At 41.4% G+C, this 215,370-nt stretch overlaps 4 protein-coding genes across 5 annotated transcripts; 1 reads left to right on the top strand and 3 right to left on the bottom strand.

Moving 5' to 3' along the window:
* Nucleotides 1-20,234: 20,234 nt before the first annotated feature.
* LOC109427264 (uncharacterized) lies at nt 20,235-56,005 on the top strand. Its single transcript, XM_062858208.1, has 4 exons — nt 20,235-20,418; nt 20,560-20,724; nt 50,501-50,621; nt 55,351-56,005. Exons 2-4 carry the CDS (start codon nt 20,577-20,579, stop codon nt 55,544-55,546), a joined length of 465 nt encoding a protein of 154 aa, XP_062714192.1. The 5' UTR covers nt 20,235-20,418; nt 20,560-20,576; the 3' UTR covers nt 55,547-56,005.
* An 8,024-nt stretch (nt 56,006-64,029) lies between these two features.
* On the bottom strand, nt 64,030-109,668 carry LOC109427263 (glycerol-3-phosphate acyltransferase 3). 2 transcript variants are annotated; one of them, XM_062858196.1, is made up of 7 exons: nt 109,153-109,668; nt 76,838-77,167; nt 76,527-76,775; nt 75,313-75,549; nt 73,746-73,861; nt 73,536-73,676; nt 64,030-68,037 (listed from the first exon to the last, which is right to left on the bottom strand). In XM_062858196.1, the coding sequence occupies exons 1-7, from the start codon at nt 109,303-109,305 to the stop codon at nt 67,740-67,742; spliced, it is 1,524 nt and encodes a 507-aa protein (XP_062714180.1). In that variant the 5' UTR covers nt 109,306-109,668; the 3' UTR covers nt 64,030-67,739. The 2 variants fall into 2 exon arrangements, with proteins under 2 accessions (XP_062714180.1, XP_062714181.1); XM_062858197.1 differs by lacking the exon at nt 75,313-75,549 and adding an exon at nt 74,073-74,306 and having other exon boundaries at nt 109,153-109,667.
* Nucleotides 109,669-118,878: 9,210 nt separating this feature from the next.
* Nucleotides 118,879-146,758, bottom strand: LOC109411628 (major facilitator superfamily domain-containing protein 6). The gene is made up of 11 exons (XM_029861312.2): nt 146,180-146,758; nt 145,789-146,052; nt 131,920-132,153; nt 131,718-131,853; nt 131,323-131,658; nt 131,100-131,261; nt 130,770-131,039; nt 128,095-128,191; nt 127,948-128,031; nt 127,674-127,882; nt 118,879-127,612 (listed from the first exon to the last, which is right to left on the bottom strand). Exons 1-11 carry the CDS (start codon nt 146,320-146,322, stop codon nt 127,382-127,384), a joined length of 2,166 nt encoding a protein of 721 aa, XP_029717172.2. The 5' UTR covers nt 146,323-146,758; the 3' UTR covers nt 118,879-127,381.
* Nucleotides 146,759-157,076: 10,318 nt separating this feature from the next.
* Nucleotides 157,077-206,313, bottom strand: LOC109427261 (monocarboxylate transporter 5). Its single transcript, XM_019702793.3, has 6 exons — nt 205,304-206,313; nt 176,140-176,413; nt 167,293-168,637; nt 167,042-167,221; nt 158,135-158,260; nt 157,077-158,072 (listed from the first exon to the last, which is right to left on the bottom strand). Exons 2-6 carry the CDS (start codon nt 176,407-176,409, stop codon nt 157,924-157,926), a joined length of 2,070 nt encoding a protein of 689 aa, XP_019558338.3. The 5' UTR covers nt 176,410-176,413; nt 205,304-206,313; the 3' UTR covers nt 157,077-157,923.
* Nucleotides 206,314-215,370: the final 9,057 nt, after the last annotated feature.

Below are 215,370 nucleotides of genomic sequence, written 5' to 3'. Positions count from 1 at the left end.
ATGGAATCGGTAGTTTCCACAACAAAATTTATTTCAGTGTAATCACGATTCTTATGTACGATCACATCGTTTTGATGTAAAATCTTTTGTTCTTATGTGTACATCGTCCTGTGTAATATTCATGCAATCGACGTATTGATCGGGTTGCAGCAGTTCAGATGTAATATTACACAATAGTTTTTTTCTGTGTAGCTAATCAATCATCGATAAACACGATTTTGTAATCACAAATTCTAAAAATATTTATATTTCTGCACAACAGTGAATTTTTCGTAAGTTTACTTATTTTTAAGAAAATTGTCTGCTTTCAGGCGTTTGCGGCGGATATAATAAACTTTTAACTTAAATAATTAAACATTTAGAAAATTTGTAAAAGTTTTGCGTTACTTTTCACATTTTGGGATGTCAAATTTAGCTGGGAAACATATTTTCAGGTTTTGTAAGTACACTTCAATAACTTGTCAATTTCAGACCGAAACTAAAATTTCTGATTTTTTATTTTGAATTACATTTTTACCTTAAAACCAATTGCAATAACAGTTTCAATCTTGTTGACTGCTGAAATCCATGGTCGTACTTGTTTTAAAGCATTAAGTTTGGTCATATTTTGGTTACTATTCAAAACTTGATGCCAAAAACTGTGAAAAGTGATCAATTTCACCCGAAATCACGGTACAAGACAAAAGGTCCTGAATTGGGTTTTTAAATTAAGAAAAAATCAATGATTTTTTATTTTTAAACAAAAGAGCACCTTTTTCTGAGCCGCTATGATTTTTTTCAGATTTTTAGAACTTTATTTTGGTATCTAAAAACAATTCCAAAGAGATTTTTTGAAATCACCTTTTGACAGCTGGGCAACTGCTTGACAGCTCTGCTCAGTACAAAATGCGATGAGAGGTGATTCGACAAATCGCTCCCATACAAATTTCAAATTGATTTTTAAACAGGTTCCCGGGCACCAAAATTGATGAAAATTTTAATTTCGGCTCAGTTTGGCATGCAGATTCAGACTATGGAATTATCTCAACACCACTAAAGAAGCCAACTGCGTTTTTAAATTAACAAAATTGTATTGATTTTTTTTTATTTTATACGAATGAGCACCTATGATTTTTTTTTTCAGATTTTTAGAACATCACTTTGGTACCTAAAATGAATTTCAAAGGATTTTTTAAAACCACCTTTTGACAGCTGGGCAACTGTTTGACAGCTCCGCCCAGTACAAAATGCGACGAGGGGTGATTCGACAAATCGCTCCCATACAAACTTCAAACAGATTTTTAAATAGGTTTAAAATTCATGGAAATTTGGATTTCGGCTCAGTTTCGCATGGAGATTCAGAATATGTGATTATCTCAACATCGCTAAAGAAGCCAATAACTTGATTCACTACTCGCACAAGTTTTTCTTAAAAAAATCAACTCCACAAAGCACTTCTGGTCTGGCCTGATTTAAAGTCCTTCAAACCCTTCAGCCATGTCCTAGTTCCATGACGTCATCATGCTCTCTATTCTCGTCATGTTTAGCTGTAGAACATGATAACAGCCCAGTGGTTTTCTAATCGCTGAATTATGTGAACCTACCGAAATCCTCGATTAAAATGGCGCAAAAATACTAATTTGAACTACGGTTACAAGTTGGCGGCTGTATTATGCAGGTTTGAATTTCAAAACTATGGAAGATGAGTGTATTTGGTATGGGGAAGATGTTTGTAGTACAGGAATGGTCACCGGAAAATCCAAAATTGCAGTCTAAAATCCAAGACGATACCCATCATTCAAGTTAGAGCCTATTTAGTAGGGTTACCATACAATATGGGCATCTTTAGCATTCAAAATTTGTATTCAGAAAATCTATGCTGTATTACGAGGTCTCTTAAACTATGCAATATGACTATAATTTGTATGAGGAAAAGTGTCGGACTCCGTTAAAAACTGGTAACCAGAAAACAATACGGCGACTGAAATCCCAAATGACTGGGGTATTGTATAGGCTTTAGGACATTTCCCCGAATTCCATTACCCCGAATGACATTACCCCGAATTCCATTACTCCGAATGGTTAATTACCCCGAATGATCCATTACCCCGAATGATTTATCCGCAAGCCTATCTGGAGACCTGGTCTGGGTAACTAACGGTGCTCAAAGTTGATGGCCATATTTTCAACAAAGATTTTCCTTTGCGCATAAGTTGTTCTTTCTAGCAATACTACTGAGGAACTTTTTGGCATTCCAACTGCTAATGTGATCATCAGATATGTATCCTTCTTTCAAACATAGGCTATTCTTTCTAGTTATTCTTTCAAGGAATTTGTTAGCGTTTCAACTGGTGATACTTTTATCAGAGATTTTTCCTTCTTTTAATCATAGGCTATTCTTTCAAGGTGTACTGTCATATGAAATAGTGGCAAAACCACTAGTTTATTATTCTTATTATTCATTATTATTCTTCGATCACATCATCTGAAACCAATAGTTCAATAATGATATTTTCCTTCTTGTGGCTTTTGATAGTTCTTTGGTGTTCCAGGATTTGAATATACTTTCCTCTAAGTGATTCAGTTCTCTAAAAGGCGGAATGAAATATTATCAACCAAGCTATTTCATTCCGGGGCTAACGTCATGGCTTTCCTTTATTTCCTTTTTTTAATGGAATTCGGGGAAATTTAATAGAGTCATTGTATAAAGGATATTCTAAGGCACGAGAAAGACGTCATCACCGCTAGGTGGATTAATTAGGGTTTCTAAATGTTGATTCAGTTAATTTTTGTGTGTTTTGTTAGTTTTTTTTCGTTGTTGTATCTGCATATTTATTTTTGTATTTGTGTATTCTGTTAATCAACTCTGTTTCATACGTTTGTTATCTTTTCGTGTTTTTTCAATTATGTATGCTTTGTTCGATTGACTGTTTAATTGAACTAAGGGCATCCCGTAGAGACTCAATATTTTGAAAGATAGCTCCTATTACTCAGATGTACCCTTGTATCGCAAGGTCGCGACTTTAAACTACTCGCATGCATGTCTCATTGCATGAATCAATATGGGTTATGGAGCCACAAAGCATCTCACACGGTGAATCCCGCACCCTATCGTCGTGTCTAGCCCGGCCCGCCCAATCAGTCAAGTTATGGCCTTTTATACACTGTTTGCTACTTAACACGTAGAGGTATGGTTAAAGTAGCAATTCGTCGAATTCGTCTCGCGTCGTCGTGGCCTCTTGAAGCGTGGCTCTGAAGAAGAAGTATCTTCCAATAAATAAAAATATCCATAACCGCTGCTAAACCGTCACGCGAGTTACAACACCCCACTTTCTGTGTCACATGACATTTTGGGTAAACCCATCTGCGTGAGTCTGACGCTGTTCAGAAGTTATTGCTTTTCGCGCACCGAATGAAAGACTTCTACAAAGTCTTCCAAAGCTATATCAGTCGGGGTGCTGTATTGTCGTCAGTGATCCAAAATTTACGAAATATCATGTTTCCTGTCCAAAACGGCTAAACAAGTTCGCGCGCTCGTGACACAGCAAGGAGAGGTTGCTGTTTCTTCTCGAACAACCGGCTCCAAGCTGCAATGAATAATATTACGAGTTTTGCGTCGTCGTCGTCGGTTGCCTTGCCAAAGCTAAGCCGGGTTGACTCAGTTCCAGAGTCGTCTTTCGCTTCACAATGGAATACAATATGGCTTTTGGCGGTTGAGGAGAGCCAGTTGATGAATGCAATTGCATCTACCAAATCAATGCGAACCATTTGCGAACTCAAGTTTTCACTCTTGCTTTCGGTTTCGTCCATAAGTACAATTGAATCTAGTATTTGTGTTAAGCTGGTGAAAGAAATGCTCCGTTCCGCGTTGTTGCATGCTTTTTCCCCGTTCCAACCATCCATGCTTTTTGCTGCTTGCACTTTTGGTTCAGGGTTCATCATGCAACCGCGCAGCCAGCGTAGCGTCTAGGTACCATAGTGCCTGGATGTAACAAGTTCGGCTCGAGACTTATCGACGCCATTGTATGGAAATGTTCGCTTTACTATTTGAATCTGGCTGCGTGATGTGGTTCCACGCCATGACCGCGGAGAAAAAAGATAAGCCCCATAATTAGTTAAGGTAAATATGTGAAAAAGCAGAAGAAAAACACGACTTTAACACCTTAATAAACATTTCCGAGCTGAGGCTTTTTCTGCGGATCGAATGAAGCAATTAACGAGAATGTATTTCAGATTTTTTTGGCGAGTTAGGATTTATAAGCCCCGTAGTAAGCTTATTTGTTTCATTCGAATATGATCATGATTTATTATTGATTTATTTTTTTATGGATTAATCATGATTTACATATTGCTATTCCAGTTGAACTACGTGGACTCTTTTTCGATCATCCCAGACCTCCATTCTCCCCCTCGTAGACTTTTGTCCATATATTTTTTTTTAAAGTTGTATCGTGGAACGTAGACTTTGGTTAACCCCCCTCTCTTTGAATTCACGTAGTTTATGGACAATGTTCATAGACATACCCTTGGAACACGCAGACAGACAGACAGACAGACAGACAGACAGACAGACAGACAGACAGACAGACAGACAGACAGACAGACAGACAGACAGACAGACAGACAGACAGACAGACAGACAGACAGACAGACAGACAGACAGACAGACAGACAGACAGACAGACAGACAGACAGACAGACAGACAGACAGACAGACAGACAGACAGACAGACAGACAGACAGACAGACAGACAGACAGACAGACAGACAGACAGACAGACAGACAGACAGACAGACAGACAGACAGACAGACAGACAGACAGACAGACAGACAGACAGACAGACAGACAGACAGACAGACAGACAGACAGACAGACAGACAGACAGACAGACAGACAGACAGACAGACAGACAGACAGACAGACAGACAGACAGACAGACAGACAGACAGACAGACAGACAGACAGACAGACAGACAGACAGACAGACAGACAGACAGACAGACAGACAGACAGACAGACAGACAGACAGACAGACAGACAGACAGACAGACAGACAGACAGACAGACAGACAGACAGACAGACAGACAGACAGACAGACAGACAGACAGACAGACAGACAGACAGACAGACAGACAGACAGACAGACAGACAGACAGACAGACAGACAGACAGACAGACAGACAGACAGACAGACAGACAGACAGACAGACAGACAGACAGACAGACAGACAGACAGACAGACAGACAGACAGACAGACAGACAGACAGACAGACAGACAGACAGACAGACAGACAGACAGACAGACAGACAGACAGACAGACAGACAGACAGACAGACAGACAGACAGACAGACAGACAGACAGACAGACAGACAGACAGACAGACAGACAGACAGACAGACAGACAGACAGACAGACAGACAGACAGACAGACAGACAGACAGACAGACAGAAATTCATTTATATATACATAGATTTGCATTTTTTGCGAAAGTAAGACGATTTTTCAAGAAATTGCCTACCTTTAGGCGCAGGCATTCTGTAACTTACTCCACTTTATTTTGTTATTAACATACAAAATACAAGAATTTTAAAAACTTATTCAGATTCAGCATCATCAAATTAAGTTTGTTCAATAATTTTCCAGTCTTAGAATGTTATGTCATTGGTTGATCCATCCCGGAATGAAAGTTTTCAAATTTAACCATTTGAACATTTTTTCCAAAATGTAGCAGTTCCTTGTAAGGATTTCGTTTACGGAACTTGATACAGGATCACTCAATACATGCTTTAAAAATATTTGTTTGGAATCATATGCATTGTACCTGATTTTATTGAAAAGAATAGAGGAAAAGTGATCAACTTCCCTCAGATTTATGGTATGAACCTGGACTGAGTTTGGCCAACCATCAACTAGGTGGCGGTAGTGTTAATTATCAGAGTGTTACGTCTGTTCTGTGCTTTAAACTAAAATGCTGAAACATTAAGTTGTATCGTCCTCACTGTGAAAATGCCTACTACTAAGCATAGTGTTCAGAGCCGTAGCGTGGTCCCATGGCGCCCTTGGCAAGCATCCAGATGTGCGCCCCATGATAATTGGACATTGTTAATTCGCAAAAGTTTGCAGTTATTATCTTTATTCGGAGTTTTTTTATAAATGGGATTTTAGTGTTTCGAGAAAACAAATTCCCTCCGATTTTTTTTATATTTTATTATAAAGTTTTTCATTCGTGTCTTTCTTTAGGAGTTTCAATGGGAGTTGCCCAAAAAAAAATCCAAAATTTATTTCTCTTATATGAGTATAAGTACGAACACGTTTTGCATTTCAAGAATCACACTAAGCCCAGCACAATAATTAGAAATGGCATTTCAGACTCCTAACAGGAATGATGCATACATTCTTGAACAATCTTTCAGTATTTTTTATTTATTTTTTCTATTCTGGACTTTTTTTTTAATTGAATTTTGTTTTAAAAAAAACTTGATTGATTGATTTAGCTATATTATAGAGCTATATATATTAAAAATTTGAGTTTCAATGGTTTTCGGGAAACGATCAATTTTACCAATTCTGGGCGATTAGTTCAATTGGTTTTACCAGTATTTTCCAATAACTTTACCAAAGGTTTCTTTTGTAGGAATCCATGAAAGGCTTTCAAAAGAATCCTTTGGAGATTTTTTTTGTATGAAATCAATGGCAGGTTTTGCAGCGGAACAACTAGAGAAATTTTTTAAGAAATTCCAAATTTACTCAAGGAATTTATGAGGAAATACATGAAAGGTTTTCTAAGGAATTCTAGCACAAATTTATGGATCAATCTCTAGTGAACATGGAACAATTTCGGAAGGAATCAATAGAAGATTTTCTAAGCGATATGAGAGATTTCTTATATTTAAGGACAAACGTCTTGAAATCCCGCTTCAACATTGCATCGAAACTTCAGACGCACAAATCTCAAGAAGCAAGCTTCAAACAACAATGTATTTCATTATTCTGTTCTTGCTCACTTGTAATTAGTTTAAAATAAAAGGCACAGGTGCACTGGTTTTGTTTACGAAGAGATTTGTGCCCTCGAAATCGTGAGTAGGTGCCAAAGTCGGCCATAGCGGCGGCCATTTTGGGACTCTAACAAGTCTGTCCTTAAAAGGATCTATCAACAACGTTCTGCAAAAAAAATTGGTAAAATTTCTAAAGAAATCTATATACGATTTTCTAAAAAAACACCTGGAAGAATGTTTGAGGGAATTCTTAGAGGCATTTTCCGAGGGAGTTTAAGAAGGATTTTGGAAGCGTTTCAAGACGTTTCAGAGGATTTTCGGCGGGATGCAGGTGCGTTACTTAAGCGTTACGAGGAGTTTTCGTGGGGTTCGGAGCCTCTCAGGTGCGTTTCATTGGGTTCGATTATATTTAAAAGGATCTATCAACGACGTTCTGCAAAAAAAATTGGTAAAATTTTTAAAGAAATCTATATACGATTTTCTAAAAAAAACCTGGAAGAATGTTTGAGGGAATTCTTAGAGGCATTTTCCGAGGGAGTTTAAGAAGGATTTTGGAAGCGTTTTAAGACGTTTCAGAGGATTTTCGGCGGGATGCAGGTGCGTTACTTGAGGGCCCATACAGCCGAGGCGGTAAACGCACGGGTATTCAGCATGACCATGCTGAGGGTGACGGGTTCGATTCCCGGTCGGTCCAGGATCTTTTCGTAAAGGAAATTTCCTTGACTTCCTTGAGTATCTTCGTGCCTGCCACACGATATACACATGCAAAATGGTCATTGGCAGAGGAAGCTCTCAGTTAATAACTGTGGAAGTGCTCATAGAACACTAAGCTGAGAAGCAGGCTTTGTCCCAGTGAGGACGTTACGCCAAGAAGAGGAGAGAGGAGGTGCGATACTTAAGCGTTACGAGGAGTTTTCGTGGGGTTCGGAGCCTCTCAGGTGCGTTTCATTGGGTTCGATGGGGTTTAAGGGGGATTTTGAAGGCATTTCAAGACGTTTCAGAGTATTTTCTGTGAGATTAAGAGATATCCCTCTGGAGGCATCTCAGGACGGTTCAGAGCCTCTTCGGTGGTATTCAGAGGCGTTACGGAAGCGTTACGGAGGAGGTTTCGGGGGGTTCGTAGTTTCTCAAGGTGCGTTACATGGGGTGCGAAGGGGTTTAAGGGGGATTTCGGAGGCATTTGAAAAAGTTTCACAGCATTTTTGTGGATTTAAAGGCGTTACGGAAGAGATTTCAGGGGTTTCAAAGCCTCTCATGTGCGTTACATGGGGTCCCCGGGGGTCAGGGGGGATTTTTTAGGCATTTCAGGAAGTTTCAGAGCAGACTCTGAAATACCTTGAAACGACCCTCAAACCTCTTGCAACGCTTTTTAAAGGCTCCTGAGATCCCTTGAAATGCCCCTGATACCCCCTTAATACTATTGAAATACCCCAGAATTCCCCGTAATACCATAAAAATAAAAAATAAAAATCTTGACAGAACACCCTTAAAAGGCTCCCCAAATCCCCCGAAATTAAGGGGTCGCCCCTGAAGCACCTTGGAACCCCCTTTTTGAATTCTCTGGGAACTTTCTGGAAACCTCAACTCAACTGCCTAGGAGCAAGACCTGTTCTCTAATTCTCTAATTAAAGCCCAAACTTAATTTATGCATAAATTTCCCTCTTTTGATTACTTTTTTAATTTGTGCACATTTTTAATTTATGCAGTCCCAGAAATGTGCATAAAAAGAGATTCCAGTGTATTACCAATCTTAGATACTGAAAACAGTGAAACCTTGATAACATTCAAGAAAACATTAGCATCATCCTGTTTTCCTCTAGCCTTAGGCCTTTTCGACGTCCCTCTGGGGCTGGCGCTCTAGACGGGGGCCAACCTGGCCAACCGCACGCTACGACTCTGATAGTGTTATATGAGCATTTCCACACTTATTAACCAAGAGCTTTCTCTGCCAATGACCATTTTGCATGTTTATATTGTGTGCCAGGCACGAAGATACTCTATGCCCAAGGAAGTCAAGAGAATTTCCTCTACGAAACGTTCCTGAACCGACCGAGAATCGAACCCGGCACCCTCAGAAAGGTGACGCTGAATAAGTGTGCACTTGCCGCGCCGGCTACATTTTCCCTATAAATTTACAAAATGTAAATTAATTCCCAATACATGAATTCAAATTTCTAAGCGATACAACGGACCAAACGGTGAAACTTTATATTCTACTCAGTATGTAATGAGTTTCCTCAAATTTTATGCTTTCGATCTTTGAATTAGTATGAAAGGTTTACAATGAGCTTTTATCGGTGCCTATTATTTATATTGACCCTACCCTAAACTCTTCAATGGTACACCATTTGAACCATTTCAACAACTTACCACTTTCTTCCGGTAGGCAGAATGTAACCTTCACGGTACTTACCTGAGGCAACATATTTCGAAACTATATTTTTATGTCCATGTCTATACCTATGGTAGCTACACTCTCAGCTTCATCATCATCGCAGGAAGTCCTATATTTTCGATTGTCATGGTTGTACCCAGCGCTGCTAGCGCGTCGAGCTACTCCCTGCTCTAGACGCATATACGGCAGTAGTGCGGAATACGCCTCTAAGCCGAACCGAACGAGAAGTTTATTCCCCTACCCAATCAACCGATACAGTACGACGACTTGGGGATGGTTCTCAATGTATGGGTTGCGGTCCGTAGTAGCGTTTGCTCAAAATGTCTTTTTAGGCTCCCTGGTCCCTGGTCCCAACTACCTACCACTTCGCGAATAGTTTACTGCACCCACCCCCCCTCATCACAAATGAGGAGGATGGTGGGTGGTGATTTGCTGGCTCAAATTGCCGAAATGAAAGCAACTTCCAATCGTTGAAGCATCCTCCAATCAGGGGGTGGGCGAAGAAATTCGCGATATTTTTTAATTGACATAAGGGCGGATATAAAAAGGACGCAAGAGCAGATCAGCAGACGCAAGAGCAAACAGAAAATAGGACTGCCTCTAGAGTAGACTCGCTCGAAGATGTAGTCAGAAAACTAGGTATCGGTATCATTTCTTGTCTTTTTGTTAAGGAATCCTCTTTTGACTAAAAAGGGGCTTTTAATCCTCGGGAAGTCGCGTCTTTGACTACCTGTAACAACGCCACGCTCACGCTGTGTACCACAAGCGTACATTTTTTATGATGCGTGTACTCAGTACGCGACGCGACCGCTCCCGGGTTAACACGGACTTTTAATACGCAGAACCTATTAATCAGAATCCTTCCTTGCGATTAAGTTAAAAATGACAAAACCAAATAGGTAGTCGTACAATTGTTTTTGATTTTTATTATTTCAGCAATTGTGAATACATTCAATAATCGTGTAATAGAATGTATGTGGGCTGCAAAACGGTGAGTCGATAAGGAGAGTGTCCAACATAGCTCTGGTCCTCACAAGTTCTTACCTCATGCTTCCAAGGGTCAAGTGATGACAAAGACCACTAGCTAAGAGTTGTGTGCTTTGCAGGTAGTGTAGCGGCACTGTTGTTCTTCTGACTTCAGCTATATTGAGGAGGTACGTCTCGAGCGTCTGTTCACCAAGGAGGTGCGGCTCAAACAGCGTCTCTTCTGGCATCCAGCGTCTGAGTAAGAAATGCTGCATCACGCCCAGCTAGATCCAAGATGGTAGCCTCATCCGCGTGGTCGTCCCAGTGTTGGTTACAACGTTAAACAAAACTGGCACGATGACCCTCCGGCGAGACAGGTGTGTTCTACGCGCAGTTAGAGCAAACATACGATGGTTGCTCGCCGCGTGACGTGAAAATCGTTGTCGGCGACATGAACGCGCAGGTAGGAAGGGAGGAAATGTACAGACCGGTAATCGGGCGAAACAGCTTGCACGCCGTATCGAATGATAACGGCCAGTGATGCGTAAACTTTGCAGTCTCCCTGATAGTCCGAAGCACCCTTTTCCCCCGAGATATTCACAAATCCACCTGGAGATCACCGACCATTTAACTGAAAACCAAATCGACCACGCTCTAATCGACGGTAAATTCTTCTCGAATATAACCAATGTGCGCACATACCGCAGTGCGAATATAGAATCGGAGCACTACTTAGTCGCTGTATGCATGCGCTCAAAACTTTCGACAGTTATTCCTCTACATATTCCTCCAGTAATTCTTTCAAGAATTTCCCTAGAGATTCCAGGAATTTCTCTAGGAACTTCTTCAGGAATTACCCCAGGAATTTCTTCAAGGAATTTCTCCAGCAGGAATTTTCCTGGAATTGCTTCTAGACATCTTCTAGAAATTATGCCAGCAATTCCTCCAGGAAATCCTCTAGGATTTTGCTCAGAGATTTTTGCAGGGATTTCTCCAAGAATTCCTCCATGAATTACTCCAGATATCCAGGGATTGCTTCGGGGATTTGTCCCGAGATTTCTCCACGAATTTCTCCAGAGATTTTACCAGAGATTCCTCCAGGAAATCCTTCGAAGATTTCTCCAAAAACTCCTCCAGAAATTCATCCAAGGATTCTTCCAGGAATTCTTCCTGGAACTACTCAAGGGATTTTTTCAGTAATTTCTCCAGGAATTTCTCCCAGAATTCCTCTGGAGATTTCTCCAGGAATTCTTCCGAGGATTGCTCCAAGAATTTATCCAGGAAATTCTCCATGAATTTCTGCTGGGTTTCATCCAAGAGTCGATAAGGAGAGCGTCCAACATAGCTCTGGTCCTCACAAGTTCCTACCTCATGCTTCCATGGGTCAAGCGATGACAAAGACCGCCAGCTAAGAGTTGTGTGCTTAGCTGCTAGTGCAGCCTGGGCACTGTTGTCCTTATGACTTCAGCTAGGTTGAGGACGTACGTCTCGAGCGTCCGTTCACCAAGGAGGTGCGGCCCAAACAGCGTCTGTTCTGTCTGGCATCCAGCGGCTGAGTATGAAATGCTGCATCACGCCCAGTTAGATCCAAGGTGGTAGCCCCATCAGCGTGGTCGTCCCAGTGTGTGTTGGGACGTTAAACAGAACTGACACGATGGCCCCCCGACGAGACAGGTGTGTTGGCGTAGGCCCAACAAGCCAATTGCAAGTCACTAGTTTTCGCAGGATGTGACAGGATAATCTACGACGAACTACATCCCCGCAACTTCGACATCGTGGCGTTGCAGGAACTTTGTTGGACTGGACAGAAAGTGTGGAAAAGCGGGCATCGAGCGACTATCTTCTACCAAAGCTGTGGCACCACCAATGAACTGGGAACAGGATTTATAGTGTTGGGCAAGATGCGACAACGTGTGATCGGGTGGCAGCCGATCAACGCAAGGATGTGCACGTTGAGAGTAAAGGGCCGTTTCTTCAACTACAGCATCATCAACATCCATTGCCCACACGAAGGGAGACCTGATGACGAGAAAGAAGCGTTCTTCGCACAGTTAGAGCAAACATGCGATGGTTGCTCGCCGCGTGACGCTAAAATCGTTGTCGGAGACATGAACGCGCAGATAGGAAGGGAAGAAATGTACAGACCGGTAATCGGGCGAAACAGCTTGCACGCCGTATCGAATGATAACGGCCAGTGATGCGTAAACTTTGCAGTCTCCCTGGTAGTCCGAAACACCTTTTTCCCCCGAGATATTCACAAATCCACCTGGAGATCACCGACCATTTAACTGAAAACCAAATCGACCACGTTCTAATCGACGGTAAATTTTTCTCGGATATAACCAATGTCCGCACATACCGCAGTGCAAATATAGATTCGAAGCAGTCGCTGTATGCATGCGCTCAAAACTTTCGTCAGTTATTCCTCTACATATTCCTCCAGTAATTCTTTCAAGAATTTCCCTAGAGATTCCAGGAATTTCTCTAAGAACTTCTTCAGGAATTACCCCAGGAATTTCTTCAAGAACTCCAGCAGGAATTTTCCTGGAATTGCTTCTAGACATCTTCTAGAAATTATGCCAGCAATTCCTCCAGGAAATCCTCTAGGGTTTTGCTCAGAGATTTTTGCAGGGATTTCTCCAAGTATTTCTCCATGAATTACTCCAGATATCCAGGGATTGCTTCGGGGATTTGTCCCGAGATTTCCCCATGAATTTCTCCAGAGATTTTACCAGAGATTCCTCCAGGAAATCCTTCGAAGATTTCTCCAAAAACTCCTCCAGAAATTCCTCCAAGGATTCTTCCAGGAATTCTTCCTGGAACTACTCAAGGGATTTTTTCAGTAATTTCTCCAGGAATTTCTCCCAGAATTCCTCTGGAGATTTCTCCAGGAATTTTTCCGAGGATTGCTCCAAGAATTTATCCAAGAATTTCTCCAGGAAATTCTCCAGGAATTTCTGCTGGGTTTCATCCAAGAATTGCTCCAGGGATTACACCCGAAATTTGTTCAGAAGTTCCTCCAGGCATTCCTTCAGGATTCCCTCTAGAGATTTTTCCAGGAATTGCTTCAGGGATTTTTCCAGGAATTCCTTCAGGAATTTCTCTAAGAATTCTTCCAAGGATTTCTTCAGAAATTTCTCCGAGATTTCTTCAAGAGGTTTCTTCTGATTTTTTTTTCTTGGGATTCCTTCCTGTTTTTTTCAGAAATTTCTCCAGGAATTCCTCTGGACATTTCTCCAGGAATTCATCGAGAGATTGCTCCAATAATTTATCCGAGGATTTCTCCAGGAAATTCTCCTGCTGGGTCTCTTCCAAGAATTTATCCAGGAATTCCTCCAGATATACTTTCAGAAATTCCTCCGGGTTTCCTGGGATTGCTCCAGGAATAACTGAAGTGATTTCTTCAGAAATTCCTCTCAGTTTCAATTCAAAAATTAATTAAGAAGTAACTTCAGAAATTCAAAACTCCTATCATTTGTTTCATGGATGTACCCAAGAATGATTCCAGGGTTACCTGATGATGTTTTTTTAATAACTTCAAGAATGTCTAGAGGAATTCCTCCAGCGACTATTATTGGTAGATAATTTAAAAAAAAAAAAGGATGCATTGCATACAGGAACCAGGAAATTATCCAGGGATTCTTTTGGGAATCCCTCCAGCAGTTTCTTCAGAAGTTTATTCAAGGATTCCATTAGCAATTCTTACAATAAGCGAGACAATAAGTCCACCAGTGATTCTTCCAAGCAACACACATGCCACAAAAGAGTCACCCACGACACTGTGTCACTGTGACTTACTTTAAACCAGACACCCACGAAGTCACTGTGACTTACTTTTTAAACATATTATATGCTGAAAGTGCTTTCAGACATTTCTTCAGGGATCCCTTCAGGAATTCACCCAGGAAAGACTCTTTCGGAATTCTTCCAGGGATTTCTCCCGGAATTTCTCTAGGAAATGCACCAAGATTCTCTCTAGGAGTTCCTTCTTAAATTCCTCCAGACATTTCTTTTTGAATTAATTCCAGGATGTTTTCAAAAATTCCATTATTTGAGAGTTCTCCGAAAAATCCTGCTGCAAAATTCTTTAAGAATTTCTCTAGGCATTTATTTCAGGAATTCTCGCAGGAATAACTCGAGGGTTTCTTTCATTGATAGTTTCAAGGCTTTTATGAGAATACTTTCAAAAATTCTTCCAAGGATCCTCCCGGGAAAAAGTCAATTGACATTTCTATAGGATTATGCTTTGAGATGAGTATATGCAGTACGAAATTTCTATCGCATCTCAGGCTCCGGACGCGGACCACAAACAATCGTTTCAACGGTTGAAGCTGTAGTTGTTAGGTCGACCATTATCAACAATAAGGTAGTTATGCACAATGAGTAATAGGATAAATGTAAAATTAGAAGAGTGCTTGAGGAATGTATGCGTTATGAGTGAAAGAGATAAATTTGAGGCCTCACGTTTGACTGTTGTTACGAAAACATTGGAACCTTACAAATGCACATTTTATTTTCCGTATCGGGCCCCACGTCTGGGAACTCAGATACGCAAAATAAAATGGAACATTACAAATGCACAAAACACAAACACGCAACATATAACATTAATTGTGCCCAGTTATCTAAATAGATAACGAAGTCCAATCCCAGGATGACGAGGTTTCATTTTTGTTCTTGGTCCATCAGTCAATCCTGTAATCGTATTTTTTCTGGTAGTTCGCCTTTAGTTCGCAGCATCTGTTGCGGCATTCATAGCTTGTTTTGTTCTAGGAATTTCTAATCCTAAAGGGGCATCCTGATTTGGGCAACAACACAAGACCGTCTACAATTTGATGTCCGTGTTAGGGGACGGCTTGCGTGTTTTGTGCTGGTTCGCTCCTGAAATGTTTGGAGCGCTACAAATGCACATTAAAATTTAGGGGCAAATGAACAAATCACAGTACAAAACAGAAAATTAACTGACAAAATGTTAACAACTATTTACAAACGTAACACACTCCATGCAACAATCGAAGAATTTTCTATGAATTGCATTCTCCAATTCATGGAAAATTCTTAAAACTACTTAACATACGTTACAACTAATTTACAAACGTAACACAACACCAGCAACAGCGGAAGAATTTTTCAAGAATCGAAATCGCGATTCTTGAAAAATTCTAAAACACTCCTATTTACCATCCTTCCAAGTGGTCGGTTGATGGCAGCGATGATCATTATATTTGGTGTCACCAGACTAACTAAATTACGTAAGCCAAACGCTTACCAGATAACTCCACGAGTTAAATTGCCAACAGGCTATCCTTAAACTAATTGCCACCAGGCTAACTTAAAACTAATTGCCACCAGGCTAACTTAAAACTAATAACGCCAGCGAATCCTGGCAAAGGGTATGATCTAACGCCATTAACCAACAGCCAAAGAACTGACATCAACCAAGCACTTATCCTTTATCTATCTTTACTGTTGCGGACACTCATATCTGATCTACTCTAAGTTTACGTAACCTAAACCAGATGGATCAACAAAGAAACACTAAACTTTAACATGAACGTGGGTTTTTTAGTTGGACGCCAATGTAACGAATAGTACATTGGAACCTCATAAATGCACATTTTATTTTCCGTATCGGGCCCCACGTCTGGGAACTCAGATACGCAAAATAAAATGGAACATTACAAATGCACAAAACACAAACACGCAACATATAACATTAATTGTGCCCAGTTATCTAAATAGATAACGAAGTCCAATCCCAGGATGACGAGGTTTCATTTTTGTTCTTGGTCCATCAGTCAATCCTGTAATCGTATTTTTTCTGGTAGTTCGCCTTTAGTTCGCAGCATCTGTTGCGGCATTGATAGCTTGTTTTGTTCTAGGAATTTCTAATCCTAAAGGGGCATCCTGATTTGGGCAACAACACAAGACCGTCTACAATTTGATGTCCGTGTTAGGGGACGGCTTGCGTGTTTTGTGCTGGTTCGCTCCTGAAATGTTTGGAGCGCTACAAATGCACATTAAAATTTAGGGGCAAATGAACAAATCACAGTACAAAACAGAAAATTAACTGACAAAATGTTAACAACTATTTACAAACGTAACACTGTGTTTACATATACCAGGGACAAATAGGTTTAGCAGATCTGAGAACAAGAGCAGTAATAAACCAAAGTTTTGCTCGATTTTCAATCGATTCCAAAAGGCGATGTTTACCTTTAGTTTTGATCTCTTTTGGAGGGCAAAGATGCGGAGGTTTGAAGTAGAACCAGGAGTAGTCCCAACAAGTGGTTCTCAATAGGACAACATTATTCTATTCACCAGGTTCAACTGAGACTTGTTGGTTTAGGCGAACATGCCGATGTAATGAGGATAGAAATGTACCGATATTTGCATTTGACAAAAAAATAAACCACTTGCGTTTATTTTTTTTTCTCCCTACCGAGGGAGTATTGTAACCAGTGGGTTACACCTTAATCGTCATAAGCCCAAAACATGAATTAATCAAATGATTGAATTATATAAATATTTTTCTTTTCCCTTTCAAACATGATATTTCATAAAATAAGCTAATTGCTAATCCCTCGATGGCTCATCTCATAATAAGCGTACGATGGCGCGGTCGAGCATTGGGGTACGTTCGCAAAATCATTTGTTGCATAGAACCTTACCTCATGCTTGACTTTGGTAAGATGAGACATCAAGGAAGAAGGATGATCGCTTTATACACTATACTACAAAAAAAAAATCATAATAAAAAAACTAACGAGCCTGGATAAAACAAAGAGGAGAAACGTCAAAATTGGAACAGGCGATTTAGTGTCATCCCCATAGTTCCAATCGAGCAGGAGACCTGTCAAAACGACAAGGATTCGCCACTTTGGTATACTCGAGACACTTTAAAAAAAAACAAGGTGAACCTCTCTTCGATTAAATGAATTCAAAAATATTTTGTAAATCATACTAAAACTTCACAGAAATTAAATATTTTGAAAATTGTAAAAAGAGGATGATGGATATCTTACATAAATGTCTTTTAATTTCTGTAATTAGATAGACATACTAATCAAAGACGCGCCACGATCATCCTTACAAAAGTAACCAATCTAGCTAGGTAAATTAGAAATAACCGTCAAAACGAATCTTTCGAGCTGCCCGACGATATGTGGAGTTACGTAACGTGTACCCATGGAAAACTTGGCGTCTGCGAAGTGTGCGTTTTGGACGGATTTGCATACGGAGAAATACTGGGAGAGTGATCTGGACAGATGTTAGTGGGAGAGCCAGGATATAAAAGCGATTTCCCGCGTGGGAATCGGGCTCTATTCCATTTTGGAAAACCCACCAGTAAGTTCGGCTCGCGGATATATTCGAGTGATTTGACCAAAAGCTACATCGGGCATTATACTGTGCGTGATCGTGAAGAAGTGCGCCAATTTGCTACTTGTCCACGGTGGAGGTGAAAAGTTTGGCCGAGTGGTGTCTTTTAAGATTTAGTGCCGTATTTTTCACCGGAAGATTCCGGAAAAGTTAGAGGTGATAAGTACTCGCACCGGCCCGAACCGTGAACAACTTTCCCTCCGTGTTAAATCCACTCGGCCGCACAAGTGAGAAAATCTGGTGGTGACTCGAATATCGACTGTTCGTCAACATACAGTCCCGTGAAGCCAGTGAGAATCATCTGCGGATGAGAAGGCTTCGTGAACGAAGCATCGGACGTAATCTTCGAAGGACCCACCGCTCATCCACGAAGTATCGACCACGTGGCCCAAGGTTCGGTGAATCGTCGCTGTCCAGCCTACCCCTACCACACCGACAAGGCCTGAAGACTTCGGTGGCTCTCCACTAGCACATCTATCCTCGCGATCGGCGTATCGCACGACCAGGTACGTGAGTTCCCCATCTTTCATCTCGTGGATTACTCTCCCACGAACAAGCGGATCGTCAGTCTGGGCCAGCCATCGTCGTCGAAGGCGCCCATCCATCCAACGGCCGCAACACAGATAACAGATGTTTATGCTAGTACATTTTTTTTGCAGAATCCTGTGTAAATGTTCAAAACGATATACGTTGGCTCGCTACCGCCATCTACTCAACTGATTGCGACATTACATCTAACTTGAATGCAAGAATAGTTCAAAGTTCCACTTTCATTCAAGATCGAATACAATCTTGAATGTAAAATTGCGTAGTGCATGCAATCTTGAAAGCGATCACTGACTATCGATCACTGCGCCATCTCTAAATGATTGCCACATGAGTTTCAGCTGCTCGTTACATACAAAATGGCTGTTGAGCATTTTTACACACATTGCCAATATAAGCATAAACGTCTGTTATCTGTGGCCGCAACGTGTGATGCTAGCCAACGATTTTTTTTTGTATGATTAAGAACAAATTGAAACCTAAAACCCACCCCGAATGATCCTATTTTTCAATATAATGTGTGCACTCAAAATTTTCTCTTTTTATTAAATTACTTTTTGTGAAATCCCACAGACAACATTTGTGAGGCTTACGACGATCAGGTAAGTGTCTAATCATCGTTACCTTCCCCGGTTTGCCCTGAGATTCTCGAGCTAGCGAATTTATATGGAAAGCGATATATCGCAAGAACAGCAGTAGGATATTTTAATTGATTCTAGCGAACCGTTTGTTTCAACATGTCTGAAAAAATCCTTGATAAATAACGCTGAAAATAATCTCGGGAGAAATCTCAGAAGCTGGAAAATTCCTAACAAAATACCGGGAGAAATCCAGGTGGATCATTGAATGCCTAAAAATATTCCCGTATTAACCCTCTAATACCCAATCCCGCCTTTAGACGGGGTATAGTTTGAGCATTTTTGTAATTTTTGTTTCGTGGAAAATCAAAAGTTTTATATTTTTGGCTGATATTTAGGGCTGTTCTGTATATCTCAAAACTGGTTTTTGGTGTATTTTAAAGCGCATTTACATTTTTTAAAAATCATTGAAAATTGATGTTTTAGTCACCTTTTAGAAGTCATTGTTTATTTTGTATTGAATCGATACAATTAACATATTTTAAAATTTTTCCCAAATCATTCTATTCTTGTTTAATAGTTTAAGGGAATCGAATACACTCTAAAATTATTTTCCTTAAAATTACACGGAAAATAAAATTTTCTGTGAAAAAAATTGAAATAATAATATTTCAACAATAATCATAAAATCTCAAAATGTTTTCATCTCAAAAAATCCATTCCCCAAATTGGCTTCCAGGAGAAATATAAAAGTGTGGGGATGTTCAAAAATAAAAATTTCAAAAATCAAAAACTGAAATTCACGAAATCGAGAATTAAAAAGAATCATCTTCCAAAACATTTTTAAATCGATTTTAGATGACGAAAAATGATATTTAGATCAAAATTAAAAGTTTGCGTATTTAATCCCGACAGAAACCCCCAAAAGGAATGCCGAGAGGAATCAATGAAAGAATCTAGGGAAAAATGCTGAAGAACTGGAAAAATTGTATGTACCCAGTAAGCTCCTTTAATAATAAAAACGAAATGAAAAACCAAATAGAACATAAGAAATGTAAAGATAAAAAAGCAAGCTCGAAAAGTAAAACAAAATAGAAAAAAAAATAATAAGAATGAAGAAGTTTTGCTATAGTGGGCCTCAGTTGGGGAACCCTTGTACGGATAGCTTCTGTATACTGCATGCCCCAAGTCTCCGTCTAGCACCCGAGTGTTGGATACTAACTAGAGAGAGAATAAGCGGCACCAGCAAGAAGCTACTCGCCTGCTAGTGGGCCACTCTGCTGATCGTTTCCATCCATCCAGCCATCTGAGCCAGCTAGTTAGCAGGCACGGTTCGCACTTCGGTTGGGTTTTCCTTACACTAGCTATAAATACGGGTGGTAACCTCATCCCGAACACACTTCTGAACGGACTTTCACTGTGTCAACGTCGTCGTGCTGAAAAGATTTTGCCGTAGTGGCGGGTTCGATCCCCAAAAAATCATCTATCGGAGATTATCGCGTCCTTGTAGGGTTGTGCAACGTATTTTTTTCTTTTCGTTTATTTTTCTTCTCTCCAGTGTCCTCGCTCGTAGTAAGTTTCGTAAACTGTGCTCCGGCAGCATCAGATCAACACTTTGATTAAAATTTTATTAGAAAATTGCGTTACCATTCAGTGCGAATTAAGAGTGTGTTCTCAATCGTTGTCGTTTGTGGTTGTTTGTGAATTTTGCAGAGCGCAATATTTGAATCATGAAGCCGTTCGCGTTTGGAGTGCTCATCGCTGCCACCCTTTGCGTGGCCCAGGTGCTCGGTGCCGATGAAGCGCCAAAGGATACCACCGCCGACGAAGACACGGTCAAGATCTACAAGCGGCTCATCCCGGCCGATGTGCTCAGAGGTATGTACCTACCTACTTATACAAATCTGTGTGTGTCGAAATGGAAAACAATCATGCATTCTTTGTGAAATTGGTCGGTGCAACGCATGGATGCTATATCATAAGTGGCGGGTGTGGAACTGCAACCAAATTGCAACAATGTGTACGAGGCTGCGAGGAGAAGAAACCATTGATTTCCAATGAAGAAGCAGATGGAATCCAACAAACTCTGATTGCAGTTTGTTGGATGATTGTTAACATGCTCATTGAAGCGCTATGGCGGAGACAAGTAGCTAGCACTTAGTGGATAAACGCTATGTTGAAGCTAATCTAAACAGTGATGTGCTAATTTTTTGTCGTTTTTCTCCATTCTTCGAAGGTTGAGGGTTCCCATGCTTGAAGGTGGACGAAGCATGTTTTAAACAATGCATTTACGGTTCACGTTTGATGATAACCCAAGTAACAAGTCATACATTACTGGTATTTAATATAGCTTACGAGTAGCCAATATCACATATTGAAGTATATAAAATTTAGAGACACTTCATTTCAAAGTCACGGTATTTCACGGTCATGGATCAAAAAATATTTCATTGACTTCAAATGTGGAACGGACGTTGTTAGAACACGTGACTATTACGCCGAGGACCTGGGATCGAATCCCGCTCTTTACGAACTCACAAAATGTAAGTTCTTCTCTAGGAAGGGAAGCCAAGCCGTGGGCCCCGAGATAAACTAGCCCCAGGCTAAAAATCTCATTGTTAAAGATACTAAAATGTGTTCAACATCAGAAAATGCCAATTGCCAATAATAAGCCCAAGTAACAATTGGCTTCTTTAGCGGTGTTGAGATAATTCCATATTCTGAATCTGCACGTCAAACTGAGCCGAAATCCAAATTTTCATGAATTTTGGTGCCTATTTGCCTACTTAAAAATCAATTTGAAGTTTGTATGGGAGCGATTTGTCGAATCATCCCCCGTCGTATTTTGTACTGGGCGGAGCTGTCAAGCAGTTGCCCAGCTGTCAAAAGGTGATTTCAAAAAATCTCTTTGAAACTAATTTTAGGTGCCAAAATAAAGTTCTAAAAATCTGAAAAAAATCATAGTGACTCAGAAAAAGGTGGTCTATCGAATAAAACCAAAAAATCAAAACATTTTTCAAAATTAAAAAACCCAATTTTATTGCTGATTGATTTTGTTTGATTTTTATTAAGGTTTTATTACAGCAATAATCAAAACTCACAGTTTTATGACTGCTTTTATGAAAACCATTGATAAAATGTTTTATTGTATATTTGAAGATATCCATAAAGACAGATTTTAAGAGTTTTGTTCACTTTCCGATATGTAAACCTTCTGGCAATCATTATTACCACAATAAAACTGTTAAAACTCTCAACAGATGGCGATCCGTTGGATTAGTAACGACATCTGTTGGTGGAAAAGCAGAAACTACGACACTGCTAGGTTTATTGCGGTCATCATAAAAGTAAACTTGCTTTCGTTTTATTTTCGCTGATTATGGTCGACGCCATATTGAAGAATTAGCTTACGTGAATGGAAACTAGTTAATTTTGCTTAAATAAGCGATGAATTGATAGTTGGCATCCATTTTCATACCGTGCTCACATAAATATAAACTCTCGCTGCTGAGTTTTCTTGTGATTCGAGATAGTTTTACTAAATTTACAAATTGATTTATTTCATTCCAAGATGATAATATTCACTATTTTCGAAGCGCATTAATTTTATGATTCTGCAACCCCAATATTCACGGTAAATTCGAATGCGCATAAGCCTACCAGCACAATAACTACTAAATATTACTTTCAAATAAACGCTTTCTACTTACGAATGATGTATCCTCCTGAACTTTACGTGCCATCGAAGAAGCTTCTCTGCATCTTGAGCTGTCGTAGTTTTTTGTTGAAAAAAAAAAACAACAATCGAGAATGGAACAATTTTCAACTAGGTTTTTAAACGGGTTTTTTGCTACTCTTAATGCGGTTTGCAAAACCTCTCCGAGAGTGGTCCACTTAGCCGGAAGATGCTCTTAAAGAGGTTATCAAGAGGTTTTGATGTATGATTCAGTTTTATTGCAAGTTTTATAAAATTGGTCATAAAGATCTCTTGTAGAGCTGAACAAAACTTAAAATGTTACTTGGGAAGGTTACAAGTACACAGGGTCAAATATTTGACAAGGAATGAACTGAAAGGTCAACATCTGCTTTGAGATCGAAATTAGTTCAAACAGCTTTCAAGATGTTTCCACATTGTGCTATTTGGATAAGATTGAGGCCACTCAAAAGTGAGTAGATGACTAGTTTTGGCAACTCCCTTTCGAAAACAACCATCACACACTTTTGGCAGCGTGTACTCGACGCCTTAGGGAACGTTCAAAAATTACGTCCAATATTTTGGGGGGAGGGGGGTCTAAGAAAGTGTGACAGTACGTGTATTAGGTATAGGAAAATAGCGTGACAGAGGGGGGAGGGGGGGGGGGTGGTTCTAGAAATCCCGAAAAACGATGGACGTAATAAATGAATCTTCCCTTATGCAAGTGACTTGATTCAAGTCAATGGAAAATGTACAACTGAATGCGAACTGAACGTGTAAACACCATTATGCCTGGTTTACATCGGCGTAGCTAGCTTTTTTTTCTTTCTCTCTTGCTCTCCTAAACAAACACGAGAAAGAGAAGGATGAAAGAGGGGGCAAAGGCCCCCTTCTTACATCCCGCTTTTTCTCGTGCTTGTATAGGAGAGTGAGTGAGAAAAAAGAAAAAGCTAGCTACGCCAATGCTGGTTTAGACAATGCAAGTGACTTGATTCCAGTCAGTTGGAAATGCCCCATTGAATGCGAATTGAACGTGTAAACACCACCATTCATCTCACTTGAGCAACTCAATTGACTTTAAAGAAAGATGAACATGTTGAAATTTTTCATTAAAGTCAAACGAAATCATCTCACTTCTTCTTCTTCTTCTTGGCGTAACGTCCTCACTGGGACAAAGCCTGCTTCTCAGCAAAAGCTGCTCAGTTCTATGAGCACTTCCACAGTTTTTAACTGAGAGCTTCCTCTGCCAATGACCAATTTGCATGTGTAGATCGTGTGGCAGGCACGAAGATACTCTATGCCCAAGGAAGTCAAGGAAATTTCCTTTACGAAAAGATCCTCGACCGACCGGGAATCGAACCCGTCACCCTCAGCATGGCCATGCTGAATACCCGTGCGTTTACCGCCTCGGCTATATGGGCCCTAAAATCATCTCACTTGCCTCGTCTAAACCCGCGATTCATGTGAGTTGAATTCAAATCACCTGTCAAGGGAGATGAATTCAATTCAGTATGCTCACGCACGTTGATCAATATAAACACTTCCTTCAATTGAGATACATTCAAGAGCATGCAAGTGGACACTCCTCAAGGCATTTTCTCAGTCTAAACACGTCACTCCATTGGATTGTTTGAACACGTTTGAGAAGTTTGCAAGTCAGATGCTCATTTCAATTCATCTTACTTAAGCAACCCACTTGACTTGAACAAAAATTGAACATGTTGAACTTTTGCACTCAAGTCAAACGAAATCATCTCACTTGCCCCGTCTAATCCCGCGGCGCGATTCATGTGAGCAGGGATGGAATTGTTCTCATCGTGAAGCAATTCCCGAGTGAAAAGCCAACAAAAGGCTTACTCATGATTCCGAGAGTAAACAGTGTGTGAGTTTATTCGCACCCGCCTGCTTCGTGAGTAAGAAGCAAAACGAAAACAAAAACACTCATGAGTGTCGTCTGTTCAGCTGCAATCTTCACCATTTTCCATCCCTGCATGTGAGTTGAATTCAATTTATCTACCAAGCGTGACGAATTAGCCTCTGCATGTTGTGAGATTTTGACTTTTACTGCGAGCACTGTGTTCAAAATTCCTGTGAGAGTGAGCAGGACAGCACCAAAACAGAGCTCGCAGTAAAAGTCAAAGAACAAAAGAATTTTGCCCGCATACGCAGGCTACTTCAATCAAGTTTGCTTACGCACCGCACGACATGAACATTTGGATAACTGAACACTTACTTGAACTGGGATGTATTCAAGGGCATGAAAGTGAACATCCAAGTCATTTGCTCAGTCCAAACACGTCAATCCATTGAATTGAATATGTTTGAAAAGTTTGTGTTCTGTAATTTTTTGATGAAACTAAAACAGCTGAATACTGCAAAAATGAATAGCTACTTGACATTCTCGTAAGACCAATTCAGAAAAGGTCCCATCCCAACTAACAAAAGTAGCTGAATAATAGCTTTTAAAGCAAACGCTCTTGAAGAAGTGCTTTTCTAAGCACTTATACAACAAAAATGCTAGTTATGATACTAATCCCATTTAAGCAATGCGGAGCGCGGGGACACAAAAAATAACACGCAAATTTGGCGCAGTTATTTTAGACGCAAAGGCAGATTAAAAATAGTTATTTATGCAACAAGTTGCAAAATCCAGCACAAGCCGTACATTTATTCAACGTGGCTTGCCGAGTTGGATAAATACGACGAAAATTACTTTCTGTAGGTTAAATAATACTGAAAAAAGCTACAAACAAGCAGAGAGTAAAAAATTCGAAGATTCAAAATGAAAATTGACATTCCAATTGTTTTATTCGGGTTTCGTCACGTTCATTGTCAGCTGAATGCCTGTCTTTTTTCATTAAATTCCCTACCGTCATTTTTTTCTTGCACATCGTAATATAAACTATTTCTGTTAACAAAAGCAAAATTCGACTTATCGAACAAATAGAACAGATAGATAGTATTCCAATTTATTACTATACTCGAGTTTTGTGGTGATTGGAAGTTTAATCGACGAGGATCCTATGATCCGGATCGAAACGTTGGCGATGAGAAAGGGAAATCAACGCTTTTCTCTGACTGAAAATCGAAACCCCCCCAAAACTAAGTCTTGGAGGATCATATGGTGTACAAGGAAGTAAAGGAAACTTCTCTTACGAAAATGTGTTGGGCCTACCTGGAATCGAACCCGTCACCCTCAGCATGTCATGTTGATTGAGTACCTACGCCTTTACTGCTGTAGCATTAGGGGCTGTATTTTTCGTTGTGTTTCCTAAAAATGGGTAGGGCAACACATTGACTGTCCTTCCCCTTTTATGCCTGTACGTTGGACATGTCCTGCTGTCGTACCAACTTCCCGAACAACTGATAACTATGCGATTATGGGCTGTATAGGTTAAGCCGACAAAGCGATTTTGGTTACATTGGAACCAAATGAACATATGAATGATTTTTGGAGAATTGTTATTGAGTTTGTTTTGCTGTCGTTTACAAGGAGCATTTCTAAGCTAATGTTTTAGACTTTTCTTTTTCCCCAGTGCTTCGTGGATTCGATTCTGAAACCCCCTGTCAAAAGTTGGACGTTAGGGTAAACTCCAGCATAATGTAATTCGAAATGTACAAATTGTTGCTTGTACGGCTCAGTGAAGTGTGTTCCACGCAATCAGTCATGCACGTTAAACCCTAAGTACAGTGTAGTGTAGGAAGGTACATGGGCTAGGCGGGCAAGGTTCGTACGTACCTACAATTCACGTCAACCTGCAAGGTTTTGGGGCTGTCCGGTGTCGCTGTGGAGACAAACGCATAGGTATACAGGACTTATTAGTGTCACTCGGTTCGTTTTGAAGAGTTTGAGTTAGCCTTCGGAGTCGACACTACATATATGTAGCTCCTCCGTTGCGTTGTTGTCTGGTTGACGGTGCTGCCTGTTGACGCTATTACATGGTAATCGTTATAAATTATCAAATCTGTCAAAGGCAGCAAACACAGAAAGGTGGGAGACAACAGAAACTCGGTTTAGTGGAACGGCCACTACTTGTTTATGGGGGGAATGTGCGTAAAAGGCTGATCCCTAAGGAAATGTACAAATTTAACCTTGAAAATATCTAAGTTTATGGGCACGTTAAAATACCCTTTAGTTGGCTAATATGGTTTGAATAGCTGATACTTTCACACACCCAGAATGTTTCTACTCAGTCATTGAGTTTGCCTTACTCAGAAATCCGTAAGTTTAATGTTTTTTATTCAATTTCCGTCGAAATTGAAAATTCATTGCATGTCAGCTCTTCCACTTCTTGAAACTAGGTGGGACTCCCGAGCAGAAGAAAATAACAAGTGAATAACATATCAAGGTATTTATCTTAAATACTACCATACCTTGATATGCCCTACATTAGGTGGTAATAAAAGGCAAAATAACAAAAATGAATATCAAAATTTTGTAAAAATAACACCTAGAAAATAACAAGTCTTGTTATTTCAATAACGAATGCATACCTAAAATTTCAAGTGCTGTATTTGTTATTCCAAAGTTATTGAATAACAAACTAATAACATTTCTTGTTATTAAATGCTTCATTTGTTTGATGACTTCATAATGTAATAGCAAATCTTGTTTTCCGGTTATTTTAACTGCTAAACCAACAAATACTTCATCAATACCAAACTCTGCTCAAATACATCCAACTATTATTGTTATGTTCTCATAACATTTCGTAGAATAACGCAGCAATAACAATTTTAGGTATTAGAGCACATGTTGCTCTTTGCATGGTATTTGTAAGGTATGCCCATCTGCTCGGGCTTGAAAGACCTATTGATTCTCGGGTAAGAACACTTCAGTGCCTGTGTTAAAAAAATCTGGGTGCATCTGGGTGTAAGCTTTCAATAATGTGCACAATTATGCATACATTAGGGGGTTTAAGATTATGTTAAACGATGAAATAATTTTTTAATTGAAATATTTCACTTGATGTTTTCGCAGACAATACGAGTAGCATGCATGCAAATAAAAATTTGAATGGTAGTTGTGGCGTTCAACCGTTCAACCGAATATTGTAACAATGCGTGTACAAACTTGAATTTATAAAAAAAGACATTGTGAACGCTGGTTAACGAAAATGTGATCAGATTACCTTATTGCGCTCCAACGACGGATTTAACCCCACTTTCTCTAGGTAAAATAACTGCAGCTTGCTGCCTGGTGCTTGCAATCTTTGGTCGCAATCTCCACCACCACCACGAATTGGCGTTGTTGGATCAGGGTACGGTCGCGCCGCCGGTGCACACGCTAAACTAAATAAACCGGTTGCATAGCGTTTTTTTTTTTCTAGATCTTTCCATTAATTAAGGCTCGGCGAGGAGACAAAGTGTTCAATACCGAACGACCAACCAAGCCCCGCGCAGTTGCCGACAAGATCAAGTCAAGTTCCCTTGATTTGGTCGAGAAGTTTCCATATTATTCAATTTCGAATCAGGTTAGTCGGGCGGGCGGTCTAGCTCGTGGTGATAAGTGCTTTATACTATTCTGCAATCATCGAAATCGAAAAAAAATCAACTGATATTAAGAGTTGAATTTTGAGATGCAAGGTGGAGTTTTGGGTTAGGTATAGGCGATCAAGGACGATTTAATAGACCTGACACTAGCTTAATAACTGGGGAACCTCAAAATATAAACAGTTTAGAAATGTTTTTGTATCTCTAGTTTAATTATACCGTCTACCCCTGTTGGTTTGACCGCATCTAACCTGAACACTTTTTAATTTGACCCCCGCTGATCTGCGCATCGTTCAAACTAAAAATGGTTCAAACGTCATTCTGCTCATGGAACGGGGTGAATCAGAACACATTATCAAAACAAAACAGCAAAAAAGGTGACCATCAGTGCGTTTTTCGATGCCCACAGGGTTATTAGAAGTTCAAATTTGAACTAGAAGTTCAAATCTTCCGGGAACAGGAAACTCCAATTGGGATATTAGGGTAATTTGCCAATTGTTGCACGACTAAAAATTTGCCAATTATCGCACACTCCATAAGAAAAGCATGGAGTGTGCAAAAATAGGCGAGTTTTTAGCCGTGCAACAATTGGCAAATTACCCTAATTTAGAATAAAAAATAATAACTTTATACGATTTATAAAGCTTTATTTTGATACCTAAAATCAATTTCAATGATATTTTTTGATATCATATTTTGACAACTGGGCAATTGATTGACAGCTCTGCTGAGTACAAAATTCCACGACTCAGTACAAACTTCAAATTCATTCCCAGGAATCAAAATTCACGAAAATACGGTTTTCGGCCCAGTTTGGCATATAGATTCAGAATATGGAATTGTCCCAACACCGTTAAAGAAGCCAATTCAATGTGTCATGTTCATGTGCCCCGTGCCGTATGTGTGAATGGTCGGGCGAGTTTAAAAACATGCTCGATCATTAACGGATCCTTTGAGGAACCTACTAGTGCAGGACCCCTTCGCAAAAACACCCCCAGTTTGCACACCGGGTGAAGTAATGGATGGAGCGTGGTTGGCGAAGGCTGCCAACAAGAACAGAGAAGTGTTTCCTGCTAAGACCTCAAGTAGAGCTTGCTGAGGCTCAGGAAGATGATGATAGCGACGCGTCAATGCCATGATAAACTGACAATGGCGGCAACAGCAGGGTCCGTGAAGCAGAAGAAATCAAAATCTACGCAGGCCGGAGGTCTTCGCATTCGAAAGCAGTCCGACAAACGAAGCGACTGCAGACACGAAGCAGTAGGTACGTGAGGCAGCCGTTGGAGTGGTGCCGGTTACCCCCTTTGCGCAAGGCTAGAAGAGTATTAACCATGAAAAAAAGGCAACTAGGCCCGTGAGTCGAGCCTCAGCCAGGCCTCCCAGAAGGCTGGGAAAGGGTGGGCCTGAGGAGACCGGCCCGTCCCGGAATGGAGCAGGGGTTGAGATTCTGTGTGAGTCCTTTGCAATTACAGGTTAGGGTTGTTGGGAGTTCAACCCTGACGACATTCATCGTGCGCGAACGCACCCCTTTCACTGTGTGTAGAATCGTCATCGACGCGGCGACTGCGTGGAGAGCCAGCGCACCGCTGCGCAGCAGAGAGAAAAGTTTTCAATCGACCGACACAACTGTACAAGTGTTCCGCGAATAAAGACGTAGTTAAAAGTACTCCGTGTTCGTGTTCCTTTATTTCGCATGGTGTTCCCTTTTCGCTATTATTCCCGTCGTTTGCGCCTCTGCCGTGATTCCGCCGAACAGGTTATTGGCCCAGAGAAGTGATTAGTGAAAAGGAAGATTCGATAGTGATTCCGCGGTGAAGAATTTTCATCGCGAAGAGTGATTCCGTGAGCGAAGAAGAAAATGGCGGACCAACGCTTCTCGCTCCCGAAGTTGAGTAACCATAATTATCAATCATGGAAATTCAAAATGGAGATGTTGCTCATCCGTGAAGAAATGTGGTGTGTGATTGACAGTGCGAAGCCAGTGCCGGTGACCGACGCGTGGGAAAAGCTTGATTTGAAAGCACGAGCAACAATTGGACTGTGTGTTGACGACAGTCAGACAAGTTTGATCCGGAATTGTGCATCGGCGAAAGAAGCTTGGGACGCGCTGAAGAAATATCACGATAAAGGTTCGGAAGTGTATTTGCTTAAAAAGTTGACGCGTTTGGAACTTTCCGAAAATGGTGACATGGAGCAACATCTGCAGGACTTTACCGACTTGCTGCAGCGTATCGCGGATACGGGTGACGGAATTCCCGCAAAGTGGCAGGTAGCAATTTTGCTTTGCTCGTTGCCAGAATCGTATGATCCATTGACGACGGCGTTAGAGCAGCGGCCAATCGCGGAGCTAACTTTGGACTTGGTGAAATCGAAGCTCCTGGCCGAAGCGGAGAAGCGTCGCGAGCGTGCTGGTGTTGCGTCGGGAAACAGTGAAAAAGCATTACGTACGGACTTCAAGAAAAATCGCGGTGGTAGTGCTAGTGCGGGCTGTGGCATGGAAACGCGTGAATGTTTCCATTGCAAAAAGCCGGGACATTTAAAGCGAAACTGCCGGTTGTTGAAGAAAGGTTCAGTTGACGGACGAAAAGTGGAAGAAGTGAAGCAAAAAGAAGAAGTGAAAGTGAAACAAGCTAGTGTTGACAGTGGACCTCTTGCTTGGATGGTTGGTCACGGAGAACCGACCGCCTGGTTCGTGGACAGCGGGGCGTCGCGCCACATGACCGGGGACAGGAAATTCTTTTCGACACTGGAAGAAACAGCTGGCGTTAGTGTTATGCTGGCGGATGGAGAGAAAGCGGAAGTTTCTGGAACTGGCTCCGGAAGTATCGTTGGTGTCGACGGTAAAGGTAATCCTGTCGACATTGTGCTCAGCGATGTCCTTTTTGTTCCAAAGCTGACGAGCGGATTAGTATCGGTGAGTACTCTGGCTTCCAAATGTTTTGATGTAGTATTTTCCGACAACCGCTGTGAGATTCGAAACCGAATGGGGGAGATTTCGGCGCTAGCTATGCGTCACGGCAGTTTGTACAAGCTATGCACACCGAATCAGGCGATGGTGAGTGTCCACCCATCGCACACTGCTGATTGCCAACATACCTGGCATCGGCGGCTCGGACATCGGGATCCAGAGGTGGTACGGATGATTTCCAGTAAGGGCTATGCTGAGGGGATGAAGCTCGTGGACTGTGGCGTGAGAACAGTCTGCAGTTCCTGTATGGAGGGGAAAATGTCTCGGATTCCATTTCCAAAGCATGCTGACCATGAGGTGAAGGAAAAGTTGGATTTGGTCCACACCGACTTGAGTGGGCCAATGGAGGAAACACCTAGTGGGAATAAATACTTTCTCACATTGATAGATGATTACACTCGGATGACTTTCATTTATCTACTGCGAAAGAAATCCGATGCGGCGGAAAAGGTGAAGGATTTTGTTCGATTTTGCAAGACGCAAATCGGCAAGGCACCCCGAATCATCAGGTCCGATGGAGGAGGGGAATATGTTTGCAGCGATCTACAGGATTTTCTCAGAAAAGAAGGTATCGTGAGTCAATTCACGGCCCCCTACTCTCCGCAGCAAAATGGGGTGGCCGAGAGAAAGAATCGCTACCTGAAGGAGATGACTCTGTGCATGCTGCGGGATGCGGACATGGAACCAAGGTACTGGGGAGAAGCGGTGTTGACGGCGACATATCTACAGAACCGTCTTCCGACCCGGTCCGTCGAAGTGAGTCCGTTTGAAAAGTGGTATGGCAAGAAACCGAACTACGAGCATTTCAAGATTTTTGGATGTGAGGCGTGGGTCCAAATACCAGCGGAGAAGAGAAAGAAGATGGAAGTGAAGGCAAGAAAGTTAGTGTTTGTGGGATACTCAAATGAACATAAAGCGTTCCGTTTTCTGGACAAAAGTAGTGATCGTATTACCATAAGCCGGGATGTGAAGTTTATTGAAAAACTGGAAATGCAGGGTGAGATTGTGTTGGGTGAACAACCGAAGAGTGTTGGGGAGGAACTTGCAAAACCGGTACCTGTAAGGCCCATTGTGAATTCAGAAGAAGATGAAGAAGAAAGTGAAGAAATAGACCGTGAAGAGGAAGGTGCTTGCGGAGGACGGCGAGTACTTCCGCGCAGAGAAACGAGAGGCGTCGTTCCAGCGCGGCTGAGAGATTACGAGCTGGGACTGGTTGCGGTGGAGCAGTTTGAACCTGCAACATACAAGGAAGCTACCAGTTGCGCCGAAAAGGAGGAGTGGTCACAAGCGATGCGAGAAGAGTTGGAGTCCTTGATGTCTAACAACACGTGGGAGCTAGTGGATCCGCCGCCCGGACACAACGTTGTAGGGTGCAGGTGGGTTTTTCGTAAAAAGCTGAATGCGGAAGGAAAGGTGGAAAGATTCAAGGCAAGGCTTGTCGCTCAGGGGTACACCCAAAAGTTTGGATCGGACTTCACCGAGGTGTTCGCCCCTGTGGCGATGCAAGCGACATTTCGAGTGCTTCTTGCGATTGCGGGCCAGCGTAAAATGATTGTGAGACATTTGGACGTAAAGACCGCTTATCTTTATGGAAACTTGAGCGAGGAAATATACATGCGGCAGCCACCGGGATTCATCGATCACCGAAACTCGACGAAAGTGTGCAGACTCCGTAAAAGTATCTACGGGTTAAAACAGGCTGCTAGGGTCTGGCATCAAACAATTACGGCTATACTCTTGGAATTAGGCTTCAGTCAGTGTAAGTCTGATTCCTGTCTCTACAAGAAGCTAATCGGTACGGAATGGATATATCTGCTCATTTACGTAGATGACATTCTGGTGTTGTGCAAGCAGGAGGAGATGATAAATGCCATCGAAGCAGAGCTGCAACAGAGAGTCAAGATCGTGAAGCTCGGAGACATAAACTACTTTCTTGGGATACAAGTGTGCAAGGATTCGAAAGGATGGTACAGCCTGAGTCAAGAAGCGTTCATCGATAGGATTGTGGAGCGTTTCGGTATGGGTGGAGCTAAAGGATCGAAGTATCCCTTGGATCCTGGATATTTCAAAATTTGCAATGACAGTAAGCAGCTGAAGGACAATTTTGAGTACCACAGCCTCATCGGATCGTTGTTGTATCTGGCGTCACACAGCCGACCGGACATAGCTGTCAGTGTTGGCATACTAAGCCGGAAGTTAAGTTGCCCTACGGAACTGGATTGGAAGGAGGCTAAGCGTATTCTGCGTTACTTAATTTTCACAAGGCACTACAAATTGAAGCTTGGAGGAACTGCTGAATGGAAGCTTGTGGGTTATAGTGACGCTGATTGGGCGGGCGATGCAAATGACCGGAAGTCATGCAGCGGATTCTTGTTTGGCTTAGGAGGAGCAACTGTAAGCTGGACGAGTAGGAAGCAAACCTGTGTCACTATGTCTACCATGGAGGCAGAATATGTGGCCCTATCAGAGGCTGCTCAGGAAGCTGTATGGCTACGAGGTTTGCTCAAGGAGTTGAACGAAGAGCAGACAAAACCGACAGTAATTTTCGAGGATAACCGCAGTTGCCTGGACTTTGCTGTATTGGATCAACAGAGGAAGAGATCAAAGCACGTGGATACGCGTTACCATTACACCAGGGAATTGGTTACGCAGAAGCAGATCGAGTTACGCTATTGTCCTACAGACGAAATGTTAGCGGACGTTTTGACCAAGCCTTTAGGATCGACCAAGGTCAGAAAGTTTGCTACAGAAATGGGTTTAACCGAAGATGGACTCCAGGGATGAGTTCGCGAGGAGGAGTGTTGGGAGTTCAACCCTGACGACATTCATCGTGCGCGAACGCACCCCTTTCACTGTGTGTAGAATCGTCATCGACGCGGCGACTGCGTGGAGAGCCAGCGCACCGCTGCGCAGCAGAGAGAAAAGTTTTCAATCGACCGACACAACTGTACAAGTGTTCCGCGAATAAAGACGTAGTTAAAAGTACTCCGTGTTCGTGTTCCTTTATTTCGCATGGTGTTCCCTTTTCGCTATTATTCCCGTCGTTTGCGCCTCTGCCGTGATTCCGCCGAACAAGGGTGGCCAGGGGAAGGACGCTTCTTGTACCCAAGTGGATAAAGGAAAGCAGAACATTAAGAAGCAAAAGAGGTCAGATAGAGCAGTTGCCAACAGGACTGACAAGTCCGACGTATACATCCTGAAAGCGATGAAGAACGATGCCAAGCTCTCGGATCTGGGAGCCGGCGTACGCAGCTCATTTTAGGTAGCCACCGCGGTTCAAAATGAAGGAACGATGGGTAAATATCCAGTCCAAAAGACGGTCTAAACATTTAACGAGGGGAGGGATTCGTGTTTGCCTAAGTCAACGAAGTTTCCCATGTAGCTGTTTTGCAGTTCCTCGGTGGTCGGTAGAAGAGTTCACGCCTATACTGGACTGTATTGATAGAATGAAGGTCCGTGGTAACAGTGGATGACTTCAATGTCTGGGCCGTGAAATGGGGGAGCAGTTTCGTGTACCAACGGAGTTTGATCTTGTTAGAGGCACTGGTCATGCTAGAAGTTGATCTGCATGCCTGATGTCGGTACGAAAAGTACCTGATGAAGAATAAAATCGATCATTGACGTTACGTTTTCTAGTCAGGCCTAATAAGTAGTTCCAACTACAAGGTAGACGATGCCTACACTTACAGCAACCACCTGGCGGTTCGCTACGGTATCACGGGCTAGGCACCGGATGCAGCGATCACATACTGAGAAGAAGTGGAAATTCAAGAGCGAGATAAGGGTAAGAAAAAGGGCCTGCTGTGAGGGCCTGTGTTCAACTGCCAACGTGAGCTCGTGAGGTACCGCCTACAGGGTCGTGATGGCTGCCTCCGTAGATGTTGAATAGGATCATCGAGAGGCTGTTCTCACGTCATGGCCCGACTCCTTGGCCTCCATTCGTATAACTTTTGGGGACTGGGACGGGCGATGTGGGGGTCACCGATGATGAACTTGCTGAAATCGTTTCGTCCATAAGCTGCGAATCCTAGTTCATCTTGTGGTCGTGTCATTGGTATACTGTCTGCTGTCGGATGATTTTTGGATCGTGAAGTTGTCAAGAAGCTGAAGTCGTAGCTGCAATAGATAAGCTTATCGCCATCCATGTTTTATTTTTTAAAGACGCTATAGGTACTCGATCAACACAGAATAACATGGCGAATGTCAATTTCTTGATTTTGCTTTGGCTGACCAAGCCATGTGGGAAATGAAAATGCTTTGCATCCATATGCACAACAGAACATGTGATCGATGAACAAATTGAGATTTGAATTATGAAAAGAAATCCACGTACTCCGGTGATACTCGAACTCACGACTCCCAATTCGCTAGATGGGCGCTTCTATTCCTTCAAGCTACGGAGTCATGGCGAAGTTGACGTTTTCGCCGTACGTTACTAATTACCGATATGCCGTGCTTCGTTTACTGGCAGATTAGCTTAACTTTTATGGATTTCGGTAAAAAGCCACCGATGGATCTGTATTTTTTTATCGGCTTCGGTGTAATTTAACGAAATCACCGATACATATTCAGCAGTCTAAATTAAAAGCATCGGTAAATAAGTTGTGATTTACCGGAATACCGATAAATATTGCCGATTCAAATCGGTAAATTCTATTCTCGAACTCAGGGCGTCAGTTTCACTGTCAATAGTACATGTCCCATCTACGGTTAATAGACTGAACTGTTTAGGTCATACTCAATCATTGTGGAACCATTCGACATCAATCGCCAATACTGTCAAAGTTCAAATTAAGTGATTAAATCTCGTGCATAAATTGACTACAAATCTACTATTAGTTTTCTAAAGCTACATTCAGCTACCAGATTAAGTGAATTGTGTAAATTAATTTATTCTTAAGCACGATGAATTGCTCGCACGACTCGTCTCGAAGCAATACATCATAAACAAAACCTCTGCTCGTACACAGAGCACAATGGAATGATGAGAGAGAGCGAAGGGCCACTGACTGGCATGCTAATTCGCCGGTGGATTTCTTAGAGGGGGCTGCATTGTATTCTACCTACCCATTGGGTTCCCGGAATCCGGTAAGGTAAAAAATTATATAATTATTTGTTTGCAATGGTAAGAGATCGTGACGGTGCTTCACAAGTTTCCTAGCGCGTCATGCATAATTAAGTGTGCACAATTAATTCGCAACTTAAAGCCAGCAGCCAGCAACGAGTTTTCCCTTTCATTAGTTGCCTTCTAACTAGATTCAGTGCTCTCCGTCGTCATGGTTTCCCTTTCCGCTCTGGCCGGCGGCCAGACCAGCAAGTTGCCTCGAGTGAACGGCTCTAAATATCTAAGTAGGCGCGCGCGCACTGACCGGTTGATTGGGGGTGACTCATTCGTCATAAAACATTCGCCCGCTCGCTGCTGGCCTACTAGATTGTGTGACGGGGGATTCTTTTCCGGCTTAGTAGACGCGAATGTCGTGAAAAAAAAATGACTTTGTTTTCGCCCGAATGCACACAATTGTTTCAGTTTCAATGTTAATCAATTCCGCGATTTCTGTCCGCAGATTAACAAACCGTTTCACAGACCGTTCGGGCAACCTTGAGCCCACAACAACGGTGCAACGGTGATGATGAGCGCTCGTGTCGCGGTGACCGACTGCTACCTACTACTAGGCTTAAAACCGGTGCGGTAGACCCGTCTGATGGGCTCCCCTTCGGTGAAGGTTGTACCGGACCGGGTCTGAGTCAGAGTTGTTATTATTTTGTGTGGGGACCTTTTACTTGCTCGATTTGGTTCGATTGGGCTCCCCTCAGCTCTCGAAACACATATTTTGAAAATGTCACACTGCTGGTTATTTATCACCCGTTTTTAGCAGAGGTGACCATGCGTGTTTTCTTCTTTTAAGGTTAAGTATCTTGGTACCGTCTACCCCTGTTGGTTTGACCGCATCTAACCTGAACACTTTTTAATTTGACCCCCGCTGATCTGCACATCGTTCAAACTAAAAATGGTTCAAACGTCATTCTGCTCATGGAACGGGGTGAAACAGAACACATAATCAAAACAAAACAGCAAAACAGGTGACCATCAGTGCGTTTTTCGATGCCCACAGGGTTACTAGAAGTTCAAATTAAAAATGAACCCCGTTGGTTTGCATGAGGTGTCGTTCAAACCACCGGGGGTAGACGTTAGTGCATGGTTTGTGTACCATTTTATAGCCTTCTTAAAATGTGGAAGCCTGGAGCCTTAACCCCACGTCTACCTTAAATTTAACCACATGTAGCGTGTTATACGAATAGCATGATACGCTCACGAATAAAATAGATGAATACAATTATACAGTAGATTTTGATTTTGATTGCTTTATCTTTATTATAGAGACTTTCAGCCCTTTAGAGTAGATTTTTTGTATGGTTGTCGGTTTAGAATTACACTACAAACCACCTTTTCCGGGAACAGGAAACCCCAATTGGGATATTAATTTAGAATAAAAAAAAAATAACTTTATACGATTTATTTTTATTTTGATACCAAAAATCAATTTGAAAGCGATTTTTTGATATCATATTTTGACAACTGGGCAATTGGTTGACAGCTTTGCTCAGTACAAAATCCCACAACTCAGTACAAACTTCAAATTCATTCCCAGGAACCAAAATTCACGAAAATATGGTTTTCTGCCCAGTTTGGCATGTAGATTCACAATATGGAATTGTCCCAACACCGTTAAAGAAGCCAATTCAATGTGTCATATTCATGTGACCCGTGCCGTACGTGTGAATGGTCGGCCGAGTTTAAAAACATGCTCGATCATTAACCGATCCTTTGAGGTACCAACTAGTGTAGGACCCCTTCGAAAAAACACCCCCAGTTTGCACACCGGGTGAAGTAATAGATGGAGCGTGGTTGGCGAAGGCTGTCAACAAGAACAGAGAAGTACTTCCTGCTATGGAAGTACAGCTGAACGCGACCTCTAAGAGCAACATCAGCAAAGACCTCAAGTAGAGCTTGCTGAGGCTCAGAAAGTTGATGATAGCGACGCGTCAATGCCATGATAAACTGACAATGGCGGCAGCAGCAGGGCCCGTGAAGCAGAAGAAATCAAAATCTACGCAGGCCGGAGCTCTTCGCATTCGAAAGCAGCCCGACAAAAGATGCGACTGCAGACACGAAGCAGTAGGTACGTGAGGCAGCCGTTGGGGTGGAGCCACCCCCCCTTTGCGCAAGGCTAGAAGAGTATTAACCATGAAACAAAATGGCAACTGAGCCCGTGAGTCGAGCCTCATCCAGGCCTCCCAGAAGGCTGGGAAAGGGTGGGCCTGAGGAGACCGACCCGTCCCGGAATGGAGCAGGGGTTGAGATTATGTGTGAGTCCTTTGCAATTACAGGTTAGGGTGGCCAGGGGAAGGACGCTTCCGGTACCCAAGTGGATAAACGAAAGAAACACATTAAGAAGCCTCACCTCTTTCTGATAGAGCAGTTGTCAACAGGACCGACGTATACATCCTGAAAGTGACCATTCATAAACCACGTAGACTTTTTGGGGGGGAGGGGGGGAGGTGGCTCTGGCCAAAGTCTACGCTCCATACAAATTTCAAATTTTTTGTATGGACGAAAGTCTACGAGGGGGGAAGGGGGGGGGGGGTCTGAGATGGCCAAAATTTGGTCTACGTGGTTTATGACCAGTCCCTAAGCGATGAAGAACGATGTCAAGCTCTCGGATCTGGGAGCCGACGTACGCAGCTCATTTCAGGTAGCCACCGCGGTCCAACATGAAAGGAATATGAACGATGGGGGATTCGTGTTCGCCTAAGTCAACGGGATTTCCCCTGTAGCTGTTTTGCACTTTCTCGGTGATCGGTAGAAGAGTTCACGAATATGCTGGACTGTATTGACTGGCAGAATAAAGGTCCGTGGTAACAGTAGATGACTTCAATGTCTGGGCCGTGGAATGGGGAAGCAGTTTTGTGTACCAACGGAGTTCGATCTTGTTAGAGGCACTGGTAATGCTAGATGTCGATCAGCATGCCTAATTTCGGTACGAAAAGTACCTTATGAAGAATAATCGATCATTGACATTACGTTTTCTAGTCAGGCCTAATAAGTAGTTTCAACTGCAAGGTAGACGATGCCTACAATTACAGCAACCACCTGGCGGTTCGCTACGGTATCACGGGCTAGACGATGGATGCAATGCAGCAATCACATACTGAGAAGAAGCGGGATGAACGGTGCCGTTTGCGGCTGCCAAATTCAAGAGCGAGATAAGGGTATGAAAAAGGGCCTGCTAAGATGGCCTGAGTTCAACTGCCAACATGTGCTCGTGAGGTACCGCCTACAGGGTTTTTTGAGGCACAAATCTTCCAATAGTAGGAGAACGTGCCGCCTGAGCCGACTTTCTGATACCGCCTACAGGGTCGTGATGGCTGCCTCCATAGATGCTGGATAGGATCATCGAGAGGCTGTTCTCGCGTCATGACCCGACTCCTTGGCCGCCATTCGTATAACTTTTCGGGACTGGGACGACCGATGTGGGGGTCACCGATGATGAACTTGCTGAAATTGATTCGTCCATAAGCTGCGAATCCTAGTTCATCTTGTGGTCCTGTCATTGGTACTGTCTGCTGTTGGATGTTTTTTGGATCGTGAAGTTGTCAAGAAGCTGAAGTCGTAACTGCAATAGATAAGCTTATCGTCATCCATGTTTATTTTTTAAAGACGCTATAGATACTCGATCAACACAGAATAACATGGCGAATGTCAATTTCTTGATTTTGCTTTGGCTGACCAAGCCATGTGGGAAATTACACTGTTGAAAATGCTTTGACATCCATGTGCACAACAGAACATGTGCTCGATGAACAAATCGAGATTTGAATTATGAAAAGAAATCCACGTACTCCGGTGAGACTCGAACTCACGACTCCCAATTCGCTAGATAGGCGCTTCTATTCCTTCAAGCTACGGAGTCATGGCGAAGTTGACGTTTTCGCCGTACGTTACTAATTACCGATACGCCGTGCTTCGTTTACTAGCAGATTAGCTTAACTTTTATGGATTTCGGTAAAAAGCCACAGATGGATCTGTATTTTTTTATCGGCTTCGGTGTAATTTAACGAAATCACCGATATTCAGTAATCTAATTTAAAGGCGTCGGTAAATAAGTTGTGATTTACCGGAACACCGATAAATATTGCCGATTCAAATCGGTAAATTCTATTCTCGAACTCAGAGCGTCAATTTCACTGTCAATAGTAGATGTCCCATCTACGGTTAATAGACTGAACTGTTTAGGTTACTCAATCATTGTGAAACCATTCGACACCAATCACCAATACTGTCAAAGTTCCAATTAAGTGATTAAATCTCGTGCATAAATTGACTACAAATCTACTATTAGTTTTCTAAAGCTACATTCAGCTACCAGATTAAGTGAATTGTGTAAATTAATTTATTCTTAAGCACGATGAATTGCTCGCACGACTCGTCTCGAAGCAATACATCATAAACAAAACCTCTGCTCGTACACAGAGCACAATGGAATGATGAGAGAGAGCGAAGGGCCACTGACTGGCATGCTAATTCGCCGGTGGATTTCTTAGAGGGGGCTGCATTGTATTCTACCTACCCATTGGGTTCCCGGAATCCGGTAAGGTAAAAAATTATATAATTATTTGTTTGCAATGGTAAGAGATCGTGACGGTGCTTCACAAGTTTCCTAGCGCGTCATGCATAATTAAGTGTGCACAATTAATTCGCAACTTAAAGCCAGCAGCCAGCAACGAGTTTTCCCTTTCATTAGTTGCCTTCTAACTAGATTCAGTGCTCTCCGTCGTCATGGTTTCCCTTTCCGCTCTGGCCGGCGGCCAGACCAGCAAGTTGCCTCGAGTGAACGGCTCTAAATATCTAAGTAGGCGCGCGCGCACTGACCGGTTGATTGGGGGTGACTCATTCGTCATAAAACATTCGCCCGCTCGCTGCTGGCCTACTAGATTGTGTGACGGGGGATTCTTTTCCGGCTTAGTAGACGCGAATGTCGTGAAAAAAAATGACTTTGTTTTCGCCCGAATGCACACAATTGTTTCAGTTTCAATGTTAATCAATTCCGCGATTTCTGTCCGCAGATTAACAAACCGTTTCACAGACCGTTCGGGCAACCTTGAGCCCACAACAACGGTGCAACGGTGATGATGAGCGCTCGTGTCGCGGTGACCGACTGCTACCTACTACTAGGCTTAAAACCGGTGCGGTAGACCCGTCTGATGGGCTCCCCTTCGGTGAAGGTTGTACCGGACCGGGTCTGAGTCAGAGTTGTTATTATTTTGTGTGGGGACCTTTTACTTGCTCGATTTGGTTCGATTGGGCTCCCCTCAGCTCTCGAAACACATATTTTGAAAATGTCACACTGCTGGTTATTTATCACCCGTTTTTAGCAGAGGTGACCATGCGTGTTTTCTTCTTTTAAGGTTAAGTATCTTGGTAGTACAGCAAACCGATATGCAAATGAGTAGCAGAAGGATGCATTTTGCCATTAATCATCTTTCTTTCCAAGTGAAGGAGAAGATGATCTGAAGTTCCTTCTTGGCATTTGTGTCCATGTTAATTCCATACTTTAGAAATTTGTATTTGCTTTAAAATAAGCCCAGAAAGCTGCCTGGTTAAGTCCAATTTTGTAACAAATTTTGAAAACGACCTGTAATCAATGCTACACCAAAATTGGTTACTGAATTATGCCTGGTTAAGACTGTTCAATTAAAACGAGCATCTGACTTGAAAACTGCTCATAAATGTTCTATTCAATGATGTGTTTAGACTGAGCAAATGACTTGACCCAGACAACCAGTAATCGTATAAGGTGTCGCATAAGATGATAAACTGGAGGCCATATGCGTGCATGCCCACATTTAGGCGCATGTAAAATGTACGCATATCGCCTCCACGTTAACATCTTATGCAACATCTTATACGATCACTGGTTGACTGGGGAGTGTCTTCTTGAATGCATCTCAGTTGAAACAAGTGTTCACATTGTTCAACTCATGCAATGCGTAAGCGAACTGAATTGGGTTTTTAAATTAGGAAAAATGAAATGATTTTTTGATTTTATACGAAAGAGCACCTTTTTCTGAACCACTATGATTTTTCCAGATTTTTAGAACTTTATTTTGGTACCTAAAACCAATTACAAAGAAATTTTTTGAAATCACCTTTTGACAGCTGAGCAACTGCTTGACAGCTCCGTCCAGTACAAACTTCGACGAGGGGTGATTCGACAAATCGCTCCCATACAAACTTCAAATTGATTTTAAAAAAGGTTCTCGGACACCAAAAGTCATGAAAATTTGGATTTCGGCTCAGTTTGACATGCAGATTCAGAATATAGAATTATCTCAACACCGTTAAAGAAGCCAATTGAATTCGTCTCACTTTACAGATGACTTGCATCAAGGTATTTACATATTCTAAGGTAGTCTGAAGGTCCTATTAGTCATGACAAATATTTGGCCAAACAAGCCCAACAAATGACCAACACAACGTAAATCATGGCAACCTCGGATGAATGTCGGCCTCCAATGGCAAATATTTGTCATTATGACAAACAGTCTAATGGCCCCTTTAGATGTCAAAACTGGCTGAGCGGCCATTATTTTTTCACCGTAAGAAATTCTGAAAACAAATCCCCCGCCTCCTCAAATTCCATTGAAATTTCGCTTCCTCTGCTTTTCTCCACAAACTAAACGTCATGCTCAACCTTACAATATATAAAAACCTTGACTTGCATTCAACTCACATGAATCACGGGTTTAGACGGGGCAAGTGAGATGATTTCGTTTGACTTGAATGAAAAATTTCAACATGTTTTTCGTTCTGGTCAATGAATGTAGGTGTTTACACGTTCAATTCGCATTGAATTGGGCACTTTCCATTAACTTGAATCAAGTCACTTGCACCATGTTAACCAGGCATTGGGGTTTCCAGGGGTGCATGCATTTCAGGCCAAACATATCTAAAGGTCCTATCTGCAGAAGAGAGGCTCTCTTTGATTTCCCTCTTTTTCATTAATATCTCAGCTGTTTATTTGAATTATGATTGTCTCCTTGCATAGAACGATGGTCAAAACAATCGTCTTTTGATTTGTACTGCAAAAGTAGTTGAAAAGTGTACCATTAAATTTCAATAATTGAAAGAGAAAGTGAATAAAGAGAGCCTCTCAAATGCAGATAGGACCTATTGAAATGTTTGGCCTGATTTATGAACACTCACGAGCAGCTGTCTTCGTCACGTAACAAGGGGGTTGTGACTACACTTTTATTTTATTTTGTTGTACTTTTGAAAGTACTATTCCAAAAATCATGAAATTTTGCAGACATAATTGACCAACTTGTACTAGAATTTCATAAACAATGTCGTCAGAGGCATTCGATAGTTATGTACCTAGGCATACATCGTAAATATATGAAAACTACGGGAAATAGTCACAAATACTCATCGAATCTTCACTGACAGCTTTCAAACCAGTTGATCAAAATTGATGAAATTTTGCAAGAAAGTGCCCATGAGTGTATCATAACTGCTAATCTAATCTAATCTAATTTTACACAAAATCGAAGGGATTCCTTTGAAATTGTCTCAGAGGATTTACTCTGCAATAGGGTCCTAAAATTAAAGACGGAATCTCGCTTTTGTTGAATAACACGATCAAGCTTAGAATTCTAATCGGAATTGTACTTCACTCGAACTCGGAAAACGAAGGAATAGTGAGAAAATTCGAAATAAGTAAAATGGTAAAAAGTTTTAGTTTGACATTTGCGGTCGACCTTGACGTGATGAAACTCGACATTTTTCGCACTGGGAATTTAAAAATGTTCCTATCTGACATACACGGTAAAAAAAATCACTCAAAGTGAGTATTATAAGCTAAGGGCGGGACAAAAGATTTAAAAAATTAAAAAATGTTTATTTTCAACGGCCAATATAAACGTAAAAAATTGAGTAAATACGCACTATTGGACACTATTTTGTGATTTAAACCAATAATCTTGATAGGGCTTCAGGAGCCTATTATATACAAAATTTCCCAGAAATTCCCACAAGAATCCCTTTTGAAATTCTACCAAAAATGTCTTCAGATTTTTTTCTAAAAAAATCTTTCCAAAAAGTTCTTTGGGAAATTTGTTTGAGTATTAGGCCTAAAACTCCCTCCCCTAATCCATCCTATCCATTGTTCCAGAAATTCAAAGCATTTATCTAGAAAACCTTCCATTAGCTTTCTTAAAAATACTCCATGGATTTTTTTAGAAAATGATTCGTGGATACATTATGAATCAGAAACTCCAAACTCCTTCAACATTTTTTTCAGAAGCTTGCTCAAGGATTTCCTCCAAGGATTGCTTTAGCAATTCTACAAGAGATTATTAAGGAAATTCCCAAGATTTTTTCACGATTCTTCAGAGATTCCCTCAAAAAATTTCTTTTTCAAAAATTGCTCCAAGTATTCCTTCAGATTTTTTCTACAGAAATTCTTTTAGAGATTCCTATAAGGGTTCTTACGGAAAGGCTGGAAGACATTGTTGCAAAGATTTCTGCAGAAATTTACACAGATATTTCATCAGAAATTCCGCCGGGTATTCCTTCATGGATTTCCTTCAAGCGTACCTCCAGGGAATTCTCTATGGACTTCTCTAGGAATGCTTTATTAGTTATACTGCCAGGGATTTCCAGGTTCTTCTTCAGCTATTCCTCCTGGAATTTCTTCAGGCAATCCATGTATGGATTCTTCAAATATTTGTTGTTTTTTTTTTCAGCAATTCATTTATAATTTTCTTCTTCGTGATCATCTACAAAGCAAAATATATTTATAAAATATGCTTTGGCGCTATTATGGGACCACCCATACCCAAAAAAATGTATTTGATGTGAAGTGCTCCGCGTGTCAAAAGGCTGAAAACCTCTGCATTATAAATCATCATAATACAAACTGATAGTTTTAAACTGTTTGGATATTACAAATTTCACTATTAAAAAAATGTACATAAAATCGAGGTTGGACACGAATGCCAACTTTTTTGGTAAAGTGTCTTTAATAAAATATAATAATAATAATAATAAAATCGAGGGTCTATATAATAGAGGGCCCACTTAATCGAGGTATACCTGTAGTGTACTGATCTTAATAAAATTTGGCACAAATAATAAGCAAACAGCTATTTTTTTTTTTTGATAATTCTACCGAACCATTGCAGCGTTACAGCCGTATTCCTTTGTCGCGATTATTGCGGATACAGGCTTTATAAGAAAAGTTCAGATGCTAATTGTTATTTCAAACTAGCCCTAATGAATCATCATTAGCGTTCTGTCCAGTAATGCAACTTATTTTAAACGGCTCGTTTCGTGACAGAGCTTCCGGAAAGCGACCACCGTCTGTCGTTTCACAAGTCATCCTCAGATGCGTGTAAACGGCGACGTAGTATACGGTATACGGTACAAATGTTGTGTCCACCCCGGCCGGGTCCCATACGGTCAAGTTCAGCAAACGGTCAACATGCATGATAAATTGCATTAGGTATGGTGGTGCGGTGACCCACCGTATCGTAGTGGCGAGCCAGAGTTTGGCGAGGCTTTGAGAGAACCAACGGAACGGAACGACTACCGGAAAGTATACAGTCAGCGTGAGCCACTGCAGTGCATAGATGGTGAAGAATAAGTTAATTATAGAAGGTTCAATCGTGACACAGCTGGGCTTGCTCGGAGAGATTGACAATTTACTTAAAATTGAGTTTATCAGAATTTAAAGCTTGATATTTGACAAAGCCAATCAACTTTTCAAGAGCACAACTCCAGAGAATCAAATGACCAATTCCAGTGAAGCTTATAACTTTGCAAAATAGGAATTTTAACCGCAATGACACTCCCTAAATTTCTAAAAGCATAAATCTGAAAAATCAAAAACAAAGTTGCAATGAAAAGTTGGTAGATCACTTCCTGATGGTGATCACGGCATACAATATCACAAGGCAGGCTAGTTACCTATGTAAACGTCATTTTTGAAAGTAAACATGTGACGTCGTTCTTATCGTCCTTCTACGTTGATCAAATTGATGTGGAGTACTAGATCGTTTTGTTCACGACTTTGATCGATTTGAATTACGTCATCAAAAAACTGTCAGATCTCCGGAATGTATCACCTTCTAAATATAGTTCACCGTGGTGGTGACCAATAAATCAGATTTTCATTGCGAACCAATTGGTTGTTAAGATTTGTGCTCTTTAATATTCCTTAACCTGAGCCAAAATTTTGAAAAACTCGTAAAATGTTCGTCAAAAGTTTGGACACAAAACTTTTTAAAACTTTATAGTGAAATATTCAAAATATTATTTTCTGTGTCTTATTTAAAGGAAAATGTATTGCTTGAGCAGAGATTCGTGTCTAACAAGCCATTTTTTTGTCGATGCTTCTTTGCTTTCCATATGAAAACGTGGCGTTGGCCACGTCCTAACAGTCAAGAAGATTAAACAGTATGTAACTTGGATTTCAAGGAAAAAAAAATGTCTAGCTTTTTAGCTAACGTGAAGGGTGAAACATTCGTGAGTTATTCAATGCAAAATTGGTCAAAAAGTTGCCCTTATTGTTCCACCCCGAGTCCGAGTCCCAATTTGCATATGGGAGGTGACATCTCGTGTGTCTGCATGCACAAATCGCCCCTCTCGACAATATATGCAAACGTTTAAACACGCGGAAATGCGAGATAGACATCAAAGGGACTGGGGCCGCAGTTTTACCCATTATGTACGGTAGAAGCAGCATTAGCATACCCACTACATCGCATCGGAAAGCGACAATGGTTGGAAAATAGCGAGACAGAAGCGCAAATTTACGGTCTGCTGACCGGACGGAACATTCCGGCGGCCCGCACTGTGAACCGCTATTCACAGCCATCGGAGTTCAAAGAACATTAGAAAGCAAGGTTCGTCAGGGATTTTTTTTAATATTTTAGTAGGTTGTTGACACTGAATGATGTGATAGAATTTTTCCAAGTAATTGTGTAATTCGTAACTTTCGGAAATCTTGCTCATATTTTGAAGATGACGACCTAGATGTCGACAGACTAACAAACACTTGATTTTTTTGTAAACACCTATTTCAAGAATTTCCATCCATGACTAATCGTTTAGCACACTTCTTACGAAACGTCACCCAGAATTGTACGATGAAGAATGATCGTATGATGTACGCAGCCAATTAGCAGGCATGTGACATAAATCAGTCAAGCGAAGATTGTGAGTAGCCACCCGGTAGATGTGTGGGCTCAATAAACCTTGCCTAAGTGGGGGTAACAATATAGCCATCATTGATTGTGGACGTTGCACTCCATTGAAGACGGGCCATTTATGGGAGTTATTACTCAGATTCACAGCGCCGAAAATTGTTTATTGTTGTTATTACTTATGGAATGTGTCAGGGATCGGTTTCACGGTGGCCTTCATCATTGACTGGACAAATAACTCAAACATTAATTAAAGCTTCCAAAACTAGCTAATCACTGAATCATTGAAATGTGACCATTTACGGAAATGAGCTTAGAATGTGGCCGAAACATTTTTGGATAATGAATAAGGTCAAACAGCTATCGAAAATTGCTGCAAATTGATGTGTCGCACGACTGGTTTCGATTCAGTCTTAAATCTATATCAGTCATTTTTACCGAGACATCCGGAAATTGCGGTCAAGAAACCGAATAGTGTTGATCGACAAAACTTCTCACAATAAAAAAGTTAAATTGTTTTTTTTTTTCAGTTGAACAGAATAACATGGAAAGAGCTCACCATTTAGTTCATTCGGCATACTATTGCAGATTACATCCCAAATTGGACTATCACACTTTTTTGGCACCCCTAAAAAGTGTGATAAAAGTGCACATTTACCTCGGATCGTCTCGACTTCTTCGGTGCACTTATTCCTCCATTTACAAGGAATAAGTGCACCGAAGACCTCAACTCGATCCGACGTGACACAATCACACTTTGAAGGTGTGTGTGCACACTATTGTGTCAGTCCAATTTGGGGTGCAGTCAGCAATATAATGCTCAGAAATGAATGATTAAAAGTGCACTTTAAGAGTATATGATCTTAAAATTCTCGATTTGAATGGACTTAGCGATTTACGAGCTGGTGAGCCCATTTCATGTTATTTTCTGTAACGCATTTTAACTGTTTCTTTTCTGTATCGAAATCAACCCATTTGCGTAACTTTATTGGGGGGACTATTTGTGCAATTTTCCATCAGCTCGCCACTTGCGTAAGTTCGAATCCATCCAGATCACCGCTAATCGAGGCAGCAATGAAGTAATCACATCCTTTTTTGCTTGTCTCGCCTCGCTCATCTTTATATTGCGATATTATATTGTTACTGATCCAGTCCTCAACAAGAAAACCAGTTTCGGTGTTGACTCCTTTCGCTCTCGATATATTTGCCGCCTTTTGTACCGCGACAATTGCATAATCGGTGTATGGTACCGCCAGCCAGTCCCTCTTGGGTGATTGCTTTGGGCGATCGCAAAACGGATCCTAGTTAGGTATATACGCGTGGGTTCAGCGTACGACGAAGCTTACCACGCAGCTGTAACCTAAATATGTACGGTGTGCGATCATGCACCGCGGGCTTAGCGATCTTGCAGGTCTGCATCGGTCACCTTGCCGCCGCGCCGGTTTCGCTTCTTTCTGGAAGCTATTATGAGCAGGCCCGGATTTAAGGGGGGGCAATGGGGGCAAGTGCCCCGGGCCCCCCGATTGAGGGGGCCCCCCAAGAATCCCGAAGAACTACATATATTTTCTTCAACGAACTTATATAAAATGCAGTTGTCCTGGAGTAGTTGTAATTGGGTTACCAAAAGTATCGAGATAATTTCATAAACTGAAATTTGACTTGTGAATAAATCGAAATCCTAAACTTCATGATTTTCGGTGTATCGGCACTTTTTTTAAAACGAATTAACAGTTTTTGTGGAATATTTTTTTCGATATGAGCTGCCATTCAAAAACCATAAAACTATTTTGTCAATTTATTCATAAATGCAAAACAATTTTGTCCATCCAATTAAAACTAAAAAAAGAAACAACAACTAAACGATTCAATTGTTTTCCCAGAGAGGTATACAATATTCATCAGTTGGACAAAAAGATGTTTCTTGTTAATTTTGGTGTACAAGAGTTACTCTAAAACCTCTTGAAAGTTTTTATTGAGTTCTGTAGAACAATTTAAAACGTTTCTTAACAAAACCAAATATTACATTTTCAGAGTAAATTAAACAATATTTGTGCATCAAGAGAAATGTCATTACATTGATAGTTTAACAATTCAATCACTTGACAATGATTGTGCATGCTTCTGTTCTCTCTCTCTCTTCTCTCTTCTTGGCGTAACGTCCTCATTGGGACAAAGCCTGCTTCTCAGCTTAGTGTTCTATGAGCACTTCCACAGTTATTAACTGAGAGCTTCCTCTGCCAATGACCATTTTGCATGCGTATATCGTGTGGCAGGCACGAAGATACTCTATGCCCACGGAAGTCAAGGAAATTTCCTTTACGAAAAGATCCTGGACCGACCGGGAATCGAACCCGTCACCCTCAGCATGGTCATGCTGAATACCCGTGCGTTTACCGCCTCGGCTATATGGGCCCTTGCTTCTGTTGATTATACGATTAATTCTGTAAACACCTGCTCAATACCCATCTGCCTGGATTCGTTGAGCACAGATGTTTTTATGGGAAAGATATGATAATTATTCCAGGAGATATTTAGGAAATTCGGATCAATTTTGGAAACCTAGCTTCCAAAAACATTTCGGAGTAGTGGTTTTACATATCCAAATTTTAGGTTTCACCGGCGTTTTCGAGAATTTATTGCTACAGTTGCCCCCTAAAGATCTAACTTTTTTCAGTCTAAGTCTTGAAGTATTCGTAAAATATCGGAATCGCAAAAAACGGTAAAAATTAAAAAATACGAATTACACAACATTGACAAAAAATTAATACATATATGGTTTACATCTGAGGGGCCCAGAATCATAGGGGTGTAAGTGACCATTTTGTCGATTTTAAGCTGAGCACATCATAAAATTCTCCAGAGTTCAAGCTTTCAGGAACTTTTTTAAGATTTTTTCTACGATGATTGAAAAAATTACAATAAATCAGAGAAAATTGGGTTGATTTTGATGCTCCATACATTTTGTATGGGATAAAAAATTGATCAAAAACTTTAAACCTCATTTACTCGAAAGTGGGTTTTTGTCACTTACACCCCTTTGCTTCTGTCCCCCTCATCTTTAAGATCTTGCTCTTGGGGGCCTACTCTATAAAGTTTGCCCCGGGCCCCCCGAAGCCTAAATCCGGCACTGATTATGAGTTACATTGTACCCCGTTGATGGATATGCTAGATTGCCTAATTATGGTCATGGAATACATATAGTAATTTTTCAAATTTCTTTCTTCTTTTTACAGATTTCCCCGGAATGTGCTTCGCTTCTACCCGCTGTGCCACCATCGAACCTGGCAAGTCCTGGGATCTGGCTCCATTCTGTGGACGTTCGACTTGCGTAGTTGCGGAAAACAACCCATCCCAGTAAGTTGAATATTCAGCCCTAAATATTGGTTGAAGGCATTTTCAGTAAGAAGTTCATCCAACGGTAGATATGCAATATATTGAAGCAGTTTTTCTTGAAATTGAGATATTTCTAGAGTCATTGAAGTCTTTGCTGCTATCAGAATTTCTAGATAAAAATGTTCTAGAACCTTTGATAGATTTATAATTGAATTCCAATATAGGTTCTTAAGTTTTCTCTCCTCTCCTCCTCTTCTTGGCGTAACGTCCTCACTAGGACAAAGCCTGCTTCTCAGCTTAGTGTTGAATGAGCACTTCCACAGTTTTTAACTGAGAGCTTCCTCTGCCAATGACCATTTTGCATGTATATATCGTGTGGCAGGCACGAAGATACTCTATGCCCAAGGAAGTCCAGGAAATTTCCTTTTACGAAAAGATCCTGGACCGACCGGGAATCGAACCCGTCACCCTCAGCATGGTCATGCTGAATACCCGTGCGTTTACCGCCTCGGTTATATGGGCCCTCAGTTTTCTCACGTTTTCCAAATAATCTAGAAATACTGCAACTCTTCTTCCCCTTCCTGTTGTCCCTTGTCGTTTCTCTGGCATGCGAGCTACACTGTCTGTTGCTTTTTCATCCGCAACGTTCCAAAGTGCTCTCTACGCCATTGGCACTTTCGTTAAACTTCCGCATATCATTCTGTTCCATACTCTCTTGTGCCTGAGCAAACACATGTTCCTCATGCTCTCTTTTCTTTTTACGGTGGATCCGTTTTTCAGCTATTCTTGCATCCCAATAGCGCTTCCTGCACTGCCGGATCCCCGACAACAGCATCCAGCTTCTGGCAACATTCTTCTCGCCTGTTACCCTTTCGCACTCCTCGTTGAACCACCCGTTCCTAGGTCATCTTTGAGCTGTGCCTATAACCTCTCGCGTTGCCATACACAACGATCCGTGAAAAGAATTCCACAGAATGTTGAGATTAACGCTCTCGTTGATTGTAATTATCCGCTTGTCCAGCTTCTAGTGGTAGTTAGCTACCGTACCGTTTGCTAAAATACGCTGGATGTTGAAACGCATCGATCGCTGGTGCCTGTAGTCCAAAACGGTCGATAACCGAGCTCGAATCTTACTAACTACGAGATAATGATATGAGTTGAAGTAGCGACCGCTAAAAGTTTCAACCCAAAATCATCATTGTTTGATGATGGCTCTTCTACAGTGATGCAATGTTTACAACTTACCTTACCGATCAGGCTAAGGCATGGGTGGCCTCTGCTGTACATAGTAGCCGTCTCCATTCCACTCGGTCCATGGCTGTTTGTCTCCAGTTCCGCACTCTGGGTAGGGTCCGCAGATCGTCCTCCACTTGGTTGACCCACCTAGCTCGCTGCGCTCCACGTCTTCTTGTACCGGTCGGATGACTCTCGAGAACCATTTTAGTCAGGTTGCTATCCGACATCCTGATGACGTGACTCGTCCACCGTAGCCTCCCGATTTTCGCGGTATGGACGATGGTTGGTTCTCTCAGCAGCTGATGCAGCTCGTGGTTCATTCACCTTCTCCAAGTCCCGTCTTTCTTCTGCATTCCGCTGTAGATGGTACGCAACACTTTCCGTTCGAAAACTCCAAGGGCGCGTTGGTCCTCTGCATGTAGGGTCCTTGTTTCGTGCCCATAGAGGACGACCGGTTCAATCAGCGTTTTGTAGATATTTAACTTCGTGTGACGACGATAGTTGTTCGATCGAAGGGTTCTGCGGAGTCCAAAGTAAACTTGATTTCCTGCCACAATGTGTCTCTGAATTTCTCTGCTGGTGCCGTTGTCGGCGGTCACCAGTGAGTCCAAGTACACAAATTCTTAAACCGCCTCGATTTCATCACCGTCGATAGAAATTCGGGATGGCGGGCGCGGTGATTCCTCCCTGGAGCCCTTTGCCGTCATATACTTTGTCTTTAACATATTAATGGCTAATCCGATTCGCCTGGCTTCGTTCTGTAGTCGGTTCCAGACACCTGTTCTGTAGTCTGGTTCCAGACACCTGAAGCAAACCTCTGGTGGCTCGTGGAATGTCAGGTGACATACACACCAACCTACCTTTATGCTCCCTACTTTAACGGACTTTTTGATGTCCGCCACATGTAGCTGAACCAAATCTATCTGTGTCCCTGCTGGCCCTTTCCGTAGCTTAACGGCTGCGGCGGCCACCTGCACATCGCATTGTTGCCGCAGTGCCGTGACGAGCTCTTCCACTTCGGTGATCTCATCAATGTCCTTGACCTTCATGTCGCCTCATGTGTCAGAGCCCTCACCTGCACACCCTCACCAAGGACCTCTTCTGCCAGCCTCTTATAGGCGGCACCCTTGAGCTCCTTCTGGCGCTTCAGCTCCAGGATCATCTCGCCCGTACGAGTACGTCTAATACTGCGTACGTCGGCTCCAAGACCCTCAAGCTTGGCGTCGCTTCGCATCATCTTCAAGACGTCCGAGTACTTGGACTGTTCCGTCTTGGTGATGATCGCGTCGCCTTTCTCGCGCTTGGCACCTGCTCTCCTACGCCTTGGCTTGGCGTCCTGCGCTACTACCTGCGGATTCGCCTTCTTCTTCCTCTTCCGCTCTACCTTCGCCCAAGGGGGGTCCTCCCCTTGGATCGCCCTACTCTGCGGCTGTTGAGGGCCCACCAGCGGTCGCAACCCCTTGTTCCCGTCGTTCCGGGACGGGCCAGCCTTTTCAGGCCCACTCTTCCCAGCTTTCCGGGAACCCTGGCTGGGGTCCAACCTTCCGGCATTATTACCGACTTTCGGGGTAATGATTCGCCTGGCCTTGCGGGCACCGCCAGACAGCTCTTCGCCTGACGGTTGCCTCGCCCGCTTCTGCGATTGCTTGCCCCGTTTGTCGCGAGCAGTCGCTTCCGCCTTATCCGGACTTCCTGCGAAGGAGAAGGCCTCCGTTTGGGTAAACTTCGACACTTTCTCATTTGCAGGCTCCGCTGCTGCAGCAGTCAGCAACGCGAGTGCCGCGTGCTCCTGCTTGGCATCGTCGATCGACGCCCTAAGTTGAAGAAAGGCCGTTTTCAGGCCCTTGCTTATGTTCGACTTAGTGGACGCAAAGTCAATGCTGCTCAGTCACCTATATTGCGGACCGTCCCTTGGATTCTCGGTTGACGGCCCTCAACAACCACGCTCCGTCCATAACCTCCACCGGCTGGCTTGGCGGGAAGTGGACTGGAGCACCCACGCTTGAGCTGCGTACGCAACTCCCAGCGCCTATCTCCTCATTTCTCCTTGTCGAAGATCTCATCAACCCGCTTCTTGCGAAGGGGTTGATCGCACCACGGCGGATGGCGAACATCTGGTCCGTTGTAGCGCGTTTACCCATGAATCCAGCCTGATATTGCCCCACGAACGCTCTCACGATCAGGGATAGACAGCGGCATAAAATTCGAGAAAGTATCTTGTAGACAGCGCTCAGTAGTGTGATTGCGCTGTAGTTCCCGCAATCCAACTCGTCGCCCTTTTTGTAGATGGGACACACGATGCCTTCCATCCATTCCTCCGGTAATACTCCCTCCTCCCAAATTTTGGTAATGACCCAGTGTAGTGCTCTCACCAGAGCTTCTCCACCGTATTTTAGAAGCTCGCTTGGTAGTTGATCTGCTCCAGCGGTTTTGTTGTTTTTCAACCGGCCAACCTCATCCTCAATCTTTTGGAGATTAGGGGCTGGAAATTATTCGTCCTGCGCACGTACTCCTAGATCTGTTACCACACCACCTTCAGTACTTGCAAAGTTGCCATTGAGATACTCATTGTAATGCTGTCGCCACTTCTCGACCACCTCACGCTCGCACGTGAGAAGATTCCCGTGATTGTCTCGGTACATGTCGGTTTGTGGCACAAAGCCTCTGCGTGAGCGGTTCAGCTTCTCGTAGAATTACCGTGTGTCCTTGGCGCGGTACAGCTCTTCCATCGCTTCGCGATCTCGTTCTTCCTGCTGCCGCTTCTTCCTCCGGAAGACTGAGTTCTGCCTGTTCTGCGCCTGCCTAAAACGCGCCTCATTTGCCCTCGTACGGTGTTGCAACATTCTCCCCCATGATGCATTCTTCTCGTTTTTCAACTGTTCACATTCACCGTCGTACCAGTCGTTTGTGTGATTCGGAAACGTGTAGCCTAGTGCTGCAGCCGAGATACTCCAGCGAATGTCCCTCCAGTCATCTTCAAGTGTAGCTGCGCCAAGCCGCTCTTCCGTTGGTAGGGTCACTGCTAGTTGCTGCGCGTAGTCTTGAGCCACTTCTACGTTACGAATTCGTCTTTCCCAACAGCCTGAAGAAGAAAGTCTTCTAATGGCTGTCTTGACCTCGTCTAGCGTTGTGGGTCCCATAGTCTATTTCTCGTCTTTGATTCAAGCTCTGTCTGTCTCTCTTTCATCCCCACCGTTCAACAATACCTCAAAGTGATCTCTCTTCTTGGAAGCTACCATTGACTTTTGTATGTTTCAAACATAAAGGTATTGATACAGGAACGAATTGTTTTTTTTATTAGTCTTCAACACCTGGGTTAACGTAGAAACTCTCAGAAAAATGATTAATTCCCAAGCAATTCATGATTTTGCAAATCATGCATGTTAGAGAAGTATTCGCATGTTTTAAGCATGTTGATAAAAAACAAAATGGTTTAGATTATAAGCTTTAGGCAGTTTTAAATACAAATTTCGTTCCAAACAATAAGTAAAAATCATTTTTTTCTACTCCACAGACTGTTGGAACTGGTTGAGGATTGCGGCCCACTGCCCCTGGCCAACGACAAGTGCAAGCTGGACACCGACAAGACTAACAAGACCGCTCCATTCCCGCACTGCTGCCCTAAGTTCACCTGTGAACCCGGCGTGAAGCTGGAGTACCCCGACATCAAGGGCCCTGAATCCGAACAGGAAGACAGCAAGAAGAACTAAGCTACTATGGACCTCTGACCGACCACAACATGAGAACAACAAAATAGAGTATTAAACACCCAACCTCAACAAGTGCGCGTCACGAATTGGTTCGGTATGCTTCCAATTTTTGATTTTGAACCGATACCGGACGTAGGCTATTGTAAAGGCTAATCTCAACAAATGGCGCAAAAAAGTGTATTATCGAACAAGGAACACACCATATACCTATTAGTCAAGTATGTGATATTAGAAATATGTATTTATCAGAAAAGTACTATTTTAAAAAACACAACAATATTTCGTTACCAAACTGTTGTTGGCGCGCGAAGATTGCGCAGTTTGCTGATTTTCGCCCCGAATATGGACAAATTGAATTATACTCAACCAGTCTTTTTCTCGATGTTGCTAATACTTAATTTTGTTTTGTCACATGAAAAAGTACAGATTTTATAAATAAAGTTCTCATTTTTCACAAAACTAGCGGTGTTTACTGTTCTGAAGAGTCCGAAATTCTTATGTTAATCAATGCAGTTTGCAACGACGCTTTAACCCTGAGCCCGGTTAAGTTGCTTCAGCTTGATTGACCGCCCGTAGTATCGTCAGATCGGTACGGTAAAGTCTGGATATTTTTCGTGATTCAAATCTCATTGAGATCCTTTAGCCTCTGCCTAGCAACTCCTGATATCCTTACCTCTGTGTGGCACCGGCCGGGCGCGAGCAACCTTATAAGCCTATAGGGAAGATGAGGGAATGGGAACTTTAGTCGTAGGCTGACGGGGAAGGAGGGTTTGCTTCTGCAAACGTGAGCGTTTGTTCTCCAGGAATAGCGGTTCACAACAGCGTCTGTTCTCTATGTCAGAGGCGGCTGATCGACGATCGGATACGTTTCCTCCGAAAAGCATGGGGATGGATTAGGCAATATGCCAGCTAGTCGTAAAATACAACGCGAAATCGGCAACATCAGTTGTTGTCCATCTCTCGACGTGAACAGACGCTTTGTTTAGTCGCTGGCTTATTTTCATTGTGTTTTCAGTCGTACGCGGTGCGTGTGAATTCCGATCGACATGGCAGACGCGGTTGCTGTAAAGAATACGTTGGCATTCCTCTTTCCCCGAGATGCCGATCAGCCAAATGTTGCAGATATGGCCTGTTTTATTAAAACACTCAAAGGAGACCAATCCATGATGGAGACGGCGTACAAGATTTCAGATGAAAAGTCGGTGTACATTCGTTTCAAGTGTCAGGAAGCAATGAATTTTGTGTTTGCGAACAACGCAAAATCATTGCCCTTCCACTACAACAACGGAAAGAAGATAATGGTGAGAATGACAATAGCCGGCAATACTCGTTATGTGCGGGTATTTGACCTGCCACCAGAGATTTCAGACGACGACTTGACAACAGTGTTTGAAAAATACGGAACAGTGAAGCGTACCATTCGCGAACGATTCCCGGCCGAGTTCCAGCTGAACATGTACACCGGAATTCGCGGTGTCTATATAGACATTGACGAACAAATTCCTGAAGTTCTGCTTTTTCGTAACCGAAAAGGTAGGGTATATTATGAGGGGGTGACGCAAAGGTGTTTCGTCTGTAAGTCGGTGACTCACTTGAAAAAATCATGTCCGGTCCAGTGTGAGCGTCAGAAGCGTGATGAACAGAATTCGACGACAGAAGCGCTCGAATTCGGAAGCCTTGGCAGGGAACAAGACGAAGCAGACATCGAGGCTGATACAATGGACGAAGCTGCAGCAAATAGTTGCGATAAAAAGAACAAAAAGAAAGAACAGAAAGCGAAGAAAGCGGAAACTAAGCGACAGCGTTCGTTAGATTCAGACCCGGACTCGGCCTCTGTTTCGAACCAGGCACAAAAGAAACGAAACAAAGACCAACCCCGTGACCAACCCTCATCCAGCGATGGCGATATCAGTTTGGTGTCCGTTCCAGATGCACCCCCGACCGAGGTCAGGTACAGAGTCGCCACATACGAGTGGATCGAAGATGAAAGCGAAAAACAATTGCTGATTGCAGAGGATAAGCAGAGAATAGCAGAAGCCGCTGGTGTTCCGTTAGATCGTATAGTTTTCTATCATGACTAATTTTATGTTTTATTTTTCTTTGTTAGTTTTTAATATACAAATAATATTGTAATATTGTAAAACCAACAATCCCAAATTCGGCTCAGCAATGTGTTATACACGACCGAGCCTGCCAAATAAACGAATAGGATAAAAAAAAAAAAAAAAAAAAAAAAAAAAAAAAAAAAAATCTGCAACAGAATAATACAAACCGAGACCAACGCCAACGAGCCCAGCGAACAAAAAGAACTTGTACTAGCGCTGCAGAAGGTGTGTTGGGCAGGATCCATGGTACGAACGTTTGGAGGTAATCTCACAGTTGAGTCCACCGGTTAAGAGAAACCGTAAGGCGGATTTTAGACGGTGGATCGGAAGCCACGTGGAGTCGGATCTATTTGGAAAGCTACTCCGAACGGAAGCTACGTTGCCCGTCAGCCGCAGATGAATCATTCCATTTTCACCGTGAGTGAATCACGGGGGTAATAGGGGGGTCAAGAATAGATCACGTGAGACCTATACCATATCCCGAAACGATCTCCCGGCGTCCAAACATCACCCACGCACTAGGACAGGGCCAGAAAGCAATCCCTAAGTAATCCCCGCTCCAAGTAGCAGACAAGTGGTCCGTCGAGCGCAGAAGAAACGCCTCTTCCACCGTCCAACAACCATCTACGCTGTGGAAAGCTGCACAGATAGACACAGATAGACCAAGCTGCGATCAATATCTACATCAACATCTACGAGTCGTCCTCATCCCGTAACAGGACTGAGATACCGAAAGCAAGCCTTCTCCGGACCGGACACTTGAATCAACAACCGTATTTTGAACCCCTCCCGTCAGTCAGCACGCCGTAAGAATCTTCTTGGATCAATCACGTTACCCATTAAACCATTCCCGATTCACTCCAAAAACACTCCTGAAGGAATGTCGACCATAGCCGAAGTCATCTACGACTACTAAGCACCGCCACCCGTTAGTCGACCTTTGGGACCAAACTGGGCGAACTGCAGCGGTACTCGAAAGCCGTCCAAGATCCAGATGATAGCCGCCCGGCGACGGCTGAGCTAACAGCAAGCGCTCCTAGCGAATCGTAAGATTTTACATATTCTCATCACTTAAGGACAGAGCCTTCGGTATACCAATCCGTGTGGTCAATTATTTTTGAACTCAACATATACAGGAGGTGGCCAAAATGTTTGGGATAGGCAAGTTTTTTTTCTCTCATTAAAAAGTTGCCGGGGCCCCTGGCGTAGTGGCTACACGTTTGCTTCATAAGCAGATGGTCATGGGTTCGATCCCAGCCCCGGAACTTTCGTCAGTTGCTCTTTCCCCCTGAGAGCAGCTGACACTGACCCTCTTCTGAGCCTATGGCTCAAATGAACCCGGATACTTGGACATCGGCGAATGGCAACCCATAATGGACCCCCAATCGGACTGGAAACAGGAACAACCAACAGCCACACATCAACATCCTCGAGCTCATCATTCTACCATGATAGGGTAGAAAGTGAAAGCAGCGCAACGGCCACCAGTTCGATGTAGTACAATTAGAAATCGAATACATTTAGGCGCTGTACAAAGTGTATGCACAGCTTTCAATTGGAATCGCTCACGCAGTGCCCTAGTGGAAAATAGAGCTTGTTAATAAGGTTAAGTGATTGAAGAATAAAAAAAACAACTCCGGTATTCGAAATTTTAAATAAATATTGATTACAAATTTGCCAAGGAACTTCAGGGGGTTTTCAGAGAGATTTCAAGGCGTTTCAGGTAGGTGATTTCAGGAAATTTTAGGGGAGTTTGGAGGCGGTTTGATGGAAGTTCAAAGATGTTTTCGGGGATGTTTCAGGGGGATTTCGAGGCATTGCAGGAGAATAAAGAGGACTTCCAAGAGAGTTCCAAGGGTTTTCAGCCAGGTTTCAAGGCACTTTTGGGGATTTTTAAAGTGGCGTTGGGAAATAGCATCCGGAGGTTTCAGGGTGCTTTCAAATAGGTTTCAGAGATATTTGACCTGGGTTTCCAGGCGTACCAAGACGTTTTAAGACGTTAAAGGAAGTTTCAAAGGGCGTAGCAGAAGGGTCAAGGCGTTTTAACCCTCTACTTCCCATGGCAAACGAAATTAGATGAAAATGGTGCTATAGTTTTTTTTTATTAAGTAAACTCAACTGCGAACTATTTGTTTCGATAGTGGAACTATTGATAAACAATCAAAACACTATTGATTAACAACTAAACATTTTTTTGTTTATTTTGAAAAAAGTATGCTAGTTTTCAAAAACTTTTGTTCAAGCATTTTTTTCGGAAACTCTTTTTTTGGCAAAGTCGTTATAAGGAAAGGGTTCAGATGGATGGCCCCCTGAAAACCTTAGCAATCCCCTAGAACATTGCGGTAACGCTCAGGTAACCTCATGTTCTACTAAGAACCCTTATAAAACCCTGGAACGTCAACGTCCCTGAGACCGCGTGGAAAGCTCCGGAAACATCCTGGAAACTCCTTGGAACGCTCTTAAAATCTTGTGAAACATCACTAGATTTTCAAAAGCTGTTCAACAATAATTAGCCTTAGAAATTGTTGATGGATGAAATCTACAGTACGACAAGCAATCGCAGCAGCTTAAAATGTAATAAGGACCAAAGTGTTTTCCTTTGATTACTAAGTTATGCTGTTCCACTAGTTGGAAGCAGTTAGGACTAGGGTTCGGTTTGGTAGATATTTCACCGCAACGCAACCCAAAACGGCGATCTACCCACGCTACGGGCTCCGTTAAAGATCGAGCATATTTTAAACCCCCTCAACCATTCATCCCTCAGCACGGGTCGCTTGACACCTTGGATTGGGGATACCTGTTTAGTGGACTTTTACCACCGGAACAGGTGGTCCGTAGTGCTATTCTAAGCCGGCAGCTACACGTTACTACGACGGACGAGTCTAACCCTCTACTTTCCATGGTTGCTCTAGACTCTAGCTAGAGCACCATCGATTTTCTACGACCTCGAGATAAAAGGAATTAGATGAACATGATGCCATAATTTTTAGAATGTGACTGTAACCTGACTAACTACTAATTTCAAATACCAAACACTTATTTCAATAGTGAAACTGTTGAGAAACAATCAAAAATCTATTGCTTTACAAAAATTGATTGATTGATTTGTCTTTATTTAAGAGTAGAGTGTCCTTCCCGGGACATCCCGGGACAAGAATTCCCGGGATTTGAGTGATTTCGGGATTTCCCGAATCCCGGGATATCATTTCAGAAATCCCGACAATCCCGGGAATCCCGGGATGAAGACAATTTGTAGATAAAACTGCCAAATATCAAGGCAAAAACTTTATCTGGCCATTTTCACTTTCGAAATATGAGCGGTTTTCTCACACACCACCATCGGGCTTTGGACATTAGGTCATACTTGAAAAAAAAAAAAAAAATCAATCATTAATGATAAACTTGGTATCATGTTATGCATTTCATTTATTTTTTTCTATTTATTGGTTTGTTCAGTAGCAGCAAGAACAAACTGGACATAGCCCACATACCATATTACATTGTCATTTTAGAAATCAGAGACCAAACTTTTACTATATTATGTAAATAATTTGAATTTTTCAGAAGAGAATTAATGAATCTCAAAAACAAGTACAAAAGTTTTAAAATTATGGAAAACCGCAATTGCAAAAAGAGTCCAACCTTTTGTATTGAAATATTCGGAAACTAAGAGTTCAACAGGTACTCTAAAGTTATATTGAAGTGCGATTTTTACGATACATATCAACAATACAAACATCTTCCGTAGCGATATAATACAGATTATGATAATTATTTCTCTTAAACTATTAGATATTGGTAGAAAATTACTTGCAATAAATTAAATACTAAATAGTTGAAAACAGACTGTTCTTGGCGAACATAACGTTGATACTTTTATATGTATTTCGTTATTGACATTTGTACATCAAGTAGTAGTGCAGTACATTGTATAGACATTTTATAATACTTCTTGTGATGGATACAGAAATAACCATAACTTAAAAAATGAATATTTCAACTGCACAAAAGCTAAACAAATCAATTTTCTGGGTTTTATTGAAATTTTAAAAAATCCCGGGATCCCGGGATTTCCCGGGATTAGCTAAGTATTTTGTCCCGAATCCCGGGACACGAAAATTGGCCGGGAAATGGACACTCTATTTAAGAGACTTTCACGCTTTACAAGTTTTTCATTGATTTCGGAAAATTTAGCCAATTTGCAATAACTTTTGTTCAAGATTTTTTTTGGAAACGCTTTTTTGGCATAAAAATACACTATCCGTCATAGGGGAATTTACGTATTTTCGGCAGTTTTGTTCTCTTCGTCATGAGGGGTTTTTTGAAACCTGTTGAGCTCAAGTTGGACCCCAATCCCTCCCTATCAAGCTGAGTTATACGCCCAAATTTCAGGCAATTCGGCGTACAAAAACCCCCCATGACGAAGAGAACAAACCTGCCGATAATACCCTTCGTCACCCTAAGCACGGACTCACAAAAAGTATTGCAACAATATTGCATCACCCTGAATCACCTCGATATCTCTAAAACCAGAACACCTACAAAAATGCCTCCTTCAGAAAAGTTGTTGCTTTTGGTCTTCTGAATAACTTTCCTGAAGACAGCATCTTTGTAAGTCCTCAGGTTTTGGAGATATCGAGGTGAGTCAGGGTGATGCAATATTGTTGCAATACTTTTTGTGAGTCCGTACTTATGACGGGTAGTGTACATAGTAATTTTAGATCGTAAGAAAGAAAGGGCTAAGTACTCAGAAGTCTTGATGACAATGGAAAGCGATGCAGGGCTCACGGATCTTAGAGCCAACGTACGCACTGGAGTCCAAAGTTGGTAAATATACCTACGTAATAAGCGAATGAACCCTTATTCGACGTACTCCTATAGGCGAAATCCCACGAGGGCGCCACCGTGGAAGCGATATCACGGACGCGGAAGCGCACGAGGTATAATAGCTCTCACCAATAGAGGGTCTTGCCCGGGATTTCCCGGGACAAAAATCCCGGGATATCCCGGGATCTGAAAAATCCCGAATCCCGGGATATTTTTCAGAAATTCCCGGGATTTCCCGAAAATAAAAAATGGTAATACTAAAACAAATCTTTTCCCTTTGAAATCTTCTTTTTGTCAATGTTTCCTTTTTTTCATCCAATTCTACGCTATCTGTCAGGTATAGTTTATTTCTACTTAAATCAAGTTTAGATGCAAGTCCAACTAATTTAACCAAATATATTGTGGCTGAATTTATGTCATTCATTTTTCATTTTTTTTTACTTATTCGTTTATTTTGAAGGCTCGGGCGCCACATGGGCATAACTGAGCCGAAATCTTTTGTTTTTACATTGATTTTACATTTTACAAGAGCGATATCGAATTGCAAAAAAAAAAAAAATTAAGCGAATCGTACAATAAAATCGAAGAATATAATTTAATACCTTGTCATTCTGCCAAATAAATCGAAAAAAAAAGATCAATGGACTTTAGAGATAGAAATGTTGAAATGGAAATCATAAATAAATTTTCGAAAGAATTTAATAAGGATTTTTAGAAGATATTCATATCAGTTTAACAAGAAGTTTGTTGAGAGGGTCTGTCTTGAATTATTCAGGATTTTTTTCACAGTTTCTTCAATGTATTTCACCAAAAAAAACTAATCGAAATTCTGAAATGTTAACATGAATGTATATCCACATATAATTGAAATAGTCACACATTTTCTTAAAGAAAAAAAAATCAAAATGCGTACGAAATATCTTGAGAAATTGCCGTTTGAAATTTTCAAATCACCATTCTAACACTGCCATTTTAATTCCCTCATAAAATTTTCAAACAGAATTCATTCACGTCTCAGGGTGAATTATAAGGGATTACTCTAGAAATATAATCAAGTTCTGTCAAAAAAATCCTTCGGATAAGTAAGGCAGAAGTTAACCTATAGCCCAAGTTAACCTATTGCGGAAGAAGATGAACTTTATTTGAAAATTTTCAAATACCTTTGAATGTCTCCAACTGCCCTCACACAATCAAATGCCTATGAAATATGTATTTTCTTTATTAGTTGATCGAATTTAATTAAAAGTGCTTAAGAAATCGTATCATTAACTTTTTCATCGTTTTTAAGAAAACTTAGATTTTTCCCGGGATCCCGGGAAATCCCGGGATTTGGAAAATAAAAATCCCGAATCCCGGGATTTTTTTCAATCCGGGAAACAAGACCCTCTACTCACCAAGCTGTCTCCAGAGACGCTACGGAGGGTCGTTGAGGGGCTCTTCCTGCCTCATTTTCCGAGTCCTTGGCCTCTACTGAAATTGAACACTATTTGTGACCACAAAGTGTCTCCCCCTCCCATAAATAACATTCTCACTGAATAAATAACACGGCAATTGAGTGAATTAGTGTATATTTCGACATTTTCAAATAATAGAAACAAATGTTTTACCTTGATAGTTTTACACGTCTTTTACAGAGCAGCATTGTGGTGGTAGAAATTTCGCGTAGGATTAGTTTTAGCATACTACGCGTCTAGTACGGTTGTTCTTGTTCGATTCTCCTTTGTGCGATCACTCATCCTCCAATGTTCCACGCAGCCCGATCCACATTGATGAAAGCTTTACCATAGACAGACACACTGACAGACTGTGGTTCTGTTTACTAATTGAAGAAATTAGTCAATTTTAACATGATTCTTTTCTTTGATTGTCCCACATGTACAGCATCTTTTGTAGGCGTAAATTGACGTTATGATTTGTAGCTGCTTTTTATTGGTATTCTACATATTAACATACTAGGACAATCCATGAATGAATAACGCCTGTAACACATTTTTCTGCTCTCTTTTGGTCATTTCCTGCACTTTAGTTTATCTTTGCTCCATTCTCGTCGGTACTGTCACTCATAGACAAAAATTACAAGATTTTCAGTCTTATTTTAGTAGGTTTTACTGTCTACTTAATATATTACATCGATTTTTTTTTGTTAAAGCAGTGTAAAGTGTTCGTGTGTTGATATAATACATAGGACAAGGTTATCTTCCTAGTGCAGTCCACGTTTTGATGTCACTGGTCGCGAAGGCTGAAAAGGAGAGGGGAGAAAAATGTCTTCTTCCGTTCCTTGTTTATGTAACTGGGTGTGTTGGTCTGGATTGCATGACATTTTCTTGACAAAAAATAGTTATACTTCTTCATGCTCAATCGAGTGTTCGTGTGTTATCCAGTGAAGCCAGATATTACTTGACATTATCATCACCATAGAGCATTATTGAACTTGGTGAAAAGTTAATGAAAGGTTTGCGTTGAATAATAAATAAATTACGAATTACGATTCCCGTTAACTCTATTTGTATTATTTTTGTCGAGAGAAAATCATTTTCAACGACTACTGCCTCTTTCAGATTTTTTTAGTAGCTCTTCACATTTTCTAATAACTTTATTGAAGGCTAATTACATTTATATGGTATGATGCGTGTCTGGCAACTTAGAAAATGGATTTGTTTGTGATTGAAAAATAATTTCCAGTGATGCCAAAAATGCATAATGCACACACCAACGTTAAATATCCACGTATTGACAATATTAGTTTCCGAAATAATTATATTAAAATGTAGCTGGAAGTGACAATAGTCATTTAAAATAACAAGCATTTGATTAAAACTGTGACGAAAGGTGCAAATATCATGGTGACAGTCTATGTTAGCTGCAACTCATGAAAAATGTGCAGTTAGAATCATAAGCATTCAAGAAACTTTATCTGTTTAGTGCAGTTTATTAATGTTTCAATGATAATCATCGAGAGGCAGGTCTCAGAGAATGTCTGAGTTCCTGAGAATTTTCAGAAACAATCCTGTAAGAGTATCCATTAGTAATCTTCAGTAAATAAAGGAACAATTATGCGTAGAACGGCAGTTAAGCAAGAAAACTGAACGACACGCTATACGGGACATGATTTTTCGGTCAACTATTCATTCCAGAAATGTCATACAACCCTGGCTATGAATTACGAGCAAGTTTTATATTCCTCTTGATCACTGAAATCAAATTTCTTCGCAACAAAACAACTGGGAAAACAATCTACATCTACTGCTAGCTGTACAATTCAACTCTATTGGATCTACCGTGGATGCAATAAATATCATTTTTTCTCACTTTCAAATGTAAAGTAACATTTATACTCTATCTGTGTAGTGTAGGCTTTACCTTTAATTTTGGCTGTTAGTTTTCTATCAGAGGCGCCTCGTCCACATGTTCGACCTGTTCTTGGAACGGGTATAGGCTGAGAATAAAACTCGCAAAATAATCTTTAAGTAGATATACTTTGGTTTAGAATAAACTAAATTTAAAACTCCCACCGCACATACCCCATAACAACTTGCACACAAGGCGCTAACATCGTTCCCGGTTTATGAAGAACGAAAGACGACTCCAAGCCATCCACCGGCAGAAACCATATAACAAGAGCATGCGAGAACCAGCCTTGCGCAGCTCTCTCTTGCTCGACTCTTCGAAACTACATGCCACCGGTTCCCCGATTCATGCGAACGATGGATTGCGCAGTTCCCAAACCAACAGTTTTCTCCCTTTTTTGCCTCCGAATGGCAGTGTTCATTCGAATTCATTTCACTTTACTCTGTCGCTCATACGTTCCCTACTCGTCTAGAACCAGCAGCAGCGTTGTCAACGTTTCTTTCCATTTTTCACTTCCCGCCTGCTTCTCACGCGTACAAGCACGCTAAGCGCAATCGACTAAAGTCTTTAAAATCATGTTGAAAATTTACAGTTTTGGAATGCTAAAAAATGTATGTTGTATCGTTGTTGGAAATTAAAGGATTATTTAACAATATCTAAAAAAATGGAATAAGGAACATTAATTGCACAGTATTTAAATAAATACTTTGCCAGCTATGCTTACCGATCAGGTTCTCAAATGTGTGTAAATGATTGTTAGCATGCTGCTCGGTATACTCTTTAGAGAAAAAAGCGATGCATCGGCATCCATGGATACCAGAGGCACACAGCTAAACGCAGAGAGCTTCTTCAGTGGAAAGTTTACATGTGTGTAGTAACGTGTCTCGAGTATACCAAAGTGGCGAATCCTGGTCGTTTTGACAGGTCTCCTGCCCGATTGGAACTATGGGGATGACAGCAAATCGGTTGTTCCAATTTTGACGTTTCTCCTCTTTGTTATTCCAGACTCGTTAGTGTGTAGCAAAACCAGAAATGAATGAAAGCATGGACTGTGGCTTCTCGATTTGTCGTTCTACGTAGGCTGAGAACAACTTGCGCAGCTAGAGCACATTTTGGCACACCCAATGTCGTGCGCGCTTGTTATGCATTACAGCCAGCGTGGATGGAGCTGGGGTGCCGAAAGTGCTCTAGCTCGTTGGCAACGGTTTCCAAATTTTGAATTCGAGGTCATGATACGAGCTAAAAAAAATTTATGGAGGTGGAAATTTCGAACATTTGCGGAAAAGAAAGCATGTTGGACATGATTGAAAAAAAAAACAAGTATCGTCGGTGTGTGAAGAATGTTAAAAAATGACTTCCACCGAAAATGGATTTTTCTAAAAGTATGTGAGATACCAAACTTCGGAAGTCGCTCAAAGGCGCATCTGAATGCGAATCGCATCATTATTTGCGATGAAAATGCGGAAGATATTTTTCAGAAAATGGTTAACAAACAAGAAGATAAAAATCAGCTTATGTTAAAAATCACAATACTAAAACAAAAAAAAAACAGCAAGCATAGTATAAAATAACTCTAATGTGTTTTCATTTAGTAAAATAGTAATCTGTAGAACAGGTCAGTCTGCTAGTCACGAGACGCCTCTGTTTTCTATAGTTAGAATAGTAATTTGTCTTTCTCGCGCAGACTAGAGCGTCATAAAAAAGTGTTCAATGCTCTCAACTTATCATCACCAACAAACGTTCTGCTGTAGCAACCTACCAACTCATCCACTTATCCTATTAGCACACCTCTTTCAAGCAAATTTCACACTACACAGTACCACAGGGGGGAAGTACCGGAGTACACTAACAGCCCCACGCCCACACATTTACTTCGTCGCGTCAACGACCACCCCTCCGCCATTCGGTGGACATCATTCGCCTTTGAGCCGCTTGGTGAACTCCTCCTGTTGCTTCTCCTTCCATTCCTTCTTTGGTTTCATTCGCTTGAGCTGGCCGTCCCAGACCAGATCCACCAGACCGCCCTGCTTGGCGATGACGCTCTTCACCCGGTTGGCAAAGTCGATGGCGGATTCGTTTTCACCGCGGGTCATTGGCGGCAGGTACCACACGTCGCACACGATCGCCCACGAGGTCATCATCATGTACAGGTACTGCATCATCGAGTAGCGCGAGCTGTTCCAGAATGCGTCACCGAAGCGAGCGTCGTACCTGAAAAACAGGAATAAGGCATCATTTATTGAGGCGAAAATATGTTTCTTAGGTGATCGACCGTAGGGAAGTGGAACCATCTCGGCAGGGGTCCTATTTTGGGCACTTTTCTGCCATAACTCAGCCAATTCTGAACCAATTGACACAATTTTTGGAACGCGATGAGATACATATTAGAGTGGGTCATCGTTTATATGGAAACATGAAAAATTCAATGGTACCCCAAGCTTTTTTGATCCCATTTCAGGACCCAAATAAGTGTGCAAAATTTGGGCAGGATCGGTTATGTCTACGTTTTGCGCATCGCGTTTGAAGTTTGTATGGGGTTTTACATGGGAAAACACACTTTTTTGCATCTCTCTCATAACAAGTTCGATTTTTTTCTAAGACCATGTAACCGATAATGTGAAAACATAGCCTAGGGTGTCCTGAAAAGCTTTGTCGAAGACCGCGAAGTGATCTGATGCTTATGAAACAAAGTTATAGCGTTGGCATTGCTTGGCGAAACAGCATGATTTTGTTGCTATTGTTATTCTTTTACATGTTAAAACATAAACACATGCATGCGGTTCGAAGGTTAGGGGCCGTTCATAAACCACGGTTGGGGGGAGGGAGAAGGGGGGGGGGGGGGTGGTGGTCTGGCCAAAGTCTACGCTTCATACAAATTTCAAAATTTGTGTATGGACAAAAGTCTACGAGGGGGGGGGGGTCTGAGATGGCCAAATTTTGGTCTACGTAGTTTATGAACAGTCCCTTATAACTTTTTCACAAACATCGGATCGCTTTGCGGTCTTCAACAAAGTTTTTCAGAACATCCTAGGCTATTATTTTTCAGTATCGGTTAAAAAGTTTCAGACATTTTTCTTCAACTTATGACATAAATGCAGAAAAGTATGTTTTCCCATACAAATTTCAATTGCAATGCGCAAAGTGTAGACGCAACCGATCGTGCTCAAATTTTGCACAGACACTCAGGACCCGAAACGGATCCAAAAAAGCTTTGATCTGAGAAAACGGTTCCGATGACCCACGCTAATACATATAGTATCAAGCCATGTACAAAATTTCAAGTCAATTGGTTTGGAATTGACTGAGTTATAGCGAAGAGTGTCCAAAAAACCGCCCGTTGCCCAAGTGGTTCGCTACCCTATGTTGGATGTCTTTAGTTATGTCACTGGCTTTTCAGTCTTATAGGAGAATCAAAACAACTAAATGTTTTCATGATTCGACGTTTCGGTCCTTATTGCACCTTTTCCAAGGATTCGAAAGAGTAGTTGTTTTTTTTTTCGTTATTTTGTTTGTTTGAACTGTTAACCGTCATTTGTGTTAAATTTTCTCGAAATGTTTTTTTTTTAGAAAAACTAGTTTAAAAAATATAATATCGGAATTCGTTCCACTGTCTGTTGCACTGGCGCAATTTTCAAAATGACTGTTGAATAGGTCCACACACTTAAAATAAAGTACCGTATTCAGCTGTTCTATTTTCGGTAAAAGTTCAAAATGCATGCATGTGTTAGATGTTCATCTAATACCATCCGAAGGAGGTTTGGATTGTGAAAAGAAGATAACCATGTGCGACTGTGGAATCGAGTTCAGTTCTAGGCCTGCTGGCGACGGAGATAGTCGAGTGACTCCGTAGCTTGAAGGAATTGAAGCGCCCGTCTAGCGAATTGGGAGTCGTGAGTTCGAGTCTCACCGGAGTACGTGGATTTCTTTTCATAATTCAAATCTCCATTTGTTCATTGAGCACATGATCTGTTGTGCACATGGATGTCAAAATAATTTCAACAGTGTAATTTCCCACATGGCTTGGTTAGCCAAAGCAAAATCAAGAAATTGACATTTGTAAGGTGTTACGGTCAACCTTACCGTAATCGGTCGGCCGAGGACTGACCCGTCGAGAGTCCGACTGCACACTAATTGTCATATAATAATTGTCAATAAGTGATTGGGAGGCAGTGCCCGAAGCTCTCGACAATTAAAAATAACTTCCTCTCCCGCTTTGACATATGTACATGTGCACAACAGTGTATGTGTTAGATGTTCATCTAATCCCATCCGAAGGAGGTTTGGATTGTGAAAAGAAGATAACCATGTGCCAAATTTTCCATCATGCTTAGAGCAAAAATACCTGGGATTTCTTTATGAATTCCTCCAGGGACGTCTTCTGAAATTCTTCCAGGTATTCTTTCAGGAACCTTACCAGGAGTTCCTTCACGAATTGCATAAGGGACTTCTCTAGGAATTTCTGCTTCATGAATGCTTTCATGGACGTCTTGCGGGGTTCCGACAGTAAGTGTTCCTCACACTTTTTCAGAAATGCTTACCTATACTTCTGCAAAGATCCTTTAAAAAATACCTCCAGGAATTTCCCATAGTTTCCTGCAGTGGCTTCATCATGAACTTTTCCAGAGATTCCTTCAAGAATTTCTCTAAAGATTTCACCACACATTCCTCCGGGAATTTCTCCTTTAGAGGTTCCTCCAGTGATTGTTCCAGTCCTTTTTTCGAGGATTTCTTCAGGATTTTTTCCAGAGATTCCCAAAGAAATTTTACCATAGATTTTGTTAGGTATTTCTGCAGGTATTCCTTTAGAGATTTTTTTAGAGATTTCACCATATATTCCTTCAGTTTGTTCCGATACTTTCATCTAGAATTACTCGGAGTGTTTCAGGAGGAATTCCTTTAGAAAATTTAATCAGAAATTAATTGAAAATTAATACAGAAATTCCTTCATAATTTTGTACAAAAAATCCTCATTCAAGAATTCCTTCAACAATTCGTCCAGAAATTACAGCAGACACGGTTTCTATCAGATATTTTTTCCAGGGATTCCTACAGAAATTCGTTCAGGAATTTGTATAGAAAGTTCTTCTGGGATTTCCTGAGAATTCCTCATGGGATAGCTTCCGGGATCCCTCCTGGGGTTTTCTCAGATATTTTTCCAAAATTTTCTCCAGGGATTCCCTCAAGATTTCTTCGGATATTCTCTCGGGATTTTTTTCTGGGAATCTTTCAGGAACAACTCCAGAAATTATTTGAAAAAATCCTCCAAGGATTCCTGGGATTTCTACTGAACTTCCTTCTGGAATTTGTTCAGGAATTCCTCCAGGAGTTTATCCAGGTATTCCTACAGGAATTGTTAAGAAATTACCTTAGACCTCTTGAGATTACTACCGGGACTCATCCTGGGGTTTCTTTAGGAATTCATTCAGGGATTCCTTCAGGAACTGCTATCGGGTTTCCTCTAGTAATTCCCCACGAACTCTTCTTAGAACTCCTTCAGAATTTTTCCAGGATTCATTCTACGTTTTCTTCAGTACTTCGTCCTGAGAAATCTCCTAGGATTCCTCCGGAATTTCTGCAGGGATTCCCCTGAGAAATCCAAAACTTACTCCAAAGATTCATGCAGGGATTCTTCCAGGAATTCTTCTAAACAATCCTCCAGGAATTTTAGAGATTTCTTCCCCCATTCTACAGAACATCTCCAGGAATTTATCCATGGATTTCCCCAGGAATTCGTCTAGAGATTCCTGCAGGAATTCCTCTAGAGATTTCCTGGAATTCCTACAGGAATGTCTCCATATTTTTTCCAGAGATTCTTTCAGGAAATGCTGCAGTGCCTCCAGGCATTCTTTCAGGCATTCCTTCAGTGATTCCTCCAGGAATTAATTAAGGAAATCCGTTTGCGATTTCTCTAGGGATTTCTTCAGGGATTCTACCAGGAATTCCTCTAGGCATTCCTACTGAAATACCTTCAGCATTTTAAAAATGTCTTCTGTGATTTCTTTAGTACTTTCTCCGGAGGTTTCTTAAGAAAATCCTCATTGGATTCCTTCAGTAATCCCTACAGCAAATCCTCCAGGAATTTCACCAGGAAATCCTCTATGCATGTCTTCAAATTGTTCCAGGAATTCATCTAAAGATTCCTCCAGGATTTTTCCTGGTATTCCTACAGCAACTCCTCTAGAAATTCATCCAACAATTTCTCCTCTGCGGATTCTTCCAAGAGGAATTCCTTCAGGCGATCCCTCCAACACTACAAAAAATCCAATGATTTTATTTATGTGTGAAAACACATATTTCAAAGACAGAGTTCATTCCGACGTTTATAACCGCCACACATATACTTTATTTGTGAAACTGCTACAGGTTTATGTGTCATCCCTTATAGTAAAAATCTATAAAGCTTCACACATAATTCCAAATAGTCGCTCATGAACCTGTCGCCTCCCGTGAACTTTGTTGATATTTCTCCTTTCCTTTTCAAGATGGTCGATCAGCTACAGATAGGAGGTGAAAACTTTTGCGGGTAAATAAGAAATATTTGATATTTTACTGAATATTTCTATATTACATCACGTTTTTGTATTTCAGGGCGACGGAAAGGATCTCAGCAGAAGATTTAAACATAATAATACATGATGCACGGTGGTGCAATGCGGCTTCGTCACAGGGGGTTGCCGGTGTCAAGGCCGGAATAGGCTGCTGGTAAGTTGATGATAATTCGTCAAAAATCTCTCTTCTAATCACAGTTACTTTTCAGTTGATTAGACTCATCGGCAAATTAACGGCTGCAGAACCATATACGACGGTACATCCATCAAGCTAATTCTGTGCCACTAACTTTGCCACCAACATTTTCATCATCACAAGCGACTCCAAAGTTCGTACGTCTGCTGCTTGTACTTCCGGCCAAAAATTAACGAAAACACCGGCAGCATATCAACCATGTTATTATTATTCTATGTTGCAAATATATTTGTTAAAGTGAATAAACTAAAACACTTCAATTATTTATTGATTTTTGTGTACAAAAAGAACAGAGTTGAAAATACCAAAAATTTCATCAGAATTCCCAAATAAAATATATAAGCCATTAGAGATGAAAAGTAAGTACTATGGTTTTCAATTTGATAAGAGCCACACATACATCGAATTAGTTGAGAGTTCATCTGAAGGTATGTGTATGGAGCATTATTACTATTTGTGAAATCTAATTGCAAAAATCTATAGTACCTGACACATACTATCAATATGGATATTTTTCTCAGTGAAGGATTCTTCTAAGAGTTCCTCTAAAAATCCTTGTAGCATTCATCCAGGCATTTTTTTTCCTGCGGTAATTCCTCAAGCATTCCATCAGGATTTCCGCCAGAGATTCTTCCAGGAATTGTGCCAGGGATTCACCCAGGATTTTCACCAGGAATTTATCCAGGGATTCCTCCAAAAATTCTACTAGGAAATCCTCAATACCTCAAAGGATTTCTTCAGAAATATCTTCAGATATTCCTCCTGGAATTTCTCTGGGAAATCAATCAGAGATTTCCTTCAAAGAATGCTTTGGGAATTCTTTCAACGATTCCTCCTCTTTTAATCCCCTCACCAAATTTCAGCTATTACTCAACACCATTCGTACTTCCGACGGGAGTTTCTCTGGTCATAATATATGTATGTATGTATGTATGTATGTAATTAGTAATTACTTAACTACTTACTTGATGGCAACTGGATATATGACTCCGCCAACTTCGAAGCTTCCTTTCTTGAACTGCATCACCGATGTGTTATTGATGCAGGTTCCCTCGGGGAAGATGAGAATTGGTGGATTGTTAGGATCCGAAACGTGTTCTTTTAGCCTAAAAAGCAAAACAATGGAATAGAGTCAGTTCAAAACCATATTTACACGTATGAAACTATTTCATTACCTCTTGGCAACTGCCATTCTGTCTTTGGCTTCAGCACGTTCAAACCAGATGTGAGGAGATGCCCTCGCAAGGGCCCTCTGCAAAACTCCCAAAAATCCACCGTGTCTTTGACCGATCTAAGCCGCAAATATAAAATAAATCTCTTACAAGATGACAGCGTCCAAACAACACCGTTTAGCTACTAATCGCAAGCTATATGGCCAATCATATCTAACAACTATCTTGCATGTTTGAATAAGTATAGGAGCAAGCTAAGCATTCGATGCACTACGACTAAACAGCAATACGACGGTAAGAAAGGTATATGTGAACGGGGCAATTACTCACCAACGAATAACAGTTATCACACATCAACATAAGTACATCGATAGGACTGGTGTGGTTCGCCACGCAGATACCATTTAATGGGCGATTTTCAATGTTATGATAATTGACAACGGATGACAATGCACTCGAGAGTACGCCAAAACATTGAATCAGTACTTTCTTCACCATCCATCGCTTGGTGGATCCTTCCGGCAGGCAACCAACCAGTGCCGTGCATAATGTCAACCACATGACCTGGAGAGATGAGTAGTAATGCGTTGCGCGCAATAGACGGGAGAGAGTTGTTGTAATATATACAATGGAAATGGTGTGCGGCTGTGTGTGCGCCTGTATGTGTGCTCTTTGTGTTTTGTGTTTGTGAGTGGAAATGGTACGCTTTTAGTGTGTACTGGTGAATGGCAGGACAATCACAATGCTTTTATTTATGATTTGATATTTCGTCAAATGCAGTGTTCGGTTCTGATAATCGCAGTGGAGGAATTTAAATGCAGGGTAATCAAAATGCTTTTACCACTTAATTAAACGACCATATTAAACCCGTTATATTTTTCGCAAAACCATTATTATTCAAGTTTGAAATCCTTTACAAACTACCGGATACATCCTTGATTCCGAGCGATAGAAACGTTCTATTCCCAAGTAGCATATTGATGGCCAATTAGTCTTGTAGGGGTCTCCAGAACCGTCATAAAACCTTATACCTTTTACTTAAGTTTTATGGCGGTTCTAAGAACCTCTTCTAATATATTTGACTAGAAAATGACACTTGGGATTGAGGTTGCGCCGATCAGGAGTCTCTTTGATGCCAAATATCTGTGACTGGACGTGCACTAACATTCCTCTCAGAATTGGACACTACAAATTGAGTAAGAAGAGCTCCAAATAATTTGATCAAATACTGGACTATTTTAAAACAAATCAATAAAACTTTAAATATATAACTTAGAAATGCCAAAACTCTGAAATTATTAACGTAAGGAAAAAAGTGGTACAAGCATTTGTGATTGAGCGTGCATCTTCATTAATGATCATATTTACAAAATGCATTCACAGATCGACCATCCTATGGTGAAAGCCATTCATAAATAAAGGTAAGCCACTGTGGGTGGGTAAATTATTCCTCAGGACGTCACAATGTGAGCGAAATGACCAATCCATCCAGAGCCGTTAATTATTATTAGAAATCTGTCTTAGAAAGTACGTAGAAGAAAAAAAAAAAACATTTCGGGCGTTCATTTACCAAAGAGTAGGAGTGGTCGGTCGAAAGGATTGCGATATCAATCGGTGTCGTGTGGTTGGCGACACAGAAGCCGCAATTTTTCGGCTTGTACTCTAAATTGTGGAAACGAATCACCGCGGACAGCGAGCGGCAGATTATGCGGAAGGTGTGCTTGAAAACATAGTCGTTTGCCTTGACGCGCAGCGACCGGTAGGGCACAACTCCGACGAAAGCAAATCCAATCACGCAGTACACGACCTAGACGAGAACGAGGTAGTAGTGGCAGTAGTTGGGTTCTTCCATTGTTGAAGGATGATTGAGTAGTGGAATAAGGGTTGATTGAGGATTGTGGAATAGGGTAACTTCTGAAACATTCATGGAATCATAGGATTCGAGTATTAGCAGCTGTAATAAACACTTCATGAATCATTTTTCCACTTCTACATCCGCTTAGTACTAGTCATGGTAGGAGTATCTTTTGGGCTGCAAAAGGAAGAGTCCACAATCTGTAAGACCTACAAAGCTATAATCCTCGCATGTTTCTACCTCATACTTCCACTGGTCAATTGATGACAAAGACGGCCAACTAAGAGCCGTGTACTTAGCTGGTTGTGTGACCTGGATAATGGGCATTATTATCATTGTGAGTTGTATCAAGTGTATAGGGAAGCTAATATTGTGAAACGAATAAAATACGGCAGACTCCAATGGGCTGGGCACGTAGTGCGAATGTCGGAAGAAATAATTGCAAAAAGCAATATTCAGGTCGGCGATTTCGTGAGCGGCTGTGAACCCGCTGGCTGTGGTTGAAGAAGACATGGGAACACCAAACGTTCTGAGCAACTGGAGTAGCAATTATTATGAAGTAGAAATGTCCAAGCCCAATGGTGTTCTACTTATACTCTCAGCGCTGGAGTAAAGTAACATTATAGCCATTGCACCTTGAATTAATGAATCTTGCTGCTTTTTCATACGATCCAAGAGCTTTAAATATACTTTTTTAATAGTAGAAATAGGTTTTACTACGAAACTCGACTCGACGAAACTGATCCTTATGATTCAATGAACATTTCAAAATAGAGAGTGAATTTAAGGAATAAAGTATACTCAATAATGAAGCTTTAAACTTTACTTCACAAAACTGGAACTAAGTATGGGAATTGTAAGAAAGTGTTGAAAGTGTTCTTATAGTGCTGCATTAGAAAAAGAAAACCAACGGAACTCGAAACACTTACCCCGACGAAACAGATGAACACGCGACAAGGCATCAGGATCACGTACCGGATGAAGAACCCTATCACCCAGATGACGGTCAGTCGCCACGATATGAACTCGTAGTGCCTGTTCGTTCTGGTCAGCAGATTCCAGTTTTTCAGTTCCTCAGCCTCGAATCGGCTGGTCACCTCGTCTTCAATGATCGCCTCCATGCCGGATTTGACGTAGTCCAAACAGTTGGTAAGGTTGAACTCCAAAGAATCGTTATCCTAAAAACCTCCCGTTTTGTGAACGTTTGAGACTGACGACGGTACAACTTCCATCAACTTACCTCATTACTATCGACATCGTCTTCGTTGTTCGATTCACGGCTCTTGCTCCGAGCGCCTTCCATATCCGGCAGCAGGATAAGCGACTCCACGCGACTGATCACCGAGTTGCCCCCGTTGGCGATGTCACCATTTTTCAGCGGTTTGCTGGCATCTCCGTTGGTCGTCGCAGTAGTTATACTGGGTTTTGTGATTGCGCAATCGACGCAATTGTCACTGGTATTATTGGTAGGTGTTTCGACTTTTGTCGCCGGTGGCGCTTCTTCGCACTCCGATGTGTTTAGGTTTGCGTACTGCCTCTTCCGCACGTGTTCTATGTTTTGCCGACCATACTGCAACGAAGAGACGGAAACGAGATATAAATTATTATGTAACTCAAAAACACAAAGAATTAAAACATCAACCAAAAAACCACATTGAAAAAATATCGTGTCAAATACAAAAATTATAATGTGTTGTCTTTGCTCGCGGGCCCAATCTTAAGATCGCGTTGCCCGTCCGGCTACGTGAGCTCTACGGGCCCCCTCTTAAGGACTGCTAAACTACCGTCACATGACGGGCCTAAATGTCCAGGCACGCGAGGAGGTCGAACCAACCGACGATAATGCAGGTTACACAGATAAACCTGAACCGCTGTGAAGTCGTACAACAGTTGCTGTGACAGTCAGTCTTGGAGTCAAGTACAGACAATGCCCTACTAACGGACCCATACCGCATTCCTCCCGATAACGGGAACTGGGATAAGGCCAAGCTAGCGGTGATCTGCACTACCGGTCGTTTTCCGGTCCTAGAAAAAACTTCCACGTTGCACGAAGATCAATGGGCTGTACTACTGCAGTTGTTATGCCCCTCCTAGGTGGGCGATATACCAGTTCTCGTCTATGCTGGATTCGCTATCATATGCGCACTAGTAGGAGTCGGTGGAGACTTCAACGCCTGGGCGATTGAGTGGGGTAGCTGCTCGACTAACGCGAGAGGCTGGGTTCTACTCAAAGCTATCGCTAGACTGCACGTAGATGTCGTGAATGTAGGCTCTGTGTCTACAGTAGGAACGGTCCATCATTGATGTGACCTTTTGGAGCCCGGGTCTAAACCCTAGTTCGGACTGGAGAGTCGACGATGGATACAGGGTGAAACACGAAGGAAGACAGCCACAGCCGATGGTCATCGACCGTCATCGGGGATGGCTGACCTCGCGCTTCGATAAGCCGGCATTTGTGGAGCGTTCGCTTATGAAGGGTAACACACCGACGTTCTATCCATCGATGATCTAGTCGGAACTCTAAGCCATGCGTGTGACGCCGGAATACCAAGGCGATCCCTACCTAGAAATGGACGCAAATCGGTATACTGGTGGTGTCCAGAAATCGAAAGGGCTTCGCGCATTCTACCTAAGAGCTAGACGAAGGATGCAAAGAGCTCACATTGATGGGGGTAGAATGCAGTGCAGTGAAGTGAGGCCTCTCCTCTCCTCTTCTTGGCGTAACGTCCTCAATGGGACAAAGCCTGCTTCTCAGCTTAGTGTTCTATGAGCACTTCCACAGTTATTAACTGAGAGCTTCCTCTGCCAATGACCATTTTGCATGTGTATATCGTGTGGCAGGCACGAAGATACTCTATGCCCAAGGAAGTCAAGGAAATTTCCTTTACGAAAAGATCCTGGACCGACCGGGAATCGAACCCGTCACCCTCAGCATGGTCATGCTGAATACCCGTGCGTTTACCGCCTCGGCTATATGGGCCTACTATGAGGCCTACTGGGCGGCCAAACTGGCACTGACGAAAAGATTAAGGCGCGTGAGCGGGCGTGCTTCGGAAATCTCTGCCAGGCAGCCAACATGATTCCTCGGGGTGATGCCTACAGAGTAGTCATGACCAAAACGAAGGGCACGTCAGTACCCCCAGAACGCTCCCCTGAGATGTTGCAAAAGATCGTGGAAAGGGGCTGTCCATTTATTACGTAAGGGCATTTTGACGATTTTTCAACACCCCCACCCCCCCTTGTAAGATTTTTTGTATGAGAACCCAAATATTTTTGTATGGCGCGTAAGATTTTTCAAAACCCCCCTCCCCCCATAAACCCTTACGTAATTAATGGACAGCCCCAAACGCTGTTTCCACGCCACGATACAAGATCATGGACCCCCGTCCCCTATGGCCAACCCGGTCATAGCAAGGTCGCCCCGGTGACAAATGACGTGCTCATCGCAAAGCGCTTACGTTGAACAAGGCTCCGGGTCTGGACGGTATCCATCAAGGCTAGTCTTGACATGTTCAGAATGGCTGTAAATATGTGCCTAGACAGAGGCATATTTCCGGAGAGATGAAAAAGGCAAAGATACGTTCTAGTGCTCAAACCGGGGAAGCCACCTGGCGACTGGTCGGCATACAGTCATCTAACTTCTGGACACTTGTTGAAAAAGATCATTCTGTCGAGGCTGATGGTCTATACCGTGAAACGAGATGACTGTGGCCTCTCGGATAACCAGCCTACCGTGGTATGGTAGTCCGAAGCACCTTCTTCCCCCGCAAAGATATCCACAAAGCCACCTGGAGATCACCCGACCATCAAACAGAAAACCAAATCGACCACGTTCTAATCGACGGTAAATTCTTCTCAGATATAACCAACGTCCGCTTGAAGATGGCTGGAGGGACATCCGATCCGCCATAGGTAGTACCTTGGCTACAGCACTAGGCTTCGCGACTCCGAATCACAGAAACGACTGGTACGACGGCGAATGTGAACAGTTGAAAAACGAGAAGAATGCAGCATGGGCGAGAATGCTGCAACACCGTACGAGAGCGAATGAGGCACGTTACAAACAGGCGCGGAACAGGCAGAACTCAGTCTTCCGGATGAAGAAGCGCCAGCAGGAAGAACGAGATCGCGAAGCGATGGAAGAGCTGTACCGCGCTAAGGACACACGGAAGTTCTACGAGAAGCTGAACCGCTCGCGCAGAGGCTTTGTGCCACAAGCCGACATGTGCCGAGATAATCACGGGAATATTCTCACGAGCGAGCTTGAGGTGGTCGAGAGGTGGCGGCAGCATTACGATGAGCACCTCAATGGCGACGTTGCAAGTACCGAAGGTGGCGTGGTAACCGATCTAGGAGTATGTGCACAGGACGAAAGACTTCCGGCCCCTGACCTTCAAGAGATTGAGCAGGAGGTTAGCCGGTTGAAAAACAACAAAGCCGCTGGAGCAGATCAACTACCAAGCGAGCTTCTAAAATACGGTGGAGAAGCAGTGGTGAGAGCAATACACTGGGTCATTACCAAGATTTGAGAGGGGGAAGTATTATCGGAGGAATGGATGGAAGGTATCGTGTGTCCCATCTACAAAAAGGGCGACAAGTTGGATTGCGGGAACTACCGCGCGATCACACTACTGAGCGCTGCCTACAAGATACTCTCTCAAATTTTATGCCGCCGTCTATCACCGATTGCAAGAGAGTTCGTGGGGCAATATCAGGCTGGATTTATGGGTGAACGTGCTACAACGGACCAGATGTTCGCCATCCGCCAGGTGTTGCAGAAATGCCGCGAATACAACGTGCCCACACATCACTTGTTCATCGATTTCAAATCGGCGTATGATACAATCGATCGAGAACAGCTATGGCAGATTATGCACGAATACGGATTCCCGGATAAACTGATACGGTTGATCAAGGCGACGATGGATCGAGTGATGTGCGTAGTTCGAGTATCAGAGACACTCTCGAGTCCCTTCGAATCTCGCAGAGGGTTACGGCAAGGTGATGGTCTTTCGTGCTTGCTGTTCAACATTGCTTTGGAGGGTGTAATAAGGAGAGCGGGGATAAACACGAGTGGGACGATTTTCACGAAGTCCGTTCAGCTGCTTGGTTTCGCCGATGATATTGATATTATTGCTCGTAAATTTGAGACGATGGCGGAAACGTACATCCGACTAAAGAGTGAAGCCAGGCGAATCGGACTAGTCATTAATGTGTCGAAGACAAAGTACATGATGGCAAAGGGCTCCAGGGAGGAATCACCGCGCCCGCCACCCCGAATTCATATCGATGGTGATGAAATCGAGGCGGTTGAAGAATTCGTGTACTTGGGCTCACTGGTGACCGCCGACAACGACACCAGCAGAGAAATTCAGAGGAGCATTGTGGCAGGAAATCGTTCTTACTTTGGACTCCGCAGAACTCTACGATCGAATAAAGTTCGCCGTAACACGAAGTTAACCATCTACAAAACGCTGATTAGACCGGTCGTCCTCTATGGGCACGAAACATGGACCCTACGTGCAGAGGACCAACGCGCCCTTGAAGTTTTCGAACGGAAGGTGTTGCGTACCATCTACGGCGGAGTGCAGATGGAAGACGGGACTTTGAGAAGGCGAATGAACCAAGAGCTGCATCAGCTGCTGAGAGAACCAACCATCGTCCATACCGCGAAAATCGGGAGGCTACGGTGGGCGGGTCACGTCATCAGGATGTCGGATAGCAACCTGACTAAAATGGTTCTCGAGAGTCATCCGACCGGTACAAGAAAACGTGGAGCGCAGCGAGCTAGGTGGGTCGACCAAGTGGAGGACGATCTGTGGACCCTACGCAGAGTGCGGAACTGGAGACAAACAGCCATGGACCGAGTGGAGTGGAGGCGGCTACTATGTACAGCAGAGGCCACCCGGCCATAGCCTGACCGGTAAGGTAAGTAACTAGTAGTGGCAGAGGACGAATAGTGCTTCGAGCGACGCGGCATAAGAGGCACGCGGCATAAAAGAACATCGTCTATGTTGAAGTGGTAGCAAGGGTAGATGGACACACAGGCTAATACCAAGCGTGTCTAAAGGGACGAGCAGGAAGCAGGCCCCATGGCGACTTTCACTTGACATAATTTCATTCTGGCTCAAAATATGAATGCAAGACACGAAATGGAAGAACTGTCCAACAGGATATCGAGGAAGGTGAATACAGTATCATGTGCCCGGACGTTCCCGCCCGGTTGAGCCGTTCTGGTAAGCAACATCTCCCAGCCGGCCATTAACCAGGAGCTCATCTGGAGTCACTTTCCGATGATGACCGAAGTTGGTTCTCTGATCAACTGGCACTCGATCACCCGGAAGAACTACGACCAAGTCGACTGGGGCGGTGGTTTCAGCGGTTTGACAGTGTCGATACCAACGTCGACTACCGGGTGCACCCAAACACGCCTGAAGATATCAACCGGCAGCTGCACAACATCGAGGAGGGCATCTCCTTGGCTCGTGAACATGTACCAAAATTTCCCATTCGACCAAGATTCAAACCTAGCAACTTTCCGTATCAGCACACAATACGGCACGTCCTAAACATCTGATCCAAAGGAAGACCCTGACCGTACGCGTATTCTTCGCCAATCTGTACTAACTCACACCAGTATCATCAACATTGTCAGGCTTGCGATCATTGCTTTGTTGAATAGCATATACCTTCCTACGGTACTTATCAAAATTGACCCTGAACTTCGGAACGCCTGTCACCGAGCTCGCGCGCACCGCTCAGTCGAATATTAAATTGAGTGGAGCGAAGTACGTGCATTGCAATTGCGATCGAGAGTAAACAAACGTCGTCGCCGTCAGCATATGAGCTAGGTAACCCAAACCGAGGGTGTATACAGGCGAGTGCATATACACAACAAGGGATGGAGTAAAACTCGGGAATGATGTGATAAGCACAGCTTCGTTATCGCTCAGCTGTTGGAAAGGTAAGGAGCACGGATTAAGAACATGCTCTTACGACCAGCATCCCAGTATCAATACTTTCACTATCTGTATTATGTCATGCGATTAATACATGACTTGGGGGAACAAAATTATAGGCAATTATTACTTACACTTATTTCCACGTTGCACTATGAGCGATTGTTATATATGCAGGTGGGCAATATTTACTTCTCATTTACCTTTTTTGGGATTCTTGTGGTTGTTACAACTTAGATATGTCTAAAGCGAATTTCTATCAAAGTTTGTTATTACACGGAAAACTTCAGGAAAGCTAGCAACCAATGATTCTAGAAGAGCTGTATAATACTTGAAAGGATGAACTTCTAAAATACTCATAAATATAGGAATCATCCACATCATATAAATTGAACACTTCACCGTAACCAAACCAGCTGTAATAACCAGCTTTACGAATTTTACTCCGCGTGCTGAAATTATGCCGCTGAATATTCTGAGATTCATATTTACCACCTCTTATTCACATGTTGTGGTGAAAACAACATTCGCGCGACTTAAATTTGCAAATTTATTATCTATGATGATTGCACCTCGTGTGTCCAAAGTGCTTCCCAAATTGGCCAAAACAATCGGATGTGCCAAATCTTCTCTCTCCGTCTCAATTTAGTCGCGACGTCACGATGAGACGATTTTGCTTTATCAAGAAGCATTAGAGCTTGTTATTCTTCGATTGTCGCGTAGGTACATTCTTCAGCTTGACAGGTGCGCCGCCGCCGTTGACGTTCTTCCATGCCCCGAGCGGAGCACGACTGATAAGATAAGTTGAGCACTGAGTACTGTAAAATAATAAATCTCCCACCTTCGGTGATCAAATGTTATTGCCATCGAGCGTCCGTTCATCCGTCCCCCGTTCCGTTCGTCCGACACACAGCCAGCGACCGGAGGGCAAAGTGCTTATGGTAACAATCGGTCTATCATTCTTCTAGGCTGCTAACTGACGGACACGCGCTGGCTGCGACAAAATCCGATGCAAGCCCTACTAAAGAAAATTAATGCTAGAACCTGTACAGTAATAACATTGTGAATAAAAGTTACAGTATTTTTTGTAGATAATCCAAAACAACTTGAAAGGTCTTATTGCCAAGCTCAAGGGCTCATTTCAATCTATATATTATCTAACTTCTGTTCGAAATTTACCATAAATGATAACAACACAGAGAAACAACTATATATTTAACACAACCAAGTTTCAGTTACAAACAACATCTACCCGAGCAGAGGGAAATATCATATTAATAACTACGAAATCACAAAACCTGTTTTTATATCTAGTTTTGTTATTATTGAATTATCAAGGCATTACATTTCCATAACATGTTTTGTTGGACAATCTTATTTTGTTATGACCAAGTTATTGGTATACAGCCATTAAATAACATTTCAATATTATATTTTGTTGTGGAACAAGTTTGGTTATTATTGTATTATTGATAGGGTACAAATACTTTATGGTATTGCTATCAAAACTAAAACAAGTTTTGAAATATGTATATCCTACGTCATTCAACAACGCTATTTACAGTATTTCGTGAGTGAGGGAAAGCAACTGCATATTCACTCATCAATTTGTCTTCCTCTTCCATTTATCATTACATCCTAACTGAGACAAAGTGCATGCCCACTATCACTGGCTAGTATTCCATGGTAAAAAGTTTGCAGCGCGAGGTTTTGCTAAATTTCTGAAATTGACTGAATTGTAGCTGAAAAGTACCCAAAATACCAGCCACTGCCCAAGTGGCGCAGCACCCTACATACATCAAAACGAGAACATAGCAGACGATATTGAAGGTTTTTAAGGTTTTGAAAGGGACGTTCCAGATTCCGCCTTTGACATGAGAATTTTAATGATAAAAATGTCAAACTTATTGAGTAAACTTGTTTGAACGAAGCTAATACAGACAGCTGAATCCAAGATTGTGGATGGTTTTGAATGGGATTTTTCAGAAATATTTTGTATTTTCACATGTTTTCCCTGTCGTTCCAGAGGATGAAGTCGGATCTACCTATTTGTGGTAAAAGATTACATGAATAGTTGAAAATACGCCTATTCTTTATTACACCAACGAACCTAACCTCAAAATGACTGACAATTCTCAGGTCATTTTGACAGATGTGACATGAGCATGAAAAGGACGGCAATAAGATCGATAAAGAAGAATATATTATCCGTCTTTTTTGTGCATGTGGGTGGTCTGTCAAAATGACCTGAGAATTGTCAAACATTTTCATGGCTAGCATTGTTGGTGTAATGAAGAATTAGGGAAGCGAGAAACTGAAGTTCGCAATGATTGTTCCGCCATTCTCACATGTTGGTCTAAATATGTATAGCATTCTCAGCCAACACGAAGTCATATATGGTGTAGAATAGGAAGCCAAAGTAGAGGCCATATTCGTACATGCTTCCATTTAACCACGGGTAAAGTGTACGCATATCGCCTCCACTTCAGCATCCTATTCAACAGCATATGCGATCGTTTGATATCATAACTAATTTTGCTTTCGGAATGTTATCAATAACTCTTTAATATCAAAATTTGTTAATGAAATATTTCCTAAATTCACTGTTATTAAGTTGTTATTAACACTAACAAAACATGTTATTAAATTGATTTTCCAGGAACAAATTTTTGTTATGTGACTTGTTATTTTGCCGCTTATGACAGACAAGTTTATAACTCAATATGTTATGTTAATAACATGAAAATTACTAATTCCATTATGCAGTTATTTTGCCAAAATAACGCATCTTGTTATGCTGTTGTTATTCTCTTCTGCTCGGGTACAAAACTCTTGCGTTAGAAATTGTTTACTTTTTCACAAACAGATTTCCGTTGGCTTTAGAGCCTGCACTACAGTAGTTCAGGTGGTGAGCTCGTTTCATGCTACTCTTTTTCACGCTAGGATGGATGGAGGGATGTATCCTCCTTTTTTTTGGTAATTTTTGTCCACGATTATCTCACAACAAAACTGTGAATAAAGATAATTTTGCTCCATGCTTTATTGTCGTTACGCAAGAATTCTCTTTAAAATTTTGAGTATCCATTTTCAACTAACAACAATGTTGCTCCCAATTACTAAAATTGTTCTTCTTCTTTTTGCGTAAGGTTCCAACTGGGACTAAGCATGCTTCTCAGATTTATGTACATTTTACCTCGATTTTATGTATATTTTTTATTGGTGAAATTCTTAATATCCAATCAGTTTAAAACTTAAAGGTTGTGTTATGATTTCTTATAATGCAGAGGTTTTCAGCCTTTTGACATGCGGGAGCACTTCATATCAATAAATTGTTTTGTGGAGCGGCCATAACATAATAGCGCATACGTAGACACAAAAATTGAAGAAAATGATAAATTAATCCCTGAAAAAAAAACAGGAACAGGAACAGTATAGATGGATTTTCTGAAGAAACTTCAAATGTTTCTACATATTCGAATTCATTGTAAAATTTGCAGTATATATGATCTGCTAAACATTTAGTTTTCATTGGAACAGTATTTTCTAAATGGGAATTAGTAGCGTCACGTTACAACGTTGTCACGTCTCGCTACTAATTTCTATTTAGGAACTAATGCCCATTTTGAACAGCTTTTTCAACGAAATTTAAATTTACTTCAAATTTTACGAGGAATCCGAACATGAACAAAATAGGTCGTATTTCTGAGTTACAGTGGAAGTTTTGGCTAAAAAGTCTTCAAAACGTTGTAACGTCACGGTAGAATGTATCAATACGTTTTTAGAAAATCCTAGAGAAATTCCCTAATTAAAATCCTAAACATTTTTTTAATGAATACCTGGAGGCAGTGTCGAAAACAATCAGCACAATGATGTTCAATTTGTGCGAAAACGAACACAAATGAACAAACACAGTTACCCATAGTCACGAGACCGAGAATGAACATGACAAAGAAGAGACGAGACAATGAAAGCGGCGTCTTGTGGTGTCATCCACTGTAGTTGAAGTTCAGTTTAGCCGAACTTCAGCTCGATGAATTTGAATATGAATATTTCAATTTGGAATTGATTTATTATGGTTTTATGCATGCAAATACTGATATGTTACCTTAATTCAATGCATTATAGTTACTTTTGACGAGTGAAGCAAAACAACTGCGTTTTTGCTTCTGCATCGTTCTTAATTAAAACGAATCAGTTGAAATTGAAAATACTGACTTTGAGTATCAGTAGGTGGTTGAAGTTCAGCAGACAGCGATCAAAAGAATTTCGAAAGCATACATTTCTGAGAATGCCGCTCGGGTTGTCAAGACGACTATCAAAACAAAAACAAATCAACGACGCTGGCGCCGCTGGGCGTCGGTGCAGACGACCGTAATTTGACAATTTCCGTCACTGCCTGGAGGAATCCATAGAGAAATTCCAAGAGGCACGCTTGGATGAAATCCTGGAGGAATTTCTGAGAAAATACATAGAAGATAAGAAATACTTGGAATATTTTCTGTAGAAACTTAAACATTACTTTCCTACACACCTCTTTGTAAAACTTCTGGAGGAATCCCAAGAGTAATTTTTGAAAAAATTGGAAGTTGCTGTGGGATTTTCTGGTGAAATCCTTGAAAGAATTTGCAAGTAACCCCAGTACAATTTTGGGTCAAATTAGGACCAGCACAATTGTGCTGGTCCGTCCTCAAGCCGGTCGATGTTCTCTAAGTAATTGCTAAAAATTGCCTACTTTTAGGCGTTTTGTGGTACAGAAGATTTATTATAATTATTAAATCACTGCAAAGTGTTAGGTTGTAGAAATTTAGACGTATAATTTTAAATCTAGTAACACGAGTTCAACTTGACAGGGTATTCAAATCATAGAAGTGAATAAGAAGAAGATAATAAGAACAGCAAATCCCTGTTAAAATCTAATTCATGATTTCGATAATATGGAGTATTCAAGGTTCTTGAAAAATAACTCGTACAAGCTGATATCGTGTTCCTTGAGTTGAAATTATACGTCTAAGTTTTACAAACTAACACTTTGTAGGGATTTAATAATTAAAAGCAATCTTTTATACCATAAAACGCCTAAGAATAGGCAATTTCCGATGGAACTTGGACCGCCTTGGGGACCGTACAGCACAATTGTGCTGGTCCCACTTTGACCACCCAAAAATCTTGTGCTTTTCAACAAAGCACAACTTTTTCTTCGGCCGTTTTGCAGAACTACACTTTTTCTATCGATTTTTATTCCTGCATACCTTGATTAAACTAATAAGGTACCCCGGGGCAAGTGGGACCTAAAAAAGTGCTAATTTGATTTTGTCATGCCAAAAATTTCAGAACACAAATTCTTTAATAATTCCAATGCACCCAAGATACGTTATTGGTATATTTGTACTTATTAACGTGCATTAAAACTGTTTCAAAATTTTTACATTCCATATATTATGCATATAATGAAAAGTGTAGCAGATCTTCATTTACTGCGTTTCATGGGGCAAGTGGGACCTATTCAGAGTTTTTGTTCAAAGGGCTTAATATAAGTTGCAACAAATAAGGTAACATAAATCATAAATCTCTTATATGAATGACTATGTTAAGAGATTAAAATAAGAAGAGGTTTATGGTATCGTGCATGAATTACGTAACACATAACAAATCGCTGGGAAAAAAACTTGAATCAACTCTAGCAGCTCATGCAAAATAAATTGATTTGTTTCATACAAAAAGCACCGTAAAGTGAAGATATAAAAGATTTCGAAACTTAGTCTCTATATTATATAGTTGATCAATCTCGCCAATAGTAAATCTGGGGTTTCGAGATTTTCAGTAATATCTTCTCCTTTACATAATCTTACGATCATTAAATAATGTTTTTTAATCATGAATTTTGAAAAGGCCATTTCCCTATTTTATTTTTTTTATGGACGGTTTCTGAATGCTCAGAAGATTTCATTACGCAGCGTTAAGTGAAAAAATAATGGAGGATATTTAGAGAAAAACATAAAAAATACATGCTTTTATTTTTTTGTTTTATCCAGGGTTTTACCATTTTTTATCATCTAAATAGAGGTAATAAAGTATAATTCAACAGTAGATTACTTAACGCGTAAATTTTTATTGACTTTCGTGCTAATTTCATCTAATGCTGGACTAGGCATGATGAATCCATAAAATTGTGTTTGTTTATTCTCATAGGTCCCACTTGCCCCAGATAGCGAAATGCACTGGGGCAAGTGAGAGCAGTAAACTAAAGGTAATAATTGAAAATAAAATACAGCTTTTTCACTTGAAATCATTTGCAAGAACTCCAAATACTATTCTGAATCCGAAAAAGTATTTGTATAATAACCAATCTATTTTTAAACAACGAAGGTAGTAGAGCACGTCAATCTCACCTAGTGAATTGAAAATTACAAATGAACAACAATAACGTATATGGTCTCTTTATGGTTGAAACACTAACATTTTTTGTATTCAAAGTATCCGTCGGTGTGATACCTATGTTTTCTATGAAGAATGTTAGTCTTTTAAATAAATAATTAAAAAAATACTAGCTATAGGTCTCACTTGCCCCCGATTCTCACTTGTCCCGGGGTACCTTATTTACAAAAATACGACAGATAAATTTTTTTCAACTTCTAGGGTGATTGTTTACTTTTTGTTTAACTTATTGTGGAGTTTTTATAACAGCACGATTGTGCTGGTTCGTCCCGAAAGGGATAATGTATAATGTTTGAAAGAATTCGTGAGGAAATATTTGGACAAACATTCGAAAAAAATGTTTCAAAAAAGATTTTTAGAAGAATTTTTGTAGAATTTTTTGGTAGATCTTCTAAAGGATTTTCCAATAGATTCTCCAAACCAATTGAGCGAGTAACATTGCAGAAATCGGAACCTTTTATCGACGATTAGTCACCATCAACGTTGCAAACCGATGCAATAATCCAATGGGGGTTTTGTATGCACTTCGGAGAAATAAAATTTATCGAATTTATTTTTAATTTAATTACCCGGCTTTAGTCAGCTGGGCAGCGCCGCTTAAAAACAAAAACAAAGTTTAAAATAATCTTATACGTCTAAGTTTTACAAACTAACACTTTGTAGGGATTTAATCATTAAAATCAATCTTCTATACCATAAAACGCCTAAGCATAGGCAATTTCCGATGGAACTTGGACCGTCTTGGGGACCGTACAGCACAATTGTGCTGGTCCCACTTTGACCACCCAAAAATCTTGTGCTTTTCAACAAAGCACAACTTTTTCTTCGGCCGTATTACAGAACTACACTTTTTCTATCGATTTTTATTTCTGCATACCTGGATTAAACTAATATTTATAAAAATACGACAGATAAAGTTTTTTCCAACTTCTAGGGTGATTGTTTACTTTTTGTTTAACTTATTGTGGCGTTTTTTATAACAGCACGATTGTGCTGGTTCGTCCCGAAAGGGATAATGCATAATGTATAATGTTTGAAAGAATTCGTGAGGAAATATTTCAAAAAAAAAAAACGTATCAAAAAAGATTTTTAGAAGAATTTCTGTAGAAATTTTTGGTAGATCTTCTAAAGGAATTTCCAATAGATTCTCCGAACGAAAGCCTAGAGTAATTTCTGAATAAGATCCTGGGTGAAATTCTCAAACAATCTCTGAAATGATTTGTGGAAAATCATGGAGGAATTGGTGAAGCAATCCATGCCAGATTTCATAACAGAATTCTTTGGGATACTTCTGGAAGAACACATGGAAGATTTTCTGAAATAATCTGTAACATAATGATTTAATTGAAAAGTTTTCTTCCGAGACCGTCGTCATAAAGTTGAAAATTCTGGGTTCACGTACTTTTATTTAACAAAAAATCGATTTTATAGACATTTTGAAAATTGAAATGTCCACTAAATCTTACTCTCAGCATGCTAAACACCCACGCCTTTCCAGCTGCTGGTCCTAATTTGTAATATATCTAGTCTAGTCTAGTCTACACATACACAGCCATTCATTGAAAGAATCCTGGAAAATGATGGAATCGACTAATTCCATCATTTTTCTTGTCATTATTAATCCTTGCAGCACATCTGAGATGTATTACAAACATTAAAGCGGCCAGGCCTACTGTGCAGCGTTGTTATTGTTATTGAAATCAAAGAACGGGGACATCTCGTACCAACCGTTCCGTATACGAAGCATGAATATGAAATATTAACGGTGGGAGTGAAGTTGCTAAGAAGGTTAATGTCACTCCTTGGTCCTTGGAATCCTGGGATGGGACATAGGTATTTACCCCTGATGCCCTGGCCCTTATGCCTAGGCTTAAGCGCCTTTACTCGCTCTCTGAAACGAAAAGAAAATACTAATCCCCCCCCCCCCTTATTACAGCAATACATATTTCAAAATTATCAAAAATTATAACATTAAAATTAACATTACACTACCAAATGATCCCCCCAGAATTGGTATATTATGTTTTGTTTATATTAAATTGAGCATCAACGTTTTTCGTCGAATATGATGAATATGATGCAATTGTTTTTAGAATATAATTATTACATAATTGGGTAAACATAAATGCCAACTACTTGTTTCAAGAGTAGAACTATTGATAAGCAATAAAAAAAACTGAATATAAAAAAATATTGATTCTCAATAAATCTTTGTTCGTTGATTTAGAAAAATTAAGACAACTAGCAATAGTATTTGTTTAGGCACTTTTTTCTTTTCGAAAATGATTTCTATGCAAAGAAACAGCCATGGAAAGTCGTGGGAAGGAAAGAGTTCAACGAGCATGAAAATTCGAATACACTCTACAAGACAAAAACGAAATAAACGATCAAGGGTTGCAAAACCAAACTAAACCCGATCATAGACCATGTTTTGAAAAATATTTGTATAGTTCATTTCAATTGAGACAGAAGTACGGAATCTCAAATCAAAGTGCGATACTACATCAAATCGTTCCGGTGTCTTCGCCATACTTATTCTTATAAGTTAATGAATAAGTGCGGTGAAGACACCGGAACGATCCAACGCTATATCACACTTTCATTTGAAATTCCGCACTTTGTCGTCGCAATTTTAACCGCGCAATGCGCAATAAAACTAAAACCTTAAACAGTCTGTAAAAACAATGATGTCAATATTTAGCATTCCTCAATCGGAACAGACTCACCGGATGCCTCCTTTTTCACTTTTCAAAATTATTTTGACCAAAAAATTGCTGTACGGACAATTGTTTGATGATACAATGTATATGGGACAGCTATGCAATTCACACTTTTTGTCAGACTTTTTGTATAGAAATTTTTAAAAATATTGTATAGACCCTCAAGCTTTGCTAATCCCCCCTCTCACTTCGTAACGGAATATATCAACGTTCCATAATGTGGTTTACTCACCTGTTGTATAAGCAGCCGGTTTGTGTGATGAACGATGTCCCGAAACTGATTTCACTAGTTCACAATTCCACAACACGCGCAAACACATAATTATTTTAGCAATTCTTGCATTCACAACTTGGAAAAACTACAGAAACTTTTTTTACCTTTTTTTCGTGCACAAATACAAAATTTGCTGCCTTTACCAGCCACACTTTTTTCACGAATCGCTGGTCCTAATTTGTAATATATGTATTAATACATAGTTTCCCAAACTGTGGGTCGCGACCCCCCAGGGGGTCGCCAGCCTTCATCTAGGGGGTCGCGAAGGACAGTTGAATATTTTACTGTAACAGACAACAAATGAGGGAATTATTATGGTGGGTCGCGAAAAGTACGTCTGCTGGCAAAAGGGGGTCGCGCACCCGAAAAGTTTGGGTACCTATGTATTAGTATATGGGACACGCTTGTATGGAAAAAATAAATCCTCGCTCCAGTCGACTTTTTAGATCCCATTTAGGTATCATATAAACTGTACAAAATTTCAGCGCAATCGGTGAAACTATTATTCAGCGCAAGCATTTCAAAGTTTGCATATGATTTACTATGGGAAAAGTTTACTTTCAAACAAAAAATCCCAGAGGTCGCCCTTTGTTTCCTTAATTCAAATCGATGAACGTTTCTTGTAGAAAAATCATTTATGAAACTTTCCTTCGAAGACCGCAAAACGATTGGATGCGTGTGGAAAAAGTTATTGATTTATTACCGATTGGTGATCCAACGAACGGCTTTTTGTTTTGTTTTATCAGCAGCACTGCTGCTGCCGTTGTTGCATGGGGGAGCGGAAGGCACCACCACCCCCAGAAACAGCAGCAGCCAAGGCAGCAGCTACAGTGCTGCTGATAAAACAAAACAAAAAGCCGTTCGTTGGATCACTAATCAGTAATAATTCAATAACTTTTTCCTCAAGCATCCAATTGCTTTGCGGCCTTCGAAGGAAAGTATCAAAAATATTTTTTCTACAAGAAGCATTGATCGATTTGACTTAAGGAGACAAGGGGCTACCTGTGGGATTTTTTATCTGAAAGTCTAACTTTTCCCATAGGAAATCCTATGAAAACTTTGAACCGCTTGCGCTAAATTATAGTTTCACCGATTGCGCTGAAATTTTGCACAGTTCATATGGGACCTAAATGGGATCTAAAAAGTTTACTACAACACTAGAATTCGTTCAACGAATCGCAACCAATTAGAAATGAAAACCAAATATTAGGCAAAAAGACATGGAAGAACAACAAAGGTCGTGAATTCAAATTTCACCTGAGCTGAAGATTTTTGAGATTTCGTGCTAATGTCAATGTGTTAGTCAACTGTTTAATGAAGTTTCTTATCTAAAATAGAATATTTTGGTCAATTGACTTATTTGTAAGTATTTTTGCCCGAAATTATTTACAAGACCCTAAACAGGGATTTCTGACTAATTTCGTGAAGAAGCTTCTGATAAATATCATCGTGCCACCAATCGTAAATATTGTTTCTCCAGGAAGCTCAAGAGATATAATGCATTACTTACAGAAAATCCTGCAACTTTGAAAACTTCTGAAAACTGTTCTTGAGTTGTAGATCATCACAAAAAACAGGACATATGCTATGCTTAACATAGACTAAAATATCGAAGAAATCAGGGCATACAACCTAAAAAGGTACCGCCGTTCGATGTAGTACTAGATTTGAAGTAATGAGTTGAATTTTAGTATGGTGAGAAGGGCAATTCTCCGTTTCTGCAATGAAATGGTGCAAACAGCGTGGGTATTATGATTCATTGCCTAATTTGATGCTGTCCTTGCCTAATTTGATGCGTATATAATTGCTGTTTCGAATATAGACCTGAATTTCTGAACTCTATATTAACTTTGATAATTAATAATATCTCTGAGTGGAATTCGATTTTTCAAGAGATACATGGATTTTCAGATAATATAATTTGTTGAAGAATCTATTTCAAAATTATTCTTGTAGATTTAAATGACTGATTTTCAGGACAGTTTGGAACGCCTCGAAAAGCTCAAGATAAAAATATATTCATACAGAAGGCTATACAGATGCGTATAAATGTAAGCTATATCCAGAAACAGCATTTAACGCTACTGGTGTATCAGTTATTTTGTTTATCAGGATCAGGTAGATTTGCAATAATTTTTCCGAAATCCACCTCATCTTATAGAATTTTCGTAATTTATGAATGATTACAAACTAAACAGTTACATTCAATTTTATTACTTATAATATAACGTACGGCATAGCATTTCGTTACTTATTTTTATTCGGGGTTGCAAGAGACACGTTACAATCTTTGGCTCGGTGTGGCGTGTTATTATTTCCAAATACGCAATCGATGGCTTTCTGACGGAATGCTAATTGAGCGAGTAACATTGCAGAAATCGGAACCTTTTATCGACGATTAGTCACCATCCATTTGCAAACCGATGCAATAATCCAATGGGGGGTTTTGTATTCACTTAGGAGAAATAAAATTTATCGAATTTATTTTTAATTTAATTACCCGGCTTTAGCCAGCTGGGCAGCGCCGCTTAAAAACAAAAACAAAGTTTAAAATAATCTTATCAATTCGGCGTTATCTTGGGGGTTTCCCACCTTTGATAACAGAACAAAATCGTACAAAACGCGCGCTCGTACTAGCAGGTTCGCAACAATTGGGATAACTGGGGTGGATAATTATTTCGCAACACTTCCTTACCGCGTAGGGTCATGTGGGGCAAAATGCCATTTTTCAAACTTTCATCGTTTTCAATGATAATTAGCCTCATTTGTTAGGCTTCCAAAGTGGTAACAGCAACTAGACAATATTTGCTCGATACTTCAGCAAAAATATTCACTAAACTAATGCATTTTCACCGATTTTCAGCGATTTTAAAAACTGATTCGTAAAACGGAAGTGGTGCAAAACGACCACCTGCCATGGGGTAAGATGCCACTTCATGAAAACATTCAAAAATTACGTCCATCAGTTTTCGGGCATTTCTGACCCCTTTCCCCCCTCTGTCCCCCTTTTTTAGTATACTCAATAAATGGAGTGTTACCCCCCTCCCCGCAAAACGATGATCGTAATATTTGAATGACCCCTAACATGGAAAGCTTAGACATCAACAACCATGCGTCTCCATGAGTGCCTCAACCTCGTTGGAAACACTTGGCTGGTAATAAAATCACCAGAAAACCTTAATTGCAAGCACGAAAAACCGGAAGTTGCCAATTTTCATTGGGAAATCAAAACATTTTTCGTGGGTTTAGTGGCCTTGCTTCTAGAAGAATGTTAGATGCAAATATATCTTGACACCATTCACCTCTAGTAATGATCAAGTCCCATTCAGGAATGATTTTATGAGTTGGGCCATTTTACCCCATCTTGGCATTTTGGACTTTGTTCCCCTACCCTTGTGCAAGCCTATGTAGCACTGCCCGCTCAAATTATACTCTGTCGGTCGGTCGGTCGGTCAATCGGAAACCGGTAGGCGCAGCTGACTCTACTTGGTGTACTGGTGATGAAAAATGAGCACGCGACGCTTAGGTATGACTTAGCCGTACGATCTGTATTGATAAGTGGATCTAACGCGTTCAATGACTTGTCCGAGCTGCCCTCTAAGTTGAATCTGGTTTAAACTTGTTTTACGAATATTTCTCAGTGTTTTAAAATAAATTTGTCCGTGCTTGAGAATGGAAATACATAGCTAATCCTAATCTTATTGAAGTAATACGTGTTTAAAGTCCGACATCTCATTATGAATCCGGAATACTAATAAATAAACAAGTAGAGCTTTTAAAATTATGATCAAATACACCATATACGAGCTACTCAAATTATCAAGGGGATTCACTAAACAAACAGCGTAAACCGTTGATAAAATATTTGCCTGCGTAAACATCGCGATCATCATGACAGTCATTGATTATTTTTCATTCGCAATTTCATGAAACATTTCAATAAGCAGATAAGCATGGCTTACGCAGCTATTTACGCTGTTTAATGACATTTCTCGATACTTCTGATCTTCTCGGTAAAAACGCCTATCTTGGGCAATCTGTATGTCCTATCCGTAAAAGCCGCATTTGTATCATCTTCTAACGAGTCTGTCTTGGATGTACTTTCAGTTATGATGAGAAACCGCCTAACTAAACTGTAGGTTCCAAGTATTGGTATACATGTCCTTCTGAAATTCCAATTCATCCTGGGACATCAGGAGAGATTCAGGAACAACTTCGGTCGCCGAGAGGACAATCGCAGCTATACGGGCGTCCCGCAGACGCCACATTTGATGTTTCAGCGCCAAAAAATTATGTTGGTAATGATACTAGAAAGAACGACCTATGTTCAAAAGAAGGAAAAACTCATGCTGAGAAAAGATGAGTTTAATTCTCGGTCCCTCCAGGAACTTTTCGTGAAGGGAACTTCCTTGACTTTCTTGTTTATAGCGTATCTTCGTGCCTGACACACGATAGCCACACGAGGCTACCCATGACATGTTCAGAATGGCTGTGCAGATGTGCCTAGACCCAGGCGAATTTCCGGAGAAGTGGAAAAGGTAAAGATTGGTACTACCTAAACCTGGGAAGCCACCTGGTGACCCGTCGGCACACAGACTTATCTGCCTTCTGGACACCGCCGTTTATACCGAGAAACCCGATGACTCTGGCCTTTCGGATAGGGTCGATCGGCTTCCGGTAGAGTCGATCGACGGTGGATGCTATTAGGGCTGTAACCAAAACGGCCGAGACAGCGCTCCAAAAGAAGCGAACGGGAATTCGCTACTGTGCGGTTGTCACGCTGGACGTAAAGAATGCATTCAACAGCGTCAACTGGGCCACCGTCGAGTGCGCCATACACTACTTAGGAGCCCCGGTTAGCTTATCCGGATATCCTGCTCCCCCTCCCCCGGTCAGCTTATGCTGGATACTGAAGAGCTACTTCCAGAATAGGGTGTTAATCTATGACACCGATGGAAGCGAGAGGAGCTACGACATCACCACGAGGGTATCTCAGGGGTCCATACTGGGCCCGGTACTATGGAACGCGGCGTATGATGGCGTATTGAGGCTCAAACTGCCACCGGGCGTAAAGCTGGTCGGCTTGGCCGATGATATTACCTTCGTGGTATACGGCGAGTCGATAGAGGAAGTGGAATTGACAGCAACGCACGCAATTGGCATAGTGGGTGACTGGATGAGGTTTAGACATTTGGCATTCGCGCACCACAAAACGGTGGTGGTGGTGGTGGTAAACAACCGCAAGTCTGAACAACAGGCAGTGGCCACCACAGGCGGATGCATGATTCGAAAGCACGTAGAATATGCCTGCAAAAGGGCGATAATGGCACTGTCAAAGATAAAGTCAAATAGCATGGTCGAAGGCGCTAGTGGTCAATCGGAACGTGAAGTGACTTGAGAGTACCCACAGGCTGATGTGCCTTAGGGTGGTCAGCGCATGCCGCACGGTCTCAAAGGACGTGGTATGTGTGCTAGCGGGCATGATGTCCATAGCAATAGTGGTGGCAGAGGATGAAGAGTGCTTCAAGCGACGCGGCATAAGTGGACGAGCAAGCCCCATGGCGGGTGAATTTTCACTTGACACAATTTCTGTCAGGCCATGGGTGCTTTAGGTTGTATCTGCACAGATTCGGACATGCAGACTTCCCCGCATGTCCAGAATGCGCAGACTGCGACGAGACCTCGGACTATGTGCTCTTTGAATGCCCTCGCTTCGTGGAACAAAGCCTTTCCAAAAGTCATCCCCAACAAGCGTACCAGGAAGGTAAAGAAAAAAGAGAATGATCCCCACATAACCCGAAGAACCACGTCAGGACTTGTCCACTTTTGATCCTGGAGCTGTGGGTGCAGTCGAATCAGGATTGTCATTAGCGTTCGACGTATCCCAGCCCAATGGTTCTTCAGTCTGTGCCGTATTTGTCGACTTGCTGGTTGTTCTCCATCAGCAGACCGATTGTCGAAGTTGCTGTGGAGGTTCCGATGACGGGTTGGCGACGAACTTCCACAGGTCTTCCCGGATCAGCAGCAGATTAGTACTGAACTTCAAGCTGCTTTAATTCAATCCATGCAACTTCTTCTTCTTCTCTGTGGCTCTACGTCCCCACTGGGGCTTGACCTGCCTCGATTCAACTTAGTGTTCTTTGAGCACTTCCACAGTTATTAATTGAAGGGTTTTCTTTGCCTGCCATTGCATGAATTTGTATATTGTACACTATGCCCAGGGTGTCGAGAAAATGTTCCCGACCGGAACGGGGATCAAATCCACCGTCTCTGGATTGGCGATCCATAGCCTTAACCACTAGGCTAACTGGAGACCCCCATCCATGCAACTTACAGACTTTAATTTTCTCCTTTTCGACTTTCGATAGAAAAAAATATTTTACTTATTGCTACGGTAACAGGTGCCAGAACACTGGGCCCAAAACCTCTTGAAGGAGTTTTTTTTTGTCACTCCAAAATGATGAAACGTTTGCATTTTTAGCTATTTTTTTTATTTTTCATAAATTTTATAATTTTTCTTCTATAGTTTGTAAATTTATTCGACTTGAAAAATTTTGATTTGAATTACTACAGGGTGGCAAGTGGCAACTAAATGTTGTAAAACGTGTTTTTGAGATTTCTCTAAAACTTCAGAAAATGAATGACCTAGAATGATCCATAAACTTCCAGAATGTTTGCTGAACAGAGTAGAATAAACATCGCTGTAGGACGAATGAAGAACATGTATTGTAACCATAGATTATTTATTCAGCATTCAAGGGACAGTGGATAAGCTAGTAGATCCCCAAGGAGGACACAAACGTCCCTAAAGATTTGTAATTCAAGAACATCGTTTTGATAGTTCTTGCTAATCGATTTTTATTACGAATCAAATCGAATTACAATGCATTTGGGATTACAACACAACACGCAACTAAATTGTTACTTATACACCGTATATGACGTAGTAGTGTATGATGGTGGTGACCTCTTTTGCGGCGTGAAATAAACACAAACATTTCCGTATGGTTGGTCGGTCAGTATAAAGAACGAGAGGATTGCGTGTCCTATGCGTCATAATGTTATTTTTCGCATTAATGACAAATTCCGCCATGAAGAGAGCCTTGGGTGGGACAAAAACGTCTCTATCAATGACTGCGCACAAATGCGTCTTCAGAAAACAAAAAAAATCGTTGATTGCATTTGGTCACAAGCTGCAGCAGAGGCGCCTGAAGTGCAAGTTCCGTTTTTTTCCTAACAGATTGCTTACTACAGCGCTTAATTACCTCTACTGGATGCTACTGACCCGTCTGTTTGTAGACTATCAAGCAAAGGGCTTGTATAACCTATGCATGCACACCTACTGATAGTACTCAAACTCGTGGAGAGAATCACGACGACGACGACGACGGTGGAAATGAAGGATGATTCCAGTCGTGTTCGCTGTAGGGCGGCGCATTCGATGCAGTTCGAATGCTTCCGTTCAAGAACATTTGTAAACTGCGGCAGTAGTGTAACTGCTGCTGCACACAATCGGAACGTTCTTGGCCTTCAAAAACTACTGACAGCGATTTGATTAACTCGGAGCGTGCAATAAATGATGGTGATACTGGCCGTAGGGTGGAGCGAAATGGAAGAAACTAGAGCTCGAAGCAGATTTTTTTTCATTCTTTAAAAGTAAGGCTGCTGGGAATAAATTTTTCCTGGTCAAACTTTAGCGAACAACTGCATGAATTTGTCTACTTTTGTTTTTTAGCAAATACATAGGCGGATAAAGAAAATTCCCATTTGATTGAATGTCATTATTTCTACAGAAAGTCTGTGACTTATATTATTTTAACGACTAATATTCTTTAAACGCTTCCTTGACCTGACAAAAGGTTTATCCACCTGGTTTACGTGTAACTCAATACAAATACAAATTATTTCAAGCTTCAAAACACCAAACAAAACATTTGTTACTTACTCCAGACGAGATGGCACAAATTTCCCAAATGTAGGAGAACGTGCCTCTGGAACCATCCTACTGATATTTACCTGATACTCCAGACGTAGCAAAATAAACCCATAAAATCTCAACAGCACAAATCGGAATTTCTATCGGTCAAAAGTAGAACAGCAATGCTTTTCTCACAGGATAAACATTTTTTACGATATGACAAGCTTATACACAAGACCGAAGCATTGAGAAAGTGCGTATAAACGGTAAGAGCAGATGATGAGATGAATGAAATGATTGTTAATTTATGCCACACGGTGTGTTGAAACAGGATTATTATCGCACTTTCATGAACCTAAAATATTTTTTCGTTATAAGTTAGCCTTAGCTGTATAGAAAAAGATTCTGGAGGCTAAAAAATCTTTCATCGGGGAAAATGAAAATAAATTCGATTTTAGTATTTTACCACTTTTCTCATATAATATGGTATTACGCAAATCTGCTAAAACTAAACTTCGCTAGAAAAATTCCCCTTTCTAATAATAAATCTGAAACCATTTAGAGAGAAACGATTGTGAAATTCTGTACAACGTGTTTAAATGCATTCGGCGTTCGTTTCATGTGTCCAGCCCACTACAGTCTGCCGAAAGTTAGAAATCATCAGTCTACATTCCTTCTATATGTCTGGTACATTGATATTTGTAATGGAGGTAAACAAATACTATCCATTAGTGCGAATCATACATTTGAAGAAGCAGCATACACCTGTGACGGATACAATTTGCATCACATACTCTCCTAATTTGCTAATTTGTCTGAAATGGCGGGTATTAGTTGCACATACTTTGCATGTCAATCCACATCCACATTAATATTTGCCAAAGTATGAGTCGACTTTACTGATTGTGCATGACTTATTTGTAAAAATTCTGCCTCTGATCTGTTGAGGACTTTTGTCCATACAAAGTCTTCAAATTTTCAAAGGCTGTGGATTTTGTTCAGTGAATAGTCTCACCGTAGTTATTATCTTGTTACTTATAAAATGATACCTTTGGGATTAAGTGGGCTGTTGAGTCTCTAATAACAAAAAGTTGACACAAAATACATAGGATTGGCGTTGTCATATTATGTTAATGCAATCAAAAACGATTATTCAACATTTGGTTTAGAATAAAGTACACCGTGGCAAGGTGAAACGTGTGGGGTAAGATGAAACAGTAGATTAACGTTATATAATCTAGTCTGGATAAACAATTTGAATGGCATAACAATTTTGACATCTTATAGTATATGCCTAATCCCGTAACGTGGGTAGATCACCTTAGAACGGTGCGTTGCGGTGTAAAGCCTGGAACACATAGCGTCCGTTCCGTCGAGGTTTGCGTTTTTTTGACAGTTTTCCCATGGGAAATGTGTCAAACTACTGTCACGCACACGCAAACGTATGCATTGTGTGGGGCACTTAAGATCTACCACATTGCATCAAATTATAATCTTGCTATTTTACTACCTAAAGTGGTAGCATACTAGATTAAAATTTGATGTATTTTTGTAATGGTTATGTTTTAATTTATGTTTTGTTTTTAACTTCTAATAAACCTTTCTATTTCAGGAGGATTCAGGTAATTTTATTGTATAATAATACCATGTTTTGAAAAATAGTAACTGTAACGAGCGTATCACTTATGCCTTATTCAGTATATATTACTTGATCCTTTATTCTCTTTTCAATGAAGAATCTTACCACCATTCCTGGCGCACTAATCAATATTTTTTAGCAAATCACCGTATGCATCACCATAATAATACATGCGAACATGTTTAAATACCTATATTGTTATTTGGAAGCGTTTGGTACGGGAGGTCCACGCTTCCATCTTTCCCCTCGACTTCAAGGTGTAGAATGTTTTCAAATATTGACTATGTTGAAACCTTTCTATCCCTTGAAATCTTCTCTGCGGTACATGCTGCGCAGTTGGCCTGGCCGTTAGACAAGAAAAATGATAGACTTGAAGAGTCTTCATTTTCCAGGATGCATTCAAGTAATGGCTGCGTTAGTGTGGAATTAGATTAGATTAGATTAGATTGTTATCAAACATATCAATTTGCAAGTAATCTGATAAATTTCAATAATAGTAGTCTTATGCAGTGATTTTTTTATATGTTCGTCTGGGCCATCTGTAGTTTTCGTTTTATAAAGACACTTGATAAAAACTTCATGCATTTTAATGGTTTCAATGTTATGGCTGCATAAAATAAAGTTTCGTTTTCCCAAGTAAAATTCCTCCTTTTAAGGTACACCGGGGCAAGTTGGAACTGGTGGGGCAAGATGAAACAGCGGGTTAACATTATGTTTTCTAATGAGAATAAACAGTTAGATCACCATAACACATAGTTTTTGATTCAAACAATCTTTCAGCGAAGGAAAAATTTCCAATTTGTATTGCAATCTATTTCAAAACCTCGTGTTTCATCTTGCCCCACCCGTTTCAACTTGCCCCGGTGTACCTTATAAGAAGTGTGTTTGACAACAGATTCAGTATGGGGAGAATTGCCACTTGTCCTTGCGGAGCGTGATAAAATCGAAATAGGAAGGAATAGTGTTTAACCCTTATGTGGCCGGCAGGGTACCCGGGTACCCAGCACCCATTTAAAATACACGGTGTAGAAAAAAGCAAAAAGTTTGCCGGCCACATAACGGTTAAAACGACTAGTCATAAAACAGACAAATAGAAAGAATGTAGACTTCTATGATTTATGACTTTTGGCAGACTGTAGTGGGCTGGACACATGAAACGAACGCCGAACGAATTTAAACACGTTGTACAGACTTTCACATTCGTTTCTCTCTAAATGGTTTTAGATTTATTATTAGAAAGGGGAATTTTTATAGCGGATTTTAGTTTCATCGGATTTGCGTAATACCATTTTATATGTAAAAACTGGTAAAATACGAAAATCGAATTTATTTTCATTTTCCCCGATGAAAGATTTTTTAACCTCCAGAATCTTTTTCTATACCGCTAAGGCTAACTTATAACGAAAAAATATTTTAGGTTCATGAAAGTGCGATAATAATCCTGTTTCAACACACCGTGTGCCATCCACCAAACTTACGATAAATTATGGGTGACGAGCGTGATTCAATGCGTATGGTTTGCACAGGAAAGTAAACGTACTGAACTGATGTATCGATAGGAATTGTTAGGACGTCTCCGATAGTTTACCACTTGGTTTACCATAGACAAAATGGTAACAGATAATACCAAAAATTTAAGGTTAAATTGAAAATGTGTGCATTTGATGAAGAAATAAAAATAATTTGCTGACAAAAAAGCTGATTTAACCCATCTAACCATAGGCGTGTTGCGTACCATCTACGGCGGAGTGCAGATGGAAGACGGGACTTGCAGATGGAAGACGGGAAGACGGGAGACAGATTGGAAGACGGGAAGAAGGCGAATGAACCACGAGCTGCATCAGCTGCTAAGAGAACCAACCATCGCCCATACCGTGAAAATCGGGAGGCTACGGTGGGCGGGTCACGTCATCAGGATGTCGGATAGCAACCCGACTAAAATGGTTCTCGAGAGTCATCCGACCGGTACAAGAAGGCGTGGAGCACAGCGAGCTAGGTGGGTCGACCAAGTGGAGGACGATCTGCGGACCCTTCGCAGAGTGTGGAACTGGAGACAAACAGCCATGGACCGAGTGGAATGGAGGCGGCTACTATGTACAGCAGAGGCCACCCCGGCCTTAGCCTGACCGGTAAGGTAAGTAACCTCCAGTTAACCCTCCTTTGGCATTAGGCCCATTAGGGTCATTTTTGACCCAAACTGTACACTACGTAAGCGAGCTGCTGCCAACGTGATGCAAAAGGAAGGTTAAAGATGGCTAGAAACAGCCGATTAGACCTCTTAATCTGTTCGAGCTCACTATCGCTGGAGTGCACATCACCCTGGAGCCCTTTGCCATCATGTACTTTGTCTTCGACACATTAATGACTAATCCGATTCGCCTGGCTTCACTCTTTAGTCGGATGTACGTTTCCGCCATCGTCTCAAATTTACGAGCAATAATATCAATATCATCGGCGAAACCAAGCAGCTGAACGGACTTCGTGAAAATCGTCCCACTCGTGTTTATCCCCGCTCTTCTTATTACACCCTCCAAAGCAATGTTGAACAGCAAGCACGAAAGACCATCACCTTGCCGTAACTCTCTGCGAGATTCGAAGGGACTCGAGAGTGTCCCTGATACTCGAACTACGCACATCACTCGATCCATCGTCGCGTTGATCAACCGTATCAGTTTATCCGGGAATCCGTATTCGTGCATAATCAGCCATAGCTGTTCTCGATCGATTGTATCATACGCCGATTTGAAATCGATGAACAAGTGATGTGTGGGCACGTTGTATTCGCGGGATTTCTGCAACACCTGGCGGATGGCGAACATCTGGTCCGTTGTAGCGCGTTCACCCATAAATCCAGCCTGATATTGCCCCACGAACTCTCTTGCAATCGGTGATAGACGGCGGCATAAAATTTGAGAGAGTATCTTGTAGGCAGCGCTCAGTAGTGTGATCGCGCGGTAGTTCCCGCAATCCAACTTGTCGCCCTTTTTGTAGATGGGACACACGATACCTTCCATCCATTCCTCCGGTAATACTTCCTCCTCCCAAATCTTGGTAATGACCCAGTGTAGTGCTCTCACCAGTGCTTCTCCACCGTATTTTAGAAGCTCGCTTGGTAGTTGATCTGCTCCAGCGGCTTTGTTGTTTTTCAACCGGCTAACCTCCTGCTCAATCTCTTGAAGGTCAGGGGCCGGAAGTCTTTCGTCCTGTGCACATACTCCTAGATCTGTTACCACGCCACCTTCGGTACTTGCAACGTCGCCATTGAGGTGCTCATCGTAATGCTGCCGCCACCTCTCGACCACCTCACGCTCGCTCGTGAGAATATTCCCGTGATTATCTCGGCACATGTCGGTTTGTGGCACAAAGCCTCTGCGCGAGCGGTTCAGCTTCTCGTAGAACTTTCGTGTGTCCTTAGCGCGGTACAGCTCTTCCATCGCTTCGCGATCTCGTTCTTCCTGCTGGCGCTTCTTCATCCGGAAGACTGAGTTCTGCCTGTTCCGCGCCTGTTTGTAACGTGCCTCATTCGCTCTCGTACGGTGTTGCAGCATTCTCGCCCATGCTGCATTCTTCTCGTTTTTCAACTGTTCACATTCGCCGTCGTACCAGTCGTTTCTGTGATTCGGAGTAGCGAAGCCTAGTGCTGTAGCCGAGGTACTACTTATGGCGGATCGAATGTCCCTCCAGCCATCTTCAAGTGTAGCTGCGCCAAGCTGCTCTTCCGTTGGTAGGGCCACTGCTAACTGCTGCGCGTAGTCTTGAGCCACTTCTACGTTACGCAGCTGCTCGATATTGAGCCGCGGCGATCGACTTCGACGTGTGGTGATAACTGTCGAAAGTTTTGAGCGCATGCATACAGCGACTAAGTAGTGATCCGGATCTATATTCGCACTGCGGTATGTGCGTACGTTGGTTATATCTGAGAAAAATTTACCGTCGATTAGAACGTGGTCGATTTGGTTTTCTGTTTGATGGTCGGGTGATCTCCAGGTGGCTTTGTGGATATCTTTGCGGGGGAAGAAGGTGCTTCGGACTACCATACCACGGGAGGCTGCAAAGTTTACACATCGTTGGCCGTTATCATTCGATACGGCGTGCAGGCTGTTTCGCCCGATTACCGGTCTGTACATTTCCTCCCTTCCTACCTGCGCGTTCATGTCGCCGACAACGATTTTCACGTCACGCGGCGAGCAACCATCGTATGTTTGCTCTAACTGCGCGTAGAACGCTTCTTTCTCGTCATCGGGTCTCCCTTCGTGTGGGCAGTGGACGTTGATGATGCTGTAGTTGAAGAAACGGCCCTTAACTCTCAACATGCACATCCTTGCGTTGATCGGCTGCCACCCGATCACACGTTGTCGCATCTTGCCCAACACTATAAATCCTGTTCCCAGTTCATTGGTGGTGCCACAGCTTTGGTAAAAGGTAGCCGCTCGATGCCCGCTTTTCCACATTTTCTGTCCAGTCCAACAAAGTCCCTGCAACGCCACGATGTCGAAGTTGCGGGGATGTAGTTCGTCGTAGATTATCCTGTCACATCCTGCGAAACCTAGTGACTTGCATTTCCATGTTCCAAGTTTCCAATCGTAGTCCTTATTTCGTCGTATGGGTCTTTGCCGATTGTATCGAGTCGTATTTTCTCCTATGGTATTCGCAATGGGGATTTTTACGGGTGGCTTATTGGGCCTACGCCAACACTCCTGTCTCGCCGGAGGGCCATCGTGCCAGTTCTGTTTAACGTCCCAACCAACACTGGGACGACCACGCTGATGGGGCTACCACCTTGGATCTAGCTGGGCGTGATGCAGCGTTTCTTACTCTGCCGCTGGATGCCAGAACAGACGCTGTTTGAGCCGCACCTCCTTGGTGAACAGACGCTCGGATCGTACCTCAGAAGGACAACAGTGCCCAGGCTGCAGTACCAGCTAAGCACACAACTCTTAGCTGGCGGTCTTTGTCATCGCTCGACCCGTTTCCACATGAGGTAGGAACTTGTGAGGACCAGAGCTATATTGGACGCTCTCCTTATCGACTCACCGTTTTGCAGCCCGGTTAACTGGAGGTGCCACTCGCGTAACTTCCCCGGTGTTCGAAATTGATCAAAATTGGCTGTCATCGTACAGTTCCCCCCAACCTGTACCATGACAGTTGAAATCTCCCATAAAAAGTCGTGGCTCAGCCATAACCGAGCAGATGTGTGCGAGAGCCCTGCGAGATGTCGCAGTTCTCGGAAGTAGATATATGGAGGCAACACTGAGGCTTTTACCTCGGATAGCCATCTCACATGCGACGGCTAAAAGCACCACACCGTACGAGTCTGATCGTTAGAGATGGATGACGTCGAACTCGGCAAAAGGTTAATTGGCGAAAGGCCACTGCATTGTCAGAATGTTTTAGGCATTGCACCAGAATTACTCATCCATTTTTTTTGTCTAGTTTTCATTTTAAATTGCTTCTGGCATTACATCAAGAATTTCTTAAAGCAATCCGTTCAAGAAATATTTCTAAGATTTCATCAGAATCTCAACGGAATTTCACAAGGACTATAGTAAAAATTCAGCCAAAGGCGGTTCTAGAGGTTCGGCTGTATTGCTCCCAGAGTCCCTTGCGGGATTTTTTCCGAAGTTCCTCCTGCAATATCAACTGGACATTTCCGTGAGTTTTCTTTTGGAGTTTGTCCCGGGATTACTCTTTAGTTTCCCGGGAGTTTTTTTTGGGATATTACTTAAAGGTTCTCGTGAAATTTTACCTGAGATTTCTATCAAAGTTTCTTCCGGAACTTTTTTTTAGAAGATTTCTTTCGGTATTGCTTCCGGAAAGTCACTCAGAGTTTTTCTGTATGTATATTGTACTTTCTCCGCAGATTTTTCTCCAGGGTTTCTCCTTGTTTATTGTGGGATTTCTGATGAGGGAGATAATTTTTCATGGAACTCCACGAATTCTTCCAAAGGGTTTTCCCTGTATTGTTGCCGGGATTTCTTGAAGTGATCCTCCTTAGATTTTTTGATATTCCCAGGATTCAGAGTTATTCCCGGAATTCCTACAGGAAATTGACCAGGATGTTACTTTTTGGGATTTCTCCAATGGTTGCTCCCGGAGCGCTTTGAGGAATGTTCCAGAAGTTTTTCTCGGAATTCCTCCTGGGATAACATACGAAATCCATCGTTGGAATCCAGGTACAATCTTGCGAGAAACTTCGGGAAAATCTATTGGCGACATCATATTAGAGAAATTTCGATGAAATCATGAGAAAAACTGGGACATCATCAAAAGGTCTGGAAATAATCCCGGGAGGAAACATTTGGGAAATTCCAGAACCTCTAAGATGCATTACGAAGAGGAACTACGGGAAACATCCGACTAGAAACCCCCAGAAAATCTCTGAAAAAACTTCTGCAGAAATCTCCCATAAATCTTGGAAAAACTGTTGGAAAGCTATCATGGAAAACTAGTATGTAAGTGAAATTCCTGAACATTGGCTACATTTTGGAAAGATCTCCGGCGAGAACCCATCGAGAAACTCTGGAAGCATATTAGGAAAACCTCTAGAATAAATCCAGAGGAATTTCGAACCGAATTCTGGATATATTTCCAAGCCAATTCCTAATCCTTACAAAAACATGTCGACTTTAGCGTTATGTAATAAATGGATACTGCCTTACTAGTATCCATAAGACTAGCAAGAATAACCAGTACTACCCATTTTATTTGAAACTTTTTATTTTCCATCGTAATTTTTAGCTTTCCGTACGATTTTTATCGAAATTGCTGAATTGCTACAGCACCTGGAGCTAAGTACTCAAAACTTGTAGTTAATATTATGTACTTTTATATATTTCAAATGCTTAGTTATTATTATAAAAATAACTATAGTTATTCTATACACAGTGTTCGAAAAGCGTGACACGTTGTGTTAACTCGTTTTTTTTATACGAACATCTTCCACAAGTAGTGATCACTATAAAAACTGAAGGAAACTCAAATTTACTACTTATTAATCCTGATACGCATACGACCCTATGTTTTCATTAGGCATCTATCACATTCTCATGGATATGTTCACTGGAATGTGATTCACCCTAACAAATCGCCGGCAATGTGCGACGAAGCAAAGGAATGATTGCTCGTATAAGCGTGTGGGTAGCGGTACTCTGTAGCGACAGCGACCCTCTAAATAGTTTGATTGTCCGCTAGCTTATGAATGAACCAAAGATCTCCCGACCGGCGTGGAACGGCGATTCTGGCCATTGGGTGAGATATTTTTATAATTGCATAACACAAACTGAGACTGTCCTTCGCGTACTAAATGTTGGATGTTATTTTTGTAGTGATTATGTAAATTTATTGGAATGTCATGCAAAGCCGGTAAATATTTTGATCGGGAGTTCTTTGACCTTTCGTTTGCTTCCAAAGCTGTATGAATCCGGAAGATGAACCCTTCGTCACTATGAAATCATTTGAGGTTATAAGAGGTATTGATTTTTCCCCCCGGACCGGGCGGACAGACGGCTGACTGACACTGACCTTTCCTGACACGCAGGCAGATTTTGTGGGGTTGAAGCCACCCAAAAATAGAAACTTATCCGGCGAACTGCTTCTGTTGCTACACTTACCTCGAAAATTTTCACCAGCAGGTTCACGTACATCCGCCGGACGCCCAAGGATTTCCCCAACGAGGCCATGAAGATGATGATAAACATCATCCATAGGAACGGACCCAATGTCAGCATCGACAGGACCGCACTAAATGCAACCATCAGACCCATCGTGTCGTGGTTTGTCTTTTTCCCTTACGGTGCTTCCTTCAGCCAGACAGCAGGAATAAAAAAAACTCTTGTTTGGGTTCGCCCCCAGGAGCGTCACTTGACCGAACAGAAAATCCTATTTTTCCACCGAAACACAATCACTTTATCACCATCACCAGCGATTCTAGCACTTCGTCGATCCGTCCGAATTTATACTTCTCGCACAAAATACGGCCGCGTTTATTAATTCCCGACATGCACCATACAGTAAGCCAACGCACAACGTCCGTCCGTTCGTTTCGTCCGACGACCAACCGAAATGCGGTCCACTAGCCACAAGCGCAGTCAACAAATTGACTTTTTGCGTTGCTGTTGCTGCTCGCGGCTCCGCTCCAGCCAGATGGACGGATGGATGACGGTTCATCTCACAAACACACAGAAACACCGACGTCGATCGATGACCAGTTGTCGTTTCAGACGGGGGGTCCCTTCATGGTTACCCTGGCGGTTGGTAATTTAGGAGTTTTCGATGCAAATAATGTGATGTCGAAGAATTTGGCTCTTAACGGTAGTGGTTTACACACTGATATGATTTTCAATCAATATCCGTTCAGTTGCACAATAAAATACCATATTTATCATTCATAAATCAAACGAAATTAATGTTCAAATTAATAGACCAAATTTCGAGCGTCCTCTGCGCTGCCCGTTCTTGCACCCCTCGACCCGACCTTAGCATAACGGTTTTGAAAAATGCTATGACGCGGGATTCATGGCGTCGTCAAAGCGAGGGGTGATTCGGGGAAAAAAGCTCTCGTTGCGTGCGAGCTTTGAAAGTTTCAGCAATAAAGCGCGCCACCAGCAACGGTCAAAAAGTACCATGAGGCGCCACCATCAGGTGGGTGGTGCATCAGATGAAAACCACCCATTCAATGCTTGCTGGCGGATCACTGATGCGGAAGAGGGTTGAGCTTATCGAGAGAAGAACAGTTGTTGGATGGAGGCGCCTTGTTGCTGGTGAACATTCTATTATTCGTTATTGCTGAAGCGTTATTGCCCAAAGCTGACCTTATAATATCTGCAAAAACTGCTGCAACCGGATGCAGAAGATTGACGCAACTCTACGACGGCAGCAAGCAGGATTCCGTGTCGGACGATCCTATGTGGACCACATTGTCACGCTCCGTATCATCTTCGAGCAAATCAATGAATTTTAGGAGTTTCTCTACCTCTGCTTCCGATCGTCTCAACCACGAAAATATGTGGGGAGCCCTCAGGTGCAAGGGTTTCCCTGAGAAAATCATTGGTCTCATGTTAACACAGTACGGGATATTTTCGATATTTTGTTTGAGCAAAAGTTTGGTTAACTGTGTTGTTGTATTATTTATTTCTTACAACTTCAACAACACAGTTATCCAAAATTTTGCTCAAACAGCATCAAATTAGGCAAACCAACGCTGTTTGCACCATTTCATTGCAGAAACGGAGAATTGATGATCTCACCATACAAAAATCCAGCTCACTACTTTCAATCTAGTACTTCACTGATTGCTTCCTATTGATCGTGCACCAAATCGTGGATAGCTGTGGCAGCCCACTACCATCGAACACCTAAATGGCTTTCAACTAACTGATGACGTTGCTCTCTTAGCTCAACGGCGTTCTGATATGCAGAATAAGCTCGATGGTCTTGCCGATCGGTCCTCGGTGGCAGGTCTTACTATCAACGTCCACTCTCTCGTTTGTCGGGTGAGGATCACTGCGTCCAGATTTTAGAACTATTGTAATATATCCTTTTGCTGTGAGGTACCTTGGTATCGACTGAACTCAAGACCATCTATTATTGATGAATAGAGATCCTGAGTTACGGTATGTGACTCCCCCATTCTGGCGAGACTAGCTTTATGAAGCCAACCACGTCCTTGGGAGATAAGATCCATATGTCAGCAGGCCCTAAAAAGGGCTTGCTGAGAACTTTGAACCTACGTTGGGTGAGTGCACTGCAATAGCAGAGGATGTGTTCTGATGTTTCCCTCTCCTCGTCACAGAAGCGGCAATTTGAGGTTTGGATTGCTCCGATCTTTTGTAGATGGTATCTGCAGGGGCAGTGTCCAGTTATTAGACCGGTGTAGATGTCGAGATCCCTTTTGTTGAGACCTAATAGTTGTTGGGTTTTCTTGGGGTTAATCGTTACGAGCCTTTCGGATTGGCTCGTATGGGGAAGTGCATTCCAGTTTGATGTGATTTGACTGACCATAAATTTGTTCAGTTCCATTTTTACAGAGCAGTCTGAGATCCCGCAGAAGGGCTCAGGGCCAATGAACCTTTGATTAGATTCATTCCTGGCTAGCTCATTAGCAATCTCGTTTCCCTCTAGACCCGTATGTCCTGGGATCTGTGATATCGAGATACGACATAGGAGGCCTTGAGATAGGTAGCGTAGTGAGAGTGAGTTGCGAGGACACAACGGAGTGACAGTTGGTGAATATAAAGAATAATAATGGAAAATCCATCCTCTACCGTTTTAATTAAACTCCGAATTGGCCAGATATCACAGGATCCAATATAGGTAGACTCGATTGCGTATGGATAAGTTTTTCAAAGCCAGAATGCATTCCCACACTAGCTTTGAGTTACAAGTTTAGTTATTAAGCGACATAAGGGCCGCTTGGCTGTCAGAGAAAATACATATTTTTGCAAACCTATACTTTCTCCTCAGGAATAATAACACGCATTCTAGTATTACATATATTTCCGCCTGAAATACTGTCCTAAGTGGGCAGAGATTTTTGTTCTAGGGCCATAGATTCCGGAGCCTGTTAGATTATTCATTTTCGAACCATCTGTGATGAAATTTATAGAGCCTGTTGGAACGCTGGGTCCACCTCACGGTCCACCTCCTTCCCACTCCTGGCGGGAAGGAATGAACACATCGTAAGGTAAGTCAAATTCCTACTGCGGGATTTATGGCAAATTCATTTAATATGCTGAGGTGACCCGTAAGGTCTCCCGACAGTAGTGTTTTTGTTCTCTTTAACCATAGAGCCCTTTTTTTTCGCTTCCAGCTTTATGAATTGATCTAAACGGGGCAGGTGAAGCATTGCGTCTAAGGCCAAAGTGAGTGTACTACGAACAGGACCAGTGATGGCTATGCAAGCGGTGCGTTGGATTTTGTTGAGCTTAGCCCTTGCAGCAGCCTCATTAGTTTTAGGCCACCAGACAGGAAGCGTAAGTGGTCCTGGGACGGACAATGGTTTTATATATCCACATGATCATACTTGGTTTTAGGCCCCTTCTTTTACCCAGAGTTTTTGAACAAACCCAAAGTGTATTGATAACTTCCTGCATAACTGATTGGAGATGAGAGTTCTAATTCAGTTTTGCGTCGAGTATGACACCTAGATATTTTACTTCGCTTGAATAAACTAGTTGTGTTTGATTCAAGAAAGGGGGTTTCAGTTGAACCTTTCTCCGTTTGGTGAAAGCGATAATGGAAGTTTTTGTAGGATTTATGCCTAGTTGTTCCTTTTGACACCAGGAAAAAGTGTGATTTAGGGCAGATTGCATTCTTTCCACGATAACACTTTCGAATTTGCCTCGTACTTACAATAATGACAACGTCATCAGCATATCCAACCACTTCGAAGCCTCTTCTCTCTAAGCTGTCTAGAAGCTCATCCACCACCAGTGACCACAACAAAGGAGAAAGCACTCCGCCTTGCGGACACCCCCTTGTTGCTTTAACAGTAATGTATGAACCACTAAGCTCAGAGGAGATTTTTCGATTAGCTTGCATAGCATGTACCCAGGTAACAATGCATGGGTCGAATTTTCTCCTCAACATTGCTGACCCTATAGACGAATAAGAAGCGTTATCGAATGCGCCCTCAATATCAAGAAATGCTACAAGAGCAATTTCTTTTGCATTAAGTATTTTTTCGATCTTTTGAACTACTGTATGTAGTGCCGAGATCGTAGATTTTCCACTTTGATAAGCGAATTAGTTTTTTGACAAAGGCATTGCTTTCATATATTTGTGATTTATGTACTCGCATAGTATCTTTTCCATAATTTTGAGCATTACAGAGGATAAACTTATCGGCCTGAATGCTTTGGGGTTGGTTTTATCTCTCTTTCCTGCCTTCGGAATGAAGACAGCCCGGATTTTACGCCAATCGTTAGGTATATGCCCCAAAATCAGACTCGCCCTAACAATCTCAACCAAGGGTGGAACTAGTGTTTTCTCCTCTTTTTGGATCAACGCTGGGAATATTCCATCCATGCCAGGAGACTTAAATGGCTCGAAAGATCTCACAGCCCTCTCAACCCTGGCCCGAGTAAAAGCTTCCTTTGCAGCCTTTATTGCATCTTTTTTAGATCCAGAACCCATGATTGGATCTCTTGTGGATCTGAGACAGCAATTTCAGTGCCTTGGTCGCCGATGCTGGACTCAGGGATTGAATCAGGGAAGTGGATCTTTAACAATTCGCTCAGTGTATCGCTAGGCTCTACAGTGCGCGAACCATCCGTCTCTCGGAGGCTACCCACACCATTGGAGTGGTCTTTTGCAAGATTGATTGATTGATTTGTCTTTATTTAAGAGACTTTCAACCCTCTTTTGAAAGAGTTTTTTGGAGTCTGGCCACTACGGGTGTATTCTCTATGTATTCACACATTAGAATCCACGATTTCCGTTTGGATGACCTTATTTCTTTGTTGTAGCTCGTCAGGGCCTTTCTGTATAGGCTCCAATCGCCGGTTCGCTTGGCACGGTTGAATTCCCTACGCGCAGTTTTCCTAAGCTTCTCAAGAGTGTAGTGACCACTACTGTAATCGTGAGTGATTGAGTGCCACAGCACTTCGAAGATAGTTTTAAATAAAGATCGGGTTAGTTGTTATCCGAGCGTGCAACAATATACATCTCGGTGTTATACCTCGCGCATCCGAAATATATCCGTGTACTACCAGATATTACAAAGAGTTTTATTCCACCATGGAACGTCTCTACTCGAACTAATTAAGGTACCCCGGGGCAAGTGAGACCTATAGCTAGTATTTTTTTATTATTTATTTTTAAGACTAACATTCTTCATGGAAAACATAGGTATCACACTTACGGATACTTTGAATACAAAAAATGTTATTGTTTCAACCATAAAGAGACGATAGGGTAAACAGGTATAATATGTCCCCCTTAAGCAGAAATGGCCATATATCTAAAACTGTCACCTTATTCCATCCATTGTCCACTGCAAATCGTTGTTCCTAAAGTCAGTGAAGTGTTGCATGCAAACTTTGCCTTTGGAGGGGCGGCTATGGAAGCTTTGAAACGTTTTTCAAAAACGTTCCAAAATTTGCCTTTTCAAAACAAACGGGGCAATACGCCCCACCAAAAGAAAAACGTCCAGCCCCGTGATAAAAATGTCCCAGGGAATAATTCCACCACATGCTTATCCTAGGGCGGTCTTTAAACAAGTGTTTAACTGCATAAAAGTTGCAAAATAACACAAGCGAACAAAACTAGCTTCGTTTGTAATGAAGTCAGCTTACAAGAGGTAAAATATTACGTTAAAAGCCTCGATTGCGAACTTTTTGATATTTTTATTGCTTTTCTGTACCAATCAACTAACAGGCCAGCTTGATGGTAATTATTCTTCAATATTTAAGATTTCTAATCGATCACGCATGCGAAAAGCGCTTGAATCGTTAGAAAATGAAGGGGGGCGTTTTGCCCCGGTGGGGCGTATTATACCCTTTTACCCTATACGTTGTTGTTGTTCATATGTAATTTTCAATTCACTAGGTGAGATTGACGTGCTCTACTACATTCGTCGTTTAAAAATAGATTTGTTATTCTGCAAACACTTTTTTGGTTTCAGGCTAGTATTTCTAGTTCTTGCAAATTATTTCAAGCGAAAAAGCTGTATTTCATTTTTATTTATTACCTTTAGTTTACTGCTCTCAGTTGCCCCAGAGCATTTCGCTATCTGGGGCAAGTGGGACTTATGAGAATAAACAAACACAATTTTATGGGTTCATCTCGTATTGTCCAGCCTAAGTTGAAATTAGCACGATAGTCAATTAAAATTGACACGTTAAGTAATCTACTGTCGAATCATACTTTATTACCTATATTTAGATTATGAAATCATTGTTTTAAAATGGAAAACCTTGGGTAAAACAAAAAAATCAAAAGCATGTATTTTTTATGTTTTATGTTTTCCTCTTAATATCTTACATTATTTTTTCACTTAACGATGCATAATGCATTCTTCTGAGCATTCAGATATCGTCCATAAAAAAATAAATTAAGGAAATAGCCTTTTCAAAATTCATGATTAAAAAAAAAACATTATTTAATGATCGTAAGATTATGTAAGGGAGAAGATATTACTGAAAATCTCGAAACCTCAGATTTACTATTGGCGAGATTCATCAACTATATAATAGCAAGACCAAGTTTTGAAATCTTTTGTCTCTTCACTTTATGGCGCATTTTGTATAAAAAAATCAATTTATTTTGTATGAGCTGCTAGAGTTGATTTAAGTTTTTTTCCCCAGCGATTTGTTAAGTGTTACATATTTACATATCATACAGTTGCGTTAGTTATGGTTAACGAAGCCAATTCTCCAATCGCACAGACAGACCACCCCATGCATGATACCATAAACCTCTTCTTATTTTAATCTCTAAACATAGTCATTCATATAAGAGATTTATGATTTATGTTACCTTATTTGTTGCAACTTATATTAAGCCCTTTGAACAAAAACTCTGAATAGGTTCCACTTGCCCCGTGAAACGCAGTAAATGAAGATCTGCTACACTTTTCATTATATGCAGAATATATGGAATGTAAGAATTTTGAAACAATTTTTTATGCACGTTAATAAGTACAAATATACCAACAACGTCTTTTGGGTCCATTGGAATTATTAAAGAATTTGTGCTCTAAATTTTTTGGCATGACAAAACCAAATTAGCATTTTTTTAGGTCCCACTTGCCCCGGGGTTCCTTAATTTAGTTGGGGAGCTCTCTTGGTAGGCGTTTAGGATTTTGTTTTTAATGGATTTGGACGCATCTTCCAATTGTGTTATGGACTTGATGTGACATTCTATGATGCACTCTTCAGATTGTAGGATAGCTGAGTAGGATTCCCAATCAGTTTTCTTGGTATCTTTAAACGTTTTTTCTATCGTTAGACCCCCTTCCCATTCGAAGATGATGTGTTTGTGGTCTGGCATTGATATTTCTTCAGAAACATGCCAGTTTTTTATTTTATTTTATCACAGATAGACCGACTACATAGAGTCAAGTCCAAAACTTCCTGACAAATGAAGTTTTCAATCGTGGGCTTGTCACTAACATTACAAATGCCAATGTTCTTGGAAGAAAGAAACTGTAACAGGTACTCACCTCTGGTGTTTATATTTGTACTCCCCCATACGGTGTGATGTGCATTTGCGTCACACCCTATGACGAAGGGGATGTTGTGATGGTGGCTGTAGGCAAAGAGCGCAGCCTATGTCTGGAGGAAGGATTTCGTCCACGTCACCTGGGAAGTATGCCGAGACCACCAAGATCTCCCTACTCCCTCAAGCAGAAGGTACCTCCATCCTGACAGCTACGATGTCCGTTTTTTTATGAATTTTGAAATTGGAAAGTATTTACAGTTGTTATGTAATAAAATAGCCGCTCTAGGAGAAAGCTGGCTGTCATCATATACCAATTTACATGAGTGTTGTGGAATACCTTGTATTCTGGATTTATTGACCCATGGCTCTTGAATGAGGGCCACGGTTAGATTCTCTTTGGTGAACCTCCGACAGAGCACACCCGTTTCGCTCTCAGCATGGTGGAGGTCACTTGCACAACTTTAGTTGCCATTTCCGGGGTTCCCGCTTTTTCCGGACGACGACTGTCCGGCTTTGGATGTTGCGGATCATCAGGATGTCGTTTGATGTTACATTTTGGGTTGTTTCTCTTCCCTGTAGCGACCTGGCCCGCCAGTTTCGCCTCTGTGGTCAAACTGTCGCTTCTTGCACCCCCTTTGCCTTGTTTAGATACCTTTGGTTTGGTACCACTAGAGCAGGGGGTCGCATATAAGCTTCGAGCTTTTCCTTTAGAGGCGGACTAACTAGCCATTATGGTGCCTTTGGGGTGAGATTTACTAACCTCGCCCGAACAGGAGGCCTCCTCAGATTGCTCTTGGGTAGGCCTTCCAGTCGAATTGGCGGTATCGGCAGTCGGTTGATCTGTAATCTTCCTTAGTTGGATTTCACCAAATCGGTAGTTTAGGCCTTAGGGTGTATTTGGACTTTTTCAACTTTTCCATCGACGCACCCTCTACTGTGAAGATCCATTCGACATGAATGTTCTTCAGAATGGATCGTTTCACAACACGCCATTTAGTTGTTGTGATGTCATTTTGGCTTTCTATGAGAGCCTTTATTCAATCGTCGTCATAGTTGGAGCTTTGTGGGAAGAATGCTCGGATCATCTCTGGACGTGGAATCGCCACTTCGTCCATTGCCATTAGCTCTGCACCTTCCCAGGGTTTCATGGATGGGGATATTCTCTTTAACCACTCAGCAATCTCTTGATCCTTACAGATTAGAACCATGTAACCGGACTTGTAGATGAGATTGTTAAATTTGGGTTTTATTGGCTCGTTTCGCTGTTGAACTACTCTGAGCAGGAGTGCTTTTTGTAGAAGGTCTAGCTGGGTTGTAGTGAGTTGGATGGTGGGAAAGTCTTTGAGTATTATCCCGACCTTCACGCTTTTGGCCATATCACTGTAGCTGAAACCAGCTGTTTTTCTCATGGGTGGGTTTTGTTGTCCAGACACGTTTTTCTGAGGCGCGCTGTTTCATCAACGTCCACAGACAAGATCAAATCTTTGGATGTAAACACGGTCAACCCTTCCAGCTTTACGGTAGCTAGGCAAGCAATAGAGAATGTTGAAAGCTTCCTATATCTTGGTGACCAAATGGCGGCACCAAGATGGACAGAGGTGCACGGATCGCGACGTCGAGGGTTGCTTTTGCGTGTTTAATAAATGCATGGTAAAACAGTCAGAACAGAACAGTCAGAACTGAATTTTTAACTCAACCGCGAATTTTTAACTCAACCGCGAAATCTGTACTGCTGTACGCCAGTGAAACCTGGTGTTTATCAGTGGAGAGTACTCAACGGCGGCAAGTCTTCATCAATCAATAGATGCCTCCGGTATATAACTCGTGCATTGTGGCCTTACAATTGGATCTCCAACGTGGATCTACATCGTCGATGTTTTCAAAGGCTCATAACCTGCAAGCAATCGTTAGATTGGAACCCAAAAGGACATCACAATAGAGGCATGCTCAGAGGCTCATGGTGGCGCAGCCTGAACAAGGCGATAGCGAGCAATCGTCCAGGATAGAGATCTATCAATTTGGCCCTCTGCCCCACCATGGGTGCTCAGGTCTGAAAGTAGTGAAGTGAGTATATCAGTTTTTTTTTACCCAATCTTACCCTCTAGAGTCTAGACCCATAGTCATCACGCTCGATGGAGCATGGGAGATTTCTTTCCAAAGACAGAAGTTTTAAAAAATTCTGTAGATTTCATTATACTGACGTCCCTCGTTTTAATGTAGTTCTGTTTAGTAGTGCAAATATTTCAGTGTAGTCGTGTGTGAACTATATTATTATCATTTACATTAATATCAGTGCTGTACACGTTTCTCCGGTTAAATTTATGGTATTTTTTAATCCGATTGATCAATCGGCCTGAATTTTCCTACGCCCCATACACTCATACAGGTCAGTTTCATATGACACCACATCAATACTTTAGTTGTTTGTCTTTTCGTTTGGTAGATTTACCCTCTTTCCGGCTGCTACAGCTATATACGATTTGATACTTTAAACCTCTGCTTTTGTTTCAATCAGTCGAATATAACACTATTTGTAACAGAAGATGACAACCATGCATCATGCAATATTTTGGGTTTTTATGTTTTTGACTGTTTTATTTTTATTTTTTTTCTTTCACACTTAATCGTATTCAGTTTTGTTTGTCTATGCTTGGAATGTATTTCGTTTCACGATGACGTAAATGCTGGTAAAAGATGAATGTCTGAACGAATGATTTTCTTACAAAAGCTGCATTTTTTTTGATAATGATAGTTTTGCGTGGTGCTGGTAGGAATAACAGGAAAAGATTGTACCAAGAGCAGTTTTCAGCTTGTTCCGATTTGTTTTTTTTTGTTTCGGTTATCGTATGAAGCTTTCAAACATTTTCAATGTTCATAAATACGGTAAATAGTACTCAACGTTACATCTGCTTAAATATTTTGAATATTCTGATTTGTTCGTTCTTAAAATTTGTAGTGAAAACTGATATGCGATACGATTCTTCAATAAAGCTTTTGCTGGCATTGCGTAACATTTAGTCGTACATATTTGTTTTTCGTTTATAAAACCCTTCGTTAGGAATTATCACGCTAAATTGATACGGTCTTGCTTCATCGGACCGATGTTCTGCATTCCAAGTGTTTTGATTTTTTTTTAAATTTTTCGCAATCCGTTGATTTTCAAAATACTCAAATGAGACATTTCTCGACCAGGTTGAGGTTTTTGCAGATCATGGATCCGACAAAACCGGAGTATGCGCTGGTAAAATAAACTTTATAACATACTGTTACAGCGGACGAGAGATTTCGTTGTGCAAGTGATTGAAACGTTTCAGTGCAATAGGTAATAGGCAAAACTTAACAAACTTTCATAAAAAATAACCTACTCGAAAATTTTGTTTGCTTGAATTGTTTTGTGTTTTCATAAACTATCTTAAACTTTCAACGAATAATAAACTCAACGACAGTTAGCTTTTATGCAAACGGAACTCAAGGTTATAAATGACATTTGTGCCAATAGAGTATTGTTAGCTAATACTTATCTGTTCTTTCAAACGTAAAACGCCCAATAATGCATCGCAGGCCGCTTACCTGCGCGAAGTTTAAGAAGATAAGACTTAATACTAAGATTGAGATTACCATTTCAACCATAGAATAGTAAGAGTGCTTACAAGCTAGCGTTATGTTCTTTTTTTCTCCTCATTTGCTCGTTAAATTTCGATATATTGCGGGAAACAAATTATAAACTATCCAGTAGAATCCAGTAACAATTGTTTTAGAGAGTACTTTTCGAAATCGTACAAACTAGGTAGTCAATGTTGGTGGGGTGGTACAAGCAGAGATGTCCATATCCTCAGTGTGGGAAAGAGAAATAGAAAATACACCACTCACGCTGTGCATCTGAACAGGAGCCCTTCTCTTTATGTGGATCCACCACTGCGATTCGGATGCGCGCAAGCTTGGTGGGTAGAAATAAATCTCTTAGCTCCCTGAGCACTAGGCCACACAACAGTGCGGCGAGAGCGATTTCAAATTCTCTTCGGTGAAAGTGTAAAAAATCACCCGGGTGCGCGCTCCAGTGAGGTTTTTGCGCCAGAGTGCGCGCTGCGGTGAAACGCCGGAGAGTTCTCGCCCCGGCGACACCATGGTGATAATTCGGTGACTGCTGGGTGAAAACACGGGAGAGCGCCGGAGAGCGATGCGCGCGAAAGAGTGAGCCACACTCGATCCAAGGCGGACGAGCAAGAGCACGCACTAGCGCTTGGTCTACCTACCACCCAAAACAAGAGAAACTGGCTTCTTGGTGTGGTGAAAAATGTTCCTATCCCCAGTGTGGTCGATAAACTGACGCCGCAGTGAATCGCTACGGTGAAATGCCATCTCTGGGTACAAGTAATGGGCCGCGTTTCTGGGAGGCAATCGTTTCAGTCGAAGTAGTAGAAGATTACGCCTGTTCTGTTGTGGTACAGCATCCGATGGTACAGCCTCCGGTCCAGAACTATCAACGATGTCGGAAAACGCCGCTGATCTGCGCTGTATCATTCCCTGCCCCTTACCATGCTTATCCACATGTCTTCATCCACCTTGATAGCCCTCTTACTATGGATCCCTTATACATAGTGTCTTCGAACCGCTCGAGATTTTTATCAGATCTTTTACAGCTATTCGATACCGATTGTTGGATTTAGCCGGGCTTAACAACCGGGGTACAATTTTCACAAAATCCCGTCAATTTGTGTGCTTTGCGGACGACATGGATATTATCGCCAGAACATTTGGAACGGTGGCAGAACTGTAGATCCACCTGAAAAGCGAAGTGCGGACTGTTGGTGAATGCGTCCAAAACAAAGTACATACTGGCAGGTAGTAATGTGCCGATAGACAGGGATACCTTCGAGGTGGTGGAGGAATTCGTTTACCTCGGATCCTTTCCTTACTTACGGCTGACAACAATGCTAGCCGTGAAATACGGAGGCGTATCATCAGTGGAATTGATTGATTGATTTGTCTTTATTAGAGAGACTTTCAATCATCAGTGGAAGTCGTTCCCACTCTGAACTCCAGAAGAAGCTGCGGTCAAAAAAGATTCACCCACGCACCAAGTGCACCATGTACAAGACGCTGATAAGACCGGTGGTCCTCTAACGACACGCGAGACATGGACCAGGCTGGAGGAGGACCTGCAAGCACTCGGAGTTTTCGAGCGACGCGTGCTAAGGACGATCTTCGTCGGTGTGCAGGATAACGGTGTGTGGCGGAGAAGGATGAGCCACTAGCTCGCTGCACTTTACGGCAAACCCAGCATCCAGAAGGTGGCCAAAGCCGGAAGGATACGGTGGGCAGGACATGTTGCAAGAATGCCGGATAACAACCCTGCAAAGCTGGTGTTTACTACTGATCCGGTTGGCACAAGAAGGCGTGGAGCGCAGAGAGCACGATGGGTGGACCAGGTGGAGCGTGACCTAGCGAGCATTGGGCGCGACCGAGGATGGAGAGCGGCAGCCACAAACCGAGTATTGTGGCGTACTATTGTTGATTATGTCTTGCTTTATACCATCGTGCCACGAGCTTTGACAAATTTGTGCGAAGTCGACACTCGACTGTTCCTCTATGGGACATCAAACACTTTGATTTATGGTGCCACGTTGAACACATGGAACTAGAACCTCAATGCATACCCATACAAAATGTTCACGCCCGCTCGTGAACTACGACTGACAACAGCAAGCCAGCGAGAGCGAAGACGACAGCACTCAATTACATACCGTTGACCCCGCCCATCTGACGTGTGACGACCAAAAAATCTGGCGACCGATGGATGAAAAGATGATGAAACATTATCTACAACATAATTCTATTCCGTGTATTTGTTCAGCTTGGACGCATCACTCACGAAATAAAAGTGTTACGTTCCGAGTTCTTCCCTCTACGGGTGGTGGATGGAGAATGACGATGCACCAATAGGTGATGCGCCGCAGTTAAGGGTACCGCAACCTCTGGCGCGTAAGCTGAAAAAGCCAGAGCTCTCGCTTCCCGACGACGACGACGACAAGTAGAAACAGCGGCTGCTGAACAACAACCAGTTCGTCTCCCTGTCGGACAACCCTCAAACCACATCATCTCAGGAAATACCAGTAGTATAGACGGAGGCAGTTTATAATGCAGAATTCACGTGCGTGTTTGAAAAGATGAAGAAAAGTGACGTTAAGTCAGTTTTAAATTTCTTCAGCTCAGCTATCGCTTTACTCAGAACATCCGTAAAGTTGAACAACTTCACCAGAAACGAGACTACATGAATGCCAAACCGAACGTCCGCCCATATCTACGTTCTCCGTGGCCTCTCACTGATCGACCAACCGGATCTGCCAGGCAGAACATTACATCAAAACCCAGGCAGTGCACATCATCATCGGAGCACGGATCGTCGTGCGGAGGGAAGCGTACCGCAATAAGATGGCTGACGTGACACAGTATATGAGTTGTCTTTATCACGGATTCGGATGTAGCACTAGTTGCCAGCTCAAGTTCACTGTGTCAACTGTGAAGGCAACCATCCGGCTGCAGACCGTAACTGCCTGAAGCGTACTGGAGTACATATTTACGTATAGATCAGCAGGCAACTGTAAAGAACCAGCCCAGATGGAAAACGACCAAGACGATTCCCTCGGCGCCGGCTCTAACCCAGGAGAACTTGCCCGCGTTACCTAACGGATCGGTGACAACCACTGCAGCACCCAAGAGAAAGCGCCCGTTCAGAAACAGCTTAGCCGACGCTACCTTGATGGTATTCCGCGGTCGTATGGTGCGGTGCAGGTCCAAATCGGACCAGATGGTTCAAATAAGGAGTTGGTGGGAATATGATATGCGAATATAAATGGGGTCAACTGAGCTCCGCCCATCCGTGTTGCCAATTGGAATGCCCGCTCTGAAACCCTGCTCAACATAGCAAACTACTTCTCGCTCCCAACCTGTACCATGCTTCAGCTGAGCCGTCCAAACTCTAGCGATGGTGACGTAGCCGTCGTCATATCAAGCACGTCATCCGATACGTAATCCCACCCTTTTGAAGACAATCATTATCGAAACGATTGGCTTTTTAGCCAATATATCACGCTGTATGCTGTGTACACTCCCCGACAGTGTTGGAGATTCATCCAGGCACTTCGTCGAAGACCTTCGTAAGCTTACCGAAAACCGCACTAACTTCTCAGTGATTGATGACCCCAATGCTCGCCATATCCTATGGAGAAACCCCACCTGCAACAAGAATGGAAAGCTCCTGACGGACTATCTCGGTACAGCAGAATATAACAGATGATCCGACGTATCCCTTTTTAGCTAGCTCAGCTTTCACGGTAGCAGAGTTTTTGTCAGAGTTGGCGCGTTTCAAGCCAGTGATTTACCATGACCTAAGAGCTATCAACTTTCCGGTAGTGTGCGAGCTCATCTGCGACCCCACTCCGACTACGCCAGTAATGAGAATGGACTATCTGGGCCAATTGGGTAACATTTAGTCTGGTGGACTTCCGCCTCCCGGACATCTCAGCTGTCGACGTTATCGCCGTAATAGCCAACTGGGCGTGTTTGCCATCCATGCAACCGAGTAAAGTGCATGTTCACTCTGATAGATCACGTCCTGCAGTGACTCATCCAACAACGGAACGCTATCCGGCGTCAGTTCCAACGTAGTGCTTGCCTACTGATGAATCTATAGGTCTCCCTAATCTTCACAACATCAAGCAGGAGGGCGACTATTCGCGGTCATCTTGGAAAATGGCCATAGTACTAAAAATGGCCATAGTACTCAAGAGTCCCTCCACTAAAGGACAGTGCCTGATGTATCTTGGTAAATCCGTCGGAGAAAGCGAACGCCATCGCTTGCAAACTGGTGGAGGTGTACAATCTGAGGGCTAAACCAAGCCCATATAGCCGAGGCGGTAAACGCACGGGTATTCAGCATGACCATGCTGAGGGTGACGGGTTCGATTCCCGGTCGGTCCAGGATCTTTTCGTAAAGGAAATTTCCTTTACTTCCTTGGGTATAGAGTATCTTCGTGCCTGCCACACGATATACACATGCAAAATGGTCATTGGCAGAGGAAGCTCTCAGTAAAAACTGTGGAAGTGCTCATTGAACACTAAGCATGACCATGCTGAGGGTGACGGGTTCGATTCCCGGTCGGTCCAGGATCTTTTCGTAAAGGAAATTTCCTTGACTTCCTTGGGCATAGAGTATCTTCGTGCCTGCCACACGATATACACATGCAAAATGGTCATTGGCAGAGGAAGCTCTCAGTTAAAAACTGTGGAAGTGCTCATTGAACACTAAGCTGAGAAGCAGGCTTTGTCCCAGTGAGGACGTTACGCCAAGAAGAGGAGGACCAAGCGGCACACTTGTCACAGAAGAGTCACGACAGCGCAGGTTTTTCTTGGTTATGAAGCAGAATTACTCAGAGGCAAAATAACTTGAAAATGACTGGCGTGCAACCAGAAACCTGCATGGCCGTGACTTCTCTGAGACATGTATGTTGCTTGGGAACTTGGTAAGCCTCAAGAAGAAACTGCTCGAGGATCTATCCATAAACTTGATCATCTCATCGACGACGCCCCATGTGCCGACCAAGTGACAGGAAACGAGGTCCGAGAGATTGTGAAGTGAGGCAAAGCTGTTGGCAGAAACTAAATCATCTTCAACCTGGTGTTGAAGAAACTACCAGCGAAAGCCTATCGTTTCTTGGCAGACATCTTTATTTTCCAGGTATTTTTAGTTAGGCTACTTCCTAGTTAGAAGATAGAGACAATTATCCTTATTTTTAAACCTGGTAAAAACCCAACCTCCTCAACGTGATATAGACCAATCTTGTTGCTGTCAGCGGTAAGTAAATCCTTCGTACTCTTCAGCGGCTGAAGAAACACACTCAACCGTCAACCAATAGGTCCGGCTAGAGAACACTATCCAGCAAAAAAAGGCGTTTTCCAACAACACGGTATTGGTCCTACAAGACGTCGACAACGTGTGACACGACGAGCTCGTGCACAAGTTGGTGCTGACGGATGTCCCGACATACATTGTCAAAATAATAAGGGATTATTAGTTAAACCAAACGTTACAAGTTCATGTTCCAGGTATCACGTAATCGCCGGCGTCCCTCAAGGCAGTCTACTGGGACCTATTCTGTACAACCTGTTCTCATGCGATGACATGACTTCGGAACATGGATGAATTTTGAATTGGTATTGACGCGACAACTGCAGGCGACAAAAAGTCCAACAATCCGTAGTTTACTGACCACTCACAGGTCTAAGGCCAACCTCCTTAGGCATTCCCGGATCCCCGGATCCTCCTTAGGCCAACTCGGAGCCCGGGAGTTCACCATTTGTTGTAGGAAGCAATCTACCGTCTGCCGGTTACCAGAAAGCTGCCGTCCGTGGAAAACCAAGGTTTGGCACACTCTACAGATCAATAATGGATCAAGGTCAGTAGTGGCAACAGTTATCCCATCTTTTCCTCGCATGACCTTAACCCGTGTTTGGGATAATCAGTTAGGTCAATAGTTTTGATTCTTTGCATGTTTGCTGGCAGGAAAACGATGAGCAATGAGCGTTATATGTGCAGGTTTCTAGAGTTGCCAGCTTTCTTGTTAAGACGTTAAGTGGAGGTTCAATGCTTTTCGAAGTTCCACACTGCCAAGCAGCACTTACCACGTTAAAGCAGTCTTTTGCCAATTAATGCCCATTCATTTGGGGAAAACTTATAATAATATAAGAGGATATGCTTGTCTACCTTGTCTACTTGATTAAGATCTCCACTAGTCTTCGATTGCTCTGGCTGTCTAGCTGTGCTAGATGTTCTCCATAGGCTTACAGCCTGCTCAACCATACCACGTTCTTGCTCTGATGTTAAACTGCTTGTTAACATAGAATTTCCAATGTTCCTCGTATAGAGGGCTTCTTCATTGGCTACGCGGAATCATATCTAGAAATAGATACCTGTGATCCGATTGATCATTCTGGACGCTATAACAAATGACGCCCAAAGATGTCATAGAAAGCAAGGTAGAAAGAGACATTACCTGCATTGAAGTCAGACGCAATGGATGCTTAAAGTATCACGTTAGGAACAGCTCCTTGACGTAGTGTACGGTTTGGGTAAAAAAAACCTTAATGCATAAAGAGGGTTAAGAAGAAGAGATCGGAAGTCACTGTATTTGAGTAGTATCTCAAGATGATGCGCAACAGTATTGCTAATGGAGGATCTGATTCACCATTATTGACAGCACCTGAGGAAGGTAATTACAAACGGAACACTGGACACCTTCCAATTTACCTTCGCAAGACAGTTTTACCGGTCATGCACGCACAGCAATGGTCAGAGTCCACCGATTGTTATAACATATCAACCAGAAACAGAACTTGTGAAATGTTGCAACATATGTAAGTTATGAAATCAAGAGCTCACTAGAGAAATATCAAAAGACTCATTTCAAACCGAATAACCGATCGGCTGCCTCAACCTTCCCTACTTCGACTGAAACGCCCAACCCATATCGACTGCATACAATGCGTTGAAGGTAATGTCAATAGTGTTCCTAATGGTAATGTATGTGAACTAGTAGTAGTAGAACTATGAAAACCACGTACAATGCATCTAGCCCGATCTAGCCTACCCCGTGGCAACGTCGAATTGAAACGAACCCCTCCTTAGTACTGATTGCCACCGTAGCCGTTGTTCTGCTGCGGAGCGGCGAAAGGATTGCGAGCTCCGGGAGCTCCACCGGGAACATCCAACGCTCCGCCGGTAGTTTGATAGGTTCCATAACCGTTGTCGCCATTTTGGGCGCCAATCTCGTTCAGGCGCGTGCTGGATAACGCCCGTGGGATCGGATTGCTGGGTACGCCGTGCGGAGCCAGATGGGCCGTTTCCTCTGCGACCTGTAATGGAGCCGTTTGGTTAGTGCATTTGAAGGGTTCAATGTTTATATTATATCGGTACCTGATGGGGATCCTCCGTCGTTGGAATTTCCGAGATAAATCCTTGCTCTTTCCTGTAGAAATTGATGAATATGAATCCAGCTAGCACCAAGATGCAGGTTATTCCGTATCCACGGAAGGTGGTCGTCGTGCCGAAGTAGTTGACGAACATTCCTCCAATGACGGCGCCGCAACCTCTGCCCAAACCATGGTGTAGCCCCTGCAGAACACCTGTTGCGAATGGACAATCATTGCGTTAAAACCTTCTCGTTATTGTAGACTATGCTTCGAATTACCTTGTGCCGAAGACCGTAAATGTTGAGGAGTATTATGGGCTATGTACGAGCAGCAGGCGGCCCAGACAGCGGCATGAGTGATTCCTGAAAAGATGACGAACGAAGTCGTAAGCTTACGGAATGGAGTTGAATGGACGCAACACTTACCCTGCATAAATTCGAAAGGAAGAACCCACCACGGATTTTTCAAGTATGAGATGTACAAGAATCGCAGAATGTTACCGACTAATCCAAGGCAGAGCACCTGCGGACATCGAAAAGAATTATTAAATCAAATGCAAGTGATAGTTATCATTAAAATGTACTACCGTAAAATGGGGTAACTTTGATAGTTTTTTAACGAGTTTTCTCAATATTTTTACATGTAACAGTATTTCCCCGAGTTTTATATTTTTAAAACAAGTACTGGGGTATCAGTTATCTATTGCAATTAAAAGATTCGATGATCTGAAATATTTTGGATTACTTTTAGTTTTTCAGATATCCGAAAATCAGATCTTCATTTTGGGGTAACTTTGATAATGCCCTAAAAACACATCAAATCTCAAAAAATAATCACAGATTGAAATCTTAGGAGTATGAACATGATGAGAGAAGGCTTGTGGATAATATTAGAGAGAATTTTTATATAAAAAATTGATTTTTTACTAAATTCTGCATATAAAATGAGTTTGTGGAGTATGGAGTGCAAAACACGATAAATTTAACTATCAAAAATCATTATCTTTGTAATAATAAATGCTTAACGGTACATCGACATAAGATTACATGCTATTCATGGTTTGTTTTCTTTTTTGGGTAGTTTTTTAAAGTTTTATTAACAAATTTTGAACAACACATATTTATTTACATGAAATTACAAAGGCATTGCATACTTTTAGGCGTTTATCAATGTATGGAGAATAATATCACAATTTACAAAATTGCTTCCATTTCGTAAATACACACTTCGTTAAGAGATTCAAGGCCAGATTTGGAATCTACTATGATGAATCTATCGAGAATAATAGTCCATTCATTGAAAAAATAGTTTTAACGAAGTCATATAGCTGATTGTTTGAAGGGGTTGATAAATGACAAAAATATCAACAATTTTTATTTTGTGTCCAAAAAGTTGTATATAAACTACATTTTAATGAAAATACGTCTAAGATAAACTTTCATATGTATAGAATTGATTTACGTTTACCATTTTCTTAACTGGTTGAAGGAATCATAGTTATAAGATAAAATATACAATGCCTGCCGCACTATCAAAGTTACCCGCATTATCAAAGATACCCCGTTTTACGGTAATTGTATTAAGTATCGTAGTGTGCAGATAAAGAACGTCCACGTCTTGGGCCAACTAAACGTCTGTACCATAAGTCATGTGGATGTTTTCCAGAGCATGCTGTTGAACGAGACAGCCAACTAGGTACATGTAAAGTTGTCATAGAATCGTGCGAGGCAGCCGTCAGAACAGGATATAGCCGGTTGCACTCGCGTGGCCAGGATAATGGTAACCCTGAAGCAAAAGGATCTAGTCCGGCGCTTCAGCAGGCTGGGAAGGGTTGACTCGAGAGGCAGGGTATAACGAATAGTAAATTGGAACCTCATAAATGCACATTTTATTTTCCGTATCGGGCCCCACGTCTGGGAACTTAGATACGAAAAACCAAATGGAACATTACAAATGCACAAAACACAAACATGCAACACATAACATAAATTGTGCCCAGTTATCTAAACAGATAACGAAGTCCAATGCCAGAATGACGAGGTTTCATAATTATTCTTGGTCCATCAGTCATCCTAGAATTGTATTTTGTTTGGCAGTTCGCCTTTTAGTTGCTGCATTCATAGCTTGTTTTGATCTAGGAATTTCTAATCCTAAGGGGGCATCCAGATTCGGGCAACAACACAAGACCGTCTACAATTTGATGTCCGTGTTAGGGGACGGCTTGTGCGTTTTGTACTCGATCCCTCCTGAAATTTTTGGAGCGCTACAAATGCACATTAAATTTCAGGGACAAATGTACAAACCTTAGTAAAACATACAAAATAAACAGACAAAATGTTCACAACAATTTACAAACGTAACAAGGGGTAGCATGGGACTGTAAAATTGTGGGTCATTAGTTAACGCAGGTTAGAGTGGGCCAGAGGTAGAGAAAGCCTCTTGAATCCTAGCTGACAGGCAGAAGAAGTAGAAGCGAAAATAGAAGTCAGGTAGAGCAGTTACCAGTAAGCGAAAGGTGCTTCAATCATCAAGACAGACGAGTTAAGCTCACGGATCTGGGAGCAGACGTTCACAGTATCAGAAGCACTCGTGCCGGTGAAATGATCCATGAGATTATAAAGGGCACTAAGCGCAAGAGCCCTGCCTACAAATGTTTGGTGGAGTAAGACTTTGGCGAAGGAGTGGAGATGGAAGCTCTCAGTGCTGAAGCGACTCCCTCTTGTAATAACCTAGATGAGATCGCGGACAAATGTGGAAGAACTGCTCACGGCATTGCGGAAACAGTGCGAGGTGCAGGTGGTCACAGCGGTGAACTGTGCATGCGATGCGAAGGCCATAAGGTACAAGGCTTTCATTTCAATGCTTCTGGGTTTCACTGATCCTCCAAATCTTTGATCTGTCCCAGGAATCCGAGAACAGCAAACACCCGAGGGTCTAATGTGTACGGCCTTCAAAAGAGGCTCAGCTGGTAAAACCTCAACAGATCCAAAAAGTAATACAGCTAAACCTGTACCCATGTGGAGCAGCCCAGTATCTGAGTGGGGGGAGGGTTATTTCCATCATATCGTGTAAGTGTAGCTAATCTAGAGATAAAACTTACCTTAACGTGACCGATCTGCGTGATCAACCGGAAGCTGAAAAAGTACGCGAAAATCTCTGATATGTGGTTTATCACAGACGCTACGCCGAACAGTGTCGGTGATCCTCCGTAGTCCTGCAGATGCCAAAACAGGAAGGTGAAGATCAACCCGATGCCGAATCCCATGAACCAGGCCACAAACAGGAACGAGGCACACTTGATATTCTTGAACTGTTTAAGAACTGTGATCCACTCTGGCATCTCGCGGGTCGTTTGGGCGAACATTTTCGTCTGCGGAAAAGTCACGAAGGGATTATTAATTCAAGACTGGATCTATAATTCTGAGCTTACTTGGGCTCCAAGCGCATGAGGAGGAGGAGCAGCACCAGCTATACCTCCGCCGGTGGCAGCCGCCAATGCCGGAAGTTGAAGTTGTTCAGCTAGCTGATTCTGCATTTGTTCTTCCTTAGTAGGGGCTTGCTGTACAACCTCTATCTGAGGCTCTGGTTGTTCCTGAAAGATACAATCTCGAATGAGGGATATTACAATGGACATGAGTTAAAACGAGCCATACCGTGTAGTCGTACTTAAAGGTTATTTGAGTCGCCGAGATCAGAGCAGCACCCATCAGAACCGAAAACGTTGCAAAGCAAATGGAATAGTTTTTCTCCTGTTGTTCGGGTCCGCACGGGTGGTCTGGGAACGCGGTCGAATGATCCAAAGCAATGCCCACAAAAAACATTGCCAACCCCCAGCCCAGAGACCCGAACATTCTCTGATGACCGTAGCGATCTGCATCTTCACCGAGAATTGTGATTACCGCCGAGTCGGCTAAGGTGATGGCAGGTGCGCTGAAGAACTCTCCGATCACAACCAGAAGCAAAAGCAAGAAGAAAGCTTTTTGGATATCCTGCAATGATCAGAACAAGAGTGAGTCACTGTCCCCGTTTTGACTACCATCTGCCATACCGGAGTCCTATAAACGATGGATGAGAACAAGGGTGAAACCCAGTCCTTATGCAGTTTTTCATTGAAATTGTTCGCATAACTAACACCTAGCGGAGATTGGCCAGCTGCCGCAATCGGTCGGGCAGAACGTTCAACTCTGAAAGATATTGGATCATCATTCATCGGGCATCCCTGAACAAATCAGTTTCTTCTCCACCCATACCTCACAAAATGATCCTCAGGTACGGTGTGCTTGCCGAAGGTGATCTCATCCAGCAGGTTCGGGTCGATGGAGCGTTTCAGGATGCGAGGTACTTGCGGTGTTCGCAGCTCGAAGTCGGTTGCATTCTTACGTTCGATACAGCTGGTGGCAGGCGGTTGGATGAATCCGAGCGGCAGGGTAAAGATAATCCAGGCGGCCAGTGAAGCGAGCAGAAGCATTTTTCCCTTTTTGCAACTGGAAAGAAATGTTCGGTTATTTTAATTTAGTAGAAAAATCACAAACCATATGATTTTGTTCTCAAATGAGTTTTTCTTAGTGGTGCACATAGTCAAGATCGAAAATAGGTGAGCTGGCTCAGGACATATAGGAGGGGGCCAAAATGTTTGGGATAGGCAACATCTTTCACAAAAACGTTCAACAAGCTGTAACTTTTCATAGAGTGCATAAAAAATCTCAAATTTCAACTATTTAGGGGCTGTTCATAAACCACGTGGTCATTTTTTGGGAGATTCCGACACCCCCCGCCCGCGTGGTCTTCGTTCATGCAAAAAAAAATGTATGAGCCGTGGTCTTTGCCCGAACCACTTTCACCAATTAAGGTAGAATAATCAAACAATTAGATTTTAGTAGAACAATTGATTCATTGAATTTCAATAGGATAACTACTAATCATGGTTTCAGACCTTCTTGCTACTTTTTTCTACACAAATAATCTACTGCAAGCGCCGACGCTGTCACCGCTTGAAGTTCTATACCGCTTAAGGGAAGAGCAGTGTTCCCAGCGGTAACAGTATCGTTACGGATCAGAATATAACGATTTGCTGAAACAGAACTTGAGAAAATTATCAGATTGCCGGGGCCCATGGCGCAATTGGTCACACGTTTGCTTCATAAGCAGATGGTCATGGGTTCGATCCCAGTCCCGGCACCTTCGTCAGTTGCTCTTTCCCCCTGATAGCAGCTGACACTGACCCTCTTCTGAGCCCATGACTCATACGGACCCGGATACATGGACATCGGCGAACGGCACCTCATAATGGACCCCCAATCGGACTGGAAAAGGATCAATCAACAATCAACACATCAACATCCTCGTGCTCATCATTTTACCATGATAGGGTAGAAAATGAAAGCAGTGCAACGGCAACCAGTTCGATATAGAGTACATTTAGGCGCTGTACAAAGTGTTAGTACAGCTTCCAATTGGAATCGCTCACGCAATGCCCTAGTGGACAATAGAGCTGTAAATTAGGTTAAGTGATTGAAGAATAAAAAAATATATATCAGATAATGAGGACCTACAGTATGCAGCAGGAAAAAATGCAAAAGGGTTTTTTCAATTTCAAACCTCATGTTCGTCCATTTGACGTTAACCACCCAAGGAACAATTCAAAGTCATAAATAAGCATGCATGTCGAACTATTTCTTGTTTATAACATCGGCAGCTGAACAAAATCAAATGCTGAATAATAAGCTGAAATGATGCTATTTATATTGTGAATAAGCCAAAATGCAACTTTTGGCACGTATGTGAACAACAGCAATTTAATTATAAGCTTAACAAATGTCAGCAATTTCTGTTTGTTCGATTTGCCCTTACTAGATTTAATTTAAGCTGAAGAAGAACAGTTTCCGAAAACTGATTATTGTGGTCTACATAAGGTGAACAAATGCTTTTGATGTTAAATACTAGCTATTGTGGGAACGTTCAATTATGGTTTAACAGTAAGCTGAATAAACGGATTTATGATTTATTTGTTCGATTATCACCTTTCGATTGAACAACAGATCAAAGTGATTATAATAGAGCGTACTGGAACGTTCCTCATTATTAAATATGTATTGATGTTTGTTGCACACCAATGCGAATTATTCGAAACATTTGCTAATTTTCATACCAATTTCAAAGTTGCAGTCAACTTCAAAACTTTTTTTAAATAAATATTTACAACCTTTCATAAATCAGAGTATTGATTTTTCACAGCTTTGTGAAGATGTTTCACTCTCAGCGAGCAAATTACCAATTCCAGGATGGCGTAGTCGGTAAGGCATGCGACGGGTGATTGGGAGATCACGAGTTCAAATCGCAAGTTGAGAAATTTTTAGAAGAGCTTGTGTGTTATTAATGCATTTAAATGCGATAAATAAACATGATTGGACTCGCACCTCGCACTTCAATTTGTTTTTGTTTTTGCAGCAGGTAATTATAGCTGAATACAAGTTTAATATGAGGCTGATATAGCACAGATAACTACCTACTGTAAAGCCTGTATCGCGTTTGCAGAAAAGATTGCTGAAAAACTTCTCCACTTTTGTTTGAACAACGCCTGATTACAAGTTGTGATGAAATAATGTTAAACTGTAATTCAATTAGATGTGGAATTTATTTATTTATTTACATATTTATTTGCAATGCGACACCTTGGGAGTTAACGGGTTAATCTTCTTCTCCTTTGCGGCTTTACGTTCTCACTGGAGCTTGGCCTGCATATCTTCAACTTAGTTGTTGTTGAGCATTTCTACAGTTTATTATTATGTAAGGGGTTTTCTTTGCCTGTCATTACATGAATTTGTATATTATGAGGCAAATAAATTGTATGATACACTATGCCCAGGAAAGTCGAGGAAAGTTCCCGTTCCGGTCCGAAAATCGAACCCGCCATCTCCAGATTGGCGATCCAAACTAGCATTAGGCAAATCTGGCTGAGACATCAATTTTTGTGAATCGATTCGAATCGGATCAGCAGAATCGATTCACCGATTTAATCGAATGCTTTGAATCGATGTTTTCACATCGATTCGATACATATTATACAATATTACAAAACATTAAAATAATTTGTTTGCTGCATGTTGTCAGCTATATATGTTTTATTTGTCTAAATAAATTCAATATCAAAACTTGAGATTGCATATCGAACATTTCGCGACTCTGATTCGAAAATGGATATATCGTTGAGACACTGCATTCTCAGAAAAAAAAATAAAACTAATGTTTTTGAATCGGAAGGAAAATCCTGAGATTCCCGAGAACTCTGAGAAGTGTTCCCATATAGTACTGAGACAAACTCCCGCTTACTGCTGAGAGAAATTCCCCCAGAATCGTTTAAGAGAATTCTGGAAGGAGTTTCTCTAGAATTATGAGAGAGATTTCTTCAGAATGCTGAAAAGGATTACACCAGAATCCGACCGAACGACATTACCTAGAAGAGAAAGTAAGGAATTATCACTGAATTCTACCAAGGATTTTCTTAGAATCCTGAGAGAGATTACTCCATATCTATGAGATGGATTGTCTCAGAGTCCGAGAGGAATTCTCTCAGAATCCTGTGATAGATTGTCGAAGATCCTAAGAGAAGCTTTCCCTTGGGATTCTCCCAAAGTTTTCCAGAATACTAAGAGGGATTATCCCACAATCCTGAGAGGAATTCCGAGAGCGGTTCTTCCACATTCTTAAGATAAATTCATCTGTAATACTGAGAGAGATTCTCACAAAAAAAAATTAAGAATTCTAATATGAATCCCCCAAGAAACTTAAATGAAATGACTTAGAATCCCGAAAAGGGTAGCTTAGAACCCCAAAAAGGATTACTCCAGAATCCAGAGAAAGGTTTCCTCAAAATAATAGGCGGGATTGCCAATGAAAACTGATATATACTCACCAACGAAATATACTCTCACAGAATTTTGGAAGATAGGATTTCCCCAGAATCCTCAGAAGAATTTCTCCAGAATCCTTTTAAGTATCATCTCAGAATTCCCTTAAAATCCTGCACTCTTCGAAAAAATCATGTAAATTTTAGTTCTCCTGGATAGCATAGCACAGCATAGCATAGCCGACCGTACTCATCCTGGTGTGGCTGTCAATAGAGACGTTGAATGCGCCAGAAAAGTTGCCTGGGATTTGACAAACCTTCAGGGTACGAAAAACGGATCACGCCGAAAAACAAACGCTTTGTCCTAAGCGGTGCATGTTGGTAACAAAGACGCTTCGCAACAAACGCATGTCAGGCGATGAGAGCAATAAAACAAACATCGCTTGCCGTGCGTGTGCTGATATTCCGGCTTTTCTGCTAAAATTTTCGACCCACATTATCGAAATCATAAGCATTTGGACGAAATAAGACTCTTGCAAACCTCAGAGTTGAGTTTCAGTTGTAAAACAATGCTAAAATCACGATGTGAATAGAACAAGACAAATATTCCTACCGTTTTTGTTGTGAACAAACTCGAGAGCGATTTTGTCATTATCTGCTAACGAAAAAACAAAGCGTTAAGCTGCTAGTACACAGGGTCAAATATTTGTCCAAAAAGAAACCAATGCTCAAACATCTTGTTTGACTCGATCGAATTTTCATTAGTGTCAAACTGATGTTGTTTCTTGAGTTCTTTCCTTGTCAAATATTTGACCCTGTGTACTACTGGCCTTATTGCTGTGCCTTCTTTGTTGCCTATTTTTCGCTTGCGGTGGCATATTCTACGTACACTGCAAACCTTTCATTAAACGATCTCTTTGTTTGACACCTGGCCAGGTCCTTACGATCAGCGGGGATGGGGAGGAAATGTTGATTAGATATCTACTCAACCCGTTTGCTATCAGCTTACTCGTAAGGACATTTAGGCGAATTACTTAGCTTTACAACGACTTACAGCCTCCGAAACATAGATCTTCCACTAGCCAAATTGCGAAAAAATTCACACGAAAAATTTGCTGTCAAACGCAAAAAAAAAAAACACTTGCACTCCGTAAATTTAAGTTCTCCTGGATGCCTCCTGGATAAAAAGAGTGGCCATTTTGACACAAATTTACGTCTTCTATCACAAATAAAGTCGAGCTAGCAATCGCTAAAACCAAATCGACAGATGCAACATATGAAAGTAAAATTATGAACTGGATTCGAACACTGGTCCGCTGATTGAGAGGCACGGACAATACCTCACGGCCATATCACCGAGTTGTAGGGCAAGCGATAAATGTAAAACTGTTTCTACCTATCTGATCAGATAGGTTTGTTGACATCTTGACATCTGCAACTCGAACTTACATGATGGATGTAAAATTCAGTCAAATTTGCCATTCAGTCTTGAAATGTTTACGTACGTTGATGGTTTACGTCACGTGTAAATTCCTATTTTTTTTTTAAAGTGTGGGTGAAATCCTTTAGAACGCTGAGAATACCCGAAAGGTATTCCCCAGAATTCTACGAGTGATTCCCCCAGAATCCTGAGAGGGATCATAAGAAGGTTTTTTCAAGATTCTTGAGAAAATTATTTCTAGAAACCTAAGAGGATTCTTCCGAAAATCTGATAAGGATTCTCTCTGGAAGGTATTACAAAAACTTCTAGAATAGACTTCCCCAGCATCCTGAGAAGATTATCTGGAATTCTGAGAGGTATTGAAAGCACTCCCCTAAACTCCTGAAAGGGGTTGTCCCAGAACTCTAGGAGGGATTCCCATGGTGATTCCTCTAGAATACTTAAAATTATTACACCAGAACTTCAAGAGAATCTTCTCATAATCTTGTCTGGGATTTTCCCAGATAGCTAAGAGGGATTCTTCCAGAACCCTGAAAGGGATTTCTACTGCTCCAGAATACAGAAAACAGAACTATCGTAGGATTATCGTAGAATGCTGCGAGGAATCATAAAATCTATGCGAGGGATTCTCCAAAATCCAAATTTCTCTAGAGATTTTGCCCAGTATTTTGTGAGAGATTCTTCAATAATTAAAAATTCTGAAAGAAAGTGTCCCAGAATCCCAAGGATTTCTCCAGAATCATGGGACAAATTCCCCAGAATCTTGAGAGAAATTTCTCCAGAATCCTGACGGGGATTAACCCAGAAATCCGAATTATTAGTGAATAATTAGTGATATTCCCCAAGAATCTTAAAAGGATCTTACGCAGAATCTTGAGAAGGATACCACTTGAATCCTGTGTGAGATTCTCTCAGAATTCTAAGGAATATTTCCCCAGAATTCTAAGAGGGATTTTGCCTCAACTAGGAGAATGCTGAGTATGATTCCTCAAAAAGTTTGAGAGGAGTTCCTGAGAATGCTGAGAAAGTTTTCCTCAGAATTCTGAGTGGGATCCTAAGTGAGTCTTCCAGAATTCGTAGAGGAATCAACCCAGATCATCTAGAAATTTCTTAGAATCCTGAAAGCGATTTCATCCTTGGTAGGGAATACCCCAAAATCCTGAAATGAATGCCCTTAAAATCCAGAGATTCCCTAGAATTCTGATACACGCTCAGAAAACCGTTCTGATAAACGTGAACAAACAAACGCAAATATGAGAACAAGCAAATATACACCGTGAACTGGAACTAGTTCCAGCTGTCAATATGGGCGTTCTAGAAAACGTGAAATCTAGGTCACGGTGTACATTTCTTATTGTTGTTATCGTTGCTATGCATAGTAGTATGGGACAAACATCAAATTCTCGCTCCAGTCGACTTTTTTGATTCCATTTAGGTCCTATATGAACTGTGCAAAATTTCAGCGCAATCGGTGAAACTATAATTTAGCGCAAGTGGTTCAAAGTTTTCATAGGATTTACTATGGGAAAAGTTACACTTTCAAACAAAAAATCCCAGAGGTCGCCCTTTGTCTCCTTAATTCAAATCGATCAACGTTCCTTGTAGAAAAATCATTTATGAAACTTTCTTTCGAAGACCGCAAAACGATTGGATGCTTGTGGAAAAAGTTATTGATTTATTACCAATTAGTGATCCAACGAACGGCTTTTTGTTTTGTTTTATCAGCAGCAATGTAGCTGCGGCCTTGGCTGTTGCTGTTTCTGGGGGTGGTGATGCCTCCCGCCACCACGGTGCTCCATTTACCGTTATTATAAAAGAAAATATACCATCAAAACCTGAAACGCCATTCTCTTTATTTATCTATCCTACACCTCTGGACAAATTTTTAAAATCATCGTTGGGCGAATTTTCGAGTTACGCCCTTTTAATGGGCCTAACCTCTAAAAAACGAGTTTTCTATAGAATAACACCACATTCCATAACAGATTCATGAATTAAAGGCATCAATAATAGAAATTACCATGAACAATATTGAAATTTGGTAGTATGCATCCATATGAATATCGGTGGAGTGCATTTTGTATCAAAATTTGTCATTACGTCAATATACGGTAGAAGTCCTTAGGGCCTATAGAAAGCAAGCATTACATTGGTGTAACAAATTCAATTAAAAGTATATTGTATTGTGATTCCATGTGTCAATAGATGTTCATATTACTCTCCGTCAAGGCGATAGTATTTACATGCAAAAGGACGTAACACAATATCTTCTCTCATAGCTATCGATCGTATCTCATCTTTCCCAGGACACCAATAACCACTATCGGAAAGAATTGCATTTGCCGTCCAGTAGGAGTGGTTGTACATTGCACCGGAGAGATAAAGGTTTGGTTTCGGCAAGCAGTTTCGCCATTTTGAAATGTTAGCACCGATATATTAAGAGCGTACACTCTCTATACAGCAAATCTGCCTTGAAAACAATAGTCAAAATTTGTCAAAAATATTTAATATGGGCAACCACAAATTAGACAAAAAGGAATATGTCAGTGTGCCACAAATCTTAAGTTATAAGAATAGAAAACCAAAACATTGAAAGGCCAAAAGACAAAAAGTCGGAACAGCTAACAAATAATCAAACATAATATTCTGTAAATAAAAAGAAAATCGATTTTCTTTTTATTTACAGATATTCCCCTAACAAGCCCAGGTTAATCATCATAATATTCTGGGTGAAAATTATTTCATCTTTTAAAATATGTAGGTAAGACCTTTTGTCCCTACTCATTTAACTTTCCTTCGACCTATTGTCTTTCATTTTTTATTGCATTTCTGGAGCAACATTTGAAAAGGGCCCAACAGGTTTTGTGTCTTTTTTCGAAATCGCTTCGAGGGCCTAACGGCAGCTCGCCCACGCAAATGAACACCGTTATTCGAAAGATTGATGTTTGCTCTATATGAAAACGGTCTTAGTTTGTGTGAATAAATTGATGGGAGCTCAGGAGTGACGTATGAAGTCATTGTTTACCAATGCTTGTATGCTCTTTTCAAATGTTGCTCCAGATTTGTACGATTTATCTCTTCAGCTTCAGCATTTCAGAAGGGCGTAACTGGTTGATGATATGGCTCCTTCTTCTATGGATGTAGATTGCATGTCACCTCTCTAATGTAAGCCATCGAAAGAGGAGCATTATTTTTGTCTAGAAGTGCCACGCCACAGCTTTGGAAAAAAAGTGTTGTTTTGAAAAGCAGTTACGCGCGCTTGAAATGCTGAGTCTGAGAAGACAAAACGTAGAAATGCAAAAAAATCGATGACAATATTGCGTGTTTCGCCGTAGATTATCGCACAAAAATGTTCAAAATCGCTAATAGATCGTCACCACCCAGACAACCAGTAATCGTATAAGATGTTGCATAAGATGATAAAGTGGAGGACATATGCGTGCATGTCTCCATTTAGCCGCATGTAAAATGTACGTATATCGCCTCCACTTTAACGTCTTATGCAACATCTTATACGATCACTAGTTGACTGGGCAGTACATCATATCGTGTTCGTGTCTTCTACAATAAACGCGGAAAATAGATAATGATTGACCACGCAGAAGACACCGAAACTATTAAATGTAACCGCGCATATCTATTTACATTTTTGCATAACTTTGAGCGATAATTTTTCTTGTAATATGTCGAAAAAAATAAAATTAGTAGGGACGAAAGGTCTTACCTACATATTTAAAAACAAAAGAAAGAATTTTCATGCAGCATTTTATGTGTGATTTTTTGAAGCCTGATTCGACTTTTTATCTTTTGGCCTTTCAATGTTTTGGTTTTCTATACTTTTAACTTAAACCGTTTGGCAAACAGACATATTTATTTTTGTTTAATTTGTGGTTGCCCATATTTGACTATTGTTTTTAAAGCAGATTTGCTGTATAGGGAGTGTACGCTCTTAATATATCGGTGCTAACATTTCAAAATAGCGAAACAGCTTGCCGAAACCAAACCTTTATCTCTGCGATGCAATGTACAACCACTACTGGACGGAGGAAATGCAATTCTTTCCGATAGTGGTTGTTGGTGACCTGGGAAAGATGAAATACGATTTACAGCTATGGGAAAAGATATTGTTTTAAAGTTCAGTTACGTGCTTTTGAAATGTTGGTGCTGATATGCATGTGAATACTATCGATGTGACTGACAGTAATATCAACATTTATTGAGATATGGAATCACAATACATTATACATTTAATTGAATTTATTAAACCGATGTAATGTTTGCTTTCTATACGCTCTAAGAACTTCTTCAGTAAATTGACGTAATGACAAATGTTACAGTGATACAAAATGCACTCCACCGATATTCATATGGATGCATACTACCAAATTTCAATATTGTTCATGATAATTTCTGTTATTGATGCCTTTAATTCATGAATCTGTTATGAAATGTGGTGTTATTCTATAGAAAACTCGTTTTTTTAGAGGTTAGGCCCATTAAAAGGGCGTAACTCGAAAATTCGCCCAACGATGATTTTAAAAATTTGTCCAGAGGTGTAGAATAGATAAATAAAGAGAATGGCGTTTCAGGTTTTGATGGTATATTTTTTTTTTATAATAACGGTAAATGGAGCACCGTGGCCACCCCATGCAACAACGGCAGCAGCAGTGCTGCCGATAAAACAAAACAAAAAGCCGTTCGTTGGATCACTAATCGGTAATAAATCAATAACTTTTTCCACAATCATCCAATCGTTTTGTGGTCTTCGAAAGAAAGTTTCATAAATGATTTTTCTACTAGGAACGTTGATCGATTTGAATTAAGGAGACAAAGGGCGACCTCTGGGATTTTTTGTTTGAAAGTGTAACTTTTCCCATAGTAAATCCTATGAAAACTTTGAACCGCTTGCGCTAAATTATAGTTTCACCGATTGCGCTGAAATTTTGTACACTTCATATGGGACCTAAATGGAATCCAAAAAGTCGACTGGAGCGAGGATTTATTTTTTCCATACCAGCGAGTCCCATACTAATGCATAGTTCCCGTTCGTTCCCGTTGCCGTGATTGGGAGTTCACGTATATCGGAACGGTTTTTTTGCGTGTAGGTATTCCCATATAATACACGCAAAAAAATCCGTTCCGATATACGTGAACTATGCATAGCAACGATAACAACAATAAGAAATGTACACCGTGAACTAGATGTCACGGTATCGAGAACGCCCATATTGACAGCTAGAACTAGTTCCAGTTCACGGTGTATATTTGCTTGTTCTCAAATTCGCGATTGTTTGTTCACGTTTATCAGAACGGTTTTCTGAGCGTGTACTGCTGAGAAAGAACCGTCCAGACTCTTCATAATTTTGAGAATTCCTCTAAAATCCTGTGAGATTCCTTCAAAATGCCGAAATTTATCACACCAGCATCCTGAGAGACCTTATCCCAGAAAAGAGAGAAAGACTCTTTCAATAGGAATTCTCCCTGAATTCTATTAAGGATTTCGCTTGAATCCTAGGAGAGATTACTCCATTTTCTGAGATGGGTTCTCTCAGATTCTTCAGAGGAATTCTTCCACAATCCTGAAGGATTTCCTCAGATTCCCAAGATGGGTTCTACCTGAATCCTGAAAGAAGTTTTTCCTCGGGATTCCTCCAGAATGCTTAGACGGATATCCCCAGAACTCCCTGGAGGATTCTTCCAGAATCCTGAGAAGGATTCTCCTGCATTATTGAAAGACATCCCATTAGAACCCGAAAAGAGATTGTCCAAGTACCCTGAGAGGGATCCTAAGAGGGAATCTTCCACATTATTAATGGGAATTAAGGAATTCTCAAAAAAAAAAAAAAATGTACGGAATCCAGAGATGGACTAAACTAGAATCCTGAGAAGGACTTTCTCGACCACAAGAAGGATTTCTCCAGAATCCTCATAAAAATTCACTTAGAACCCTTGTAGGGATTGTCCAAGAAACCTAAGATATACAGGTATACCTCGAATTAGTGAACACTTATAGACCTTCGATTTTATGTAAATTTTACCTCGATTTTATGTTAATTTTTTAATGGTAAAATTCTACAGTGCATTCTGTGTAAAAAAATAAATTTGATATTTTTGAATCGAAAGTAAAATCGAATGTAAAAAATCGATTCGGTCGATTTTGTGGGGCTTCAACATCGATTAAAAAAATCGATTAATCGGAACAAAAATATCGATGTTGCGAAAATCGATTCAAAATTGCCCAACGCTAATCCAAACCCTTATCTTCAAGGAAGGCTAGCTGTAGACCCCAAGATTTAAATCTTAAAATAACTAAAAAAGTTGATAACTTATTATAATTTGAGCAACATATTCTCTCTCTCTCTTCTTGGCGTAACGTCCTCACTGGGTCAAAGCCTGCTTCTCAGCTTAGTGTTCTATGAGCACTTCCACAGTTATTAACTGAGAGCTTCCTCTGCCAATGACCATTTTGCATGTGTATATCGTGTGGCAGGCACGAAGATACTCTATGCCCAAGGAAGTCAAGGAAATTTCCTTTACGAAAAGATCCTGGACCGACCGGGAATCGAACCCGTCACCCTCAGCATGGTCATGCTGAATACCCGTGCGTTTACCGCCTCGGCTATATGGGCCCTGTCCATATTCGTTCGCCCCGAATTTAGTAAATAAATGTGTTTTTACCCTTCTTACACCCATAAGAAGGGTATAAATATCGCTCGAAAAACCGACTTTCGATCCGAGGCCCGGAGGGCCGAGTCTCATATACCAATGAACTCAGCTCGACGAACTGAGCAAATGTCTGTATGTGTGTATGTGTGTATGTGTGTGTGTGTGTATGTGCGTTACAAAAAAAAGTCACGCACGTTTCTCAGCCGTCCGTCAACCGATTTGAGTTCTCTTGGAAGCAAATGAAAGCTACTACATCCTAGTAGAACGCTATTGAATTTTTTTTCGATTGGACGTTTGGTTACCGAGATATCTCTCGAACAGTACTTTTGAGTCATATATCTAAACTTTTTAAGATTTTTGACCAAGTGTATCATAATAAATATTTCGGCCGTTTGTCAATCAATACGGGTTCTCTTGATACCAAATGCAAGATACAGCATCCTAGTAGATCGCCCAGAAATTTTATTTCGATTGGACATTTGGTTACAGAGATATCTTTCGAAGAGTACTTAGGATTTATACAACTAAACCTTTTGAGAATTTTGACCAAGAGTATCATAATAAATATCTTAGCCGTCTGTCAACCGATTTCGGTTATCCTGGCACCAAATGAAAGCTACAACATTCTAGTAGAACCCTACACAATTTCATTTGGATTGGACATTTGGTTACCGAGATATCTTTCAAAGAGTACCTGGGAGTAATACAGGTTAACTTTTTGAGAGATTTTTGACCAAGGGTACCATAATAAATATCTCAGCCGCCTGTCAACCGATTTGGGTTCTCTTAGCACCAAATGAAAGCTACAATATCCTTGTATAAGGCCCTGAATATTTATTTCGATTCGACATTTAATTACTGAGATATCTTACGAAGAGTATTTCAATAAATTCTTTTTTTATTATTATTTTCACTTGCTATCTTGCATTAGTTTTTGACCAGTCTATGGGATATTATTTTTCAATAAATAATGCTGACCTCATACAAAGTGTATACTAGCAGGTTATTGTTTTCAACGAAATTATGAATAACAAATTACAAATACACAGCAATTTTATGAAAACTAACAATATGTTAAATGAAAGCTTTGAATTTATATATTGTGGGAAAAATGCAAGAACCGGACAGCCAAAATAACTAGCTAATGCCAAAACTGATTAACTTAGTAGATATATCATTTTTGTCCTTTTTACGCCATAACCATGAATACCAAGTACTACGAAGCTAATTTAATCGACTGTTTAAGAGATATTAGACAAAGTGTATCTCGCTGATTCTCTTACCCATTTGTTAATCGATTCAAGATCTTTTGGCAGTTAACGAAAGATACAATATTCCAGAATATGTAAGCTATTTTTTAAACATTCCATACAAGATTCTAGGAGGTGTCTGGTATTTCTGGTAGTTTAGTCCATGGTCCATGATGCTATTTTGGGAACCAATCCACTAGATGCCAAAACCACAATATTTAAAAAAAACTTTTGATCAATTACACAAAATAAATATGTTAAATACAAATAATACAACAATAATTTTAATAAGTGTAAGAAGGGTTCTGTTCACCATAGGTGGATTAAATCGGGTTTTTTTTTAATGAAAACGAAAATTGTGATCAATGTTAACCCAATTCATCAAAAAATCGAAAAGTAGACACTTTTTAGTATTTTAAAATCTTTAAAAGTTTTGTAATACTTTCTGAGGCTAAACACGTACTAAGATAGTCAGTACTTGTTCTAAAAATATAAATTGTGTAATGATTGCTTGTGCAAGAAAATTACCGAAGAAAGATTGAAAAAAAAATACCTTGGATTACGATGCAATTTTCTACTATTAAAGTCTGTACATGTTTGGATAACTCCATGATGTAATAGCCAAACTCATAAGTTTCATAATTATTCTTGAGTTATTTTTACTGTATAATGAGAAATACAACATCAATGCCAAACTTTGCGTATAATCTTCAATTGTTATTATTTTAGGCATTCGAGTACAGGTTGCTGTTTGCATGGTATTTGTAACGTATTTTCTTCAGCTCGCGATTCTCGGACAAACATCGGAAGGAAATTTTGGTGCAGATAGTAAAATAGTGATTTTTTTTCCCGTTGATCGCGTCGAACAATAAACTGATCCTAAGGTAACATTTTGAGTGCTTATATTCAAACTTACCGATCGGCGTAGCTTCCCCAGAATGGAGCGGATAGAAACTCGACGAAAGGCCTGGTGCCAATCAGCAATCCACACTGGCCTGGGTTCATCCCCATTTGCTTGAAATAGACTCCCATCAGCGGAAACAATGATCCAAAAGCGGCGTAGAAGAAGAAATAGAACGTCTTCACGGGCAACAGTTCTTGATCCACCGATCCACACAACATTTCCAGAATGTCGGATTTTCCCCGTATTTTGTGCGTTGCTTCCTTCGCCTGAGGATAGCTGTGGGGGTGGTTGACATAGAAAAGAAAGAAAAATGGATTAATTCAATCAATAATTTTTTCATCACTCGAGACGCTAGCTATCCGTACTGGAAGCAACGTTAGAAGAAATTTAAATGCACACTTACAGACTGGGATCGACTTCTCCCGCCGCTTCAGGGTCAACCATTGGTCTGGCGGCGCCTGTCGGACGCATCGGAATGCTCTGCTGTTGTTGGTCATAATTTCCATATTCATTCCCCCCGTAGTCGTTGTTCGAGAATGGCTGCATTTTGATGGATGACAATCGATACTATCAATTCGCTTTCTTATGATTAACTTTTGATTGACACAGTTATGGCTTTAATCGTATTGGAACACTGTAGTTTCTGAACACTTGAATGCCTGGAACAATCTCTATTTCATTATGAATGAAACGATCGTAGTCCTAGAGAGCACTCATTGATAAAAAGTATCACTCTTAGTTTCATTCACCACAGTGACATAACATATACAGATTCCACCAGAAACTCCCGAATACTACATTAAATGCAACAAATTTATTCGCCCAACAGTTCTTTCCGTTTGCTGCAATCCTGCAGATCTTCTTTCGATGTAGTCGATGGCGTTGAGAAGCACAATTTTCCCAGTTTTCTTCCCCAAAAACTAGTGAAAAACCGAACTGCACTACATACGAGTGAACAGGATCAATAAGCACTGTGTACGAGAAAAAGCTTCCCCGTAATCGATACAATCCTAGCGGACTTATCGTTTGGCATGCGCATGCCTCGGAATCGTCGTTGAGGCTTCCGTTGTTGACAGCGTGTTTTGCATGGGGAGCAGTTATGGCGGTTATCTATTACCTGGAGTGAATACGAACGGGACGTTGGCAGCTTCTAATTCTGGCATTCGATTTGAATAGGTCGTATGTTTTCTGTGATTCCTATGTTGATAGGACCTATTTAAAACGAACGCCAGAATTTTTGGCTGTAGGGGACTACGATAGTACGTGCTAGTTGTAGTGCAGGTCTTTGATTTTTTCAATAAGTAAGACACAATCATGGACTACAGATGGCAAAATGTTATTGCAGCCTTAGCAAATTTCAAATGCTCTATAGAAAAACAAAAATCGCTCCATAAAGAATGAACATATGTTCCACAAAAATGTGCAATGTTACCGATTAATAATTGAAAACGTTCCATACTTTATAGAAAATCTTCCGGTAAAACGTAAAATTTTCTCATTTAAAGTAAAACTTTGCATCAATAAATAATACTCAAATACATAATAAAAAACAAATGCTCCATAAAGAAATGCAAATGCTCCATAAAGAATGGAAAATGTACCCACAATAATCGGAAATTGTTCCATTAAAAATCAAATTGCACCTTAAAAAAATAGTATTGCACCATAGAAAGAGATAAATGCACCATAAGTATTATCAAACTGCACAATATAAAAAAATAATTGCTTTGTGAAAAAAAATCTTTATAACTTTAAACTTCTGCGCCACTAAAGTAGTACAATTTGAATAACCGAATTTAAATTATAACATATGATGCCGTCTGAAAAACTTCTCTTTTCTTCTTCCCGTGGAAAAGGTCCTATATGGAAAATTACAAGCAATTGTAAGATCACTTGGAGCAAGGACAACTTTGTCCCAATTCACCAAAAGTGGAACCAACGAGGTGTGTGCTGATCTGCGATTTATGCACAAGAGATTCCTCTAGTAGACCGAGTCCTCGTAGACGGTAAGTGCAAGAAACTGCTTCTTGTTTGAGATGAATGTGTAGTGGGGCAACATCAAAGGGAACTTCTAGCGCTGCCGAGGGAGATGAAGAGAACACTCCAGACATCTCCATTAAGCAAAATCCTTGGATTGGATCGTTCTTACTTCGCCCTTCTTCCACCACACAAGACATCCATAGAACAGTATTGGTCGAACAACTTTGTGTAAATCCATTTGATATACTTGGGTTCTAGGCCCCAAGTCATACCAAAGGTACGCCGGCATTGTCCAAAGGCCATACAAGCTTTCTTGACTCTGAACTCAATGTTAAATGTCCAGAAAAGCTTGGAATTAAGAATAACTCCACCGTACTTTACCTGTTCAGTCACATCGATTTCAGAATCAAAGAGACGCAAAGGTCGAACGCCATTACGGTTTCGCATTTCTGTAAAAAGAAGAATAGATGTTTTACTCGGATTAACCGAAAGGCCATATTGGCGACACGAACCCTCAACTACCTGAACGGCGGGCGCTTTGCATCAGGTCGAAAAAGGGTGCTGATGCACATACCAACTAACAATGTTAGATAGTTGTCGATAAAACCATAATTAGGAAAACCGCTATTATTGAGTTGTCTCAATAGCGTATCTGCTACGAGATTCCACATACACGCTCAGAAAACCGTTCTGATAAACGTGAACAAACAAACGCAAATATGAGAACAACCAAATATACACCGTGAACTGGAACTAGTTCCAGCTGTCAGTATGGGCGTTCAAGAAAACGTGAAATCTAGTTCACGGTGTACATTTCTTGTTGTTGTTATGGTTGCTATGCATAGTTCACGTTTGTTCTCGTTGCCGTGATTGGGAGTGCACGTATATCGGAACGGATTTTTTTTTGCGTGTAAGTGGTGATAAGACTCCCCCTTGGGGGCATCCACAACCACTCAATTTCCTAATTGCCGCTTCACGCAATGTCGATAAGAGATGTCGGTTTTGAGCATTTGGTGAATCCAATTGGAAATCATTGGAGATATACCATGACCCCGTGCGGCTTCCAATATGGCATCGAAAGGCACGTTGTCAAAGGCACCCTCGATATCTAAGAAAACACCCAATCAGGATTGCTTTTGAGTGAATGCCTTTTCGATATCAACTCGATAACAACTTTGTGTAAAAGAGTCACAGTGGGCTTTCCACATTGATAAGCATGTTGGTTCACATGAAGAGGCACATTGGCCAGATGAACATCACGGATGTGATGATCGACAATGCGTTCTAAGCATTTCAGAAGAAAAAGGTCAAACTAATAGGTCTGAAACTCTTTGTTTCTTCATAAGACGCACGTCCCACTTTCGGAATAAACTTTACAGTAATATCCCGCCAGGATTTGGGAATATTTATTTATTTATTTATTTATTTATTTATTTATTTACATATTAAGTCAACAGGTAAAATATTTACCCCAATGACACCCGAATACAACGCCTATGACATTACATAAAAGCTAACAAAATACACGCTTAAAACTACGCTTATTTACATCACGGGACACATTAAAATCAAATACAAAATAGCATGTGTTAAACAAACGGGACATATCACGAATCGGCTCATGTTGGCTGTAGTTGGTCCTCGCTGGCGGTAGGTTGAGAAACGGATGTGATCGAAGACTACGGCGGCGTGTGTTGATTTGTAGCATACCAAGCAGAGCGGGGCAATCGATGTTGGCTTGCAGTAAATCTCCTACAAAACATGCTTTGGCTACATTGCGTCTCGCACTCAGAGGCTCCAAGTTGATAAGCTGACAGCGGCTCACGTAGCTAGGCAAAACAATAGGGTTTCTCCATCTAAGGTGGCGTAGCGCAAAACGAACAAACTTCCGCTGTACACTTTCTATGCGCTGAATCTCGTTGGCGTAGTACGGGGCCCAGACGACTGCCGAATATTCCAGTATGGGACGCACAATAGAGCAATACAACGACTTCAAGCAGTAGATGTCCTTAAACGACTTGGCAAATCGGAAAAGGAAACCGAGTTGAGATGAAGCTTTGGCCACAACATAGGCAACATGGTCCTTAAATGTCAATTTAGAGTCCAGCAATACTCCCAGATCCTTAACAGTCGATTCACGTTTCAACTTGACACCGCCCAAAGCATAGTCGAAGTGAAACATGCTTTTCTTACGGCTGAACGATAAAACAGAGCACTTCGATACATTTGATTTAGGGACATATGGTTTAAACTACACCAAACCGCAAAGGCTTCCAGCTGTTGTTGCAAAAACACTGCATCCTGACGTTGCTTTATCTGGAAGTACAGCTTCAGGTCATCAGCATATGATAGTTTCAGGCATTTCAAAGTACAGTTGACATCGTTCATGTACAGCAGGAACAGGAACGGTCCAAGGTGACTACCTTGAGGAACACCGGACCAGACTGTAAACGGCGAAGAGACGTAGTCACCAATTTTCACCGACATACTGCGACCAGTCAGATACGATCGAAGCCAGATGAGGAAGTCGTTGTTCATGCCCAATTTGTCGAATTTGGCCAGTGCGATTTGATGATTCATTTTATCGAAGGCGGCGCACATTGGAGTAAATCACATCAAAACCTGATCATAAGTGGAAAAACTCAAAATGAAGTAATTGGGTTTTCCGTTGTGTTTTTGCCAAGTGTAGTTATCGTGTAATCGTTTGACAGCTAAGCAGTGTACAAATGTTTTGTTTACGCTTATCAGAAGAGGTTAAGTGAAGCTGAAGTTTAGCCGTTTTCTTTGATATAACTCACAGCGCGTGCTAGTTTTGACCGTACAAATTGATAGTCAATCAATTCAACAATGCAGTTTGTTAAAGAAGGTTAATGTTATTATTCTGTTAATTTGAAACCCTGTAAGAAGAGGCTTTCAGCCCTTACCCGCTGTTACCCGGCAGGGCGGCCTAAAGCAGGGTACCTCCACTTCAAATTCAGATTTCGGACGAAATCAAATAATAAAATATAAATAATTGAATTTGGTAATATACTTTTAATTAACTATCTGACCTGCGTTTTGCCCCACTATCCCCTATGTGGCACTTCTCGATGGTCGATTCGTTGGGGCCCTTGCTGCAGTGGTGGTGGTGGTCGCTGTTGGCTTCTGCGCTCCCGCACGGATTATGCGGAGCTTCTTCCTCCTTCTTCTTTCTTCTTCTTATTCTTCTTTTTGGGCACAATTAGACTGTAAAACAGTCGTCCTTGACGTTTAGCTAGGGGGAAGAGCGGGCTCCTTTGTCGGATCCCCCCTAGCGACGGTGGTGTAAAAACACCGAACTGTCTACTCGCCGTAGACAGTTCCGGCAGAAACCGCAGTTTCCAACCCAAGAATAGCACGCCCCTTTGTGCTTTCTTGCTTCGTCTTCCTTGGCAATTAGCTACACGGGCGAGACAAAGCTCTATTGGCTGAGCCCGTGTAGCGAAGACGGTGGGATATTGGACACTTTGCGAACCGCAATGGCGGTGGTCCTCACCCTAGCACAGCACTTTCACTGCACTTCACTGTGCCCGAACCACGGGCCGGCACAAATGTTCGGGGGACAAATTTTCGCCCCTTTAATGCTAGAACTAGGTAACTCGAAAATCATAGTTTCGAGAAAAACGACTTTGAAAGTTTTACAATTTTTCATGCAGTTGTTCCAAAGGTATGGAGCCTTAAAATATTTATATTTTAGCATTGATTGCCTGTTCAGCTTCTACTCTTTCTGCTACAAGAAAAAAAATTAAACTATTTTGGTTTAAACCTTTGATAAAAACAATAAATGGTTGAAAAATGGTCGAGTTACCTAGTTATAGCACTCAAAATGCAACATTAATAATGGAGGAGATGTTCTGAGATACCTAGTTTTTACCACTATTGATATCATTTTTTTTCAGTTTTCTTGTAGTAGTATGCAAATTTAAAAGGTTTCACATATTGAAATTAACGTGTAACTACTGAATTTGCTATGATGCCTGCTATATCACCACATGACACCTCAAAATGTTCATAAAATAATCGTCTACGAAAAATCACAGTTTTTAACTAAATCAATGCAAGTAAAATATTTTAAGTTTTTAGGCCTAAAATGAAAAACAGTAGTAGACTTTCAATCTACTAACAATAGAATGACTAGTTACATTTCCACGTCCAAGCGTCCGACAGCTGTGGTTGGAAATAGATATGAATTTCTTAGTTACCTAGTTATAGCACTCAGTTCTTGTATTCTACACTGAGATACCTAGTTTTGAAATTGGTGAATATTTTCGTCGTTTATAATCGTAATTTATTGGTCTTTGGATATATTATAGAGCTCAAAAAGCTCGATATAATGTTATATTCAACTCAAAAACGTCAAATTTCGAGTTACCTAGTTATAGCATTAAGGGGACGAAATCTTCACTAATGTTCACTCCCGACGAGACTGGGAACAACCATCCAGCCTACACGGACAACGCGAAAACGGCACTAATTAATAACTTTGGCACGTATTCCGCGGAATTGTAAAATGTTGCGTCTGCCGCGATTCGTGGTTCGACACTTTCTCCCTCTTTCAAAAACAAAACAGCCACACACCGCAAACGATTGTTCTGCTGCTTGTTGCTGCTCGATGTGTGCCATGTGGTGGGGAGATTGGGGGTCAAATGCCTCACCGATACAATTTATACGATTTTATTTCCCTAATTTAATTCGATACAAAAAAAAACTAAATAAAATAAAACAAATTAAAATTAACCAAAACACAGTGGTGTAGGTGGGTAAAATGCACACAACAAAAATACACAAAATTGTAACCACAGGTTACAACCCAAATAAATTGACGTTGAATTTACATACAATATATGAAAATATTGAAAAAAATATTTGATGGAATCCTTTACCGTACATTCAAAATGAAATAAGTTGATTTTCCGGCTGTTTCCGGAAAATCTGCGTTTAGTGTATGATAAAACTATTGTTCCTCTTTCAAATGCAGAAAGAAAACCATCCGGATGTTTCCGATTTCAAAAGTTGCAACACTTTGAAAAAATCGTGATAATTATATTGTTATATGATATTATTTGCCTTAAAACACTATTTGGCCCTCTGAACGTATTTTTGCTGAAAACTAGAACTCAACAGCTTTCAAGCAAAAAAAAGAATTTTAAAATCGGTCAACTGGTTCAAAAGTTGTGATTTTTTGAAAAAATTTAGTTTCGAAAAATTTTGACTTTTACAATCATAAAATTGGTCACCCTAATGACGAAATAAAAAAATACGAAAACTATGAAATACGTTTCATTACTAATTTAGGTTGTGAAAATGCGTCAAAATAATTTTGATCAATTTTGATGTACTAGGTGCTCCACTGTGCGGCGGAAAGATCGGTATATATGGCATCAACTTGAAGACCGCTTTGGAACTGACGTATCAGGTACGATGTAAAACACGTCAGGTTGGTGGTGGTCGATCGTTTTGGAACAAATCCGTGTTGATCCTGGGATATATAATGTGAGTAGCTTTGAACTAACTTGTGCAGAACGATCAGCTCCAGCAGCTTCGATATAGCGCACAAGGAAGCAATACCCCTGTAGTTTGAGACTCTATGTTTGCAGACTTTCTTAAAAACGGGAAAAACATGTGACTGCTTCCAGCAATCAGGAAAAATGCAAGTTTGCAGAGAGAGGTTGAACACGGTGCACAGCGGTGCAGCCAGAGAGGTCACACAACGTTTGAGCACAAGCGAAGGGATACCGTCCGGACCACATCCAGGGGAGGACTTCAAATCTTTAAATGCGTCAATTATAGCATCGTTGGTGACGGCGATCTGCAGCCCGGATGCTGGAAAACTAGGAACATTCTGTGTTGCGTTGGTAACATCCTGAGGGTCAAGTTGCTCATTAACGAAGACGCTGCTGAATTGAGAACGGAACATGTCGGCAATATCGGTGGTAGTATCAGCTTCTCGCAATCCATCGTTCATCGTAGACGGCAGCCCTGATTCCTTTCGTTGGTCGTTGACGTGACGCCAAAAGCTCTTAGGGTTAGTCTTAAGGCGGCTCTGGAGTCGGCTTACATGAGCGTTGTAGAGGTAATTGTTCAGATGCTTGTATGCAGAGTTCACTTCCAAATAACTGGCTTTCGTTGAGTCCGTACGGTTTTTACTGTGACGCCTCAAAGCTGCCTGCTTCTCCCTTTTGAGGTTTTTGAGAGTAGCGTTCGACCAAACCGGTTTCGCTGGTTTGCGATAAGGCATAGCTGGAACAAACTGGTATATTGCATAGGGTAGTACTCCAGACAGAGTCGACGCGGCAAGGTTTGGATCGGAATCGCTAAGAATCTCACTCCAATCCAATTGTGACAGGAAATTATTCATTTCAGCTAAACGATTTTCTCGTTTTCAACTCCAACCATCTGTCTGAGTCCAGCGGTAATATACCCTGTAGCAAAACTGCAAACAAGCAAAATAGGATAAATCCCAACTGCCTCAGGAGATTTGAAAGGAGCAAAGCTATTTAGTGCCCATTCAATCGATTCTAAAATTAGGATACTCCAAGCCGAAGCTAAAGAATCAAAACTACAAGAAAAGACATTAGGTTCATCCAAAGATGTAATACATACACATCTGGGGAAGTGTGTACTGAATAAATATTCCAAAACTTCCTCATCAGAGGAAATGAAATCGCCATTTGGCAAACGAAGTAGTTTTCGCAAGGATTTTGTTTTGCCGACTGACTTCACTCGAATTGGAAACATTCGTACAAAGTTTTTCCAGCCGGATCATTCAACAGACCGGAGAGCTTTCCTGTAGGCCTTGCGAGCCGACCTGAAAGCCTCCGAACCAGCCGAACGTCGTCTGTTCCAACTCTTTCTACATGTTTCCTGAGTTTCGCCAGATCAGAGTTCCACCAAGGGGTATCTCTTGTGATCTTCACAGACCGTAGAGGGCATGCTTCTTCAAAAGCTTCCATGATGAAGGTCGTTGTAGTATCAACGGCATCATTTAAATCACTTGGAGTGTCAATGGATGGTGAGTATCATGAAATTTGGCCGCAACCAAATTAGGAAAGAGATTTAATTTGGTTGACCAAAGATTCATGAAACGCAAAGTTGACGAAGTAACATTTAAGTGTTTAAAAAAGATGTAGCGATGACTTCCTCTCTAGTAGATATTATGAAGGTTGAGCGGTGTCCTATGTTAAGTAATCCGAGACCTGCACTACTTAAGTACTCCATCAAACTGGAGCCTCTCAAGTTAATGTCTTGAGCTGGCCCAGATCTGAGACGCCCAGATGATATGCTGAGCATTAGATTTCCTAGATAGAATTTCCCCTTACGAAAAAAAAGTTTTTGGACCACTTAAATATACATATCTTTGAATGTAATGAATACTGTTCAAGTGATATAACCCTTATGTGGCCGACAGGGTACCCAGCGTCCTTTCAAAAAGCACGGTGTAGAAAAAGCAAAAAGTTTGTCGGACATATAACGATTAAAAAGAAAAAAATGTATGCAGTAGGCTAAGTTCGAAACTTCTTGATGTTTTTGATGAAGATATGTGTAAAAGGGCATAAATCATTTCTAATTTACAGCTCCAACCTAAACAAGAAGCTTTGGGCATTTTTCATTAAAACATATCACATTTACACCCGAAATCGAATGAAAACAACCCGAGCAGGAACGAATAACTGACACCCCAAGCAACACACATGTTATAATAGAGATACGACAGCGCAAGTTTTGGTTGTATAGAAGTTTATTTTACGTAATTCTAACATTGTGTTGAAATAACGTAAAATAAACTTCTATACAACCAAAACTTGCGCTGTCGTAACTTTTATATAACATGTGTGTTACTTGGGACATAACCGCAGCATACCAAAATCAGGTATCATACCAAGACGAGGTTTTGGTCGGTTACCCAGGTATTGAAAATAACTTATTTTGGTATTTTCTAGGTATTTTTAAAATACCTCGACGAGTTATTGGTTTGGTGTTGAGGACTGCTTGAGGTATTATTAAATTATGGAAAAATCACTATTTGTAAGGAAAAATCGCCGATTATTATTTAGGTATTGCCATACCTGAAGTCATTATTCACGTGTCATGCACAGAATACACACCAGTTATTATTTTAGGTATTTTACCTCTTATGCAGGGCTTCTTAATACCTTATTCAGGTTGTAGGTATTCGGTTTTCAATACCTGAGTTTGGTATTCTTCAGCTCCTCCTGCTCGGGAAGAGGCGTACAACTACATTTGCAGCTATGTCTCCGGAATGTTCTATCATAACATAACCTCCATATATGCATATCATGGCACAACTTATCCCCTTGATAAAACCTTTTGATTTTGAAAATCCACCTACTAGGTCAAAAGGTATGAGTAAAAGTATGAAAAAAGTTGTCCACATCCTTTAAGGGATAATAAAAGAACAGTTATGTTTTTTGTGTATCAATTTATTAGAAAAAAGTAATAAAACTATAACATATATCATAATGCCAAAATACGTGTCGGAAGTGTAAAATCTAGCTTCACTCACATCCTTAAAGTTACATGTATTCTCTAGGAAAAGGTGTCTTTGAATCTCGTTCAGTCGGACATACTATTGCTTTTCTTGTTTATTCAGTATTTCATGTATGTAGGTTGGTGTATCGATTCGATTTGCCCATCCAACAAACCATTTCTAGCTGAATCAATCTAAATGGAGACTAATGGATGTACAATCAGATACAACTGGGTTCTATGGCATTTAATGTTTCAAGTCCTGGGCATATTCTATTGTTTTTATAATGCGGAAATGGCTCACAGTAAGCAGTTTAGTGTGCCTACTTATTGTTTCTGAGCCTGGCTGTTTCGTCTTCTATACGTATAATGGGGACCATTTAAAATTCACTGAGTTGTGTTTTCAAGACATTGCACGTTATGTATATATGTAGTAAGGAATAAATTGTGTGACATATGCCATTCGGTATTTGATTTTGTGCGGAAAACTTATTTCGAGTCGTAGATGTTTGTGATGAGAATTATTTCTTGTGCTAATATTCCGGGTTTGGCTGCTCCCATTTTCTCCCATTAATATCAACAAACATAATTTATTATCTCCTATATGCGTTGGCATCACAGTAAATTCTAAGCCCTGATTCAGAAACAGGCAGTCGGTTTAATGTAGTGAAACGGTCCTGTGGTAGGTTTGCCAAAGAATGTCGAAAAACGGAAACATGAGTGAAACTTGAGCATGCATAGTGCAAGTATAACTGAAAACTATTTTACGAAGACAATTCCTAACTACATTAACAGATTTTCATAAAATTCTCTAAATTTTCCTAAATAAAATATTTTTAAGATAAGAAAAGAAATAAAACATGACCGTTGGATAATCATAAAAAAAGTTAAGTTACTGAAATTTTGAGCAAGAAAGTGAAAAAATAATATAGCTCAAGTCAACCGTTTTCAGTTTTTCGACATGTTTGGTACTTTTCTGAAGTTTTCGGTTTTAATGTTTTATACTTTCCGATTGTCCAATCAAACATTGTTCAAACCAATTCTTTTTCTGATGATTGTTTATGTGGGATAGGAACTTTTTCCAAAAGTTATGTATGTAAAAGCATTTTTTTTTCTCAAGGATTATTATGTAACAAAGCTAACACTGAAGTCTTATGTATGTAAATATATGAATTATTTGCATGCAACACGCCATCCATACGTATGGCACTAGTTTGGATATTACTTTTTAAGCGCAGGGTACTGATTCGTTTTTGATTCAACAAAAAATAAATAGGAAAATCTCAAACTATAATATGTTCTGCACCTGGTTTGACAGACACGAAGCATGAGTCTCATTTGTTTTCAGTGCGTGGATGGAATAGCACCTTACCTTAGCTCTAACCTAGCAAGTATGTACTTTAAATTAAACTTTATGCGACAGGCTTCATAGGAGTAAAAGTGTGCGTGTATGTATGGGATTTTTACAATATTAAAAATTTCAACTCAATGGGTTGGGTATTTGTGTAAACTCTATGCCAAGAGTTATTTTGTAGTCGTCTGTGGTGTGTGTGTGTGCTCTTCTGGATTCTGTAGAAGTGATATTCTTGTTCTATTCGGTAAGTACTTCAGACATCAGCGGCCCTATGGCTGAACTCCCATTCGAACTCCTATTCAAAGTCCCTACACTGGTCCAGGCTTTTTGAGTGCTCGTTTCCTTTCCCACCTGTTTACCATGTTCAGTGGATAGCACAAAACGGCCGAAATCGTAATCAATGCACCGCTAATGTAGAACGACACGTTGTAGCTGCCCGTCAAGTCGGTAAAGAAGCCTGCAAGTGGTAGAAAATGTTAGATTTTCACAGTTCAGCATGATCACAATTGTATATCATACCTGCAATGGGTGCACCAATAGCCGCCGCCATTCCCTGGAACAAGCAAAGAATTCCGAACGCGTTGGTGAGCTTTTCCAAGCCCATCAGATCCACCACCAGAATCGAACGAAGAGCGGAGAAACATGCTGCAAGGAAGAAATATTGAAAATTATTATATTGTTCAAATTGCGCAATAAAAATATTATCTGTGGGATTGCAATTTTTCTCCTCCCAGGTAAGTGATATTAAAACGAACACAAATATTGTAACGAATTGAGTGATACAAATAGACCGAATGTAAGATGTCAATTAATCAAGTTCTTCTTCTTCATCTCGGCGTAGTTTTTAACTGAGAACTTCCTCTGCCAATGATCATTTTGACGTGTGGCAAAGCACAAAGATACTCGATGCCCAAGGAATTCAAGGTAATTTCTTTTACGAAAAGTTCCTGGATCGACCGGGAATCGAACCCGTCACCCCTAGCTAGCATGGTCATGCTGGATACCCACGCCTTCACAACTGTTGCTATATTGACCCATATCAAATATTCTACTTTTTTATTCACTATTATTCATACATAGTGGAATAACCTTCTGATAGGAACGAATTAATTTCGTACCCTACCGGTAAAAGTTGATGAGTAGTCGGATGTCCTCGACGGAACCCGAATTGATCATTGGCACCCAAGCAGCACCAGCAACCTTATCCAAAATGTGGTTTTCTATGCTTTGGTCTAAAAGAGTTGCAATAAAAGCGCACACAACTTCCATCTTGTCAGATGAGTTGCATTTAAACTCTGAATATCGTTAAGTTGCAGCTTTGTTTCAAAGGAATTACAAATAACATCGGATTTAACATCTATTTATGGAGGCGGAGCTTACATATTCCTCACAAGTGGCAATACAGTCTGCTTGCATTAAATGTGCTATGTAACACACATGAAACATCTTACTCTGGTTTGTTTGTTCAGATTAGGTTCCAAATGTGTTGCGGAACACTTGCGCGTCTTTTCATTTTGACAGCTTTCTAACTTGTGGCAAAGACGGTACAATGAAGTAACGCGTAACTTCAGTGGCTTTTATGGTGCATTGAGCAGCAAATCTTTCACAGAGCTTCTGGTGTAGTATGTAAGGTGAGTGGTTAATACTCCTGGTGTCCATGGTTCGAGTCTAAATATATTTTTTCATTTTTTTATCATTCCCCCTAGCTCAAGTTGCATAACGATTTAAAATTTGCGCTTTTTGCGTTTCAAAGAAGAAGCAATTGTGTTCTGTTGTCCTTAATTTGAACAGTGAATAAATTGCACTGATGTTGCTGGTACTGGCTTTGAAACAAGTCGTGTTGCTTGGGGCAATCATATAATTTCCAACAGTTCTATTTAAAATAAGTTTTTCAAAAATTTTACTGATAGATGGACTAAATGGACGCTAAGTGGAAGCTTCGGCAGGATTTTTGTCAAGCTTCAAAATTGGAACAACTTTCATTTTTCAGGAATGTATGCCAACTGAAAACGTTACTCCGTAACGTGGGTAGATCACCTTAGAATGGTGCGTTGCGGTGTAAGATCTACCAAATCTAATTTTGATCTTGATATTTACCGTTTTTATAAATATTCCAAGATCAAAGTTTAATGCACTTTTCTGCGTTTTGTAGTATTTTTGTTGCAATGTAGTGCTAATTAACATTTAATTTCAGCAAGATTCAGGTGAATTTATCGTATGCTATGAATAATATTGTAAAAATATGTAACTGTGGCGAGCGTATCACTAATGTGTAGCTTATTTGACGTACGATGTTAATATTACTTTATATTTCAGATTATCAACCGAAGAATCTAGTAATTCAACCAAATGCCATCAAAACCAAGATGAATTGGTCAGACAATTGATTCGAAGCAGTCTAACAATGGTGTGCCTGAACGTTGACCAAGCGTATCCTTTGTAGTTTACCCTTCCACTAAAACACCCAAACTCCCGTGACACCTAGGCCTGAGAGGTCGTAGAGTTGTCTACATTTTGGGGTTAAAAGGTGTCAAAAATAAATCATCCTTTCCCATCCCTCAGCAGTCGCAAGGACGCGGCCAGGACAGTGCTCGACCATGGGAGGATTGCGTCAGTCTTGTCTAAGAGTCAGATATTAGTCCCAAATCTTTGTGCTTTGGTTCGGACGGGAAGGAGGCAACCCTCAGAACAGCGGTCTAGGACTGTACCACTTACGAATTTGTGCGACTCGCTTTATGCTAATGCTAATGTATGCCAACTGAAAACGTTTGTTAAATATCCAAAAATGAAAAGCAACTTTCTGAGTATTTGAATGAGAATGCGAAAAATACCGTCATCTCCCGGAGCTTTCATATACTTAAAGTTCTTTATAATAGATCTCACTTTGTTCAAATAAGTGCCCAATGAATTGTCAAAAATGTTCTCATGATTGAGTATGTTTTCAAATTTGTGTGCAACAGGTGAGACCCATACTGAAATTAGGCGCACTTTCAAACTGCTTGGCAAGATTTTGTGCTTTTACAAAATTAGTTAATAATATTTTGTTATCCTTTTTCAGAACAGGAATAGGCCTTCGAGGCTTTTTAAATTTTTAAAAATTCCAACAAGCCTTGAAGCCGGGGTTCAATTGAGATATTTTTTGCCAAGCTTTGTTTCTCAATTCGGTGGAACGATTCATAATTTCCTTCTGAGGAACCTGCCAAATACGTCTCTTGAAGGTTGTGTTTCTACCAGTGGATATTCATTTTTTTTCACCTATAATATCATATGACACAGCCTTGTGGTGAGACCTTGACCATCCTCTCTCTCCTCTTCTTGGCGTAACGTCCTCACTGGGACAAAGCCTGCTTCTCAGCTTAGTGTTCAATGAGCACTTCCACAGTTTTTAACTGAGAGCTTCCTCTGCCAATGACCATTTTGCATGTGTATATCGTGTGGCAGGCACGAAGATAATATATGCCCGAGGAAGTCAAAGAAATTTCCTTTACGAAAAGATCCTGGACCGACCGGGAATCAAACCCGTCACCCTCAGCATGGTCATGCTGAATACCCGTGCGTTTACCGCCTCGGCTATATGGGCCCTATCAGACCTTGACCATGAATATCGGAAAAAAAATTCAAGAACAGACAAAACACATGAAAAAAAAATACTTTGAAGGGCAGCCTGAATGTTTTCTAATGATACATAAGACTACCCAAGTAACAATGAATGCTGAACATTGAGAGTATTGGCTGAACATTGGCTGGTTAATGGTGTCAGTGGCTGAATACAATGCCAGCTGAATAATGTTCTGAAGTATGGCTTGTTGAACCTCTCAATCAGCAATATATTGATGGCTATAGTTAATGGATAGAATATTATTAATCTGTATAAGCAGCTTCAAAATATACACCAACACACAAAATTAATCATCTGTTGTTCAACTTTTATGCAAAATTTTTTTGTCAACTGGCCCAAGCAAATTTTCGTGAGATTCACATTGCTTCTTCAGCCTCAGTATGGTCTTAGTTCGACTTATATGATTTAGACACAACAAGTAATGCTCTCGTTTTTTGTGGATATGTATACAATTGTGTGTAGTGTAGGTGCTAAGGTGAGTGACTGTAAATCAGGAGCTCCGAGTTCAATTCCCAGTTTTCCCATGGATTAATTTAACTATAGACTATAGAGTATTCTTACTCCATGATATGAGAACAGACTCGATAGTAAAACTGCAAAAGACTAGTTATTCAAAACATGTTTGAAATACTCAAATCTTTCTGAAACATAACAAGCGATGCCCTTAAGATTTGAAGAAAACATGGTATTCTCATTCACGTTACAAAAGAGTCAAATAGCGCAGTTTTTTTGGTTGCACACGAGTCAAAGTCAAGATATTTTAACATGGGGTTTGAATAACATAACTATAGCTCATGAGCAACCAAAAAAACTGCAATGCGTGACTCTTCTATGACATGTGTGCTGCTTGGGGAACCCAAGCAACACACATTACTAGCAGAGGGGAATATCAAACTAATAACTATCAAATCACACAATCTGTTTTTATATCCTGTTTTGTTATTATTAACTTATCAAAGCATTACTTTTCCATAACATGTTTTGTTTGACAATCTTATTTTGTTATGATCAAGCTATTGATATACACCCATAAAATAATATTTTAATAATATGTTTTGTTATGGAACAAATTTAGTTATTATTATACCAATGAGAGTGTACAAAAAATAATAAACAATAGCACAAAAATAACAAGTTTTGAATTGAAAACAAACTATTCCAGATTTACATTGTTACTAGCATATCATTTATAGTTACTCTAATTGAGACTGAACGAGACAACCCAGACAAAAGACACTATAATAATTATGACCTGCTTTATGTTCCTTTTTAAGTATTTAGTTACGTATATTTGTAGCTATTCCATAAAAATTCAATATAGTGAACCTCAGAATATTGTTCTACTTGATGAGTTTGTAGTTCATCAAAACTACTGAGACTTATACTTTTTTTTTAAATTTCGTCATTACATTAGGGTTGAGTGCCCCACACAAAGCATACATTAGGGTGGGGCTAATTTAAAAAAATGTACATAATTTCAAAAATGGTCGAAATAAGTGAGCTGTGCAAAAATGAGCGATTTCGGTCGATATTTAGGGGTGACGCAAACGAATTTAAGTGGAATTTTCAATTAATTTTATATAATGACACATTCTACCGTGACATTACAACGCAACGTTTTGACGGCTTTTTGGTCAAATTTTTCACTATAACTCGTAAATTCGACCGTAAACCCTCAAATATTTTTGCATATTCGGATTCTTTGTAAAATTTCCAATAAGTTTAATCTGTTGAACAGATAGTTTTCATTGGAAAAGTATGTTGAAAATGATAATGAGTAGCGTAACGTTACAACGTTGTAACTACTCACGCTACTCATTACGAATCCGAATATGCAAATTTTTGAGGGTTTGCGGTCGAATTTACGAGTTATAGTGAAAAATTTGAACAAAAAGGCGTCAAAACGTTGTAACGTCACGGTAGAATGTGTCTAATACATAACTAGCAATGATTACTTATATGTTCTAAACGCTTGTTTTGATATTCATATTGGGGCTTGTACCATTTGGGCAGATGTATCTATTTAGGGCACTTGATGCTATAACAAAGTCAAATTCAAGCCAATTTATTTGCTAGATAGTGTACGTAACACATTGTGTGACAATTAGGTATAAAATTGATTTAGTTATAGCGGCAAGTGCCCAAAATATGTACACCTGCTCAAATGGTGCAAGACCCTAGTACCCTATTACTTACATTATTATTAGTTTGAAATCATAACTAATTTTGCTTTCGGATTGTTATCAATAACTTTAAAATAACAGCTTTTCTATTGAAATATTTTCCAAATTCATTGTTATTATGTTGTTATGGAAACGAACAAAACATGTTATTGAATTGGTCTTCCAGGAACATTTTTTTGTTATGATTTTTGTTATTTTGCCGCTTATGACAGCCAAGTTTATAACATAATTTGTTATTCGAATGAGTGTAATCAGTTTCGTACCTTTTAATTCCGCCCTATGTTGCTTATCCTTTGACAGATACGCGTATTTCGACTACCACTTGTAATCTTCCTCAGTGTCAGTTATCAACTGGTGGATAACTGACACTGAGGAAGATTACAAGTGGTAGTCGAAATACGCGTATCTGTCAAAGGATAAGCAACATAGGGCGGAATTAAAAAGTACGAAACTGATTACACTCATTCGAAGAGGGTATTCTGCTTAGAGGGTTCGAAAAGTCGGTACAAGATTATAATTTGTTATGTTAATAACATAAAAACAACTGATTTCATTACTCAGTTTTTTCGGTAAAATAACACATTTTCTTATGCTGTTGTTATTCCCTTCTGCTCGGGATGGTTACAGAACAGTGACAGCAGCGTATGTAAGAGTTGCACAGAAGTCACTGTGACTTACTACGCAACCCTTACATTAAGGTGGCCCACAGTTATATGAAAAACAAAAATTTCAAAAAATGCCAAGTCTTACGTCCAAAATCAGTTGTGTTGGACTCCCAGAAGCTACATTCAAAATTTGAGCAAAATCGGTTGAGCCTAAGGGGGCGCTCAAAACGCTTGAAGTTTGTATGGGAAAACTGGGCCAAATGTATGCAGAAATTTTCAGTTTTCGAATTTTGCCGCTAGGGGGCGCTGTGAGCGTTCAATAATCAAACCCTCTGGTATTATTGTAGATGACTATATGCCAAAGAACTTTGTCGAAGACCGCAAAGTGATCCAACGTCTGAGAACAAAGTTATACCCTAGGTAAATTGAGGATAAACTTTATTGTCGTTTTTCCAATACATGTAAAGGAATAATATCAATAATGAAATCTCAATACTTTGCCTAGGGTATAACTTTTCTCACAGCCGTCAGATCACTACGCGGTATTCGACAAAGTTCTTTGGCATATAGGCACCTACAATAATACCAAAGGGTTTGATTATTGAACTCTTACAGCGCCACCTAGCGGCAAAATTCGAAAACTGAAAATTTCTGCGTACATTTGGCCCAGTTTTCCCATTCAAACTTCAAGCCTTTTGGGCGCCCCCTTAGGCTCAACCGATTTTGCTCAAATTTTGAATGTAGCTTCTGGGAGTCCAAAACAACTGATTTAGGAGGTAAGACTTGACATTTTTCGAAATTTTTGTTTTTCATATAACTGTGGGCCACCCTACCTTACATACGCTGCCGTCACTGTTTTGTAACCATGTGTGTTGCTTGGGAAGTGTCAACTAAATCGATTATATAGACTTCACAGATTCCCTAGTACGCTGAGCAGGGATGGTCAGATTAAGACTCCTCATCTGACACACTTCAATCAGTCAACTCATGACTAATTGTAATGAGGTAGAGTGTTATATGCTTAGTTATAAGAATACCATGAAACCGAAGCCTTCTAAACAATTATTTGATCTACTAAAGATAATGCGATTATAGTGGCGTTATTGCCATGCACCTTTGAAAAATTCTGAAAATACACTGTGTAACAACTTGCTTGAAAGCATGCATGAACCATGAAGGAAAGTTTAAACATGTATATGAACCGAACAATATAAGTAGAAAGAAAACTACCGAAAATACTCAAAGTCACCTTATGATAGAAAAGGCAAAATAGATTCGAGATGGCTCATAAAACTGTCGCTAAAATCAAAATAAAATCATTTAGAGTTATGGTCAAACTTCAAATTGTTGCATGTGCCATTCGCATTGCATTGGAATGTTATTTGTCCCGGTCGCCATATAGTATCAAGAGTAAAAGTACGTATGCGTCCATGAATTGAAGTGTATTCAAATTATTAACGAAGGACCCTCCATAAACCACGTGGACCTTTTTGTGGAAAGGGAAACGATATCTACGTTTCTTTCAAACTTTGAATTTTTATCGCTAGAAGCCTACACGGGGGAAACATGGTCTGAGATGGCCAAAATTTGGATTATGTGTTTTATAAACGTCGTCTGATTCAACATATAAATTCAGATAACTTGCCATGCATAAATTATGCCCACAAATTGAGTATGAAAACCTTTGATTAGTGCTTCAGATTCATGAAGGTTTGTCTGAATTGAATATATTTTGAATTGAATTAAAATTCAAAACTGCTATCAATCAAAGTTTTTTTTTCTGCAACTCAGTGGTAGTTTGATAAACTATCATTACACATGACAAACATCTCAAAGGAATCCCTGGTTGAACTCTCGTGGGAATCGAGATTTCTCGAAGAAATCCCTAAATAAATTCTGTGTAAAATCCATGGAAGAGTTTCTAGAGGGATCCCTAGAACAATATCTTTATAGGAGGTTATTCTTTCCCCAGTGACATTCCTGAAGGAATCCTTGGAGAAATTCCTAGAAGAATTTCTGGAGAAATCCCTAGAGAAAACTCTAGAGAAATCTCTAAAACTATCCCAAACGGATTTCCTGAATACCATGCAGAAATCATTGGAAAAATCCTTAGAAGAATCCCTAGAGAAATCCCTGAGGAAATCTTAAGAAGAATTATTGGACGAGTTCTTGGATTAATCCATGAGAAATTCCCAAAGGAATTCTTGGATAAATCCCTGGTGAGATTTCATGAGGTGTTCTTGGATGATTCTCTTGACAACAAAAGTAAACCAAATCTTGTAGCAGGACCTATCCTAGAGGTGACGAGTACCATTATTCTGTGCTTCATCTTTCAGATTTGTGACTTTAAAGTTTGTATGCAAAATTGAATTCTTGATGTTTTACCTCAGCTCTTGCAACTCCTTTGCGATCTTTGGCATACTCATTTCGTATCATTTTCATGCTTGATAAGACTGCACACAATGTTTATCAGGGTTTCACTCATGACCTTTCCATCAATCCATCAAAGCTCTTACGTTAATAATGCAATAAAGGGTTTAATTCAAAGAATGTAGGAATCTGTAAATTATCCTATTAGTGTATATATATGTGCTATGTATCATAGTGAATATCAGCATATCCCATTCGTAATATTTGCAAGGAATTAGAATAGATTTTTTCCAAGAACCCTTCAAAAGTATGCTAAAAAAAAGAAAAAAGTTTTAAATTTTATCATTAGGCCGATACAAATATTATTTTCCTTTTATGTCCGAGACCTCTCTTTGAGTACGAGAAAAAGGGGCAAACATAAGCAAGGAACAACAAAATAAAAATAAAAAGAGAAAAAAACTATTGAAAAATTAAAAATTATAATCATTATTGAAACAAAACTTTGAACCTTATTTTCTTGAAAGCGGGTTTTTGTCACCCTACTTTGATTCTAAACCCCTCATATGTTTTCCCATGCGCAAAAAAAAAAAAACAAAGAAGCTGACGGAATCGGAGACTAATAAAATATTCATTTGGAATCTGTACTCACCAATAGCGATTCCGAAAATTCCTGCATAGGTGAACTGGAACGCCTCCGTGATGTACAATCCGCTGAGCATGGTGGCAATGCCGCCCATGGTGATGGCAACGTTGTTAATCCACAGTGCATTGACGCTTTTAAAAGAACTCAAGAAACCGCACACGATCCTAGCAATAGTGTTGGAAATACCTGGTTTTCGAATAAATAGAATTCAAATGGTTAGATGAGTATTTTGAGAATAAAAAAATCAATCAACCTACCAATAGCAGAAACGATGAATAATGCCACATTTTGATCCATTCCTCCGGTGGTCGCTCGCTGAGTGATGTACATGAACGGAACGAAGAATCCCATCATGGTGAAGAACCCACTGATGGCAAGCAGCATGAAGGACGGCGATTTGAGTAGGGTCATATCCAACATAGTGGCAAGCGTTCGCCTGACAGCTTCCGGGCATATTTTGCATTGTTGCTCTTCGATTTCCTCGACGTCGGTTTGAGTGGGCAGACGTGTGACGGACATGTGGTATCCAAGTGATGTCTGTGATTGATACTGAGGAATTCGTACCAACGATCCGGTGAAGAAGATGTCATCTCGGTACAAGGGACGAGTAGCATCAGTCAGTGTTCCTCGACGGCTTCCTTGCCGAGATCCGCCCTCACCTGGTCTACGTCCGGAAACGGTGTGGCTTCGTTGTCTGGAGGATGGAGTGGAGACCACGGGTACGGGTTTCACCTCTCCAGTCAACAGGGTTCCGTTTTCAGTCTCTTCTTCTTCGGCGGCCTCTCCTACAGTGTTCAACTCGTGATGAGGAAGTGGGAACCGTGGGGCGTGGATAGTGTCTTCCGGGGTCATTTGTCCTGAGAGTCGCTTTTGAATTTTGGAAAGTTGTTCCAATTTTTTCGTCGTATGTTGGATGTTCTCATTCGTGAGCAAGCCAGAGTGGCCAGATGGTCTTCTTTCCAGATTGTGTCCACTGCCGCGGAATACTTCTGCAGCAGTTGGGTATTGAGTATTGGGACTGACGCCCATCCACGTGCTGTGAGAGCTGTTGGGCACCGAGTACGCAAACCGTCCTTCAGGCAATGGCTTAGTGTAGACAATTGGCAGTCCTTCTCCAAGTAGGGTTCCCTTCTCAGCTGGTGTATCTTCATCTTTAGTTACGGTAACCTGAATCGGTTGAATGGGTCGGAAAATGCATCCGAACAGTGCACACAGGAGAATAATTGCAGCTTGAGCCAGCAACGCGCCTCTCCATCCGAACTTTTCGATAAGCATCGCACTTAGTGGAGCGAACACAAAGGTTCCCACGCCCGAACCACACAGGGCAATTCCAGTGGCCAGCGCACGCCATTTTTCGAAGTAGTACCCGACCGTAATCACCGATGGTACGTAGATGAAGCAGAAACCAATGCCACCGATTATGCCATATGTGACGTACAAGTAGTTCAAGCTGGTTCCGTAGTAAGATAAGCCGAAGCCGATCGATGCTATCACCGCGCCCAAAATCGTGACGGGTCGGAATCCCCATCGGTTCGCCAGAGCGCTGACGAATGGCCCCGTGAGCAAGTAAAATCCGCTGAGTAACGAACTTACCAGGGCGACCTAGAACCGGAGAGGGGAAGCGTTTAGTCTTATAATTTTGTATGCTTTTGAGATAAGACATCCCAAAAATCCCAATTATGATTCATTAACTGTGCTCAAAATTTAATTGAGTTAACCAAGTATTATTGTATGTTCGTCAATTCAGATTTTATGCCACAAAAACATGTCTCTTTTTTTCAAAATTATAATTTAGGAACTAAAAGCTAGTCAAAAAGGCGTAAATTTCAAAATTATCCATTTTTTCGTTTGATACTTTTTGGTATCCATTGTCTTGCTATTTAAAATCGATATGTCTTATACTCTATCGTAATTTTATGCAGATTGCGGGATGCTGCAGAACTTGAAAACTTTTTGAATGCTTGAAATGATTAAAAAAGACAAAACCTTAATTTTGAAAACTGTTCTGTAAGAAAGCAAAATAAATGAAACCAGGTGCAGTTTTTGTTTAAATGATACTTCATCGGAGAACTAGTTTACATAGGTTTACATACTCAATTCTTTTTTTTTTGTCAAACTATCGATATACCTATAATTGAAGTTCTTTTGATAATTCATGCAAATGAATAAAAAAAAACAGAGAAAATCGTCAAATTTAGGCATTTGTACTTAAATTTAAAGTATGCATCCCAAAATGGTTTTATTGATTGACACAAGATGAAGCAATACTTCATTTATCTTCAAAAAGAATTAGGCTACGGAAAATCCCAGAAAAAAACATGGTCAGAAATTTGGTCATTTACGCCTTTGTGAGACAACGTGTCGTGGCAGAAGCACGGTGCACGATGTGCCAAAAACCGTTATTAACAAATAAAAATGTCCAGTCCACCCACATGACACCCGGCATTCGAAAGATATTCTAGTATCTCCTCTGAAAATTTGAAAATGTTTCATTGAAGGAAACTAAAGTTTTTGTGATTTGAAGATATTGATCCATTTCTATAAAATTTTCTTATATGAGTAGTATGCACTCACGGTGTGCCTGAACCACTAATCTATATCTATCTATATCAGTGAATCAAAATTCAACCATCGCGCAACAATAACGACAATGTCGCAACCTGAATTTGTTGCGACATTCTACCCAATGCGACATACGTTTGTCCCAACTTGAACAGAATAGGACAAAGATCGTGCACCACAAGTTTAGAGATTTTTAAGGCTTGCATTGTGATTTTCGAGCGGTAACTTCGAATCGGTAAACACTGCAACGCTGCTGAAGATGTATCATCAAAAAGTTTTGAATTTGGGTTGGTAATAATTGATTATTCACAAGTTGAAAAGTACGCAACAAATTCAGGCTCCGTTTTGTCTGCAACAAAAATTTTCGAGATCATGTCATTATCTGTTACCAGTTGGGATAAAGAGTAATCGCCGCGTCTTCTTTGTTGCTTGTTTTGTGCCTCTTTTGTCTGACAATTTTCTTCACTGATCTATATCTATATATATATATATATATATATATATATATATATATATATATATATATCTATATATATATAAAAATGCAGTGGCATACGTGGGACCGCGCATAACTTGCGAACGGTTGGTTCGATTTTGATCGTCTTAGTTTTGTTCTGTTAGTTTTCACCCAAGGAAGGTTTATGAGCCAAAAAACATGAAAAAATTAAGAGTTTTTGAAAATCGATCTTCCATACATTTTGTGACCGGGGACTTGGTCTTGGAAATAAACTTGAAACGTCAAAAACGCAGTAGGCAAGACAAAGTTTGCCGAGTACAGCTAGTATATATATATAAATACAGTGGCATACGTGGGACCGCGCATAACTGGCGAACGGAACGTCGGATTTGGCTCAACTTTGTTTTGTTCTGTTAGTTTTCATCCAAGGAAGGTTTATGAGATAAAAAACATGGAAAAATTGAGAGTTTTTGGAAATCGAACTTCCATTCATTTTGTGACCAGGGACTTGGCTTGGATAGAAACTTGAAACGTCAAAAAACGCAGTAGGCAAGACAAAGTTTGCCGGGTACAGCTAGTAACATATACAAAAAAATATACTCAGTATTGACACCCGACATTCGAAAAATATACTTTTTTTGCATCGCCTCAGAAAATATAAAAATGTTCCATCGAGCGAAACGAAAGTTTTTACTGTTTGAAGATTTTCCTCTTTTTTTCATAGAAGGTCATATATGGCAAAATTGTCATGGGATGTTTCATTGGCTCTTCAAAACATAAACAAATATTGATAAGTTTCACAAACACCATTCCAAACAACTTCTCTGAAAATTTGACAACATTTCATTGAAACGATCGCTAATTACAATGGTTTGAAAATATAAAATTTGATAAACTATATTGAAAAGTAACTTCATAGAATATTATTTCAATTTCACATGTTAATCATTCCTCGCAATGAATTATGTATTTTGTAACTCATCTTAAACTTAGATTATAAATCACATTTTTTTCGATACTGTTACCAAACTCAATACGTGATTTTAACATGTTAATTATAGACAAAGCGATAGTATGCATATCCTCAATGGAATTGAAATCAAAGCATAAAATTGTTGTTACTGATGATCATTCAAATGAAATATTTCCAAATTCACGGAAAACACGATAGTAGCCAGACGTATAAAAGCTGGCTAGGAAAACGATTAGCATTTAGGTTTACTTTAAAAGCTTCAATATCTTGAACATAATTCCAACGATTTACAAAGCTTCCTAGGAATACCAAAACCTTGGGCTGTGCATTCACTTTAACTCTCGTTTCACCATGAAACGTTTTCAAATTCACTGACAAGATAACATATAACGTGCTTAAAAACAAAAAAAACGGGTGCCAAACTCTTAGAAAGATTATGTAATCAACGCACACGTACGGCGTGCCACATTTTTATTTGTATGCGAATAGCAGCAGTGGCACATGGTCGCTATTTTTTCCACGGTCAAGTTCGCAGATTGTGAACAATCCTTAGTACCCACTTACGTAATTTATTTTTGGTCCGTTGCTGTCAGATTGGTGTAACAGGCTAAATAAAATGCAATTAACACGAAAAAAACACGGTTAGGAATATTATTGGGTACTGGACTGGACAAAATTTAATGGTTTTCTTTGGTACATCGAGGTCTTGAAATTAGTCAAGTGGTAAAGGCATTCCTGGGGGTTTTAAGAATATTCTAGGGGGTTTCAAGGGGTTTCAAATGCGTTCCAGGGGTTTCAGGGGCGTCCCTGATGTTCAAGAAGTTTCAGGGACACCCCAGGACTTTTCATGGGATTTCAGGGGTATTCCAGGGCGTTTCAGGAACGATACAGAGTGTTTCAGGTATTTTCAAGGAGTTTCAGAAGTGTTCAGGGAGTTTCAAGGGCGTTACAGAAGGTGTTAGGGGTGCTCCGGGGTTTTTCAAGAAGATCCAGGGCGTTTCAGGGACGATACAGAATGTTTCAGGTATTTTCAAGGAGTTTCAGGAGTGTTCAGGGAGTTTCAAGGGCGTTACAGAGGGTTTTAGGGGTTCTCCAGGTTTTTCAAGGAGTTTCAGGGTGATTTCAGGGGATTTCAGCGATGTTCCAGGGGATTCAAGATTGCTTTGGGCGTTTCAAGGGCGTCACGTGGAGCTTTAGGGGCGTTTCAGAGCGCTTCAGAAGTGTTTCAGGGGTTTAAAGGCGTTACAAGGGGTTTTGGGAGTATTCCAAGGGCTTTTATGGGAATTCATGAGCGTTCAAGGGGTTGCGGGGGCGTTTCAGGGGTTTTCAAGGAGTTTCAGGGGCCTTCCTATGGGTCTGAGGAGTGTTCTAGGGCTGTTCCAGGGCGTTTCAGGTATCTGTAGGAGTTTCAGGGTTTCAAAGGTTTTCAAGGGGTTTCATGGCCGTTCCAGGGGATTTAAGCGGCGTTACAGGAGTTCAAGGGTATTCCTTGGCGTTTGCTGGGCGTTTCAGAGCGTTTCAGGAGTGTTTCCAGGGGTTGAAAGGAGCGTTCCGGGGTTTTAGGGGTCGTGCATAAACCACGTAGACTTTTGGAGGGGGCTCTGATAAAAGTCCATACATTTTTTTAAATTTTTGTATGGACGAAAGTTTACGGAGAGGGGATGGGGTGTCTGAGATGGCCAAAGTTTAGTCTACGAGGTTTATTAACAGCCCCTAGTTGAGCACCAGAGGCGTTCCAAGGGGGTTTAAAGGCGTTACAAGAGATGTTAGAAGTAACGAGTCTGGAATAACAAAGAGAAGAAACGTCAAAATTGGAACAGCCGATTTGCTGTCATCCCCATAGTTCCAATCGAGCAGGAGACCTGTCAAAACGACCAGGATTCGCCACTTTGGTATACTCGAGACACTTTAGTTAGAAGTATTCCAAAAGTTTTTTTTTTAATGAGAATTCAAGAGCGTTCAAGAGGAATCAGAGGCGTTCCATGGGGCTTTCAAGGAGTTTAAAGATCGTTCCATGGGTTTTCAAGGGGTTTCATGGCCGTTCCAGGAGGTTGAGTGACATTACAGGGGGCTTCAGGGGTGTTCCTGGGGGTTTCAGGGGCGTGTCATGGGATATCAGGAGCGTTCTGTGATTTCAGGGGCATTCCAGGGGATTTAAATGAGTTTCAAGGGGTTCATGGGTGTTTCTGGGATTTTCAAGGGGTGTCAGAAGCGTAGCAGGAGGTTTCAGCGACGTCCCAGGCGATTCAGGGATGTTGTAGTGGGTTTCAAGGATGTTCCAGAGGTTTTCAAAGGATATTTGGGGAGCTCCAGAGGCTTAGCAGTGGGCTCTAGTGTTGTTCCAGTTATTTCATTGGCACGCCAAGGGTTTCAGGGGTGTTCCAGGATGTTTTAGGTGTGTTCCAGGGGTACTAGAGTGCGTTTCAAAGGCGTTGCATGGGTTTCTGAGATGTTTCAGGGGTTTTGTACAGGAATTAGGGGTATTTCAGGGGCGTGGGTGGGTTGGGTGTTTGAGTGTGGTTTTTTTTATGGAAATTCATAAGCGTTCAAGGGGTTGCGGGGGCGTTTCAGAGGGTTTCGAGGAGTTTCAGGGGCTTCCTAGTGGTCTGAGGGGTGTTTTAGGGCTGTTCCTGGGCGTGTCAGGTATCTATAGGAGTTTCTGGGCCGTTTCAAAGGTTTTCAAGGGGTTTTATGGCCGTTCCAGGAGATTTAAACGGCGTTACAGGGGCTTCAGGTGTACGCCTGGGGGTTTTCGGGGTGCTTCAGAGCGTTTCAGGACTGTTTCTAGGGGTTGAAAGAAGCGTTCCGGGGTTTTAGGGGTCGTTCATAAACCACGTAGATTTTTTGAGGGGGGTCTGACCAAAGTCTACATTCCATACCAATTTTTTTTTGTATGGACGAAAGTCTACAGAGAGCGGTGTCTGGTGTCTGAGATGGCCAAAATTTAGTCTACGAGGTTTATGAACAGCCCCTAATTGAGCGCCAGAGGCGTTCCAAGGGGGTTTAAAGGCGTTACAAGTGGTTTTAGAAGTATTCCAAGGGTTATTTTTTTATGGGAATTCAAGAGCGTTCAAGGGGTCGCAGGAGCGTTCCATGGGGCTTTCAAAGAGTATAAGAATCGTTCCAAGGGTTTTCAAGGGGTTTCATGGCCGTACCAGGAGGTTTAAGTGACATTACATGTGGCTTTAGGGGTGTTCCTGGGGGTTTCAGGGGCGTTTCAGGGGATATCAGGAGCGTTCTGTGGTTTCAGAGGCGTTCCAGGGGTTTTCAAAGGGTTTCAAGGGGTTCATGGGCGTTTCAAGGGGTGCCAGAAGCGTAGCAGGAGGTTTCAGCGACGTCCCAGGCAATTCAGGGATGTTGTAGTCTGTTTCAAGGATGTTGCAGAGGTTTTCAAAGGATATTTGGGGAGCTCCAGAGGCTTAGCAGTGGGCTCTAGTGTTGTTCCAGTTATTTCATTGGCTTCTTCTACTTCTTTTTGGCTCTACATCCCCACTGGGACTTGGCCTGCCTCGCTTAAACTTAGTGTTCTTTGAGCACTTCCACAGTTATTAATTGAAGGGCTTCCTTTGCCTGCCATTGCATGAATTTGTATATTGTGAGGCAAGGACAATGATACACTATGCCCAGGGAGTCGCGAAAAGTTTCCCGACTAGAACGGGAATCGAACCCGCCGTCTCCGGATTGGCGATTCACAGCCTTAACCACTAGGCTAAAGGTGCCATTAGCAGGGGCGTACAATTTCGTTTCAATGATACACTTTCATGCAGCATTTGAATGAGTCACTTCAACCGTTTCATACATTTTTCTAATCACTCGATTCGTTTTAAAAACTTTTCCGCTCATCGTAGCACTCGGCAGTCTCCCACCCGGTCGCATTGCTTGTGCTTCACCCGTCAGCGCATTAGTGTCTCACTGGTGCGCGCTAGTCTCTCAATGGTTATAGGCGCCGATTAATTGGATTTAAGCGGTCGAATTTGTTATCCTCTTTCATAAAACATAATTATCATTCTATTGGCGTGCACCACTATTGAAAAATGCGGTTTAAATAGTGTTTTTAGCATGTTGAAGTATTTCAATGACTCATAAATGAAACGAAAATCCAAGTGTATCATTCCATGTTTCATACACACTTGTTTCTGTTGCAGCAGCGAACGAGTGTATAGGGGACTGCATGAAATTATCTCCTTCTTTTTCACTCCTACAGAAATTTTGTAAACAACAAGGCCAAGAAACGTCAAAATCCCATACAAAATCAAAACAGTGCGGTGCCCTATTGCTGGGTGAGAGATGAAGCATCACAGCAGTCCGTTCGTATGGGAAACGATTTGCTACGTCCGTCGTACCTCATGTTTTCCTTTCGAAATTGCACGACCCTGGATGACAAATATTTGTCCAAACAAGCCCAACAAATGACCAACATCATGAATCATGGCAACCTTTGATAAATGTCGGACTACAATGACAAATATATTTGCCCGTCTAATGGGGTCTTAACTGGAGACCCCTAATTTCCCCTTATTTCATCGGCATTTCAGGGGTTTCAGGGGTGTTCCAGGACGTTTCAAGTGTATTCCAGGGTTACTAGAGTGCGTTTCAGGGATTTCTGAGATTTTCCAGGGGTTTTATAAAGGAATTGGGGGTATTTCAGGAGCGTTCAGGGGAGAGATTTAGGGGTGTTTCAGGGGTGTTCTAGGGGATTTCAGAGCTTTCAGGGATGTTCCTGGTGATAACCAATCGATCAACTTTTCAGTGCAAACCGATATTTTGTTCTTCAGATTTGTGCTCTTGAAACTTCTAGGTTGCTAGGTTGACATATTTGTAATTGATCCATACAAAATTCAATTACCAGTGTTATTCGTTCAACAATAAGTGAGAATTGGTCAACATAAGGATGAGCTAGCTACCCAAGGTTATCCTACACATTTAGTCCACACCTTTAAAACTCGCCAATTATTGCACACTCCATGCTTTTCTTATGAAGTGTGCAACGATTGGCGAGTTTTTATGTTGTGCAACAACTGGCGATTTACCCTACTTAGGAAACTTGAAGCACACTGTAGTTTACGTCATAAAAACCCCACTGCGTTACTAAAACTGATCAGAAATACAAACCTCCGCTTTCCCGACGCCAAAGTCCAACCGGATCGGATCCTGGAACATACCGGCGCTGAACACGATGCCGTCCACCACGGTGTTGCAGAGGAACGACGCGATCATCACCAGCCAGCCCCAGCCTCCGTCGGGGGGAACGATCACCGATGTCGTCGGCGGTTCTTCCTTCATCAGCTGCAGTTTGTTGTTTGTGTTACCATTTTGAACCTTCTTGGTGCCATTTTCTGCGTCCGGTTTCGTGCTCATCTCGATTGTGTTTTGTGGTGGCATATCTCTGCAAACATTAAGAGCGAATAGAGCGGAAAAGAAAACGGTTTTAGTGAAACGCGTGTCATCGCGTAGGAGAATGTGGGGAATTTCGTGATTTCGTGTCGACTTGTTAAATAATGTTGTCATTATGAAACCAATTCAAGGACAAAATATTCCTAAATAAATACACAGTTTATATACTCCTTCATACGAATACAACCATAAGAACAAGAATTATAATAGTTATTATCTTTTTAGGATATCTAATAATTTCTTACTTTTTTCTAAATTGCTCGATAGGAATTAATTCAGTTTTCTACTCATATTTTGTTCTTTGAATGACACACTTTATTATAATCTAGTTTTTATTCCATTTGTGACGAACCAGCACAATTGTGCTGTTGAGCAATAACAGGTTTGCTTTTTTTTATCTGTTTTGTCTTTGTTTTATGTAATGTGAACTGTTTTAATATTATTTATACTTGATAGTATGCAAACAAACTTTTGTTTACGTCGCATGCGAGATTTGCCACAACAAGTTGAAAAGTTCCCATTTGATAAATGATAAAAATTTGTTGAATTTCTGTTGTTATTCTTTACTACCCAAGTATGATGTGTCGTAAATTCCTAACTTTTTCTATTGATCAAATATCAAACTGTGCCTTGGGATATCAAGCTTCCGAGTATTTTTATCATACCTAATCACCGCAAAGAGTGATTCAAGATATAACCGGTTGACCGGATTATCATTTTCCCCCAAATGTGTTAATTCAATTACAATGTTTAGTAAACGAAATATATTTCCGATGAATTCGGCGTAGGCGTGGGATGACACTGACGAATGGTATTTTGCACATACAATTAGCACATGGCCAATTCCAGGAACCTGCTAATTGAGGGGAGGCTTTTTTTTGCTTTCATTGGATTTCGATTCAACCAAGAATTGCAACTCATGGCACACCTCTTGAAATTGTTTGGTGTTGTAAAATGCGGAATAGTGATAAGTCGAAAACCTCACAAATCAGATTCGTAAGTTTTGTTTGTCCTATCCTTTTAAATGCTCAACAAATACATTTGAAAATTAATTTTATGTATTTTATGAGCAAGGTGGATCTGTATACATTGCTGTCAAGGACAAAGCCAATTGGGTTCTTCAGCGAATAGGGTATCAGTACCCTTCGTCATCCTATATCCTAAAATTAGAGAAAAGCCCGTTTTTATTTCGTATAACACTACAGCTTTGTTCTTGATAATTTTTGTTTTGATAAACAATCAATAACGAAGTTTTTATTTCCGTGGAAAATACAAACTTCAAATGCATTTAATAAATTTTTCTGTAGGGCATCATGAACACATTAGATTTAGATTTGTTTTCCGGTTTTATTAATCTGGATAACTTTAAAGAATTTATTGAAAGTTTGATATTTGGTATCTTTTGTTAAACTTCCTATACCTATTGCATCATTCAATGAATCAACGCACTTTTTGGAAAATTTTCCCTGGAGCCAATCACCAGAAACTGTTCCCAAGCTTAATCTATCGAAGCATCTCGTAAACAACGAACTTGTTTGAAAACATCCACATCGTATGCTCTCTCCATTCAGAAACTCTTAACTGCAGCAGCGCTGGCAGTAGTTCAGCGGACCACGTGTGAACAATATTTACAAAGTAAGATCCCACTCAATCGCTCCTTTCGTCTTCAAAGCGTGTAAGTCACGTCGCTCAAAAATTATAAATCCACAACCCTATAGATAACGGAACTCCGATGAGCCTTGATTGAGCAGGACTTTCCACTGCTGCTGGAACCTGTCGCGAGTTGGTTGAGTCTCGAGGAGAATGATGACGCCCATCGGCCCCAGCCACACACTGCTGAGCTGAGAGACAACAACGACGACGTCTGTTATTCGACGAGTCATTACCTAATCGCACCCAGTAGGTCGACGATCTGCGTAAGAAAACGAGCCCCTCATCAAATAAGTAAATACTGACTGGCTGGCTGGTTGCCGCAGAGTCAGGCCAGCCACTTGACGTCATAGGCTGCCGGTGTCGACGCAGTACAAAACGGCGTGAAAGGTTTTTGCGACGATTGGACATGCTTATGTGCACCATAATCATGTTGCCCTTGTTGGTCATTAGTTTTATTTGGAACGAAAGTTCTGATTTTTTTATTGGATGGCAAATACGTAAATAGGAATAAATGTATCGATTGGAAACCAGAAATAATTATAAAAGCATCCATTGTGGAAATGATAGATACGCACTACAATGTTACACCCGATATTTTTTACGCGGTTCATATTTTTGCAATAACTTTGTTAATTTTAATCCTGTTGACTGGATTTTTCGTACACAGATAGTACTGATCGCGTCTCCATTTGTGCAACTTGCACGTGAATTGGGTGAACATTGACTGACTTATAGAAAATAAAGGACCCGTGCAAACAAAAAAATTGGGTGTAGTTTAAAGATAAAACCATCTACCAGGGCTGCACGTGATCGATTGGTAGACGGTCAACGAAACAATGTGCAACTTGAGGAGCACCGATTTTTTAACTTCAGCTTAATCAAAGTGCACTGCCTTCACTCCGGAAGGACTAATGATGCCTAGGACGCATCCCAAGTGTGTCGGCAGCGCCGGTTTTTGGTTGTACAGGAGCTACATTCATGTAAATCGAACTCAAAGGCAGAAAATGACTCGTGGCCAATCAAAAACCTGCGCTGTCGACACTTCTTTGTGACTTATGTGCTACTTCTACGCGCAGTTCAAACGCGAATACGACCACTGCCCAAGTACCCAAGTCACAATGCCAAGATCATCATAGGAGAGCTAAGAGGTCCTTGCCGAAGAAGAAGGGGTAGAGGTGAGGGCTTTTACAGCAGATGCTATTCTGAAAGTGAAAAACCTAGATGAGGTCACCGAACCGGAAGAGCTCGTCACGGCACTGCGGCTACAATGCGACGTGCAGGTGGCCACCGCAGCCGTTCGGCTCCGGAAGGGGCCGGCCAGAGACACAGGTCGCCTTGGTTCAGTTACCTGTGGCGGACATAAAAAAGTCCTTTAAAGTATGGAGAATCCAGCTAGCCTGGTCATCTGACCTTCCACGAGCCACTGGAGGTTTTTTCCAGGTGGAACCAGGACACAAGTCATTGGACTGCAAAGGCCCTGACAGGAGCAAACTGTGTTGGAGATTCGGCGCTGAATGCCAACAGGCTGCACGAGTCCACCCATTTGTCTGATTTGTACCGAGAAATCCATGAACAACAGGTCCCCAACGGGTGGTCCAAGATGGCCTTCAAGAAAACCGCAGTAAACAAATCACAGTGCAGGTAACACAGCTGGATCTGAACTACTGTGACGCAGCTCAGCAACTGCTTTGTCAAGCGGTTTCTGAGTGGGGGTCGGATATCATCATCATAGCGGACCCATACCGAGTACCCACTGGCAACGGCAATTGGGTCGCGGATTGGTCCTGTAAAATGGCGGCGATATGGACGACGGGTAAATACTCCGCCCAGGAGTCGGTGTCTACTACCTATGAGGGTTTGGTGGTTGCCAAAGTAAACTGGTCTTCTTCTGTAGCTGTTATGCGACTCTGCGGTGACCGATCGAGAAGTTCACGCAGATGCTGGACTGTATGACGACCGCGCTAACAGGGCAAAGGCTGGTGGTAACAGCGGGTGACTTCAATGCCTGGGCCGTAGAATGAGGAAGCCGTTGTACGAACCAGCGGGATCAGATTCTGCTAGAGACACTAGCCATACTAGATGTCGACCTGGCTAATGTCGATACCAAGAGTACCTTTAGTCGGAACGGTGCGGAGTCGATTATTGACGTTACTTTTTGTAGTCTTGACCTTACAAGTAGTTCGAACTGGAGAGTAGACGATAGCTATACTCACAGCGGTCACCTGGCAGTTCGCTACAGTATCGACTACAACAACTACAGGCAGCAGGTAGAGGAAGTGGCGGCTAGGCCAAGGCCAAGTCCTCGCAGGTAGAAGACTTCGACGGGCGGGAGGCGCTCCGCCGTGAGCGAAACTTACTTGCCTTGGCCTAGGCGAGTCCACCCTAGAAATGAGAGCCATCGGCTTACTGGTGGACCGACGCGATTGCGGACCTGCGCCGCACCTGCCTACGGGATAGGCGGCCGATTCAGCGAGCATGAACTGAGGAAGAGCGAAACGAACGGCGGATGGTGTTCGCCGCTGCAAAGGCGCGCTGAAGACCGAGATAAGGACAAGCAAAAGGCCTGATTCGAAGGTCTCTGCCAGAGTGAAAATGCAAATCCGTGGGGTGACGCCTACAGGATCGTGACGAGAGGTGTAATGTGCTCCTACAGAGCAATCTCCAGAGATGTTGGAGGAGATCATCCGGGTTTTTTTTCCGCGTCATGATCCTAGTTCTTGGCCTTCTTTCGTAGGATAGTCGGGGACTGGGACTGGCGATAATGAGAGGGTTCCCGATGTGGAACTTGTGGGGATGGCAAAGTGCCTTACCTTAGGTAAGGTCCCAGGTTCGGACGGAGTTCTGAACCTGGTCTTAAAAGAAGCTATTGGAGAAGCTCTCAAGATGTTCAGATCTGCTACAGAAATGCCTGGACGAGGGAGTCTTCCCAGAAGTATGGAAAAGGCAGAACCTGATTCTAAGCGCAAGCTTCAGGCTACTGTCGCTACGTCCATACTAAGGTAAAACGGCCCAGCTTGGTGCACGGCACTACCGTGGTAAGCTGGAACGTACTTATAGGCTAATGTACCTGACGGTTGCGAGCGCGTATCGTACCGCGTCACACGATGCACTCTGCGTCATCACTGGAATGGTGCCCATCAGTATCCCTACCATAGAAGACAAAGAGTGTTCCAAAATGCGCGGCACCAGAGGCATACTTAGGACTGCCAGATTGACCTCCATGGAAAAATGGCATCGTTCGTGGGACAGTTCCATCTAATGAAGGTGGACTCACAGGTATATCCCGAGGGTAGATAGTTGGGATAACATGCACCATGGGGAAGTAACATTCCACCTGGCTCAGATCCTTTCAGACCGTGGTTACTTTCGACAGTATCTACATCGTTTCGGTCATGCGCTTTCTCCCGAATGTCCGGTTTGTGTAGGTTTAGTGGAAATTGCGGAATACGTTTTGTTCGTGTGCCCGCGTTTTTGCACAATGCGTGACCGCATGCTTGCTACTTGTGAGGAGGACACAACTCTAGAGAATGTGTACGGATGCGTTTGGCTGGAATGCCGTTTCAACGACGAATTTGGGCCGTAGGTAAAGTTCAACACCCTCCAGCAGACTAATAAAATCGGTATACGATTAACCGATTTCGCAGTCTCCAATGGCCATAAGTAGTCCATTTTCACAATACAGACCTCTTATTATAGAGATCATCAAGTTCTACCAGAGCTCAAAGCATCTAGCAACGGCTTTGTGCCGGGAGCCTCACCGAAGATCACCCTCGCACCCAATTTAACATATACAGGACGCTAATAAAGCCGGTAGTCCTCTACGGCCGTGAGACTTGGACTATGCTCGAGGAGGGCTTGCAAGCTCATAGAGTGTTCGACCGACGAGTGCTAAGAACTATCTTTGGCGGCGAGCAGAAGAACGCTGTATGGTGGTGAAGAATGAACCACGAGCTCTCTGCGCTCTACGGCGAAACCAACATCCAGAAGGTTGCTGTGTTCGCAAGAAATCTGGATGGTCCAAGACGACATGGACAGCGACGACGTCGACAGCGGACAAGGTGAGCTGACCAGGTTGAGAGTGATTTGGCGAGTTTAGGACGTTCTCGAGGTTGGAGGGAAGCAGCAGAGAACCGAAAGTCATAGAACATTAATTACTTAACGGTATGATCAGTCATTTCAGACCACATCCCTCCTCCTTGTAACGCTTTTTGTAAGAAAATTCAAAACTGTTTGTATAAATCGAAACGCTACGCTGGACTCCCCACCTCCCCTTGATGCGTTATGTAATTTGTGAACGATGCCAAATGTGTGGTGTAGAATTGTGAACTGAATCTTATGTATGTAAAGATGTTGAACTATTCAGTTAAATGTTATGAACGTGTACACAAATTTATTTTTTTCAAAACTAGTTCTCATATAAAATTTGTCATGTATTCTATGGGTTCCACAATTGCGCTACCGCACAAAACACATTCTGATGAACAAGCAATATGTTTATACCAAATCGCGAAAAAAAGAACATCGTGTAGACGTAGCATAATATAATTTGCTGCTTGTTATACTGAATGGCCGTTTTTACGATTTGGGCAGTGTACAGTATGCAGTGTGCTGCTGGCTGCGTGGCTTGATCGCGCCGGCCCGCGGGGGCTCCACCGAGAGTGTATGGCATTCGCCCGCCATACCATACCGCGTCGCGTCGCGTCCGTCAGCCATGTGGTCCAGCAGCAACATGCCGACATGCGAATTTCCAACCGGAATGACCATAACACGCACACATGCGGCTCAGCTCGCGAACCGAGCTGAGCCAAGTAGCTAGCAGCTAGCTGTAGCTCTTCATTCACATTGACCTTGACTTTCAGTCGTCGTGATCGTTCGGTATGGCGGGCGGACGGTCTGGAGGGTAGATATCACCACGATCGACTGCGCCTCCACCACAGCCGGTAAAATACCTTCTAACCGTCAGACGTCGCCGTCGTCTGCAAAAAAGTGTACTTGAGTTATAGGTGGCTAGAGTGGCATAAGTTCGTGGTTTCCAGCTTGAACTTGTAACAATTAAGCACAAAAAAGCGATCAAAAATAGGAGGATCTTGACTGCTTTTTTGGTTTTTTTTATTCATCTACTAATCGGGATTCTCACTTTCTACCTGATCTTATCTAAACTGGTAGTAAAGTTTAAAAAAATGTAAGAATTGCAATTGACGTTAACTATGTATGATCCTAGTGGGTGTGTTTCAAACATATGTTTAAGTGATCACAAATACCTAATATAGCTATGCCTTTTGTAATAACTTACCGGATTGCATCATACACGTTCGAATAATCAAGTTGCAATCGCATGTACTCATCAATTGGGAACTGGGGGTTCAATGATATTTGAAAAATAATCAAGAGTGTCTAATCAATCTGTAGATAATTTAAAAGAAACATATTTCGTTTGAAACAGATGTTCATGGCTAGTTTCCACTTCGTACTTAAAAAGATAGGACAAGTAAAGCTCAACTAATGATTCCGCTTCAAAATTGCCTGAGTGGTTAGCAGATGGCAAGTAAGGAAGAGCTCAGCTTGTCGAGAGTGGGATCAGAGTTGATGTACACGTGCTGTAGCCCTATGTACGGGAGCCATATTGCAGGCAAGCTCCCAGGAGCACAGTACATTTTGAGACTGAAAGTTGTGCGCCTCATTTTCCGCCTGTCACATTTATGTACACATGAGCTATGGGAAACTCTGAGTGGGATTCGATCCCAGGTTCTTGGCGTGGCAGTCACGAGCTGGCAGTTGTCGAAATTACTTAGCTTAGCGTTAAAAAACACGTTAATAAAAACAAAAGGGGACCGGGAAGGAAATTTGCTGACAGTGACAGACAAAACAATGGTGGCAGCCAGGTGGAAGGAGCACTTCGAAAATTTGTTGAATGTATCAGCGAAGGAGCACCCAGGAACAGGATTAACATAATGGATGACAGTCAAGCAGTGGAACCACCAACACTGGATGAGGTTAAAAAGGCCCTTAAGGAGCTGAAAACCAATATACGGGAACGGGAATATAACTTGCAGACTCACCATCTGTTCATTGATTTTAAAGCAGCGTACGATTCAGTGAAAAGAAAAGAACTTTGGCAGATAATGTCAGAACATGGTTTTCCTGCGAAACTAATTAGACTGATACGCGCAACGCTGGATGAATCAAAATCCCCAAGCAACACACATGTTATAATAGAGTTACGACAGCGCAAGTTTTGGTTGTATAGAAGTTTATTTTACGTAATTCTAACATTGTGTTGAAATAACGTAAAATAAACTTCTATACAACCAAAACTTGCGCTGTCGTAACTTTTATATAACATGTGTGTTGCTTGGGTCAAGTATTCGGATCGTGGACGAAGTGTCTACGTCGTTTGTGACCTTGGATGGATTGAAGCAGGGGGATGCTCTTTCAAATTTATTGTTCAACATTGCACTCGAAGGAGCGATTAGGAGGTCAGGCGTGCAGAGGAATGGCTCTATCATCACACGATCACACATGCTCCTCGGTTTTGCGGACGATATTGATCTCATCGGCATCGATCGTAGGGCAGTGGAGGAAGCTCCTCTGCCACCAGTGTGGCTCTATTACTACTAATAGAGCCACACTGGTGGCAAGTGTATCGGTTTATATAAATCTGATGATGGCTGAAGAAGAGTAAGCCGAAACGTTATAAATCGAGGCTTAAGTGTGTAGCAATCACCGAAAAACATCAATAATCAACAAATATATTTTATGAATTTAATTGATAAACATCACCAAACCATAATTGTATGAATCTGGTAGTAAAGTATCAGGATCGATCCAGGATCATGAAAATTATTCATATTTAATCATAGCTTCATGATTATCTTCATCTTCTTTATGGCTCTACGTTCCCACTGGAACTTGGCCGGCTTCTCTTCAACTTAGTGCTCTTTGGAGCACTACCACAGTTATTAATTGAAGGGCTATCTTTGCCTGCCATTGCATGAATTTGTATATTTTGAGGCACAATGATACACTATGCCCATGCCCAGGGAGTCGAGATCGTGGATCGCTGTCTCCGGATTGGCGATCCATAGTCTTAACCACTAGGCTAATTGGAGACCCCTGGAGACGGGAGACTGGAGCTTCAGGAATATATTTTTCATTTTAGGTCGTCGAAAGCCAAAACAATAACGGATGCATAGCGTTATGGTGTATATTTATAACATGAAATCATAAAAATATCGGAAAGTCATGGGTCATATTCATGATTTTGGCAAAGGATTTTTTCTCGTGTTCCTTTGCCAATCGTTTTAATAGTTTCTAAAGCGTTTTTCCCAACCCAGCCTGTTTGGGTCATATTGATCCCAACATCATACTAAATAGTGTTAAATATGTTAGCAATTCTTTTGTTTTTTTTTCATTATTTTTCTCAGCAACTTCTCCGGCAATTCCTTTGGGAATTCTTTCAGTTATAACTATTGTTATTCATTCAGCAATGACTTTGGGAAATTCCTCACAAATTCCTTTGGAAATATTTTCGGCGATTCCTTTTGCATTTTTATCGGGGTTTTCCTCTGTACTTTAATTAATTCATAGTATTTTTTTTTTGAAATTCCTTCAGAAATCCTTTTGATGATTTTTCCAATAATTCAATAATAAATTTCTCAGGAAGTTTTTTCGGGAATTTCTACGAGAATTTCTTCGAAATTTTCCTTGCAATTCTATTTGCAATTTCATTTTTAAACTTCTTCGGATATTTCTTTGGATATTGCAATTCTTTTGAGAGTTCTTTCAGTCCAATTTATAATTTCTGAATTTTCAAATTTTCTTAGAAATTTGCGAAGAAATGCTCGAAGAAATCCACAAATAAAGTGCCGAAAGAATTCTCAAAGCAATCATGAAAAGAATTCTTAAAGTATTGATGGCCCATGGGATTTCCAGGAAAATGGCCGAAAAGGCTTCATATGAAATTTTCTAAGGAGAATTAAAAGGTATTTTCTAAACAAATTGCCGAAGAAATTGCCAAAGGAAGAGCTGAACGCCGAAATTATTCACAAAGGGATCGCCAAAGAAATTCTCGATGAGATGGCCAAAGAAATTCCCTAGAAATTTTCGGGTTTCAGGGGACTTCAGGGAGTTTCAGGTATATTTCTATGGTTTCGGAGGTTTCATGGGCGTTCCAGGGGATTTCAGGGGCGTTTCAGAGGTGTTCCTAGGGGTTCCAGAGAGCTTGAGGGGCGTGTAAGGGCCTCACAAGAGATTTTAAGGGGTTTCCAGGGGCGTTACAGTGGGTTTAAAAGTGTTTTAGGGGTTCTGAGAGTGGCTTCTAGGACTTCCAGATGCGTTACAAAAGGTTACAGTAGAGTTTCGGGAAGTTGCAAGATGTTCAATGGGCGTTTCCTCCCTCTGTTTCTCTGGAACCCTCCCAAACTTTCTGAAACTTCCCTGAAATGGCTGTAAACTTCCTGAAACAAATCGAAACCCACCTAAAGAGCTCTGAAGCCTCCTGATACTCCCAGAAACCACAAGAATCTTTGTCCTTCTAAGCCCTCCTCATTCCTCAAACTCTAGGACAGACTCATCTCATCCCCACGAGCAAAACCTGTACTGGCAAACTAAGCTCCTTAATTTAAAGCATATAGCTGTCAAGATATTGAAAGTTTACGACCTTACGAGCCCTTCATATGCTCCACAGTGATAGGCTGCAGATAAGTCTACGGTTCGGTACCTTGTCAATCGCCCCCACCATCGATTACGATTAGGAACAGTAGTGGTATGCATCCTTCATTCACATCAGCGACAGGGTCGGGCTAAGCTCCGTTAACCAGGACATCTAAAAGTCTTGTATTGCGTTTCGGTGAGGTTGACGATTTCATCCGGACATCCCTTGTGTCTCAGAGTGACCCACAGACTTTCGTGGTTCAGACTATCGAAAACTGTTTCCTTCTTTCTTTATCGAAATGCAGGTGCTACAAATTTGAAATCACCACTACCCCAACACTAAAGATGTTTGTCAGTGCCTAGCAATCATTTCGTTGGTTCCTTGTGTAGGTACAATCGTTTTTGTGATACTGGAGTAATAACAATGGGCGGCCTCGTAGATCTTCGCAAAGCCTCTCTGGACTACTTTGGGGATGTGTTGTCTTTTCAGATTTATTTGTTTATTTACCTTTAATAGGTTCCAACGACATATTTGTATCAGAATGCTACACGTTTTAGAGGCCATTCTTATCCTGCATTGGATTTATCTGGTTATCTCGTTCTTTCTGAAATGCTTGGAACGCATTGTCGATTATCACATCTGGGTAATTCTCGCTGAGATCGGCCCACTATTTACACCTTGTCTTCAAAAATGTTTAAGGTGGCGATTTTCTGAAAGTCCTCGCAAAAAAGGAAAATGCATTTGTTATAACTCGAAAGTTTCGGGTTGAGTACTGTTCCTTTGAATTCCACTAAGAATTTGCATCCTTTGACAGATACGTATACGTAAAAAAATTTAAAATCGGTGGTTGCCATCATGGTGAAAAAATGTTTTGGTATAAAAATTCAAGATGGCGGCTAAAATCAATATGGCCGATTCAACTATTTATTATTCTAAATCGTAGCTCTATCTTTCCTCTTTTCAACAACAGTTCATTTTGAGGTGGTTTTTGGAGAATCTTTTGAGTTTTAACGGTTGAAATGAGCCACCATTTGACCGAAATCGAGGGGTTTGCAAAATATATTGTGGCTCTAACTAACGGGGGGTCCATCAATTGGTGTAATCAAATGCATTTTTCTTATTTTTTTTAGCGAGGACTTCAGAAAATCGCCACCTTAAACATTTTTGAAGACAATGTGTAAATAGTGGGCCGGTCTCAGCGAGAATTACCCATCTGTGATGTTCGTCTGGCTAACATGCCTATTCATGTGAACTCACATGCCTTCCAATTTGGGATGTCCACAGTGACTTTTTTACACAAAGGTGTATACGTTTTCAAGAAAGCACTCGCTCAAACGTAGTTTTTGCTTGGGTGATTTCTTGAATTTTGAGGATGCTTTCGATGACGTGCCTTTCAATGTCATATTGAAAGTCGCATGACGTCACAAGCTTCCTTCAATGAGCTATAGGCTCACTTTACGCTTATGCGTTTCGCAGTGTCCTTTTCAGGGCACTGATTAAACCCGCTGTGGTATGGGCTATGAGCTCTCGTTGCGCTTATGCGTTCATTCCCTCTTCTAGGGTACCCCTTCCTATTTCATCTCCTTTCCCTTACCTTATTCCCATCCCTTGTCCCATTCTCGCTCAGGTAAATGATGAAATAGCCTTATATATTTACTAGGTTTAATCACCGCATGACTTTATCATAATTAATTTTAATTGGCTTTTTTTCGGTGATACGAATACTACTCGAAGTAAGAGGGAGTAAGGAAAGTAATGAAAGAATACGGTGGATAGATACGCAAGCGAGCGATAAGAGAAAATGAACAGAAATTGAAATTTCAATTTCTGTTAAATTTCTCTTATCGCTCGCTTGCGTATCTATCCACCGTATTCTTTCATTACTTTCCTTACTCCCTCTTACTTCGAGTAGTATTCGTATCACCGAAAAAAAGCCAATTAAAATTAATTATGATAATAGGCTTATATGTATGGCGATGGCACAAATGCCCCAAGTGGAAGATAACGTGCCTCTGGAGCCGGTCTTCTGATACCTGCATTAAGGTATGCCATCGTTGAAGGGGCAGCAGGGACGAAAGTCCTGGGGCCTGACGCCCCCCCCCCCCTCCCCCCCCCTCCCCCGCTTGACAGTCAGCCGCGTAGTCGCCGGCTAAGAATAGGACTACCAACCTCAATTCAAGGTGCCAAGCGACCCGTGCTGAGGAATGAGTGATCGAGGGGGTGAAAAAGATGCTCGATCCTTGACGGAGCCTTTGGGGTACCTGGGCACACCCCCACAGTAAGCTGTCCCTTACCGCGTTAATGCAGGGCTCTGGCGTGGTGGGCATTCTTTCCCGTGCTACTCGTGGGACTCGTGGGGTGGGGTCAACCCCTTCGCAAGAAGCGGGTTGATGAGATCTCCGACAAGGAGAAGTGAGGAGATAGGCGGTGGGAGTTGCGTACGCAGCTCAAGCGTAGGTGCTACAGTCCACTTCCCGGCCAGCCAGCCGGTGGAGGTTATTGACAGAGCGTGGTTGTTGAGGGCCGTCAACCGAGAATCCAAAGGACAGTCCGCAATAGAGGTGGCTGAGCAGCAGCTTGGCAAAATCATCGACTTTGCGTCCACTAAGTCGAACATAAGCAAGGATTTGAAAACGGCCTTGCTTCGACTTAGGGCGTCGATCGACGATGCCAAGCAGGAGCACGCGGCACTCGCGTTGCTGACTGCTGCAGCAGCGGAGCCTGCAATTGAGAAAGTGCCGAAGTTTACCCAAACGGAGGCCTTCTCCTTCGCAGGAAGTCCGAATAAGGCGGAAGCGACTGCTCGCGACAAACGGGGCAAGCAATTGCAGAAGCGGGCGAGGCAACCGTCAGGCGAGGAGCTGTCTGGCAGTGCCCGCAAGGCCAGGCGAATCATTACCCCGAAAGTCGGTAATAATGCCGGAAGGTCGGACCCCAGCCAGGGTTCCCGGAAAGCTGGGAAGGGTTGGCCTGAAAAGGCTGGCCCGTCCTGGAACGATGGGAACATGGGGTTGCGACCGCTGGTGGGCCCTCAACAGCCACAGATACTTTCACATAACCTCAGGAGTCCCGCAAGGTTCCATCCTGGGTCCGGTGTTATGGAATGTCATGAACGACGAGGTGGCGCGTGGACTCGGAGAGTGGCTAGTCCAGATGCAGTACAAGAGGTGGTCCAGGGGTTCGGAGTCGGCTTCGTAGGTCATACCGGTGCCCTGCGGTCGAGATCGACCCTTACAGCGATTAAGTGGCCACGGAGAGGAAGTCCCGGTAGCGGTGCTGTCGTGGCGTCGGTCTACTGGGTTGGATCCGAGCCCGCGGTTGGAAAGGGATCCCCGGCAAGGGTCGGGGTAGGTGGAGACCCTGCTGTCAGCAACCTTCTGGTGCAGCTGATAGGGCCTGAAGGGTAGTGATACCCTTGCCTTCAGCAGGTCAGATCGGGTTGCACGTGGGCATCAGTTCTTGATGTCTGCAAAGCAGTTGGGCGCGGGCGGGGTTGACCCTGCCCGCCTTCAGAGGACAAAGGGAGTGGCGAGGACCACTCGGGAAACTGGCTAAGCGCCAGCATGTTACCGTGATGGACTCTCCAGAGCGAGTCATCGATGTTCGTTGCTGCTAGGCTACGCAGCTAACCTTGAGGGTGCGATGTGCACTAGCCCCTCTCTGAAGCCTTCTTGTTGGTTCCGGAGAGACGTAGGGTTTGACGACCATAGGAATGGTTTAGTGGGTACGATGAGAGAGTAGTCCTGGCTTTTACTTTTGTTGTAGAAGACGGCCTCAGACCTACATTATTTTACTTGTAATTGTAAAAAATGTAAATCGTAGTTTCTAAGTACTCATTTAAATGGGTCCATGTAAAACTATCAAAAGTAATGTTTAATTGCGCTACATTTCCATGAACCCAGGAAATGGTATTTTGTTTCACTTTCATTTCAGAGAGCGAGCAAAGGCGCTTAAGCCTAGGCACAAGGGCCAGGACACGGATTAAATACCTGTGTTCCATCCCAGGAAAACCAAGGACCCAGGACCAAGGGGTGACATTAACCTTCTTAGCATCGTCACCTCCACCGATTTTCTCGTATATTGCTTTCTATAAAACTGAGCGGTTGGTACGAGATGTCCCCACTCATTAGTTATATGGTAAAATCAAAAACGCTGCACAGTAGGCCTGGCCGCTTTAATGCTTGTAATGTATTTCTGATGCACTACAAACATTAATAATGACAAGAAAAATGATAGAAGTAGTCGATTCTATCATTTTCCAGGATTCTTTCAATGAATGGCTGTGTATGTGTAGACTAGACTAGACTAGACTAGAAGACGGCCTCAGACCTACACTACCCTAACCTTCCTGTGAGGGTGTCTGTTGAGCAGATTATCCCCCTATGGTTTAGAAGGAAAAAAAAATGCCATCGTTACGCATCTTAATACTTATACCGTTTTGATCTTCAGTAACCCAAACCAACCGGGGAAAACTGGTGGAGAGTCAATTAACGCTGCCCACCACATGTGTCTGTGCTGCCGGTTTTTTTTCTACTTGCATGCAGAGAACATGAAAAACTTCGCGGGGTGTCTAAAGCTGAATAATATACATACCTACACCCGAAGAAGAGGTCTGAACGTACGTATTGATGATATGCGCTCCTGAGACGGGCGGCGGCCACACGCTCAAACCGGTACTAGATTAAATTCTTTTTATTTAGTTCAAGATTTGCTGCACTGCACTACTGGCACTCGTTCGGTGATGGCAATATTTGATAAGTTGGGTTTAGCATTGAGCATTGATTTGAGTAAACAACACTCGTCTAGACTGTGCGTGTTGAGTTCAACTACTCTTTAAACGTATAGTTCAATTAGGGTTTGCTATTGCGATGGAAGTTGGAATTGATAGGAAGGAGAATTTAACGAACAGTGTGCTTATGTGTTAGCTAAACAACCTTATGTCCCTGTAACTGAACGCTAAGTAACTATTCGAAATTTGGTATTGTAATCAACAATTGTGTGCATTTTTTTCTCTTGAAATGCTTTCCTTTTGCGATGAAGGAAAATACAGAAAAACGTCAAAAGCATTTCCAAATAGTTCTAGTAGCGCATCGTATAAGATTTGGAAGAAAACATTTCTTTTTCTCTTTAAAGAGGTGATCTCAAACATTTGCTCGGTAGTGTGGCTGTACAATCTTGGCGGTTCCTCACAAATATTCGCAGACACGAGTTGAATGTTTACCGTCAAAATTAAATAAACACATACAGTTTTTGAAAGATAGGCATCCCGCAGAGAGAACGAGGCTTTTTTCCTTTATCAACAACGCCAACAGACTGCTGATAGAACTGATAAGATTAGAAAGAACATCATGTGCCGGACGCTGATGAAATGCGGTGAGGTGTGAGTGAAAAAAAAAGGCGCCAGTCGTTTTGCAGATAATGCTTGAGAATTTTATTACGTATATTTTTTTCTCTGCATAAATAATAAGAAAGTTAACAGCATTCTTAAGACTAAACACTCTTTGATTAAGCATTCTAAAATACTGACATTGGCGTAGCTTCCTTTTTTCTTACTCACTCTCCTAAACAAGCACGAGAAAGAGCGGGATGCAAGAGGGGGCCTTTGCCCCCTGTTTCATCCTTCTCTTACTCGTGTTTGTTTAGGAGAGTGAGTGAGAAAAAAGAAAAAAAGCCAGCTACGCCAATGAATACTGACGAATGCGAAAGGATCCAAAGTGCACCATCATAAAAAAAACTCCACGCGTGAGAGGCGTTCCCGTCATTCACGCTTTCATGGACGTTATGGACAGTCTCTTCCTTCCATCTATCCAATATCATCAACAACGCGCCAAAAAGGTGCTTTCAATACGACGCAAGGCGGCGAACGCGCATTTTCTGGCATCGTTCATACCTACGTTCGCGAAAATCGTGTTCCGGTCAATCAAGTGCCACCATACAAACTTTATTAGCGCACAAGAGAGCACGGACATTCGTTTCACTTCCAGGCTGCTGCTGCTGCTGCTGCATACATCCTTGGATGATCGTACAAGTAAAGAAGTCCACCTGTCCACTTATTGACTGGTTCTGGTAGAACTTCCGACAACCTTGGCAAAGTCGCTGATTGTTGAAGGATTCCGACAATATTTAGGAGAGCGCGGAAGTTTATCGGCGCACGACTTTGTACCTATTGACATGTCGGTTAGTGGTCTCCATTAGCAGTGAGTGGAATTAGTTCCACTCTTTTGATAGACTCTGGAATCACAGAATGTGACGACCAAAAATTCTACATGGGATATGGTTACTAAAAATAAAATTTACAGCAGAATAAAGCTATTCGGCTTGAAGCTCAACTGCGAATCGCATGTTTTTCACACTAATAAGCACTTTCTACCGAATGTTTGAAAACCTGAAGAAAGTAGGGATAATATTCGATGAAGGGCTGCAAAACGGCGAGTCGATGAGCACAGCCTTCAACATAGCTCTGGTATCCACAAGTTCCTACCTCATGCTTCCACGGGTCAAGCGATGACAAAGACCGCCAGCTAAGAGTTTTGTACTTAGCTGGTAGTGCAGCCTGTAGTCCTTCTGACTTCAGCTAGATTGAGGAGATACGACCCGAGCGTCTGTTCACCAAGGAGGTGCGGCTCAAACAGCGTCTGTTCTGGCATCCACCGGCTGAGTATCACGCATCACGCCTAGCTAGATCCAAGGTGGTAGCCTCATCAGCGTGGTCGTCCCAGTGCTGGTTGGGACGTTAAACAGAACTGGCAAGATGGCCCTCCGGCGAGACAGGAGTGTTGTCGTAATTGAGCCTATCCCCATTGCGAATATCAAAGGAGAAAATACGACTCGATAGAATCGGCAAAGAGCCACGCAACGGAAAATAAAAATACAATTGGGAACTTGGAACATGGAATTGCAAGTCACTTGGTTTCGCAGGATGTGACAGGATAATCTACGACGAATTACATCCTTGCAACTTCGACATCGTGACGTTGCAGAAACTTTGTTGCACTGGATAGAAAGTGTGGAAAAGCGGGCATCGAGCGACTAACTTCTACCAAAGCTGTGGCACCACCAATGAACTGGGAAAAGGATTTGTAGTGTTGGGCAAGATGTGATTGGGTAACAGCCGATCAACGCAAAGATGTGCATGTTGAGAGTTAAGGACCGTTTCTTTAATTACTGCATCTTCAACGTGCATTGTCCACACGAAGAAAGACCTGATAAAGAGAAAAAGCGTTCTACACACAGTTAGAATAAACATACGATGGTTGCTCACCGCGTGACGTGAAAATCGTTGTCGGTGACATGAACGCGCAGGTAGAAAGGGAAGAACTGCACAGACCGGTAATCGAGTGAAACAGCCTGTCCGCCGTATCGAATGATAACGGCCAGCTCTGTGTAAACTTAGCAGCCTCGCTCGCGTGGTATGGTAGTCCGAAGCACTTTCTTCCCCCGCGAAGATATCCACAAAGTCACCTGGAAATCACCCGACCATCCAACAGAAAACCAAATCGACCACGTTCTAATTGACGGTAAATTCTTCTCGGATAAATTCAATGTCCGCACTTACCGCAGTGCAAACATAGATTCGGATCAATACCTAGTCGCTGTATGCATGCGCTCGAAACTTTCGACGGTTATTACCACGCGTCGGAGTCGAACGCCGCGGCTGAGCATCGAGCAGCTGCGTAACGTAGAAGTGGCTCAAGACTACGTGCAGCAGTTAGCAGTGACCCTACCAACGGAAGAGCAGCTTGGCGCAGCTCCACTTGAAGATGGCTGGAGGGACACCCGGTCCGTCATAGATAGTACCTCGGCTTCAGCACTAGGTTCCGAATCACAGAAACGACTGATACGACGGTGAATGGAACAGTTGAAAAACGAGAAGAATGCAGCATGGGCGGGAATGCTGCAACACCGTACGAGAGTGAATGAGGCACGTTACAGACAGGCGTGGAACAAGCAGAACTAAGTCTTCCGGAAGAAGAAGCGCCAGCAGGAAGAACGCGATGGAAGAGCTGTACCGCGCTATGGACATACGGAAGTTCTACGAGAAGCTGAACCGCTCGCGCAGAGTCTTTGTGCCACAAGCCGACATGTGCCGAGACAATCACGGGAATCTTCTCACAAGCGAGCGTGAGGTGGTTGAGAGGTGGCGGCAGCATTACGATAAGCACCTAAACGGCGACGTTGCACGCACCGAAGGTGGCGTGGTAACAGATCTTGGAGTATGTGCACAGGACGAAAGACTTCCGGCCCCTGACCTGCAAGAGATTGAGGAGGAGGTTGGCCGGTTGAAAAACAACAAAGCCGCTGGAGCAGATCAACTACCAAGCGAGCTTCTAAAATACGGTGGCGAAGCACTGGTGAGAGCAGTACACTGGGTCATTACCAAGATTTGGGAGGAGGAAGTATTACCGGAGGAATGGATGGAAGGTATCGTGTGTCCCATCTACAAAAAGGGCGACAAGTTGGATTGCGGGAACTACCGCGCGATTACACTACTGAGCGCTGCCTACAAGATACTCTCTCAAATTTTATGCCGCCGACTATCACCGATTGCAAGAGAGTTCGTGGGCAATATCAGGCTGGATTCATGGGTGAACGCGCTACAACGGACCAGATGTTCGCCATCCGCCAGGTGTTGCAGAAATGCCGCGAATACAACGTGCCCACACATCACTTGTTCATCGATTTCAAATCGGCGTATGATACAATCGATCGAGAACAGCTATGGCATATTATGCATGAATACGGATTCCCGGATAAACTGGTACGATTGATCAAGGCGACGATGGATCGAGTAATGTGCGTAGTTCGAGTATCAGGGACGCTCTCGAGTCCCTTCGAATCTCGCAGAGGGTTACGGCAAGGTGATGGTCTTTCGTGCTTGCTGTTCAACATTGCGTTAGAGGGTGTAATAAGGAGAGCGGGGATAAACACGAGTGGGACTATTTTCACGAAGTTCGTTCAGCTGCTTGGTTTCGCTGATGATGTTGATATTATAGCTCGTAAATTTGAGACGGTGGCGGAAACTTACATCCGACTAAAGAGTGAAGCCAGGCGAATCGGATTAGTCATTAATGTGTCGAAGACAAAGTACATGATGGCAAAGGGCTCCAAGGAGGAATCACCGCGTCCGCCACCTCGAATTTATATCGACGGTTATGAAATCGAGGTGGAGCCGAGATGAACCAGCCCTGGGCTGAAAATCTCGTTAATAAAGATAATAATAAAGATAATAAAATCGAGGTGGATGAAGAATTCGTGTGCTTGGGCTCACTGGTGACCGCCAACAACGACACCAGCAGAGAATTTCAGAGACGCATTATGGCAGGAAATCGAGCTTACTTTGGACTCCGCAGAACTGTACGATCGAAAAAAGTTCGTCCACACACGAAGCTAACTATCTTCAAAACACTGATTAGACCGGTAGTCCTCTATGGGCACGAAGCATGGACTCTATGTGCAGAGGACCAACGCGCCCTTGGAGTTATCGAACGGACGGTGTTCCGGCGGAGTGCAGATTGAAGACGGAAATTGGAGAAGGCGAATGAAGTACGAATTGCATCTGCAGCTGAGGAGAACCAACCATCGTCTACACCGCGAAAATCGGGAGGCTACGGTGGGCGGGTCACGTCATCAGGATGTCGGATAGTATCCCGACTTAAATGGTTCTCGAGAGTCATCCGACAGGTACGAGAAGACGTGGTGCGCAGCAAGCTAGGTGGGTCGATCAAGTGAAGGACGATTTGCGAACCCTTCGCAGAGTGCGGAACTGGAGACACGCAGCCATGGACCGAGTAGACTGGAGACGACTCCTACGTACAGCAGAGGACACTAAGGCCTTAGTGTGATCGGTAAGGTAAGTAAATAAAAGTGCGCAATAGTATCAACCCAACTCGGTGTCGTCAGAGCACTTATTCAACATACATTGAAGAATTAGTGCGCCGAAGACACCAACTGGATGTGATGCAATCGCGCACTTTTATTTACGTTTTCGCACCTAAGAAGAATGAATGCGCTGTCCAGTGGTGAACTTAGTGCGCTATATATGTATTACATAAACTTCGTTTCCGCAGTACTCTGAGTACTTACGGCATCATATGATTCACCGCCACACATTTTCGATAAGTTATCTCCAAAATTTTGTCTACATACCAAAACGAGGCAGTGAGTAGGGGGATATGCTCCATTACGCACCATCCAGCACTCTTGATGACACAAATTTCCCGAATGGAGGAGAACGTGCCTCCAGAGCCGACCTACTGATCCAGCACTCTTTATATTATAAACTAGATATGTGTTCTTATGCATAATAGAGTTGGAGAGTATAAATTTCGTTAAAAAAAAGAAACTTATAAATTTAAAAACTGTAAAAAATGACGGAAAATATCGCTTATGCCATTCATATCAATTATAAAGTAAATATCATTAAATCAAATAACATACATGTCTCAATAACAATGAACTTGAAAGTACAAGCAAAATATGTTTCGCGTTGCATCATTCGTCTGTTTGTTTTGGAATAATCTTCCCTGAAATTCTAGGAACGTCATCGCCCCACCAATTCCATAAGTCACGTCGTCGATAGGAGGAAGCGTCATTAGATGACACACCTCTTTCGTAAAACCATACAAAAAAAAAAACTACCGAAACTCGTTGTCGGTCATCGTCGTCACTAAACCTCGCGCTCGCACGTGATACGATGATGATCACTTCGATAACACTCACTATCATTTTGATGGCGCGGTGGCCCGGCCGTTGTATTTGGAAGCTTGTATGTTGTTTTGTCGCTCTGTCCGGCTCTAACCAGAAACGAAAGACGATACTGAACATCTCAATTTATTATGACTGATATTCGGTGATGTAGGATATAATTTACGTGTAGAACGAATGGGCGCGTAAATGCTTACCGCGAGCATTTTCGCGCGTCTAGTCGTGAGCAGAATGCGAAAAAACTTCCAAGCTAGGTGGCGCCAGATTTGATCGTGCCTTTTATCTGTTGGAAATTTAACTTTTTATTTGTTATGGTTGTTTCAATTTTATATTGATGAAATTTTATCGGGCACAGAACAATACTGATAATCAATATTTCAGGAAATACAATCAAATATTCATTACTTATTCATAGAGAAAAACAGATTAATTTTGAAAATTTGAAATAGGATGCTCCCCAGGTGAAACTTCTTGTAGTTGCTTGTAGTTCGTTGTATACTTTAAAAGCATGCATTTTTTGTTTCAATATTTCGTATTCAGTGGACCTGAATGTATCTTATTTCTTAAATTCATTATATCAGAGCTAGTTGTCATTATGTCCACCATAAACGAATAGTTTCATATCAAATTAAAATTTAACTGACAAATTACTATAATTCCCCTAACATTCCGTCAACACATATCAATTGAATTGCCACTTGATGCCCATTGATTGCGAATTAACTCCCCAGTCAAGTACCTATGTACAATTAATTCAATTTTCTGTGAATGAGTTGCAACTCATCATTCACCACACCGTTGCCGGCCAAGGCTAGAAGAATCCGAAAAAGGAAAGCAAAACCGAAAACCGGCTAACAGTAGGTAGGGGCAATAGGATCCCAGATTTCTATTTATCGCTTTATTACTATTCCAAAGAGCCATTACTGCCACCAACAAAGTCAAGTGTGTGGACTGTGTGGACGACGCCGACGACGACGACAGGAAGAGAGATGGGTTGAAGTAGTGAGATGAGCGAACAAAAAAATGTGTTCAGCATGTCCAGTGCCCACATGGAACACTAAGGAACGTTTGGCGGATCAAGCTGGCCAAAATTTCATACCTTGAGGTGATTCATAATAAGAATGTATTGAACAGCACACATTTTTTAGAGAATTCATTGGCCAAATTCCCGAAGAAATTCCAGCAGAACTCTTGAACGAATCCCTAGAAAAAATCCTGGATAAATTCATTATGAAATTCCTTGAGGAATCCCTGGAGATATTCCGTGAGATATCCTCGGCGGCATGTGTACCGAAAATTCAATAGTATTCCTAGTGAATTTCCTAAAGAAATTCATGGAATAATCGCATAAGGAATTTATGTGCAATTTCCAGAAGAAGTCCAAGCAGGAGTTTCTGGAGAAATTTTAGCATTAGTAGCAGGAGGAATATAGCCGTGGCGGTAAACGCACGGGTATTCAGCATGACCATGCTGAGGGTGGCGGGTTCGATTCCCGGTCGGTCCAGGATCTTTTCGTAAAGAAAATTTCCTTGACTTCCTTGGGCATAGAGTATCTTCGTGCCTGCCACACGATATACACATTCAAAATGGTCATTGGCAGAGGAAGCTCTCAGTTAATAACTGTGGAAGTGCTCATAGATCACTAAGCTGAGAAGCAGGCTTTGTCCCAATGAGGACGTTACGCCAAGAAGAGAGAGAGAGAGCAGGAGGAATCGTAGTCAAAATTATGAGACGAGGTGAGAACCCATGAAAAAAATCAAGGAATCAATTAAAACAAAATTTGGAAAAAAAGGTGCAGGCTCTCTAGAAAGATTTCTTGAAAGAAGCAAGCAGCGATTCTTAGAAGAATCCAATTTGAAATCTCTGGATTTAACCTAGTGGAACCCCATTCGGGAATACCCGAAGAAATTCTTAAGATTTTTCGGAAGAATTACCTGAACAAACCTCTTCAAAAAGCTCAGAAGGACATTTCTAAGGAATCCTTAGAGAAACCACAGGCTGTGTTTTTCTAGAGATGTCTGAGGATGACATCCTGTAGAAATTCCACAAAAAAGCGCTGAATAAGTTCTAGCAGTAACTTCTGAGTGAATCTTGGCAAATACTCTTAGAGCAGGAATAAGTGAAATATTGGAGCATCTTTGGAGGGATCCTAGCAGGAACGACTAGAAGAATCCCAGTAGATTTTTTTAGAGGAATGACAGAATGACCCCTTCGTTAAATCTTCTGAATTTCTTGAAGAATCATAAAAAAAGCTCTCAGCAAAATCACAGGTGAGGAATTATATCAAGAAATCCTGGAGGAATTGTATCAAGATCTTCTGCAGCATTTGTAGCAGCCATTCCTTGAAGAATCTTAGCAGATATAAACCCCAGTAGGAGTATATGAACGCTTGGAAAAACCTCTAGGGAGAAACTCATAAATGAATTTCAGGATAAATCCCCAGAGGTATTTCAAGAGGATCTCCATCAGAAATCCCTGGATAAATTGCCAATTGTATTCTGGAGTAATCTCAAGAGGAATTCCTAGAGACATCATCAGATTGAAACATTTTCCTTTTCCTCAGCAGTTCATAAATGAAATGATGTACACAACAGCGCCACCTGCTGGGAGGATTTATTTAGATAATTACATTATCAAATAACGTTTCACGCTTGATCTGATCCAGAAATAATAAAGAAAAGAATCTTCGTTTGAACGATATTGGTTAGATGAAAAAAAAATAAGTAGGAAAGGCTGAAAACCACTGTTGGGTGAATAACATGATCTTTACAGTAATTTTCTTTTCAAAACATACATTAAAAACAAAATTCTGGAAAAAAATGTTCCGTTTCAACATAACTTCGATATAACGTAATGAAAATAAATATGCAGTTATGTCATATCGAGATATGATTGTATGCATAACAGTGTTTGAAAAAAAAATACTAAAAATTTCTCTAGAGATTTCGTTTGTTTTCAGATACTTTCACTTCAAATTTTGGCAAAAGTTGTAACTTCTCTAGGCACTACAAATGCTTTTCAAAACTTCTCAGAAAAGTCTATGCGGTTTATGGACGGCGTCAAATTTGAAAAAAAAAAAACATCTTCTCCTTCATTTTATTTTTCCTGACATAACGTCTCAAATGGAATAAATCCTGCATGTCAGTTTCCTATTCAATTAGCACTTCTATAGTTATTATCTGTGAGATGTCACTGCCAATGATCATTTTGCAAGTATATATCGTGAGGTAGGCACGAAGATGCTATATGCCCAAGGGAATCAAGGATTTTATTACGAAAAGTTGTTGGACCGTCCAGGAATCGAATCCATTACACTCAGCATGGTCCTACTGAAAACCCGTACGTTCACCGGGCTATATGGAATCTTAACTGTATTTCCTATTATTTCTTATTCTGTAAACTTTTTAGGGGCATATGTTACAATTGATCAAAAAATTGTTCGCAGTGATGGAAATACCCGACACGGAAATAAAAAAAAAAAAAATAAAACAATAACTGATTGTGGAAACGACCGACGGATTGGCAGAGTTATCCCTTATGGTTGGCTTTTCGGTCCGGATAAATTATATGCGGGATGATACTATTTCATCCGACGTTTCAATCCTTGGTTTAGGTCTTCTTCAGGGAGGTTATAGGGATACCGCTACGTTTGTATCGCCGGTTGCTTGTCGTAGGGCTGTCGGGTTTGGTCGGTATTCAGTGTCTAGACGCCATGATAGTGTTCGGCGCAGTGGTAAAACAAATTATTGTAAACTACACCCTCACCATCTACCCACAAATAGCCAACATAAGCTTAAATTCACCAAGCCCGACAGCCCTACGCCAAGTAACCGGCGATACAAACGTAGCGGTATCCCTATAACATCCCTGAAGAAGACCAAATCCAAGGGTCGAAACGTCGGATGAAATAGTATTACCCCGTTTATAATTTATCCGGACCGAAAAGCCAACCATAAAGGGATAACTAAAACAATAACTGTATTTCTAAAGAAAGCTTAAAGATTTTTTTGAATAGTTTGGAAATATTTCTGTTCTTGTGACGTATGAGTGTTTATTTTAGCGAATGTTTTGCAAATGTTAAGTGCACATTATGAAGTACTTTACTTGTATTCTGTGAGAATAATCAACTTTGCTTACATGACTGTTTTTGAATAAATTCTAGTCGGAAATTTGATATAAATCTTTGATTGTAATCAAAGGAGCTTTTGAATGAAAAAAAAAAAAAAATCGGGCAAATGTTTCATAGAAATTTTAGATGAAGTTGGTGGTGTTTTCAAATTTTACCAATTAATTTGACCGTTTATTATTAAATGGATTCTTCAGCTTTTTCATACAAACTCCAGTGATTGCAATTTATGTTTCTAAAAAAACAAAACTACTGTTTAGAACATTCTGTGGTGCAATAAATCAAATAATTTCTTGTAGAACCTCTGGAACCAATGGAGTTGCTTCCAACACTATTCTCGTCGTCATTAAAGAATTAAAAAAAATGATTCTAGAATTGGAGAAATTATTAAATTTGGAATACATAGTTGGAAAATAGTTACAAAAAGTCTTTAAGACTTCGGTGAGATTCTTCAAGAAATTTTTGACAAAAATTATTTAGGAGAAATTCATAATAAAATCATTTTTTTTTAAAGGAAATCATTGAGAAAATTTTGCCAAGAGTCATTTCACGCATCACTTGCCACATTCCATGGGAAAGCTCAATGGTAATTTTCGTTTTGTTACTGTTGACATTCTTGAACATGTTCAGTACCAAGTACGATTGCATTTTTTTTTGATTCTACCAAAATTTTATTGAACAATTTTTAATATATATTCAATAAATACTTTCAAACATTTAGCCAAATTATTCGGAATCTCTTCAAATTATTTTTTTCAAAAACTTTTGCTGAATAAGAAACCTACATTTGTTCAAGAAGTTTTACCCACCATTTTTTTTTTCAAAGGGGTTTCGACAAAAAATATTTGTAAAATTCCTCCAAAATTATCTGGGATTCAAACGATACTGTTCCAGTAATTTGTTAGCAATACTTTCTGAAGGTCCTATACAATTTTGTCGAATTTAAAAAAAAAAACAACTCCCGGTTTGGGGCTGTCCATAAACCACGTGGTCATGAGGGGGTGAGGGGAGGGGGGGGGGTGGGTTCGGTCAATGACCATTTTGTATGGACAAAAAAAAAAATTGTATGGACTAATGACCACGCGGGGGGGGGGGGGGGGGGTGGTTGAAAAGTACCAAAAAATGACCACGTGGTTTATGGACAGCCCCTTGTGCTTTTCAAGCCTTTTAGAAATATTTCAAGCAATTACGTCAGATGTTACAGTTGTACTGGCAATTCATTCAGAAGATTTCTCTTAAATTGCTTATCTTTAGATTTACTTTTTCCCTGTTCATTCTATCAGACATTTATTCCGTGCTGCTACTGAAAATTCTCCACAATTGAGGTTCTCAAACTATTTCATGTAGCGATCCGCTTTTAATGACCCACCCGCATATAATTTCAAAAAAAAAATAAATAAATAAAGTGAGACATTTCAGATTAGGGGCCGACTTCTTCACCTTGGCCTAAACGGTAAGCCAGGATTACCCATAGAGTTAAACCTTGTTTAACGCTTAAGCCAGGGTGAAGAAATCTTAGGGGCGATTTGTTGATGCAGTTTATATGCCAAAATTGTTTCGAAGCTTGATTAAAGCAGGTCTTAGTCATCATTTGATGCATTTGATAAAAGAAAACTAAGCTTTAGAGCTAGAAATTGCACGTTTAACATTTATGTAAAATGACGCCCAAGTAATAAAAGCAGGACTCCGAGATAGGATCTGTTTTTGTAAGTTAACATCTACATATGTTTAAGCTTTGTTTGTCTGTGCAACCTGCGGTTGAAGACGGTGTAGTGTATTTTTATCGTGCATTGAAGAGATGTTCAAATGTTTATATTTGCAAGAAACTACAGCTGTGAATTAAAAAAATCTACACTGTATTTGAAATTCATTCTAAGCAACTTCACTGGAAGCACATGTAATGGTTCAAGATGTAAATCAATGTAGATCAACTGTGATTTTAAAACTCAAGTGTAACAGCCGCATTCTACCGTGACGTTACAACGTTTTAACGCCTTTTCGGTCAGATTTTCTACTATAACTTGTAAATTCGACCGTAAACCCTCAAATGTTATTGCATATTCGGATTCCTTGTAAAATCTCCAATAAGCATGATCTGTTTAACAGTTAGTTTTCATCGGAAAAGTTTGTTGAAATTGGAAATGAGTAGCGTGACGTTACAACGCTGTAACGTCACGCTACTAATTCCCATTTTTTACATACTTTTCCAATGAAAACTAACTGATCAACAGATTAAACTTATTGGAAATTTTACAAGAAATCCGAGTATGTAAAAATATTTTAGGGTTTACGGTCGAATTTACGAGTTATAGTGAACCATCTGACCAAAAAGGCATCAAAACGCTGTAATGTCACGGTAGAATGTGTCAATACCAAAGCTTCAGGGCTGTGCAAAAACATGAAAAAATATTAGTTTTCTCACGTTTTCATGGTCTTGGGACCAAATGGGTAAACTTTTTTTTATTTTTATTTTGATCATAAAATTCGGGTGTTTCGTGAATCCATATTTTTAAAAGGATTCAAATATAATCATACTCAAAAAGGTATTCAGAATGGAAAATATGACTTCCTATTTTCAAAAAATCATATACAAAAACTAAAAAAACATACATCTCCAATTTTTTGTATTACGCCCAGTGAAGAGAATTGTCAGACAAAAGAGGCACAAAACAAGCAACAAAGAAGACGCGGCGATTATTCTTTACCCCAACTGGTAACAGATAATGACATGATCTCGATTTTTTTTGTTGCAGACAAAACGGAAGCTGAATTTGTTGCGTACTTTTCAACTCGTGAATAATCCATTATTACTAACTCAAAATCGAAACTTTTTGATGATACATCTTCAGCAGCGTTGCAGTGTTTACCGACTCGAAGTTACCGCTCGAAAATCACAATGCAAGGCTTAAAAATCCCTAAACTCGTGGTGCACGATCTTTGTCCTATTCTGCTCAAGTTGGGACAAACGTATGTCGCATTAGGTAGAATGTCGCAACAAATTCAGGTTGCGACATTGTCGTTATTGTTGCGCGATGGTTGAGTTTTGATTCACTGATTACGCCAATTTTTAGAGTTTCTGATAAAAATATAAAACCAGAGCACTCCTTTGGTCCCAAGACCATAGAAACGTAAAAAAAAACTAATATATTGACATATTTATTGCATCTTTACTCACTTTGGCCCTTTCAACGTATTTTTCCTAAAAACTACAATTCAAAATCTTTCGAACAAAAAAAAAAGAAATTTGAAATCGAATAAAGTACACCGGAGCAAGTTGAAACGGGTGGGTCAGGATCATGAAAGCATCTGAGGGCCCAGAATCAAAGGGGTGTAAGTGACCATTTTGTCGATTTTGAGCTGAGCATATCAAAAAATTCTTCAGGAACTTTTTTAAGATTGTTTTTTACGATGATTAGAAAAATTACAATAAATCGTAGAAAATTGGGTCGATTTTGAAACTCCATACATTTTGTATGGGATGAAAAATTGGTGAAAAACTTTAAACCTCATTTACTCGAAAGTTGGTTTTTGTCACTTACACCTCTTTGCTTCCAACCTCCTCATCTATGTACGAACTGAAACACAATTTGATCTAAATTATCAAAAATCACAAAACCATGGCACTGTTACGATAGCTTTAAACAACTAACTTTCACGATAGCCTTTTGGCCAGTTGAACTCGCCCAAATGCCCCTTAGTGCGACACTAGGTGTAGGTATGTAAAGTGCAATTGTACGCATTATTACCTTTCAAGCTTTTCTCAGCGGTGGCTCCCACTTTCAGCCGGGATTATCCAATTATGACGGGACGGCTTTGAGGATGTGGTGTCTGCTTTATGAATGAATCTTTTGAGCTGTCGATGATAAACACATGTGCGCCGTACGCGACGACCGGCGCTTTTGATGACGACGTTTATCACGCAGTTTTTAGCTTTTCGGACAAACTTCACACGTCACTAACTAGTTAACTAACAGGCGCTGAGGCGCACGCTTGCGGAAAGGCCCAATATGTTTTTTCGGATATTAAGCCACCGCGAACCGCGAACCGCGAACAGCCACTAATATGCTAATTTTTGTGCTTCAGTCTCTACCGCTTTCCGCTAGTAAAAACGCGTTCCACGAAGCGCGTTTTTCGGTGTCTTCTGACTAACTAACCACACTCACACAGTTTAAGCCACAGTTTGAGCCACTTTTTTTCGATACTTAATTATCGCCGGATCGCTACTAAAACACATTACCGAAATTGCGATACGTGTATGGCGAATTAAATTAGCGCCAGAACGCGTTTTTTTTTGCGTTTTGAACACTATCGTAATATCAACTTACTTCATGTGTAGATAAAATTGCACACACCACCGAAAAAAAACCAGCGAAAAAGAAGTCCGGCGAAGTAAGTCAGAGATAGCAGCTCTCTGGACGCGTACCGAAAAATCCAGATATCGATACTTTTGCAGAAAAAAAACAGCAAAACTTCACCAAAAGACGGCAAACGTGCTCCTCTCAGCCTCTGGACCGATCGACGACACCGATGATGGCGAACTTCAACTCCTCGTTGAAAGTCAGTAAGAGAGTGCGAGAGAGTGAGGAAAGGAAAAGACCCAATAAGAAATGCACACGCGCGCGAGGCTTAAGTCGAAGAAGCGATCCGACTCAGACAAGACTCAAGACACAACGTTTCCGTACGGCTATCAAAGCATAACTGAGCTCCATCCGTCGGGTTTGGGTGAATATTCTAAAAATAAAGTTTCGGAAAATGTTGTATGCTCAACAGCAGCACCGCGCGCCGCCGGAGCCGACCGACCGGCCAACGGCACCGAACAAGCACAGCAGCAGCACACATCCATACGCTAGAGCGCGCAGCGCCGCCGGTTACCACGCGGTACGCGGTGTAGCAGCACAGTAACAAAAAAGCGGTGGGTGTTGCGCGTGGAGATTTGCTTATTTTGTCTGGTAATAAGGCACCAAATATGTTTTCATGAACATTTCTTTTATGGTGACAGACGAACTTCCTGTGGTCCGGTCAATTTGTTTGCTTTTCGGATGACAACCCGAGCAGAAGGCCATACCTTACAAATACCATGCGAAGAGCAACATGTGCTCTAATACCTAAAATTGTTATTGCTGCGTTATTGTACGAAATGTTATGAGACCATCACAATAACAGTTGGAGGTATTTGAGCAGAGTTTGGTATTGATGTAGTATTTGTTAGTTTAGCAGTGAAAATAACCAAAGAACAAGATTTGCTATTACATCATGAAGTCATCGAACATATGAAACATTTAATAACAAGAAATGTTATTAGTTTGTTATTCAATAACTTTGGAATAGCAAAAACAGCAATGGGGCACGTTCGGTGTAGTACTAGATTTGTAGTAATGAGCTGAATTTTAGTATGGTGAGAAGGTCCATTCTCCGTTTCTGCAATGAAATGGCGCAAAAAGCGTGGGTATTATGATTCCTTGCCTAATTTGATGCTGTTTGAGCAAAACTTTGGATAACTATATTGTTTATGTTGCAAGAAATGGAGAAAACAACAACACTGTTTCCCAAAGTTTTGCTCAAACAGCATCAAATTAGGCAAGGAATCATAATACCCACGCTTTTTGCACCATTTCATTGCAGAAACGGAGAATGGACCTTCTCACCATACTAAAATTCAGCTCATTACTACAAATCTAGTACTTCACCGATCTGTCCTATTGAATTTTAGGTATGCATTAAGGTGGCCCACACTTATATGAAAAAGAAAAATTTCGAAAAATGCCAAGTCTTACCTCCTCAATCAGTTGTTTTGGACTCCCAGAAGCTACGTTCAAAATTTAAGCAAAATCGGTTGAGCCTAAGGGGGCGCTCAAAACGCTTGAAGTTTGTATGGGAAAACTTGGCCAAATGTATGCAGAAATTTTAAGTTTTCGAATTTTGCCGCTAGGTGGCGCTGTAAGCGTTCAATAATCAAACCCTTTGGTATTATTGTAGGTGACTATATGCCAAACAACTTTGTCGAAGACCGTAAAGTGATCCAACGTCTGTGAAAAAAGTTATACCCAACCCCCCATGTTATGGGCTGTTGATCGACGTCCGAGAGTCAGGGAAGGACTCTAAGAGGGCGTTCAAATATTACGTAATTATGTACGTTACATAATATTTGAATGAACCCTATGCACAACTGTGCACTATGGTCCTTTGGAAAGTAGGAGGTTAATGGTGGGTCTTGCGAGCCAGCTGTAAAAAGCATTGCGACGGAAAATCAGTAACAGAATAATACGAACCGAGACCAACGGCAACGATCTCAGCGAATTAAAAAGACTTGCTCGGTACGTGAAACTGCCAATCTCTCAATTGCATTGGGATCACGCGCATATTCGCCGATCCACTCAAAGACCGCTGGCTCGGCATCGTAGCGTTGCAGGAAGTGTGTTCAACAGGATCCATGGTTCGAACATTTAGACAGAGGTAAACATACCATCTACCATTGACCCTGCCCGCCTTCCGAGGAAAAGGGAGTGGTGAGGATCACTCGGGAAACTGGCTATAGATTGTTTCAGAAATTATAAATACACTTTGTTTTTCTAGTAAAAGATGTGTTTTGATGATTTTAACTAATGGTTTTCACAATATAGTATATTGCATTCCGGGGGTGGAAGCTCAGGTAAAATATTATCTCCTGGGCGCCCATTAAAAACACCACCCCCGGCGAAGACTGGCGCTCGAGCCTAGCTATTTAGCACTGTAGTTGGAGGAAATGCCAATGCAGAACCCGTAGCTTCCGGGAAGGTAAGCCCAGCTCCCTGGGTTAGTGGGTTGGTGTCAGGCCCTGCGAGCCAGCCGTAAAAAAGACTAGCACCGGAAAATCAACAAGAGAAGAATGCGAACCGATACCAATGGCGACGACCACAGCGACGAAAAGGGACTTGCGATTGGAAGCTCGGTACGTGGAACTGCAGATCTCTCAACTTCATCGGGAGCACCCGCATACTCGCCGATCTACTGAAGGACCGCGGGTTCGGAATCGTAGCGCTGCAGGAGGTGTGTTGGACAGGATCTATGGTGCGAACGTTTAGAGGTAATCATACCATCTACCAGAGTTGCGGCAACACACGTGAGCTGGGAACAGCTTTTATAGTGATGGGCGACATGCAGAGGCGCGTGATCGGTTGGTGGCCGATCGACGAAAGAATGTGCAGGTTGAGGATCAAGGGCCGATTCTTCAACATTAGCATAATAAACGTGCACAGCCCTCACTCCGGAAGCACTGATGATGACAAAGACGCATTTTACGCGCAGCTCGAACGCGAGTACGACCGCTGCCCAAACCACGACGTCAAGATCATCATAGGGGATCTAAACGCTCAGGTAGGCCAGGAGGAGGAATTCAGACCGACGATTGGAAAGTTCAGCGCCCACCAGCTGACGAACGAAAATGGTCTACGCCTCATCGATTTCGCCGCCTCCAAGAACATGGCCATTCGTAGCACCTTCTTCCAGCACAGCCTCCCATATCGTTACACCTGGAGATCACCACAACAAACGGAATCGCAAATCGACCACGTTCTGATTGATGGACGGCACTTCTCCGACATTATCGACGTCAGGACCTATCGTGGCGCTAATATCGACTCTGATCACTACCTGGTGATGGTTAAACTGCGCCCAAAACTCTCCGTCATTAACAACGTACATTAGCGGCGGCCGCCCCGGTACGATCTAGAGCGACTGAAGCAACCGGATGTCGCCACCGCATACGCGCAGAATCTCGAGGCAGCGTTGCCGGACGAGGGTGTGCTCGATGTGGCCCCTCTAGAGGACTGCTGGAGTACATTCAAAGCAGCCATCAACAACGCAGCCGAGAGCACTATCGGGTACGTAGAACGGAGTCGACGAAACGATTGGTTCGACGAGGAGTGTAGAGCGGTTCTGGAGGAGAAGGATGCAGCGCGGGCGGTAGTGCTGCAGCATGGAACCCGACAGAATGTGGAGCGATACAGACAGAAGCGGAAGCAGCAAACCCGTCTCTTCCGGGAGAAAAAGCGCCGCCTGGAAGAAGCGGAGTGCGAGGAAATGGAACTGCTGTGCCGTTCACAGGAAACACGTAAGTTCTATCAGTAGCTCAACGCATCCCGCAAAGGCTACGTGCCGCAAGCCGAAATCTGCAGGGATAAGAACGGGAGCAAAGTCCAAATTAAGTCGTAGCACTCGGTCTCAAACTGGGTACCAGTTCTAGTACTACATTTGGTCCCCGGTACCCAAGTTTGACGTTTGGCTGACTACCTCATTTTATACTAACTTTGTGACGTAGTAGTCCACGACGATGTAATAGCTCATAACAACAAATAAATTTCAATGTGTCAATCAAAATTTCCGCGGAACGTTAATCCGATTCAACAATTCTGAAAATTCTGAAGCGGTAATGATTTGTTTGCTATTAACTAAAACGGTTTTCACTAGTGTATACGCATTTAATGAAGCTTTTATTGTCTATTTTCCCAGAAGTCGATGGAGATATGTGACTTAGAAATAACTGACGCAATGTTTTCTGTTTCCCGCGCTATGCACATATAGCTATAACTTTTATTTAAACTGTACAAAAGATTCCCAGACATTATGCTCTTACGAGATGCCAAATTATTCGTGCCAGTTGCAACTGGAATTCTTGACACGCGAAAACGTACGTCGGGTACAGTAACGCTGGATAGAGGATCAGATCCGTATCCATCACACTACATTCGACGTTCCACTTATGAATTTGGTGAAAAACATTCATTCAGTTTTATTCCAATAATATTTATTATGACGCGCTTCTCCCTGACTCAGACCAGAACCAATATGGTTAGTAAGAAACACACACGGAAACACTTTATAAAATTGTTGGAAAAAACATCGGTACTCAGTTTGGTGTAATGAGGATAGCCCCAAATTCCTACCGCGCCAGGTCAGGAACTGGGAAATGCCATAGGTTGATAGACCAGACGGGGATTGTTTGCATCATTATGTACCAAGTTCCGAAATTAGTTAAAACTGTTTTATATCCAATCCTGAAAAATCAGTGGCATCAGGGTATTATCATGGGCGTTCCTTCATGGAATATGTCTTTCAGATGAAACATGAGCAGTTCTTCAACATATGACTGTATGGTATCCAAAAATAGAAGAGCTTATTATAATAAAACATATCGCACGAAGTTTGAGTTACTGTTTCTGTCCACCGCCATCAATTTTCTTGTTTATATTAGCACAAACAACATATTGGTTACTCTTAGCAACAACAACGGAGTACTAGAAATTCAATTTGGAGTGAAATTCAAGGTATTATTGATTATAGGTAGCATATATTTTACCGCTAGTACTTCGTGTACCGCGAAATTTTCAAGTGTTGTATGGGAGTCGGAGGTCTTTATTTAGTCTTTGAACGGGAGCCTCCTGACGGACAAACGTGAGGTGATCGAAAGGTGGAAGCAGCACTTCGACGAGCACCTGAATGGCGAAGAAACTGTAGGCACGGAGGACCAAGGCAGCGGAGGAAATGACTATGTTGGTGCAGCAGAGGACGGGAACGAACCAACTCCCACGCTGAGGGAAGTTAAGGATGCCATCCACCAGCTCAAAAACAACAAAGCGGCTGGCAAGGACGGTATCGCAGCAGAACTCATCAAGATGGGCCCGGAAAAGTTGGCCACCTGTCTGCACCAGTTAGTAGTCAAGATCTGGGAAACCGAACAGCTACCGGAGGAGTGGAAGGAAGGGATAATCTGTCCCGTCCATAAGAAAGGCGACAAGTTAATGTGTGAGAACTTTCGAGCGATCACCATTTTGAATGCCGCCTACAAAGTGCTATCCCAGATCATCTTCCGTCGTCTTTCACCTAAAGTAAATGAGTTCGTGGGAAGTTACCAGGCCGGTTTCATCGACGGCCGGTCGACAACGGACCAGATCTTCACCGTACGGCAAATCCTCCAGAAATGCCGTGAATACCAGGTCCCAACGCATCACCTGTTCATCGACTTCAAAGCGGCATACGACAGTATCGACCGCACAGAGCTATGGAAAATTATGGACGAGAATAGCTTTCCCGGGAAGCTGACTAGACTGATAAGAGCAACGATGGACGGTGTGCAGAACAGCGTAAGGATTTCGGGTGAACTATCCAGTTCATTCGAATCTCGACGGGGACTACGACAAGGTGATGGACTTTCCTGCCTACTATTCAACATCGCCCTGGAAGGTGTTATGCGACGAGCCGGGCTCAACAGCCGGGGTACGATCTTCACAAAATCCAGCCAATTTGTCTGTTTTGCGGATGACATGGATATTATTGCTAGAACATTTGGAACGGTGGCAGAACAGTACACCCGCCTGAAACGTGAAGCAGCAAAGGTCGGACTGGTGGTGAATGCGGCTAAGACAAAGTACATGCTGGTAGGTGGGACTGAGCGAGACAGGACAAGCCTTGGCAGCAATGTTACGATAGACGGGGATACTTTCGAGGTGGTAGAAGAATTCGTCTACCTCGGTTCCTTGCTAACGGCGGACAATAACGTGAGCCGTGAAATACGAAGGCGCATCATCAGTGGAAGTCGTGCCTACTATGGGCTCCAGAAGAAACTGCGGTCAAAAAAGATTCACCCCCGCACCAAATGTACCATGTACAAGACGTTAATAAGACCGGTGGTTCTCTACGGACACGAGACATGGACGATGCTCGAGAGGACCTGCAAGCACTCGGAGTTTTCGAGCGACGGGTGCTAAGAACGATCTTTGGCGGCGTGCAGGAGAACGGCGTGTGGCGGAGAAGGATGAACCACGATCTCGCTGCACTTTACGGCGAACCCAGCATCCAGAAGGTGGCCAAAGCCGGAAGGATACGATGGGCAGGGCATGTTGCAAGAATGCCGGACAACAACCCTGCAAAGTTGGTGTTTGCTAACCATCCGGTTGGTACAAGAAGGCGTGGAGCGCAGAGAGCACGATGGGCGGACCAGGTGGAGCGTGATCTGGCGAGTGTTGGGCGTGACCGAGGTTGGAGAGCTGCAGCTGCAAATCGAGTATTATGGCGGCAAATTGTTGATTCAGTATTATCATGAATTTGATGTTAACTAAATAAATGAAAATAAATGAAATGAAATATATTGCATTCCCCATGTTTACAATTTATGTAAACTGTCATGGTATTTCGAAAAACAATCGAGTTCTTCAATTATTTACTTAATGCTTGAAATTTTCATTTGCACAAGGGTGTTTTCAACATTAGTTCTTACTAAATTCCAAAAATTATCTTACTCTTTATCACATTCGCTACCTCAATAGCTTGTTTAGGAAATGTCGTCATTAAAACCTGGGAAAAATTCATGAGGCCATTTCCATAGTATTTTGATGAGATCAACTTTCTTATTTTTTCAAGGTTTTTCTATGTAACGTAAGGACTACAATACAGTTTTTTAGCGTCTATAAACACATTTCATTACAACTAACTTTTTTATAGGTCATCCTATCCTTCAGATGGCAATGCTTGTTATACTATCAAAGCAAATGTAATAAACAGTTGTTGAGGTATTAGTTTGTTTTACGTTTGTTTCAGCTAGTGTTGTTCAAAATTTTGCTACTTTTTTCATGCATTATGAAGGCTTTTAATGATGGTTCTTGACATTTTTTCCTGCCAAAATAACTTTGGCTAATAGAAAAACATCTTTTCTTATCGATACAGTAATTTCCATAGTGTTTATTATAGAAATGTTTCATTTATGAGATTTTTTCTATTCCACTGTCCAATATTTCATGACCGTTCTGTGCAACTTCCATTTTTTAAGCTTTGGCTTACAGCTATTGATTTTCTATCTTATGCACGAAATGGTAACAAAGTTGGTATTATTTGTATCCTTAGAGTGTTTACTACATGACCTATTAGGAACTTTCCTACATATCACTCTAAAATTAAAATGACAGTCAATCGTTAGTGTATTTATAATTTCTGAAACAGTCTATAAGCGCCAGTATTCTATCGTGGTGGACCCTTCAAAGCGAGTCATCGATGTTTGTTGCTGCAGGCTACGCAGCTAACCCTAACGAAAACGGCCTACAACTCAACTATTTTGCCGTCTCCAAAAACATGGCCATGCGTAGCACCTTTTTCCAACGCAGCCTCTCTTACGTTACATCTGGAGATCACCACAAGAGACGGAATCAACAATTAACCACGTTCTGATTGACGGACGGAACTTCTCTGACATTATTGACCTCAGCGCCTATCGTGGTGCTAACATCGACTCCAACCACTACCTGGTGATGGTCAAACTGCGAGCAAAACCTTCCGTCATCAACAATGTGCGGAACCAGCGACTTTCAAGGTACAACTTAGAGTGACTGAAGCAACCAGATGTCACCTCAGTATACGCGCAGAATCTCGAGGCAACGTTGCCAGACGAGGGTGAGCCTGATGTGGTCCCTCTCGAGAACTACTGTAGTACAGTAAAAGCAGTCATTAACGACGCAGCCGAAAGCGCCATGATGGAAAGGATTCGGGTAAATGTAACTGCTGTGTCGTTTTCACGGTACGTAGAAGCTTTACAAGAAGCTCAACGCATTCCGTAACGGCTTCGTGCCGCGAACCGAAATATGCAGAAATAGAACGGCATCCTCTTGACAGGATGGACATGAGATGATTGAAATGTGGAAGCAGCACTTCGATGAGCACCTGAGCGACGTGGAGAACGTAGGCAGGCGCGGGAAGTGACTACGGAAGAAATGTCTACTTCGGGAATAGCCCCATTCTCACACTGAAAGAAGTTAAGGGTGCCAGTCAAGGATGGGATCATTCATTTGCAATCATTTACATTCACTTGCTGTTAACTCGCTTCAGAAACATCGCAGCAAAAATCAATGTATGGAACACTTTTTCATTTTAATTTTACTTTAAACTTTGTAGAAGAATATATTTGTGTAAAATCAATAGTAATGTCAACAGAAGGCAGCAAACGCAACTCTCCACGGCGTGAATGTAATTTACATTCATCGCGTGGAGAGTTGCCTTTACAGCTCGCTCACGACTTTGGTATGCGTGTGCGACCCAAATGTTATTCGGAAAACTTTCAGGTAAAACTACAAGGTTAAATTCATCCATACATTGTTTTTCGATAGCATGCTTCTGAACTGAGATAATAGCAAGTGAATGTAAATCTTTCCAAATGAATGGTCCCATTCTGTTGATCTTATCGGAATGTCAGCACTCAGCTGAGCATAACTATTCTTTATCAATATGTGGTTTTAAAAACACCTCCAAGAATATTTGGGATTCAGTCCATAGAACCATAAACACGACAAGAACAGACCCAAGTAGCACCTGCAACTAAAACGGAAATGATCATCGTTGCAAACATGTTGCAACTGAGTTTTAATGAAACAAACAAAATTAAAACCTATTAAAATCCTGTTGTTAATGCCAAACTGAGGTGTAACAGTTTTATAACAACTAGCAAAGTGAAAACAAACGTCATCATTAGTCGAAACTTGCGAAACCAATTTATAACTGAAATATGATCTGATTGTTTCAACGAATCTTAGTTACAACCGTTTACAAACCAAATCAACCAAAACATTGATTCTGATTGTTATAAACATGTTGCACCTGGAACTTATTCAGAACATAACGAACAATTTTGACAGGAGAGGTAGAAGTTCCAAAATGTGCGGCAAAATGTTTTTATGATCACGAAAAACATAAAATGCACTATAAAAAATCAAACTGTTTAAAAAATAACGAAATCATGTACAAATAAAATGCAACCTTTTCTTCATAAATTTATAGACATATTCCAAATTTTATA

This window comes from Aedes albopictus, chromosome 3 (genome assembly GCF_035046485.1).
Source record: "Aedes albopictus strain Foshan chromosome 3, AalbF5, whole genome shotgun sequence".
Lineage (NCBI taxonomy): Eukaryota > Metazoa > Arthropoda > Insecta > Diptera > Culicidae > Aedes > Aedes albopictus.
This window is presented reverse-complemented; position numbering and strand designations above follow the sequence as displayed.

What these genes read in the sequence shown, in the direction of transcription:
- LOC109427263 (XM_062858196.1), bottom strand. Translation starts at nt 109,305, where the DNA reads ATGGGTCTGATGGTTGCATTTAGTGCGGTCCTGTCGATGCTGACATTG. An exon ending in TGTTCATCTGTTTCGTCGGG is followed by an intron (nt 75,550 to 76,526) that starts GTAAGTGTTTCG and finishes GTTCTCGTCTAG; the next exon opens with GTCGTGTACTGCGTGATTGG. An exon ending in CCGACCACTCCTACTCTTTG is followed by an intron (nt 73,862 to 75,312) that starts GTAAATGAACGC and finishes TTTGCGGCTTAG; the next exon opens with ATCGGTCAAAGACACGGTGG.
- LOC109427261 (XM_019702793.3), bottom strand. Translation starts at nt 176,409, where the DNA reads ATGCCACCACAAAACACAATCGAGATGAGCACGAAACCGGACGCAGAA. An exon ending in ATTCATCGTTTCTGCTATTG is followed by an intron (nt 167,222 to 167,292) that starts GTAGGTTGATTG and finishes TTCGAAAACCAG; the next exon opens with GTATTTCCAACACTATTGCT. An exon ending in TATTGGTGCACCCATTGCAG is followed by an intron (nt 158,073 to 158,134) that starts GTATGATATACA and finishes TACCACTTGCAG; the next exon opens with GCTTCTTTACCGACTTGACG.
- LOC109427264 (XM_062858208.1), top strand. Translation starts at nt 20,577, where the DNA reads ATGAAGCCGTTCGCGTTTGGAGTGCTCATCGCTGCCACCCTTTGCGTG. An exon ending in CCCGGCCGATGTGCTCAGAG is followed by an intron (nt 20,725 to 50,500) that starts GTATGTACCTAC and finishes TTCTTTTTACAG; the next exon opens with ATTTCCCCGGAATGTGCTTC. An exon ending in GCGGAAAACAACCCATCCCA is followed by an intron (nt 50,622 to 55,350) that starts GTAAGTTGAATA and finishes TCTACTCCACAG; the next exon opens with ACTGTTGGAACTGGTTGAGG.
- LOC109411628 (XM_029861312.2), bottom strand. Translation starts at nt 146,322, where the DNA reads ATGCAGCCATTCTCGAACAACGACTACGGGGGGAATGAATATGGAAAT. An exon ending in TGGGGAAGCTACGCCGATCG is followed by an intron (nt 132,154 to 145,788) that starts GTAAGTTTGAAT and finishes ATTTCTTTCCAG; the next exon opens with TTGCAAAAAGGGAAAAATGC. An exon ending in CTCATGCGCTTGGAGCCCAA is followed by an intron (nt 131,040 to 131,099) that starts GTAAGCTCAGAA and finishes ACTTTTCCGCAG; the next exon opens with ACGAAAATGTTCGCCCAAAC.